Below are 288,358 nucleotides of genomic sequence, written 5' to 3' on the forward strand. Positions count from 1 at the left end.
CGTCCGTCGCTCGGACCCAGACTAGCCGCCGGGCTCTAGGTCATTGTCTAACGTCCCAAGCGGCCCGAGAGAAGGCTCCCCAAGACCTTGGCGATCCGGAGAGGGAGCCGCCGCCTGGGAGACTGAGGGAGCGCGGCCGAGCGGCACCTTGGCACACCCCCCGAGGCGCACACTCTTCCCGGGCGGGAGGCATGGCCTGGCACTCCTCCCGGTGGGACCTGTGCCTTCGAAAGAGTGTCTGCCCTCCCAGGGACCCAGCAGCTCCCTGAGGGAGCGCCGCGCTGGGGACAGTGGGTGGGTCCTGGGCACGCAGAGAGGGGTTAATCACACTCGACCAACCCCAGACGGGCGCTTTTTTAGATCGGGGCCGGGATGGGCCCGGCAGTCTGCGCGGGGCTCACACTGCGCCCCGAGGCGGGCTGGCCGCTTTGGCTGCAGAGGGCACCAGCTGCGGTCTCCAGCAGGGCGCCGCGAACAAGGCCCGGCACGGGCGGCCTGGGCTAGACAGGTTGATGGCCAGATGTCCCAAACTCAAGCCGAGAAGGTTTTCGGAGAAAAAATACAGCCAGACACATTTTTCCATTCGGAAGTAAAACTCAGCCCCTTGCCTGGGAACTTCATAAACAAGCAGGGACTTTGCTGCTGGGGCGTGGGGGCGCAGGGCTGGCGACAGTGGCTATGAACTTTGACACTTTTTTTTTCCTGCCCTTTAGCTTCCACTGCCATTCTCAAGAGAGACTTTCGCTCTGTTTTAGCTACTCGTTTTCTCGCTTTTTCGAGAATTAAATTCTGTCTCTAAGTTTCTCTCTCCATTGCTTTCAGTTATCCCCTCCTTCCTCGTGGGACACAGAGCCTTTAATGTGTAGCAAAAAAGGTGACTCAACCCTGGGCTCTTTTTTAGGCTTTGTCACTTCTAGCACCCTGAATTGACTGTTGTTTTTTTTTAATGAAAATTTAGAATATAGGAAGTGTCAGAGTGCATCTCCCTCAGTTTTTAAGGAATTGGATTAGGAAATAAATGTGCACTCACTTTAAATCATCAGTATAAAATTCAATGATTCTTCACATATAGGCTTGTATTTATATACTCAAGAAGGAAAACTAAGGCTTTCCCCAGGATCAGAACAACCGCTCTTGAGCCATACTTATGCAGAGCAGGGCTTCTCAAACTTTAAAGTGCGTATGAACCATGCCAGGCTTATTGACTGATTCAGGTCTGGAGTGGGCCTGAATTCTGTATATCATAAACTCCCAGAAGAACCAGGTGTTCCTGTTCCACACAGATCACACTGAATAGAGAGGCTGGAACTTTCAATGCCCCCCATACTAGTCTTAAACCAGAGACATTTTTGCAATAGAAGACTTTTGGTTCTAGTGCTGCTTAATATTGTTTAGTACTTGGGTAAAAATGCTCATTAAGTATGCACACACCTGAAGTGACTCATCAAACCTGTGAGTAAGTCATTGCAATGCCTAACTGGGCCTGGGCCATCAAGCTGCTGCTAAAATAGCAGTATATTCTGAGATCAGGTTGTAGTCGATGATCTTCTTCTTTGGGAATCCTAATTCTGACAGATTCCAAATCTACAAAGAAAAGGTAGGCTTTTGGGAGGAGGAGGGATTCTGATGTGGTTTTGAAGTTGGGATTGTCTCCAACATGAACCAAGGGACAGGAAGTGGTATGGGGCTGTGGGGAGTCCATGAGGATGAGGTGATCACATAAGAGGAAACAAAGGCAAGAATTGTGTTAACCTTCTCAGTCACTCTACTCACTCAGGAGGTAGTTTCAGGGGGCTCAAGTGAAAAATAAATAAATAAAAAGTATTTCCAAACAGAATGTCAAGAATAGCCCTTGCATTGAGGCCTTCTTCTGAGGGCAATTTGTACAAAAACATCTGCCAAGCTCTAATGAACAATATTTATGAAATAGGTCATAGAACCTTATTGGTATCCAAAAAATAGCCCACACGTTTAAATTAGGTAAAAGAAAAACTAATGTCCACTTCTATACAATCACTATATTTTATTTATGTTAGAAACCACAGGAAAGTAATGATCAGAATATCTCTTATTGCACCAAAAGAGACTGTGAAACATAGTGGAAGTTTAAGACATTCCCACTTTTACTTTCTGGTAACTTCTCATTAGGCAACCAATGAGAGCCTAGACTTGTTCAAATATGACAGGATTCAGACTACCACTTTATTCGTATCACCTCTAGTAAAGGCTAAATCTAAATTCTAAGACCCAAGTAAAACCTTCTGTAAATGATGCCTTACAAATTTTTTTCCATGTTTTCACAAAGGATACATACAGATAAAAATGAAATCTGTCTTCATGTTTTGTCAGTACCCCTGGTATATCCAGTACGGTGCTGTACCATGAATGACTATTAACAGAAGCTGAACTCATTTATCAGGTTAGAAGCAGGTTGTGGGATGAAGTCATCTACAAAACTATTGTTATTCAAAATGTATCTTTATCAGAAAACTGAGTATTTCCAAGCTGAGAAAGATGAGAGAAAACAGTAACAAAATTATTGCTTATGTGCTCATTATGTTAAACTCACATGATGCCTACTTTTCTCATTTTGCTTTGAATACATTATACAGTATACCTTCCATGGCTGTCTCAGCTAAAAGCCTAGTGCAGTTTGCAGAAGGCAATTCCCACACAATCTCAACACTATTGGTGGATTGTACTGCAACTTGTGACAAATACTTTTAATGAAATATGTCAACATTTTTTTCTGTGTTGCCCACTAATGAGGTAGCCACTTATTAATGGCAATCATTTCACATTTGTGAAATTTTATCACATTGATGTTTTATGTGTTATAAAAATCTTAAAATGCAAAGGGAAACATATCTTAGTGTGAGATTTTTAAAGCTCTGTCAAATGTCATTCTGTCAATTCTACCCAGTGCCAAAAAGATCTCAGGAGACATAGATTGTAAATGTATTTTATTTTGTAAGCAACAATCAAAATATATTTGTATTACTGATTTCTTCAAATATTAAATGGGATCTTAACAAAATTTGTCCACTTTGATGTATTCTTATATAACTTTGGAATCTGCAAAGACCCTGACTAAAGAAACAGAAGTAATTGCACAACTGAGACTGAAGGTGTTACAGTGCTGCAGATGATGCCAGATGTCTTACATTTAACCAAATACACCTTCAGAGGTCCCTTGATTTGTAGCATTAGGAACAACAGAGTAATATACACGGAAATTATCACTAAAAGCATTCTGCATTGCTTTATTTAAATACGACAGTATCCAACATTGCTGCTAAACACTGGACAATATTTGAAGTCATAAGTACATCCACATGTTCCTCCAAATGACGTTTGGGATCCTAAAGGAAAAGAAGCAAAGAGAAAGAAAACAGAACCATATTACTGGTACACAAATTACTTAGACTTTTTTTCAGTAGCTGATAAAAGTAGTCAAGAAAGCCAAATCTAAAGGTATGTATATTTTACAATTTAAGTGTCCTAATATATTGTTACATTTCTAGAATTTCTAAATCTGTTAAAAATCTGATAAAATAGAAAACATAATAAAAGACAAATTTACACACTCAATGCTGTAACTCTGTACCAAAAATTATGAAGAGTAACAAAATTCTATACAGTCTGCAATCATCATTTATATGTACGTATTAAGCCCGATATATGTGTATATTTTCTGCCATTCACATATACTGAATGTATGAGGGGTACATTACTAAAACCAGACATACTAATAGGTAAGAGGTCAATGTAAATTCTCATCACTTCCTCTAAAATTTTAATATAAATTTAATTCTAGTATAATTTTAATATTTCTGGAATAGTGCATTAAATGTTTCAGGAAATATTCTTGAGTCAAGTCACTGTTATTTTAAATACAATTTGGATCAATTCTAAAATGTTAAGAATAAATCTTCTATGCAACTATCTTGAAAAAAAATGTATCAAAGAAAAAGGTACAATCCTTTAAGTTAAACCTGATCAAATCTAATTTGAGTTAAGAAAGAAATTAAAAAGGCTTAAAATGCTTTGTAGTAAAAGGAAGTTAAATTAAAATCTTAATTTACATTTATGTTCAATGCTGAGCTGAATCAAGTATTTCAGCTAAATTTGAAAGCTTTAAATAAAGGATATATATTGCACACAATAAAAAACTTTCAATTAAAGCATTATTTTCTTATGAGTATGCTAAAATACCCAAGACTCCTACTAACTTTAAACAAATGTTCATCACTAGAATTATTTCTTGGCTGTTTTTTTCTAAACTATAACTTCAATACACTTGATTTCTTTAAACAACCCAGAGATACAATACGCTACAAACAGTTTCAAGTAAGTAGACCACAATATTCAATTTTCTCTATTTCAGAAATAAGACCTAGGGCGTTTTCTCGAAAGAGACTGACTGAAACAGACTGCCAGGAGAAAATGATTATTGGTTTAATTCCCTTATAGACAGTTTTGCTTTTGCTGTGCAATAGGCCAAACCAGTGAAGTACAGTACTATATTTTATTTTTGAAAATGTTCATTTATTGATCTTTTGGAAAGGGGGAGAGAGAGAGAGCAACACTGATTTTTTGTTCCAGTTACTTATGCATTCCTTGGTTGGTTCTTGTACGTGCCCTGACCGGGGACTGAACCTGCAATCTTGTTTAGTGTATCAGAATGATGCTCCAACCAACTGAGCTACTCTGGAAGAGCTAAAGTACTATATTTAAAAATGATTCTGATGATTATAACACTGTGCCAATTATACATTTTTCAGTTTCATTTTTATTTTAATTTAGTCCTTTCACTCAAATACACATTTTCCAGTTTCATTTTTTAGTTCTTTTTTCTAAAATTTATTGATTGACTTTAGAGAGAGAGGGAGAGAGAGAGGCAGCCAGAAACACTGATCTGTTCCTGTACGTGCCCTGACTGGGGATCCAACCTGCAGCCTCTGCGTATCAGGACAGTACTCCAACCAAATGAGCTATGTGGCCAGGGGTTAGTTCTTTGATTTATTGCTAATTGTTATATAAAACCTACACATCAAGAAAACTATAGCTTCAGCAACTCATGTATTCAAAAAATAGTTACTTAATTTTTATATAATTTTATCCAAATTGTTGATCTATATTATATTAGATGAGAATAAGTAGTGGGAAAAAGACAATGGGGTGACTATATCCCAAAGGATGAGAGAATAAAATGAACTATATTTCATTTTGGTTTTGGAAAGTTCTTGTTGTTTTAAATTATAATATTCAAAATGTAGTGAGATTTGATTTTACCCAATGTGATACTTTTAAGTCAGACCTGGGCCCCAAGCACTCTCCCGGAGTAACTGGTTTTGTAGGGGATTGGGAGCACCCTTCCCTCAGTCATCTACATTACTCCCTGTGGCAGCTGGGTGATTCTTAGAGATTTCCCATCCAAGAATGGTCCTGGCCCAAACCTACATAGCTTGTGAGATGTGATGGGATCAGAGCATATGGTAGGATGGCTGAAAGCAAAGACAGCTTAGTGTCTTGCATCTGAAATATCAAGATTCTGCCAACATCAGCAATATGATAACCATGTTCCATGAAATGAAAAAAATGTAATCAATGTTCTTTAAAAAACAGTCTAATTAATCTGTAGATTCCTTTAATTGGTTGGTATGCTCCCCCCCAACCCTCAGAAAATAGGAACTAAAATATATATTTCATCTTAGAAAAGTGAAAGAGCAAATACTTAAAACCCTTCTCTTCACTCAAAATAATCCATTAGGGATCGAAGCTTTCTCAGAAATATTACTTACACAGTGAAGCCTACATATTGTTAAACTACATCATTTAAAAACTGTTACATATGAAATAAATCTACCATTCTATTATCTTCACTGATATTATTTCAAGTAAAAATAATATTTATAAATTAACTCAGAATACAAGTTTCCTAATTTATTTCTAGTAAGTTATTTTCACTAAAGTCCTCACAGGTATATTTGTGATTTACTTCTCTATTGATGGCAGAGAGAATATGACATCGAATAATTCAGTGACCTTTACAATTAGCATCACATTTACATGACAGCAGAAAAACGCAGAATGAGTAGACAAGGGGGAGAAATCATGCAGGCCCTAAACCAGCTTTAACTCCACAAGAGCACATTACTGCTCACCTTACCTGTTTGCCAACATTCTTTATTGCCAGCTGTTCAGGTGTCATCTTATCTTCTTCTTCTACAGCCTGTGAATGAAACACAAAGGACACAGTTTCAAATTCTAAATTTACTTTTCCCACTGTGGAATAATTTCCAAAGATAATGATTATCATATTTTTATTCACAGAATATTTTATTAAGGTAATTTATTGAACAAAAAAATCAATTTTACTAATCTTCAGAATATACTACTTCAGGTTAATAAAAACTATTGCTACCATCATTTTGAAAACACACTTTAATAAATATGTAAAAGGCACTGAAAATATCAAACAGTTAACCATTTGGAAACTGTTTTGCAATTCTTTGGGGGATGGCTAAACTAGAATTTAAGAAGTGCCTGAGGTAGTTGCTATTGACACAGTGGTACTAACTGGTCCTATTCTGTCTCTTTTCCTTCTTCTACTTTCACTATAGTGTTAACTGACCCTGTTCATAACCAGTATCAATTTAACTATCACTAGCACTTGAGTTCAAAGCTGGTGACTTTTGATCCTTTTAACAGTTTTCTCCCTATTTTAATAACTTCATATATTTAAATTTCTAAAAGTAATATTTATATTCAGAAAAAAACTCATTTCTTCATATAAGTGATCTTAAGTAATCATGAAGAAATACAGAATAATTTGAAGTTTTAACATAAAAAATTCTTTTTCTTTTTTATTTGTTTATTTTTTAATTTTTTTTTCTTTTGTATTTTTCTGAAGCTGGAAACGGGGAGAGACAGTCAGACAGACTCCCGCATGCACCCGACCGGGATCCACCCGGCACGCCCACCAGGGGCGACGCTCTGCCACGACCAGAGCCACTCCAGCGCCTGGGGCAGAGGCCAAGGAGCCATCCCCAGCGCCCGGGCCATCTTTGCTCCAATGGAGCCTTGGCTGTGGGAGGGGAAGAGAGAGACAGAGGGGAAGATGGGGGGGGGTGGAGAAGCAAATGGGCGCTTCTCCTATGTGCCCTGGCCGGGAATCGAACCCGGGTCCCCCGCACACCAGGCCGACGCTCTACCACTGAGCCAACAGGCCAGGGCCCATAAAAAATTCTTAAATTGGCCCTGGCTGGTTGGCTCAGTGGTAGAGCGTCAGCCTGGCATGCAGGAGTCCTGGGTTCAATTCCTGGCCAGGGCACACAGAAAAAGCACCCATTTGCTTCTCCACCCCTCCCCCTCTCCTTCCTCTCTGTCTCTCTCTTCCCCTCTCGCAGCAAAGGCTCCACTGGAGCGAAGTTGGTCCGGGTGCTGAGGACGGCTCCAAGACCTCTGCCTCAGGTGCTAGAATGGCTCTGGTTGCAACAGAGCGACGCCCCAGATGGGCAGAGCATCGCCCCTTGGTGGGCGTGCCAGGTGGATCCTGGTCAGGCGCATGCAGCAGTCTGTCTGACTGCCTCCCCGTTTTCAACTTCGGAAAAATACAAAAAACAAAAACAAAAACAAAAAAACAAAAAAAAACCTTAAAAGCCAAATCAAATAAAAATTGAATCAGCCCAAACAACAAAATATACAAATCTACTTCTTACTATTTCTAGAGTTAGCTACACACTTTTATGTATATGATCGTACGTTTTCTATCAGAGTAACTGAAATAATTACAGCATTTAGATCAGCTCCTACCACTGCCCCCTCTCACAATAGTGGTACCTATTGAGAAGTCTACGTTTAAGAAACCTCCTTCAAAACAGTTTGGGCATGTTACTGCCTAAAACTCAGCTCTAAGTCAGGTGAACTGGTCTGTGATTTACTCATAAGCATCTGGTAAATGGAAAACAAAGAAAACTTAAGGATCACCAACCTTAAGACAGAACACCATAGCACTAACCATAAGTATGTTTACAAAAGGGAGTGAGATGGTGGTGGCAGAAAGCAGGAAAGCAAAAATCCCAGTGAGAATTAGATTTGGATACTCTAACTTAATAATCTTGCAGCTGCCAAATTTCTTCATGTGTGAACAATGAACATGTAGGAAATGCAATCATCAGACATTTCCCATAAACTGGGAAGTTTGGCTGCATTTCACACCTTCTTAATAGTTTTGTAAACAGAGAACTTGAAAATGAGCAAAGATGGCAAGTGTCTAATTTTATAAATGGACAAACTATCTAGAGAATTTCCCCAGTAGAACCTGTCTAAAAGAAAAGACAGTAAGTATTTTATCTACAGATTATTAGAGTATACTTATTTAAAACACATCATTAGGAAATATGACACTTATGACACAGAAAGTTGTATAAAGGAAAAAATAAAATTAATAACACTCCAAATCCAGAATTCCCTAGACAGAGTATGTTCATTTTCAAAGTCAGATGTCACTCATTATTCTCTGCTAGTTAAAAAGTATTTCCTAATTGGGAAATTGATTCCCTCACTGTCTCAATGTTTTGCATATGTTAATACCCTGCAACACATAAAAAGTTTATCCTTCTAAATTACTTTTACAAATTATGACACTATACCTTACCGACTGACTTAAAAACATATTAGATGAAAGGAACAATTCACATAAGCTTGTACTCTATATATCCATTCAGTATTAGCTGTTCTGTGCACATGCCAGCAAGAGTACAGTATTGGAAGGAGGTAAGAGTTTTGGGATTTGGCTCAAAATATGAAGCAATGTACAAAGTAGTTATTATGGAGTATTTTGGAGTATTGCAAATATCAAAGATGGCAGATAGGCAATAATGAATGTCAAAAGGCATTTAAAGCACTGACCTTACATGAAAGTTTAAATAGAATGTAAAAATTCAATTTTTAAAATCTTTTACATCATATAACAACTTTACCAATTAGTTTTTCCATCTCCAATAATTAAAATAGAGAGTTCACAAAGTCTTTGAGAAGTGCAGATGGTAAAAAGTACTCCCAGCCATAGATGCCATCTGGAAAACGAGGAGCAGCTGCAGATTTAGGCATATACTAAGGTTGCAAACCCCCATGACAAAGAGTAAGCACATCTCTTACATTCTACGATAGGCCAGATCATCACATCAACCCCCCAAAATATTTTCTCCATCTACCTAAGTTACCTATAGCTATGTACCATCTGGGCAAGACCAGTTTGTCCTCATTCATAGTTCTAATCTGGCAAGTCACCAGGAAAAATAAAAAATGGCAGCAGCAGAAACAAATGAAATTCAGGCACAAGCAGTGTCCTCACTAGGGGAACTTCTGTGTTTATGGCAACTTGTGTGATTTGGCATCAAATTTTGCTTTTGCATTCGTGCTCTTCGGTTTACTCAACCAACAAAAAATCACTGAAAATGTTTGTGGCTATTCACACTAGAAACGTTTTTAACAGTTTATCAACAAAGACCCCCAGATGGCTACCCCATCATGCACGGTCTGCACGGTTCTAAGAGATTCCTGGAATTTGGTCTGTTATGTTATCATAATCCCCTCAGACGTACCCCTATCTCAAAGAGGTTTTTACTAACCTCATTAACCTCATTCTCTTTTTTCTGGTGATGGTCACATTTCTCAAGTGGGAAACCTGTGTCTCATATTCTATGTTATTTATTCTTTAACAAACATGGGTCATATCATATTTCATTAACAGTCTTTTAAGAATCTCCACCAGGTGGATTCTAACGGACTGTTATCTTGAACATTCTGAGCACGTTACAGCTATTCTAATACCCCCGCAAGCCCGGGGCCTGGAACCAGCAACCTCAGCGTTCCAAGCCGACGCCGCATCCACTGTGCTACCACAGGTCAGGCAGTATTTTTTACTATTAAACAATCTCTGCATAATTGCCAGTGAATTTTAAGATAATTTATTTTACTTTTTTAAAATCAAATCAATATATTCGCTATTAACTGAAAATCACATTAGAGGTTTGGGGTAGAGAATAATTTTTTAAAAAAATGATCTTTATATTACCCCATCAAATTTGATTTCTAAATTAAAATAAAACATACTTGGGAAAATAAAATTAACAAACAAAACAGTTGAAAAACTGAGAAAAGTATAAGAGGTACAAGTATGAAAAACAATAAAACTGGTATTCCTATAACCACCAGGAATTAAATATTAACCTAAACATGCTTTACAAATATTAATTTACTAAACCCTTAAAAAATTCCAGTGAAGTAATTAATCTATAGTCTATATATAAAGATATCAAGCACTATCTTATTGGGAGAATCATACGTTAATTCCAGTAATACTTATAAAATTTTTTCCAACTCTTTTTGAAAAAGCTTCTAACACTCTAGTACATTCAATAATCACTACTAAGTACTCTGAATTAAGATAGTTCTTGCTCTTCAAAGAGCTCATATGATATTTAGGCTTTAATTGCCTGGTAAATCTCAAATGATAATGAATGCGATATTAAGATGCACAGAAAAGGAGTGTGCACAAAGAATGGTGGGGACACAGATAACCACACAGCTTATAAGCAATGAAACTGCAACTTAAACAGAATCCCATCCATCTCCAAAGACTGAAGCAACACTCACAGCAACTCAGTAAATGACTACTTTTTGAAGACACAGCTTCAATAATAATAAAGCCAAATCCAAATCCATGATCTATTAAGTGGTCCTGACCAACATAATTTCTTTCTAAAAATCATACAGGCAATCCAATTACAAAATGTAATCACATGAAATAAAAACATAAAATGATCATATGTGTATATGTGTGTAAGCACTCAAGGGTGTGTAACAGAAATTGTAGTTCAGCTTGTTGAAAATATTTCTGTGGCAGAGCTTACTAGTTGCCTACGCAATATACATCTTCCCCCCCCTTTTTTTTTTTAGAAATTATTATTTTATTGATTTTGGAGAAAGAGGAAGGGGGAGAGAGAAACAGGAATATTGATCTGTTCCTGTATGTGCCTGACTGGGGATCACACCGGCAACCTCTACGCTTTAGGACGATACTCTAACCAACTGAGCCATCCTGCCAGGGTCCCTTTCTTCTTTTTTAGCACAACCCTGACTTTATTAAAGGCGGAACTATTCCCAGGTGAAGACTATATTATATAACCTTTGTCAAAGCAAGATGTGTTGTTCACTTGACTAAGTTCTGCCAATGGCCTATAGTTAGAAGTGCTGGGTAGGACTTATGGAAAGTATTCTGAAAGGTAACTGATTTAGCTGGGAGGTATCCCTCTTTGCCCTCCCTTTCTTCCCTGTTGCCTAGGACTCAGACGGGATGGTTAAAGCTGCAGCAATCACCCTGAAATCATGAGGAAATCTACAGGATGGAGCCAATATAAGGAAAGTAGAGCAAAAGACTGAAGGTATTCTGGGTCTGTGATGACTTCAAAGTTTCATACTGGTCTTGAATTGCAAGAGATATACATTTCTATTTTGTTTAGGCCATTGTTACTTTGAGGTAACACATCTTAAATATAATACTTGCTAGTGTAAAAACTGAAAATAATTCAGGATTTACATAAAACATGTAACTCCTCTACCTTGCACCTGTTAACATATATTGAGATATATGTGACAGAGCTGTCTTTGAAAAAGGGAGGGAAGGTAAACATAGTAGGGACTTTAATAGTTATACAATTTAATTTTTTACACATAATAGCAGGTTGCAAATAGTTCTCTCAGCTGGTATTTATAGTTTTTTGTTCTTCATAATAAACCCTTAAAAGAGAACCAAGAGAGAATATGCTGGTTTAAAGAAGAATATGCATTTAAAATTGAAAGATAAAATTAGAAGATGGCTCCAAAAATGTTGTATCACTTCACTTTCCCACTAGTGGTGCATTTTCCCAAACAATATTTAATTTTGAAAATAAAATAAATTTTAATTTTTTCTTTGCTACTTAGTAAGATTGAACTTTTTTCCAAGTTTACATGTCATTCGTCTTCAGAGAGTGTCCTACCTCTTTTGTCCAATTTATTATTGTTTTCTAACAATTGTACAGAATTCTTTGGATATTATGCATTTTCTGGATACCAGCACTTGCATGGTTACCAGCTACATAATTCTCAATTATAATAATTCTAACAGTTTTCTAGGTTAGTATCTTGGATTTCTATGTTCAACTACAAACACAGCCTATCATACTTAAATAACAATACCCTGAACTGATTTTCCCAATACTTATATCTTGTTTTGTTTTTCTAATCTTATTGCACTAGCACAAAATATTTCCTATTTAATGTAGCTACTGTAGTAAAACAAATATAATCATATAATTACATATTTTATATGTAATCACATAAAAGATATGTCCAAAGTTTATTTCAGGTTCTAAGTTAGCAATTATTTTTACCTGAAAAATGAATTGTCAGAACTCATAATTTATAGGGCTATAAGTCTGAAAACATGGCAATTTTTTATGTTTCTACGCTATTCTTAAAATACTCTTTTATAATTCATTTTTTCACTTGCACATTCACTTAAAAATATCCAATCAAAATAATAGCAATATTTTAAAAATTAACGCACCTGGCATAAATAAATTAGAATATTTGGAATAACAATGGTGGGTGCTAAAGTTCAGTAATTAAGAGAAATCAATGACTAACAACCAAGCAGAATCCTTGTGTGGAATTCAGACTTAAAATTAAAAAGTTGGAACAAAGTAATTTAATTATTTTCTAATCTCCTTTTACTTTAGGAGCTAACTGGCACCTAACAATAATTACCTTAACTTAAAACACCAACCAATTAAAAAGAATATGAAAAAAAATTGGTAGCACGGGTCTTTCTTTTTATATTTTAAGTGTTACTAAAAACTCCACTGAATTCTCTTTCAATCAGAGGGAATTACATTTCCAAATCTGGAATCCTTCATATCACAGCTTACACATTGTTTTCATTTTATAGCCAAACCTTACAAGTTTTTGAGTACTACAGAGATTTTTTTAAAACTGTAAAATAGCAAAAACTTCTGTGGATGGGCAGCAGTTACCATAAATAGGTTATTTCCTGGCAGTGGTACCAATATGAATTTACTTAAACGTTACAGAGAAACGAAAACCATTCCTACAGTCTGCTGAATAATAACTTGTCATAATTTCTTAATTTATAAAAGGTTAACTGTTTCAAGTACAATAAACTATTCTTTCTCTTTATTCTTCACAGCACAAAAGCATATACTAGAAAGATTGAAAAAAAAAATCTTCCTTACAATGTAGAACCAAAGAGGACTGCCAGCTTGAACACGGCATGTAAATCAGGGCATGTTCTTCAAACCTAATTCTGCTGGAATTTAGTTTGTATGAGCCCAGCAACTTTTTTTCAAAGCTCAATTCTCTAGAAAAACACTGCTACACTTGGCAAATTTTATACACTGTCTCTTGGTTAATATTTATTTTGATAAGATGTGTTTAACGTGAAAAGAGAAATATTAATTTCTGGTGTGATAACCAATATCAATTTTAAGTGTCTAAAAGCCGGAACCCTAGCCTACCATTAGTTTGTAGTTCCACATTGTGACTGCTTCTGTAAAAGGAAACTATCTCCTTTCTCAGTCCTTCCACTGCTCTAAATTCGAAATGTTAATGGTACCACTATACTTCTAGTCATCTAGGCAGGAAACCTTGAATTCTTCTTCGAGTCCTCCTTCTCCTTTCACTTCATCTATCCAAATGGGTGCCATCTTTTATTTATTTGTCTATTGAGGACTTCATTCCCATTACCACTATGATAACCCAGACACCCACTACCTTTTGTCTGGGTAATAGCAAGCTCCTTCTAAATACAATTTCCATATACAGCACTCCTTCTTCTAATCCATTGTCACATTATGCTTCCAAAGTCAGGTTTTGGTATACCATGCTCCTGATCAAAAATAACTCTATCCTGACATTCTAAACCCTGTTACTTTACTTCAATAATTTAAAAAAACTTTACTTCCTATTAATACCCTCACACATTATATACTCTAGCCAAACACAATTTCTTTGCCCATGATGTTCATTTTACTTAAGGTAATACTTCTCTGTATTTCTAAATCTTATTTATGCTTTAACATCGAGTTCAGATGTTATTCTTTAAGACAGTCTCCTGGTCTTCCAAGCTGAAAGTATGAGCCTCTGAACTTCTACAGGACTTCACATGATTTCTCTGTAGCAGTGTTTTCTAACTTCTAACTTGAAGGAGTATACAAATCTCCTGGACATCTTGTTAAAATGCAGACTGTGATTCAGTAGGTCTAACAGTCTGCATTTCTAAAAGCCCAGGTGATACTGATGCAGCTGGCTTGTGGAGTATTTGAATACTGTGGACAAATTGAACACACCAGTTTTGGCTTAGTACTCTGTAGTACTCTGGTTATTAGCTTTTCTTACTTCCTATTTCCCTGTAAAGGAAAGAAGATTCCTGTTTTCCACTGCAACTTGTACAGGAGATAGTCAATAAATATTTGTAAAAACTGTATATAATGTGGGTATATATTTTATAAATTCTAGATTTTTAACCCATTAATAGGTGTAAGTATATGTATTTGTGTATAATACTTGTATATGCATATAATTGAGACAGAATGAAATTGAATCAAATGTAAAAGAAAATAGACTATATCACATAATAATGGTAAGTTTTGTTTCATAAAACTTTTGTTGCAATTACATATGTATATATGTATATCCATTTGCATTGTACTGGGTCACAATGTAAAACCTATGCGGCTTTGGTCAAACAGTTGGAAATACATGTTATAGATTGAATCACATACCCCCAAAAACATATGCTGAAATCCTAATCCTAGTTAGAGACTGAAGTCATGCTGCCACAAGCCAAAGACCTGGACTAACAGAAGCTGGAAGAGAAAGCCGGATCCTGCCCCAGAGGCTTTCGAGGCAGATGGTTCTGTGAAGGCCTTCATTTTGCACCTTTAGCCTCCAGAATTGTGAGGGAATAAATTTGTTGTTTTAAGACACCCAGTTTATGGTAGTTTGTAATGACAGCACTAGGAAATTAATACAATGCAGAAGATACATTTTAGTCATAACTCAAATATTTTCTTAATTTCAAAATTGTAAAAGAACATAAAACTATGAGCAAAAACATTATCATGGCCAAATACATTTAATACACAGTAAACATTTTCAGGAGATTCTGCAAAATATAACTTTTTTTTTTTGTGGCAGAGACAGAGAGAGTCAGAGAGAGGCACAGATAGGGACAGACAGGAAGGGAGAGAGGTGAGAAACACCAATTCATTGCAGTTCCTTAGTTGTTCATTGATTCTCCTATGTGCCTTGACTGGGGGCTACAGCAGACCAAGTGACCCCTTGCTCGAGCCAGCAACCTTGGTAGGCTCAAGCTGGTGAGTCTTGCTCAAACCAGATGAGCCCGCGCTCAAGCTGGTGACCTCGGGGTCTCGAACCTGGGTCTTCCACATCCCAGTCCAACGCTCTATCCACTGCATCACCACCCGGTCAGGCAAAAAATATAACTTTTTAATGTCCTCATATAAAATGGTCTCCCCTAGTTACTCTTCTTTAAGAGAACATTTTTAAAAATTTAATTTTGATTTATTTTTTATTCATTTTAGAGAGAAGAGACAGACAGACAGACAGAAAAGGGGGAGGAGCAGGAAGCATCAACTCCCATATGTGCCTTGACCAGACGAGTGCAGGGTTTGAACCGATGACCTCAGTGTTCCAGGTCGACACTTACCCACTGCGCCACCACAGGTCAGGCTTCTCCTACTTTTTTTACATCAACATGTTTTATTTCCTTCATAGCACTAATAACAAAGTATTATGTTGTATTTATTTGTTTACTGTTTCCCCTACTAGAAAATAAGTCCTGTGAGGACAAGTCTTGCTTCTTATCATATTGCCTAGGCATGGCATAGGTATTCAATAAAACTTATTAAATATAAAAACAGAAACGTTCATAAAATAAATTTTATGTAGCAAGTATTACAATCTAACATCACCTTGTTCCCCTGCCCTTCCAAGAAAAAAGTCCTCTGAATAATTTGAAGAGACTTCAAATGTAAAATAATTTTAACTGGTCTACAGTGAGTGTGTGTGTGTGTGGGGGGGGGGCAGGGTTGGTCAACTATATAGCCCAGGGGCCAAATCTAGCCAGATGCCCGTTTTGGTATAGTTTTACTAGAACACAGGCACTCATTCTTTTATGAACTTTACAGTAGAACAGCAGAGTTGAGCAACTGTGACAGACTGGATGGCTGCAAAGTCTAAAATATTTACTATCTAATCTACCAATTAGGTCACTTTATTTTACTAATTATATTTATACAATGCTTGACATCTAATCAAACATATTCCAAAGATTGTAAGAAATAAATGTTGAAAGTAACTTTTACCTTATTATAATTCTTGGCTAATTCCAGCATCTCTTTTACCACTGATTCATTGTGTTTACAATGTTCACTGTAGTCCTGAAGTGTCAAACCTTCCATCCAACTCTTCTTATGCAAATTTAGCAACATCTAAAAAATATAAAGAAAAAGTAACTATTTTGCCATATAGAGAATATTTCCTTCATTTGTCTTGAAAACAATTTCACAAAAACTTTTGGAATTAATTTTATTAAATAAACTCTAATAAGAATTCTAAATTTATATAACCTAAGGAATGCTCCAACCCCACGGCCTTTGTATTTGCTGTTCTTCTGTCTCAAAGGCTATTTTCCTCATCTTTGCACGGCCTACCTTCCTTATTCTTAGAGATAGATGCCTTTGCTCACCATATATATATATATATATATATAAAAGCCAACCCATACTATCTTAAACTTGTCTTCCCTTAACTTGTCTTATATTTTTTTATAACACCATCAACAGCTGAAAAAACTTTTTTATTTTTATTTAATTTACTGGAGTTGCACTGGTTAATTATATAGGACAATTCTATAATACATCACCTGTATATTGTGTTGTGTGTTCACCATAACTTTTTTTTCTTTTTAATTTATTGTGTTGACATGGTTTCAAGTGTCCCACTCAATATCACACCATCTACACCCCCCATCACGCCCCCATGGCCCTGCAAAGTCTCTTTCTACCCCATTTCCCCTCTTTCTCTTGTTCACTGCATTTTCTTCTTACTAGATCTCCAGGGTCTAGATTCTAGAATAGTATCTAATCATAGCAGACATGCAGTAAAAGTATCTGTTGAATGAATGAATGAAACTATGTTATACACAAGATGTTTAACAGTTCACATAGCTCAGCTTTCAAATGACAGGAAGGCAAATGCCCCATTTACTGAATGACTTTGTGTTAAACTTTCTAAGCTTTAGTTTATGTACTCTATTAATTGAGAGCTTATATTAGATAATCTCTAAATTTATTTCAAATACTAATACTCCATTTATAATTAAAAAAATAAAAACTTCTTTACTGTAAGAATGAAAAGTCATGAAACTGGGAAGGAAATAATAAATTGACCCAATTTGAAATCACATTAGCAGATTAGGATCAGACCCTATGAGTGATCATGGAACTAAACACCATAGTTCAATGTTTTGCAAACTGGACTCCTTGTTCTGAGTATATATTCTTAGAAGTTCATAAGTTTTCAAGTTAAAGTCTTAACCCTTTGAGTAGTGAATTTTTTTCATGCCCGGGAGTGAGTTTTTTTTTCAAAAAATGAAATTAGTTCCAGTTAGTTTTATTAACTTAAAATCATGTTTGTTTGATAACTAATTTATGGAAACAAGAAGAATATACATTTGCTTTTTTTTAATGTTGCCTTACACATTTTTAAAATAAACTGATCGTACTCTGGATGGTCAGGAGGCACGAGGACGTACATGAATGTTTGTATTACTCTAAAGACTAGGATAGTTTTTCTAAAAGTCTTACTCTAAAGATGTTCTTCAGTTCCAGGCTATCAATGAATAAAAGTTTTAAAATGACTGATTCAATTATCCAATGTGAAAAAAATTGGTGACTACAAAATGATTTCTGAACCGATATATTTTAAGTGATATCCCTGAGCCATGAAAATCTTAAGAGATAGTCAAAAATGTTTGAATTTAGTTTAGAAAAATTACTCTGCCTGTTTAGAATTTTGCGACTATACACGGTACAATGTTCTTATGCTATAGACCAGGGGTCGGGAACCTTTTTGGCTGAGAGAGCCACGAATGCCACATATTTTAAAATGTAATTCCATGAGAGCCATACAACGACCCCTGTACCTTACGCATTATCCAATAAAAATTTGGTGTTGTCCTGGAGGACAGCTGTGATTGGCTCTAGCCACCCACAACCATGATCATGAGCAGTAGGAAATGAATGGATTGTAATACATGAGAATGTTTTATATATATATATATATTTAAATTTTTATTTATTTATTTTTTTACAGAGACAGAGAGGGAGTCAGAGGGATAGACGGGGACAGACAGACAGGAATGGAGACAGATGAGAAGCATCAATCATTAGTTTTTCATTGCGCGTTGCGACTTCTTAGTTGTTCATTGATTGCTTTCTCATATGTGCCTTGACTGTGGGCCTTCAGCAGACTGAGTAACCCCTTGCTGGAGCCAGCGACCCTGGGTCCAAGCTGGTGAGCTTTTGCTCAAGCCAGATGAGCCCGCGCTCAAGCTGGCGACCTCAGGGTCTCGAACCTGGGTCCTTCCACATCCCAGTCCAATGCTCTATCCACTGCGCCACCGCCTGGTCAGGCTAGAGAATGTTTTATATTTTTAATATTATTTTTTTTAATTAAAGATTTGTCTGCGAGCCAGATGCAGCCATCAAAAGAGCTACATCTGGCTCGTGAGCCATAGGTTCCTGACCCCTGCTACAGAAGAAGCTACATGTCAAAAACATCTCTGAGACTTTTTAAAAAACAAAATCTCCAAATTCCCCTGTGCTCTTCCAAGGGCCCATGGGGACAAGAGTAGTTTTGGGGAAAAAATCCTGTAAAAGTAGCTCTAATTTCTTTGAATGCTTCCCATTTTTGCCTATGATAGTGTTCTAGAAAGTATGTCCTTGGGAAATTTCAGTGCAGCTGCAACTATAGTACATGTTAGCTATAAAGCTACCTGCAATTAAGTGTTAAGAATTGGATTTTCTTATCACTTCAAAAGCAAACAGAGTTCCCACAGAGCAGCAGGCTCTCCCTACCATGCCTAGACAAGGATTCCACTGGGACCCTCGGGTAAGGCTTAGGGTTAAGTATACAGGTCAGTGGGATAAGAGTCAAGGCAAGGCTTTTGGTAACAAGAAAGTACCTGAACTGAGCTACTGAGAACCTAACTACAACATTAATTTATGTATTTGTATGTGTTTGTTTTTCTTTTAATGCCAAAGATAGTAGTAAGTTTATGTGGTACCAAAAAAAAGAAAAACAATTTGATGTAGTTACCTGAATACTTCCAAATAGTTGGATGTAAGATATCAGACTGATAAAGTACTTATATATCTGAATGAATTTTTCAATGTGTGCCTAAGTAGTGCCCCCTTTTACAGCTGATACCTATTTTCATTAATTTATTTATGAAAAAAAATTTTAGCGAGAGAGACAGAGACAAACGGAAAAAGAGAAGGAGAGAGATGAGAAGCATTAATTCATGGTTGTGGTACCTTAGTTGTTCATTGATTTGTTTTCTCATATGTGCCTTGACTGGGGGGCTCTAGCTGAGCTATTGACTCCTTGCTCAAGCCAATGACCTTGGGGCTCAAGACCACAGCTATGGGGTCATATCTATGATTCCACATTCACACTGGCGACCCAAGGCTCAAGCTGGTGAGCCTGCACTCAAGCTTGCAAACTTGGGGTCTTGAACTTGGGTCCCAGCGTCCTAGGCTGATGCTCTCTCCACTGTGCCATTACCTCATCAGGCCTGACACCTATTCTATGTAAATTAAAAATAAGTGATGAAAATGTACTTCAAGCTATCCACTACATCTACCACAGCCGATATAAACTTTGGGACACAAGCAAACTGGAAGAGAGCTTTATGGCTCTGTGTTTCCCTCAAGTAAAAGAAGATCTGGTCCCCTGCAGTCCCTAGGACCTTAAGTCAGTTTATTGGTGGCTTTGATCTTTTAAAACAGTGGTTTATCAAACTTCAGTTTAAAAATGGAAGTCATCTGATTGAAAGAGGGGGTAGTACAGAGAGCCCAGTTTACTCCCCCCTCACTCATCATATGCACTAGAATCCCTTTCTAAGGTACCTTGGTGAGGAACAGTTCTAACTGGTAAGAAAGGTCTTGTTTACTACTGACTACTTACCATATGTGGACTTCAGAGTGTAAACACACACAGAGGAAAACTTACTAGCTGTCAATAGTATTTAGTGTTCTTAAACAATTTTTGTCTTAACTCAGAAACAGGAGAAGCTAATTTGAGGGATGAGTAATTTTTAATAGTAAAGGAAAAAAAGCAGTTCAGATTGTAATTGCAAAATGCAATACACAGATTTAAACATTTGACATTAGTGGAGAGAAAAACCGTACTTGAAATAATCCTGAAATAGTAGAAACAAAAGAATGCTAATCCACCAAGATGCTACATAGTTTTAAGAGTAATCAAATTACAAAATTGTCTCATATAAACAAAGATAAGAATCTAGCTCTATATACTGAAAACCCCATACTGTATTTCCCATTTGATCCATCTTTTAGTTTATCCTAAACCTGGTACTTTTTATTTATTTAAAAAAAATTTAATTTATTGATTTTAGAGAGGGAGGGAGGGAGGGAGGAAGGGAGAGAAGAAGAGAAGGAGATAAGGAGAGGGGGAGGGGGAGGGGAAGAGGAGAGGGGACAGGGGAGAGAAGGAAAGGGGGAGGGAGAAGAAGAGTGAGGGGAGGGGGGAAGGGAGGGGGGAGAAAGAGGGAAGGGGGAGAGAGGTATAGGGGAAGAGAGAGGAAAATATCGACTTATTGTTCCACCTATCCATGCACCACTGTTTGATTCTTGTAGGTGCCCAGACAGGAATCAAACACACAAACTTGGCATATTGGGATGCTGCTCAACTAACTGAGCTACCAGGTCAGGGCCAAATATGGTACTTTCTTAAAAATAGTGCACAATCACAATCTAATTTATTGCTTTAAACCTGGAAAACTATTTAGTAATTTTGTTACAAAAGGTCATTTTATTAGAGAATAAATTAATCAGGAAAATCATGGCCCTGGCCGACTGGCTCAGTGGTACAGCATCGGCCCAGCCTGTAGATGTCCTGGGTTTGATTCCCAGTCAGTGCACACAGGAGAAGTGCCCACCTGCTTCTCCACCCCTCCCCATCTTGCTTCTCTCTCTCTCTCTCTCTTTTCCCCTCCTGTAACCATGGCCAGATTGGGGGTTGGTCCTGGGAGCTAAGGATGGCTCCTTGGTCTCTGCCTCAGGCCCTAAGAAAAGCTCAATTGCTAAGCAACACCCCTGATAGGCAGAGCATATCCTCTGGTGGGCTTGCTAGGTGGATCCTGGTCGGAGCACATGCCCAAGTCTCTCTCTGAATTAAAAAAAAAAAATCACAAAACAAGGGGTAAGATTTTTATAATTTGTCATAAAAACAGACTGGAATGTTTATTTCCTCTTTCTTTCTTATTTTAGCACCTACCAGTAAGATAAAATGTCTTCTGATAGCCAATAAAATATTCCTTTCTTTTATGCTGCAATTCACCAGGAATAAAAAAATATTTGGAACACACCCTTGAAATAGGTCAACAATTCAAATTCAAATATACCAGGTAGTATTTTACACAGTATGAAAAAATATTTTCTTTCTCTAACACAAAAATTTAAACTTACCTTCTGTTCCAGTTCATTTTTTCTATAGTTAATAGTAATAGAATAATAATGTCTGTTTAGTCCATGAATTAATGCCTATGTAGACAAAGGATTTGAAAAAAGGACAAATTAATATTTTCATTTCTTAAAATAAATACAACTCTCTGAAACTGTTAATACAGTCTGTAGACAATACCCTTATTATCTTCTAAAAAAGGCTTTTTATCCTAGATAAAGATTAAATTAATAGTTTTCCCTTTCAGCTACAAGAATGAGGTTTATAGATATGGGTCACATATTCTTCAAAGCATGATATAGAGCAGCACAAATTCATCAATTTTACAATTAATTATTCATAATTTATAAATAATATATAATTTATTAAACCTGATTTTATGATATCTAGGGGTCACTCTGTTATTTCAAAATTAAAGCCTAATTAGTCATAATTTAGGCCTTATTTCTTCACTCACATTAATCTGGGATTTTCAACTCAGTTCTAATAGAGTCAAATAATTGTGTCTGTACATGTCTCCAAATTAACACCATGGAGTTTGTTCTTACTGGGTCTATTTAGTTCATGCTCAATCTCACTAACCAGGTGTTTTTCCCACCATACTTAAACCGAAAAATCATAATAAAAATTTAAGTTAATGGCATGGTTTTTATTAAGAAAAAAAATAATCTTGCATGTACTGCATCCTTTCACAACTCCTCAAATATCCTACTCTAGCAAAAAAAAAAGTTCAAATGAGGTTCAGAATGGTATTCTGAGAGATCCTCTATCAGCTTTCCAAGACAAAGTACAAAAATACACCTTGACATATTTTCAACAAATATAAAAACAAAGAGGGCTTTGCTCAGGGAAGTAAAGATAAAGCTAGCCAAACACTGCTACAGTCTCCAGGTATTAGATTTTTACAGAGTTGAGGTAGAAGGGGTAGAAAGGAACCATCTAATGTAAAATTTGCTTTATACATTGTTTTCTAATTTCACAACAACCCAGTAAGTAGCTGGTTCCATTTACATTGACAGATGAGAAAAATAAAGATACAAATCTTAGTTTGTCCCAGTTTATAGCTAGTAAATGTAAAGCTGGGATTTGAATCCAAGTCTTTCTGATTCCAAAGCCCGTATTTTCTTCCTACCATAGTATGCTATATAATGTATCTTAGGAAATTCTTATTAAGTCTTTGTACTTTAAGGCTCAGGATAAAAAACAAAGCATAGCTTACTTTGCTAGCAAAAATTACTCCATCAAGTACTACAATATCTTAATGTTTACATTCCTAACATCGGCTGTAATAAAATGATTGATATACAAAATTAAAGTACTAAGAGTGGCTATTAAATCCTTCTCCATTTTAATAATCATCAGGAGCAGTGAATTAAATTTCAATGTACAGAAATGCTACACTGTACAGATAAAAAAAAAGTAGAACTACTTAGGGCTTTTCTTAACCTGTACTCATCTTTATGCATATTAGGAAATGTATCCACTGGGTAGAAGAATTAGAAAAACGTGCCCAGACCTCCAAGCAGACACAGCCTGACTGGAGAATGAACCTTAGACTAGATTTCAGGTGCTAATTGCCCCCTCATCCAAGTACCTTTGTGCAGTGTCCTAACTATATAATTCTACATAGCAGCCATGTAGTTAATAACAGCTATGGTCAATGATTACAGAAGTCAGCCAATGTGCCCAGAGACAGGTCCACATTTTGAAGTACTGCTGAAATATTCAGTTTGGTTATTTGAAGGCACTAACTACTTGATTTTCAATTATATTATTTAGATAAAAGTGGTAAAACTGCCCTGGCCCATTGGCTCAGTAGTAGAGCGTCGGCCTGGCGTGCAGGAGTCCCGGGTTCGATTGCCTTCCAGAGCACACAGGAGAAGCACCCATCTGCTTCTCCACCCCTCCCCCTCTCCTTCCTCCCTGTCTCTCTCTTCCCCTCCCGCAGCCAAGGCTCCATTGGAGCAAAGTTGGCCTGGGCGCTGAGGATGGCTCTATGGCCTCTGCCTCAGGTGCTAGAATGGCCCTGGTCGCAACAGAGCAATGCCCCAGATGGGCAGAGCATCGCCCCCTGGTGGGCACACCAGGTGGATCCCGGTGGTGCGCATGCGGGAGTCTGCCTGACTGCCTCCCCGTTTACAACTTCAGAAAAATACAAAAAAAAAAAAAAGTAGTAAAACTAACACAGGCACTGTATAATAACAAACCATATATAATTTTAAATCAAATGACATCCTCAAGCAGTCCTGAATTTGATTTCATTTGCAGTGTACTGCCAGTGCATTTACTTCAAATCACAAGTAAATCAGCCACTGAAGTTCTCCTTTCAGATGAGCCCCAAAACACAGCCTCTTTTAGCTAATAGCTAATAAATTCCCTTAAATTAACCAATCTAGTTGACAGCGAATTACAAGTTGTGGCAGCATATGCCAAATATATTAGTTCTTTCAAGGAAGAGACTAACCTTTTGCAAGGGTCAAATTGTAATTAAACATAATAACCTAGTAAATGCCACAATATGCTAAGCAGATCAAGGAAAAAGTTATATAGCCAGAAAATTTCTTAAAACATCAATACTTAACTTTTTAAGTTATACTTAATAAAAGTTATGAGGAACTTAGAAAAATTTAGGCAATTCTTTATTAAAACAGGATATGCACCAGAAACTCATTCATTAAATGGCTATTAGAAATCTGCAACAATTTCTCACAGAAGTAGTGTTCTAAAGCAGAGTTCTATATTATAGTGTATACTGTGGCCTAAATAAGCTTTCAGTGGCTGAACCACTTTTCATAGCACTGTTTGGAGGATATTTTGGATTCACTTATAGCACTTACTTTACATGGTTTTTGGAATGCCTATTGTTTTCTTTGCTCAAAGCCTGCCACCCGTTCAAGAAGAAAGTTCTGCCTAGGTTAGTACTCAGTACCAGTCTAAGAGGCTAGCTATTCTAGGAAGACTGGTTAAGAGAAGAAACTAGACAAAGTGGAGTTTTGAGATCCTGCTAACTTTCAGGTTATTTCTATGCTTCTCTGGTTAACCTTTAGAGTACAGCTTTATAATTCTGTTGGTATGACAAATTTAAAACAAGTACACAAATGATCATCACAGTGAAATAAACTTCAAAATCAATCACCATTTTAATTATTTATATTTTTGTATTCACAAAATGTTAGAAAGTCTCATATATAAATATTAACAAAAAAGTCTTTACTATAGTCACTATACTTTCCCTTCTGTACCAGGATTATTAATGACTTTTCTTATTTAAAACATGAAAATTAATATAAACTTTGTCTATTAGCTTTGTCTTGCAGTAGATACTTTAACATTGTTTTTAGTGCTTTAAAATAACATTTTCTAAAAGCAATACCTGTTTCACTGTGGAAAGTGAAAAAATAGTTGGAGAAGGAAAACTAAGAAAAAAAGCCCTTCTACCCAAAAGTAAGTAATACTAACATTTTGATGTAAATATATAGGCATTGTTAAAAAATATATATTTGCAACTTGTATATCTTATTTTGTATAATATCTTTTTCTTGGTTAACATTTTAGAAACTTTCCTCAAATTATTAAATACTTGTTTCCAAATGAATCATAATTTTTCAGCACTACTATAAGAATCAAGGTTAAAAAAAAAATCCACATTAGAAAAACACAGTGACCACCAGCCTGAGTGCTATGGCTGCTGTTAGGTTCTATCCCCACTACTTGAAAGCTGGTTCAGGAGCAACACCCATCTCAATACGAACTAGTTTTCCTTCAAAATAAAAAGCATATCCTTTCTGAATAGCTTCTCATCCACAAGTTACAAATTTTGAGTCTATTAATATATTAAGATTCTATTATGAGTATTACCATTCACTTCATGTTCTTCTGGGTTGCTTTTTTTGTAGCTTGTCTTAGAACACTAAACTGCTTTAAGGTGTAGCTTTGTTCTGTCATTTTTTGGCTTGATCCCATTTGAGTGTTTTAGAATCGAAATTGTCTAATACTGTAAAGCACCCAGATACATGTCTGATAGGCGCTATATAAACTGAAATAAATATATTTACAGATTTTCATTGGAAGGCAAAACAAACTAAAATAAGGAAAAAAAATGATGCTGTAGCAGTTATATAGTATATATACAGGTCTTTTAAACTTGGGTTTGGAACCTGCTTTATAAGGTCCATCTTAAATTACAGACTATAAGGTAGGACCAAAAATACAAAATGGACAATGTGTAAAGAAACAGATTTTTAGTATTGATTATACTCAATTTTTAAGGTTAAAAAGCAGGTTTAAATTTAAAGGTGAAATCTGCAACAGGTGGCTGCTGACTTGCAATTAGTAAAAACTTCTGGCAGAAACATACCATGCAGTAATCACAATGATCTTGGATTGTGAAAAGTTACTTAACCTTTTGCAAAAAAATAATGAAGTAGTATGATGCTATGGGGGTTTATAAGAAAGGTCATTATCACAGGCTAAACAGGTCCAATAATATATTCTCTTGGAACATGCAAGCATGGGCTTGTCTGTACCCTATCAAAAACACCGGTAGTTATTTCCAATTATATTTTGCACTTTTTCCTGACTTATAAAATTTTTTTTTTTTTCAAAAGCAACACACCTCAAATCCTTTGAAACAAAACATTTCACTCTGATGACGGTTTCAGATGAGTGACTGATACAAAAGTAAACATCTAAGAGTATAAAGTTAGCAAAGTATAACAACGGCTTGACTGTGGTTAACTGTTAAAGCCACAACTCCCCAAAGACAATGGAATGACAGGGCAAGGTTTCAGAGGGGGGAGAGCAATAGCTACTCTCAAGTCTTTGTCCTGTGTATTCTACTTAACCATATATGACATTTCTGTTCTTTTAATTAATCTTTAGAGAAGCAATTAACTATATAGACACAGGTTGTGGTGTATTTAAAAACATTTAAAATAATTTTTTCAGACAATAAAAATTTGTGTAAAAATAATGAGGCATGTGAATGATACAAAAAAATTAATCACTCATGAGGATATTAAGTGCCTGCATAACTATAACAAAGGCGGTTGACATCACTTCAAACAAAATATAATTCTAATAAAAGGTAATATATAGATGTGCTTTGTAGGATTTGTTTTAAAGGTAAGGACTAATCAGAAAAAGTAAAAAGTTTAAGTACTATTCAAGAATTGTTTCTGGGAACTTCTTAAAGTTTACATCAATTTTCCCATTATTTGCCACTATGAAAAACTTCTACTAACCAATTAAAAATGATACCTAATATATTTCACCTGAAACTCCTATTGATCCTTTACTACCAATGTTAACCATGCAAAACCGTAAGGTAATCTTAAGATAAAAGCTCTACTATGCTTCCAAAAAGGGCGTCTTCAAATTATTAGTAAAGTTTAAAGACTACACTAAAAACTGATTCATATATAAGTAAATCTAACTTTTGCAACAATACTTACATAATCTTTTAGAGCACAAGAAAAAATAATTGTAAACCAATTAAACGCTAAGTATTAAATCTTAGAATGGCCATTTATAATGATAATGGCTTTTGAAATGTAAAACAGTTTTTCACACATTATCAGATACACACATTACCTGGATAGATGGTTTGTTTAAGTGACCCAGATTTGAGGTTGTTTGTCTTGGTTCATGTCCTAGGACCATCATATTAGCATTGATCAATCTGAAGGCATCAATAACAACCTGTAAAAACAAGGTGTCAGGTCAATTCCTTTTTAAAAAGCAAGTGATGGTGCCAAGCAACAGTGGACAAGGCACGATCAACTTGCATCTGTTTCTGGCCTATTTCCAGAAAATCATTTAATTATAATATTAATAAAAAAAGAACCTCCTGCTGACTGTGCCATCAGCACACTACCCTCAATCTTGTAATGTAAGGTGACACCAATTATTGCAATTTTCATGAAGCAGTAAGGAAAAAAATATTAACTTTGCATCTTTATTATTGAAATATGTCATTACAAAAACTTACACCAAACAGCTTTCATTGGAGTGCATATGTTTGTCACCTAAATTTTACCTAATCAAAATGAATGACAAAGAGAAACTAAAACTGAAAGTGAGCACAAGCTAAGGGACCACATCTAAGGCCCAGCCCTGTCACATCAATTATACCACCACAGTACTTGAAATGACAACAAAATTACAACCAGCAAGGCACTTGCTCCACGTATTCTCTTCTAGTCAGATACCTTTTACTTCTTGTGACTATAAAAGACTATACCTTGTCTGATGCTCTTAAGTGTCCAAACCACTGTCAAGAATAGAAGGCATAACACAAGAAAACCAAGGTCATCTGTGCTTTAAGCCAGGAACATGGTATAGAATGATATGGCACAAAGTTCAGAGTAAAGAAACAACAATTGGTATCCTCTTTGTGCTAAGTGTATTTAACATATCTATATAGAAAGACTTAAATTCTTAATACAATGTCATCTGTCAGCTCTTATATATTAAGAGATTTAACAAGACTCACATACTATCTTACAGCTATGTTCTGTTCATTACCATGGTTGCTCTTAAAATGTTGTAAAGTTTTAAGTAAATCACTGGGACTCTAAGACAGATGCCTCTTTCACGGAATTGAAATCAATTATCAAGAGAATAAATTCAATACATTTATCACATAAAAATTCTTGAAGTAGGATAATATAGTATTTCTAAATTTGTCTTTAACAGTGTTAAACAACTTGGATTTACCGTCTTAAGAGCTATTACTTACTAGACTAGTTCTCATTTGTATAATTATTTGAGAATACCAGAGATTAAAATAAAAGTTATATTCAAGTTAAGCCAACTGAAATGTAATCAAGTCTAAAAAATCTGTGTGCTAAGTACTACTACATGCTGTATGCTAAAGAATAAGATTTAAAGAAAGAAAACAAAAATCACCCCTTTCTAAGATGCTGCCACAAAGGGTCAACAGTACCAAAGAGTACAAACTTACACCAAAGCATTACCAGTGAATAATCTAAGGCTTCTGTCCATTCTGACAGGCTAAAAAAACAAGTCAATTTTGAATTTTGCTTTTATTTCTAACAGTTTGAATCTCCCCAAAGATTCCTCTTGCCTCAAAATAAAACCAAATATCCTTAGAACATGCACGATGTAATAAGTTTGTGAAAAAAAATTTTCATTTTATACAGTAATATAATCCAATATTATATTTTGGATATATACAGTGTGTCCGTAAAGTCATGGTGCACTTTTTTTTTCTTTTGCCTTGACCAGGCAAGCCCAGGGTTTTGAACCTGCAACCTCGGTGTTTCCAGGTTGACGCTTTATCCACTGTGCCACCACAGGTCAGGTCATGGTGCACTTTTGACCGGTCACAGGAAAGCAACAAAAGACAATAGAAATGTGAAATCTGCACCAAATAAAAGGAAAACCCTTCCAGTTTCATACCTATTCAGTGCAGTTCGATATGGGCTCATGCACAGATTTTTTAGGGCTCCTTAGGTAGCTATCCCGTAGAGCCTCTACAGATTCGTCACTGACTGATGGCCTACCAGAACGGGGTTTGTCCACCAAACTGCCGGTTTCCTTCAACTGCTTATCCCACCGAGTAATGTTATTCCTATGTGGTGGCGCTTCGTTATAAACGCGCCGATATTCATGTTGTACTTTGGTCACGGATTCGAATTTAGTGAGCCACAGAACACACTGAACTTTCCTCTGTACCGTCCACATCTCAACTGGCATGGCCGTGGGCTGCTCCGCTGTATACACGGTGTTACGTCATCATCTGCGCATGCGCACATGCTGCCACATCATCCTACAGAAACTGGGAGGGTTTTTCTTTTATTTGGTGCAAATTTCACATTGCTATCGTCTTTTGTTGCTTTCCTGTGACCAGTCAAAAGTGCACCATGACTTTACGGACACACTATATTAATATATTTTATACAATCATATAATCCAGAGGATAAATGATGAAATGACAACTTTCACATTTGTATATAAATAAATATGGCCTAAGTTTATACCTTTTCCTTATACTGAAAATTTTTTCTAATCATGTTTTTCCATAAAGCAATAATAAAAATATGTACTAATATTAGACATTATAATAAATACTTTAAGAAATGTTTAAAACCTTCTAAGATTTTCTATTAAAAAGCATTTGTTGGCCCTGGCCGGTTGACTCAGTGGTAGGGCGTCGGACTGGCGTGCGGAGGTCCCGGGTTCGATTCCCGGCCAGGGCACACAGGAGAGGCGCCGATCTGCTTCTCCACCCCTCCCCCTCTCCTTCCTCTCTGTCTCTCTTTTCCCCTCCCGCAGCTGAGGCTCCATTGGAGCAAAGGATGGCCCGGGTGCTGGGGATGGCTCCTTGGCCTCTGCCCCAGGCGCTAGAGTGGTTCTGGTTGCGACAGAGCATCGCCCCCTGGTGGGCGTGCTGGGTGGATCCCGGTCTGGCACATGTGGCAGTCTGTCTGACTGCCTCCCCGTTTCCAGCTTCAGAAAAATACCAAAAAAAAATAAAAAGCATTTGTTAAAATTAAATTGTAGATAAAAGAAAAGCGACCATTTTGATTGACAGATGTACAACTTAAATAAATACACAATTACTGTATATTTTGCTTCATAAGGCACACTTTTTTCCCCCAAAAGTAGAGGGGAAAATGCTCGTGTCTTATGGAACAAAAAATACAGTATTTTATTAAGTATTTTAACACACCATTTGGTTCAGAATATTTTTTTTCTTATTTTCCTTCTTAAAACCCTAAGGTGTGTCTCATGGTCAGGTGCATCTTATGGAACAAAAGTGCCTAATGCATCATTCTGGTCCAACTGTTTTTAGAATACTTTCGTTCCATTTCAAGATTTTAGTAAAATCATTTTGTAGGGAAAAAACCTACAAAACTGAAAATTCCATTATATATCACAACAAAATGCCTATATACTTTTTTTAATCCTGAATACTTTCTAGCTACTTTACATGCAAAAATCTCTGCAATATTTCTCTAGACAATTATAAGCAGGTGTGAAATTTTATAAAAAGGAAATGATAATACAGTACCAGCTAAGTAGATATCATGATCAGTTAAAAACTGATGAGTTAAAATTTTAAATTCTATTAAAAAATTAAGAGAAAAATTTAAATTTAATATACTGTTCAACCAATATATAAATGATGGCCTATGTGAAATGTCATGCTTAGATGGACAATTCCTGAGTAGCAATATGATAGCGAATAGAAAATGAATACTTTACACTAAGATTAATTTGCTACCATCACTATAGCAACTGTCTTTAGGAAACTAACATGTTCAACAACCTGCAGACCAAAATTATATTTAGTACACAATAAAAATATAAATCTCAATAGTCTACATTTTAATTTCTGTACAATTTTATAATTGCTTTTTGTGCTGTGAGAATAAGTGGGTTTCTCCTTTAGAGCAACCTATCAAAATAGACTCATTAATGTCCAGTGCACTAATGAGCAATGGGTAAAGAAGGTGTTAATTACGCCACAGTAAGATTCAAAAAAAAGCCCTAGTGAGCACTTGGAGGTGTGTGCAAGCTGAAGGCGTTTCTCCATGTTTATGTATTTACTGAATGATGCAATAAAATGACAGCAAAGTGGTCACACTCCATGGTTAAGAATAGAAGTCTGGGATACAATATACTGAACAAAGAACCCCTAAGGATTAATTAAGGTATAGGGAGTTGGAGAGAAAGGAAAAATAACCCATTTTTTAGGAGTTATATGACTTTTCTAAAACAGTTTGTTTTAAAGTATATATACATTAAATCAGTTCATTTTATGTCTTATAAATACAAATAGTAATTTAGCCAAAAAACTTTACACAAAACCTACCTCCTTAGTATGTAATAAAAACTTACAAGCTAAAGTATGAAGACTATTTTCAGGAATATGTTACTACACTTTTATAATTCCCTTCCATGAAGTCCTACACACCACATTGAATCTCTGTTCACCAGCCTGATCATTTAATTTTTTCTGGTACAAGTGCCTTGAGACTTTTCAGAGGTCACTGCAACAGTAGACAGCTTATAACAAAACCATTAGCAGTTTGGCTAGCTTAGGGAAACCTCTTACTTTCCTTTTTTGTTTATTATCACTGCATGAATCTGCAGCATATGATAGTTTATAATTTCTCAGGCTTGTTAAATTCATGTTAAAGGTCTGTTTTCTTGTTGAATAAATTTTGTTCATATAATGCTGCCTATTTCATACACTCAGTCTTTAATAGCACCTTTGGTCTATGCGCAACTCACAGATCAAAACAGAGGACTAAAATAGGGGTTGATGATGCTATTTACATGTGTGATTCCTGCTGTCTTCTTGTTAGTAGCTTTAATATAATAGAAGACCTTGTCTGTTTTGTAATTAACACATCTTTACTGGAGAGATATTTGGAAGTGATTGCTGTGAATATACTGGTTAGTAAAATAAACACAATCACACACCACTTTCTGTTATCAGACAAATTTGTGAATTGTACACATTATATTCCAGATCAACAAACTGTGATATAACAGCCAAGTAGAAGACACATATTTATATAACCCTTTATTTTTCTGAAAATATGTATTCACTCTGACCTTGCAAATATAATTAGCTTGTGGGATGTGCAGATTTCAGTACCATGGTTGCTTTACTAATTGCAACTCTTGGAAATAGATACTAAATATTTGGAAGCTGCCAATACAAAATAAAAACTATGTCTTTTTGTACATCTGTCTTAGCTTATAAAAGTCAAAATAATTTTAAAAACAATACTGTGTTCCACATTTATTCCAAGTACATACACCAAGGGTCAAGGACCTATCATTTCAATTTAATAACGAATATAGTTTAGGATTCAAAACTAATTATTTTTAATTCAGTTTAATCCATATTTTTTGGATTCATTCATGAGTATAGTACAGTTTATCCAATATGCTATTTATTTTTAAATTCGTGTTTTCATATCAACTGCTAGGTCACTGAAAGAATAAACTAAATTTCTGAAGCACCAATCTATAGTTTCCAATATATACATTTAAAGGAGTCTAATTATTAAGTAAAGCTCTTAAAATTAGTTTAATACAAAGATGTTTGAAAGAAAAATGCATAAGCACTTCTGGCAGTGATTATATAATTCATAATAATCCTCCCCCTCATTTTTAACAGTAGGAGCTGCTCCCTTTGACATTTTCAGTTATACTTATATTGAAGTCAATGACTCTGGGAAATGTTTATATATAAAAGGAGCGAGAATGATTTTTAAATTTTAAGACTTCAAAATCAATGTCAAACATCAAAAAAAAAAAAAAAGAAGAGTTACAATCCAGTTACCAGGTATTTATTTAAAATCATATAAACCTATCACCATATAAAATCTGAATGACTATGAAAATGCTAGTTGTGAGTTGTGGGAAGAAAACCAACACCCCATATCAAATATCCTTTATCACCTAGAAATGACCTGTTATCAACTGCTTAGGCTGTTTCCATAGTCTTTAAAAATTAAGAGTGCATGTGACCTGGGAAGTACTTCTGGCATGTGTGACCATTTCGTTACTTCTGCTGCCGTGCACTGCCAGATATCTATAAGAGAAAAACATCTTGTGTCTCTTGTAAGCCCACAGCATAAAAAATTCAAAGAAATCTTACTTTTTATGCCATTTCCAATGAAAAGCACTACGAACTAAAACTGACTCATGCCAAATGCATACCACTGAATTGCTGTGATTTCTTAGTCTCAAGTTTGCAACACGGAAATTATTTATAAAATGTCAATTTTAGTTCTGGAAAAGAAATTCCTATGTGTATGTACATTTTCTTTCTTCATCCTTGGAGAATTGCTTACTGTAGCTAGAGCTCTGTAGTACAACTTCAATATATTGGGAAAGGGGGATGGGGTATAACTAGCATATTTATTTTTTTGACAAGTGAAGACACACCTCAAAAATTCAAACAGAAAAGCCACAAGTTCTAAACATATATGCCTTAATGAAAACAAAATCATCTTTAGAAACCAGTATGGCAAAGGTAACTAGATATTTTTAGATTCATGAAACTTTGTTAAAAACATATAGTTAAGTCTTAAAAGGTTTGGCATGATTTTTTAGTTTATGCATGTAGTCAGTATGGTATAGGTGTTTAAATGCTTGAGACACTGGTGTCAGAATCCTGCCTAAGTTAGAATTCCAGCCCTATCACTTGTTAGCTAAGTGATCTAGTGTAAATTCTTTAACCTCTCAATGTCTCCACTGTGCATCAATGACAGCTCACAGTGCTGGTGATGTGTATGATTAAATGCAATAATACATGTGTATGTGCCTCACAGTTCCTAGTGTTATTAACTGTGGCAGTCATGGTGTTGCCCTCCTCAGACTTCCATTCAACAGAACTTGCTGTGGAGAACACAGTAACTCAAAACCTCCATATGCTACATCCCTGGATCCTCTGAGGGTTCACTCCAGGTCATGCTTCCCTTGCGCTGCTGCTAGCCAATGACCGAGCACCATGGTAGGAGTAGAAACTAGTCATACCTGCCAAATAAGGGATTCCACTAAAGGGAAACTGTGCCTCAAGGACTCCCCATCAGCCTGGCTGATACTTTCTTAGACATATGCTGTAGTCCGATGCTTCTGCTACCCAGCTCTACCTTCCATTTCTCTTCCACAGGATTAGACCTGTACTGAGGTCTGAGGTGTCTCCCCTTTATCCCTAAAAATCTCCTGCATATCTAATCTCATTTTGGCATCCGCTTCCTGGAGCACCCAAACTGACCCAGTAAACAAAGCAGAGTACTACTACTAGAACACAGTGTTATTAATTTGGCATCCACAAATACTCACTTTATGAAAACATCAAAAACAAATAAGGGAGAGACATTTAAAGGTATATATTTCCTTAGGAAAATTCCTAATTAAAATTAAAATACCATATAGTTATACTGAGTATTATCACTTTAAAAAAATGACAATATGCCTAGAATCTTGATATTCCTGCAAGATAGGTTTTCCTAGACTTATATGTGACAAAGTAATCTTATAATTTTTTTTTTTTAACAGAGACAGAGAGAGAACGCGTGAGGGATAGATAGGGACAGACAGACAGGAATGGAGGGAGATGAGAAGCATCAATCATTAGTTTTCGTTGCAACACCTTAGTTGTTCATTGATTGCTTTCTCATATGTGCCTTGACTGTGGGCCTTCAGCAGACCAAGTAACCCCTTGCTCAAGCCAGCGACCTTGGGTCCAAGCTGGTGAGCTTTTGCTCAAACCAGATGAGCCCGCACTCAAGCAGGTAACCTCGGGGTCTTGAACCTGGGTCCTCTGCATCCCAGTCCGATGCTCTATCCACTGCGCCACTGCCTGGTCAGGCTGACAAAGTGATCTTAAAAACTGAACTCCTCAGGCCTGACCAGGCGGTGGTACAGTGGATAGAGCATTGGCCTGGGATGCTGAAGGCTCAAGTTTAAAACCCTGAGGTCACTGGCTTGAATGTGGGCTCACCAGCTTGAGCACAGGGTTGTCAGCTTGAGTATGGGATCATAGATCTGACCCCATGGTCGCTGGCTTGAAGCCAAAGGTTGCTGACTTGAGCAAGGGGTCACTCACTCTGCTGGAGCCCCCCACACCCAGTTAAGGCACACATGAGAAAGCAATCAATAAACTAAGATGCCACAACAAAGAACTGATGCTTCTCATCTCTCTTTCCCTTCCTGTCTGTCTGCCCCCCCACCACTAAAAAAAAATACAAAAAACTGAACTCCTCAAGGACTATTAATGAAAGAGACTGTCATCTGTGGGTCACTGGTCTGATATGGACACAGTACCATTTCTATATGGTGACTACTCATCAGCCTACATAAAATCAATGGATTCTGCATTCCTTTCTCATAGACAAACTAAAGCAAGACAATTGGTAGGCTTATCAACAGTTCCAGATAAAGTAAAGGAATAAAAGTCTCTAGAGACTCAAGTCTGGAGCTTGACCATGTTAGCAAGGTGGTAGGGAGAGTAAATGAAGGGAATAAAGGACTGACTTGTATTTGCTGTGCTTTAACATTACCTTCAAAGAAAAATGGAAATATCTCCTTCAAACTGCCATTTCTCAATAGGCAAGCTCATTTTCATAGGAAAAAAATTTGTAAAAATCAATTACTTTTCTATGTATCACTTTTACATATCTTTATCAGGCTAATTAATTAAATGACTATATAGAAATTATCTTGGCTTATCCTCTCAACAACTAAGAGGTTGGTACTAATACTCTCAATTTATGGATGAGGAAACCAAAAATCAGAGGACTTGAATAATTAAGTGAGAAGACACAACCAGTTAGACCACTACAATTTGTTACCTATACAGTATGCCAAAGCCAGTTCTCTTCATCACCAAGCCAGTTGATGTAACAGTTATCCTAACACAAAAGCAAGATTGCGTTACTTAACAGCAAGGTTTGAGTCTTATTCACCATTGAAGACCCAGTTCCCAGCAGAGGACCTGACTCATATAATACAGTGCAGACTAAATATCTAATGAAATGAAATGCTCCAAGGAAGCAGTTTTGGATATTATTGTACGTACTTTACATAGTTTTACTATTCATGTATATTTTCCCTTCCAAAAAAAGAGACACACATTATATTACAAAATCTAATCACTAGCTTTATTAAATATACACTTCCTCAGTTTTGAATTCATGAAAAACTCTTCATTGGCATGCTGAACTGAAACACTAAATTACAAAGCACTGGCTTGTGTTTAATACGGAATAAAAACTGCATAGGGCCCTGGCTGGTTGGCTCAGTGGTAGAGCGTCGGCCTGGCGTGCAAGGGGTCCCGGGTTCGATTCCCGGCCAGGAGAAGCGTCCATCTGCTTCTCCACCCCTCCCCCTCTCCTTCCTCTCTGTCTCTCTCTTCCCCTCCTGCAGCCAAGGCTCCATTGGAGCAAAGATGGCCCGGGCGCTGGGGATGGCTCCTTGGCCTCTGCCCCAGGCGCTAGAGTGGCTCTGGTCGCGGCAGAGCGATGCCCCAGAGGGGCAGAGCATCGCCCCCTGGTGGGTGTGCAGGGGGGATCCTGGTCGGGCGCATGTGGGAGTCTGTCTGACTGTCTCTCCCCGTTTCCAGCTTCAGAAAAATACAAAAAACAAACAAACAAACAAAAAAACTGCATATAATAAAGGTGTTTGAAATGTAATAAGTGGCAGTGGGCATGTATTAATCAGCTTATTATCAGTATAACAATAACCAATGAGAAATCAACTATGACTTAGAAGAAAATTTACTACCATAATCAATTCTACGCTCTTCAGGAAATTACGATAACAACATATTAAAACTGCCTAAACTAAGTCCCAGGTCTAGAAACATCTTCACAATTAACAAGAGCTAATGGCAAATCATTTGAACATGATCTTAAAAAAATAATATACATGAAAAAAATATATACATGGGCTATGAAAAGGCCTCTTATACAAAGTCATGTTACCATTCCTGGTACAACACTGGAATTAAGAACAGGGACTAGATGTCACTCTTGTCTGTGTCTCCAGTGTATAACTGGCATATAATAGTGGTCAATGTCTGCTGAAGGAATGGCCAGGGACCAGATGGGAGAAGGAAAAGCATTAAAGAAGTAAAAGAGTCAATAAACAATATTCTTATTGATAATGGGACATTGTTTTAAAGGCTTTCCTTTATCTTTATTACAACAGCTGGAATCAAACTAAATTGAAGCACATTTGTGTCACTCAAAATGGATAGCAAGTATATACTAAACAACAGTAAATTAGATCAGAGATTGTATTATTAATATAGAAGCTCTAAAGTAAAAGAACCAAAGAACAATTTTATGTAAGGTTTATGATTTTTAGAATTGTAAACATAAAATTGCTTTAACATTCCCAGCTGACAATTTCTGATTATATTAGTTAAATGTTATAATGTAAACTATTAAGTTTGTCTGTCAGGGATAGTATAGGTACATTAGCACTTGTAATATCTTCTTTTTATTAATTTTACTGGGGTGACATCAATAAATCAGGGTACAAATGTTCAAAGAAAACATGTCCAGGTTATCTTGTCAATCAATTATGTTGTATACCCATCACCCAAAGTCAGATTGTCCTCTGTCACCTTCTATCTAGTTTTCTTTGTGTCCCTCCCCCTCCCCCTCATGCCCCTCCCCGTAGCCACCCACTCTTGTCCATGTCTCTTAGTCTCGTTTTTATGTCCCACCTACGTATGGAATAATGCAGTTCTTGTTTTTTTCTGAATTACTTATTTTACTCCGTATGATGTTATCAAGATCCCACCATTTTGTTGTAAATGATCCAATGTCATCATTTCTTATGGCTGAGAGCACTTGTAATATTTTCTAAGGTATTCTCACAGACTAAATCTAATAGTACTATAAAACTTCAAATTCCGGGTTCGATTTCCGGCCAGGGCACACAGGAGAAGCACCCATTTGCTTCTCCACCCCTCCGCCGCGCTTTCCTCTCTGTCTCTCTCTTCCCCTCCCGCAGCCAAGGCTCCATTGGAGCAAAGATGGCCCGGGCGCTGGGGATGGCTCTGTGGCCTCTGCCTCAGGCGCTAGAGTGGCTCTGGTAGCAACATGGCGACGCCCAGGATGGGCAGATTATCGCCCCCTGGTGGGCAGAGCATCGCCCCTGGTGGGCGTGCCGGGTGGATCCGGGTCGGGCGCATGCGGGAGTCTGTCTGACTGTCTCTCCCCGTTTCCAGCTTCAGAAAAATGAAAAAAAAAAAACAAAAAAAAAACCCCTTCAAATTGATAACAAAAGTGAAAAACAGAAAGCAAGCAAGAGATAATATAATAACTAAACTTGTTCCAAGAGTTGGGTGGATATGCTTACAGAGTTATATTAAAAATGGAAATAAAATTTTTATGTGTTCTTTTTTCTATTTTTCTCTTTCAATCTGGAAAACTAGATGAAGAAAAAATGTGTGTATAAATTGAACACACAATTTGAGATTAGAACTATCCAAACCTAATTGACCCTTATGGGATAGTGATAAAAAAAAAATCTTATGACTAAAAGCTCTTCTAAATATTTTGCACTACCTTTATAAGACAAATAATTTGGCATGTTAAACTTGAGCACTAGCTTTAATTACATACACTTCAAATTTACCAAGGCTAATGTCCATGAACAAACTGACTGCACTGACCATGTCAATTTCATGAATTTAATAAATGACTCTGATTGCTAATGTATAAAATTACTTACTAAATCTCACAAAAATAACTGCAGTCTTTTTATATGCTGAAAGCCAAACTGATAACAGCTGATCACTGACATTCCTTGATTTTTTATAAACATTTATGAAAAATACTTTTGCCAGATGATATAAACATTCCAGGATATGAAAACGTTTCACCCCAAAAGTGGCCCCAATTTTGTAGGGGAGACAACACAGACAGATGAATAAAACACAAAATGGTTTTAAGTATAATACAATTAATCACTTCAAAGGCCAGAATTTTAATGTAATAAACTCATTTTCCTCTTCATCAGCATGCGTCAGAGAAATATGCTGGAAAATAGTAATTGCTCAATAAAAATCAGCTGAATTAGAAGAACATTCCTAAATTTGTCAGGATTTAGGGAAATTTGAAGTGTATGTAATTAGAGCTAGTGCTCAAGTTTAACATGCCATTTGTCTTATAAAGAAGGGAAAGTTTTCATTTATTTAAAGTTATTACCTTCTGCCTGACCAGGCGGTGGCGCAGTGGATAAAGTTGTTACTTTCATTTTCCTAAACTGAGCAAGTTAATAGTTAATTTATAGACTTGTTTTTAACAAAGTTTTCAGAGATATTTACATTATTATGACACAAAATATGCTAGTTATTAATTCTTTAAGTACCAATTATTGCACACCTCCTACTATGGCATGAGCACACTAATCATTACATATATCATTTCATAATATTTAGATTATTATGATAGTTCCTAATATCTGCTTCATAGATGAGAAATCTGCAACTCACTTGCTCAAAGGTTATAAGGAAGATGTTCTATTCTATATCCTCCCCGCCTTTATATTTTTCTGAAACTCACAAAGATTAGTTAACTTGCTCAAGGTCATGTTATAAGGAAGATGCTCTTCATTACTCTATATCCTCCCTGCCTTTATATTTTTTTAAATAATACAAAGCTAAAACAAGCCTGACCAGGAGGTGGTACAATGGATAGAGTGTCAGACTGGGACATGGAGGACCCAGGTTCGAAACCCTGAGGTCACCAGCTTGAGTGCAGGCTCATCTGGTTTGAGCAAGGATCGACCAGCCTGAACTTGAGCTTGAGCCTAAGTCGCTGGCTTGAGCAAGGGGTTACTTGTTCTGCTGTAGCTCCCCAGTCAAGGCACATATGAGAAAGCAATCTATGAACAACTAAGGTGCTGCAACGAAGAACTGATGCTTCTCATCTCTCTCCCTTCCTGGCTGTCTGTCCCTCTCTCTGTGTTTCTTGTATCTGTCACTAAAAAAAAAATAAATAAAAAAAAAAGCTAAACCAAAACTATTACGTTAGTAGTTTAAAATCTTCACCATCTTAAAACTTTCTAGTACAAAATTTCTTGGTAAATACAATATTTGCCCCCTTGCTCTGAAAAGGACAGAACCTTTTAGATCACTGAAAATAAAAGGTAAAATCTTATAAAATTCATTCCCTAATTCTTTTTTTTTTTTGATGTTACTCTTGCCTCACCTGTGGAGGCACAGTGGATAAAGTGGCAACCTGGGATGCTAAGGTCACCATTTTGAAACCCTGGACGAGGGTCAAGGTACGTACAAGAAGCAGCTACTGGGAGTTGACACTTCCTGCTTCTCCCCCTTTCTTTTTCGCTCTCCTTTCTCTAAAATCAATAAATAAAATCTTTTCAAAGAGTTGCTTCTTTTAAAGAGTTTATTTATTGATTTTACAGAGAGGGGAAGAGCAAGAAGTATCAACTCACTGTTGCTTCACTTTAGTTGTCCATTGACTGCAAGCACAGGTTTTCAAACCTGCAACCTCAGTAGTCCAGGTCGATGCTTTAGCCATTGCACCACCATAGGTGAGGCCATTCCTTAATTTTTTTCTCATGTATTTGTATTTACTCTTCAGAGCCCCATTCTTTTTTGTAAAACATTGATTAAAAACAAAAACTACTTATTTTACATTCTAATGTATCTGTGAAAGGGAAATGTATGAAGAGGTAAGTACCACCTGGAATGTTATTGTTCTTACATTCTTCCCCACCAGTATGAGCTCGTCTTTTCTGAGTGATGCCCCATCCATCCCTCAAAGCTCAGTCCAAGCTTCATCTATTTTGTGCAGTCTATACTTATTTCTCTCTTCTTCTGATTTCATTTGCATTTACTATGTTTGCTATACAAGTTAGTATTTTATTGCATATTGGTACATACAAGGTCCCAAATAAGTATTTGTTGAATTATATCTATCTGTAGCAACCAATTTAATACTTAGTTTAAAGAAACAAAGCAATATCATGTAATTTGAATTCTATCAGTATGCAATGTACATTTTATTGGCATATAATTGGCATAATGTTACCAGGTTCATAAGTATACCAAATGTATATGACTCATTTTCGAAAGAGACAAAGACCAATTTTTCTTTATGTTGTACCCCAGAATTGTTAGTATACAGGTACACTGGGTATACTTAAATACCCACAGATGAGTTGATATGCAACTAGATAGACATCATATTCGGAAAAGTCCACGAGTATTTCTGATTAGAGTAAATAAAACATTAAGAAAACCAAGATTTACTTAGAAAAAGTTATTAGTGTTTTTGTTGTTAATGTTTTCAAAATAGAGAACAGACAGAGAGATTGTTAGTAGTTAGCAGGTAACAGGTGAACATTTTACTTATAGGAATACTGACAAGAAAATGATTTCTCAAAAGTAGTAATAGTTATATGCTAGTTTTATGATTGCACAAAGTGACTATTCATTTTGTCCTGAGAAAGAAGCCTAGTTATATCACAAGTTGAATTAACTTCTAAATTTGCTACTGGATCAAGTCCAAGTTGGAGGCTGAATATACAAGATAACAAAACATTAAGCAAGAGGGGTGTCACTGTGCCACTTAAGAACTGAGGTTTAAAATATTTGAATATGCATATTTTACAAATAAACCAAAACAAAAATCATAAAAACTACTTCATTTTTAAGTTTAGAATAGATCTTACTGATAATTTTTGAGCTAACTTTTCATTTTAATTATGAATGTTATCACTGATTTTGACTTATATCATTTTTAAACATTTACAAGATTATATAATACATGGAATGACATAGATTCTTTATCATATTGCGTATTTTTTATTGTTTATATTGGTCTCAATGTTTGTCCTTGGTATGTCACAGAAGCTTACAGGGATAAATATAACTTGTTTTTAAAAATTAATAGAGCCTGACCAGGCAGTGGCGCAGTGGTTAGGGTGTCGGCCTAGACATAGAGGACCCAGGTTTGAAACCCTGAGGTCACTGGCTGGAGCTTGGGATCACAGACATCACAGACCCCACAATCCCATGATCACTGGCTTGAGCCCAAAGGTTGCTGGCTTGAAGCCCAAGGTCGCTGTCTTGAGTACAAGGTCACTGGCTTCAGCAAGGTGACTCTGGCTGGGCTGGAGTCCCCCAGTCAAGGCACATATGAGAAAGCAAACAATTAACAACTAAGATGCCGCAACAAAGAATTGATGCTTCTCATCTCTCTCCCTTCCTGTCTGTTGCTGTTTGTCCCTTTCTCTCTCTCTCTTGTAAAAAAAAATAAAAAAATAGAAGACTACATGAGAAATAATATATAATGCCTACTATAAGTAATACAGAGAACTACTGAAAACTTATGAGAAAATGTGTAGCTTCTTCCTCTGACTTATGCTGAAGGGAGTGATATTTGTCATAAAAGAAAGGACCTGTGATGACATCTGGTTCTTATTTTCCATTCTAATATCATTCATAATTGCCTAATTTTAAAAAGCAAGTAAAACAGCTTGAGCAGACCCTGGCTGGTTGGCTCAGCAGTAGAACCTCAGCCCGGTGTGTGGAAGTCCCGGGTTCGATTCCTGGTCAGGGCACACAGGAGAAGCGCCCATCTGCTTCTCCACCCTTCCCCCTCTCCTTCCTCTCTATCTCTTCCGCTCCCACAGCCAAGGCTCCATTGAAGCAAAAGTTGGCCTGGGCGCTGAGGACGGCTCTATGGCCTCCACCTCAGGTGCTAGAATGCTTCGGCCGCAATGGAGTAATACCCCAGATGGGCAGAGCATCACTCCCTGGAGAGCATGCCAGGTGGATGGATCCTGGTTGGGTGCATGCAGGAGTCTGTCTGACTGCCTCACTACTTCTAACTTCACAAAAATACAAAAAAAAGAACAACTTGAGCTCTGAAATTTCATAAATTTAGATTTGCATCCTTGATCTGCTGCTTAATAATGGTATGATTTGGGCAAAGTAATCTAGGACTATTTTACTCTTTCATTGATAAAATGAAATAATAATAATGGTTACCTGTAGAATTATTGAAAAGAATAAATGAGGCAAGTTAAAATAACTGTTACCGTAATACGGGGCACACAGCAGTAAATCCATAAATATACAGTCAAGTCACATAAAAGGAAGTAACACATTATGAATTAATTGTGATTATAAAGAAAAAATTCATGCTTACCTTATCACTCAAAAACAAAGATAATATTGGGATTTATAAAGATGAAAATATAAAAACATACAGGAAAGAGTTATTTAGTGAATAGAGACCCAATTTAAATCATTACATATAGACTGCCACTTAACTCTTGATCTGCTCATTGCCTTAATAAATATTTTGACAGCTTGGAGAAATAAAGTGTAAGAAAGAAGGCAGAGTCCTGTTATTCACTTTTTACAAGTTTATATTCTTCAGTTTAATGATTTAACTAGGAATACTGGCTATGGATTTTCTAGCATTTAATCTGGTTCATAGCTGTGAGAGGTCTTGACACTGAGAATCATGAATTATAACCATGCTTAGAACCTTATAGACAAAGTTACATAATTGACAAAGAACTAGATTACTACTTCAGGTAATATAATTGTAAAAATCTATGTTAGGTACAAGTGAATCATCATACATATTTATACTAAAATTTTTCAAAAACATTTGACATAAAATCAGACAGTAATACCTGGAATTTCATAATTTTAGATTTATTATTATTATTATTATTACTTTTTTTTTTTTTTTTACTGAGACAGAGTCAGAGAGAGGGATAGATAGGGACAGACAGACAGGAATGGAGAGAGATGAGAAGCACCAATCATCAGTTTTTCGTTGTGACACTTTAGTTGTTCATTGATTGCTTTCTCATATGTGCCTTGACCACGACCCTTCAGCAGACCGAGTAACCCCTTGCTTGAGCCAGCGACCCTGGGTCCAAACCAGTGAGCTTTGCTCAAACCAGATGAGCCCGCGCTCAAGCTGGCGACCTCGGGGTCTCGAACCTGGGTCCTCTGCATCCCAGTCCAACGCTCTATCCACTGCACCACCGCCTGATCAGGCAGATATATTATTTTTTAAAGATACATTTTACCACATGAGAGCAGTCATGTAATGAGTGTCTTTTTAAATGCAATGCATTTTAAATATAAATAATCACTAATTATAAACAATGAAAATTTCAACTTTGTATAATGCTCAAACTAGGTTTAGAAGCTAAAAACTGCCATTATAAAAACTATAATTAGATCCCTGGTTGGATAGCTCAGTTGGTTAAAGCAGGGGTCCCCATGCGGCCCCCTGAGGCCATTTATCCAGCCCCCGCCGCACTTCCGGAAGGGGCACCTTGTTCATTGATGGTCAGTGAGAGGAGCACAGGATGCATCCTGGAGTACTGTATGTGGCAGTGCCGCAAAGCGCAGCATCGCTCATGTACAGTACTACTTCCGGTGATGGGAGACACAGCCTCACGACTCCGGAAGCGCGTCATATCACTTGTTATGGCTAGTGGTGACAAATACGGAACCGGACATTGACCATCTCATTACCCAAAAGCAGGCCCATAGTTCCCATTGAAATACTGGTCAGTTTGTTGAATTAAATTTACTTGTTCTTTATTTTAAATATTGTATTTGTTCCCGTTTTGTTTTTTTACTTTAAAATAAAATATGTGCAGTGTGCATAGGGATTTGTTTGTAGTTTTTTTTTATAGTCTGGCCCTCCAATGGTCTGAGGGACAGTGAACTGGCCCCCTGTGTAAAAAGTTTGGGGACCCCTGGGTTAGAGCATGGTCCCAAAGCAAAGAGGTTGCCAGTTCAACGGTCCTTGGTTGGGGCACATACAGGAACATATTGATATTCTTGTTTCTCTCTTAATCTCTTTCTTCCTCTCTCTCAAATCAATAATATAAATATCTTTTAAAATAAATAAATAAATAAGTATAAACAAAGTAACAAAAAAAATAAAATATTCATTTATTTACATTCTATTTTGAGAATGCTTTCTTTTATTGTAGTTAAGTTTATCTTTCTTTTCAAAGGGGCCACCAGCACTTGAGACAAGTAACAAAAAAATCTGTCACATTAATACAAAATAAAACTAATTATATTTAAAATTAAGCTTCAATTATATTCCTAAACACAGCAGTAGAGAAACTTAACCAGATAATTCTGTTACATTTCTAAAGAAAGAATCATTACCTAAATGAGTTAATTAAAAAGTATGTTAATTATCACAGAATTGAACTTAAATATTATACTATACTTTATTTCAGACTACTAAAAATAAAAATCAAGTATTTTCAACTACTTTGATCTATATCATTTAAGTAACAAAACATTTAATAAAATAGTAAACTGAAATACAGGTATACAGCAAGCATCAGACGTTTGTTACCTATTCTGAAATATCTAGTATATCAGCTATTATTATTGTTTTTGTGGCTAGTTTCTGCCTCTGCAAAGCTAAATCATATCTAATAGAAAAAGATTTAGAGAAGACCTCAATTTTTATTCATCATAATAACATGATGTCAGAAAGTGTTTAACTTCAAATTCATGCAGATAAAAACTTCATGTTTTAACAGCCAGATTTATTTTGTTTGAGCTGATGAGCAGATGTTAATGTAATCTGTAGTACTATCAAGCTCTAGGTCTGATAGATAACAAGCTAATATTTACTTTTAAGTGCTCTAAAAATAATTTATAAAAGCTGCATAGAAAGATTTCATAAATGTATTGTGATTTTAACAATTATTCTACACTACAATGGAAGTACATGCTCAAACAAGACACCTCAGCAGTATTTTAAAGCAGTAACCACCTAGCCAATTTCTGTATGTTTTGTAGTTTTTCTAATCCACTCTCCCTGTGGTTGAGCAAAATCGAATTGCCTCTCACATTTGCAGACAGCTCTGTGAAGGTGATAATAGAGCTGCTCCCTGCTGTCATGAGGCAGGAAATAGGAAAATGGCATATGGGGCTAGAAAGAAAGGGAAAAAAAAGAAAAAGAACGAATAAAAAAAAAAAAAGAACTAAACAAGAACAAAAGATTTCAACAAAGAACAACTATAACCCAATATGCTTTGCAAGTTAATCTCTTTTAAGATTCATTCAGCATATTTAATCATTCATCTGTGTCCTCACTCCATAAATGTGAATGATTCATACCAAGTCTTTGGGGCAAGTTTTCATTGTCTAAAATATTTGGAACAAACAACTCCAGAATATGTCCTGCACAATGTCTGCAAAACAGAGTTCTTTAACTAGATTTAAAATTGCCAATCCCAAATCCTCCATTTTAAAATAAGAAAAGGTAGAGAAATGTTGATTAAAATGTTAACAAAATGTATATAGCAAGCAGGCTTTTAACATGGTTTAACATTTCTAAATCTATGAAAAGAAAAATTTCAAGATAAACATTTATGATTAGATAATAGCCAATTAAAGTAGAAACAAATCTCTAAATAATACTAAGACATGGTACAGATCTTTTTTAAGTAAACAGGGTTTTTTGTGTAGTTAAGAAATCTATTGAAAGAAAATAGATATTTATTTAATGTAGCTGCAAAGAGAATGTGGCAGTATACGCTGATAAAGATAGAATCTACTCTACCTTTCCTTTTACACTCTGAATGGGATCCACAACCACTGCCACGGCTCTCTCCGACAAGGCTTCGAAGCTCTGCTGAGTGTTGATATCCACACCAGAGAGCCAACAACCAAAGCCAGGGTGACTGTGATACCAACCAACAACCATCTCAGGCCTGAAACAAAGAGGGCATTCAGCTGTTCAGAACAGAACAAGTAATACATTTATGATATGAAAAGAAACAACACACTAACAGGGTATAAATTAAGAAGAGATGATAAACACACAGGTGTGAAAAAGCACCATTAGAAAAACTGAAATCATACACCATACTATCCAGGAACCATGGAAATGAGTAAGTGTGACAAAGGATTGCTATCATTAAGAAATGCACATTAGCAGTGGTACAGGAGGCTTTCAGTTTTTCACCTTGTTACCACACTTTCTCAGAGCCAGTTTTTACCCTTTCAGTATTCAAGTAAATATCTACTCTTTAACTCCTTAGGTCTGGGAGTTGGATTTTCCAGGCAGAGTATATTTTTAACAATGGACACCAGGATCCACTGTTGTGAAAGGATTAAATATCAATTAAACCAGCAGTAGAACTAGGAACTCAGTCAAAAACCAATTTGCACTGTTCTGCTCAGCTGCTGAGCCTTTTGCTAACATTAATTTTGAAGTTTCTTCCACAGTAGAAGAATTTAAGCAAGAGAATGACAACTATAGAGAGGTTTAATCTGGGGGAAAAAAACTTGAAAAATATTTGGATTCTCTTTGCCCTGCATTTAAAACACATGTGCCTACAAATATAAATATTCAGAATCTTATTCAGCTGCAATTTTCAACTACATGGAACATACAAGCTCTTTCAGTTATGTGACTAGAGAGTAACTCCATATGCTGAACGGAGGGAAACTACAGCACAAACTTGCTACGTGATAGCTGAGAATTTTAACATGACACAGTTTTCTGACTGGCAAATTTCTCTGGTGCTAGATGGAAGAGAGACTAGACAGGTGGTACCTAGCGCTGACGGTGATACTCTTACATGAACTGCATGCCTTTCCCCTAGGAATGATATTCATAAACATCCAAAATTCTGAGACATGTTTCTGAAACTATTTCCTATTATCCTTTTTATATAATCATTTAAAATACTTACCTTCCTGTCTGCTTCAGCATATCCAACATTTTGGCTTGGAATACTGGATCAACTGCCTCCACACTGACACCCTGGTTTAAAAAGAAAGAAAAATAATTAGCTCTTATAATTACAGGGGGGGAAAACCTTTATATTACAACGCAAATCAACAAAAAGCTACACCCAGAAACCTAGGTATATTATTTTGAGATATCAAAATAATTTTAGCCTGACCTGTGGTGGCGCAGTGGATAAAGTGTCGACCTGGAACGCTGAGGTCGCCGGTTAGAAACCCTGGGCTTGCCCAGTCAAAGCACATATGGGAGTTGATGCTTCCTGCTCCTCCCTCCTTCTCTCTCCCGTCTCTCTCCCTTCTCTCTCCTCTCTCTCTCTCTCTCTCTCTCTCCCCCTTCTCTAAAATGAATAAATAAAATTTTAAAACAAAAATTAAAAAAAAATTTTAGCCCTGGTTATTAGCTCAGTTGGCTAGTGTCAACCTAATAAGCAGAGGTCGCCAGTTCGATCCCCAGCCAGGGTACATGTAGAAACAGAGTGATATTTCTGTCTCTATCTCTCCCTTCCTCTCTAAAATCAATAAATCAATTAAAAAATAATTTTATAGTTTGATACCCATTCTTGTCATTCTATTATAAACCATGCATCAAATAAGCTTCTAAAATTTCCAGCAAGACAATTTTCAAGACCCTTTATGAGTTTATGGCCATGGCTGTGTGTGTGTGTGTGTGTGTGTGTGTGTGTTTGTGTGTGTGTGTTAGAAAAACCAAATTGAATTAACTATTTTTTCGTTAGACCTATCTAGAAAGCATACTTCCTAATGCCATTGTCTGATAACTGATAAGCATATCACCAAAGTTCTACAACTATACAATTGTTATAATAATCAAGACTTTCAACTCTTCCCTCCAGAAATGTAAACACTCTAAAGAAAGAAAGTAATTTATTAGTATCCCATAATTGTGTTGGGGGTGGGTTGAGAGGGGAGGAAATTTAGTGCTTCAGTTACAATGACTTGGTAGATTAGGTAGTTGGAGGAAAATACTTTTGAATATCATCTCAAATGTATAAAAACATTCACAAAAAAATTCCCCACCACAGACAATCTGTAAGTAAGTCTTTTAAATGTTACATTATTTTGCTAGTTCAACCAAAAGAAACTTTTAGAACATGGACTGTCTTCCATCCAAGTACTAGCCAAGGCCCGACCCTGCTTAGCTTTCGAGATCAGAGGAGGGAGCATTCAGGGTGGTATGGCCGGCAGGTGTCCCCAAACTACCGCATGCAGCCCCCTGAGGCCATTTATCCGGCCCCCCACAGCACTTCCGGAAGGGGCACCTCTTTCATTGGTGGTCAGTGAGAGGGGCACTGTATGTGGCGGCCCTCCAACGGTCTGAGGGACAGTGAACTGGCCCTCTGTGTAAAAAGTCTGGGGACCCCTGTAAGGCATTCATAACATCTCTTCAGTGATAGATCACTGCCATTATAACTCTCAAAAGGCTATCTTCTAACACCAAGATTTTGAAGATTTTAAGTCTAACTACTTAAACAAACCAGTTAACATAAGCACTGCCTTCCCACCAAAACAAACAGTATTTTGAATTCTAACTGAGAATGCATACTCAAAAACAGGAATATGCAATCTGCTGCCTACAGGCTAAGAAAGGTTTTTTTACATTTCTAAAGGATCGTTTAAAAAAAAAAAAAGAAATATGAGACAGAAACATATGTCTATACAGAAAAAGTTTGCTAACTCTTGGGCCAGAAGAAAAACTTTTAAATTCTACATAGAGTAAACACGGGGATCAAAATCTTCTATTTTATATTGTCAAACAAACATTTACACAGATATACTATTAAAGCTTAAGATCCCTTTATTATAATGAATAAGCGCATAAGAATCCCATGTAACAGAACTAAGTTAATTTTCTGTTTTATATATTCTAACATGAAAAGATAGATGCAAGTAATAGTCTAAGATTCAACTCTAAATCTTTAGTTAATATGTAGTGCATTACTCTATGTCCAAAGTACAAAATAAATATAATGAGTATTTAGGACAAAATCAACAGATCCAAATTAGTTTACTTCAACCAACTGGTCTATTTAAAGAAAAAATTGCATATTTTTCTAAACTTTGCATTATTTACAAATACACTGCATTCTGTAGCAACTACTCCATTTAAAATGCTTATTATACATACACAAAGATATTGCACTATTTAAAAACAAAATTTTTCTCTACCATATACTTTATCAAAACATACTTATAGTAAAGAGCCTCAAACAGTGCAGTTTTATGGAAACAATTTCTTTAACCCAGGTAGGTATTTTACAAAGCTCAATAAGAGAAAAAAAATCCATCTTAAAAATATACCTATTATATTTTTCTAGGCAAATGGAGAAGGATATGTATGTTGTTTTTTGGCCATTTTCTCTAAATCAAAACACACACCTATCTATACAAGTCTAATGCATTAAAACAGAAAAACAAAACAAAACAAAAGTCATGGTTCCAGAAAGAACAATAGTTCTAAACAGGTAGACTAGATGACTTTAAAAATCTGTAAGAATTATGTTTCTTCTATAAACAAATTACCATACCTGCACAAAAGCACTAGAGCTTGCCATAGTTTTTCTTCTTTTAAACTTAACATTTTGAATAGGAAAAGCTTAAGTCATTTATCACCATACATGAAACATTTTTAAAAAGTGCCATATTTCCAAACAATGGGAACAAAACATGAGGACTAGATAATGTATGTAAATTAAAATCTAATTAAGAGTCTGAAATCTTTTGAACCAACTGTTCAACCTAACCAAACTAATATCCTACAATATTAGGGTAACTAACTTATAAATCCAGTATGCTATGTCAGTTTAAGCTAAAGGTATGAGTAAAGGGATTTAATGTTAGCATCATTCAGTTTGTGAATCTACCAGGGAATGATGCACTTAAAACATATATAATTTAATTCAGTACAATCTAGAATTTCTATCATTAATTTTATGATGAACTTTTCTTCTCAGAAGAGAAAATATGATGAAAGTTATTTTGCATAGGAAAGGAAAAGGGAAAGAAACACATTTACTTGCAGCAGACAACCATAAAAGTACTCACTGTTCCTGACTGTGGCATAGCAAACACATCAATCACTCTGACGGTGTAATCATCAACAAATTCTCCAAGCATCAAACCCATAACTTCCATTGGAACTCCAGCACGACCATGTTTTAACATCTGTAAGAGGACGCCATGTAAAAACAAAGCTTTGAGATCTTTGTCCTATATATTTTTTTAAATTAAGAACCTGATTTTATTTCAGTGGAAATAAAACACTCTATTTTATTGACGTAGCTAAAACAATAGTTTACGTCCAAGAGGGGTAAGGTTACAAATACTCCAAAATAAAAGATACAGTGAAAGCAACAGAGCTCTCTTAAAGCAAATTATTCCATTCAATACTTACTTTTAACAGTGCCAGGGAAGAGATATAGACTTGTTCTGCTGTGTCCACTGCAGGAGCATCTGTAGGTGGCCCCTAGAAACAAGCATATCAATTATTATAAACATAGAGATTATGAGTTTAAAATTAAAGTTACATGGTATATAAACTTGATTACATTAAAAGTATTGAGAAAATATATCAAGTATCCTTGTATTCAGGTACAACACAAATAATCAAAATATGTTTAGAATATCAAACCTGTAGAAAACAGATCAAACTTAGTCCTAAGGCAAGTGTCCAATGGACATAAAGCTTAAATCTTTCAGGAATGGTAATCTACCTCCACTACTAAACAACTATAATGCACCAATTAGCCATGTTTCATACCACAATGTGATCATAAATTGCTCCCAGACTTGCATGACTAACTGAAGGATCAATACAAACAGCAAATTCTCTGAGCTTGATTTACAGCTAAAGACAGCATGTAGATTAGGGCAACAGATCTCTTCGCAGACAGGAGATATAGTGGGGGAAGGGGACAAAAGACTTCTAATCCCAGGTGAAAGAGCTGTGAACAATATACTCTACATACACTTCACCTGAGGAAGTTGTTCCCCTCCCTTGATACAACAACACATTTAACACAATAAACCCCAGGCATGAACAAATTGATTGAGACTGGTATAGCTAACATGAAAATACTTCCAAATCCTGACCGCTAATATATATATAATTATATATATAATATATATAATGTTTATTTTCTTGATTAAGAGAGAGGAGGGGGGGGGGAGAGAGAGAGAGAGAGAAACATCATTCTGCCTGTATGTGCCCTGACAGGGAATTGAACCCACAGCCTCTGCGCCTCCGGATGATGCTGAAACCAGCTGAGCTACCAACACAGGGCATGACCATTACCTTTAAAACAATCTTATTATAGGCTAAAGAAGATACTACGTTTCTCCTTTAGGATTCTATCTTCATCTATATAACATTCTGTGGCACAAAATAATTTCCATGTAGTCCTTATCCTCAAGATGACTACAATCTTTTATAAATGTAATTCTGCCCCAACCAGTGCACATAGAAAACTTCTTCTTTTTTTTCTTTCTTAATACTGGGCATTCTAGAAAATTGAAATGAGATGCGACTTATAATTGCTAGGTCCAGTTTTGCTTCAAGTTCCCTTTCCTTGACAATAACTGTTACAAATTAGATAACAAACATGTTAGCTATCCATATTTTGTCAATACTCTATGTTGCTTTTATATGTTTACTCACTAAAATCAAACAATTGCTGTACTCGTTATATTTCACACCTATAGGTCTATGTGCAATTTGTGCTTCTTCTTGTCTATTTATATGCTGAATTCTGTGATTTTTTTTGGTTTTGTTTAAAAGCTCATTAATATTTACCAGAAGCATTAAATATAAAAGGTTCTATAGTAAGTTTTCTCTAAATACAAGAATCATACATAAAAATACCTGTTTCCTTATGTACAAAGTTGTAAGAAAAACCAAATCCTTTAAATTTTATTTTTAATAATAAATACCAGATGGTAATTTAGAAACCGACTGAACTTTTCATCTAGCTTTACCTAATGCACCTTTGTTGCTGAGTTTCAAACAGCTATAAATCTCAGAATGAAAACTCCAAGGTAAGCTAAATTACTAGGACACCAAAACATTCGCTAAGGTCCATCATCATATAAAACATGGTAATTTTGTTGATATGATTATGTTACTCATCCAACAAAGTTAAGAAGAAACACTGTTTTGTTAAACACTGTCTGTAAACAGTACCTAGCAAGGCATCTGGCACATAATAAAAGAACACAATAAAAATTGGTTGAAAAAATAAATGAATAAATTGAGGTACTGCAAACGAACGCAACAGAAATAAAAAATACCCACCAGTTACCCTGTGAGAGAGAACAACCATGTGCAAGCAGATATGAAGACCCTTGGCTTCTGTATTTTCTTCTGACTCAGAAGTGTACTACCAGTGGTATTTTCTGCTGCCCCTTTCACTCCATGACTATTTTGTTTCTAGATCTAGTTAAAACTAAATTTTCCAGAAAAAAAACCTGGCAAGAAGTAGCAACAAACTGCACTAAGTAAGGAAGGAAGGAATGGAGGGAGGGAAGGGGAGGGGAAGGGAGGGGAGGGAAGAAGAGGGAAGGGGAAGGAAGAGGAAGGAAGGGGAAGGAAGGGGAAGGAAGGGGAAGGAAGGGGAGGGAAGGGGAGGGAAGAAGAGGGAAGGGGAAGGAAGGGGAGGGGAGGGAAGAAAAGAGAAGAAAGGAAGGGAGGAGAGGGAAGGAAGGGGAGAGCAGGGAAGGAAGGGGAGGGCAGGGGAGAAAAAGAGAGGAAGGAAGGAAGGGAGGGAGGGAGGGAGGGAAAGGAAGAAAGTTGAAGAAAGAAAGGAAGAAAGAAAAAGGGTAACCTATGTAAAACACTGTCTATGGAACAGATGGTAAGGACCTTTGTTAGAAGTGAGTATCTAAATCTGAGGCTATCATTTTTCTACATGCTTCCCTGGTCAGAATAGCACACAATCAGGCAATGAAGAATAAAACTCCATTAAAGAACCTAGACATTGAGCTAAGAAAGATATATAATATAAGAACCTGTACAGCCTGACCAGGTGGCAGCGCAGTGGATAGAGTGTCGGATTGGGACATGGAAGATGCAGGTTCAAAACCCCAAGGTTGCAGGCTTGAGTACGAGCTCACCTGGCTTGAGTGGATGCTCACCAGCTTGAGGGAGGGGGTCGCTGACTTGAGCATGGGATCATAGACAAGGTTGCTGGCTTGAGAAAGGGGTCATTCGCTCTGCTGTAGGCCCCCCCACCAGTCAAGGCACATATAAGAAAGCAATCACTGCATAACTAAGGAGCTGCAATGAAGAATTTATGCTTCTCATCTCTCTCCCTTCCTGTCTGTCTATCCCTATCTGTCCCTCTCTCTGTCAAAAAATAAATAAAAATAAAAAGAATCTATACAGCTGTAGATAAAAAAATGACTCAGGAAGTTGAGAAAAATGTGGGACCACAGACAATTTACGTACATTGTCTTTTGGCCAACATTCCTAGGAAATAGAAGTCTGATGATTCAGAGAGGTTAAGTCATCTAAAAATAGAAATCATAAACAAAATTTTAGAATTTTAGAAAACTATTTGGCATTGGTAAAATAAACGAAGATATCTTACTGTTGGAATAGAAAGTTAGAGGACAGACCAAGATGAAAAGACAAAAAATAATAAAAATTAAAATCACCCTGGAGGAAACTTAAAAATAAGTGATATAGAATACAAACTTTAGAAGATATTCAGAATGTAGAGTAAAAGCTAGATATTAAATTAAAAATATAATAATACTATGAAAAGAGAAGCACACTTGCTTTTAAGCAGAAAAAAAAAACCCAAGAAATGGAAAGAATCAATAAAGACAAAGCTAAAGAAAACTTTCTTGAATAAAAAGTCAACTTTTAGATCACTAAATGTCAGGCAATAATGAAAGAAGAAAGTATTATATCTCGAAAAACCTTAGGTGAAGGTTTTTTTTTTTCTTTCTTCTTTTCCAAGTGAGAGGAGGGGAGATAGAGACAGACTTCCACATGTGCCCCAACCAGGATCTACCCTACAACCCCTGTCTGGGGACAATGCTCTGCCCATCTGGGGCTATGCTCACAAATGAGCTACTTTTAGCCCCTGAGGCAGAGGCTGAAAGGAGCCATCCTCAGTGACTGGGGCAGATGTGCTCGAACCAATGGCGCCATGGCTGCGGAAGAGGGAGGGGGAGGGGGAGGGAGAGGGGGAGGGGGAGGGGGAGGGAGAGGAAGAGGGAGAGGGAGAGAGAGGGGCAGGGAGGGAGAGCAAGGGAGAAGGAGAAAGAGAGAGAGAAAGAGAGAGAGAAGGGTAAAGGGAGGGGTGGAGAAGCAGATAGTTGTCTCTACTGTGTGCTCTGACTGGAAACCAAACCTGGGACATCCTTATGCTGGACTGATGCTCTACTATTGAGCCAACTGGCCAGGGCTAGGTAAATCTTAATTACATGGATAAAACATAATTTCTAAAACCATACAAAGAGGAAAATTAAATAAAGCTAAAGACAAAAATGCAACTTTGAATTTCTTTGCAATATTAAATGTCCATATGTTTAAGAGAGAAACCCTTAATCAAAAATCTAATACAGGTATTCAGTTTTTCAAGAAATGTCTGAAGGTCCACAAATGTATTAGTATAAGATATATATATATATAAGGGCTGAGAAAATATGATTCTATGTATGTATCCTCCCTCAGAAAACCTCCTGAATAAACGATCCAGCTGAGCCCCCACAAATCGAAATGAGAACCTTAAAAATGGAAAACCATCATCTATTTTTTTTTAAAAATCTATTAAAATCACTAAAAGCAGTTAAAAGTAGAGATAGATCTAAATAATGTATATAACCAGGGTCTAAAACCACAGACATTATCCAAGTAACTATACATAAGACAACAGAAAGAAATGAGGTATACAAAATTCTTTACTTTATACATAGAAGGGGAAAAGAGAGGTCTAAGCATTAGCTTTTGACTATTATAGAAATATGGATTAAAAAGTGTTTTGAACAACTTAAAAATAACCACAATAAATATTAAAATGAATGTACACCTTAGCAAATCCCTGGAGAAAAAGTAAGTATAACTTGGACATGAGAAACAGTAGGAAACCAAAAAGGGAGCAGGGGAAAACAGCAAACAACATAAGGTAGGCTCAGTTATACTGGTAATGAAAAAACAGAATACAGTAAATGAAAGTCCCTTGTTGAAAGTCTCTCACAATAGGTTTAAGATAGATATTCAGTTATATGCTGTTTACAAATAACAGAACATCAAAATTTGTCAGATTTGTCAGTCAGTGACAATCTAAATTTCTTTTTGTAAAAGAAGTCACAATGATCACTATTTTTACTCGTCCTGTCTTTCTTCAGTGATGCATGATATTAATAGATTTCCCATTATTAAATAACCTTTGTACTTCTGGGATAAGTTGTTCAAGTTTGGTTTATTATTTTTTAACTTAAAGTTTTTGTTTTCCTATTCATAAGTGAGATTAGTCTGGCATTTTCTTTTTTCTATTAACATTCTCAGGTTTTGATATCATTATGCTAAATTTATAAAATGAAAAGTTTTATAATTTCCCACTTTTCATGTCCTAATAGTATTTATATATACTAAGTAATTCATTTCTTTAAAAAATTTGGAAGCATTCATTTGTAAAACATTTATCTCTGAAGCTGACTTTGGAGCTAATTGGTATAACTTTTTCAATGGTATTAATAAACCGGGTTACCTATGTCTTGAGACTAGATGGACTATTACATTGTTTCAGAGGATACATTTCACTTAGATTTCAAAGTTATCACCATAGAATTGAACATATTCTATTTTGATTTTTCATTTTTGTTTAATACCAAAAACATAAAACTAAATTTGTTTCCCTACATCACTTTATAATATCATTCAGAAAGATTAATGATTTACTTTTAAAAAAAAATCAAATTATAACAAAAACTATACTAAATGAAGGAAACACTTCTCAATTCATTGTGTGAGCTAACATTATCCTTATACCAAGTCAACAAAGACAGAACGAGAGAACTATAGACCAATATTTCTTATGAACAACAAAATCACAGCAAACAGATCTCAGCAGTACATTAAAAGGATTATACACATGACCAAGTGGAATTTTTGCCTGCAATGCAAGGATGGTTCAGTATACAAAAACTGACCAATGTACTACACCACACAGGCCGAAGGAAGGAAAAAAACAATAACCCACGATCATATCAATTAATGCAGAAAAGTATTTGACAAAATTCAACACCCTTTCATGATAAAAACACTCAACAAACTAGAAATAGAAGGTAAGTACCTCAATAGAATAAAGCCATAGATGAAAACACAATACTCTGGGCCCTGGCCAGTTGGCTCAGTGGATAGAGTGTTCATGTGCTGTATGGATGTCCTGGGTTCCTGGTCAGGGCACATAAGATAAGCAATCATCCTGCTTTTCTCCCCCATCCCCCTTCTATCTGTCTTCGCCTCCTGCAGCCAGTGGCTTGATTGGTACTAGCGCCAACCTAGGTTCTGAAGATGGCTTGGTTGGCCCATGTTTCAGCCTCAGGTGCTAAAAATAGCCTGGTTGATTCCAGCATCAGCCCCAGACAGGTGTTGCCAGGTGCATCATCCCAGGTCGGGGCACATGCGGGAGTTTAGCTCACTATGTCCCCTTCTCTCACTTAAAAAAAAAAACTCCATAGTGAAAGACTGAAAGTGTTTCCTCTAAGATCAAAAACAAAGTAACGATTTCTTCTTTTACCACTTCTATTAAACACAGTACTGAAAGTTCTACCCAGAGCAATGAGGCAAGAAAAAGAAATAAAAGGCATCCAAATTGGAAAGAAATATTATCTGTTTGCAGCTTATCTCATATACAGAAAACTCTAAATATCCCACAACAACAACAACAAAACCCTGTTAGAATAAATATATTCAGCAAAATAGGCTACAAAATCAACACACAAAAATTAGTTGTCTTTCTATACACAAACAAATCTGAAAAGGAAATTATATAAACAATTCCACTTACAACAATATCAAAAAGAATAAAAACATGTAGACATTAACTTAACCAAGGTGGTAAAAGACTTGTACAATGAAAACTACAAAACATTTCTGCAAAAAAATTAGACATAAAAAAATGGAGACATAACTCATGTTCATGGATTCAGAGAATAGTTAAAATGTCTATAGTATATAAAGTGATCTACAGTTTTAAAGCAATCTTTATCAAAATCCTAATGATATTTTTTACAGAAATAGAAAAAATCATCTTAAAATTCATATGTAAAGTAATCCTGAACAGCCAAAACAATTCTTAAAAAGAACAAAACTGGAGGACTCAAACTTTGTGATTTCAAAACTCACTACAAAGCTACAGTAATCAAAACAGTGTGATTCTGGCACAAAGACCAATGGAGTAGAATAAAGAACCCCAAAATAAATCCTCACGTATACAATCAAATGATTTTTAACAAGACCGCCCATACCATTCAATGGGGAAAGTAGTCTTTTCAACAAACGGTGCTAGAAAAAACAGATACCCATATGCAAAAAAGAATGAAGCTAGAACTTTCCCTAATACTGTATAAAAATTAACTCAAAATGGATCAAGGCCATAAAAGTAAGACCTAAAACAGTAACAGAAGAAATCATAGGACATACATTTCATAACATTGAGTTGGCAATGATTTCTTGGATATGGCATCAAAGGCACAGGTAACAAAAGAAAAAATACACATTGGATCTCAGGCAAATTTAAATATTCTGTGTACTGCACTGACTGGATAGCTCAGTTGATTAGAGCATTGTCTCAATATGCCAAGACTGTGGTTTAAATCCCTGGTCAGGGCACATACAAAAATCTATCAATAAATGTATGAATGGGTAGAACAAAAAATTGATATTTTTCTACCCCTCCTTCCTCTCTCTAAGAGTAAAAAAGGCAACCCATAGAGTAGAAGAAAGTGTCTGCAAACTCTTTATCTGACAAGGGATTAATATCCAGAATATACTATGGAGAACTCCTAAAATTCAAACCAGCTCCACCCAAAAACTATATTCAAAAATAGGCAAACCACTGAGCAGTGGTAGCACAGTTAATAGAGCGCTGACCTGGGAAGCTGAAGGTCCTGGGTTCAAAACCCTGAGGTCACTGGCTAGACCATGGGCTTGCCAGCTTGAGCACAAGGCAGCCATCTTGACATTATCCCAAGGTCACTTTCTTGAGCCCAAAGGTTGCTGGCTTAAGTAAGGGGTTACAGGCTTGGCTTGAGCTCCCTGACCAAGGCACATATAAGAAGCAATCAATGAACAACTAAAGTGACACAAGTACAAGTCGATGCTTCTCAACTCTCTCAATTCCTGTTTTCCCATCTCTCTCAAGAAACAAAACAAAACAAAACCCTAAAGTAAAGCAACTATAAGTTGATGCATCTCATTTCTCTCCTCCCGCTTTCATGTCTCTTAAAAAAAAAATACAAACTTGAATAGATATTTCTCCAAAAATGATACAAAAAGGGCCAACAAAGACATAAAAAAGATATTCAACATCACTAATTATTAGGGAAATGCCAATCAAAACTACAAGATTATATTCATTAGGATAGCTACTATCAAAAACAACAACAACAACAAAAAAAACCCAGAAAACAAGGATGTGAAGAAACTGGAACCCCTGTGCACCATTGGTGGGACTATAAAATGGTACAGCCACTATGAAAAACAGTATGGCGGCTTCTCAAAAAAAAAAAAAAAAAATACCATAAGATCCAGCAATTCCACTTCTGGATATATACTCAAAAGAACTGAAAGATGACTAGAAAAGATGCCCTACTACCATTGTGACAAGGTGGATGGACCTTGAATATTATGCTAAGTGAAATGTCAGACAGAAAAAGCTAGGAACTATGTGATTTCACTCGTATGTAGTATATGGAATTGAAGTTCATGGACACAGACAATAGTGGGGTGGTTACCAGAGGGAAGAGGATATAGGGGGTGGTGGAGGATGAAGGGGGCCAGATAAAAGGTGACAGAGAATGGTTTGACTTTGGGTGGAGGGCACACAGTGCAATATACAGATCATGTTTTATGGAAATGTATATTTGAGACCTATATGATCCTGTTGGCCACTGTCACTCCAATAAATTTAATTTAAAAAAAAAGAATTGAAAGAAGGGTATTAAAGAAATATTTAGCCTGACAAGGTGGTGGCGTGGTGGATAGAGCGTCGGACTGGGATGCGGAGGACCCTGGTTCAAGACCCTGAGGTCGCCAGCTTGAGCACAGGCTCATCTGGTTTGAGCAAAGCTCACCAGCTTGGACCCAAGGTCGCTGGCTCCAGCAAGGGGTTACTCGGTCTGCTGAAGGCCCATAGTCAAGGCATATATGAGAAAACAATCAATGAACAACTAAGGTGTTGCAATGCAAAACTGATGATTGATGCTTCTCATCTCTCTCCATTTCTGTCTGTCTGTCCCTATCTACCCCTCTCTCTGTATCTGTAAAAAAAAAAAGAAAAAAGAAAAAAAAAGAAATATTTATCTGTACACCAATGTTCACAGCACATTATTCACAGTAGTTAAAATGTAGAAGCAATCAAAATATCCACTGATGGATGAATGGGTGAGCAAAATGTGGTATATACATACAAGGGGATATTATTCAGCCTTAAAGAGAAAATAAATTCTGCAATATGCTACAACATGGATGAACCTTGAGGACATGATGCTAAAGGAAAGAAGCCAGTCACAAAAAGGACAACTACTATATAAATACAAATTCTGTAGGTTTTCACTATGTGATGAGGTAGGTACTAGAGCAGTCAAAATAAAAAAGACAGAACATATAACAGAAGTTGCCATAGGTGTTGTGAGGGGGGTATGAAGAATTACTGTCTACTGATGAGCATAGTTTCAGTTTGTATATATATGAACTGCATATATATATATATCTGCATGAGAAAACACACTCTAGGTACAAACATAAGTGAACAAATAAAATAAAAAAAGCTAACAACATAATCTGAAATTTCTGAATACTAAAAAACTGAAAAGAAAATAAACTAAAAAATAGTTACACCATTTGTAACAAAAAGTCAATATATAAGTTAACAAAACATTAAAACCTTAATGGAAACATGGGCAATTTGTTACATAACAAATACATGATGAAATAAATATGAAAAATATCCAGCCCTGGCCAGGTAAGCTCAATCAGATCATCGTCCTGATACAGCAAGGTTATGGGTTCAAGCCCCGATCAGGGCACATACAATAACCGACCAATGAATACATAAATCAGTAGAACAATAAATCAATGTCTCTCTCTTCTTTTTCTCTCTCTAAAATCAATCAAATAAAAAATTTAAAAAAGAAAAAGTTCAACATCACTAGTTGACCTTCTTTAATTAAGAAATGCCAATTAACACATTAAGATATTGTTGTTGTTTTTCTATCAAACAAGCTTTATTTACAATGCCTAATTTTGGAGAAGGTGTAACAAAGGAGACATTCTCTACACTGTTGGGTAAAAATGTGAATTGGTATACTCTATCAGAAAAGCAACATATACCAAGAGCCTTACAACTGCACAAACTTTTTGACCTACTTCTGTAGTCCTAGAAAAATTTTAAGTAAATAAACAGAAATATTTGTATGAACCAGGATGTGCACAATAGTTTTTCTAAAATAATGCAAACAAACCTAGGAACAAAATAACAACCAATAATTAAAGAATACTGCTGAAAGTTCCTTTCTCTGAAGTCATATATACATAACATATATACAGACAACAGGGTAGCAACAGGCAGAGGAAAAGTAGGGGTGGAGGTAGGGGTGCAAAGAGGGGAAATGGGGGTGGAAAGAGACTTTGCATGGGGGTCACAATGCGGTGTGCAGAGGGTGTTACATTGAGTGGGACACCTGAAACCATGTCAGCACAATAAATTTAAAATAATTAAAAATATATATAATATTGTTGAAAGCTCCTTTCTCTGAGATCTCTGCTGTCTGTAGACATCTTAATCAACACTATTACCTTAACTCAAAAGTATGCCAGCCTATTGCTATACTGAATATTTTAAATCTACAATCTTGAAGAAGTCCTCTCCTAATTTAAAAAGAAAACAGAGACAGTGGAGCATGACCAAATACATTCACATGAAGCAGATTTCTCTCCCTTTTGGGGGGTTATGATAGAAAGAGAGGTAAATCAGGAATTAATCTGTGAGATAACCATACAGGCTTTGATGTTTGCCAGTGCAAAGTATTTTATAACATTTAACGATATAGCCTTTTCTGGCCAGTTCTTGACTGTATGTAAGGAATTCCACTTCAGAAATTTCTTCACTCTCAAAACTGGAGGTATCAGTGTGGAACTACTTAAGTATTTACCATGTACCTAACACTTCAGCTGTATGGTTAAATGAAAGCTTCTAGAAGCTTATGATGTAGTTAGGCAAACAAAACACACATTGACATTGATCACCAAGACCAATACGCAATTTCTGACTTACGGCAATGTACTCTTTCCACTACAGCCCATCCCATTTTCAGATGCCCAAATCAAGTTTTATTCTGGAAGGTTAGTTCCTTTCCTGTGTTTACAATTTTAGAACCCTCAGCCACTGAGCTGATTCCTATTAAAGAAAATGGAGATACAGCACTTGGGATGTTGTTCCTACCCCAAAGTAGTTCATGCCCACTGAGAACTAGGAACACCTGAAAAGCCTCTCTCTATTTTCTGAAATCTAGATGGGCACACTGGGCTTTGAAGAATCAAACACATTACTGAATTTACTTATAAAACAGTATATACCAAAACAAACAACAGTACATTGAAAACAAAATACTACCACTTTGAAAACAAAAATATCTGTTCAGTAAAATATACTGTAAGAAACTTAAGTCATCTAAAACACGTAGGGTTGTTTTTTATTTATTTATTTATTTGTATTTTTCTGAGGTTGGAAACGGGGAGGCAGTCAGACAGACTCCTGCACGCACCCGACAGGGATCCACCCGGCACGCCCACCAGGGGGTGATACTCTGCATCATTCTGTTGCAACCAGAGCCATTCTAGTGCCTGAGGCAGAGGCCACAGAGCCATTGTCAGCACCCGGGCCAACTTTGCTCCAGTGGAGCCTTGGCTGCGGGAGGGGAAGAGAGAGACAGAGAGAAAGGAGAGGGGGAGGGGTGGAGAAGCAGATGGGCACTTCTCTTGTGTGCCCTGGCCGGGAATCAAACCTGGGACTCCTGCATGCCAGGCCGACGCTCTACCACTGAGCCAACCGGCCAGGGCTGGGTTGTTTTTTAAAATCACATGTAATGACATATTCTACATATCCTATGCACAGGATGAAGAAAATTAGAATAAATATACAGAATTTGAATGATCTCAATCATCTTTCATTTCCCGAGAACTTATGCTTAAGAAACTAAGCTAAATGCTAGGGAAACTAAGGTGAAAACCTGGAACCAGAGATGACGTCAGAGTAATGGCGGAGTAGGAAGCGATACCGATAAATCTCCCCCAAAACTCAACAAGATCTTCAACCAGAAACAGAAAAACCTATACTTGGAGCTTCCAGATTCTTCGCAATACACCCAAAGGTATGATTGAGTGAAAAATTGGCTAAATATATAACCAAACCCCGAAGGAAATAGGGAGTAAGAAATGCTCCGCCTTCCTCACTAACCTAAACAGGGCGGCTTTCTCTGGTAACTGTGAATATAGAAACTGAGGCGGGCAAAGGGGGTGAATAGATCCAGGCCGCCGCAGCAAAAACGGCCGAACCAGGCTGTGGCCCAGAGATCCAAGCCGAGGAAAATCTGATCCTGTGGCAACCCGGGCAATACAAGCTAACACTCGCGCCAAACCCAAACAAAGAAAGACAAGCGGAGCGGCCATTTTACCCGGTCTCCTGGTCGGTGCGCAGTTAGTGGGCGAGAGATTTCTTCCTAAGCCGCGGAAGTGGGTGCCCGTGTTGCCCCACGGAGAGGCAGGGTCAGAGGCCTTTCTGTGGGCTGAGGGCAGAGTCTCTGGGCAGCCCCAGCGCCCTGGGAAATCCACGCACGGGAGGGAGTGAGAACTAATCCCAACGGTGGAGATTTTCCGTGCTGGAGGCTGTTTCACTCAGAGGGAACCGCAGCCGGCCTCATATCCTGGTTTGCGCGCGCAGATAAGGAGTGAGCGATTCCTCCGAGTGCCTCGGCAGTGCGCGCCCGTGTTATCGCACAGAGGGGCAGAGTCAGGGGCCTTTGTGTGGGCCAAAGCGGAATCTCAGGCCGCCCCAGCGCCTTGCAAAAGCCGCACACGGGGACGGAGCGAGACTCAATTCCAACGCTGCAACTTTTCCCTGCGGTTGGGGGTTTCACTCAGAGCGTGAGACTGCTGGCCGGATATCCTGGTCTGCGCGCGCAGATAGTGAATGAGAGTTTCCTCCAAGCGCCCCCCGGAAGTGGGCGCCCGCTTGTGTTACCGGATAGAGTGGCAGAGCCAGAGGTCTTCGAGTGGGCGGAAAGCCCGCCTGATTATGCTAGCAGCTCTGACTGACTGAGCCTTACCCAGAGCCCTGTGCTGAGTGGAAATAGAGTGGGGAGTTGCCAGCAATTTGAGCCTCTTACTATCCAGGCAGAGGCAGCAGCAACCCCATACCTGGACTATCAGGCTACTAATTGAGGAAGGAAAGACTAAGAGAAAGGCTCCAGGAACACGGACTCTCTCACTGTCGGAGCCTATAAATGCTAATGAGCCTCGACTCCCAACGAGAATAAAGCACAATACATGACATTGCCATAGAGACTTATCAACTGCAAACCTCTACCTGAGCGTGCCAAAGGGGCAGAACCCGGGGTACAGAGTCACCGACCAGGAAGAGGGAGAGAAAAGAAAAAGCAAGAAGATAACCTCTCAAAATCAAGAATAATCTGCTGACTTTATAACCTATCCCATTTTATTATATTTGTTCGTTTGTTTCTCTTATCTTCATTCTTGAGACTTTTTTTTCCTCCTCCAATTTGGCCGATTAACTCTCTACCGGTCTTACTCTCTCCTCTCCCTGAACTACACTACCCATAAGTGTTACATCTCCCATTATCATTTCTCTTCTCTTCCTTTCTCTCTATGAGGGTTGCACTCCAAAACCCTTAACTCTCTCTCTCTCTCTCTCCTTTCTTTTTTCTTCTTTTAGTGGTTACCTCTTTTTTTTTCTCTCTCTCTTTCTTTTCTCCCTCTATATTAGTTTCTTCCTTTCTCCTTTACATCTCCTCTCATTCAAACCTCAATAACAAACAAATTATCTTATCTGGGACTCAAACCTATGTTTGTGGCATTTTGGGGGGTTTTTACTTCACCTTTTTAACTCACTAGCAGTGCTCCCATCCCTGGCTCTCCATATTATCTAGTTCTTGTTCCACTAAATACAATAGTAAGTTTTTAATTTGTCCCCCCATTTTTCCATTTTCCTCTTATTCCTCTCATCATAACTCTTAGAAAACCAACACCTAAAAGCAAATCATTTTATTCTTGACCCAAATTTTTTCCTTATTTGCTTTTTGTGGGTCCATACGCTCTTTTTTTTTTCTTTTTTCTTTTTTTTTTTCCTTTTTTTTTTTTTTTTTTTTTTTTTTTTTCTTTCTCTCTTTTTTGCCCCTTTATTACTTTTCCCCAATTCAGGCCCTCCATCACAGGCATTGTTTGTTATAACTCACAGTCCACCACAAGATTTTCTCAAGAAAGAGGGGAGAGGAGAGGAGAGGAAAAAAAGAGGGGGGGAATAATTTCCTTTTTTAAAAAATTTTTATTTTATTTTATTTTTCTTTATTTCATTATTAATTTTTTTTAAAAAAAAACAACTCTTTTCGATTTGTTATTTTTTTATTTTTTTTAACTTTTTATTCTTTATTAAATCTCATTAATACTATCAACAAAACCACCCTCAGATGCCATTAAGGAAGAGAAAATCGAATATCATGGATACAAAAGAAAGAGAGGTAACACAGCTAGATGACGAAAAATCTATGGAGAAAAAATTTAATATATTGGAAACCTTGGAGCTAAATGACAGAGAATTCAAGATAGAAATCCTAAAAATCCTCCGAGATATACAAGAAAACACAGAAAGGCAATATAGGGAGCTCAGAAAACAACTCCATGAACACAAAGAATATATGTCCAAGGAAATTGAAACTATAAAAACAAATCAAACAGAGATGAAAAACTCAATTCACGAGCTGAAAAACGAAGTAACAAGCTTAGCTAATAGAACAGGTCAGATAGAAGAGAGGATTAGTGAAACAGAAGACAAGCAACTTGAGGCACAACAGAGAGAAGAAAGAGACTCAAAAATTAAAAAAAATGAGATAGCCCTACAAGAATTATCTGACTCCATCAAAAAGAATAACATAAGAATAATAGGTATATCAGAGGGAGAAGAGAGAGAAAATGGAATGGAGAACATACTTAAACAAATAATTGATGAGAACTTCCCAAGCCTGTGGAAAGAACTAAAGCCTCAAGTTCAAGAAGCAAACAGAAGTCCAAGTTTTCTTAACCCCAACAAACCTACTCCAAGGCATATCATAATGAAATTGACACAAACCAACAGCAAAGAAAAAATTCTCAAGGCAGCCAGGGAAAAGAATACAACATATAAAGGAAGGCCCATTAGATTATCATCAGATTTCTCAGCAGAAACTCTACAAGCTAGAAGAGAGTGGACCCCAATATTTAAAGTCCTGAAAGAGAGGAACTTTCAGCCACGAATACTATACCCATCAAAGCTATCCTTCAAATACGAAGGAGAAATAAAAACATTCACAGATACAGAAAAGATGAGGGAATTTATCATCAGAAAACCCCCACTCCAGGAATTACTAAAGGGGGTTCTCCAATCAGATACAAAGAACAAAAAAAAACAGAGCCACAAGTAAAAGCTCCAAGAAGAACACAATAAAACCAAATTTAAACTGTGACAACAACAAAAAGAAAGAGGGGGAGAAGACGGAGATTAACAGTAGCAAAGGACGATGGAGTGCAAAAGTACTCACAAAATAGTTCACTACAATGAACAGGGTAGGGACCCTTTTCATTACTCAAAGGTAACCACCATTGAAAAAACCACCACAGAAGCACATGAGATAAAAAAGATAGCAATAGAGGAAAGATGTATGGAATACAACCAAATAAAAACAAAAGATAGAAAACCTGGAACCAAATATTTCTGAATTATAATAATTGGCTTCGGCTGTTACTTAGTATAGAAAATATTTTCTTTCTGGTGCTAAATCAACAGCATAGCTCTCAGTTATCAGCTTATATAGTGTGTGAGCTATTCAAGTTAACTCTGTTGACCTGATAATAACTATTTTACCACCATAACAAACAGTACAAAAAGTCATATTTTTGGAGACTGAACATGATGTGACTAACTTAAACTTCAAGATCCTTTAATAAAAACTGTTAGAAAAACTGAAGGCACTGGTATAACTAAAGTGGTATTAAGCAAAAAAAAAAAAAAAAAAACTAAAGAAAAATGGTCTGTGTTTTGCACAATGCCAATATAAGAGAAACACACATCATTGACAACAGATAAATAAGAAATAAAATGTTTGCAACCTTAGAGTCTACTGCTATAGGAACTTAAATGAATATTACAACTTGAAAATTGGAATATGATTCAGTTATATACTGCTATAAAAATTTTAAACTAAATGTACATACCACTTCATATAAACAAGAAATTGAAATAATTACTTTTGCTATATATTTCTTAATACTTAATTCCTATAGGCAACTTTAAAATCACTTAAGTCTGACTCTTTAAAATAAATTTGTTGTATAAAGAGTTCGGGAAACCCCATTTCTTCAAACTGATGAAGACTATAAGTCAGCTATCATAATTGCGGGGTAAATACATAGGTGAGCCATAGACACAAGGATTACGACTGACCTATATATACATGAAATTCTACCCAACCACTGAGATATAAAACCTATTCTGCACTCCACCGAGGCACAAACTTACCTCTGTACGATGAGTTTTTATCTGCTACATTTAGTAAAACACAAATTATCCAACCCTACAAATTTTAAGTGTGGTTAAATTAAATGAGACATGGTTGTGATGGGGTTCCCCCACAGTTAAAGGTTAAAATCTGATCCAGCATAAAAAGATATGACTTTTACTTGGGTAGACCTGGTTGAGTTAAAAAAAAAAAAAAAAAAAAAAAAGCATTTGCCATTATAACAGGATAAAAACTAATGCCTCAAACTGTTACCTACTCAGGCCTTTTAACAAATTTGTTAACACTATTAGTTATATTACTCCACCTTTCTCTTAGTGTGAACTGGTATCAATTACTTAGCCAATTTTATTATGTTATTAAAATACCTGCTGATTAAACATGAACCAAAGTGTCAGGTGAATGAAATGTAAAATAAAGAGTATCAATGAACTTCAACACTTCAAAAATAACTGAAATTACAAAATTATCTTGGGAAACAACGTAAAACACTTCAAAATTTGTAAAAACGTTGTTGTAGGAAGGCTTATTACATAGGCCTTATTTTTATATTGCCTACTTAAAGGTGTGTAGTTGGTCCTGCATTATAAAATTATGTTTAAAGGTCTATTAAAATATGTACTTTTCAATAGAGAAAATAAGCTTTAAAAACAAGTAAAACGTAATCATTTTTAAAAACAAAATAAAACCTAAACATGTAATATATTGAATAGTTAATAGAAAATAATTCTTAACTTATGGTATTCAATATAACCCCAACAAATTCTGTCAAAAATTTAAAATTCTGATGAAACTAGCACCTTCAGTTTTCTCAATTAAAAAACCCTATAAGTAGCCACACACAAAATAAGCAAATTCTAACATATACAAATAACTACCACTGTATTGTTTATCTCTTACCCAGAAAGGTAAGAAACAACCTTTTAATACTTTAATTTTGTGAGTATTAAAACAACGAGTGTGAAAAGCAAGCTGCATGTAAACTATTTCCACTGCCTGAGCTTCAATGACTAGCTGAGGCAACCCGTTATCGGAGGTGTTAATTGGCAATAGGAGTACAAGTCAGAAGCATGTTCCCCAACGTCCTAACCCAGCAAGGCTGGGTCATTAAAGTGGAAATGAATTCTTTCATGTCGACTTAACCCTTTAAATGCATGATTTCAGCTGTTTCCTCTCAATTAATTTCAAAAACTTGTTACTTTTTAAGACTTAAAAAAATTGTTTCAAAAAAAAAGGTCCTTTGGCTGACAGATCCAATGACTATATTATTCAGAAAAGAACAGAACAAGTTAATTGCAATGTATTATTGCAACTCTACCCTCTGAAAAACAAATAAACTAATTGTATTTGCTTATTTTAACACTGAAAAGAAGATATAGTATATTAGAAATAGCTCATAACCATTTAGTCACAGAGTTTTATTTTATATTTTTATTTAAGAATCTATCCAATGATGATAAATTAATCACCTTAACTTGGGATAGAGCAGTACTATTTTTTTTTATTCCCACAATGTTCATACAAGAATCCCCAATATAAAAATGTTTTTAAACATATATGTTAAGCATCTTTCTAATTATGTTTCATTATTCTAGTAAGGTGTATACAGTCACAGCATATCCTGATGACTGGTAGCCAAAAAGCCAAAATTCCTTTTATGGCATGATCTCAGGGGTTTCCAGATGGCACATTAATTCTTAAAAAAAAAAAAAAAAAAAAACATTAAAAGAAAGGAAAATAAGAATTAAAATGTCAAAATAATTGCTTTCATGTATTGCTTTGAAATGCTATATTTATAAATGCTAATATTCCCATGTATTTTTTCTGTTTTAAACAGTACCTTAAAAAATTAACATATGTATGCTGCACCTTTCATCTCTGAGTAATAGTAGAATAAGTTCTTTTTATTTTGGAAGTATTTCTTTTATAAAAGTAGTATCAGACTAAGAACCAAACATACCTAACACTATGTAGCTTGTAATTAATCAATTAAAAATTACTAACATGACAATAGAGACATAATTTCACCCACAGTTGTAATACAGATAGACTCTCGAATAAATATAACCAATAATGTGCTCATCAGAAATTTGATCAGCAAGGACTTAAATAATAAGGGGTAATATAATGATTCCAGGATGTCAAAGGTGAGAATCACACTCTATTCCTACATCCTGTCCTACATTCCTTTCCCTGGACCTCATCCATCTCTTTCTTTCAAGGTTTCCAACTACTATATGTATTTGACAAACTCAGTTCTTGCTTTTCTGAAAAGTTTCTTTCCTTAGACCTCCTGAGCTCCTTCACACAGCAAACCTAAGTGGCTGCTGTGGAGGCTATATTTTAAGAATATAAAAATTTCCATGGGGAACAGGCAGTGGGATGAGGCAACGTAACAGTAATAGCAGAGGAAAGGGGAAGATGGCACCATTACCTTGTTATAAAGACAAGTGATCAAAGTAACAGGTAACAGGGGCTGATGGCCTAGTCAGTGCACAATGACCAACTATGACATTTCTTTCTCTTTAAGACCATCCTTGATATTCACTTTGAAACAATTTTCACTTACTTAAAAATGTGTGGGAAAAATATGCTGTAAGCACCAATCCCCCCCCCCTTTTTTTAGCATGCACAAGAAAGGGGGGGTAAGAGGGAGAGGGACAGATAAGGACAAACAGGAAAGGAGATGAGAACTATCAACTCATAGTTGTGGTTCCTTAGTTGCTCAATGATTGCTTTCTTATATGTGCCTTGACTGGGGTGGGGGGCTCCAGCCAAGCCAGTGACCTCTTACTCAAGTCAGTGACCTTGCTCTTAAAGCCAGCAACCATGGGGTCATGTCTATGATCCCACGCTCAAGCTGGTGACCCCGGAGTTTCGAACTTAGCATCCCAAGCCAACACTATATCCACTGTGCCACTGCGCCACTGCCTGGTCAATCTAAGCCTCCAATCACTTTAGTCATCTTTGAAATCTGTCTCACCATAACAGGGACCATGTCCCACACCACGTGATTTTCATTCTGCCCCATAGCAATGAGGAGGGAACTAGCATAATGTTTGGCTACCTTTGCTATAAAGCATCATCATTCATGAGAATTGGTTAGTCAAACTTCAGAAACCATAAGGTAACTACAAATGCTTAGGAGTTAACTGGAAACAGGGTCCCAGAGTAAAGCAGAACCTTGAGTGTCCTACAACAGAACAATAAGGTAGCAGAACTGTTACATAACAGGCCCTATGCCTGAATTTGGCTTTAAAGTTTTTATAGTCATAGGTGGCTCCTTCTTCTTACACACTGTTCAACTACAGCACTATCGATGTATGCTTTAAATTACAAAACATTTAAAATATAGCCAGCCACTAAAGAACTAGCTATTCTGGGAAGCATTTATAATTCATTAATTAGCCCATCTTCTAAATTATAATGTGCAAAGCCAAGTATGGAATGTTACACACACACACACACACACACACACACAATGGATATTTCTATTAATTCACTCAACGAGCATGGACCTGAGAGCCCACTTGCCATGTACTGGCTATATGAAGGTAGACAGCCTCCTGCTCTTCAGAGGTTCACAAACTGCTAGGCAAGAAAAAGAAAAATCGTAAATGTTACAAAATAAATTAAGTTGTAACAAAAACAGACACATATATAATAAGTCACAGAAGTGGAAGCAATCTATTTGATAAAATCCTCCCTTTTGCTAAGGCTCAAAGACTGTGTAGAACTTTTCCAAGCAAAAAAAAAGAAAAAGAAAAAAAGAAAGGGAGTGATAGGTAGGTAAAGGCTGTACAAGAAAATGACACATTTAAAGGCACAGAGACATGAAAAAGCAGTCATTCTGCACATAACCATTCAAAGCTATTTAAACTATAAAATTGGCTGACTAAAGCATGAATTCTTAAAAAAGTCAAACATGAGTTAATATTGCTTCAATTTCAATGGGTATTTTCCTGAGGATATGACTTTTTTTTAAAAAGGTCATCTTTAAAAGACATGTTTTTTCTTACCCACATTTGCCTTTATGAAAAATATTCATCCCTTTAGAATATACAGAATTACAAGACAAGAAAAGGAGATAGTGTGTTTTTCATATATAATGTTGTCTTACAAGTAATATGTAGTGTCTCCTTGGTTTACAGAATTTGTACAAATATTACATGTCACTCACAGTCTTAAGGCCAAAGGCTACTGCTTTTTAATATATTGTTCCCATAACAAAATATTCTTTCAGTAAATAATATTATAAAAACCTAGCTATCTACATTCAAGTAACAGGTACCAATGAAAGAGGAGAGAGTTCATTGCAGGATTAGCTAGATCACTGATAAAAGGCGCTGAAGATTAAGTAGATGCTACTGTGATCAGCTGTTAGAGCCACTAAAGAGCCAGAAAGCAAGGCCCTAGAGGTGTTGACAAAAAAAACTAACAACCTTGACGGTTTGGGTGTACATTGCTTTAGATTTTTCAAATACATTACCTTTGCATTTTGTTTTATATTTTTAAAATATATAACTTATCAAACCTAATGAAAAAAGACCAAGGAACAATATGTAAAAAGAGAACACCATGCAAAGAAGAGACAATCTAAAAAATGGGGGAATATGGGCATAAATAAAGAGGAAAAAAATAGAAAAGAAAAATAAAGACTTGGGAAAGCTCAGTGTGCCACACACAAGGACATGTATTAGGTATATGATGAATAAATTAGATGCAGTGCTATTCCTTAAAATGTATGTAGAAGATAAATAATATAAGTAAATATAAAAATGAATATATAATTGTAATTTGGATTTGGTACCAAAATAATAAAGAGAATAAATAAGTCTTGGGGACATAATAAAAACAAGGTCTTATCTTCAAAGAACTTTCCAGAAAGCAAATAAGCAATGAACATGTAAGCCAGTGGTTCTTAGTTTATTCCTCAGAATCACCTAGGGAGCTTTAAATTCTGATGCCTGGGCCAACCCTCAGAGATGCTGATTTAAAATGCTCTAGGGTAAGCCCTGGCCAGTTGACTCAGTGGTAGAGCGTTGGCCTGGCATGCAGGGGTCCCAGGTTCGATTCCCGGCCAGGGCACAGAGGAGAAGCGCCCATCTCCTTCTCCACCCCTCCCCCTCTCCTTCCTCTCTGTCTCTCTCTTCCCCTCCAGCAGCAGAGGCTCCATTGGAGCAAAGTTGGCCCAGGCGCTGACGATGGCTCTGTGGCCTCTGCCTCAGGCGCTAGAATGGCTCTGGTTGCAACAGAGCGACACCCCAGATGGGCAGAGCATCGCCCCCTGGTGGGCATGCCGGGTGGATCCCGGTTGGGTGCATGCGGGAGTGAGTCTGACTGCCTCCCCGTTTCCAACTTCAGAAAAATACAAATAAATAAATAAATAAATAAAATAAAATGCTCTAGGGTGAGGTCCAAAAAGCACTTCATATTTTTTAGCACTCCAAGTAATTCTTTATTATTTTGTTATTACTATTAAGACTAAAGCAACCTTGCCAAATGGTCACTCAATCCCCTCTTATAAAAATAGCACAAATGAAATTTGTATCTTGATATGTACACACATTTTTATTTTTGTTGGAAATCAGAATCTACTTTAAAATATCTTCTCTCTCCACATGCTTAACTTAATCATTCATTAACCAACAAATATCTTTTACTTTGGGCAAGCAAACATTCACAGTTCAGAGCACACTGTACATAAAACCCTGCTAGCTAGTCTCTCCCACCTCTGCCCCTAGTATAACTAACAGTGGACTCACCACGCATCCCTGAGTAGCACTCTTCAGATGCACTAGATTTTGTCTGCAACACAACTTCTACCTCATCATGTCATTAAAATCCTGATTAAGTACAGCACTCTGGCTTGACCAGGCAGTGGCGCAGTGGATAGAGCGTCGGACTGGGATGCAGAGGACCCAGGTTCAAGACCCCGAGGTCGCCAGCTTGAACACAGGCTCATCTGGTTTGAGCAAAAAGCCCACCAGCTTGAACCCAAGGTCCCTGGCTTGAGCAAGGGGTTTCTGAGTCTGCTGTAACCCTACGGTCAAGGCATATATGAGAAAGCAATCAATGAACAGCTAAGGTGTCACAATGTGCAATGAAAAACTAATGATTGATACTTCTCATCTCTCTCCGTTCCTGTCTGTCTGTCCCTGTCTATCCCTCTCTCTGACTCACTCTCTCTGTAAAAAAGTAAAAAAAAAAAAAAAAAAAAAAAAAAAGTATAGCACTCTGTAAGGGCTCAACATTCGTTTATAATATCACGTGGCATCTGGGTCAGTGCTCTGCATCCTATTACTCCCTGATAGACTATTTTAAGAGAAAAGTCAAAAAGTTAGAGAAGACTACTGACAGAATAGAACTTCCCATTAGAGAAAAATTACCTAACACCCACAAGAAAGATGCTCAATAAATAACTCTTCGATCTCTTTATAAATAAATGTAGATTTAGCTTTTATTTTTGATCACTATTGCACACTAAATCATGCCAAGCAGGTGAGCAAATGAAAATGCCAAAGGCAATCCTCTGCTTGCATGGTCTCCATTGAGAACTTTAGATCCCTTCTCCCAGAAGGATAAGCATATTTAAAAGGCAGAATAAATAAGAAGCTAGGGGAAAAAAACTCATATACTTGAAGTACACTTAGAAAAGAACTAGAGACCTAGATAGTAAATTAATCAGTTACCAGACGAGGCACAGGGGTTATTCACTTAAAAGAGTTGATCTGTCTTAGGCCTAAGTAAGAGTAGAAAGTCGCCTTCCTAAGAGGAGAGAGGCCAAAGAGGCAGGGAGGTGAGTAGGTCAGTACAGAGCCAATGACAGCTATCAGAGTGAACTAATGCATTTTCTAACTACCACTGCTTGTTTCTTTTAAAACTTATAAAATATTTAAGAGATATAAAAAGATCTAATAGATAATAAGTACACCACCCAGCTTATGAAATAAAACATCACTGAAATAGTTGGGCTGAAGCTCCTGTGTCTTCCTCCTTGATTGACTGCGTCTTCCCCTACCCCAAGTTATAGCCACTAGTCTAATTTTGGTGATTATCATGCATTTTAAAAAAAACTTTCACTAAATAAGTATAACTTGATAATATATAGTATAGTAATTGCCTGTTTGTAAATTGTACATAAAAACTTCATATGGAATGTATTATTTGTCCACTTGCTTTTTTCCTTTATTAATCCATGTTAGTATGGATTAATCGTATTAATATATGAAGATCACCTAAAATTCCACTGTTAAGTAAAATTATGTACATATTTCCCTGCTAATAAACAATAAGGCTGTTTTCATTCTTGACATATCTAGAGATTAGTAAACTATAACATGTAAGCCAGCTGATTGTGTTTGAAAATAAAATTTTATTGGAACACAGCCAGGCCCATTCATTTTTTTGTATTATGTATGGCTGCTTTAACACTGCAATGGTAGAGTGGAATTGAGTAGTTGCAACAGAGACAGACCATTTGGTCCACAGGCCTAAAATATTTACTATCTGGCTCTTTAAGAAAACAGTTAACTTTATTTTATAATGTTTTCTAAAGAAAAATGAACTTTAAATTTACTCTATTAATTGGTCCCTTTAGAATTTGTTGTGTAAGAAACACTGCCCTATATATTCAATTTTATGTGTCCAAAAGAAGCAATATATGTCTCAACCTATCTTATTTATTTAGTACCTCTGAACGCTAAGAATAACACTTTCTATTAATTTGGTTTCAATGAACCATTCAATTTCAGCATATTTTCTTAAAAACCCATATACAGGCCTTGGCCAGTTGGCTCAGTGGTAGAGCGTTGGTCCGGCATGTGAATGTCCCAGGTTTGATTCCCACTCAGGGCACAGAGGACAAGTGCCCATCTGCTTCTCCACCCCTCACCCTCTTGCTGCTGCTGCTGCTTCTTCTTCTTCTCTCTCTCTCTCTCTCTCTGTCTTCCCTCCTACAATCATTGCTTGACTGAAAAGAGTTAGCCCCGGGTGCTGAGTGTGGCTCCATGGCTTCAGTCTCAGGTGCTAAGAAGAGCTCAATTGCTGAGCAACAGAGCAGTGCCCAGATGGGCAGAGCATAGCCCCCTAGTGGGCTTGCTGGGTGGATCCCGGTTGGGGTGCATGCTGGAGTCTGTCTCTTTGCCTCCCCTCCTCTCACTGAAAAAAAAAAAATCTACATACAATTTTAATACTGATCACTCTGAAGTTCAAGCAGAAAGGAGAACATCTAGAATATCTAGTCGAACACAAAATTTTCCCACTAAAAAATAAATAGACATTGGCTAATGTCCAAGACAGAGTAATAGGAACTACATTTATATTAGAGTAACAGGAACTACATTTATATTTCCACTCTAACAAACAAACTAAAAACAGATAAAACTATAAAAACAAAAGTTTGAAATACACTGCTATTCAGGCAAAAAAGGATAGTGATCTTTGAAAACAAAGGAGGTGAGTCCTACTCCTACCTAGCTTATAGCCTTGAGAGAGTTTCCAGGATATTGTCCAGGGGGAAGGAAACAGGCTGGGCCTAGCCATTCTTATTTGAACTGATGGAGCTGAGCTTACTGAGAGATCCAAGCAACTGGAGTTACCAGGACAGAGGACCAGAGAGAAAATAGCTGCAAAGAGAGAAAAGCCTAGAGATCTTCTGAGGGTCCTTCTTGAGTATTCAGCTGAGAATCAAAGAGTGCATGTGTGTGAGAAAACTACCAGAGGCTGGAGTATAGAACCACCTAAAAGGATTTTTTTTAAAAAGGAGAAGTACCTGTCTTTCATATAACACTGAAAATAGTGCCTATTCCAATCAGCCAAACTGAAAAACTTCAAAATGCACAAGCCACTGATTAGAGTTTATTAGAGTAGACAGAGGGGGTCTTACTAGTGGAAAATAATGAGCCCTGGACTAAACAGTGCTCCAATCTCACCTAACAAATTTTAAAAGCAAAACTAGAAAGAATAAAACAAGTTCCAAGTAACTTAACTGCAACCCATAACATATACCAAGAATATTTCAAGAATAAAAAAGTCAACATAAAACAAGGTAAAAAGCACAATATTAGGCACTAATAAAAAATCACCAAGAAAGCAAAAAAGAAAAAGTATATATACCCACAGTGAGGAGATAAGTCAATCAACTAAAACCAAACCAGAACAAATGCTAAAATTAGCAGACAAGGGCATGAAAATGTTATTATAACTGTCAAAAAATTAAGTGGAGACATGGAACACATAATAAAAATGACCCAAATCTAACTTCTTGAGATGAAAACTACATCAGTAGAAACAGGATAGAGTAAGGGGTAGATTTAGAGAGGCTTGATGAAAGTTTATCTCTGCGGTGTCCACAAATGACCAAAAGGTGGAAAATGCTCTAAGGTGAAAAATATATTGGAAGAGATTAATGGAAGATAAAACCTTGCAGAAGAAAAAAATTAGTGTACTTGAAGAAATAGCAATAAAAAATGAAACAGAGACCAAAAAAGAGTGAAAAAAATTAACAGTGACATCAGTGAACTCTAAGGCAATTACAGTAAGAATACGCATGTCCTTGGGACGCCTGGAAGAGCAGCAGGGTGGCAGGAGAGGAGAAAAAATACTTAAAGAAATAATTTCAAAATTTACTGAAACCTGATGAAAATAACTAACCTACAAATGAGAAAGTTCAGCAGACCACAAGCAAAAGAAACATGAAGAAAACTACATCAATGCACATCATAACTAAAACCAATGATATAGAAAAATCTTAAAAATATTATAGAATAGCCCTGGCTGGTTGGCTCAGTGGTAGTCAGCCGGCACGCAGTCAGCCCGACATGCAGATGTTCCGAGTTTGACCTCTGGTCAGGGCACACATGAGAGGAGACCATGTGCTTCTCTCCCCCTTCTTTCTCTCTTCCCCTCTTGCAGCCAGTGCTTCCATTAGTTCGAGCATTGGCCCAGGGCACTGAGGATAACTTGGTTGTTTTGAGCATCGGCCCCAGATGGGGTTGCCTGGTAGGTCCCAGTAGAGTCGTTGTGGGAGTCTATCTCCCCTCTTACTTATAAAAAAAAAAAAATTACAGAATAATAAGGATTAGATACAGAGATCAATGAAATAATTGAAAGTTCAGAAATATATCCAAAAATTTATGATCAACAGATTTTTGACAAAGGGGCCAAGATAATTTAATGAGGAATGAAGAGAGTCCTTCCATCAAATGGTGCTAGGACAACTGGATTCTACATACAAAAGGCATGATCCCCACCTCAACCATGAACCAAGTGGATTATAGAACTAAACGTAAGCGCTAAAATCACACAAATCGTTGAAGAAAATAGAGGAGTAAAATCTTCATGAACTTAGGTACACAATGATTTCTTAGGACATCAAAAGCACAAAAAATAAAAAAGAAAGCTGAGAGCCTGGACTTACATAAAAATTAAAAGCTCTTGTGCTTCAAAGATCACCATCAAGAAAGTGAAAAGACAGCCCACAGACTGGAAGAAAATATTTGCAAATCATATAAGGGGACTTGTACCCACAATATAGTATAAAGAACTTTTATAACTCAATATTAAAAAGAAAAATAGTCCAACTGTTTAAATGGGCAGAACTGCACTACAAAAATGTTTTATCCTTTTTATGTTATGGACAGAAGGAAAATGAGACCATATATAGAGACCTACAAAATGGAATAACACAGAAAATGATAACTACATAGATCAACATATTACTTTTTTTCCTTTTTAAAGCTCTTTAAGATACAATAGACTGCTGTGGAAACCAGTATGGTAGTTCCTCAAAAACTTAAAAATATGATTTAAATATAATCCAGCAATTTCTCTTCTGGGTATACCCAAAGAACTGAACACAGAGATAAGAACAGATGTACTGCTCACAAAAATTAAGGGATATTTCAAAACGAATATGAAGGTATAAAATATCCCTTAATTTTTGTGAGCAGTATATTTACACACCAATGTTTACAGCAGCATAATTCTTAATAGCCAAAAGGTGGAAACCCAAATGTCCCCCAGTGGGTGAATAAACAAAATGTGGTACACTATACAACAGAGTATTAGCCTTAAAAAGAAAGAAAATTCTGACACATGCTACAACAGAGACGAACTTCGAAGACATTACGCTAACTGAAAGAAGACAAACATAGTATTATTCCACTTGTCTGAGGTACACAGTGGTACACAGAGTAGTCAGCTTCAGAGACAGAAAATAGAATGGTGGTTGCAAGAGGGCAGAGAGGAGAACATGAACTATTGTGTAATATGTATAGAGTTTCTGTCTGGAAAGATGAAAAAATTCTTGAGACGGTAGCACAACAATGCCAATGTACCAAATGTCAATGGGCTGTTACCTTAAAAAGGTTAAAGTGGGGCCCTGGCCAGGTGGCTCAGTGGTAGAGCGTCGGCCTGGCGTGCAGGAGTCCTGGGTTCAATTCCCGGCCAGGGCATACAGGAGAAGCGCCCATCTGCTTCTCCACCCCTCCCCCCTCCTTCCTCTCTGTCTCTCTCTTCCCCTCCCGCAGCCAAGGCTCCACTGGAGCAAAGTTGGCCCAAGCGCTGATGATGGCTCTGTGGCCTCTGCCTCAGGCGCTAGAATGGCTCTGGTTGCAACAGAGCGATGCCCCAGATGGGCAGAGCGTCGCCCCCTGGTGGGCATGCTGGGTAGATCCCGGTCGGGCGCATGCGGGAGTCTGTCTGACTGCCTCCCCGTTTCCAGCTTCAGAAAAATACAAAAAAAAAAAAAAAAAAAGGTTAAAATGGTAAGTTTAATATGTAGATTTTACCATAATAAAAAATATACCACTTAGACAAATAAAAATACAGTATGAAGTTTATAACAAATAAAATGAAAATGTATAACAACAATAACATAACACAAAGATCAAGATAAAAAATATACAATTTTAACACGTATGCAAGTGAAGCGGTATATATCTCCTAGAGGTAAACTGATAACACTAAAATAAGCAATAAACTAACAAAACAAGTCATAGCTAGAAATCGAACAAAGGTGCTATAATGGAATGATTTAAAAATTCAATCTTAAAGGCAGAAAAAGAAAAATGCAAGAAAAGAACAAATGAGACAATATGAAAGATTTAAAGTTAATTATATTGATAATTATATTAAATGTAAATGACCTAAAATGTCTCAATTAAGAATTCAAGATTGTCAAACTAGTGTGGAAGTTCCTAAAAACTTAAGAAAGGAATTGCTTTACAACACAGTGATTCCTCTTCTGGCAATATATCTGAAGAAACTTGAAACACTAATTCAAAAGAATATATGCACCCCTATGTTCATTGCATCATTATTTACAATAGCCAAGATACGGAAGCAGCCCAAGTGCTAATCAATAGATGAGTAGATATAAAAAGCTGTGGTACATATACACAATGGAATAATACTCAGCCATATAAAGAATGAAACTTTCCTTTTGTGACAGAATAGATGGACATGCAGGGGATTATGCTAAGTGAAATAAGTCATACAGAGAAAAACAGATACCATATGATTTCACTTACATGTGAAATCTAAAGAGCAAAATAAACAAAACAGAAGCAGACTCAGATATGGAGAACAGACTGATGGTTGACAGATGGGAGGGGGGTTGGGGGCTAGGTGGAAAAAGTGAAGGAACTAAGAAGTACAAATTGGTAGTTACAGAACAGTCACAGAGGTATATATTACAGAATAGGGAATATAGTCAATAATATTATAATAACTATGTATGAGGCCAGGTCGGTAGTTGAAATATTGGGGGACCACTCTGTAAAGTACATGATGTCTAATACTATGCACTAATACAGAATAATACAGAATAATATTTTTTAAACATTTTTTTAAAAGTCAAGATTATCAAAAGCAAACAAACATGCCTTTATGCTGCCAATAAGAAAGGTACTTTAAATAGGTTAAATACCTAAATAGGTTAACAGGTAGGTAGGCAAAGACGGACCACATTAACACTAATTAAAAGAAAGCTGGAATGCCCACATTAGCATCAAATAATTTTAAAGCAAAGAATATTACAAGGAGTGAAGGTAATGATAAAGGGTCAATTATGATCATCTCAACAGATGCAGAAAAATGATGTGATATAACCCAACATCCATTCCTAATGAAAACTCTGAACAGAGAGAACTTCTGTAACCTGATAAAGAACATTTACCAGTATTAAAAAAACACACACACAATATCATGCTTGATAGTGAAAATAATAAATGTTTTACCCCTAAGATCAGAAACAAGACAGGAATGTCCACCTTTAGAACTGCTATTCAACACTGTACTGAAGGTTCTGGTCAGTTCAGTAAGGCAACAAATAAAAATATGTAGGTTGGAAAGGAAGAAGTAAATTCAGTGTATAAAGAAAGATGACAATGCCTATCCACAATCTAATTACCACTGACCCCTACCTCCAAATTAATATCTTGGTAAGGGGCATAGATATTCTGGAATCAGAAAGACTAAATATGAAGTTGAGTCCTCAATTAAACTGCTTAAAGCTAAGACTAACTTTCTCTTGTACAACAGGGGTAATCATACCCATGGTACCAGTTACCATGGGAATTAAACATTATAACATATGACCTGCATTTAGTATATAGTGCCTGACACAGATACTACTACTCTACCTACTATTTTTAACGATAAAATTTTAATACTTAAATTATTGGTAACTATCAAGGCAATTCTAATTTCAATAAATCTTTGCTTTAGAAATAAATACTAAATTTATATATAAATGATTCATATTGTTTGTTTTCTTAACTGAGTTTCACTCAAACTTGCTTTTGGATACTCAAATTAAAACAAAACAAACACAAACAGCACATTTCCTTCATAGTATATACAGAGCATGCCTAACACTGGTCTTAATCTATATATCTGTAAAATTTTTGGTTACTAACTTTTAAATATTAATCTAATTTTTCTTTAACTTTGAATAAGTAAACCATTCATATGATAGTGCAAAGTGTTGAGAACAGATCTTACTAAAATATGAAGTCAAGAAAAATTCAAAATGAGCTCATTAACATCTGCCAGTATTAAGAATATGAAAATCACCGGTGTTCAAGGAATCAAGTTGCATGTTCTTATTTCTTTTATATAATTCTAAAGATTTTATTTCAAATAAGTAACATCACTGAAAATAATAAGGAAAATATATACCTAGACTCATATATAATATGCTTCTATGATTCATATAATATTGGACCTATGGCTGCTTCTAAATATTATAGTATCAGCATTTTTATTTTCCTGTTTTCCATCAATATTTCAATATACTATAAACTATTCAAATATAAGCAATATTGTATTAAGCCAGTGCCCCTGCTAAATTTAATCCTTGGCTGATAGGCAAGATACCATATAAGTGCTCAAAATATAGAATTGTGCCAGCTGATATAAAGAAGTTCTAAATTAGCAAATGAAAAATAATCTACAGATGACTATGTGTGCAATTCAGAGAAGTGAATAAAATGCAAGACAGTGCCTATACTTACCACCTGAATGAAATGGGCTAAGAAAAGCCTTCAAGAAAGATTGGAGAAACCAACCATAAGAGAAGTTTGTACCTGGGTGAAATGATCCTGGGAAAATATCAAGATTGAGATTGTTGTCAAGTCATTTAAGAAGCGTGGCATTTCAAATGCCATAGATGGAACTGAGGACGAGGCAATATATGAAGATAGTGATTCATCATCAGACACAGATGAGGACATGCTAAAATGGATGAGAGTTTGACAGTGATGAGGCACTGTATAAATTTTATGATTAAGACTATATTTCAATAACTTTGTGTAATACTTTTTTTTTTCTTTTCAAATTTCCGGCCCCCAAATTAAGGTACGTCTTATACATGGGGAAATACAGTAAGTTTCCAAAGGGAATCTGTAGTGTGCTTTTTGCATGTTAACTTGAGGTCCTTGTTTATTGAGCTTGGATTGATGACAGTGCCCTTCACAGGGAATGATGTATACCTAAACTGATTTCATTTGCAGCCATAGGTTTTTGCCTCAGTTATTTCTATTACTGATTTCTCAGGAGATGATATAGTTTTGGAGAATGCCTACACTGCAGAAATCAGAAAGAATAGGCAAGACAATATATATACTGTAATACTTGATAAAATTTTTACTTAAGAAGTAAAACTACCACTTCTTTAAATACTGGATCTTGGGTCTCAGTTTCTGGAATGCAGATGTTGTCATTTTATTCACACTGTTATGAATTTATTGACGTGTGATAACTGTGGCTTCACATGTTAATTTTAGGCTCAGATCCACCATGCCTTTGTTTTTCAGACAGAAACCATGCCAAGCTTCAAAGCTTTTCTTTCCCCTTGGCTGTGATGGTGTCAGTTTTTGACTGATTGCTTAAAAAAATACATATCGTTTGCCTTAGGTTCTATTATGCTTCCCAGGATTTATTTTGTAGGCAACAGTTTGGGTTTTTTTCTGCAAAAAAAAAAAAAAAAAAAAAGAAAAAAGAAAAGCCTTCAAATGTTCTGCCACAATGCAACATTAAACATAGGCCATTGGGCTTGCTATGGTCTTGTTATTAAAATAGTGGTAGTAAGGCTATCGTTATCTAGCCCTCTAAATCTGAGCTCCTAGCATCATTCTAGAGCAGGGGTCAGGAACCTATGGCTCGTGAGCCAGATGTGGCTCTTTTGATGGCTGCATCTGCTCGCAGACAAAAATTTAATAAAAAAAATAATGTTAAAAATATAAAACATTCTCATGTATTACAATCCATTCATTTCCTACCGCTCATGTTCATGGTTGCGGGTGGCTGGAGCCAATCATAGCTGTTCACCTGGACAACACCAAATTTTTATTGGATTAATGCATAAGGTACACAGATCATTGTGAGGTCAGGAAGTAAACTTCCCTCCTTTTAATCAAGTAGTCAGCTAGCTAATTGCAGAAACCCTTTTGACGAAGAAGATGGCTAAAAGAAAAAAAGATGAGGAATATTGTACTTTTCAGCAGGAATGGACAGAGGAATTCGCCTTTGTGGAGAGAGCAGGTTCTGCAGTGTGTCTAATATGCAATGATAAAATTGCATCGATGAAACAGTCAAATATAAAGCGGCACTTCGACACACACCATATTACATTTGCATCGAAATATCCAGCGGGGACAGCAGGAAGAAAGAATGTCAAGAGCTACTGTGCAGAGTGCAAGCTAGTCAGTAGCATCTCTGTGCTTGGACCCAACAAGGTGACTGGAATTTGGCTAGCTTTGCTGGTGCTTTAGCAATTGTGAGAAACGGAAAGCCATTCACAGATGGGGAGTATGCCAAAACATTCATGCTTGATGACTTTTCGGATAAAGACAAGATAATCAAACGAATAAAAACATGCTTCTGTCGGCAAGAACTGTTCACGATCGTACCATCATGATGGCAAATCAAATTGAGGCAATACAAGTGAAGGACATAAACGCAGCACCATTCTTTTCTCTTGCTTTGGATGAGTCAACAGATGTAAGCCATTTATCCCAGTTCAGCGTGATTGCAAGGTATGCTGTAGGTGACACACCAGGTGAGGAAAGTCTCGCTGTTTTGCCTATGAAAGAGACAACAAGAGGGGAGGATTTATTCAAGTCTTTCACTGAGTTTGCTAAAGAAAAAAAATCTACCGATAGATAAACTTATTTCGGTGTGCACTGATGGTGATCTGTGCATGGTGGGGAAAAACAGAGGATTCGTAGCGCTTCTTCATGAACATGAAAAGAGACCCATTCTGTTTTCACTGTATCCTACATCAGGAGAAGCTTTGTGCTCAGATGTGTGGCGAGCAGCTTGGTGAGGTGATGTCGCTGGTCATTCGGGTGTCAACTTTATTGTTCCCCGCACTTTAAACGGTCGCCAGTTTAAAACACTGCTGGATGAAGTTGGGAATAATTATCCTGGTCTGCTTCTGCACAGCAATGTGCATTGGTTGTCAAGAGAGAAGGTGCTCAGATGTTTCGTGGCTCCTGAAGTTCTACTATCTCGTGGACATGACTGAACATCTGAACCAGCACAATGTGAAAATGCAAGCATTGGAAATAGTCTTACCCCTTCAACAAGCAGTGTTTGCATTTGAAAACAAGCTGGAACTCTTCATCACCAACATTGAAACAGGTCGTTTACTACACTTTGAAAAACTGGGGCGAGTTTAAAGATGCATGCACAGCAAGTGACCCTGCTCAACATCTTGATCTCCAGCAGCTAGCGGGCTTCACATCTAATCTCCTGCAGTCATTCAAAGCACGCTTCGTAGAATTTCGTAAGCGAACTCGTCTTTTTAAGTTCATCACCCATCCACACGAGTGCGCAGTGGACAGCGCCAACCTGAGTTACATCCCCGGTGTCTCCATCAGAGATTTTGAGCTACGAGCTGCTGACCTGAAGGCCTCAGACATGTGGGTGAATAAGTTCAAGTCGCTGAATGAAGATTTGGAAAGACTTGCATGACAGCAAGCAGAGTTGGTGAGCAAACACAAGTGGGGAGAAATGAAAAAACTTCAACCTGTGGACCAGCTGATTGTCAAAACTTGGAATGAGCTTCCTGTCACATACTACACACTGCAGCATGTGAGTATTGCTGTACTGACAATGTTTGGCTCTACGTATGCATGTGAGCAGTCCTTCTCACATCTAAAGAACCTTAAGACCAACCTACGATCACATTTAACGGATGGAAGTTTCAACGCCTGCATGAAGCTTAACCTCACCACATATCAACCAGACTACAAAGCCATCAGCAAAACCATACAGCACCAGAAGTCACATTAATGGTAAGAAGTACTTTATTCATCATTGGATAGCAATAGCATAACAACGTTATTAAAAAGAATTCAGAGACTTATTGTACTTTAAAAGTGTTGGTCTTACATAAAATGCACACATTTACTTGTATTTAGTGTTAAACATATTGTTTGGCTCTCACGGAATTACATTTTAAAATATGTGGCGTTCATGGCTCTCTCAGCCAAAAAGGTTCCTGACCCCTGTTCTAGAGGTCCATTACACACATTACTTCTAACTATCATATAATCCTGCAAAGTAGATATTGTTGTGCCTATTATACAAATAAAGAAGCTGAGGTTCAAAGAAGTTAACCAATGTGTCTAAGGTGGTCAAGGTAAGTGGTGAAGTCTAAATTCAAACCTGCCAGTGTTAGACTAAATATCCTTTTGAAAACACCAAGATAAAAACAACCGAAGTGTCTATCAGTAGAGAACTGGTTAAATAAATCATGATTCATCCACAAAATGGAATAGCGAACAATCGCAGTGGTCGGCAAACTCATTAGTCAACAGAGCCAAATATCAACAGTACAACAATTGAAATTTCTTTTGAGAGCCATATTTTTAAAACTTAATCTATATAGGTAGGTACATTTCTCGTCAAGGTAGCGCCCGCACATGGTATTTTGTGGAAGAGCCGCACTCAAGGGGCCAAAGAGCCGCATGTGGCTCGCGAGCTACAGTTTGCCACCCAGGGAAAGAAAACCCAGCAGAGTTTTATAAATATGGATATGGGGTAGGACAACTCCAGAATATACTATAAAGTATTGTCCAAGCCTCTGACCACATGAAGATATTTAAACTTAAATAATATAAAATTCATCTTAATTCTTCAGTTATAATACCCACATGTCAAGAGGCACCCACATGTGGCTTGTGCCTGTCATATTAGGCAGCCAGGTAAAATATACTTCTACCCCTACAAGAGTTCTTGAACAACACTGACATAGAATATCTTTGTAAGGACAGAAAGAAACTGGCAACAGTCACTGTCTCCAGGCAAAGGGACCCAGGACTTACTCAACACATACATATACTTCTCACAAAAATTAAAGGATATTTCAAAATGAATATGAAACGGTAAAATACCCCCTAATTTTTGTGAGCAGTATAGTTATAATTTATGAACTCAGTAACATGTTATATACTACTAATTTAAAATATCTATTCACCTATGTTAAAATACCTGGTTTAAGTTCTTTGAAAACTCCTTGACTTATTCTAATTAGAAGCAAAAAATAAAAAAGGATTTAGAAGTTCTGAGGCACAAAATAAGAGGATAAAGGGTAGAAATTATCTCTTCACAACTTCCTAGAAATACTGATCACTATTCTAACTTTATTAAGCATTCCTGTATTCACAATACTATTTGTGATACCATGTAAAATATTACAAAGTTGCTATTTCTCTGGAATTTAGAGAACAGGGACAGAAAAAAAAGACCCCCCTCCCAATAAATAAATGCTTACAAAGCATTGAGAGATTAACTGTGGTCCACAGGCACGAGGAATGCTCTGTTCTTTTGGGAAGGAAGCACACACAGATCATACATCTATTTCTCTCCTTTTCCTCTACTTCTCTTTAATGCTGTAGGAAGAGCACTTAAAAGCAACATCATCTTACAGTTCTGCTCTGAAGTCACATTTTTTTTCCAAATGTTGGCTTTCTTCAAATGTCATAATACACCAAACAAGTTACTTATTGCTATATGCCTCAATTTACTCACCCGTAAAATGGAAACTTGTTGCTTAACCAATGGTATTAACTAACTACAGGGCATTGTTACTTAGGAGAGAGAACATCCTTGAGGGGAAAAAAAAAGGCACAGGCAGTCAGGTACTACGAAATAACAAAACATTTGAACAGACACTTTTCTCTCATTAGGACGTGGTCAGCTAGGGGAAGTTAAAAGAGCCTGGGGATGATGCTAATAGATGAAAATCTACCCTGGAAGAAAAATGAATATGAACAGAATCCTAAACCATCCTCTTCTCTGCATATTAACACCACATTTTCATTCTTACTTCCTGTTCCATGATCTCAGCCACTGTTTGAATCTAGTCTAGCTCCAGAGCATTGTCTTTCATTATTCCCAATACATAATGCCTTTCACAGTGAGTATGGGCAAGTCACAGAGCTGTGCCATGACAGACAGAAGGCTAAGCTGGTGTCCAGAAAGTGACAAGGGCATAAATTTGTCCCCACACAGACTACTGACCATGAGGCCTGCCCACATTTCAGGAATCTAGGTTTGTGGAAAACAAAAGCAGTATGTAGTCCTATCAGATAGGAATGTCATTCAGGGACTCCAATATTTAATCATACCTACAATCATTCAAAGAAGCAAACTTATTAAAGAAAACGCCCTACAAAATATAAGACCAAACAAAGAAGATGTGGCACAGTGAGGAAAAACATATGACAATTATTTCCAGAATTTGTTTTTTCAAGTTATTATTAAACAAATTTTAAAATGTAGTATTTACAAACAAGTAACTTAAATCCTTAAAAATTTATACGGCAGATGTTAAGATCATTTATTTCACACAAATGCTACATGTAGAAATCTCAACACGTATGTAGCCTTACACAACTACACATTTATTTAAAGGAGTACAATATTTGAAAGTGAGTTTATATTAATGGGAAAGTGCAAAGAAACTTGCCAGTGTGTGGCAGCTCCATTGCCCACGAGCAATGAGCATCATCTGCCTGTGCCAGTCAGCTCACCAAACAATGTTACTGTGAAGGCCATGAAAGAAGCTCTCAGCACTCTGGTGTAATCTCAGCACAGGCTAGAGCAGCAGATTAAGCAGAACTTTACATCAGTGGCAGGTCTCCCAAGTTCTCTTGATGCCACAGAATTCATAAGTGGGATCAGTATGTTCTGAAAAAACATGGTACTGCAAAAGGAAATAAAGGTTCCACAGCATCAAGCAGTGTAACACTTGAAACCTCATCATCAAAGTGACAGTTTTCAAGTGCCATTTATGATGCCCTAGTCTGGAAACATCCCAGCTAACCCATCTGATCAACAATTTCACAGATGGAAGCACTTGATGGCTAATTGGCAAATCTATTATTCAAATAAAACAGCTCTCTGTACCTCTTCTTTCATTATTACAAGTCAAGGTACAAGACTGGTCATTCAAATTAGCTTAATAACAGAAGCCTCTTTCCTAAAATAATTTTTTAAACGAAACAACATATTTTGGCAATTAGCTTAGAGCACTAATCAGTGTCTGAATAGTAAGGGAAATGTTTTATAAATTAAAAAGAAAAAGAAATGTAAACTTTCACTAAAAAGGTATAATATTTGTCTTCTCTACCTTTATCAATACGTCAAGTTATACATCATCAAAGGGAATAAAATGAAATATTCACTCATTCCTTAAATATTATTAAAATATAGACCAAATATTATACATTAGAATAAAGAAAAAGCCCCTTAAATATTTTAGGCTTCTTGAAATTTCAAAAGCAAGCATCTTACTCTTCACTCACATACAATAAAAATTTACAGACTAAGGTTTTTTACTTTATGAAGCAAGTAGCTGGTGACAACACTACTGACATTATCTACCTGAGGAAATGCTGATGTAGAATTGGTTTTGGCACCCAAACTTGTTTTCCAATTCTAGCTCCACTTCTTGTTAGTTCTGTGACTCAACCCTATACTATGGAAATAATTATCCCTACCCATATAGGGTTGTTGTGAGGACTAAATAAGAAGATTAAAAACGTGTAACACCTCACAGAAAAACAAAGAAGGCACTTAGCATTAGTTCCGTTGGCTCTCATCCCCTTTCCTATCCCACTTCTATAAAATCTAGAAGGGAATCTCGATACAACTGTCAGAATATGTGGTTTCTCTTTAAGGGTCTATACATTTGCTCCAGATCCTATTGACAATTGCATTCTCTATTCAGAGTATCTGGTTGTCTCCCTGTATTGCTACAATTCTCATAGCCCCCAAGGAAACTACCAAGAGCCTTGTAGAAAGACTGAGCTATAAAATATTTAAAGATCTTGCATGATCAGGTGGTTGCCCAGTGGACAGAGCATCGACCTGGGACACTGAGGACCCAGGTTTGAAACCTCAAGGTCACCGGCTTGAGAGTGGGATCAGAAATGACACCATGATCACTGGCTTAAGCCCAAAGGTTGAAGGCTTGAGTCCGAGGTCACTGGATTAAGCAAGAGGTCACTCGCTCTGCTGTAACCCCCCCCCCGCCCCACGTCAAGGCACATATGAGAAGCAATCAATGAACATCTAAAGTGATGCACCTACAAGTTGATGCTTCTCATCTCTCGCCCATCCTGTCTCTGTCTCTCGCTAAAAAAAAATTAAGATTTTACTAAGTCTATAAAATAGAAACTAGAATATATACATAGTAACCAGAGCTTATAAATGGGAAGATAATAGTAGCCAGAAACTGTGCAGCCAGGTGCAAACTAAAATTCAAAATTTTCTCCCTATAGTGGTACAGTTAGATAATGGTAACAAAAATGTATTCACTAGGTACTGAAATAAGAAACTTCCTATGAGGGAAAATTTTTTTTTTATAAAACAAAGTAGTGCTTTTTACAAAACTAGGTTCTGTCATTTTACTATCTACTCGGCCCATCTGGGGCATTACTTCACTACAGCAGGAGCCATTCTAGTGCCTGAAGCAGTGGCCACAGAGCCATCCTCAGCACCCGGGCCAACTTTGCTCCAATGGAGCCTTGGCTGCGGGAGGGGAAGAGAGAGACAGAGAGGAAGAAGAGGGGGAGAGGTGGAGAAGCAGATGGGCACTTCTCCTGTGTGCTCTGGCTGGGAATCAAACCTGGGACTTCCACACACCAGGCTGATGTTCTACCGCTGAGCCAACCGGCCAGGGCCACTATCTACTTTTGATAAGCAGATAAGCATTTGCTTCCAGTTACTCAGGCTCTGGTGTTTATAACACTAGGAAACAAAGAACTAATTTACAGAAAGGTACCACAGGCAGGTGAAAATATAATTAAGAGAGGGAAATGTATATACAATGACTAAGAGTAAAGTACTATAACTTTCATATTATTTATCTTTATTGTCCCTAACTTCCCAATGTGCCCAATTCATGTGCCATTAAGTCTCCTGGAGGGAAGAACCAGGGAAATCACCAGGTACAATTTGAAAAGTGGCACTGGGAGCCTGTCCAGTGGAGACCACTGCCCTGCTTTGGTGGCATACTTCCAGAACACTCAACCCAAATAATATCCCACAAAGAATCACCTTAAATGTGTGTTGTGGGAGAGAAAACAATGGCCATGTCTTCCCAGATTTTAAATGATTATAGTATCCAAAGAACTGTCCAAATGATAATATGAACTGAAAAACTGGAAGTTATGTTATACAAGTTTAATATAGGAAACGAAAGATCATTGGACCAAATGTTACATTGGAACAATGTAACCAGTAAAACAAACATGTAAAACTATGTTGAGAATAGGAAAGGAAAAAACCAAGATTGAATTTTTATGATCATAACATCTCCTTCTTTTTGGAATACTGAGATTATACTGAAATACCTTAGTTTTCTACACTAGAGGTATCTTCTCATTTCCCATCCCATATACTCTTCTATCAAAAATTGTATCAGATATCACAGGTCCATTACGTCCTTGATTTCAAATTTAAAATCTTAACATTTCATTTTTCCTCATGATTTTGATTTTCTATTTCATCTGAAATGTGATTAATTTTGGAAGACAATTTCATTGTAATTGCAAATACTGTACATCATTGCTCATCTTATGTGCTAAAGAACTCAAACAAAATCACTTAAGAGTAATTTCATATCAAAACAGAAATTGAACATTCACCATGTTAATGACCTTTCTCCCTGAAAAACCAGCCACAACCAGATTGTTCAAACAAAATGACACAGATTAACTAGAATGCACCACCCATAAATTTGCTTCCCTTTTATTCATTTGAGAACTCTCAAGAGTTAATTGGAGAACTCTCACAAGCACCATGTTTTTCATGGGGTTTATTATTTGTTAAAAAGAATAATGCTACAATGACAACTAGAAAGAGTACGCTCTAATTAGCTTGCTTTTGACCTAATCTCTTTCCTAATTTTCTGAAGCAGAAACATCAGCTCAATTACATGAATAGAATAATCAGGAACTATACCTTTTAAAATAATAAAATTATCACACGACAAGAGCAACAAATAAAAAAATATAAAGATGTCTTGTATTTTTGCTTTGTTTCTAAAGCAAAATCACTATTTGTAGTTAAGCAAAGAAATAAAACAATTAAAATTTCTTGACCCTTCTCTACTTCTTAACAGGAAGAAAAATTGCCAAATTAATCTACCAGTGTTTAGAAAGGTCTTTGCAAATGTTCAGAGGATCACATCAGGATAGCTACTTGAAGAATCAAAGGGGGAAAAAAGCTAACCAGAAACATCCATCAGTATACATAAAATTGCCAATACAGACAGGCTAAAAAGCTAAAGGACATAAAAGGAACTCATAGAAAGCCTTTTGAAAAAGGCTGCTCATTTTCATGCCACTGTGCCAGTAGTAAACACAAATTTGACAGCTGTAAAAACTAATTGTACACATCAAGCCACACTAGAATCTATCAAATATACAATAAAAATAAACATCATAATGGTTTTTTTTTCTTTAGAGAGAGAGGCAGAGAGACAAGAACATAGAGCTGTTCTTGTGTGTGCCCTCAGGGTCGAACCACCAACTTCTGCACTTCAGGATGATGCTTCAACCAACCCAGCAATCCGACCAGGGCCTAATTTTTTATTTATTGACTGATTTTGAGAGAGACAGAGAAAGAAAGGGAGGGGGGAAAGGAAGCATTCATTTGTTGTTCCACTTAGTTGTACATTCACTGGTTGTTTCCCCTGTGTGCCCTGACTGGGGATTGAATTTATGACCTGTCGTTTCTAGAAGATGCTCTAACAGTGGTCGGCAAACTCATTAGTCAACAGAGCCAAATATCAACAGTTCAACGACTGAAATTTCTTTTGAGAGTCAAATCTTTTAAACTTAAACTATATAGGTAGATACATTCCTTATCGAAGTAGCGCCCTCACGTGGTATTTTGTGGAAGAGCCACACTGAAGGGGCCAAAGAGTCGCGTGTGGCTCGCGAATCACAGTTTGCCGACCAGGGCTCTAATCAACTGAGTTAACCAGCAGGGCCATAATGTATCATTTTAAGAGTATTGTAGTAGCTTCTCTATGCTTACATACTTGCCTTTTTACATTTCATCTCCAGAGTATCCGGGTTCATTGAAAATCTAAGTCTGAGAAGCATAACTCCTTTGTTCAAAAATCTCTAATGATTCCCCAGCTCAGTCACAGAGAACCTTCTAGAAGGCCCTTTGCATGATCTAGTCTCTGAAAACTTCTCTAATGTTATCCTCTGCCACTCCAACACTGAGGGAGAATATGAAATGCCTATGTAAGGTACAATAAAAAGTAGTAAACAATAAGGAATTTCCAATTTTGCTTTATTTGGTGGCTTTTAAAAAATACTAAAGAAAAACGTTATTTGATATCACTTAATGTTATGCACAATGTAATGTTCTTTTGCTTTCGTTTATTAAAAATAGAGTATATATGAAGTAAAGTTCCTTTAGCTTCCCTTCCTTCTCATGAATTTGGAGTTATCTAGGCATGCGCTGTACAATAGGGTAGCCAGAGCTACACATGACTACATAAATTTAAAAAAAAAAAAAATTCAGTTCTTTGGTCATACTAAACACATCACATGAACTCAATAGCCACATGTGGCTACTAAACTTAAGTTAATTAAGACTAAATAAAACTTAAAATTTAACCTGACCAGGTAGTAGTGCAATGGGTAAAGCAGGGGTCCCCAAACTACGGCCCGTGGGCCACATGCGGCCCCCTGAGGCCATTTATCCGGCCCCCGCTGCACTTCCGGAAGGGGCACCTCTTTCATTGGTGGTCAATGAAAGGAGCACATTGACCATCTCATTAGCCAAAAGCAGGCCCATAGTTCCCATTGAAATACTGGTCAGTATCTTGATTTAAATTTACTTGTTTATTTTAAATATTGTATTTGTTCCCGTTTTGTTTTTTACTTTAAAATAAGATATGTGCAGTGTGCATAGGGATTTGTTCATAGTTTTTTTTATAGTCCGGCCCTCCAACGGTCTGAGGGACAGTGAACTGGCCCTCTGTGTAAAAAGTTTGGGGACCCCTGGGGTAAAGCATTGGCCTGGGACACAGAGGACCCAGTTTCAAATCCCCTAGGTTGCCAGCTTGAGTGCGGGCTCATAGGCTTGAGCGCAGGGTTGCCAGTTTGAGCGTGGGATCACAGCCATGACCCCATGGTTGCTGGCTGGCTTGAAGCCCAAGGTCACTGGCTTGAGTCCAAGGTCACTGGCTTGAACAAGGGGTCACTCGCTCTCCTGAGCACCCCGGTCAAGGCAAATATGAGAAAGCAGTCAATGACCAACTAAGATGCCACAACAAAAAACTGATGCTTCTCATCTCTCTCCCTTCCTGTCTGTCCCCACCCCAGTTCTCACAAAAATAATAAAATAAAACTTAAAATTTAGTTCTACAGTTGCTCCAATCACATTTCAAGGACTTAATAGCCACATGTGGCTAGTGACTACTATATTATTAGACAGTGCAGATATAGACCATTTCCATCACTGCAGAAAGTTCTGCTAGACAGTTCTGCTGTAAACTTTGTAATCCTTTTATTCAAGAATTATGTACACTTAAAAAAGGTGTTATTTTGTGTTTTTAAAAATAACGTTAATGCTTTTATATCTATAACTCAAAACCTGAATTTTTCTTTTAATATGTTTACAAGGTCTACTACACATATTGATATACAGAATCTAGTTAACTTTAACTGCTACATAATATTCCATTATAACACAGTTTGCCATATATCAACATTTAAATATTTAGCAATTTTTCAAATGTATAAAGTCACAAAGAATATCTTTGCCCTGGCCAGTTGGCTCAGTGGTACAGCATCGGCCTGGAATGCGGATGTCCCAGGTTTGATTCCCAGTCAGGGCACACAGGAGAACAGAACATCTCCTTCTCCAACCTTCCCCGCCTCCTTTTTTCTCTCCCACAGCTATGGCTGGACTGATTCGAGCATATTGGCCCAGGTGCTGAGGATGGCTCCGTGGAGCCCTGCCTTAGGTGCTAAAAATAGCTCAGTTGTGAGCAGGGCCTCAGATGAGCAGAGTACTGGCCCCAGACAGTGCTTTCCAGGTGGATCCCAGTCAGGGTGTATTGGGAATCTGTCTATGTCCCCTCCTCTCATTTAGAAAATAATAAAAGTCAAATCTTTATTAACACTTAATACAACAGACTTTTGTTTTAAAAAAAAATCTAATTATTTGTGTTAATTTTCATTTTCCTGATACACTGTAAGGTTGAGCATCATTCCATATGCTTTTCTTCCAAAAATTAATTTTTGCAGCTATCTACACTGTCATGTTCACACCTGAGTTTATTTTATCCTTATAATAACTATCGAAGGTAGATAATATTAATCTCATTTTAAAGATATGGTAACTGAATTCTTATTGTGTTAGACTATATATAAAATTTACCATTTTAGCCATTTTTAAGTGTACAGTGCATAGTGGCATCAAGTTTACATTCATAGTCATGCCATCACAACCACTAGCCATCTCCAGAAACTTTCCATTTCTAAACTGAAACATGGTACCCATTAAACACTAACTCCTCACTCTATTAGGAGCCCCATCCCCTGGAAACAACCATTCTACCTTCTGTCTCTTTGAATGTGACTTCTTTACTACCTCATATAAGTGGAATCATATAATATCTTGTCCTTTTCTGATTGGCTTATTCCACTTAGTATAACGTCTACAAGGGTCATCCATGTTGTACCAAATGTTAATATTTACTTCCTTTTTAAGGCTGAATAATATTGCATAGTGTGTACGTATCACATTTTGTTGTGTTCATCCATCCAGCAATAGACACAAGCTGTTTCCACCTTTTGGCTATTATGAATAATGTGACTATGAACACTGGTGTACACATACCTGAGTTCCTGCTTTCAATTCCCTGGGGCCTACACCCAGTAACTGAATTACCAGATCATACGGTGATTCTGTTTTCCACCAAGGCCACATCTTCCTACCAGGAATGCACAAGGGATCTAACCTCACCAACAGTTGTTTTGGGTTTATTTGTAGATAAACCAAATGGGTATGTGTTCCAAAATTATAAAATTTGATTTTCACAGGTTTTCATTTGGCATAGATTTTTCTTACACAGGATAAGTTAGGAATCTGAGTTTCCCCCCATATATAAAGCCCCTTGCTTCAGCATCATTTTTTAGTAAACAGGATTCACCTCCCCCACTAATTTTTAACACCCTATCTACCACATATTAAGTTCCCATATATGCATAAATCTATTTCTGGGCTTTCTACTGATCTACTACCTGGCTATCACTATACCGATAAAACACTCCTTGAGTCATACAGCATTAACATTATATTTGATGTTTGGTAAAGCAAGTTTTATTTTCATTTTCCTTTCTAAGAATTTCTATTCTTAGATTGTTTTCTCCTATATAAATTTTAAAACCAGTTTTGTAACTCCAGAATAATTCTGGTTGGTATATTTATTGGAACTACATTGAATTTATAATTAATTGGAGAGAACTGGAATATGATATTAAGACTACAGATCCATGAAACTGACATTACTTCTTCATTTATTCTAGTCACTTACTCATTGCTATGTTAAATCTTTTCCATAAAACATTAGCCCAAACCCTAAAATTAAAAAATATTTCTCATCAAAAACCCATAATAGAAAACAAAAAATTATATATATATATGTGTGTATATATATATATAATCCATAACTATATGGATTGAGTTATAACAAATAAAAGAGATCATATCTAATTCATGAAGCTTTTTAAATCTAGCCACCTGAATTAATCCTTCAAAAGGTAGCTCACAACTCATCACTTACAGAAAGCCTACACTGATCACTCATCTACACTATTTTCCCTTATTTTTGAATCTTAAAAATATTAAGGTGTGTATCAGAATAATATAAACCAATTGATTATAGTCAACATGGGCCTACATATGTGCTTAGCTACAGCAGGCTGCTTAAAACAAAAACTGGAGACCAAAAAAATTAGGGCATTTCACACAAAAATCAGATAATTTCTGTCATTCTCCCACAGGGACCTAGCTCTGAGGTCTGTCTCCACTCCTTTGATTTCCAGTGTAGGCATGTCTTAAACACAGTCTTAAAGCTTCCACTTAAAAGTAACCTGTTCATTTCTAACTCACATTCCATTGGTCAAAGTGAAATTATGGTCAGGTTAACTTCAAAAATGACGGGCAAGGCCCTGACAGGTGCGCTTAGTGGTAGAGCATCAGTCTGGTGTGTAGAATCCCGGGTTCAATTCCTGGTTAGGGCACACAGGAGAAGCACCCATCTTCCTTCTCTACCCATCCCCCTCTCGTTTCTCTCCCTCTCCCTCTCATCCTCCCCTCCTGCAGCCAGGGCTTGATTAGAGTGGGTTGGCCCCAGGCACTGAGGCAATGGCCCCAGATGGGCAGAGCATCACCCCCTCATGGGTTTGCTGGATGGATCCCAGTCGGGGCTCATGAGGGAATCTGTCTCTGCCTTCTCTCCTCTCACTAAAATAAAATAAATAAATAAATAAAATGAGGGCAAGCATAATACAGTAGTACCTTGAGATACGAGCAGACCAACATACAAAATTTTTTTTAAGATACGAACTGCGACTCGTTCTGTATTTTTGTTCGAGATCCGAGCAAAATTTTGAGATATGAGTCGTGATTTGGGAAGCCGCCGCTAGTTGGCGCATTGGTGCATGGGTCCAGTATCAGCAGCACAACGCCAGCATCTTGTTCCTTCTCACGTGTTACCTGCAGAATCAAGTAGAATCTCGTGCGCTGTATTCGTTCTTGCATCATTTTTGCACTTTTTATTAACTTTTTTGTATGCTATCATGGGGCCGAAGAAAGTGAGTGTAAAGAATAGTGGTGGCCCTGGCCGGTTGGCTCAGTGGTAGAGCATCAGCCTGGCGTGCGGAAGTCCCGGGTTCGACTCCCGGCCAGGGCACACAGGAGAAGCGCCCATCTGCTTTTCCACCCCTCCCCCTCTCCTTTCTCTCTGTCTCTCTCTTCCCCTCCCGCAGCCAAGGCTCCATTGGAGCAAAAGATGGCCCAGGCGCTGGGGATGGCTCCTTGGCCTCTGCCCCAGGCGCTAGAGTGGCTCTGGTTGCAACAAAGTGATGCCCTGGATGGGCAGAACATCGCCCCCTGGTGGGCATGCCAGGTGGATCCCGGTTGGGCGCATGCGGGAGTCTGTCTGACTGCCTCCCCGTTTCCAGCTTCAGAAAAATACAAAAAAAAAAAAAAAAGAATAGTGGTGAGAAGAAGAAGAGAATGATGTCAATACAAGTAAAGCAAGAAATAATATTGATAGAAAAACATGAGCGTGGTGTATGAGTGATTTAACTGGCAAGGCTGTACGACCACAGTACATCTATAATTAGTATCATTCTTATACAAAAGGAACTACAATTCTGTCCCAACTAAGGACAAATATCCATTAAGAAATGGAGAAGCTTCTGCTGGTGTGGGTGAAAGAGAAAGAGCTGGCAGGAGATACAGTGACGAAAACTGTAATATGCGAAAAGGCACATATAATTTATGATGACTTGAAGAAGAAAGAACCATCAACCTCAAAAGAGGCAGCAGAAGATCCTTCTAAGGTAAGTCACGGCTGGTTTGAAAATTTCAAGAGATATGGCATCCGCTCGGTGGCGAAGCATGTTGAAGCTGCGAGTGTTGACATTAAGGCAGCTGAGGAGTACATCGCATGTTTTGCTGCGCTTATCACAAAGGAAGGCTACATCCCCCAACAAGTGTTCAACTGTGATGAAACAGGTTTGTTTTGGAAAAAAATGCCCCGGAGGACTTTCATCACCGCAGAGAAGCTGCCAGGCCATAAACTCATGAAGGGACTGCCTGACTCTTGCATTGTGTGCAAATGCTAGCAGTGACTGTAAAGTAAAGCCACTAGTGTATCATTCCGAAAATCCTCGAGCCTTTAAGACTCACAAGATTCTTAAAGAAAAACTGCAGGTTATGCTAGGGCATGGGTTATGCAGCAGTGTTTTATTGAATGAGTACATCTCGTCTTCGGTCCTGCAGTGAAGAAGTATCTTCAAGAAAATAAACTCCGGATGAAAGCATTACTAATCCTTGAAAATGCTCCAGCCCACCCACCTGGTCTTGAAGATGACATTCTCGATGAGTTCAAATTCGTGAAAATCCTCTACCTCCCACCCAACATGACTTCAAACTTGCAACCTATGGATCAGCAGGTTGTTTCCAACTTTAAAAAGCTTTACACAATGCACTTGTTCTGCCGCTGGTCTGAGGTGACTGAGAATACAAATCTAACCCTTCGAGAGTTTTGGAAGATCACTACTACATCGTCATATGTTTACGCATTATTGACTTAGCATGGCAAGAAGTTACAAGAAGAACCTTGAACTCGGCATGGAAAAAGTTATGGCCTGATGTTGCAGACAGGGACTTCGAAGGATTCAAACCAGAGACCGAGACCAAGGTAGAAGCATTGGAGGAGATTGTGTCCCTTGGAAAGTCGATGGGTCTGGAGGTAGATGAGGGTGACGTAAACGAGCTCGTCGAGGAACATGAGGAGGAACTCTCAACTGAGGAGTTGAAGGAGCTACAGATGATGCAACATACGGAGCTTCTCCAAGAGATTAGTAGTGAGGAGGAGGTAGAGTTGGAGGAAGTGATTTCTACAAGTGAAATTAAAGACATGCTGGCAATGTGGGAGAAGCTTTCAAGTTTCATTGAAAGAAACACCCAGAAAAAGTTTCAACTGGTCGTGCTTCAGTACTTTTTAATGACACTTGTTTGTCACATTTCCATAACATTTTAAAAGGCAGGCAAAAGCAAACCTCTTTGGATAGATTTTTATTCAGAAGTCCTGCAAGTGAAAGTGCAAAAAATGCAGCCAGAAAGGCTAAAACAGGTAATGATTAAATGAAAAATACGTAATGTTAAGCTTAGGTTAAGTTTCAAGTTAAGAAAGTGCATTCCTTTACAATGAAGTTTTTGTGGTTTCATTTTAAGTAAAGAAAGTGGTTTTAGTTTTGTTTAAAGTAAAGAAAATACAGTTTTAGTTTACATTTTGTGTTAAGATAGTATAGTTTCAGTTTACGTGTCTACAGTGCCTGCATCCCTTTCTCTCTCCCCCCTTCTCCACCATTCACCTCCATTAGCCACGCTCGTCTGCCTCCAAGGTAAGAATACAGTACTAAATAACACTTTTTTCTTTTATTTCATATATTTTGTTATGCATTGGTAAAGTATACATGTGTGTTTCTTAATTAAAAACATGTCTTTTTTCATAATTTAGATGGCTTGGGGATGTTTCACAGGGCTGGAACGGATTAAATCTATTTCAGTTATTTTAGTTTTCAATTAGAAATAATCACACCTCGGATAAAACTCATTGGCTATGATACTGCCACTGCACAAAGCTTATTTCAGTTATTTTAAATGGGAGAAATTTGTTTGCTATACGAGATGACTGACTTACAAACTCAGTTACAGAACAGATTAAACTCATATCTCAAGGTACTACTGTACTACAATGTGCCTGGAAGGTGAAAAATCAGAAATATTTCCTGTAATTCATGACTTTGATTTCAATGTCTTCCCTTCTAGCTATTCACTAAAAAACCACTAGAACTACTCTTCAAAAACAGACTGAATTATCTCACAACATTGGTAAAAGAAAATCATAAAACTATAATGTTTAAGGGATAAAACTCAATAGAATGGCATTCAAGACTCAACTCAGGCCCATTTTTCCTTTTGGTGGAAAAAATTAAACCCTACATCCACTATACTTACTGCCGTGAACCAGCATGCTAGTAACTGTCCAGGTCCTGAGTGAGAACAGTGCAGAATAAAGAAATAAACTCAAGAGAAAAAGGATGGAGTCGGGAGGTCTCTACAACGCCTTTAACTTGCAAGAGCTGAAGCAAAGCCTCTGGTCTGCTTTATTATATAGTGCAGAACCATATGCAAATAAGGAAGACTCTGATATAAAGTCACACTTCTCCAAGGCAACCCAAGATTTCTCCCAAGTGCAGAAAATCCTCCACCCTGCATAACTGAAATTAACCAACAACAGAACAAACAAAGGGTGAGAGGAAGGGCATGTGAGTTGCCTCTAGCAACTTAAGCAAGTGAGGTAGGGGATGGGAAGAGTACAAATACTCAGCTTCACAGCCAATATGGAGGTGTTGGAAAAGAGCTTAACCTTAGGCTAAGCCTTAAACTGCAAGGGCTTTGCCAGCTTGCAGTCTCCCACATATACCCCTTTATTATTTTTTAATTTTAGTTTGTGTGCTGAGATTTGTACTCATCTGATTTCCCAGATTCTAATTCGGAGACAGACTGACAAAACACAGAATAAACACAAAAGTAATATAGCCAATGCTCACAGGTATCAAAACAAGTGTCTTAGTACATTGAAGGAATTAAAACCTTTTAGATCATTAAGTAAATTCTTAGCCAATACATCAGGATCTATAATAGAGTCTTTGCTGTTTTGAATGTCCTTAATATGTTTACCAACTCCATGCTCAACATCATCATCCCACATTCCCTGTAGATGCAACCCAACCCCACTTCAGTCCCATTGAGAACTGTCACAAGGAGTAGGAGTCACACTCAGGAAAAGTTCGCATGACAATGGAACTGCTGTAACATTCTCACTTTCTGTAGCTGGTTTCCAAGTCCAATGACCACTGTTTCCAGCACATTAGGCTTTTGCCTTAAGCTTAATGGGCATTCTGGATCTCTGGATCCAGGTTGCTTTCTAGGAGCTGATGTCAATCCATGATGAGGCTTCACGTTCTTTGTTCCTCACTGGCATTCAAAGAGGACCTGTTGATGACAAATATAGAACAAACCCTCGCCCCTAGTAATTTGATTGAATTTTGCCACTTAGGGCCAGTTAATATATCCAGTATATCATGAGAGACTTAGGCCATTGATTGGCTGTTGTAAAATGCCTCTCAGCTGCAATAATTCCTGAGCAGGAAGTGTTCGAAAAATTTTTTTAAAGTAAAATGAGTCTTATATAATTGTTCTTATGTGCTGAGTCTCTCCTCCCGACCCATGTCTTACCAAACTTTCAGGAACCCACTAAGGAGCCTTAGCAGACCTAAGAAAAACACATATCCTCAGCCCACAAAAGAACAGGGTTTGGCCCTTGCTCATTCCTGTGAGTGAGTCCTTCCATCACATTTCAGGGAAAGGCTTTCCTTGTTGGATTCCAGAGTCTCTTGGACGCTGAATGGCCTTGTATATCAGTATTCAAAAATTTCTTAAAGTAAAAAGAGCATGATAAAGAAGATTTGCAGAAGTTCGAGGGTATGATACCCCCTTTTTTATTTTTTCTAATTGACCTTTAAGCATTTGATGGGCACACTCTACAATGCCTTGACTCTGAGGATTGTAAGGAATACTTGTCCTCAGGTCAATTCCAAAAGTCTGACAAAATGTAGTAAATGCTTTTACAAGTAACTCTGCCATACCTTTCAAAACATTTTTATTCCACTGATTAACAGGCAATCTAGAAAGCACATAAGGCTGAAAAAATACAGAATTACCTTCTTTATCTTCCCATTGCAAAAAACTAGAGCTTTGTTGGGGGGACTTACTTTGCCCTATGCCTTGCAGCTCAGTGACTGCTGCATGAGTAGGCCAGAAAGGCGGCCAAAGTAGCTCAGCAATAACGGATACATCAGCTCCTGTATCTACGAGTCCTCTGAATTTACGCACTCGCATTGTTAACTCCATTTCAGGGCTTCAGAGGAGCCAAATTCCTGATTTCCTCAGGGCCCCTTTTGCAGGATTTGGCCTGACAAGCAGAATAGCATTCTTATACTATTCTTACAACTGCCTGAAGCAGCTGTGTGAGACAAACTCCTAAAATGACTTATCAGAGCTCTAATTTTGCTCAATTCTTTTGTTTCACAGACCTGAGTACAGTTTTACACACAAACAAGACAATTTACAGCACAAAAACACAAGTATAACACATAAATCTGATTGATCCTAATATGTGAGTTGCTATTTGGCTCTCAACTCTGAAGACAAACACAAAACACACTGCATAAAACACAAACTAAATTAGCAAGTCTTTAGCATCTAAATTCTATTCTATTTACATTTAAATGAGCACTCCTTACATGTTCCAATTTTAAAGCAAAAATGTAGAGATGAAACTTTTATTTTTCCAATATAAGAGCCAGCATTTCCAATTTTTGCATGCAAGAACTTAATTCAGGCCTTAAAGGAGTCATATTTTGGACAATATCAGACAAAAACTAAACAGAAACTAGAATCAAACAAACCAGAGAGAAAAATCCAGGATTTCAGAGCACAACCAGACCAGAAAGATGCCTGCCTGACCTCAGTCAAGTCATTTTCTAACAGAGAAACTGAAGGATGAGACTAAACAAAATCTCCCTGAGAAAATGGACTCTTTTGGCAGTTGCATGGGAAGTTTTGTAGTCAGATCCACCAAGGATCTGCTGCCTAAATTTCCAGGCAAAGAACAGGAAAGACACAAAATGATAGTTCAGAGGACTGTAGCTAAAACATTAAAGAAAATCAGACAATAACAGGAAAAGCTGTACCTTTCCTAATACCTGAGTCTCCTATCCATTCTCAAATTCCATAATTGCTTTAAATGGCGGTTCAGATTGACTATGCTGAGATTTCTCCCCATCTCAATTTTAACTGAGTGGCAGACCATGCAGCCAGAGAGAAGCAGAAGCCACATTGTCCCACGTTCCTTGGACCCCAAGCCACAAAGTACATACAGCACCAACTGCCAGAGAGACCGCCACTTTCATTCCTCCTACCATAGTCTCCTCACACCACTGCCTTCTCAGAACTTTACCTACTTGCTCCCCTGTAGCAGAACTAACCATTCCCTCCTCCAGGAACCAGGGGCACAAGTCTTGAACATATTGCAAAAAGCATTCTAGCTGCATAACTACTCTTACAAAAAGGTACCTTACTTTTGACCCTAACTGTCCCATAATTTATTACTCCCAACTATACTTTCCCCTAAAACTTTACTCACTGTGCACACTTGGGGAGTTCTGTCCCTACCTTTAGTTTAGTTTTCTCGTCCCCAGGTCCCTGTTCGGGTGCCACCTGCTATGAACCAGTGCGGCTAGTAATTAATTGTCCAGATCCTGAGAACAGTGTGGAATGACGAAATAAACTCAAAGAGAAAAAGGATGGGATCAGGAGGCCTCTGCGACACCTTTAGCTTGCAAAAGTTGAAGCAAAGCCTCTGGTCTGCTTTATTATAGTGCAGAACCATATGCAAATAAGGAAGTCTCCAATATAAAGTAACACTTCTCCAAGGCAACCCAAGAATTCTCCCAAGTGCAGAAAATCCTCCACCTTGCATAACTGAAATCAACCAACATCAGAACAAACAAAGGGTAAGAGGAATGGCATGTAAATTGCCTCTAGCAACTTAAGCAAGGGAGGTGGGGGCTGAGACAAGCACAAATACTCAGCTTCATAGCCAATATGGAGGTGTGGGGAAAGAGCTTAACCTAGGCTAAGCCTTAAACTGCAAGGGCTTTGCCAGCTTGCAATGTCCCACAACTTACAAATCACATTACTTATAATGAGCACTATTATTCACTCATTCAAAGTAGTTAATATGTGCCAGGCACTTAAAACATAATCGCCATGTATCTACTAAAATGTAGATGCCTAGGTTAAGTAATGATGTTCTTATTTATCCCAGTAATGCCCTATGGCTTAACATCCAACACACAGATTCTCAAAATACTGGCCTAACAAATTCAAATATAAGACAAGATAATATATGCCACTGACATTTTATTTAAGTTTCATTTACTTTTAAACTTACTTTGGCAGTTTCTAAAACTAAAATGAATCCAGACTGAAACTAAACGTTTAGAGAATGCAGACTATGCACATCTCCAGTTCTGTCCTCACTGCTTTTAGAAATAGTTTAGATGCTGAGACCTAAGTTTGGATAGGGAGGATTTTAATACAATCATCTCACATCTTTTAGCAATTTCAACTTTGTAAGCACTTTAGCAAAGTAAATTACAAACTACATTTGAAATTTAAAGGAATTAGTTTAGAAATTCTAATAGTTCTAATAAAATGTCCATTTGTTTCTGCTTCAAACTAAATTATATTGAAGTAGAAGAGTTAAAACATATTTAATTATTTTAGCCTACTACTGTACAAATAGTAACATTTAAAAATGTAATATTAAAAAAATAAAACCTCAAATTACTGTATTTTATTAAATATTTTAACACACCATTTGGGTCAGAATATTTTTTTTCTTATTTTCCTCGGTGTGTCTAATGGTCAGGTGCATCTTATGGAGTGAAAAATACGGTAAGTTGTTTTGTAGGTACAGACACTGTAATGAAGTACTAGGAAAATGTACCACGATAAAGCTAATAGAAGAAAAAGTCTTTAAAAAGACATTGTGAAGAGTGTAGAATATTAAAGTCTAGTTAAAAGAGAACTAAAAATAGGCAAATAGACTTGGTAATTTAAGCATTTCAGTACAGTAATGGAAGAGGCCAGAATATGTCAGGAGAGTCAATGGAGGTAAGGAAGTAGAATGTGTGAGTATATGCTATATTTCAGAAATTCTAGAAATAAATGGAAGAAAAGGTTTAATGGCAGGTTGCAGTGAAGTGTTGTTATTTTTAGGATACAGGATACTTAAATTAGGTAGAAAAGGGGGAGAGTCAAAGGAGCAAGGTTCCAGTGGGGATGAGATGAGAGAAAAAGCTGAAGAATCAGCCACAGAAATGAGAAAACTTACTTCTATTCAGAGAAAGATAAGAATGCTTAGAATGGATGAAGAATCCTATTGTGCTCTTACTTCCATGTTTCAAAAGGGCCATCTACAAACCTACCAGCAAGTTTTGTGGTAATTATGAGAAAATTCTGCCTTTTCCATTAACTGGTAAGATAATATTCTCTACTGATTTTTGGAGAAAAGAACAATTTAGGTCTCTTTTTTATTTATTCATTTTAGAGAGGAGAGAGAGAGGGGGGGAGAGAGAGAGAGAGAGAGAGAGAGAGAGAGAGAGAGAGGAGAGACAGGGGGGAGGAACTGGAAGCATCAACTCCCATATGTGCCTTGACCAGGCAAGCCCAGGGTTTCGAACCGGCGACCTCAGCATTTCCAGGTCAATGCTTTATCCACTGCACCACCACAGGTCAGGCCTATTTAGGTCTCTTTTGCTGTTTGTATTGGTTGCTATGCATTAGATAATGGCAAGAGTGGCTTTATCAGTCCAAAGATCTTTGACTTCTTATTAAAAATAAGCAATACACTAATATTTTATTTGTTTATTAAAAGAAAATACAGTTAACATTTCATGTTGTAGAGATGACATCATAAGTACATGACAAGTTAGAAGAGTAAAATAAAATTTTAGGAAAAAATTGTAATCCTTCTGTACCTAGTATTTGATAAAGGAGATACCACAGAAATTAGAGCCCCCACAAATTATTCCCTTGAGAGTTTGTTATCTAATTGGGCAAATAAAACATATACATGAAATAACAGTCTTAAGTAATATTTTTAAAGATTTTTTTTTTTTAAATATTTTATTTATTGATTTTTTAGAGAGAGAGGAGTGAAAGAGAGAGACAGAGAGAGAGAGAAGGGGGAGGAGCAGGAAGCATCAACTCCCATATGTGCCTTGACCAGGCAAGCCCAGGGTTTCGAACCAGCGACCTCAGTGTTCCAGGTCGACGCTTTATCCCACTGCGCCACCACAGGTCAGGCCAAGATTTTTTTTTTATTTCATTCATTTTAGAGAGAAGAGGAAGAAGCAAGAAGCATCAACTCCCATATGTGCCTTGACCAGGCAAGCCCAGGGTTTCAAACCAGTGACCTCAGCATCCCAGGTCGACGCTTTATCCACTGTGCCACCGCAGGTCAGGCATAAAGATTTACTTAAATTGATTTTTAGAGAGAGAGAGGAAGGGAGAGAGAAAGAAATGTTGATTTGTTGTTTCACCTATCATATTTCCCCACGTATAAGATGCACTTTTTTCCAAAAAATTTGGGATCTAAAAACTGGGTGCATCTTATACAGCAGTTGTATGTTTTTTACTTGCATTTCCTGCTTTTTCACACTTGTTTTTGTGCTCAGTGTTGAAGACAGTGATTCGGCATCAGACACAGATGAGGACAAGCTAATGGATGGGAGTTTTGACAGTGATGAATTGTATGAATTTTATGATGAATAAAACTTGAGTTCAATAACTTTATGCAATACATTTCTTTTCAAATTTTGGGCCCCAAAATTAAGGTGCGTCTTATACATGGGAACATCTTATACATGGGGAAATATGGTATTTATGCATCCATTGGTTGCTTCTTCTTCTTTTTTTTAAGTGAGTGGAGGGGAGATAGTGAGACAAACTCCTGTGTGCGCCTCAATGGGGACCCACCTGGCAACCCTATCTGGAGCCTATGCTGGAGTACCAAGCTAGTTTAAGCACCTGAGGCCTACAGTGGGACTGAGTTATCCTCAGCACCAGAGTCCACACTCATAGCAAGCAGGAGGGGAAGAGAAAGTGGAAGGGGGGGGGGGGGGGAGAAGTAGATGGTCACTTCTCATGTATGCCTTGACCAGGAATCAAACCCAGGACATCCATATATTGGGCCAGCGCTCTATCCACTGAATCACTGAATCACTGGCCAGGGCCCACTGGTTGCTGCTTGTATGTGTCCTTACCGGGGATCGAACCCACAACCTTGGCTTATCTGGACAATGTGGACTCGAGGTCTGATAATATTATGACAAATCAGAGAGGTTATTGAACCAAAACTTAGTTTTCATTTAATACAAAGGTTTGCAGTGGTCACTGAGATATAATATAGCTCAACTTGTGATGAGTAACACCATTATTTCATACCCAGCAATGTCCCAACCTGGAATCCAGCATGGATATATAATTTATTGCATCTAATGTATAAGAAAAGTTATTCAGGTATTTAAATTTGATGCAACTACCCTTAACAATTCCACCAAGGACACATCCTTACCTACAATTTGCAGTAAATTTGCAGCACCTGCACACAATCTCAGCTTATTTCTGACACTTTCATGCCTTAACATTGTTACTGTTAATTTTGGAATAAGTGAGGAAAATTCTAGAAGCTATCTAGAATGTTACAAAAGTACAGAAGCAGCTTAAGAAGGGTGAACTTCAGAGATGCTTAGGGCTTTTAAGAGAATAGAGTATATCTTACAAAACTGAAGAATCATAAAGAAATAGGCTGACAGTAGAGAACCATGGGAGTATTTAAAACTAACAAAAGTGAAAAATAAACTGAAGTTATGCAAGGATGCAATACAGAATCACAAGGTAATTTCAGCTTTCTAAAAACTTTATTAGCCATAAACCACGATAAATCCAATCAAAGAATTAAATTTCAAACAAAACTTCTTATAAAACATAGACTACTTTGAATGAAGGAAGATAAAGTCACTGATAGTGATATACAAATGAGGTGAAGTTGGTAACTAAAAGGGTTCTTAAGGTAGATTATAAAAATAGTCCCAAAATTTGGTAATAAAAAATCCATTATACTGAAGAAAGAAATAATACATAGTCATCTCTCTTGTTAACAGAGGAATGAAAAGATAATTAGTACTGAACTCAAAAGAGGCAGAAAATTTTTCTTTAATTAAAAGCAGATAGAAAAACCTGAGATAGAAATCTATTTAGTCATCTACCCAACAGCATGAAACAAGATAAATGACATTAAAACAACTGAAAATGCATTTAATTTTAATAAGAATATTAAAAAACATGTGCCAATTTTTTAAAAAAAGATATATTATTTATTCAATCATCCATTTATCATAATTACTAACAAATTTATCAGTTTTAAGATCATATATACATTCTATTGGTCAGTTTTCTGGATTTTACCAAGGGCATGCATGTATACTTTTTCATGTGTTACTTCTGAAATCTATGCATTGCAAACCTCCAAATAAAATATTTTGAGTTCCTTTTTTACTAAAAGGTAAATTTGATAATCTCATATATTCAAAAATTTGAAATCAAAGCAAATAGAGAAAATTCTTATTCCAAGGCAAAACTTAAATTAAGATAATAGAAAATATTCTCCACATGTTATTTAGTGTTGAAGTACAGCAACCAGCAATAAGGTAAGCTTCTTCCCATAAAGTTATGCATAAGGTGATTTTCTTGAGTGATTTTTTTCTTTGGGTAACTAGAAAAAGGCTTACAGTTTATACACAAAGAAATACTGAGAGTCTACATACGAACCTGGCCCAGTCCAGGCATACCTCCTCCAAGTCTAAGAAGTCTGTCCATATTTCTAGAAAACAAAAACAAAGAAAAACGTTTCTAAGCACAAAAGTATTTACTAAATTCTTATCTATATAATTCACCTTCAGTCATTCAGTATGTCAAAAATATTGGTGGTAATTACAACACAACATCAGACTTCCTGTTAATTAACACTACATATTAATTCAAGAAGCTGTCTTCCATGCTAATTAACAGAGCTTATTTTACTGCTTTGGTTTTGGGTTATCCCCAGTTTTAAAGACAAGAATCTTAGCATAATTTCAAAACTTTGCTATCAAGTTAATTATATTTTCTTATTATTAGCTAATAAAGTACCTGAATGAGGAAAAAGGGCCTGAAATGCTTATCATATGTATGATTGAATTTCCTTCAATTTGTCCAGAGTGTACAAATAAAAATCCTCACTTTTAAATTAAATTTTAACATCCTCATTAGTAAGTTCTGTGCTAATTAACTTACATCTTGTCAGTTATCATCAAAACTACACGTGAAAGACATTGTGAGCAGATTATGGATCTCTGAATTAGCATCAAAGGCTTTTAAAAAATGAACTCATTATATTAAAAGAAATATTAAGAGTAAACATTAAATGCATTAAGATAGTGTTTTAGAACCTACAAAGATGTTTTGTTTTATTTCGTATATTGTGGAGATATGTACTTTTGTGCTAAGGAAATCCAGCTGCTGCTCTCAATTATAATCTTAGAGTTAATCAATACAGAGGATTAACTTTGAAATATCAGTCTGACTTGTTCCTATGTCTGAATAACTACAGAATACATTTTTTTTAAATTGCCTTTTATTTATTCTTTTAAGATTTTATTTACTCATTTTTAGAGAGGAGAGAGAGAGAAAGAAGGGGGGAAGAGCAGGAAGCATCAATTCCCATATGTGTCTTGACCAGGCAGCCCAGGGTTTTGAACCTGTGACCTCCATGTGCCAGGATGACATTTTATCCACTGCGCTACCACAGGCTAGGCCTGAATATATTCTTTTTTTTTTTTTTTTTTTTTGCATTTTTCTGAAGCTGGAAACAGGGAGGCAGTCAGACAGACTCCCACATGCGCCCGACCGGGATCCACCCGGCACGCCCACCAGGGGGCGATGCTCTGCCCATCCGAGGCGTCACTCTGTCGCGACCAGAGCCACTCGAGTGCCTGGGGCAGAGGCCAAGGAGCCATCCCCAGCGCCCGGGCCATCTTTTTGCTCCAATGGAGCCTCGGCTGCGGTAGGGGAAGAGAGACAGAGAGGAAGGAGAGGGGGAGGAGTGGAGAAGCAGATGGGCGCCTCTCCTGTGTGCCCTGGCTGGGAATCGAACCCGGCACTTCCACATGCCAGGCCGACGCTCTACCACTGAGCCAACCGGCCAGGGCCAGAATATATTCTTATAAGCCTGAAAACTTCACCAAAAAAAATTAGGAGGAAAAAAATAGCAAGGGTACTACTATGGCTTCAAATACACAAAAAGGAAACTCAATGATATCATATATATACGTATGACCATTACTTTACTAACTAATCATTTTTGTTGAATCAGGCTAAAAATTTAATCCTAAGAATATTTAACACTGCAACTTTATTCAAGTCCACATATAGGAGCGTACACAAATGATACGGCCATGGAATTTTCACAAAGTGAATAAAACCCCATAACCACCACCAGGATGAAGGAACAGAACATTAACACCCAGAAACAATTCTTATGCCCCCTTCCCGGCCTCTACCTCCCCACAAAAGTAGAATTCCAACCTCTAACATCATAGATTAGTTTTGCTATTTTTAAATTTTATATAAATGAAATCATATATTTTTGTATCTGGCTTTGACTCCACAAGTTAGTGAGATTTACAATAAACTCATTATAACAAATAAAAAGACAGGCCCTGGCCGGTTGGCTCAGTTGACAGAGCATCGGCCTGGCATATGAACATCCCAAGTTCTATTCCCAGTCAGGGCACACAAAAGAAGCGACCAAATGCTTCTCTCCCTCTTCCCTTCCCGGGGTGCTGAGGATAACTGGGTTGGTCCCAGAGGGTCAGCCTCAAGCCCTAAAAATAGCATACTGGTCCTGAGGGAGTTGCTGAGTGAATCCTGGGCGTCTATCTCACTATCACCCCACCTCTCACTTAAAAAAAAAAAAAGATGAAAAGACACATACAGCCCAAATTTCTGCTTTACAATCTGTTGGGAAAACAGCTGTGTTAGGCTTGCTCACTTTGCCTGACTAGTGCATGAGCACGTGGCAGTGTCATGTGTTATAGGGCAGATGGCGGATTTTGGGTTGCCTGCCCACCACTGTGAGGGGCAGATTTTTGCTGTTTGTTCGCTTGCTGTCATGAGGAGAGGTTTTCCCTACCAGTATGCTCATCTACCATTGCATATCTCTATTAAATGGGAATGGCCAATGCTTTCCAGCTCCGCAGTTTCTCTACTATCTGCCCAAATCCACTATAAAGCTGCCTGGCCTTGGCCACCAGCCTTATACAACCTTAAATCATACTCCCAAAAGCAACATTTACAAATAAAATCTCCACCATCAAATTCTCATTAAAATTCTTCAACTCAAATATGGCATTCAGTACATAGCACTTTTTAAAGGTGTAGGCAGGTGGGAAAAAAAGAAACCTGTATATTTTAAAATATTAAAGAAATTTCTCTAGAATACATAACAAGCTCGCAAATTTAAAAACAAATGGAAACCCTAACAACGTAAGTATACTGTAGATATTATATATATTCCAGGCCAAAGTCAATTCCTAGCTGTGTTGTTTATCTAGTCCCCCCGCGTTGTTTCTGAGGACGTCACAGACTCCAGATGCTGTGAATACACATGAGTGATGTGGGAAGCAGAGGGAAAGAAGAGCTGGCAGGTCAGGTTTGTGTTTGTAGCAAAATTAGATGTCTCAGCAAAAGGAAAAATATGTAACAAATTAAAACATTTAGGGTAAGGTAACCAGACCTAGTAAAAATACTAACATTTGGAAATGAAATGTATTGATAAATGTTCTGAATTACACTACTTTTTATAAGTTTATAGAAAGCACAGAAAACCAAAAACGTTAGTTATCCAAATGACTTTCATGAGCTCTTAAATAAGGTTACTTGATTTATAATTTGATATATGTTAAAAATAATATATTTTCATAACATCCTTATACTATATCCTGTAAGAATAGGCAAAAGTAAAACACATTCTCATTCTCACCTGGTCAGTAACTACAACTCCTGTGGTGACAAGTTTCAGCTTTTGCTAATAATGGCAGGTATGATTTTTTCAAAGAATATTTTTTCTTTCTCCTAAAAAAAAAGAAAGGAAAAAAAAAGTAAATAAAATAAGATATAATTATGGTGAGAACTAAAAAGGAGACTATAACAAGAGCTTTACAAGAAGCAAAATTCCTAAAAACAAAATAGAAATCAAAATTGATTTTTTATTATCATTCTCAGAGGTTATAGAATAGAACAGCAACATGGGGCACTATAGAACTTAGTGACTAGTACTGTTTAAAATGTTTTGTCACTAAATCTTTCTTTTCTTTTCTTTGGTGACAGAGACAGAAAAAGACACAGATAGGGACAGACAGGAAGGGAGAGAGATGAGAAGCATCAATTCTTCCTTGCGGCTCCTTAGTTGTTCATTGATTGCTTTCTCATATGTGCCTTGATGGGAAAGGGGGGGCTACAGCAAAGTGAGTGACACCTTGCTCAAGCCAGCGACCTTGAGCTCAAGCCAGAGACCCTGGGCTTCAAGACAGCAACCATGGGGCAAGTCTATGATCCCACACTCAAGCTAGTGACCTCAAGCCAGCAACCTCAGGGTTTCAAACCTGGATCCTCTGTGCCCCAGTCCAATGCTCTATCCACTGCGCCACCACCTGGTCAGGCAGTTTTTTCTTTTCTTGAGCAGTTTTAATTATATGTAAAAATTGACATTTCATAATTTTTAAGTCTTTCTAGAGTTGTTTCAATGAACAGAAAGAAAATTTATTTATATTTTTAAATAGAACAAAATTCATTCAATTGTGCCAGGTCCATTGCAACATTATTACAAGTTTATGAAACCATTTTGATATTATTTGTCCTATATCTTGAAATTTGCTATTTCATTATCCTAGAAATTAGCCCATCATTTCTTAATCCACTATTCCAACTATGCCAAAAATGATTAAAATAACAAAACAAAAAAAAAGAAAGAAGAAGAATAATCATTCAAAATGAAGCAATTGCAAAATACATTATGGCTGCTGTATCATCTTTTAGTTTTTATTGTGCTTCCCAAAGCTCTGCTTTATCTTTCAAAAAGATATGAAAAACTAGAGACATTACCTTGGTAGTCTTTTTTTTAGCCTTCATTGACAACCCTTAAGAATTCAGAATTTTCCATATTCCACCCAAAATGGCAAAGAGAGAATTGACAGAGAAAAAGTTTCACAATTATTGGTGAGCAAATCACAAGATGACTGTAAAGAAAGAAGTAACAGTACTCTATTCTCTAATAATAGCAATAAAATGGATGGTACACGCCAGGATTTGGGAGGTACTAATGCCATGTAGAAAGAATTTTTTTTTTTGTTGTAGAGAATTGTCTTATATATCATGTTTAGTAGCATTCCTGGCCTCTACCCACTAGATGCCAATAGCACATACTCAGCAGTGATAATAAAAAATTCTTCCAGACGTTGTCAAATGTCCTCTGAAAGGGCAAAATCAGTCACAGTTAAGAACCACTGATATAGCCTGACCAGGTGGTGGAACAGTAGCCTGGGATGCAGAGGATCCAGGTTCAGAATTCCGAGGTCACTGGCTTGACCACAGGCTCATCTGGCTTGAACACGTTGTCCCTGGCTTGAGTAAGGAGTTACTGGCTCCCTTGGAGCCCCCTAGTCAAGGCACATATGAGAAAGCAATCAATGAACTAAGGTACCAAAACAAAGAACTGATGCTTCTCATCTCTCTCCCTTCCTGCCTGTCTCTCTCTCACTCTCTCTTGCCAAAAAAACAAAAAAACCACTGAGGCCCTGGCCGGTTGGCTCAGCAGAAGAGCGTCTGCCCCGCATGTGGAAGCCCTGAGTTCGATTCTGTTCTCGGCCAGGGCACACAGGAGAAGTGCCCATCTGCTTCTCCACCCCTCCCCTTCTCCTTCCTCTCTCTCTCTCTTTCTTCCTCTCCCGTAGCCAAGGCTCCATGGGAGCAAAGTTGGCCAGGGTGCTGAGGTTGGCTCCATGGCCTCTGCCTCAGGCGCTAGAATGGCTCTGATTGTGGCAGAGCAATGCCCCCTGGTGGGCATGCTGGGGGGGGGGAGGGAGGAAGAAAGGTGAAGGGGGAGGGGGGAGGGGTAAGGGGGAGGGAGGAGGGGGGAGGGGAGAGGGGGGTCCCCTGCCAGCACGGGGCGCATGCGGGAGTCTGTTTGCCTCCCCTCTGCTTCTCACTTTGGAAAAATACAAAAACAAACAAAAAACCACTGATATAAACAAAATCTCAGATTAAGCATCTTCAGATGACAATATCCTAGACTCATTTTTTCTTAAATTTGAGAACCAAGGAATGCTGTAAACAGTTCAACAGCTCTTCAAAAAGCTCAATATAGAAAAACCATATGACCCATCTATTCCACCCCTTAGATATATACCCAAAAGACATGAAAACAGATGTTTAAAACAAGTACGTGTACATGCACATTTATAGCATCACTAGCCACAAATGTCAGTGGAAAACAGCCCAAATGTCAACCGAAGGAAAAAAACAGTACTGTATATATACACAAACAATGGAACCAATGGAATATTATTCAGCTACAAAGAGGAACAAAGTACTGATACACATTACAATGTTGATGAACATCAAAACATGCTATGTGATAAAGTCATGCACAAAAGGTCACATGTTGTACGATTCCATTTATCCAAAATATATAAATCCAGAGAGACATATGGAGATTGGTGATTGCCAGGGGTTGGGTGGAGGGAGTAAAATGGAGAAACTGCTGAACAGGTTTAAAGTAACAAATTTTACTACAGAATGATGGAAACGCCCTGGAACTAGACAGAGGTGTTAGTTGTACAGCACTGTGAATGTAATAAATGACACTGAACTAACTATTCACTTAAAATGGTTAATTTTGTTATATAAACTTCACCTCAATAAATTATTTCTTAAAAGGACTAGTGAACAAACAATATATCTAAGACCAAAAAAGAAATATGCCAGTCTCATCCTGTTAGGTATTCAATAAGAAGGACTTCATCACACACTATTTTATAAGACCTATTTTGTTAAAAAAGCATGTAACATTTTTTTATCTTTTATGATGTTGATATAGTTCATACATAAACAAATGCTGAAGTGTAACTCAAAGGTAATTAAAAGGAAAGAGATAATGTAGAAATGGGAAAAGAAATCACTGGAGAAACTCTAACTGGTGTTTATGAATCTAAAAATAAAAATGTTTTGCAAGCAAAAATGATGGTCATCCTCTCTTCAACAAAATTATGAACTGTTAATGTTTTCAAAAGTATTATAGTTGCCTGACCTGTGGTGGCACAGTGGACAAAGTGTCGACCTGGAACACTGAGGTCACCGGTTCAAAACCCCAGGCTTGCCCAGTCAAGGCACATGGAGGAAGCAACTACTGCAAGTTGATGCTTCCCACTTCTCCCCTTCCTTCTCTCTCCTCTGTCTCTTCTCTCTCTAAAAATCAATTTAAAAAATTGAAAAACTATAAAGTATTGTAACTGGGAAGCTGAAAAAGTTCTGGAGATGGATGGTGGTGATGGGTGCACAACAAAGTGAATGTACTTAATGCCACTAAACTGTACACCTAAACACAATTAAAATGGTAAATTTTAGATTATGTATATTTTAACACACAAACCAAGTATTGCAAGTACAAGAAGAACCAGAAGAAATAATAACCTAGAGCCTATTTAGAGATGTATTTAAAATGTGAAACTGATCTTTACAAAATGGACATGGGCCAGGTTCATGCATGACAGATAGGGGATGAGCAGTTAATTACATTCAAAGATACATGTCCATTTTAGGTACATGTACCTTCAAAACCAGAAAAATACAGAATAAAATTTTATATTTTCTATGTTTAAACTTAACATTTCTAACACTGTTGTTTTTTACTATCTCTTTATTATTACTTTTGTACATTATTTGTAAAATGACTTAAGGATGTAAAAACTTTTAAAAGGCCCACTGGATCCAGATGGTAGATGGAGATGAATATTTTTCTTGATATATGAAGGTTAAGAGCTATCACTCTGTACTCAAAGTGCCAGGATTCAAATTCTTGGCTCTAATACTTATAAGGTCTGTGTCCTTGGGCCAGTCACATCACTCAGCCTTAGTTTTCCTATCTGCAAAATGAGGATGATAGCTTCCATCTCATAGGGTCGTTCTGAAGATTAAAAAAGATAATAGATGCCTGACCAGGCGGTGGCGCAGTGGATAGAGCGTCGGACTGGGATGCAGAAGACCCAGGTTCGAGACCCCGAGGTCGCCAGCTTGAGTGTGGGTTCATCTGGTTTGAGCAAAAGCCCACCAGCTTGAACCCAAGGTCGCTGGCCCCAGCAAGGTGGTCTGCTGAAGGCCCATGGTCAAGGCATGTATGAGAAAGCAATCAATAAACAACTAAGGTGTTGCAACGCTCAATGAAAAACTAATGATTGATGCTTCTCATCTCTCTCTGTTCCTGTCTGTCTGTCCCTGTCTATCCCTCTCTCTGACTCACTCTCTGTCTCTCTAAAAAATAAATAAAAAACAACAAAAACAACTAATTCCTTTAAAAAAAAAAAAAAGATAACATATGCCTGACCCGGGGTGGGGCAGTGGCGAGAGCATCAACCCACAATGCTGAGGTTCCCCGTTCGAAACCCTAAGGTCACTGGCTTGAGGATGGGCTCCATTGCTTGAGCGCGGGTCACTAGCTCAGTTTGAGTCCCCCAGTCAAGGCAAATACAAGAAGTAACCAATGAACAACTAAAGTGACTAAAGGGAAGCAACTACGAGTTGATGCTTCTCACTCTCTCCTCTCTCTTTCTCTTTCTTTTCCCCTTTCTCTCTCTCTAAACAATCAATTAATAAACAAGGTAATTTCCACATCTTAAAAAAAAGACAACAGACATAAACAATATTTAACACAGGTTTGGTGCACAGTAAGTAAACAATGAATGCTAGTTGCTGTCATCAGCACTACTATCCTATGAGCAGAGCTATAGTTCATCTAACAGATTCTTCTTCCCACAAAGCTTGCCACTTAGGGAGTTTCAAAACATGGCGTATTTCACAGTACTGTACTACATGAATCACAATGGAGAGAAGAGACTTGCATTTTGTAGAATTTTGCAAAAGGATTCATAAAATTAAAGTGTTACCCTATAAAAGAGAATATTTACAATTCTTAGAAATAGAAGCAATACAAAAGATCTATGGATCTAATCCAAGTTTTTAAGCCTATTGAAAAATGGCAGATTCAAGAGGTCATTCATGATATGATTGACTAAAAACATTATCAGATAAAATGAATAAAGTGTTTATATGTAATATGCCATACATACAGTAATGTATTCTAATTGGTAAAACCAGTACAAGTTATCATTCCTTTCAAAAGGTTAATAATTTTCCATTTTTTCATCTCCTCGGTTATCTGATTAGAACCTGGTATCATTAGATCATGTTCACGTTGTAATTAAAATGCATCAATCTCAAACATTTATAGAAAATTTATGAAATCATGAATAACCTTAAAAAACAGATCCTTCAAAATTATCTTAATCTGGATTGACAATGTGATTTTAACTTTTCAAGCTTTTCACAAGAAACACTAGTATCCCAATAATTCATAAAATTCAAACAAAATCATGAAGCCCTTAGCTGTTTGGGTTTACCATTATGTTTCTTATTTTCCCTTTTTACTCCCCAAGCCATGCTGCAGTTAAATACTATTTCTTAGACTGCTGCTGAAGCCTTTTAAAACTACCCCACATTTGTGATCTCACTGTATTTCTAATTCCTCTACTCTCTGATTTGTGGAAAGTAATTAGGAACTTATTTCACATTCTTAAAGGCTTTCTTTAGTGGAAGAAATACAAAGAGTCAACATTAAACTTAATTATATAAACAGCATTTTGAAAGCAAGCTTTTCCCCCAGCTCAGAATAGTGAGGACAGAATTATCGTAAGTATCTCTTGAGGTGCCTCCTAATTACAGCATTTAAGTAAAATAGTTATTACTCCCATGTGTATAAGGTAATATAAAAATAGAGCCAGTAAGAAACTTAGTGGCTTGCACTGAAACAATTTACAACCTACCTGGGGAGGCATGATATAAACGGAAAGGAAGGCAGAGTGGAGTTTGAAAGGCTCTGGAGCCAATTTGAATCCTGGTTTCAACATATCCTCAGTATAGGAACTGCAATAAGATACCTTCTTCTAGACGCTAAATCTCATCTATAAAACGGGGCAATACCTACCCTGCAGTCTATTTCAAGAATAAATATAAAGCAGGCCCTGGCCAGTTGGTTCAGTGGTGGAGCATCGGCCTGGCATGCAGGGGTCCCGGGTTCGATTCCCGGTAGGGCACACAGGAGAAGCGCCCATCTGCTTCTCCACACCTCCCCCTCTCCTTCCTCTCTGTCTCTCTCTTCCCCTCCTGCAGCCAAGGCTCCACTGGAACAAAGTTTGCCCGGGCACTGAGGATGGCTCTGTGGCCTCTGCCTCAAGTGTTAGAATGGCTCTGGTCGCAACAGAGCAACGCCCCAGATGGGCAGAGCATTGCCCCCTGGTGGGCATGCGGGGTGGATCCGGGTCGGGCACATGCGGGAGTCTGACTGCCTCCCCGTTTCCAACTTCAGAAAAATACAAAAAATACAAAAAAAAAAAAAAAAAAAGAAATATAAAACACTTAATATAATATCTGGAACATTCACAGGTATTCAATAACTGTTGTTATTATTACTATTATCTTAGAGCAGGAAGAGATTATTGAACCCATGAAAATATCACAAAACAGAATATGAATGTCAAATGAGTACAAGAAACAGGGTATATGACAAGTTCATGAGTAAGAAATCACATGATATTCAAGTAAGGCTTTCATAAGTGGACACTGATTTATGAAATGAACATTGATTTTTATTGAAATGGAAAAAAATAAAGTAAAAGTACAATTGCTTCTTGTTATTGATTTGCAAACATGGGCCCTGAACTGAGATACTAAACCTGGGTTTGCATGACAAGTATAAAAATAGAATAAACTCATGTCAGAGACGTTAAAATCTAGCTTTTCAATTAAAACAATATATTATTTTCTAAGCACCTATGGGGGTTCAACAGGTGAGGCTTCATTGAAAAATCATGACTTCAAAATTTTCTTCACATGGCCTGATGTAATTTTTGTTTGGGGACAAATTTAAGACAATATTCAGGCTTTCCATTAAGTACCTCTTCACCAACCACATTGTAACTAGTTAATTCTGAGTTACTACATGTCAACCTCTTTAAATGCACAAAACCCATAAAATTTGTTTGAACTATATACATTAAATTTTGAAGATTGGTAGGCTTACATGATAGGGCAAGAAAATCACCAGTATGTTAGCCATCTCCACTAAATTTGTATTCAGTTCTTTTTTATTTCAACATTAGCAGTGACTGCCTTATTACTTTATTCAGAACATTAAGTCAGAAGCACTAAAAACATACTTTGTGAGCAGTGAAAAAAATTATTTTCACCCTAGAACTAAATTTCTATACCACTTTTTAAAGCCCCATTCTTGTATCTCCCATGAAACGTTTACCAACGTTTGGTACCATTTTAATTTAATGACTTTTTCATTTGATCATCAGATTTACATTCCGACTCTAAAAGTTTACATTTTTCATCTTTCGACTGAAACTAAGTAACGTCCCCGGTAAAATTGAGAGGTAACACACTAGCAGATTTCCACTTTACTGAAAACGGGAGGTGAAACGAATTCAGTACCAACTCCTCAGTCAGGACACACTGGAAGTGCATTGCAGGAATACCACTTTGTTTTGAAGAGTTTCCAGGTGAAGAACCAGTGAATACGAGGTTCTCGTTTGTTTTTTGAAAACCTAACACTAAGAGTCAAGGCCTATGGGGAAAGGCAAGTGATACAGCAAACATGCATTCAATTACAAACTTAATTATATTCTCTGTCCCTTGTTTCCTGTCCGACTTGAAGATTTTCGAAACAGGACTATCAATAGAGCACAACTCGAGGCCATAAATAAGGGTTCTCCCTAAATAGGAAAGACGGGGTCCCAGGATGTGAATGCAGCGAAGCAGGAACGCCTGGTAGAAGGAGATTACATCCAGATCCAACACTGCCAGAGGCCCGGGGAGCCCGCGAGGAAAACGGAGGAGCGCGGGCCCTTCCGGCGGGGCCCGGGCCTCCAGTGCCCACTCGGCTGGGCAACGTGACTCAGGAAAGCACCGGGCTGGCTGCGGCCTAGTGCACCTGCCTCCGCCGACCTCTGGGACCCGACTTTCCCGTCTTACCTGAAGGCGGGTGTGGGTCCGCGGTGTAGACCCTGGTCTTCCAGCTGCGGTGTTGCGGCCGTGGAAACAGCACGGAGTCTGGCTCCGCGGGGCTCTGGCTCCGCGAACTGGCGATGAATCAGCCCGATTCCATTCAAAAGAGTCGCCTGGGCGTCGCGAAGCACTTCCGGGTTCACTGCTCTGCTTCGGCTTCCGTTCCTCCGAAGGCCAATTGGAGACGACTCCGGAGTAGGAGTCGGGCGGACGTCCCAAGAGGAGTCCCGCCGCCGGACGGCTCCCACGCTCCTGCGGGCTGGGCTGGGAGGGCGCCGAAAGGGAGGCGGTCAGCTCTCGCTCCCGCAACACCTTCTGTGTCTCTTCTCCCCGCAACCCTCAGCGTTCCACATGTGGGACGCCGGCCTACCGAACCCAGGACGTGAGACTAGGAAATACAACTGCAGGATTGCAGAAACCCGTTCGCTCTGATGTTCATCGTGGTCCTACTCGGGTAAACTAACGAGTTTACTTGGTCATCTGAGAAGCAAAAGAGAAACAGGAGCGATGTCCAAAGAAGGGAAATCGGTCGAATGGTTTCTCCGTAGTGCGATCTACCCACCTTCTTGTCTTGACCGCTTTGCAAGGATTGGATTTCAAGGGAAACCAACGTTTACCAAATGTTTTTTGAAGCTCAGCTTAATTTACAGGTTTTAAAGAATCATTTACTCATGTTTCCTCCTGTAATTTACATTAACTACGTTTTATCTATTCTCTGCCCTGTGCTGGGTTTCCAGAGAGCAAAACCACCCAAGAAGGGACCATTGAAAGTTTACACTTAGGTACAGGCTCTGTTTAAGGCAGCATGTTTACCAAGTCCCACTCACTTTGTCAAACATACTGCAAATAATAAGCACCATTGCTCCATCCATATTAAAGTATTTGGCTGGAGAAAGAGATGTCTATAAGGACTTTTTTTTTTTTTTTTTTGAATTAAAAAAATTTATTTATTTATTTATTTTTTGTTTTTTTTATTATTTATTTATTTATTTTTAATGGGGTGACATCAGTAAATCAAGATACATATATTCAAAGGTAATATGTCCAGGTTATCTTAAAGTTCAATTATGTTGCATACCCATCACCCAAAGTCAGATTGTCCTGTCACCCTCTATCTAGTTCTCTTTGTGCCCCTCCCCCTCCCTATAAGGACTTTTTAAAACTCTGACATATTCGTGGGAATCTAGAAGGAAATATATATGCTAAGGGTTGTGTGCATGCTTAAGGCCATGTGACTACTCAGGAAAGACCTGAGAAGGCCTTAAGCTTTCTCTCCTGGCTGACCTTGAATCTCTATACAAGTAAGAAGTCAAGAAGACTAAGGTAGAGTTGCAAATTTCCTGAGTGTGGAAGTATGCTAGACCACACATACTAAGACCCTCGGCAAAGAGCGGGAGACTTTTTAGTTGAATATGTTAAGGAAATCTCTGCCCAGTCATCAGATGATCATTAAGCTATCTAAGCAAAGACTTCAGTGCTCACACACACACACACAGAACACAAAATTTAAGTAATGAATTCAGGAAAGTCATTAAAGCAACAACTACTAGAACAAACAAGCAACAAAAGTCATGGGGAGAGAGTAAAATCTGATTTCCTGAGTTGCCATATTTTATTACTCGAAATGTCTAGTTTTCAAAATAAAAAACTTTTAAAGGTATGATACAAAAAAATAAGAATATAATGCCCATACTCAGAAGTAAAAGCCATAAGTAGAAACTATCTTTGAAGAAACTCATACATTAAATTTACTAGATAAAGACATTCAGATATTTTAAATATGTTCACAAAGCTAAAGGAAACCATGTCTAAAAAACTAGAGAAATACAAGAAGTGTGCTTCACCAAATAAATAATATCAATAAAATTTTAATATAAAAATATTTAATATAAAAATTCTGGAATTGAAAGGTATAATAACCGAAATAAAAACTTCATTAAAAGGGCTGTTGAACAGACATTTCATCAGATGGAAGAAAGAATTTGCAAATTTAGATATAGGTTAGTTGTATTGTCCTTCGCTTTATTGCACATTGCAGATATTTTTTTCCAAATTGAATGATTGTGGTAATCATATGTTGATTAAGTCTATCAGTATCATTTTAGCATTTGCTCATTTAATTCTCTGTGTCACACTTTGGAAATCCTCACAATATTTCAAACTTTCATTATTATTGTATTTGTTACGGCAATTTATAATCAGTGATCTTTGATGTTACTGTTGTTATTGTTTTGGGGCACCATGAACATTTACATATCTACATTAACAGGAGTTTGGAAGTTAATTCCAACCCTTACAAATGACTTTGAGGGGTTTAAGACATCAGTGGAAGAAGTAACTGCAGAGGTGGTGAAGATAGCAAGAGAACTAGAATTAGAAGTGAAGCCATAGATGTGACTGAATTGCTGAAATTTCATGATAAAACTTTAATGGATGAAGCAACTCTTCAGTTGCATCTTAGGGATGAACAAAGAAAGTGGTTTCTTTAGATGGAATCTACTCCTGGTGAAGATACTATAAAGACTGTTGAAATAGGCCCTGGCTGGTTGGCTCAGCAGAGAGAGCGTCAGCCCGGCATGCAGATGTCCTGGGTTCAATCCACAGTTCAGGCACACATGAGAAGTGACCGTTTGCCTCTCTCCCTCTCTTCTCCCTCTTACCCTCTTGCAGCCAGTGGCTCGATTGGTTCGAGCGTTGGCCCCAGATGCTGAGGATAGCTTGGTTGATCCAGGCATTGGCCCCATATGGGGGGTGTCAGGTGGGTCCCAGTTGGGGCACATGTGCAAATCTGTCCTATCTCCCCTCCTCTCACCTCAAAAAAAAAAAGACTGTCAAAATGACAACAAAAAAAAGAGAACATGTACTTGATAAAGTTGCAGTGTTTGAGAGTATTGACTCTAATTTTTAAAGAAGCTCTACTGTGTATAAGTAACTATCAAGTAGTGCTGTATAGCTGTATAGCACTTATGTGCTATCAAGTAACATCCCATGCTGTAGAGAAATTGTTCAGCAAGGAAGAGTCGATTGTGCAACAAACTTTATTTTTGTCTTTTAAGAAATTACCTCAGCCTTCAGCAACCATCATCTTGATCAGTCAGCAACCATCAACATCAAGGCAGGACCCCACTAGCAAAACCATTATGACTTACTAAAGTCTAGGATGATGGTTAGGTTTTTTAGCAACAGATTATTTTAAATATTGTTTTTTTGTTTTTTGCATTTTTCTGAAGCTGGAAACAGGGAGAGACAGTCACACAGACTCCGCATGCGCCCGACCGGGATCCACCCGGTACGCACACCATGGGGCAACGCTCTGCCCACCAGGGGGCGATGCTCTGCCCATCCTGGGCGTCGCCATGTTGCGACGAGAGCCACTCTAGCGCTTGAGGCAGAGACCACAGAGCCATCCCCAGCGCCCGGGCCATCTTTGCTCCAATGGAGCCTTGGCTGCGGGAGGGGAAGAGAGAGACAGAAAGGAAGGCATGGCGGAGGGATGGAGAAGCAAATGGGCGCTTCTCCTGTGTGCCCTGGCCGGGAATCAAACCTGGGTCCTCCGCACACTAGGCCGACGCTCTACCGCTGAGCCAACCGGCCAGGGACTTAGCAACAGATTATTTTAAAATTAAGGAATGTATATTATTTTTTTAGGCATAATGCTATTGCATGCTAAATAGACTACAAAACAGTATAAACATAACTTTTATATGTGCTAGTACATATAAAGAATAAAATGTATGTGTGTGTGTGAATTGTGTACACATGTACTCTGCCACACCAAAGAATCCATGTGACTTACTTACTATGATATTCACTTTATAATGCTGGTCTGGAACTGAATCCACAGAACTCCAAGGTATGCCTTTAGAAAAGAGAATAAAAAATTAAAAAAGAATTAAAAAGAATAAAGAAATGTAGACAGATATTCCTACTAACTGCTCAGGAAACTATATTGATATTATGATCTGCAGCCTTCTTAATATAACTACAACTATGTTTATATAATAAAACCATATTAAACATATACTCTCACCATCTGAAAGCATCTGGTTTTGGACCCTCTATCCTGTTTCATTTGCATATTTACCTATCATTGTTCTAATGCCATTTTGTCATAATTACTAAAGCTTTAAAATAAACCTTGATATCTGCTATATTAAAATTCTATTTAATTGTTCTTATTCAAGACTATCTTGCCTTTTGCACTCTTTGGTATATATAAAATATTTTAGAATAACTACATTCTAAAATGGTTGTTTCTACAAAATTTTTCTGGGTTTTTTTTTCTTTCTGGGGTTTTTAAGACTTACTTTTACAAAAACCTTTCTGAGGGTTTAATTGGGATTGTATTGAATCTAAAAATCAATTTAAAAGAAATTGGCATCTTTATCATATCAAGTCTTCCAGTCTATGAGCATGGTATGCCTTTCAAATTGGTAGTCTCAAAAAAATGTCTCTTACTAAAGTTTTATCATTTGCTCTGAGGTGGTCCTGCACATAATTTATTAAATTTATTTATAAGCTCTTTGTGTTTTATATATGATTATAAAAAGCATTAAAATTTCATTTACTGAATAAAATATATAAACAGAGCCTAGAAGCCTATTGGGCACAATGAAGCGGACCAACATAAGTATAATGGAAGTCCTAGAAAGAGAAGAGAAAGAGGAAAGGGCAGAAATAATATTTGATGCAAATCAAAACTACAATGAGATACCACCTCACCCCTGTTAGATTAGCTATTATCAACAAGACAGGTAATAGCAAATGTTGGAGAGGCTGCAGAGAAAAGGGAACTCTCATCCACTGTTGGTGGGACTGTAAAGTAGTACAACCATTATGGAGGAAAGTATGGTGGTTCCTCAAAAAACTGAAAATAGAACTACCTTATGACCCAGCAATCCCTCTACTGGGTATATACCCCAAAACCTCAGAAACATTGATACGTAAAGACACATGTAGCCCCATGTTCATTGCAGCACTGTTCACAATGGCCAAGACATGGAAACAACAAAAAGCCCTTCAATAGAAGACTGGATAAAGAAGATGTGGCACATATACACTATGGAATACTACTCAGCCATAAGAAATGATGACATCAGATCATTTACAGCAAAATGGTGGGATCTTGATAACATTATACGGAGTGAAATAAGTAAATCAGAAAAAAACAAGAACTACATGATTCCATACATTGGTGGAACATAAAAACGAGACTAAGAGACATGGACAAGAGTGTGGTGGTTACCAGGGGTGGGGGGAGGGAGGACGCAGGAGGGAGGGAGGGAGAAAGTTAAGGGGAGGGGAAGGGGCACAGAGAAAACTAGATAGAGGGTGACGGAGGACAATCTGACTCTGGGCGAGGGGTATGCAACATAATTTAATGACAAGATAACCTAGACATGTTTTCTTTGAATATATGTACCCTGATTTATTAATGTCATCCCATTAACATTAATAAAAATTTATTTTAAAAAAAAGAAATAATATTTGAAAAATAATGGTCAAAAACTTCCAAATTTAATGAAAAACAATATATTCATCCAAAAAGCTTAAAACTCCCAGCAAGACAAACTCAAAGAAGTCCACACTGGACATATTATATTTATAGTTAACCTGCTGAAAGTCAAAGGCAAGAAGAGAATCTTGAAAGTGTCAGGAGAGAAGCCACTTATCACATAATCCTCAATAAGATTTACAGCCAAAGCTGTGGAAGCAGAAAGCAGCAGGATAACATTCAAATGCTGAAGGAAAAAAGAGTTTCATCCAAGAATTCTGTATCCAAACACACTGTTCTTCAAAAATAAAGGAGAAATTAACACAGTCCCAAAAGTATGTACAAACAAAATTGGAGAAGATTTGTTACTAGAAAATTTGCCCTATACAAAATACTAAAAGGAGTCTTTCAGGCTGAAATGAAAGGACACTAGACAATACCTTGATCCACATGAAGGAATAAAGGATACTTGTATAGGTAACTACATAAGTAAATATATAAGACAGTACAAATATATTTTTGTTTGTTATTTTATTTTTTCTCCTATGGGATTTAAAAGACAACTGCATAAAGCAATATTAATAAATTCACATTGAAAGACATTTAATATATATAAGATGTAATTTGTATTACAATAGAGCATAAAGGAAGGTGAAGGGAATGAAGCTAAATAGTAGGAAAGTTTTTGTGTACTATTGAAGTTAAGTTGGTGTTAGTCTGAACTATTATAATTTGGTCATTGTAATTACCAGAGCAACCATTAGGAAAGTACTCAAAACTACATAATAAATTAAAACGATACACTATAAAATAGGTATTTAACACAAAAGACAGCAGTAATAGAAGGAAAAAACAGATATACAGCATTTAGAAAACAAATAGCAAAATGGCAGATGTAAATACTATCTGATTGGTAATTATACATACATTAAATGTAAAACTGAAACATTGCCATTGAAAAGCAACAATTGCCCTGTCCAGGAAGCTCAGTTGGTTAGAGCGTCATCCTCACATGCCACAGTTGAAGGTTCAATCCCAGTCAGGGCACATATGAGAATCAACCAATGATGGCATGAATAAGTAGAACAACAAATTGCTGTTGCTTTCCCTCTCTCCCTCTCTCCCCTTCTTCTCTCTTTAAAAATAACTTTATTACAGGCAGTAATTGGCAGAATGAATTTTTAAAAAATGATTGAACTATATGCAGTCCACAAGAGAGACAACTTAGATTCAATGACACAAATATGTTCAAAGTAACAGGATAAAAAATATATATACCATACAAACTATTATGGTATAGCAACTTTGAAAATTGTTCTGGCATTTTTTATAAAGTTAATAATACAATTACCGTTTCACCTAACAACTCCACTTTACATATTTACCAAAAATAAATAAAAATAAATGTTCACACCAAGAGTTGAACCTGATAGTTCCTAACAGTTTTATTAATAATAGTTCTAAACTGGAAATAATCTATATGTTTTCTAGCTGGTAAATGGATAAAGTGTGGTATATCCTTATAGTGTAATAATACTCAGCAATTTAAAAAAAGCTATTGATATATGCAACAACATGGATGACTTTCAAAAATGTTAAACTGAGAAAAAAGACACAAAAGAGTACATACTGTATAATACCATTTTAACGTAGCTACAAACTAAAGAGATCAAATATGTAGTGACAGACAGCATATCAGTAGTTATCTTGGGGATTCAAAGTGAAGTTAGGAGGAAAGATTGCTTGGAGTGTGAAAAACTTTTAGAGTTGTTGGAAACGTTTTATATCTTTCTTGTGATAGTGGTTTGTCATAACTCATCAAACTGTGCACATAAAATGGATACACTGTATGGCATATAACTCATACTACAATCCAGGTGATTTCAAAGAAGAAAAAGAATCCTCAAATTTGTTTATCTTTTTTCTTATACACACCAAAGTGTTTATGGTTAAATCATGTTGTTTTATGCCTCTGAATCTTCCAACCTATTGTTTCTCCTATCTGAAATGTCCTCCCATCTCCTAACCCCACACAACACCCCACCTTTTTAGAATGTGGTCAAACTCTGTCATCCTTATTTTATTTATCTGCCTTCCAATCTAAACTTGAAGCTTTAGAACAAAGAACATGGCCTGGCCATAGTAGGTACTAAAAATTGAAGTAATACTTATTCAAATACTTTGCTTGCAAAGAATACTCAAAAGGATCAGAAACATTTTAAATCCAGATACAGCCCCCCCCTTTTTTTGTATTTTTCTGAGGTTGGAAATGGGGAGGCAGTCAGACAGACTCCTGCATGTGCCCAACCGGGATCCACCCGGCATGCCCACCAGATGCTCTGCCCATCTGGGGCGTCGCTCTGTTGCAACCAGAGCCATTCTAGCACCTGAGGCAGAGGCCACAGAGCCATCCTCAGCGCCTGGGCCAACTTTGCTCCAATGGAGCCTTGGCTGCGGGAGGAGAAGAGAGAGACAGAGAGGAAGGAGAGGAGGAGGGGGGGAGAAGCAGATGGGTGCTTCTCCTGTGTGCCCTGGCCGGGAATTGAACCCGGGACTCCTGCATGCCAGGCCAACGCTCTACCACTGAGCAAACCGGCCAGGGCCACAGCCCCATTTGAAATAACCAATTCTTTAAAAAATAAACAAATAAACAAATTTATACTATTTGAATGGACACATATCTGATACAAATATTACATGCAATGCTTAAGCATTCATTGTTTGGGTAAATCACACTGTGGCTTTGTACAGAATTATGAAATGTTGGATATGTTTCCAAAAATTATAAATTGTCAAAAGTTCACATTACTGAATATGTAATATATACACTGTGTGAGAGAAACTTTCCTACTCATTTTGGTATCTTCTAAACCTGACAGCTTTGTTTAATGAATGACTGTCTCTGGCTAGTAGCATTTCAACATACCTGTTCAAATTGCATCAACCTTATTTTATATCATATTATATATTATTATAAAAATTTCCTCCCATTTGTAAAGGGCATTATATGCATATACATATAATTCCTTTCATGCACAAAGTCTGACTGTGTGTGTAATAAGATATTGTAGCAGTTTATTTTAAGATAGCCCAGCCTTACAATTATGAATATCAGAAGAGAGCTGTTGCCATTTGAATTTTTAAGAAATGTTTGGAAAGAATTTAAGAAACACATTGTTTTCTGCTCAAAATTCAAAATCAGTTTTAATTGTTATACCTAACTATAGGTTTTGAATTATACAGTTTCTGAGTATTATAAATAAACATAGATCTAGCACAAAAAAAAAGGAAAAATAGGAAAATATTTACTTTTTAAAGTACAGTGAATTAATTTAATCTATAAGACCAATAGAATAATTGTTACTTCTGCCAGATGGTATTTTACATTTTGATAAAAAAGATATATTCTTAATCATATATGTCAAGTAAAAGCAACCATATGTTGTTAAATACTTCCAATTTGTCATTTAATTTAAAAGGCACTACTGATATTGCCATAAAAATTTTGGTGATGTAGCCTGAGTATCCTTCTTGTCAATGACATTTAATCTACTAAAATAATTTCTTTATTTCTCTTTGATTGTTTGAGCAAATAATTCAACAAAGAATTTTCTTAGCATCTACAAAAAAGGAATATCATGAAGAGGATAAATCAGAATACAGAGTCTACATTCAATTTGTTACTAGGTAAAAAGCATAACCTCTTTTTTGAAGAAGCCTCTAAAATGTAATTTACTGCATTCAGAAAAAGAAATGAAATATACAGAATAATTCAAATAATGCCAAATCGATATGCCTTAAGTTCAGAAATCTAGGTAGTATATTAAGATTTAAAAAGTGGGTGATTACATTAAAAATAATTTGGCACATTACAAAAGGGTTTCTTTTTTTTTTTTTTTTTTAGTTTTTTTTTTTTTATTATTCATTTTTAGAGAGGAGAGAGAGACAGAGAGAGAGAAGGGGGGAGGAGCTGGAAGCATCAACTCCCATATGTGCCTTGACCAGGCAAGCCCAGGGTTTCGAACCGGCTACCTCAGCATTTCCAGGTCGACGCTTTATCCACTGTGCCACCACAGGTCAGGCACAAAAGGGTTTCTAACTTAAAAAAAAAAAAAGCCTATGGGAAACAGAAAATAGCATTCAATATAAAATGGAAAGAAGGAAATTCTTATCACATAAGTATTAAAATGAAGGTTTTACAGTAGTGCTTCCCTTTTCTGTGGTTTTGCTCTCTGCTCTTTCAGGTTCCCATGGTCAACCGCAGTGCAAAATATTAAATGAAAATCCCATAAGTAAACAATTTGTAAATTTTAAGTTGCATGCCATTCTGAGTAGCATGATGAAATCTCTCATCCTGCTCAGAATGTGAGTCATCCTTTGTCTTGTATACCCATGCTGTCTATACTACCAGCCTAGTGAGCTAAATCTTTGTCAATGCCTGCTCATTCATCTCACTTCATCTCATCACATATTCATTGCATCAGCTAACATCTAACAAGAAAAAGAAAGGTGGCCCTGGCCGGTTGGCTCAATGGTAGAGCATCGGCCTGGTGTGCAAGGGGTCCCTGGTTCGATTCCTGGCCAGGGCACACAGGAGAAGCGCCCATCTGCTTCTCCACCCCTCCCCCTCTCCTTCTTCTCTGTCTCTCTCTTCCCCTCCCGCAGCCAAGGCTTCATTGGAGCAAAGATGGCCCGGGCGCTGGGGATGGCTCCTTGGCCTCTACCCCAGCCGCTAGAGTGGCTCTGGTCCCGGCAGAGCGACGCCCCGGAGGGGCAGAGCATCGCCCCCTGGTGGGCGTGCCGGGTGGATCCCAGTCGGGCGTATGCGGGAGTCTGTCTGACTGTCTCTCCCCGTTTCCTGCTTCGGAAAGATACAAAAAAAAAAAAAAAGAAAGAAAGAAAAAATAAAAGAAAGGTAAATACAGAACAAGAAAACATTTTGAGGGACAGAGAAAAAGGAAGAGAGAAAGATAGAAAGATCACATTCACAAAATTACAGTATTTTCTAATTATTCTATTCTATTATGAGTTATTGTTAACCTCTTAATGTGCCCAGTTTATAAATTAAAGTTTATTATTGTTGTATATGTTTAGGAAAAAAACAAAGTATATATAAAGTTTAGGTCCTATCTGTGGTTTCAGGAATCCACTGAGGCCTTGGAATGCATTCCCCATGGTAAGCGGAGACTACTTTATATGCTGCTGCATTTTTTAAAAGGGTATTTGATGGTCCCTTATCCTCTGCCATTCTCAACCAGTTTCTCTTTTCATTCTACAGGGCTATGTATGATTTCATTTACACTTAAAGTTTGTACCATGTATATTCCGGATACTTGCAAATTTCTATTGTCTGTGCCTATCTATTATCCAGGCTTTTCATTATTGTATGACCATTTCACTATCCATCTTCTAGTTTATAGACATTTGAGTTGTTTCTAGTTTTGGGTTTTTTTGGAGGGTTAAGGCTTTGTGTTGTTTTTGCTGTTGTTTTCTTGCCATTATGAACATTTCTATAAATATTCCCTGTGTTCTCTGGTCTATCTTACCAACAGTTTTTCTAGGCTGTATTCCTAGAAGTCAAATTGCTGGGTCCTAATGCATGCATGTTGTCAATTTTACTAGACAAGACCAAATTGTATTCCAATGTTCAAACATTCTCATTGCTCTGCATCATTCCTAATATTAAATTTTGTTAGATTTCTTAATTTTTGCCAATCTATGGGAATAAAATAACATTATTTTGCTTTAATTTGAATGTTTCTTATTTATAATAAGGTTAAATATCTTTATATGTGTTTTTGGTCATTTATACTTTTTCTTTTCTGAAATGCCAATTCATGACTTTGGCACTTTCTTTACAATAAAGTTATTTGTCCTTTTCTTCATATTTTCAAACTCTTCATTTGGTATTTCAGTAATAAAACCCCAAGAGGATACATAGCATAGGAAAGGTCACGTACCAAGTTAGTAGCAAATTCAAAACTCATAATAACTAGCGAATTTTTGTTGTTATTGGAAAAACAACTTATGTGCAACTATTATCATTCCTTCCATGTTACAATTTTATTTTTGTAAAGTAGAAGGAAGTATAATATCAGATTTCTATGACACTTTGGATGGCATATGATCACCTCCTCCTTCTGAGCCAGACAGATATATGGGTTTAGCTGTCCACTGAGATTGGAATGCTTCTCCGAGGAGGCTACACTTTATAGTGAACCTTGGGAAGTCATAGGTTTGTTCATTATATTTGCAAATAACAGAGTAAATTTGTTCTCGACTATCCTGGAAACTCAAGTTGGGAGGATGAAGTGGGGAAAGTGTGTAATGTAACAGAGACCCCCTGATGAATCTGATCTTTCTACTCAGTGCAATCTATGCAATCATTGTGTATTGTGATAGGGATACAAAGCCAACATACAATGCATTTCTTATTGTTTATCATGAGAAACAGGTGATACAAAATGTCCATGGACATATTTTTTGCCTTAACAAACATATACTTATTTTTTTTTTTTGTATTTTTCTGAAGTTGGAAACGGGGAGGCAGTCAGACAGACTCTCGCATACGCCCAACCGGGATCCACCCAGCATGCCCAGCAGGGGGCGATGCTCTGCCCATCTGGGGCATTGCTCTGTTGCAACCAGAGCCATTCTAGCGCCTGAGGCAGAGGCCACAGAGCTATCCTCAGCGCCTTGGCCAACTTTGCTCCAATGGAGCCTTGGCTGCGGGAGGGGAAGAGAGAGACAGAAAGGAAGGAGAGGGGGAGAGGTGGAGAAGCAGATGGGTGCTGCTCCTGCGTGCCCTGGCTGGGAATCGAACCCGGGACTCCTGCATGCCAGGCCAACACTCTACCCCTGAGCCAATCGGCCAGGGCAAACATATACTTATTTTGATATGTATTATAAAATAATATAAAGAGCATATCAGAACCTTGGCTATTTAGTTCAGTTGGCTAAGAGCATCCTCCTGAAATGACCAAGTTGTGGGTTCCATCCCTATTCAGGGCACACACAGGAAGCAACCAAAGAATGCATAACTAAGTGGAACAACAACAGAATGCTTCCCTTCCCCCTTCCCTCTTTCTCCTTTCCTCTCTCTGTCTCTCTAAAAATCAATAAAAATTAAGCCCTGTCCAGATAGCTCGCTTGGTCAGAGGATCATCCCAGAGCACAAAGGTTGTCGGTTTGATCCCCCAGTCAGGGCACATACAGGAGCAGCTCAATGTTCCTCTCTCTCTCTATCTCTCTCTCTCTCACTCTCTCTGCCTCCCTCTCAAAAATGAATAAATAAATATATAACAAATAAGCAAATAAATGAAAATAAGAAAAAATAAAGAGCATATCAGACCTGTGATTTAATAGCTATTGTTTCTTAAAACAGCACTCAGTTTTAAAAGCATCTATTTAAAATATATATATATGAAGTAAACAATAAGACATAATAATATGAGTGGTGGAAAAATTGTGAAAACAATTCAGAAATTACCCAAATTTGGGAAACACTGGACTATGATTTTGATCATAGGTAAATCTGTGTTTAAATGGACTCTATGAAGTTGTTTCTCTCCCTTTGCTGAATTGGTTGGTATATTAGTTGCTTTGGCAAAGACCAAAATAGTCATGGCTTAAACAGGTTATAACATTTCTTTTTATCTCACATGATAGTTCAAGGTGGTGAGGAAGTTATATGGTTGTTCTGGAGCCTGGAGTCCTCCTACCTTGCTACTCAAACATCCTCCCACACAACAGCATGTCAGAAGAAGAAAAGAGAAAGTACGGACAAGTGGCTTTCTATTAAAAGCATATAGTATAACCTACACATATCACTTCTATTTACAGTCAAATGGTTAACTGCAAAATATATTGTCATTTTTAGTAGGAAGGAAGTAAACAATGCAACTCAAGACACTGGGCATCAAACAACAAAGGAAAATGGAACCTGAGATGGAAAACAAATAAGGAGTCTTCTAGTTCCCCCAGTTGTCCTCACTTACTGCCTGGAGAAAGTTTTCAAGCCTCAGCACAAGAAGGGAAAACCCAGAGGAGTTGAGGAGACAGTGGTGGGAGTCTGGGGAAGCCAGAATTCACACAGCAGAGGATTAGCAAGGACAGAGTTGCAGAAGGAGAATTCCAGAGATCTTCAGAGAGACTCCTTGAATTCAGTGGTGATCAATATAATGTATGTGGCTGGAAAAAGAACCATGTGAAAGGATTAGAAGGAATGGTGACTGGCTCATAGGGCCTGGAAATAATACTTGTTTCCAAAAGCAATAGACTTGGGGGAGGGGGAATCATCATAATTGAAGCAGTATCATTAGAACACTCAGTAGGGTATGCTCAGTACCAGGAATAATTAGCCTTAGGCTAAATACAGGTCTGGTCTTGCTTTAAAAAAAAATTAAAGCAAGACTCCAAAGGATCAAAGTGTTTCTAAGTAAGTGAACCAAATTTAATATTAAAATTCTCTCCAAGTTGATTCTAAAATTCAAATGGAAATGCAAAGGACTTAGAATAACTAAAACAACTCTGAAAAAAAAAAAAAAAGAACAAAGTTGAAGAATTTACACTAGCTGACTTCAAGATATTGTACAAACTATAATATTCCTGGCTGTAGTATTTGACAGTTCTAGAATAAAGTCCCAGTTGCATTTCTCACTTATCTTGGGTAAATTGCCTAATCTCTATAAGCTTCAGTTTTCTTATTTGTAAAATCAAAATAATTATATTAATGAACTTGTGGGTAATGTCACTAAATGGAATAGTATATAATGCATTTAGCACAGTACTGGACCTGTAAAAGAATGTTAGTTTTTATGATTCACTCAACCTCAGGCTCCATAAGACAGGGAGTGTATCTGCCTTATTACTGTATCTTTGGGGCCTTAAAAGGAAACTAAGCTTCAACTATTTTAAGCAAAGAGTTAATGAGAAACCAGTTAATTGTCTAGTTAAGGAACTTTAGATATTATTAAACTGACAATTAGCTCCTACTTTAAGTGTAAAAATATTAGTGACTCATTGGTTCAGACATTCATAAAGCCCTGAACCTTTTATAAAATAAACTGGATCTACTTACAAATATGAAAATTAAATCAAAATGTGTTAAGTATCAGAAAATATTGCTCCAGTTAAACTTCAAAAGCTTACTTGGCCTCTAATGAGGTAGCTTAAGCAAGACCATCTTTGTTGGATGCTATTAATTGGGTCTATAAAGAATCTTATTATTAAAGTATAACTATTTTTATAATGAACTTACTTGATTTGTAGATTAGTTCACTATAAACCTTTTTAATCTTTATATTACTTTTCCTAACATTTTATGATTTCTTTTTTATAATCATTGTGTATTTAATAAATTAAGCAATAACCTTAATGTTTTAAAATGTTAGTGTAACAGATGAATTTCCTAATGACTTGGGTGAAAAGAAGCTCATTCATGAAGAGGATTTAATAGTCATTGGCAAAATAACAGAGTTCTCTACAGATAGATGGTAACATTTTAAATAAATCTCAGCCGTTAAGTGAAAGGTTTGAAAGTCGTAATTCAGCCCTGGTCAGTGGTTCAGTGGATAGAGTGTCAGCCCAGCATATGGATGACCCAGGTTTGATTCCCGATCAGGGCATACAGGAAGTGACCATCTCCTTCTCCCCTTCCCCTTTCCTTCCTCTGCAGCCATGGCTCAATTGGTTCCAGTGTACCTGGGCGCTGAGGATAGCTCCGTTGGAGCGCATCAGCCTCAGGTGGGAAAAATAGTTTAGTATTTAAACATTGGCCCCAAATGGAATTGCTGGGTGGATCCCAGTCTGGAAGCATGCAGGAGTCTGCATCACTATTTCCTCTCCTCTCACCTAAAAACAAACAAACAAATAAATAAATAGAAAGCGGTAATTCTGAGACAACAAATAACTTGATTAAGATTTAAATAAAGGGCAGATTATTTTTCTTCACTAAGGGGTAATTTTTTATTTTATGTTTCAAAACATAACTGGGCCATTAATGCTTAGCTGAGCAATTGGACTATTAACTATTTTGACCCAAAACAATTAAAAGCAATATTCACATATAACACATCAAATCTTTTATAGATGTATAATATATATGTACCTTTATAGACTAGCATGCAAAAAGGCTTGCTAGAGTTGCTATACTAGCCATGGTATCTGTGGTATAGCAATACCTTGAAGGCGACAACTTCTCAAAGTAAAATACTTTGGACATTTGGCATTATGCCAAATTTCATTAGGTTGTAAAATGTTTCTAATGAATTTTTAATTGTATGGAGAAATTTAAGAATAATTCTAAAAGCAACACATACATAGTATATTTCTTTGAGTAGTTTAGTAAATTTTTTCTATGCTGCACATTTTTAAACTCTATAGTGTTATAATAAATAATTAAATAATCAATAATGGGACACATGCAAAAGATTTAAAACCATTCAAAACTAAGAACTAAACAAACAGAAAAAGTCAATAGGCTATTTATTTAATTACTGCAAAAGATGATTTGTTTCAATGGCTGGCTTAAAATTTCATTTAATGTTAAAAAAGGGGTAGTAAAAAGAAGAAAAAACAGCACAAGCTTGAACCACATTGTGCTGTAACTTTGTGACTTCAAATCATTTAACTGCTCTGGGTACACAAGTGAAAAGTGTTTGCAACTTCTCCCTCTTCCTCTTATTTTCCTTATTCTTTGTCAAATGGCATCTCACACGGAGCACCAGTATACAAGGCAGATAAATGCAGGGCTGCTTTGTTGAGGGGGTGGATGGAATCCTCTGAAGTTTTTTTTGTTTATGATGTTTTTCACTGTACAAAAGTTCCAAAAAAGTCTTATAATGTTGCTTTTGTTTCTGGTTTGTATAAACTCAGGAAAGGATTTTAGAGCATAAAAATTAAACAATCACATCTTCCTTCTTCAAAGACTTACATTTAAAACTTGATCTATCTGAATTTTACTTTCATGTAAGGAGTAATATAGATCTCCAAACTCACATTTTCCAAGATTACTACCTAATTGTTCTTCCATTTATTATTTTCTGTTCATCCTATTGATTTGAAATGTCACCCTCCTAAAATAAATTTCCATATATCAGGGGCTGGGAACCTATGGCTCGCGAGCCAGGTATGGCTCTTTTGATTGCTGCATCTGGCTCACAGACAAATCTTTAATAAAAAATAATAATAATGTTAAAAATATAAAACATTCTCACGTATTACAATCCATTCATTTCCTACAGCTCATGTTCATGGTTGTGGGTGGCTGGAGGCAATCACAGCTGTCCTCCGGGACAACAACAAATTTTTATTGGAAAATGTGTAATGTACACAAGTCATTGTGAGGTCAGGAAGTACACTTCCCTCATTTTAATCAAGTAGTCAGCTAGCTAATTGTAGAAACCTTTTTGACAAAGAAGATGGCTAAAAGAAAAAAAGATGAGGAGTATCATACTTTTCAGCAGAAATGGACAGAGGAATTCGCCTTTGTGGAGAGAGCAGGTTCTGCAGTGTGTCTAATATGCAATGATAAAATTGCATTGATGAAACAGTCAAATATAAAGCGGCACTTCGACACACACCATACTACATTTGCATCGAAATATCCAGTGGGGGACAGCAGGAAGAAAGCATGTCAAGAGCTACTGTGCAGAGTGCAAGCTAGTCAGCAGCAACTCCGTATTTGGACCCAACAAGGTGACTGGAATTTGGCTAGCTTTGCTGGTGCTTTAGCAATTGTGAGAAACGGAAAGCCATTCACAGATGGGGAGTATGCCAAAACATTCATGCTTGATGTTGTCAATGAACTTTTTGATGACTTTTCAGATGAAGACAAGATAATCAAATGAATAAAAGACATGCCTCTGTCGGCAAGAACTGTTCACAATTGTACCGTCATGATGGCAAATCAAATTGAGGCAACCCAAGTGAAGGACATAAATGCAGGATCATTCTTTTCTCTCGTTTTGAATGAGTTAACAGATGTAAGCCATTTATCCCAGTTCAGCGTGATTGCAAGGTATGCTGTTGGTGACACACTACATGAGGAAAGTCTTGCTGTTTTGCCTATGAAAGAGACAACAAGAGGGAAGAATTTATTCAAGTCTTTCACTGAGTTCGCTAAAGAAAAAAATCTACCAATGGATAAACTTATTTCGGTGTGTACTGATGATGGTGCTCCGTGCATGGTGGGGAAAAACAGAGGGTTTGTAGCACTTCTTCGTGAACATGGAAAGAAACCCATCCTAAGTTTTCACTGCATCCTACATCAGGAGGTGCTTTGTGCTCAGATGTGTGGCGAGCAGCTTGGTGAGGTGATGTTGCTGGTCATTTGGGTGTCAACTTTATTGTTGCCCAAGCTTTAAATGATCGCCAATTTAAAACACTGCTGGATGAAGTTGGGAATAATTATCCTGGTCTGCTTCTGCACAGCAATGTGCGTTGGTTGTCAAGAGGGAAGGTGCTCTGGCTCTGGCCGGTTGGCTCAGTGGTAGAGCGTTGGCCTGGCGTGCAGGAGTCCCGGGTTCGATTCCTGGCCAGGGCACACAGGAGAAGCGCCCATCTGCTTCTCCATCCCTCCCCCTCTCCTTCCTCTCTGTCTCTCTCTTTCCCTCCCACAGCCAAGGCTCCACTGGAGCAGTTTGCCTGGGCGCTGAGGATGGCTCTGTGAACTCTGCCTCAGGCGTTAGAATGGCTTTGATTGTGGCAGAGCGACGCCCCAAGATGGGCAGAGCATCGCCCCTTGGTGGGAATGCTGGGTGGATCCCAGCTGGGCGCATGCGGGAGTCTGTCTGACTGCCTCCCCGTTTCCAGCTTTGGAAAAATACAAAAAAAAAAAAGAGGAAAGGTGCTCAGCGGTTTTGCGGCTTGTCTGAGCGAAATTCAGACTTTTCTTAAAATGAAAAATGTCGAGCATCCTGAGTTAGCTAACACTGAGTGGCTCCTGAAGTTCTACTATCTCGTGGACATGACTGAACATCTGAACCAGCACAATGTGAAAATGCAAGGTATTGAAAATACAGTCTTATCCCTTCAACAAGCAGTGTTTGCATTTGAAAACAAGCTGGAACTCTTCATCACCAACATTGAAACAGGTCGTTTACTACACTTTGAAAAACTGGGAGAGTTTAAAGATGCATACACAGCAAGTGACCCTGCTCAACATCTTGATCTCCAGCAGTTAGCAGGCTTCACATCTAATCTTCTGCAGTCATTCAAAGCGCGCTTTGGAGAATTTCGTAAGCTCACTTGTCATCACCCATCCACACTAGTGTGCAGTGGACAGCGCCAACCTGAGTTACATTCCTGGTGTCTCCGTCAGAGATTTTGAGCTATAAGCTGCTGACCTGAAGGCCTCAGACATGTGGGTGAATAAGTTCAAGTCGCTGAATAAAGATTTGGAAAGACTTGCATGACAGCAAGCAGAGTTGGTGAGCAAACACAAGTGGGGAGAAATGAAAAAACTTCAACCTGTGGACCAGCTGATTGTCAAAACTTGGAATGAGCTTCCCGTCACATACCACACACTGCAACATGTGAGTATTGCTGTACTGACTATGTTTGGCTCTACATATGCATGTGAGCAGTCTTTCTCGCATCTAAAGAACCTTAAGACCAACCTATGATCACGTTTAAAGGATGGAAGTTTCGGACGTCAGAGTAATGGCGGGGTAGGAAGCGATACCGATAAATCTCCCCCAAAAGTCAACAAGATCTTCAACCAGAAACAGAAAAACCTATACTTGGAGCCTCCAGATGCTTCGCAATACACCCAAAGGTATGGTCGAGTGAAAAATTGGCTAAATATATAACCAAACCCCGAAGGAAATAGGGAGTAAGAAATGCTCCGCCTTCCTCACTAACCTAAACAGGGCGGCTTTCTCTGGTAACTGAATATAGAAACTGAGGTGGGCAAAGGAGGTGAATAGATCCAGGCCGCCGCGGCACAAACGGCCGAACCAGGCTGTGGCACGAAGATCCAAGCCGAGGAAAATCTGATCCTGTGGCAACCCGGGCAATACAAGCTAACACTCGCGCCAAACCCAAACAAAGAAAGACAAGCAGAGCGGCCATTTTACCCGGTCTCCTGGTCGGCATGCGCGCAGTTAGTGGGCGAGAGATTTCTTCCTAAGCCCCGGAAGTGGGTGCCCGTGTTGCCCCATGGAGAGGCAGGGTCAGAGGCCTTTCTGTAGGCCGAGGGCAGAGTCTCTGGGCAGCCCCAGCGCCCTGGGAAAGCCACGCACAGGAGGGAGTGAGAACTAATTCCAACGGTGGAGATTTTCCGTGCTGGAGGGTGTTTCACTCAGAGGGAAACGCGGCCGGCCTCATATCCTGGTTTGCGCACGCAGATAAGGAGTGAGCAATTCCTCCGAGTGCCTCGGCAGTGCGCGCCCATGTTATCGCACAGAGGGGCAGACTCAGGGGCCTTTGTGTGGGCCAAAGCGGAATCTCGGGCCGCCCCAGCGCCTTGCAAAAGCCGCGCACGGGGACGGAGCGAGACTCAATTCCAACGCTGCAACTTTTCCCTGCGGTTGGGGGTTTCACTCAGAGCGTGAGACTGCTGGCCGGATAGCCTGGTCGCAGACAGTGAGTAAGAGTTTCCTCCAAGCGCCCCGGAAGTGGGCGCCCACCTGTATTACCGGACAGAGTGGCAGAGCCAGAGGTCTTTGAGTGGGTAGAAAGCCTGTCTGATTATGCTAGCAGCTCTGAATGACTGAGCCTTACCCAGAGCCCTGTGCTGAATGGAAATAGAGTGGGGAGTTGCCAGCTCTTTGAGCCTCTTACTATCCAGGCAGAGGCAGCAGCAACCCCATAGCTGGATTATCAGGCTACTAATTGAGGAAGGAAAGACTAGGAGAAAGGCTCCAGGAACACGGACTCTCTCACTGTCGGAGCCTATAAATGCTAATGAACCTCGACTGCCAATGAGACTAAAGCACAATACATGACATCGCCATAGAGACTTATCAACGGCAAACCTCTACCTGAGCGTGCCAAAGGGGCAGAACCCGGGGTACAGAGTCACCGACCAGGAAGAGGGAGAGAAAAGAAAAAGCAAGAAGATAACCTCTCAAAATCAAGAATAATCTGCAGACTTTATAACCTATCCCATTTTATTATATTTGTTTGTTTGTTTCTCTTATCTTCATTCTTGATACTTTTTTTTCTCCTCCAATTTGGCTGATTAACTCTCTGCCGGTCTTACTCTCTCCTCTCCTTGAACTACACTACCCATAAGTGTTACATCTCCCATTATCTTTTCTCTTCTCTTCCTTTCTCTCTATGAGGGTTGCACTCCAAAACTCTTAACTCTCTCTCTCTCTCTCTCCTTTCTTTTTTCTTCTTTTAGTGGTTCCCTCTTTTTTTCTCTCTCTCTCTTTCTTTTCTCCCTCTATATTAGTTTCTTCCTTTTTCCTTTACATCTCCTCTCATTCAAACCTCAATAACAAACAAATTATCTTATCTGGGACTCAAACTTATGTTTGTGGCATTTTGGGGGATTTTTACTTCACCTTTTTAACTCACTAGCAGTGCTCCCATCCCTGGCTCTCCATATTATCTAGTTCTTGTTCCACTAAATGCAATAGTAATTTTTTAATTTGTCCCCCCATTTTTCCGTTTTCCTCTTATTCCTCTCATCATAACTCTTAGAAAACCAACACCTAAAAGCAAATCATCTTATTCTTGACCCAAATTTTTTCCTTATTTGTGGGTCCATACGCTTTTTTTTTCTATTTTTTTTCTTTTCTTTTTTTTTTTTTTGCCCCTTTATTACTTTTCCCCAAATCAGGCCCTCCATCACAGGCATTGTTTGTTATAATTCACAGTTCACCACAAGATTTTTTCAAGAAAGAGGGGAGAGGAGAGGAGAGGAAAAAAGGAGGGGGGAATAATTTCTTTTTTTTAAAATTTTTATTTTATTTTATTTTTCTTTACTTCATTATTAATTTTTTTAAAAAAACAACTCTTTTCGATTTTTTATTTTTTTATTATTTTTTATTTTTTTTAACTTTTTATTCTTTATTAAATCTCATTAATACTATCAACAAAACCACCCTCAGATGCCATTAAGGAAGAGAAAATCGAATATCATGGATACAAAAGAAAGAGAGGTAACACAGCTAGATGAGAAAAAATCTATGGAGAAAAAATTTAATATATTGGAAACCTTGGAGCTAAATGACAGAAAATTCAAGATAGAAATCCTAAAAATCCTATGAGATATACAAGAAAACACAGAAAGGCAATTTAGGGAGCTCAGAAAACAACTCAATGAACACAAAGAATATATGTCCAAGGAAATTGAAACTATAAAAACAAATCAAACAGAGATGAAAAACTCAATTCACAAGCTGAAAAACGAAGTAACAAGCTTAGCTAATAGAACAGGTCAGATAAAAGAGAGGATTAGTGAAATAGAAGACAAGCAACTTGAGGCACAACAGAGAGAAGAAGAAAGAGACTCAAAAATTAAAAAAAATGAGATAGCCCTACAAGAATTATCTGACTCCATCAAAAAGAATAACATAAGAATAATAGGTATATCAGAGGGAGAAGAGAGAGAAAATGGAATGGAGAACATACACAAACAAATAATAGATGAGAACTTCCCAAGCCTGTGGAAAGAACTAAAGCCTCAAGTTCAAGAAGCAAACAGAACTCCGAGTTTTCTTAACCCCAACAAACCTACTCCAAGGCATATCATAATGAAATTGAAACAAACCAACAGCAAAGAAAAAATTCTCAAGGCAGCCAGGGAAAAGAAGAATACAACATATAAAGGAAGGCCCATTAGATTATCATCAGATTTCTCAGCAGAAACTCTACAAGCTAGAAGAGAGTGGACCCCAATATTTAAATACCTAAAAGAGAGGAACTTTCAGCCAAGAATACTATACCCATCAAAGCTATCCTTCAAATATGAAGGAGAAATAAAAACATTCACAGATACAGAAAAGATGAGGGAATTTATCATCAGAAAACACCCACTCCAGGAATTACTAAAGGGGGTTCTCCAATCACATACAAAGAACAAAAAAAAACAGAGCCACAAGTAAAAGCTCCAAGAAGAACACAATAAAACCAAATTTAAACTGTGACAACAACAAAAAGAAAGAGGGGGAGAAGATGGAGATTAACAGTAGCAAAGGACGATGGAGTGCAAAAGTACTCACAAAATAGTTCGCTACAATGAACAGGGTAGGGACCCTTTCCATTACTCAAAGGTAACCACCATTGAAAAAACCACCACAGAAGCACATGAGATAAAGAAGATAGCAACAGAGGAAAGATGTATGGAATACAACCAAATAAAAACAAAAGATAGAAAAACGAAACGAAAGAGAAGGATCAAACAAGACACAAAACTAACAGAAAGCAAGATATAAAATGGCAATAGGGAACTCACAAGTATCAATAATTACACTAAATGTAAACAGATTAAACTCACCAATAAAAAGGCACAGAGTAGCAGAATGGATTAAAAAAGAAAATCCAACTGTATGCTGCCTACAGGAAACTCATCTAAGTAACAAGGATAAAAACAAATTCAAAGTGAAAGGCTGGAAAACAATACTCCAAGCAAATAACATTCAAAAAACAGCAGGTGTAGCAATACTCATATAAGATAATGCTGACTACAAGACAGGAAAAGTACTCAGAGACAAAAATGGCCATTTCATAATGGCTAAGGGGACACTGAATCAAGAAGACATAACAATTCTTAATATATATGCACCAAACCAAGGAGCACCAAAATATATAAGACAGCTACTTATTGATCTTAAAACAAAAACTGACAAAAACACAATCATACTTGGAGACTTCAATACACCGCTGACGGCTCTAGATCGGTCATCCAAACAGAGAATCAATAAAGACATAGTGGCCTTAAACAAAACACTAGAGCACCTGGATATGATAGACATCTACAGGACATTTCATCCCAAAGTGACTGAGTATACATTTTTCTCCAGTGTACATGGATCATTCTCAAGAATTGACCATATGTTGGGCCACAAAAACAACATCAGCAAATTCAGAAAAAATCGAAGTTGTACCAAGCATATTTTCTGATCATAAAGCCTTGAAACTAGAATTCAACTGCAAAAAGGAGGAAAAAAATCCCACAAAAATGTGGAAACTAAACAACATACTTTTAAAAAATGAATGGGTCAAAGAAGAAATAAGTGCAGAGATCAAAAGATATATACAGACTAATGAAAATGACAATACGACATATCAGAATCTATGGGATGCAGCAAAAGCAGTGATAAGAGGGAAGTTCATATCACTTCAGGCATATATGAACAAACAAGAGAGAGCCCAAGTGAACCACTTAACTTCCCACCTTAAGGAACTAGAAAAAGAAGAACAAAGACAACCCAAAACCAGCCAAAGAAAGAAGATAATAAAAATCAGAGCAGAAATAAATGAATTAGAGAACAGAAAAACTATAGAAAAAATTAATAGAACAAGGAGCTGGTTCTTTGAAAAGATTAACAAAATTGACAAACCCTTGGCAAGACTTACCAAGGAAAAAAGAGAAAGAACTCATATAAACAAAATCCAAAATGAAAGAGGAGAAATCACCATGGACACCGTAGATATACAAAGAATTATGTAGAATACTATGAAAAACTTTATGCCACTAAATTCAACAACCTAGAAGAAATGGATAAATTCCTAGAACAATACAACCTTCCTAGACTGAGTCAAGAAGAAGCAGAAAGCCTAAACAGACCTATCAGTAAAGAAGAAATAGAAAAAAACCATTAAAAACCTCCCCAAAAATAAAAGTCCAGGCCCTGACGGATATACCAGCGAATTTTATCAAACATTTAAAGAAGACTTGGTTCCTATTCTACACAAAGTCTTCCAAAAAATTGAAGAAGAAGCAATACTTCCAAACACATTTTATGAGGCCAACATAACCCTCATACCAAAACCAGGCAAGGATGGCACAAAAAAAGAAAACTACAGACCAATATCTCTAATGAATACAGATGCTAAAATACTAAACAAAATACTAGCAAATCAAATACAACAACATATTAAAAAATAATACATCATGATCAAGTGGGATTCATCCCAGAATCTCAAGGATGGTTCAACATACGTAAAACGGTTAACGTAATACACCATATCAACAAAACAAAGAACAAAAACCACATGATCTTATCAATAGACGCAGAAAAGGCTTTTGATAAAATACAACACAATTTTATGTTTAAGACTCTCAACAAAATGGGTATAGAAGGAAAATATTTCAACATGATAAAGGCCATATATGATAAACCATAAGCTAACATCATATTAAATGGCACTAAACTGAAGGCTTTCCCCCTTAAATCAGGAACAAGACAGGGTTGTCCACTCTCTCCACTCTTATTTAATGTGGTACTAGAGGTTCTAGCCAGAGCAATCAGACAAGACAAAGAAATAAAAGGCATCCATATCGGAAAAGAAGAAGTAAAGGTATCACTTTTTGCAGATGATATGATCCTATACATCGAAAACCCCAAAGAATCCACAAAAAGACTACTAGAAACAATAAGCCAATACAGTAAGGTTGCAGGATACAAAATTAACATACAGAAGTCAATAGCCTTTCTATATGCCAACAATGAAACAACTGAGAAGGAACTCAGAAGAATAATCCCCTTCACGATTGCAACAAAAAAAATAAAATACTTAGGAATAAACATAACAAAGAATGTAAAGGACTTATATAATGAAAACTATAAACCATTGTTAAGGGAAATCGAAAAAGATATAATGAGATGGAAGAATATACCTTGTTCTTGGCTAGGAAGAATAAATATAATCAAGATGGCCATATTACCCAAAGCAATATACAAATTTAATGCAATTCCCATCAAACTTACAATGACGTTTTTTAAAGAAATAGAGCAAAAAATCATCAGATTTATATGGAACTATAAAAGACCCCAAATAGCCAAAGCAATCCTAAAGAAAAAGAATGAAGCTGGGGGCATTACAATACCTGACTTCAAACTCTATTATAGGGCCACGACAATCAAAACAGCATGGTATTGGCAGAAAAATAGACACTCAGACCAATGGAACAGAATAGAAAGTCCAGAAATAAAACCACATATATATAGTCAAATAATTTTTGATAAAGGGGCCAACAACACACAATGGAGAAAAGAAAGCCTCTTCAATAAATGGTGCTGGGAAAACTGGAAAGCCACATGCAAAAGAATGAAACTGGACTACAGTCTCTCCCCCTGTACAAAAATTAACTCAAAATGGATCAAAGATCTAAACATAAGACCTGAAACAATTAAGTACATAGAAGAAGACATAGGTACTAAACTCATGGACCTGGGTTTTAAAGAGCATTTTATGAATTTGACTCCACAGGCAAGAGAAGTGAAGGCAAAAATTAATGAATGGGACTACATCAGACTAAGAAGTTTTTGCTCAGCAAGAGAAACTGATAACAAAATAAACAGAAAGCCAACTAAATGGGAAATGATATTTTCAAACAACAGCTCAGATAAGGGCCTAATATCCAAAATATACAAAGAACTCATAAAACTCAACAACAAACAAACAAACAATCCAATAAAAAAATGGGAAGAGGATATGAATAGACACTTCTCCCAGGAAGAAATACAAATGGCCAACAGATATATGAAAAGATGCTCATCTTCTTTAGCTATTAGAGAAATGCAAATCAAAATGGCAATGAGATACCACCTCACACCTGTTAGATTAGCTGTTATTAGCAAGACAGGTAAAGCAAATGTTGGAGAGGCTGTGGAGAAAAAGGAGCCCTCATACACTGTTGGTGGGAATGTAAAGTAGTACAGCCATTATGGAAGAAAGTATGGTGGTTCTTCAAAAAACTGAAAATAGAACTACCTTATGACCCAGCAATCCCTCTACTGGGTATATATCCCAAAAACTCAGAAACATTGATACGTAAAGACACATGCAGCCCCATGTTCATTGCAGCATTGTTCACAGTGGCCAGGACATGGAAACAACCAAAAAGCCCATCAATAGATGACTGGATAGAGAAGATGTGGCACATATACACTATGGAATACTACTCAGCCATAAGAAATGATGACATTGGAACATTTACAGCAAAATGGTGGGATCTTGATAACATGATACGAAGCGAAATAAGTAAATCAGAAAAAACCAGGAACTATATTATTCCATACGTAGGTGGGACGTAATAGTGAAACTAAGAGACATTGATAAGAGTGTGGTGGTTACGGGGGGGAGGGGGGAATGGGAGAGGGAAAAGGGGTGGGGAGGGGCACAAAGAAAACAAGATAGAAGGTGACAGAGGACAATGTGACTTTGGGTGGTGGGTATGCAACATAATTGAATGACAAGATAACCTGGACTTGTTATCTTTGAACATATGTATCCTGATTTATTGATGTCACCCCATTAAAAAAATAAAATTATAAAAATAAATAAATAAATAAATAAAGGATGGAAGTTTCAACGCCTGCATGAAGCTTAACCTCACCACATATCAACCAGAGTACAAAGCCATCAGCAAAACCATGCAGCACCAGAAGTCGCATTAAAGATAAGAAGTACTTTATTCATCATTGGTTAGCAACAGCATAACAACATTATTAAAAAGAATTCAGAGACTTATTGTACTTTAAAAGTGTTGGTCTTACATAAAATACACACATTTACTTGTATTTAGTGTTAAACATATTGTTTGGCTCTCACGGAATTACATTTTAAAATATGTGGCGTTCATGGCTCTCTCAGCCAAAAAGGTTCCTGACCCCTGTTCTAGAGGTCCATTACACACATTACTTCTAACTATCATATAATCCTGCAAAGTAGATATTGTTGTGCCTATTATACAAATAAAGAAGCTGAGGTTCAAAGAAGTTAACCAATGTGTCTAAGGTGGTCAAGGTAAATGGTGAAGTCTAAATTCAAACCTGCCAGTGTTAGACTAAATATCCTTTTGAAAACACTGAGATAAAAACAACCGAAGTGTCTATCAGTAGAGAACTGGTTAAATAAATCATGATTTATCCACAAAATGGAATAACAAACAATCGCAGTTGTCGGCAAACTCATTAGTCAACAGAGCCAAATATCAACAGTACATCGATTGAAATTTCTTTTGAGAGCCAAATTTTTTAAACTTAAACTATATAGGTAGGTACATTTCTTATCGAGGTAGTGCCCGCACATTTACTTGTATTTAGTGTTAAACATATTGTATGGCTTTCATGAAATTACATTTTAAAATATGTGGCGTTCATGGCTCTCTCAGACAAAAAGGTTCCCGACCCCTGCCATATATCATCAAATATATGTCTAGTTTCTAGTACTTTTAGTTTTAAGAATGCTTCTATCTCTCTTCATCTGTGACCTATTTCCAATAATAAATATTATATTATAGCTTTTTATTTTTTGTAAGCAATAAAGACTTTCAGTTCTGTACATGGATTATTTAGCATGTTGTATATCTTTTCATGCCATATTTACTATATTTTATTATCAACTGTGTAAAAAATGTTAACATATATTGCAATGGTAACCAAATGAGACATAAAAAAAACACTAGCATACTGGTTAAGAGCATAAATTCTTGAGCCAGAGTGGGGGCAATTATGCTACTTATGCAATGGAGTTGTCGTGAGAATTAAATGTGTTAATATTTGTGAAATAGTTATTAGTATGCCTATTGCATATTATCTAGAAATCAATTGATTTAGTTTGTACATTATACATTTAACTTTTTTTAGTCACTGCTTTTATATTTTAATATGACTATTTAACTTACCGATGTATAAATTCAGTCATCATCTTTCTCATTTCTCCCAAACGAAGGACTTTAAGATGCCTGAACTCCAATAAACTTCTCTTTCATCTTCCGTATTATTATTGATCTGTTACCGATGAGGCGACAAAATCTTGATTCTTGTCTTACTTGAGAGAAAGAATTCAATCAAGATATGAAGTATAGTAAGCAAAGAAAGCAAGGGTTTATTGGCTAAACAGAAATACACTCAGGAAGGCCTGAACGAGCAACTCACCTGCGAGAATGAGTGCCCTGATTAGTTAGAATGTAGGTAATTATGGGCTTTACTTCCTGGACTTTTCCACTACCACTTTCTTTTCTTTCTAGTTCTTCTTCTCGTTTATCTGTCTTCATTGTATTGCTGTGTGGCTGATACCATCTCAGGGAACTTGAGGCCATCAGTCTGGGTGTGGTGAGGTAGACCCTGCATACTTGAAATGCATGGGGACAAGTCATCCCGCCCCCTCTTTTGCTTGTCCCAGCTATTGTCTAACTACCTACCTACCTAACAGTTCCAGCTTGCTTTCAAAATTCTCATAATTAATCATTAAATTTATTTTTTCAATTCAATGTTAGGTTTCCACATGGTTATCCATAATCAAAATTCAATAAACTTTTTCTTAAACTCAATTTTTTAAACTTTTCATTTTATACCTCTTATATTTTTATTTATGTTGACCTACCATCATCTTTAACTTCTTTCTCACTTTGTGACATTCATTAATCTCAATTCTTTTGAAATTAAATAAATAACTTTCAGTTTAATCTGTACAATTTTAAATTGACAATTATTTTTAAACTTTAACCCTTCATGCTCGCTGACTCCGGGAGTGAGTTTTTTTCAAAAAATGAAATTAGTTCCAGTTCCAGTTTTGTTAACTTAAAATCATGTTTGTTTGATAACCAGTTTATGGAAACAAAGAGAACATAGATTTGGCCTGACTAGGTGGTGGCACAGTGGATAGAGCATCGGACTGGGATGCGGAAGACCCAGGTTTGAGACCCCGAGATCGCCAGCTTGAGCGCAGGCTCATCTGGTTTGAGCAAAAGCTCATCAGCTTGGACCCAAGGTCGCTGGCTCGAGCAAGGGGTTACTTGGTCTGCTGAAGCGGTCAAGGCACATATGAGAAAGCAATCAATGAACAACTAAGGTGTCACAAGGAAAAACTGATGATTGATGCTTCTCATCTCTCTTCGTTCCTGTCTGTCTGTTCCTATCTCTCTCTCTCTCTGACTCTATCTCCGTCTCTGAAAAAAATAAATAAATAAAAAGAACATACATTTGCCTAATGTTGCCTTACACATGTATGATCATACTCTGGATGGTCAGGAGCTACAAGGACGTACATGAATGTTCATACTACTCAAAGAGTTAAACAAAACCCCTGGATGTAGCCAGTTCCAGACCTAACCTAAACCAATGACAAAACAATTGCCCTGAAACCATTACCTGTTATCACTAGATGGCGCCTATGTTTAAGTAACACAATTATTATTGAAGTTAAACTATTTGGAAATAACCTTGTCTTCCTTTGAGGTAAATCCTGCTGGTGAATTTTAATAATAGGTAAAATTTATCTCTTCAAGATTTAAAGATTTAAAGAATTCTTAATTTTAGGTAATCTGGATTAAAATTTTCTAATATGAGCTATATACATTTTTCTCTCTTTAGAGCATAATAAACGTGTTTCCTGATGATTTATAGTGATCATTATAAATATCAATTACAGCCTGACCAGGCGGTGGCGCAGTGGATAGAGTGTTGGACTGGGATGCAGAGGACCCAGGTTCAAGACCCTGAGGTTGCCGGTTTGAGCAAAAAGCTCCCCAGCATCGACCCAAGGTCACTGGGTTGAGCAAGGGGTTACTCCATCTGCTGAGGGCCCACGGTCAAGGCACATATGAGAAAGCAATCAATGAACAACTAATGTGTCGCAATGAAAAACTGATGACTGATGCTTCTCATCTCTCTCCGTTCCTGTCTGTCTGTCCCTATCTATCCCTCTTTCTGACTCTCTCTGTCTTTGTAAAAAAAAAAAAAAATAAATAAATATCAATTACAGCACTATACAAGTTTATTCTAGAGTTTGATCTTACATTAAACAGCCTCAGATAGCTATGCTTTCTAAGCTCACTTTTTACGCTATATTAGTCTAACCTAGTATTTGGACTTTGTTTTTTAATAAGCTTTTTTTCTTTCCAGATATTACCGTTTAAAAGTAACTTCTATGAGCAAATGTCTTCTTTGCCCAACCTTTGTTTTAAAATATTGCTACTTCTAATGTGTTATAATAAAATAAACCAGACAAATGAAGTTATTAAACTTGAGTCAAATAGAAGTCCTACTGATGAACAATATAGACTTAAGTATGTTTTATAGCATCTGTTTTGAGTGCTCTATAATCTATTTGAATAGAGATGTTTTGATAGCTAAAGTTGCTTAAGTGATACATTTGAATATATTGATTATATTTATAATTAATAATTGAGATTTAGAGCATTCAAACATTTGAATGCTATTTACTATATGAAGTCTTCCTTATGACTTAATAAATCAGCATTAATCAATCACTCATTCTATTAAGGTGATTCCAGGTCTGAGAACTTATTTCATGTATGTAATTTCAGGTCTACTTTTTACACTTTGCAATTTTTTTCCATAACAGTTTATTTTATTTTATTTTTATTTTTAATTGATTTTAATTTATTGTGTTTACATAGATTCAAGTGTTCCACTGAATACACACTTTGCAAATTTATTTTCCCATGTCTATTGAAAAAGTAATTTTGTTTATAAAAAGGAAATATTTGTAAAAATTTGTGAAAACATGGGTATTAACCAATACAATCATTCTTAAACTTTAGTATGCATCAGAATAAGTAGAAATTTTGTTACAAACGTATATAGATTCCAGAGTCACCACTTCCAAAGGTTGTGCTTCAATTGGTATGAAGTAGAGACAAGGACTCTGTTTTTAAGTAACCATCTTAATTGATTCTTTTACCTCTCTGTGTTTCTCAGAATTATTAGCTGACCTAGAGAAAAAATTCTCACTTGAACAGATGTAAAGTTGAATGTTTTATTTTGAATTCAAAATTAAGGTGTTTTCTATAACTGTGACTTAAAGGAAGAAAATTAGTTATCACATCAAAGCATTTTCCAAAATAAGACAATTGTGATAATTGCATTTAATACTTATTTTCTCAATAAATAATGTTTGGAAACATCTCTTCACAATCCAAGTCATATCTGAATATGGTAAAGACTGGTAGTTTGGATCTTGTTGTTTAATAAGCAATTTTCTTTTTTTTTTTCCTTTCCAGATATTATTTCTTAAAAGTAACCTCTATGAGCAAATGTCTTCAGATTACTATTTATTAGTAGGACTTTCTAATAGGCAATTATGAAAATTTTAATTAAAAATAAGGTAACTATCTCAGGTTTTTCTACACTGATCCTTACTTATTTTTAAAATGCTCTAAAATCAACTTGTACCTTCCTTACCTGGTAGTAACACTTTTCCCTGCCTTTTAAGTGACCTTGTTTTGAAAAGTATTAACACTTCAGGAAAATCTCTAGATATGTGTCATACTTTGGTCTACTCTATTAACAAAACAGAGTCTCTTGTTATCCTCACTTACTCAACCAAGGTATATTCTTGCCCTTGTGTTTATACTGTACATTCATTAGTGGTTTTTTACTTGTCTAGTCTTTTGGGCTATAAAACTAGAGTTTATCATCTTCCAGGTGATAAATATTCTTATTTACAAATTAATTGCAGATTATGTGTGGGCAGCATGATTGCTGATCTTGCTTAACAAATTTATTTAGTGTTTAATTTTTTTCTGTTGCTATTTTCTCATTTGAAGTGGGTAGACCAAAACCAATTAATTCTATTCCAGTTTTCCAGGGCTTTGCTACATGCATGCTTCTTCTCTCACTACAGATGCTACGACTCTGAATGCATGGCTTTAAATAACATCGATATTAGAGATGCACTGATATAAAACTATATGCTCCTGATAAATGCATCTTGCAGGTAAACCAAAACTGCTAATTACTTTAAGAAGTTGTAGGTCACACACTCATATTCTGAATTGATTTATCTTTAACAAAATTACTTATATTCAGATTGGTTTAATAATAAGTATAGCCATAGTACTAGAAATCATTAAGAACATTTAAAAAACATAGCTCAAAGACTATAATACCTAGTCAAATGTGATTTTACAAGAGGGGAGTTTTGTGGGGATTTTCATAATCTGAATATGAAATTAAGAAATATATTTATGAAATATTTTAGATGAAGAAGTTAGTAGGTTTTTGTACTACTCAATATCTAGTCAATCAAGAGTAGGAATGAAGTAGAGGAACACCCTTGGCATTTGTAACCTTATGGTAGCACTTAGTGAGGCTACTGTAAGATTCCCAACTATGTGGTGATTTTTATAGCTTGTAACTGAGATGTTAGCATTAGTGAGTGAATGGGAAGGTGAATTTCATGAACAGGTGGATATTTATGTAAATACATCATGGTATAGCCATAACCATAACACCATAAAAATCTAATATATAACAGAAGAATTTTTTATTTATTTTCATGTTAAAAACTTGTGGCCTGGTTATATATCATAATATTAGACTAATGGCACTTCAGTAATCCTAACTTTAACATAGTAACAGAAAAACAGATAGGCCTGACCTGTGGTGGCGCAGTGGATAAAACGTCGACTTGGAAATGCTGAGGTCGCCGGTTTGAAACCCTGGGCTTGCCTGGTCAAGGCACATATGGGAGTTGATGCTTCCAGCTCCTCCTCCCTTCTCTCTCTCTTCTCTCTCTCTCTCTTTCTCCTTTCTAAAAATGAATAAATTAAAAATAAATAAATAAGTAAATATAAATAAAAAAGAAATAGTTAGTATGATACAAATGGATTTAAATATAACTTTTTAGAAAGCCTCTTCAATAAATGGTGCTGGGAAAACTGGAAAGCCACATGCAAAAGAATGAAACTGGACTACAGTCTGTCCCCTTGTACTAAAATTAACTCAAAATGGATCAAAGATCTAAACATAAGACCTGAAACAATTAAGTACATAGAAGAAGACATAGGTACTAAACTCATGGACCTGGGTTTTAAAGAGCATTTTATGAATTTGACTCCAAAGGCAAGAGAAGTGAAGGCAAAAATTAATGAATGGGACTACATCAGACTAAGAAGTTTTTGCTCAGCAAGAGAAACTGATAACAAAATAAACAGACAGCCAACTAAATGGGAAATGATATTTTCAAACAACAGCTCAGATAAGGGCCTAATATCCAAAATATACAAAGAACTCATAAAATTCAACAACAAACAAACAAACAATTCAATAAAAAAATGGGAAGAGGACATGAACAGATACTTCTCCCAGGAAGAAATACAAATGGCCAACAGATATATGAAAAGATGCTCATCTTCTTTAGTTATTAGAGAAATGCAAATCAAAACGGCAATGAGATACCACCTCACACCTGTTCGATTAGCTATTATTAGCAAGACAGGTAATAGCAAATGTTGGAGAGGCTGTGGAGAAAAAGGAACCCTCATCCACTGTTGGTGGGAATGTAAAGTAGTACAACCATTATGGAAGAAAGTATGGTGGTTCCTCAAAAAACTGAAAATAGAACTACCTTATGACCCAGCAATCCCTCTACTGGGTATATACCCCCAAAACTCAGAAACATTGATATGTAAAGACACATGCAGCCCCATGTTTATTGCAGCATTGTTCACAGTGGCCAGGACATGGAAACAACCAAAAAGCCCGTCAATAGATGACTGGATAAAGAAGATGTGGCACATATACACTATAGAATACTACTCAGCCATAAGAAATGATGACATTGGATCATTTACAGCAAAATGGTGGGATCTTGATAACATTATACAAAGTGAAATAAGTAAATCAGAAAAAAAGAGGAACTGCATTATTCCATACGTAGGTGGGACATAAAAGTGAGACTAAGAGACATTGATAAGAGTGTAGTGGTTATGGGGGGAGGGGGAAGAGGGAGGGGGAAAGGGGAGGGGGAGGGGCACAAAGAAAACAAGATAGAAGGTGACAGAGGACAATCTGACTTTGGGTGATGGGTATGCAACATAATTGAATGACAAGATAACCTGGACATGTTATCTTTGAATATATGTATCCTGATTTATTGATGTCGCCCCATTAAAAAAATAAAATTATTTAAAAAAAATTAAAATAAATAAATATAACTTTTTAGTATATATTATATTTCTAGCACGGTGCTAGGCATCATTATATAGGTTAGTTCATTTAATCCTCAATCTTACAAGTCTTTTGCAGATAAAGAAATAATAATTTCCTCCTGGTTTATTAACTTTCCTGTTGTCAATTACATATGCTCCGGCAGAAGTAAACTTTACCACCACTTCGTTGCAAAGGATATTATTGCTAAGGCCATGTAAGTACTTGAAGAGATTCAAGCATCAGATGGGTGCTTGAACTGCATGAATTTAAAATTCATCCAACCCTAAGATTCTATAAATTTATGTAACACTTCTATTTTAGATTGTGGAGAAGCCCTTAAAAAACCCAGCTAGGCACAAAACCATTAGGGTACCGTGAAGATGAGGCAGAGACCATGTTCTGATACTCATAGACAGAGCACATTCATGGTACTCTGTCCAGGAGAGTTTGGAGCTGATGATGTATATACAAAATTAATTGTTCATAATTGTCCACAGCCTAGTAAAATAATTACCTAGTACATAATATAGGAGAAAGAATTGGCTAGAAAGGATGCCCCAGCCCTAAGTTTTTAAGCAGTCAGCATTATGCTGTCACCTACAGAATGAGCAAAGGTTAGAACGTTCTAAATCTATTTCTCTGTAGGACACCAAAAATAGGAGCAGCTTGCATTGAAATAGTACTGTGACTAAGCCTAGCCTCACTGTTGCATGTTTCTAATTGCATGCATTTCAAGGTTTCAGTTTTTTTAGAAAGCTATTAAAAAGTAGGAAAGTAGGCCCTACAGTATGACTTAGAGCTTACTTTCAAAAATTCAACTCCTTAAAGTTCACTAGTATTTAAGGCAGTGTTATTCTTCACTTCTTTTTCTTTATTCCTTTTTATTTATCTACATACTTATACAGACAAGTTATATGCTCATGTGCACGAGTTTAAAAAAATAACAAACTGGAAAAAAAGGACCAGTTAGAAAACATATAGAGGAAGGACCAAATAATATTTAATACATTTTGTATTACTTTGTTATTATCTTTTAGCTACTTTAAATGATATTTGTGTTTAAATTCTAAAGACAAAGAATTCTTAAATGTTTGGTTCAATAAACTTGGAAGAAAGTTTATTTTTTTCTACTTAACTTTTCAGATATATTTGCATCCTTGCTGTAGTATAATGGCTTTCTTTGTGGGGCAAGTAGGTTCTCAGAGTCTATACCCAATTTCTCATTTAATTTAATCTTAACTTCTATTTTTTAAGTTGTTTAAAATAGCTTAAAAGAGTGATGACATTAGAAACCGATGGGCCAATCAAATTATCAGGAGTGATAAGGAAGTATGGAGGCTCAAAGATGTTTTAAACTTTCTGTGAAATTACAATCATATATTTGAAGTAAAGAATGTTTTAAAAAAAATCTCTAAAACTAAAAACTATTTAAAGCTATGAAATCCTGCAGCATGAAATTTTTCCTTCAGAATATGAGCTATAGCACACAAGATGTAAATTTACATGGTATTAGGGCTAAAACTTGTGAAAGTATCAATTCTTTGTACAGTAATTATTTGCATATCTGAACATATTACCACAGATATTGAATCTCCAAAATAGTTTCATATGGTTGTTCTCTAAATGTGTGTGTAAGGTAAGGCCATACTCACTTTTCTAGTAAATGTATTCATTCCATAATTTAGTTTTCAATTGAGCCTGAACATATATCAGGTGAAAATAAGATAGTACAGATCTGTCAGTATTGCTGTGAACGTAGGTGGTTCCTTTTATTGTCATTTGTGGAATGTTTGCAAGCCGTCTTGGGGAGGCGTCTCACAGGAAGAGAGATAATCAAGATGCAAGATGGGGAAGGTCAGTCAAGTTGTGCAGTTTTGTGAAGTGATCAGATACAATAGGTTTCAAATAAACAAGGCAAATTGTTGGCCTACAGTGGTTCAGTGCAAATTATTTCGTATCTTAAAAGTTATTTCTTTTCAGTCTAAAGTGACTGACAACACTTCTGAAATCACTTGCTTCCGTTTGACTGGCATGTCATTAAAAATCTCAAGCTTAAACCCCTTATTTTTTTATTAAGTACCACAGTCTACATCAAAGCTGTCTACAACCATGAGTTGTTTGTGTTTACATCTTTACAGTAACTGCTTTTCACTTGTATTGAGAAAATCACTTTTGTTTTTCAATTACTTATTGGATTCTAAAAGAAACAGTTGTCAAAAATATGCTTACAGTGGCGAATGGCTGTCTCAATAGGTGTAAAATCAATTTGTAATTCTTATTGAAGAAAAGGGATCTGCCAAACTACCCACTGTTCCTTTACTTACTGATTTTTGGTAGTGATGGCATACCTAATTCCAAACAGAAAATTTTGTGTGTTTTTTTTAAAAAGCAAGATGATGTACTTTGCAAAGTCAAGCATATCATGAGTTATGTTGACATTTTTCAAGAAATAAGTTTTTGTCAACTGTTCTCCTTTGTACGCCTTAATTTTCTCCCTGAAATATATAATTATCTTTTCTTTCTAAAAGCAAACCTATTTCAGAATCAAAGGTCATAGTGAAGAGCCAACAATTGAACTTACTTAGTGTAAAGATAGAGAAATAAAAAGGATTGCATAAAACAATGGACCAACTATGCCAGTGGATGTTATGTTAAAATAAAACTGGTAATTTTAGGGGTCTTACCCTTTATATTTCTCTTGAGGTCAACTTCTGCACTTCAAAATCAACAATTAAAATAACATAAGCAAGAACAGTAGATCAATATTTTGACCAACAGGGTTATGTTGTTGCCCATCCTCATATGGAGTAAACAACCATTGTTAATTTGTAAGGTGATCAACTTTTTTACAATGAAAAGGAGGACAAAAATAAATGGAAGAAAACAATATCATTAATAAAAAAACATTTTATTTATTGCAACAATAACACACTATAATATGATAAATGCATAATGAAAACATTTATAATATTTTATATTGTAATTATGCTCACATGCCTATTAATTTTTAATAATAATTGTAAGAAAAAAGTACTCATTTAGGTACAAATACGTCACATCACACGCAATAGATCAACTCTGCATTGATCAAATACGGACATTTACAGATTAGTCTTCCAGTATCAAAAAGGAGGAAATGTAGGAGGACACTTTCCAAGGGAGAACTGACAAAAGAAGGGCTGTGCTCCCTAAAGGAGGACGATTGGTCACCTTATTTTTTTTTTATTTTTTTTTTCTGAAGCTGGAAATGGGGAGAGACAGTCAGACAGACTCCCCCATGCGCCCGACCGGGATCCACCCGGCACGCCCACCAGGGGCGAGGCTCTGCCCACCAGGGGGCGATGCTCTGCCCCTCCGGGGGGTCGCTCTGCCGTGACCAGAGCCACTCTAGCGCCTGGGGCAGAGGCCAAGGAGCCATCCCCAGCGCCCGGGCCATCTTTGCTCCAATGGAGCCTTGGCTGCGGGAGGAGAAGAGAGAGACAGAGAGGAAGAAGGGGGTGGGAGGCGGAGAAGCAAATGGGCACTTCTGCTATGTGCCCTGGCCGGGAATCGAACCCGGGTCCCCCGCACGCCAGGCCGACGCTCTACCGCTGAGCCAACCGGCCAGGGCTGGTCACCTTATTAAATTTGCAAATATTAAAGCAAGACTACATAAAGCGTTTAGGTTCTTGCTCAAATACATCAAACATTGCAATGAATTTGTCACATGAAAATTTTGATACGAATATTAACTGGACAAGTAGAGTGCTTACAAATACTCAGAAAATAATTTTTAATAACCAACGGCAAAGTATTAATGGCCTGCATTTAAAAAGAAAACTGTTGCATTGAAGTGTAGCCAACTAGGCGAAAACAAATGGTTGTGTGGGATCTGGTCAAGTGGATGTTATTCTGGGTCTACCTGAGGAGTGACAAAGACGAGAGAAGTCATTTAAGAGCAGTTCTGCTTTCTGCCTCTTTGTTCTTGCCAGGGTGCCCATTTTTAAAGTATCCAAACAAAGAACCACAAACCGCCAGTCACACCATAATACCAGCTTGTGTTTACGTTTTTAGCTCTCCGGGTCGTGATCCTATTCAGTGCACACAGAGCGAGTGCTCGTGTACACGCGCCTGTCCGCCATCAGGAGGACTGAAACTGTAAACACAAGCTGGTATTTGGGTGTGATCACGCTAATATGGCGGGTTGTGAGGTCAAGGGGTGGAAGGTGATATATGGATCCAGAATTGCCTCGCTTTTGTCAGTTTAAGTCAGGCTGCTTACACAGTAGCTGCTTTTCTAACTTGTATCACCCAGACACTTTAAAGAAACGAACCTACCTTAACATGTGACACCGGAGAGTTAGTTGTCTTCCAGCAAAGTAGTGGAAGCTGCATTCCTCATATCCTATAAAATTAGGCAGTGAAAGGTACGGTGACAATCTAGTTCAGAGTATAAACATGTGTCAGTGATGGCAAAAGTGTTGGGTAATATAACCCAACATCTCTATAGGACTTCTTATCTCAAACGAAAACCACTTAGGTGATCTGTTTTACTATTAAAAGTCAATTTAATCAAGACAGTTGGGAAGGAAAAGTGTTTAACTGTTCAGTGTAACCCAAATGGAAGTGCACCAAATTTGAGATGTTAACTCAGAATACCTTTTTCACTTTGCTGTTGAACAAATGTTTATTTTTGCTGTGTAATTACAGTTAGGTAATATATCTTTATCCAAAGTCATGCTAGATAGCGGGATCTTCAACATGATTTGGATTTGCCTGACTTGTAGTTGTGCAGTGGATAAAGCGTTGACCTGGAATGATGAGGTCATCTTTTTGAAACCCTGGGCTTGCCTAGTAGATTCCTGAGAAGCAACTACAATGAGGTGATGCTTCCAGCTTCCCTGCCCCCTACTTTCTCTCTTTTCTCTAAAATCAATAATAATAATAATAATAATAATAAATATTATTTATATTTGAAGTATTTTAGAAGTATCTTCAGCACAAAAATATCAGAAATGGTATTCCAGCTCCCCCACCAAGGACAGAACAAATATCATTAGAAGCAGATTTGTTACAGCTTGATTCCTATAGCAACATAAGCTAGCTAATAAATAGATAAAATTAGTCTTATAGTCAAAATTAGTTTTATAGTCTCATTTATTCCTTCATGCAGATACAGGTAACTTAATCCTTTTAGTCTGTTAACTTTTAAAAAATATAATCTTACTAAAATTATCAATGTTATAAAGATAAATGGTGATTTCTGCAAATGGGATACATTTTCCTTGCTCTTGCCTTTTTTTTATTAATTCAGAAAAGTGAATATATTTTCCATGCCCTGCAAAATATACATATCACATTGATTACTTGTGGGTGTGCAATGAACATTTGAGTATATCTATCACATATTAAAATGCACACACACTTTCTATAACATACCAAGGCACAGTAGGTTGGACACAATATATGGTACACATTTAATTGACAATAGTTTATTTCACCTTTGACTTTAGAAGTAGTGCAATGCTTGGTCTTGTGCCTTTCAAGCAGGGATATTAAAATTACTCCTTGGAGGTCAGTGGGCAGCTAGTTGAGAATGAAGGATGTGATTTAGGTGTCTGTTTGCTGACAATAATGATAATCTTAGCTCTTTTGAGTGAAGGTTACAAGAGGATTGGTTATATTTCTAGTAAAGTAATTTTAAAATTTCCCTTACTCTGACAACACAGACATTTCTTCCATTGTGTATTCTTTAGATTGCGTAAAAAAAAAATAGTCCTAAAGTAAAATTCAGTTATCAAACTGTTCTTGTTTGTGTTTGTTCTGTTTTCAGAAATGGAAAATTGAAAGAATATTTTCTTCTTCATATATGAAGTTATTTCTGGTTCATCAGAACTTAATTTGAAACAAAGTTCAAAGAAATGACAGTTTTCATCTTAAGCAAACAGGTCAATAATAATTGTATGTAATACATACATATGTATTATATATTAGTTATTCCCTAGAGAGCAATTATTCCTGTGACAGCAGTGCAATTTCTAGAAGTGAAAAGTTTGGCAGTCTTTTGGTCTATTATAATCCTAGATCTTTCTACAAGCATGGAATTATCAGCCATGCTGATGTTGAGATATTTGAATCTCCTCTTAGAAGTAATCTCTGATTAATACAGAGCAATTGACAAATTTTCTCTTTCATGTGCATGTGTTCATATGTAATCATATATATAATGGATGCATATACTATCTATAGGATAAGCAAACCTACAAATAAATAACTAGAATAACTAAATAATTTTTATTAGCTTATTTTATGTGAATTCATTTTAGGCTGATTTTGTCTCTTCTATTAAACCATTAACTTTTAAAAAATTTGAAGTATATTTAAATGAAAGGTGTAGCTTCCATATTCCTTTCACTTCCATAACGGTGGCAGTACTGATTAAAAATGGAGGTGGTGCGAGGTGAGAAAATGAAAGGCAAGGAGAGGCCAATGTCCTGAATGACTGTTAAGAACTCAGTAGTATTTTCTACATTTGTACACATCATTAACTTATTTTGTATTACTTCGTCTACAGCACACCTTCATTTTCCAGTGAGTTCAGAAGTACAACTCTTTTAGAAAGAAAAGGAAAGCAGATTTAAAGAATAAAAAAATAATATGAATGGTTAAAAACAAACAAAAAGCCATACAGTTTTTTGTTGTATTTTTCTACTTTAAGGTTTTTACCTGCCTCTTTCATCCTTGAAATGCTTTAATAGAAAAATGTATAAAAGAATTTTTATTTTCTACTCATTTAGTAAAAAAATTTCACTTGGGAAAAATGGATGGCTATTTCTGAATTTGAATAGTTAGAGCAGAAAGGGTAACTAACTATTATAAATTTTTTGTTTCATTGAATTAGCATAAGTTCTTTTTATTTAGAATAGTGGTAAGTTTTATGAAATGATTATTTGGTTTGTCATCATACTGACCAGATCAGATTTTGTGCAGACTAATTAGACAACTAATGCCTAAATTTTGTCCTTAGTCTTATGTTAGAAGTCAGTTCAAAATGGCATTGAATGAGACAGACTTGGGCCTCACTCATAAATTTTTTTTTTTTTTTAAGGAAGAAATCTGCTCAGACTAAATTAGGCTTCAGAAAAAATAATGAAAGTCTTGGTTGAAATAGTCAGAGTCTTGAAAAGTGGAGATCAAAACCTGTAGCTAAAATCTAAATGAGAGTTTACATAGAGCAAGAAAGTTTAAGTATTTTTAACATTTAAAAAATTTACTTTCATTGGACAGCAATTTCTCATTATACATATTTCTCTTATGTGGTATTTAAAATATCTTTTTTTTAAAAGATTTTATTTATTGATTTTAGACAGAAGAAAAAGAGAGAAAGGGGGCAGGGGTGGAATGGGAAGCATCAATTCATAGTTGCTTTTCCTATGTGCCTTGACCTGGGCAAGCCTGGGGTTTTGAACTGGTGACCTCAGCACTCCAGGTCAGTGTGCTATCCACTGTGTCAGCACAGGTCACGCTAAAAATATCTTTCATAAGATAACATAGAAACAGAAAATAATTTTATAATTAGTTATTAGATTGTATACAAGTATATATAAAAGTAGAGAGTAAGAAATGACAAGAGATAAGTAATGCTTTTGTAGTTCTTATCTTTGAATACTAAGGCATGAACAAGACAGTTTCAGCAATAAATACTGTCATAGGAGACATAGGTAAATAAATAAATAATAAATTAAAACAGAACATATATTAATATCTAGTAAAATTAAAGCAATATAAGATGTACTTAAAAATATTAACACAGTTGGATATTATGCAATGTAACTCAATCAGATAAAATGCTAACATGGCATGTATGTACTCTATGTACTCATTCAAAAGCATTTAAGAACTCTTCTACATTTGCCTGATCAGGTGGTGGATTGAGCGTCAGCCTGAGAAGCTGAGGACCCAAGTTTGAAACCCCAAGGTCTCCAGCTGGAGCGTGGGGTTGCCAGCTTGAGCATGGGATTATAGACATGACACCATGATAGCTGGCTTGAGCCCAAAGATTGCTGGCTTGAAGCCATAGGTCGCTGGCTTGAGCAAGGGGTCACTGGCTTGGTTGGAGCCCCTTGGTCAAGGCACATATGAAAAAGCAATCAATGAAGAACTAAGGTGCCACAGTATGAGTTGCTGCTTCTCATCTCTTTCTCTTCTTGTCCATCTGACTGTCCTCTCTTTCTCAAAAAAATAAAACCTCTTATACCCTTATCTGTTGGTAAAAGTGATCAGCTGCATCTCCCTAGAAATTTACTGACAGGGGACCAACACTCCAGGATCTCTGGTGGTTTCAATACTACGTGTATGAATAACATCCTCTGGATTAAATAGAAAGTTATTATTTGCCATTAAACAAAGAGAGGGACATAATTTGAATAAGGTACTTCCTAGGCATACCTTTATTTCCCTTTATTTCCCTTTATTTTAAAAGAGATGCCTTAGTTCACTTTTTGTAGCATTGTAATGGGTGGAATGTGTGAAGAGAGGAATGGCAGAAAGACAGAGATGTAAAGAATAATTATAAATATTTCATGTTATACTTTAACAACCGTTTACTAGGGAAAATTTTCTCTGTGTAAATAATTACTGTCTTTTTAAAGCACAGGTTTGTTTAATAATGTAATACATAAATACATGTCTGTTGTTAAAAATTAAAACAATACACCATTACTTTAGAATAAAAAGGAAAAGCACTATCAACACCAAAAATACTTAATTTTTATCATGAATATATCTTTTTATCCAAGAGGTAAACAAAATTAAAAGTGTGGTGTCAATTGTTTCAAAACATATTCTTATACATTTACATCCATAAATTGTTTGGAGAATTTTGTTTGCTTTTTTAACTCTCAACAATGCACCTTGAAGATCTTTCTATGTACAATTAGATAGCATTTATATAGTTCCTCCTCCTTATTTTAAGATTTCTGCATAGTGGTCCAAGTACAGATGTACTTCAGGCTTGACCTGTGGTGGTGCAGTGAATAAATCATCAACCTGGAACGCTGAGGTAGCCAGTTTGAAACCCCAGGCTTTTCTGGTCAAGGCACATGTGGAAGTTGATGCTTCTGCTCCTCCCCCACCTTCTTTCTCATTCTCTCTCTCCTCTCTAAAATAAATAAAGAAAAAAAAAAGATGTATTTCAGTTTAATTATCTGCCAATGATGGACATTTAGCTTCTTTCAAGTATTTTCTGTTCAAAACAATGATATAATGAATAGCCTTGTATATCTATCTTTGTGATTGTGTTTGAGTACTGTATTTTATAGGATAGAGTCAAAGAACTGGAATTGCTAGGTCAAATGATTTGTATTAATTTTGATGAACACTGCCAAATTGTGCCTGACCAGGCGTGGCACTTGATCTGGGACACTGAGGACCCAGGTTCAAATCCCTGAGGTTGCTGCCTGACCAGGCCGTGGCTCAGTGGATAGAGCATCAGACTGGGATGTGGAGGACTCAGGTTCGGGATCCCGATGTCACCAGCTTGAGCGCAGGCTCATCTGGTTTGAGCAAGGCTCACCAGCTTGAGCCCAAGGTCGCTGGCTCAAGTAAGGGGTCACTCGGTCTGCTGTAGCCCCCCAGTCAAGGCACATATGAGAAATCAGTCAATGAACAATTAAGGAACTGCAATGAAGAATTGATGTTTCTCATCTCTCTCCCTTCCTGTCTGTCTGTCCTTATCTGTCCCTCTCTCTGACTCTTCCTGTCCCTGCTACAAAAATAAAAAATAAATAGAAAAGTTAAAAAAAAACCAAAAAAGCTGAGGTTGCTGGCTTGATCGTGGGCTCACCAACTTGAGTGTGGGGTCACTGGCTTGAATGTGGGGTCATAGACATGACCCCATGGGGTCACTGGCTTGAGCCCAAAGGTCGCTGGCTTGAGCAAGGGGTCACTGGCTCAGCTGGAGCCTCCCAGTCAAGGCACATATGAGAAGAAATAAATGAACACTGAAGTGCCTCAACTATAAGTTGATACTTCTTATCTCTCTCCCTTCCAGTCTTTTTCTCTCCCTGCCAAAAATTAATAATAATAAAAATAAAAAATAATATAAAAGTAAATCGATTTTTGAAATTGAAATAGACAGCTTACCTTATTTTTAACTCTTGCATCTATGTGTGTGCATTGGTAATTCTATGACCAAGAAAGCAAGGCTATCATTTTTTATCACACTCTTGTCCAAATAGATTGATCTCTCTAGCTCCAAAGCAAAACAAACAAACAAACAAGAAAACAACTTTAAGGGATATTTAAATTAACTAATTCAAAATAACACAGACATCAACACACTTTGGCAGCTTATTATCAGTCATACAAATATAAAGGTGTCAGTAGTTGGAATAACTCGATTAATAAAACAAAACTGTGGACTACATTGAAAGGCTTTCAAGCACTGAAGGCCATTTAATCAGATAAAGATAAGTAAAGCAGAAAAAGGTAAGAACAGGCCTTTATTTGGGCCCAAATAAAATCTACGCCGATAATATCAGTAGTTTAGGAAAAATATTTCTTTTAAATTTGGAAGGATTGATTGACCCAGTTATAATATAACAATGCACTCCTTTTTTTTGTACCACGGTTACACCACTGAGCCAAAAGTTGGGAATAAACTAATGTGCTTTCTACATATACACACATTTCTTAGGACCGCTGGCAGATGACTAAATAAAAATGAAACCATGTTACTTCATTCTTGCTTTCTACCAAAACGTATTTCTTATTATTGGATCTAAATTAATGGACAGGTTGGTGTTATATTTTTGAAAAGTAACATTTATACCCTGGCCGGTTGGCTCAGTGGTAGAGCGTCGGCCTGGCGTGCGGAGGACCCGGGTTCGATTCCCGGCCAGGGCACACAGGAGAAGCGCCCATTTGCTTCTCCTCCCCTCCGCCGCGCTTTCCCTCTCTGTCTCTCTCTTCCCCTCCCGCAGCCAAGGCTCCATTGGAGCAAAGATGGCCCGGGCGCTGGGGATGGCTCTGTGGCCTCTGCCCCAGGCGCTAAAGTGGCTCTGGTCGCAACATGGCGACGCCCAGGATGGGCAGAGCATCGCCCCCTGGTGGGCAGAGCGTCGCCCCTGGTGGGCGTACCGGGTGGATCCCGGTCGGGCGCATGCGGGAGCCTGTCTGATTGTCTCTCCCTGTTTCCAGCTTCAGAAAAATGAAAAAAATAAATAAAGAAAGAAAAGTAACATTTATAAACACTCAAGAAACAGCCAGTGCCTTATAACACTGAAAGCAAAAGATGCCTTTTTACTAAGAATTGCTTGGGTGTTTTTGTATTAAAGACCCTTTTTAAAATGAATTAAAGCGTGCCCTTTTAAAAATCAGGTTTTTTGAACTAACAAGTAACATTTAAAAGGGCATTTTAGTTCTGAAGCTTGGGTTTTTGGAGGACAACTTAAAATATATGACTCTATAGATAAGCCTCAAAGTAATACTTAAAAATATATTTATACCCAGAATTTCTATGTTATAATTAAGAATAAATAAGTATTGTTTTGGCAACACTCTATTGTATGCTTGTGAATAATAGGCCTAAATGATCTCCATAGAGCATAACTGACCAAATGTACTTCTAATATATCTATTGCTATTTATTAAGAAGAGATAAGTCATTAGAACACTGTACTATTTTATGTTCAAAATGTACATAAATATGTCAGTAGATAAGTATGATGAAACTATATAATGAATATTTGAGTTAGTTTATTAATGAATAATAGATTAAAGTATTGGGCAACTTATCTTGAAATAAATTAAAAGAATTCATCTTCTGTGTCATTGACCTTCAAATAGCAGTTCTGACTAGATTGGTAATTGTCTATTTTCCTGCTTAAAAAACAGAATATTCCTTTTTCCAGAAAAAGAAATTTAAAAATCCTTCTTGGTATTTACCGCTAATGTATCCATGACCTATTAATCAATGTATCCTTTTAAAAGTCGCATAAAACTATTTTAATACGTTTTTCTTATTTAAACATAGAGAACCCTTGCTCAGCATCATTTCTCTTAAAATAAATCTTACAATTAAATACTAATCAAGTCACATCTTAGACTTCAAGATTAAATAATGCCAATTCCTTTAGATTTTCTTAGAGATCTAAATTAAGTCTCTTTGGTCATTTTTCTGCTCATTGAACTCTCATTAAATATTACCAAATTTTTTAAAAGTGTGATCCAACAGGAAGTATTTTCAAAGGAAAATATAATTAACACATAATAGGAGAAATTGTCCCTTGCCTACTTCAGGTTATTTAGGAAATCATAGAAATGCTGTTTATTTTCTCCCACATTGTTGACTGTACTTTGCAGATCAACCTCAGTCATTTTCCTCACTCCTTTTTACCTAGAGATTCTTTTTTTTTTTTTTTTTTTTTTTTTTTTTACAGAGACAGAGAATCAGAGAGAGAGGCGTAGATAGGGACAGACAGACAGGAACAGAGAGAGATGAGAAGCATCAATCATTAGTTTTTCATTGCAACACCTTAGTTGTTCATTGATTGCTTTTTCATATGTGCCTTGACCGTGGGGCTACAGCAGACCGAGTAACCCCTTGCTCAAGCCAGTGACCTTGGGTCCAAGCTGGTGAGCTTTTGCTCAAACCAGATGAGCCTGCGCTCAAGATGGTGACCTCGGAATTTCGAACCTGGGTCCTCGGCATCCCAGTCCGACGCTCTATCCACTGCACCACCACCTGGTTAGGCTAGAGATTCTTGTACAAGCTTATATCCCAGTGAATGTTTATAAACATATCTTGCATTTGTTTCTTTTGAACATTATTTTTATAAGGTCATTATCCTAAATTGAATTTTAGTTTATTTTTTTAGGATACTAATCACCTCAATAAATTAAACATCATTTGAAAATTTGTGCAGTATAGTTTTGACTTTTTGAATAAACAAAATATATGTTGATTATTATGGGTCCCAAGAGTAATTCCTTAACTTCTTGGTAAGAACTTGAAATAACTTGCTCATCATTCTAAAAGTATTATGATTGAGAGGCTTTTCTCAGTTCTTAATGAGATGAACATATGTGATGGATTCAAGTCTATTTATTCACCTAGAAAAAAATGGTAGAGCCTAATCAGGCGGTGGTGCATTGGATAAAGTATCAGACTGGGATGCAGACAACTCAGGTTCGAATCCCTGAGGTTGCCAGCTTGAGTGCAGGCTCATCCGGCTTGAGCATGGGCTCACCGGCTTGAATGCGACGTTGCTGGTTTGAGTGTGGGATCATAGATATGACCCCATGGTCGCTGGCTTGAGCCCAAAGGTTGCTGGCTTGAGCCCAAGGTCACTGGCTTGAGCAAGGGGTCACTCGCTCTGCTGTAGCTCTCCCTACCCTTGACCATCAAGGCACACATGAGCAAAGCAATCAATGGACAACTAAGGAGCCACAGCTAAGGAGCTGCAACGAAGAATTAATGCTTCTCATCTCTCCCTCTCATCTCATGCCTGTCTGTCCCTATCTGTTCTTCTCTCTCTCTGTCCCTGTCTCTCTCATTAAAAAAACAAACAAAAAAAATCGGTAGAAAATAGCAAGAAAAACTCTGTAAAAGAGTGATAGTAAAGAGATAATCTGTTCTTCCACATATTAAAGCATCTTGCAAAGCTATAGTATGCTGTGAGAGAGAAGATACACATTTATTGAATTACTAGCCGCCAGGTGCCAATGTGTCTGACATTTATTATCTATGTCATTGAACTTAACAATAATAATATTTAACAATGAAGAACATAAGACATATACTAACTCAGTGTGATAGTATTGTTTCTTTACAAGTCTTCATTTTCTCCAGCCTCTGGAGGCAATATACTTTCTCATTCACATAGGGCTTGGCCATGTGATTTTCTCAAACCAATAGAAAAGAGAGCATGCTAAGTTGAGATTTAGGAAGTGTGGCCAACTTTTCACCAGCCCTGTTGAACTCCTGACCTTCATCGTGTGAAGAATATGTTCTAGGAAACTGTAGTTTCTTTACCCTGAAAAAAAAAAGGCATGTGGAACAGTCATAAGCATGACCCGGAGCCAGGAGCAAAGTGCATTGTGTATAGCAGCTCAGTGCAATCTTCTAGTTGACCCAGATAACCATGAGAGAGTAATAAATGTTTATTGTTGTAAGCCAATGAGTTGGGGAATGTTTGTTACACAGCACTACTGCAGAAAAACCTGAATAATATGCTCAGAATCACACTAATATAAATCACTTTAATGCAGATCAATGAAATAGTTAATCCAGATAAAATCTAGACCTAGATTATGTATATCTAAAAACTTAAGTGTGGAAAACATGGATTTTTCAAAAATGGTTTGGAAACACTAATCATTTGGGAAAAAATATGGTTAGATCTTTACTTATGTCTTTAAAAAAGAAAGTCTATTTTCATTAAAGATGTAACTGTAAAATACAAAAACATAAATATAGTTAGAATAAACCATAGGAAAAAAATTTTGTTTTAATTTCATCATAAAGAATATGTTTCTAAGTATGCTACCAAAGACACTGAAATCAGTGATAATTTCTAATTATGATTATGTAAAAACTTTGTGTGGCAAAAATGATACAATGTAAAAAAGATTAAAGATATACTGAAAGAAATACATATCAAAAACAAAAAATTAATATTTTTAACCTTTTTAAAAGGAGCCATTTAAAAATCAAGAACAATAAGATGTGCAGCCCGAAAAAAAAAGCAGGACTAGAATAAAATATTTAATTTGCAAATATTGAAATAATAATAGATCATAAACAATGAAAACTCAATAAACCATATTAGTAATAAAATTTTGAAATAAAGAAAATTAAATACCATTTCCCACCTATCAGACTATAAAGGATTTAAAAAATAATATCAATGCTCAATATTAGAAAGGCTTAAGAGCAAAAGTATTGACTTTATTGGAGGACAGTTTAGTAGTATTATCAAAAGTCTTAAAATTATGCAGACTTGTAGATCTAGCATTTTTGTTTCTTAAGGAAATAATGAGTCAAATGCAAAAAAGATGTTTTAGGATATTAATTGTAAAATATTGTAAACTACCTAAATGTTCATCTATGGAGAATTAATCAAATAAATTATGAAATATCATGAAATAAAATATACATTTTAATGGTAGCCATTAGAAATTAGGAAGATATGCATTTATAGACCTTAAGAAACAGCAATGATTTTATTTTAGAAGAAAAAGGGAGACTAAAAAACAGTATGTATACTGTGGTCTCCCTTTATAAACAAAGAAAATTAATTCTTGAAGAATAAGCAAAATACTATTAGTTTACTAATACTTTTAGACAAAATACTATTGGTTGTTTTCTAGATTAACAGGGTACAGTTCACTGTATAAGAAAGTACTTTTTTCTATAGTGTTTGAATGTTTTTAACAGTAAGAATATTATATATTTATAGTCAAGAATAATAGCAAATAAACTTTTCTTTTTGAAAAGAAAAAATAGGAAAAATAATAGTATCTTCTACTACAAATATGAATAAAGCAATAGGACTCTAAATAGGTTGTATCTATTTTTTTTATTTTCGGAAGTGAGAAGCAAGCGGGGGTAGGGGAGAGGCAGACAGACAGACTCCCGCATGTGCCGAACCAGGGCGATGCTTGGCACATCTGGGGCATTGCTCTGCTGCAATCAGAGCCATTCTAGCACTTGAGGCAGAGGCCACAGAGACATCCTCAGCACCCGGGCCAACTTTGCTCCAATGGAGCCTTGGCTGCCAGAGAGAAAAAGAGAGACAGAGAGAAAGGAGAGGGGGAAGGGTGGAGAAGCAGATGGGCAATTCTCCTGTGTGCCCTGACTGGGAATCAAACCTTAGACTTCCACACACCGGGCCAATGCTCTACCACTGAACGAACTGTCCAGAGCTGGTTGTATCTATTTTTTATTTCTTGCCTAGTTTCTTATAAATTATTCATGAAGCCTGACCCAGCGGTAGCACAGTGGATAGAGCATTGGACTGGGATGCCGAGGACCCAGGTTCGAGACCCCGAGGTCGCCAGCTTGAGCGAGGGCTCATCTGGTTTGAGCAAAAGCTCACCAGCTTGAGCCCAAGATCTCTGGCTTGAGCAAGGGGTTACTTGGTCTTCTGAAGGCCCGCGGTCAAGGCACGTATTAGAAAGCAATCAATGAACGATTAAGGTGTTGCAATGCGCAATGAAAAACTAATGATTGATGCTTCTCATCTCTCCATTCCTGTCTGTCTGTCCCTGTCTATCCCTCTCTCTGACTCTCTGTCTCTGTAAAAAAAAAAAAAAATTATTCATGAAAATTCTATCTATACTAATAATTATTTTTGTTCATAATGCCTTTGCATTTCTTTTCAGAAACTGACTATTATATATATTTTAGACTAATCCTCATAATTGCTAATTTCTTAAGCCTTGTTTACTTGATTCAAAAAAATTATATAAATTTAAAAAGTTCTTTTGAGTAAAATTAGAAGACTTCTACATAAATCAATAATTTTAGCCTAAACTTGAACTCACCAACTTGAACAGACCAATTACATCAGAATTATTTTTAAAGTTAAAGTCAATAAAATAAAAAAAAATCAAGTTTTTCTCAATTATTTTTTAAAAAGACAATTAGAAAAGTCTTCAATAAGACAAATTAACTTTACAAACAATAACAATTATGCAATATATATTTAGAACATAACATATCTATACAGTATTTATGTATATATCTATTGATATAGATACATAGCTTACATATATTTATAGATATATAAATCCAAATAAACTATAGAGCTTCTGTAGAACCCATCTGAAGAAAATTAAAATACTTTACTAAGAAGCATAAAATTTTTTAAGTGTTTCTATATGGGAAAATGATATTACAAGGATGTCAAAATTTATTTATATAGTGCAATTCTGTTTCAAGTTTCAAGTGAATTTTAAACTCTAAGCTATCTATAAAGTCTCCCTCATAGTAAAAAGCAAAATTTTCTTTTCCCTAAAATGTTCATCCCTACTCCCCAAAGATAACCATTGTTAACAGTTTTTTTTGTCTATTCTCACAGAAATTTTGTGTGTATCTATAAGGCAAGTACTCACATGCACATGGATGTGCACATATACTTCTATACCTTTTCTGACATTTTATAATTATAGGGGGGATAATATCAGACACACTGTTCTATGACTGGCTTTTTTTTCACCTCATATATCTTTGGCATTTTTCCACAGCAAAACATATGTTCTCAAGTGAATTTTTTAACTTAAAAAAGTAATTCTGAAGTATATGAAGAATAAATAGAAAAAATATGACAAAGAAAACTTTGGGACTAAAACTACTAAAACTACTTTTGATACCAAATGTAAGAATGCATAAATAAGATATTGTAATAAAGGTTAGAGAACAGAGAAATCAGTGGACCCTGGAATATAAAAGCTTTCAGCTTGTTTCAAAGTCTCTTTAAATCCATGGTAAAAAATATATTATTCAACAAATATTCAGGGAAAATTACTGTTAAGACAGTGGGAAAAAAGTATCAAATTCTGACCTCACATGATAAATAAAAATAAATTGCAGATTAATTAAAGCATTAAAAATGAATGAGATGAAAATAAAACCAAAACAAAGTCATCAAACATGTCAGAGAGAAAATATAAGTGGATATTTTGTCCTTTTGAGAAATATTTTCTAAATGTACAAGCAAGGGTAGACATTTCATTGAACACATTCTAGAAGTTGATAATTTAAAAGTAAAAGAGTCAATTAACAAAATATTGTATTGGCCTGGAAAAATACTTGTAAAATATATGGTACAGTGTACCATATAGTATTCTTACTATATGAAGAACTCTTATAAATTAATTTTGAAACATCTCAAAACAAAAAAAAAATTGAATGTATAGAAAAAAAAGCAAGCCATAATGAAACAATATATAAATAGAAAATAAACATGAAATTTACTAAATTTTTCAAGTAACCAAAGTAACAAAAACTAGAACAAATTTTTTTTCAAACACTAAATTAGAGAAGATTCAAGATATGTAGTGTTGGGGAAGATATAGATAAATAGAGACTCTCGTACACTTCCATTTTGGAAGACACGTTGGGCTTATGTTTAAAAAAACAAAACAAAACAAAACTTTTTGACCCTGAGATTCCCCTTTTAGAAAAGTATGAGGAAGAAATTATTACAGATGTATGAAAATATTGTCTATAGAGATGTTCATAATAGCATTGTTTACAATGTAGAAAAATTAGAAGCCATTAAATATACAGTGTTAAAGAACTTGGTAAATAAACTACGCTGTATGATATAGTCATTCAAAATAATTGTACTAACAAATATTTAGTGAAATAAAACATCTTGATATGTTTTAGGTGAAAAGTATAGTTTACAGTAAAAAAATGTCATGCATTTTAATTATTTTTATATTGTTGCACCGAAATATATCCTGATATTTACCAACAGTGGTTATCTCTAACTGGCTGGGTTATGGGTGATTTTTATTTTATTATTTCCATTATTTCCACAACAAATACATTAGTTTTATAATCAGAAATAATTTTAGAAAAATAAAATAGTTTAAACGAATATTAATAGTGATGTAGGCATTGAAATCTATGTTTTTCCTCAAGTGACTGGTTGCTTTGGGCTCCTTTATGTTGTTTAGGTATAATTCCAGGTGAGTGTCTAGGCATTTTATTAAAAAATAAATCATTAGAATAAAATTATATCTTGATTTGTTAAGAAAATAACAATCTTCTGCTAGATAAATGAACAGAGCTGAAATACTGTCTATCTATAGACCCTGGTAGATAGCTCAGTTCGTTAGAGTATCGTCCTGAAACACAAAGGTGGTGGGTTCTACCCCCGGTCAGGGCCCATACAGGAACAGATAAATGTTTCTGTCTCTCTTTCCCTTCCTCTGTCTCTAAAAATCAATCAATAAATTTAAATATATATTTTTTATTTATAAAAATGAAACAAACGATTATTATAATTTAAAAATGCAATTGTTAGGCCCTGGCCGGTTGGCTCAGCGGTAGAGCGTCGGCCTAGCGTGCGGAGGACCCGGGTTCGATTCCCGGCCAGGGCACACAGGAGAAGCACCCATTTGCTTCTCCACCCCTCCGCCGTGCTTTCCTCTCTGTCTCTCTCTTCCCCTCCCGCAGCCAAGGCTCCATTGGAGCAAAGATGGCCCGGGCGCTGGGGATGGCTCTGTGGCCTCTGCCTCAGGCACTAGAGTGGCTCTGGTCGCAATATGGCGACGCCCAGGATGGGCAGAGCATCGCCCCCTGGTGGGCAGAGCGTTGCCCCTGGTGGGCGTGCCGGGTGGATCCCGGTCAGGCGCATGCGGGAGTCTGTCTGACTGTCTCTCCCTGTTTCCAGCTTCAGAAAAATGGGAAAAAAAAAAAAAAATTAAAAAAAAAAATGCAATTGTTATATGTATTTAAGCTGGGATTAAATGCCCTCCCTGCGATTTTATTATGTAATCAAGCTTCACTTTTTAATTACCACCACCAAGAAATATAATTTTATAATTTAATACTTAGTAATAGATCATTTTTCAGAAAAACTTTCTAAATATTTTTCCATACACTATTTTTGTTTATTGATTTTATAGAGAGAAGAGAGCAAAAGGGGGCAAGGAGCAGGAAGTATCAACTTGTGATAGTTGCTTCCCGTATGTGCCTTGACCAGGAAAGCCCAGGATTTCCAACCGGCAACCTCAGCATTTCAGGTCAACACTCTATCCACTGTGCCACCACAGGTCAGGAAATATTGAAAATTTGAAGTACAAAGAAGCTAGTTAAAGCTACCCTTCTAGTGCATTTATGCTTCTTTCATTTGCTATTTATATTAGCAAAATAAACTTTACACAATCCTCAAACGGTTAATTAACATAAAACCTTAAAAAACTCCCAAATAACAAATATTGTACATGATCTTTTAAGATAAGATTTTAGGTATAACTAATTTGGTTAGCAGTATGATAAGCAACAACCTGTAAACAGGAGGGGGTAAATTTCAAGCATAGTCTGAATGAGAAGTGTAACTGATTTTCCATAACTCAGATGCCTTTTTAACACATCTATGCATTCACCATCTAAAACCAGGTGCTGTTCCCAAAGGAGAAAACACTGCCCTCCAGTGGTCTTCATTGGAGAAATGGAAACAGTTTCAGGCACCATGATTGCAGTATTTATATAAAACATTGTGTATCTCTCTAGTCTTATTTCTGGCTTATTTCTTAAGCTAAAACTACATCTATAAACCAAGCACAAGAACAAAATCTCCAAAGTTAATTCTAATATATTGCTCCAGTTCAGTAAAACTACTAGCTAAGAGGAATGCTGATGGCTTTCTGACTCCAAAAGCTAACCATTTACTTGACTATCACAATTGGATTATGATAGCTACCTATAGCTACTCACTTCCCAGATAAGAGAGAAGAGATTTAATCTCTGTTTCCCTTGTTGGCCAATTTTTTAGCTAAAAGACATTTAAAATTGTACAGCAGGCAGAACCCCAGGGGACTGAACAGTGTTCCAACATCTTTAAAGGCTTCCCATCACTTGAAACACCAAATTCTTCCTCCTGTTTCTTAAACTAACCAAAGTAGGCAAAAGCAATTTTAAAAAGTCTTTGTGTCTAGCATTGGAACTTTCTCATATTTCACACCATTATATAAATGTCACTCTAACCTATATGTATCACAAATGCTACGCTAAATTAGGGCCAAATTTGCAACCTAGTTTAACTAGGTTTCCTCTCTTTGCAAATGCAGTTTTTGTGTCTGCATTTAGCAATGCATACAAAACTGCCCGGGTGGCTAACTGCTTCGAATTGCTAAAATTGAGGATGGATGTGCCTGAGTCTTTCTGCATGTGCCAAAGCAATCCGTGTTTCCAGTCATATACAGACTTCCTAATCAAAGGGACCTCAAGTATACTGCTAAAGTCTTGGACTAATTCATTGATGGTTTTTGATTTAGTAAGGGAAAAATGGAGTTCTAGGAGGGGAGGGGCAGTTTTCTAACCTTCTCCATTCCTCTGTCCTCCATACACCAGAGTGGAAGTGCCTTACATGGTAAGAGAACAGACTTTAGATTTCCACAGCAAGAGGGTTTCATCCGTTACTAGCTACATGACTTAAACTAACCTCAAATAAAGATAACTAAAATAAAGATAGCAATGCTGGCCTCATAAGATGGTTATTGCGATTGGAGGAGGGGATATGTGTGAAGTGTCTAGCACAGATAAAGAAAACTTAACTAAGAAATTATTATTATTCTATTACCATCACTTCTTAGACTATTAGTCTAATGGCCAAATAAATTTCCTAGAAGCATGATTTTCTAAAAATATTACCCTTTGTCATCTCAAGTAAAGGTTCCCCATTCAGTTTATTGTATAAAAAAGTGTTCTGTGTCCTCTAGATAAAGTCTTTAAAACAAATGCCCTGTGCAAAGATAAAATATTTTAACATCATATTGCTTAAATATAGCACCTTTAAATATAAATCAATTATTTCCTTTTTTCACTATCACAGAAGGTGGTATCTATTATATATTCATCTGGATTCATAGAGCGCTTTAGAATTAAAAATGACAAATATAAAAATTATAATTATTATGAAAGTGGTATAGGAATTAGACACATTTTCATATATTGTAGTGAATTATAAAGTTTCTGGGCTTGAGAATATAGAGTTCTACAACCACACCTATTCTTAGAAAATGTACACCTTAGAAAGAAATATCACTTTCTTTAGAAGATTATGTACCCTCTTTTCAGATGAAGAAAAATCTACAAATATATTTTAATGAGACATAGTTTCCCCTTTTCACTAACTGTGGTAATAAATTTTTACTGAGCCATGGTCCCACATCTTCATCTCCTCCCACTGTGTGCATGTGGCATTATAAAATATAGTTTCTATCTGGATAAGTTAGTTGAGTGTTGTCTTCACTATCTATGACATCTCACCAATCATCTCATCAAGATACTCTGTGTCGTTACAATATAGACTCTTTGATTAATCAAGATATTCTTATAAAGCAAACTGTTTATGATTTAAAACAGTAGGATATATTGAATTGAGACTACAGCGTTGATTTGATAAATATTCTATATTTACCAAGCTCTTAGAATATTTTGAGATGAAGTTCCACTTGATGATGGAGCAAAATTAAGTCCAGCTAGATAGAGACTGCAATGATGTGTGTGTTGCACTGAAGTTTGTGCATAACGTTACCTATGCATCAATAAATGCAAAGAAAATAAACATTGGTTATAACAGTTATAGCTAATCTAAATTAATTTCAAAATTGGGCAATGAAACATGAATCTGTGACAAACTAAAAATTTTTAAATGCATCATATTTGTAACAGTACCAAATAATCTAAAGTCAGAACACTTTTGGGGGGTATAATTATATTATTATAATTCTCTACCTTGACAGATGACAATTTTAGAAAACTCTAAGTGAAATTTCTAGTATATGCAGTAAAATAAAATGTAACAAAAAATGTAACAGATAGACAACTCACCATAGTATAAGTAACACATTCAAATTTAGTAATTTAATTTCCAGGTGGAAACCAGACTTCTTGGAAGATTTCAAACTCTGCCAAATGGTCTGATTTTACCATAGAGGTAGGCAATAAAGGACTAAATTTACTTCTGTGTAATCTTTGTTAACTACATTTTACATGCAAATGTCTACACAACCATGTTAATGAAGTTATAGAGAAGGAAAGAAAGTTGGCATTCCATTGTTCTGTTTTATTCAAAAGCAACTTTTCAATTGACTTGCTACATCATTTAAAACCACTTTTTATTTAGTCACAAGAAAAAAGAAGTCTAACAATGTATTCAAATTCAATCACAAGTCAAAAATAATATCTTACTTATGAATAAAATCTAGGCTTGACAATTTTTCTTCCATACTTTATGATCTTCAGAACATAGTGTACTTCTATTGGAAACACACAAGAAAGGTTCTGTTAATAATACATGTTTGGAGAACTACAATAATCTGACCCAGAGTTGGTTATTTAGAGGAAGAGGTTTTTGTCCTCCTAAGTAGGAACTCAAAATTTTCTGCACTCCAAATGAGGCTGGATGCTTAATTGACAGTTATCCAAAATCTTTTTTTCTCAAGAAATATAAACAAATTTACATAAATTTCCTATTAAAATTTTGGTATTCAAGCTTCAAAACTTGTATTGGTAATGAAAGTGTACAGTATCCTTTCAACCAGAATGTCAACAATCCAAAACTTGTCTTGTTATGTTTCCTAGGGTAGAAAAATAATGTTTTTAAACTGAAGGCGCACTTGATTTGCAATAAAAGTGAAAGTAATAATGCCAGAAATATAGGTGATGGTGATACAAGGCGGGGAAAACAGAAAAAATGGTCGCAACTCTGCATTTATGGTATATGTTACAGCCAGAATTGATATGATTTCATACCCAAACATCCAGGAAAATAAAGCAAAATAAACCTCCTGCACTGTTACAAATCGAAGAAAAGCAGGATTCTAACCCAAATTTCAAACTCTGAAAAACCCCCAACACCAATGTTTCTGAAACTTGCCACATCCCAGAGATAGGCAGATCCTCAACCCTGGAAATATGACTATTAGGAATTCACAGATTATCTGCAACATTTGCTAATCACCCCACCCCCGTGCTAGAAGGAGAGGAAGACTCAAAGCATTAGGGAAAGCCTGCTGTGAAAATGCCAGGCCCTTTTTGGGGTTTAGCCTGTCAACATGATTCCAGCCACAACTATTGTATGACTGTATCAGGGAAACAGTGAACTTGTGTGTGAGATTGGGGTGGAGTGGGAAGACCAAGATGTTAAAAAATTGAACAAATTCAAATGATTTTTTTTCTTGAAACATTTGAGAGTGTTGTGTTTATACATGCTGGGCAACAGAAACCATAAATCGTGGTGGATTTCTGCAAACTGCTGTGTGAGGCATACAAGCAACATTCCTGTCAATGAAAGGAAGAGACAGACAGAAATGAAGACAGAGACAGGCAGCACCCCCAGGACGTGAGGCGTGTTCCTACTGCTAGCTGCCGTGGAGGGAGATGATGCTATCCAGAACAAAATGTCTTTTTTGCAAGAATGCTAAAGCTCTTGCTTTATGATCTCTGTGTATAGAAAGGATGATCAATGGAAAGGACTTAATTTTCCTTTTCTTCTGGGATCAAAATATAAGGACTTTCTAGTTATTTTTAAACTTCTGCCTGTAGTGTCCATTGCTGTGTTCCATGCAACAAACAAAACTCAGCAAGACAACAAAGACTTGATCTGCAGGAGAGAAGGCAATAAAGAGCAAGTTCTCTCCAGAGAGTAATTAATCCTTAGTCATTCATCCTAGAAGTCCCAGTTATAGTTAAGGTTAATGTTCAGGTAGCTTCTATTTCCTTAAAAAAAAATTTTTTTAACATTTTTTTCCAGAATGCTATACTATTAATTGCCAATTTGCATATGTGTGCAGCTGCTGTTTTGGCTCTGAACTCCATCCGATAAGCTTGCTGGAGGTATCGCAGAGCACTTGGCAGCTTTCCTATTTGAAAAGAAAGCCTCTCTCCACTACAGAACAGCTGATCGTCTATCAGCGATAGACCCTGATGGCGTGAATTACAATTACACTACTTTTCACACTAAATCTGGGTGATAGCTACTTGGAAAGAAGTTTCATCATTTTTTACCACAAACTGGAAAAAGAATTACATGGTCATGCTGTGCTTTTAAAGGCAGTTTGGTTCACTTTTGTCTATTTAACACCTAATTCCAAGAAGTCCATAGGCATCCAGAGATCTGAATGGTGCGTAATGAATTCACTGTTTAGATTGAAGATTTTAAAAATCTACCTCAAATTACATTTATTTACAAGGCGACCAGGAAGTGTTAAAGTTGTTAGACGCTTCATTTATTAAATAATTTGTGGGTATTTTCAGTTGTCATATCTAGAGTCATGGGGTTTGCTTATTTTTTTTAATTAGCAATCCAAAACAATGCTACTGCAGTTTAACAATTCATCACATAGTCTTGGGCTCTTCAGTTCAACTGTGAATGTTAGATATTCAGATTGCTATTTTGATGTGTTTATAAGTGACTTGGGTTGCACTGTGCTGGGAGAACCACAGCAGCTGAGGCAGAAGATCTTTCTCATCTTCTTTGCATTGTTCAGGAGAGCTCAAGGGCCTTCCAAAACTGCATTTTGGGAGTTTAGCATATACCAGCAGGAGACAAGTGATGGGGCAGGGGACTCTAATATATAACTGGGTTCGTTATCATTACTTAGTTATATTCTTTATCAATATACATTTCCTGCCTGCTTGGAACACTAAGGACCTCTTCACCAAAGTGCATCTTATTAGAATCCTCCATCCCCCTCTCTCATTTTCTGGGACGTTAGAAAGTACCTTCTTTCCTCTTCCTGCAAGAACCTACCAATCATCAGAAAACGTCAGAGGCCCCTAAACAGCTCTCTTCTTCCTTTGCACTCTACCCTCCCATCTTGACATTTAAGTCCATTTGTTAAAAACAACAACAAAACAAGAACAAGAGTTAAACCCACCTCGTGCAGCAGAAGTGGAACACACCCAACACTCATCCTGACGTAGTTAACCTAAGAGAAAAATAGATTTTGTTTTCCTCTCTTAGTCACTAGCTTTATTAGATTTCTCACTCTCACAGATTATCCGAAGACTACCCATTGATTGATCGCCTGTAGAGCTGCATTTGGTGTAAAGAAAAAACTCACAGCTTTATTGGCTCCCAGGAGACAAAACAAACAGAACAAGATATTCATATTAATGCAAACAATGCAACAAATGAGGGGAAGGCTCGCCTGGCTGAAGCCAGGCGCAGCGCACCCGGCCGGCCGGGCAGGGAAGGGCCTGGTGCCTCCCGCCCCGCAGCGGACGTTGCCTGACCCCGCGACCCCGGGCGCCTGGAGCGGCCGGTGCCCCGCGCCGCTCGCAGGGCAGAGGGGCCCCGGCGGGACAGCAGGACAGGAGCGCACAGGCCGGCCCCAACGCCAGCGCAGGCCTCAGACCCTCAACCCTCCGCAGTGCAGGGCTGGAAAGGCCCAAAAGGCCACCTTGTTTTTTCTTTCCCTTTCCGTGCCCCTCCAGGGGCTCAGTCCCCGAGTCTCAGTTTCCCTTTACGTCAGGGTCAGAGACGGCAGGGAAAAATTCCCGGTGTGTCTCCTGACTCACCTGAGGAGCAGGGCAGGACAGCAAGGAAGCCGCCGGGCACCCTGTGGGAGGAAGGGAGGAAGAGATGTGATAGGCCTTCTCGGTTTGAAAAGCTCACATTATCTTGGAGACTATATAACCACACATTTAAACGCAACACGAAACAATGTACTGTACAATCAAAAGCGAGGGGAGTAGTTTGTACAGCAAATGCTGAGAGATATTTAAGAGGCCCCGAGAGCTGAGGAATAAGAAAGGAAGAAAGAAAACCAGGCACAAAAATAAAGGATATTTGCTCCACACCTAATCACACTCCTTGCCCACCCCCATCTCCACAAAAAGCAAAAGGAGAAAATCTGTTGTGTATCACACCTTTATAGTCAACGATATATTAAAAATAGGGTCACCAAATATTGCATAGAGCACACTTATAGATAATGAAAAGTTATTTTGTTGTTTATTTGAAATTCAAATTTATCTGGGCATCCTGTATTTTTATTTGTTAAATCTGGCTATCATAACTAGAAAAAATACATTATTGAAGAAACTGTATAAGAAGGCTGATTCTCTGATATAAATCCATCAGGATAGTCTGGACATTTTTATTGGGATTTTGCCTTGGAAGAGAAATAAGTCACCCCCACAGCATATTTCCCAAGCACATTGTAGGGGGAGGAGGAATAAATGAAATGCTTGAAAATTCCGTATATTTTGGAGGAAGCACAGTGTCACTGTGGACTGGAAAATGGACCCCTGTTCCTTTCCTGAGGCTGGCTCCTTTCCAGGCCAGCAGAGGGTACCCTAGGGTGTCTGGAAGTGGACTGGCAGTTACTATGGTACTCCCAGGTCAGGGTTATACATTTTTTCTTAAGTCTTGCTATCGAGTCATATTACTCATTGGTATTTATTTTGGAAAAGAAAATAAACTTGAGACTTGAAAACTTTAAAGGCAAAAGGATAGAGCAAGATCGGCTTTAAAATTCATCAGGTTCTCTACAAAATAGATCTCACCCAGACCTTGTAGATGCTAAAGGAAAAGACTTTCACAATGGCAATGGTAAAACCTCAGAAAAAAACGAACAAAACAGTGGGCCTTTGCGTATGGGAGTGCCGTGTGTGTGTGTGTGTGTGTGTGTGTGTGTGTGTAAGCTGCTTAATAGAGGAGGCCCGCTGCTTGCTTTTCTTCCTCAGGCCTGGTTAGAGAAGCTTTTACAGGGAAGCTTTATCACCCTTCCTGATGCTTTGGATTCCCAGTGAGCTTGCCTTCCTTTCAAGCCAATTGCTGGTAGTTGCATAATGCCCTTTTCTCACTGGCGATTAGGGCTATTTAACAACTTTCAAATGGAGAAATTATTTATCTAATGAGAACTTTTTTTTCAGAGTTGATTCACCAACAGTTGAAAAGATAACATAGCACTGAGACCTCCTCATGAGCCTCAGGGCTATCTGCAGATAAGTGAAGGCCAACTCTTGATCCAAATGAAATATTTGTTTGGTTGAGAAAATGCTTTAGTTCTAGTTTAATAGTTTGGAAAACAGATAGACTCACTTCCAGTTCATACTGGTTTCCTTTTTTTCTTTCCCATATAACCTTTGGTTTAAAATTTGAACTATGTGGTTTGGGTGTTACGGTGAGGCTTAACTCTGTGCCTCGGAGATTCAAATCTTTTCTTTTTTTAATTATTATTTTTTTTTTTACCTTTTCTTCTACCTTAGTTTGTATCTCAAGCTTCAAAAATGCATTCCAACACTTGCTATTCCCTCACTGGGACAGGCATGAGAAATGCTTTATACTCAGTGTGCTAAAGTGATTCTCACGCCCAGCTAAAATATTCTGGGCCCAGGTTAGAATGGTGATAAAGTGACAATCCCTAAAAATACACCCCACCCACTGGTCAGGTGGTGTTAGGCTCCCTATTGTCTCTGTGCTTTGGTATAATAGTTAGTCTCTTTGTGTACAAAAGACTTGTGACACAGTGATTTAAGCCCCCTAGGAAGCCAGGTACAAAGCCAGTGAAAAAGTGTATCTTTTTCTGAGGTGAAGGATCTTTATGGATAAAATAATGGATTAAAACTCTGAAGAGCCTGAGTCGGGTTCTAGCTACTTGAGTGGTTTGAAGGACTTATTTATTCTCTAGAGACAGTTTTGTTCCGTTTGTTTCGTCCACTCACAAAATAGTTGGATTATGCCGTCCTTAAGAGTTTGTTACTTCTAAGGTAATTATTCCTTGAAATAACTAATCAGCAATAATTCATATATTTTACACTGCTTCCAAAGAGTATAACCAAGATATTTTAAAAATTTATTTATAATGTAGCCCTAAACAATAGAGGAAACACATTTTAGTATATATATCCAGGCATTCCAGATTCCAAGGGGCTATTCAAATGAGGGAGACCAGTACAACATCAAGAGGTTCAGCAATCATGTGCAAATACTCTGGGAAAGTGTGAGTGACCTAAGGACAAACGACCCAGAACAGGCAGGACAAGGTAATGACATGTTTGAGAACTTCTACTTCAGTCCTATTTAGGAACTGCGGCTCAGAAGGAAGAGAACTGCAATAAAGTGAAAGTCGAAGGTATTTAGTAATATACGTGCATCATCATCCTGAATAGTCTAGTGTTTTTTGCATGTTAAGTGGATGAATTCATCCACGAGGAGCTCTGAGGCTGGAGGAAGTTAGCAATCTAGTTGGAACTGGTTCTAGAACTGACCTAAGAAAATTACTTCCTTGCATCCTATCCGTGTTATAAGGTGATGTGTCTTTTAATTTGAGGCCTTCCTGAAACTGTAAGCTCCAACAAGCTTTTGCTAAACAGACTTCATTCACATTCTGAATCTGGTTTTTGTCTCACACATATTAAATTTTACAAAACAGAAAGAAACAATAGAGCTTATTAGGAAAAACTTGTTTTGAATAGCAAATTAAGCTTAGTGGAAATAGGCACTTTTTTTTTTTTTTAAACCAATGGAACATTTACATCTTTTTCCAGTGTGCTGTGATTTTCCCCTTAAGTCTTAAGCTGGCACCACACACTTTCAATAAATGAGTCTTACATCACTTGTATCCACTGAGAGAAATCATTGTAATAATGTGGATTCCAAAGGCATAGCTTTCTGAAAAAGGATTTAAGCAATCACCCCTAAACTGTATTCAAATCATTGTGGCAGTCTAAGAATCCAGAGAACCACCTCAGATCAAAGATAGTGTAAATCAACTGTCAGTTCTGACTGGTTTCAAATTATGCCCTGTTCTTGGAGACTGGGAACCTATACATTCAGAGGTACACCTGGCTATATGGTTTGTTATTGAGAGATATGCCCCAGGTGGAGGCATCTTCAAAGCCAATATATTTTCTTTATAACTGGTGTCAAATTGATGTATATATTAAAAAATCTTGGAAAATGATCTCAAAAAGGAAGTAACAGCCCAATGAGCCATATGTTCAGGGAACCTAACAGGTTTCCACTGGGACCAAATTTCACTTCACCTTTTTGTCCTTATGTGCAAATAAAAACTTATCTGTAAATACATCATTAAAACAATCTTGCAAATTTGTGAAGTCTAAAGATGGAGGAAAAAACAACCAAATTGTTGGAAGGTAACGAATTTGATTAGCTATTAGAAATAAGTAACATAACATGGAATTGAACTAAATTTATTTGAATGCTATAGGTTCACTGCTTCAGAGATATACTTTGCTCCTATAGAATTGGTTAATGAAAGGTTGAATTGAATGGTTAATAAATTGCTTATGTTTGATGCTGATAGATCATCTCAGTCTCCAAGTTTACATTAATAAATATGTAAAGTTAACTTTTTTCCCCTGTCAGATAGGTTGCTATTTTAACACATTCAGATGCCAGGGAGTTTTCCAAATGCCAGATAATATGCCAGCACTGAAAAGTCTGGGATGCACTAAGGGCAAGGAGGCCTGCTTAGTGGTTTTTCAAAGAGGAAACCAAAGAGAATTAGCATTTACTTACTCTCAATTTGTTTTTATGTAAGTCTTTTAAGAATTCCCTATTTTAAAGCTGTTAAACTTTCTGTATTATTTTAGTTGATCGCAATAATTTCACATTCAGCTATTGTATTGGTACACTTGTGCTTGTGTAGTTTTTCATATGAATAGATCAATAATGATGATATAAAATACCCAGATCTACTCAAGTGATTTTTATTTCATATTTTTGTGTTGAACTTTTATTGTGAAACATTACAAACTGAAGTGTAGAGAGAATAGTATCAATGAAACCCCTGTGTACATGACAGCTTTATCATATCTTCACATTTTAAATTGATTCAGAGGAACAATTGTGTGTGTAAAGTTATGCGATGGTAAAGGTCACCAGGAAAATAAAATTTATACAGCATGGATTCTCAGCTGCTTTCCTTTTCTATCTATGGCTTGGGGGAGGTAAGTTTTATGTTAATTTTGATACCTGGTTAGCTCAAGCAGGGAACCTATTTGAAGGAATTGTATTTTCATTCAGCCCCAATCCTACCAGTTCTCTGTGTTTCCTTTAACTTACTTAAACCATAAGAATGTTAATGTTTCAATGTTTTTTTAATCTCGAAGGGTAGTTTATGTGAATCTGTAATACTAAAACTGTAGGAATGAAGGTGTATATTAAGCAAAAGCCTTAAGCTCAACAATCAGCTTTTAACCTCAAAAAGGAAGAGGAAACTGTATCCAAACCTCAGGTCCTGGGCCTGCTTCAACAGGTATAGGCCTTTTCCAGCAGAGACTCCGGTTCTGGTGCATTCCCTGTCCAGGGCCAGCCACGGCCCTGATGTTTTGACCAATTTTTCTCAGGCCAGATCTTTGGCCCCCTGATTTCCTGGGGCCTCCAAGTTTCCAAGGTAGAGGGAGGGTGGCCGATTTCTTAAAGGCTTTAGCTCACCTGGGACAGTTTAACGATGCTTCTCGGACGTTTCCAGTTTAGTCTTGGGCCAAGAAGGTAAGTAAGCCTTGGAAACACAGCTAACGTAAAGTCTTTTATTTGCCTTCCTCCTGGGCTTACTAAATCGGGTAGTATAGTTATGGCCTGAGGGGTGGGGGCAGGCAGCGAGAAGGATGTTGGGTTCTGCGGGGATCCACGAGCGAGGGAGACTTTGCTGGCGGCTTCTCCCGGGATGTCTGGGGGCGACGAGAGGCCTGTGGAGTGGCAACCGCTCTAGGGCCCAGTCGGGGGATCTGCTGTCGGTCCAGGACTCTTCTTTGTCGTTCTGGCCCCGACTCTCTTCCTCTGCTCCCCAGCCCCCGCCCTTCCTGAATTCGCTTAGGTTCCCGCTCACTGCTCAACGCGTGCCCCCCGCCAGCAGAAAGCGAGCGCACGCCAGAATGCAGGTACCCCGGCCTCCCCTCTAAGACTCGGGACTGAGCCCGCGGGCCCCGGGTCAGGCCGGGCCACAGGAGCACCAGTGCAGGCGGCGCTCGGGGGCGGGCCGGGACAGCAAAAGGTGCCCGTGGGGTGCACGGGGACCCCGGCCCGCGAGGGACACGGTGGCAGTGGCTGGGTTCCACCTGCCAGCGGCGGGAAGGACGCGCGGGAAAGCGAGGGAGAAGGAAGCGGGTGGCGGCGGCGGCGGGCCCGTTGAAAAGGAGGGAGCGCCGCAGGCGGGAGGGGGAGCGCGGAGGAGGGAGGCAGGGAGGAAGGAGGGAGCGCGGCAGGCAGGCGGAGGGAGGGCTGATTAGCATGCAGCAGCGCTCGCGCGCCCGGCTCCATTGTTTTAACACCTCCCCTCTCCTCCGCGCCAATCTGTCACCGTTCAGCAGGCGAACGCTGCTGCCTCAAATGCTGCTCTTCTCAAATGAGACGGATAATTAGTTGCCCCGCACGAATGCCGCACTCTTCTCACCCCTGATTGCTATCACCTTCTTGCTCCTGGCAGTTTTGACACCTCGTAATCAGCCTGCTGCTTTTCTCTTTTCTTCCCGACTTCTGCTTCCCTCCCCCCTTTCCTTCTTAGTGTATTTATTTATTAATTATTATTATTACTATTTTAAATGCAAGCCCGGTTCTTATTTGGACGAGGCCTCCGCCGCGTTAACCCTACGCGTATACACGCGTGCATCTATATGTAGATATAAAATAGGGTGTACGTGCGTGAGTCGGGGGCGGGCTTGCAGTTTTGCGGGAAACACTGCTTCCACGCGGAGAGAATGCTTTTCTCCTGAAGATGTTTTTTTTGGGGAAGGGAGGAGTTGGGGAGACCTCAATTAATGCTTTAAAGATCTCTTAGAAATTAACAAACTAGGGAGTCTCGGAATCTGCTGTCAGAAGCGCGTTTTCCCGTTCTTCTCTAACAAGCACTGACAGTCTAATTACTGTAGCTACAAGCAGCTGTCGAGGCAGCAGCCCGGGAGAGAAGGCGCCACAGGCTGGGCGCACACTCGAGTCCAGCGGAACCACCAGAACCCGGCCCGGACCGGCCCCGCCCCGGGGAGGATGGAGAGGAAGGCGAGGCCCCGCACCCGAGAGTCCCGTCAGCAGAAGGCGGGCCTATGAGCCGGCGGACAAGCTTATCGTTCATATTTATAAAGTCTTTACCTTGAAGGTTAAAAGATGTGAAAGAAAGAGGAGGGGACGTGGGGGAGTGGGAAGAACATCTCCTGAGCTTCCTTCAACCCCCTTTCTATCTCCTCGAGCTCTCCCTCCCCCCGTGTTGGTAAAATAACCACGCAACCCGGGCTGAGGGGGCGGGGTGAGCCAGGCGGGAGTGTAAGAAAGCAGATGTCCCTGCTGGCAGCAGCCTCAGCCTCCGGGGAAAGCTGCACTGGGGGGCCCTCCCGAGGACATTCACCTCCCACTTCTCAGGCATCCCGCTCACAACTGCCTCGCCTCGGCGGGGGTGGTTTTTTCAGACTCAGCGTTTCGCGTGTGCAGCTTTTCTACCTGGGAATTCGTACCCGGCCACGCTTAGCAGATGCCAAGATGCAGCCCCTGCACAACTCCCAAATGAGACAGGGAGAGAGACCTGGCGGATGGCCACTCCACCTTGCAAGCTGCAGCCAGCGCCACCTCTGTAGTGCGGGACGGGAGCCTGTTTTCCAGGCTGCCTCCCCTGCGGTCTAAGAGGGCCTTTGTCCCTCGGAAGTTGATAGCACTAGAACCCAACAGAAAACACGAGTTCCCCGCTCTTACTACAAGTAGTGGAGGTGGGAAAAGAGTTGACTGGAGAAGAAGGGTCAGCGATACACATTAACTGGAGTCACTTCCTGGGCTGTAATTACTTTTGGTTGTCAGTAGTCGATTAGATGTCAACTGTGTTGAGAAGGACTTTTCCTCCAACAGAAAAGGAGAAAGAAAAAGAATCCCCCTTCACGATAGGTGCAGTGGTATATCCTGGCTGGTACACGTTGGGAAGTTTTTATTTTTAATTTGTGTGTTTGTGTGTGTGAGTGAAGTGAAGAGGGGAGGCTGGATGGGTGGAAGGTGGGGCTGGGTGGAGGGAGATAGCCTGGGTAATTTTCTAGGTATTTCCATTCAGCCTCAGTGGCAGTGAAAGAAAGATAGATGTACATGCCTCAGAGCCTTTTATAGTGAATACCTAATAACCACCATGTCACCTTGGTGACGAGGATGTCAGTATGATGTGCTTGGCACCCAGAGAAGCTGAGGCACCACTCTCATTCTTCCCCAAGTTAAGGCTCTTCACTGTGGTACAGGGGCCTGCTCCCGTTCCCTCACCCTAACTCCTCCAGCTTTTCAAAACACATGTTCCAAAGAAAGCTGAATTTTGTTTTGAGAGTTGCCACTCAATGTTTACTTCATAAAATGGAAGTCATGCCTCAAATATTTTTAAAAATGGGGGGAAGGGGAGAGAAACCTAAAAGATGAGAATCACAGGGAAAGAAATGAAAGGGAAGGGTCAAAATTGAAACAAAATTCTACAGCCTTTTGAATTTGGTATCCTCTCTCCTGTCTTCCAGTGGCCATCAATCAAAATGCTATCAATAACATTTCCCAACAAGAATGCATTACTAATATAAATTTAAAAAATAGGGTTTTAGATTTATTCCCATTAAATACAAATGTTTCTCTAGTAAGTTTACTTTGAAAAATAATTTAAAAATTCAAAGTGATTTACTAGTTGTAATAAAACATCACCAGCTCTGGTATCACCCTTTTATCAAGTTACTGGAAAGAAAACATACATTTTATAAACTTCTTAAAAATGAAATTTATTTCCTTTGTATTTTTTTACTCAAAACAAAGAACACATTAGTGATCCTAATATAAGTAATTCTCTTAATACTTAATTGATTTCATTATGTAGCTACACATTAAAAGTTAAAACCATGTATATTATTTAAAAAGAAAACTAAAATGTTAAATTATTATACCAGTGATTTTTATCACTGGGCAACAAATATCTTTGGTTTTATATTTACTTAGATGTTTATGTTGTCTGCTATTCTCTATTATAGGTTTATTCAAAAAGAATATCACTTAGAGCATAAATAATTTAAATTTTTTAATGAAAACATGAAAAATCCCTATAAACATTTGACATCACCAAATTCAATAGATTTAACTAGAAATCCAAGCAATAAGCTCAGACAGTTGAAAGAAACATGAATTATGGTCATATAATTCTGTAAGTCACATACATAATTTTGAATTATGGTAATTAAAAACTGTAAACATAAATTCAATGAATGACAGTTTGATCTTTTGAAGATAATAAAAGAAAGTTACCATTAAGTCTAGAAAAAATTCAAATAGCTGTGATTTTTTTCAATAAATGATCTTGAACTAAGTTTGCAATCAAGTATTTATATTATTACAAACCCAAAATCATCACACAGAACTTGATGGGTCTGTTCTCAAATTAGTCTTAAGTCTCCCCATTAAAGTGTGAATTCAGATGCCGGAGGAAATCCCCCCTGGATGTAATGGATGGTGGGAAAACTGCTTGACAGAATTCACATACTCGAGGTATATGCAGTTCCGAGTCTGTGCCACTTAGTGCCGATGATAAGTCACTGTCTTGATTAGGAAAGGGCTTCCAAACTGGCTGCAGGAAACAAAGAAAAACATCTCCTGTTATTTGTATTTAAAATCAACTAGCACTGAATTTCAAATTCACTTTTTTTGAATGGGTTATGTGCATATACGTGAAATTCCCTAACAGGAAAGCAAATTACCTTTCCATAGAGTTAGCATGAGACATACTCAATTCTCTTGCATAAGGGGTACAACTAAACTTTGATCAAGCATCGCTTAAAATACACATCCATGCACTTTATCTTCACATATTTAAAAATCCTCCAACTTTAACACCAGTATATTTTAATACCGTATCACAAAGGCAGTAGTTTTGAAACAACAGTTAATGAGACTTTAAAATTCTATCTTTTCTATTTTACAATAAAAACCTTGACTAAAGGGCCTTTATTAATAAATAGTACACTAGACATGGTATGTATGTACATGCATTGTGAGAAAGAGCAATTCAAATTTCACTATTTATAAGCAAATATAAAATGAATAAATTATGTACGAATGTTTTAATTTTTGAAAATACTAAGCAAATTTCATTGATCAGTTGTTTTTTTGAAACCTCAAATATTTAAATTAATCATTCAACAAAATCTAGCATAGGATTCATTCTTTTGATTTATTTTGCTCCTGTTACATAGAGTATAGTATGGCCTTCTTTATTCTTTTTTTGTGGCTGGATGAAGTGAAACCTGTTAATAATTAGGTAATTAAAGAATTCTAGAAGCTTATAATTCAATAAAACTATATCCATTTGTAAGCAGCACATAAATACTCTTAAATAACTGAATTTCTTTCTTTTTTTTTAAATGTAGAAGGGCAAGGGAAAAGCATTTAGTCCCATGATAGGTGCTCAATAAATACTCATTGATTGGACTGTATTACCTTCTTAAAGTGTTGTAAGCCAAACTGTTTTTTAAATTTGCTTTCTCATTCTGTATAAATTACCCTGACTACTAAATTCTGAGGAAAACCACCTCAAAAAGTCCATTTTAGGAGACTCCTTTGTGCTATTACTAGTATGTGTTTAAAGTAACAGCTTAGTCCAACAGTATTAGTATTCATTCCCTTACCCAATGTCTTTCATTCTAGCTAACCAATCGTTCACAAATATGTATTACTAATTGAAGCATTGGGATTTCATGACATCACTGGTTTCTTACAAACATTTAACTGGACAGCTGTGTACAGTGGTGTAAATATACAGATTCCGTCTAAGCACCAAGATATATTCAAATATCAATATAGAAGGCTTACAATAACACTGACTCAAATCCTTTTGTGAGAAGTAGTCATTTTATTACATAAAATAGTATTTAAAATATATATTTTGATATTTGGGGTAAAACAATTTTTGCAAAATCTATGATAAAAGGAGTAATAATTTTGAGTATATAAACAAGTATCTAGTTAACTAGACTTAAATTTGACCGTTTGCAATTTAAACAAAAAGTACAATTGATTAGTATGTACCACTCTAATGGGAAATTGATATATATATAAATACAAAATTATGTTAAAATAATTCTTAAGATCTATTAAATAAGAAACAGATTTAGGAACAATTTAGTTTATAAATTTGGTGAGCCAATCTTCTACTGCCAATTTATCTTCAAAGTTCATATTTATCCTTCTCTGTTAGGAGCTATTATTCAGACTTGATCTCTTCATAGAATTCAGTTGGGGTCCCAATGATTAACTCAGCAAAAGTAAGAAGAAAGTAAGTCACATACAGCAAAAATAATAAGCAGGTACATTCTAGACTTTGTAATGTTAGCTGAACATATAATAAAAAAGTGTTTAGTAATGATTAATAAAAAGTAAAAATCTGAAATATGTGACCACAGTTTCACTTCTCTTTGTTACTTCAACTCAAGAATTTTGTATTTATCATACTAGCTTTATTAATACAAATAAAATAGCAAAATAGTTTTAAAAACCCATTTTAAGAAATAGTCTTTCAATCCTAAACTGTAACATAGCCTTCAAAACAAACTAATTTTGCCTTTTCTGCCAAAATATCAATTATCTAACCTTATGCCCTGTGTCTTGTGACAGCTCAACACCACTTCTGCATTATTTAAGCTGAATACTTTTCCATCAAGTTGTAATCACATACCAGCTGTTTCCCTTGCTCTAGCATAGAAAGCAAATGCACAATGCAGGGTGCCATCTACTGAAACATGAATGCACAGACGAACTAGTAAAAGAACAAGCAAGAGATATATAATGGAGAAAAATGTAACAAGAATTAAAACTGATGCACTTCACAGCTCCACAGGAATTCTACTTTCAATAAATGGAATTGTTTAATTTACTTCATTTAGTGGTACCTATAACTGAGATTATGATGTGAAATAAGGTACAGTGTAGAACATAAGTGAGTTTATAATTAAAGCTTGTTGTCAGAGATGCTTAATTTTCCTCACTACTAAAATATACCACAGCTTGGCTATTTCATCCTTTGTATGCTGATTTAAAAGTCTATAGCCTATCAGATTACTTATAAAGCCAAAGGGTATTTATCAAGTTGTTGAAGACAAAGAGAAATCAAACGAATGTTTGCAAGTTATAAAGACATTTACAGCAATATGTATTTTCATGAGTTTCTGTTTAACAATTATATATTTTCATTTGTCTTCAGGCATTAAAATATTTTCTTTAAACTAAAAGAATCATTCTGTGATGGTACCTGAGTAAAAAAGACGATAGGAGTGGATTAGGGGCTTATTTAAGTAGTCTGCGAGCTTTAGGAACATTAAAGTATATGATTAAAATCATATATATACAAGGACTATTAAAAAATATATTAGGTTGCATGTTCAGTGCAAGATTAGAAACCAAAACCAAAGCTAAATGTGCAGATCTATGTACTGTAAAACAGTATATAATAGGAGTATTAACTGAAAGAAAATTGCTCATTTTGATGAATAGGAATATAGAATGTAATTATTATGAAAAATCATGAATTTTTGTAAAGGTGAGTATGATCTACACAAACATTTTAATAAAAACAAATATCATTTGTTTCACAGTATGAAATTTAATAAAGAACCCTATTATAACACTGATGCTGAGTAAAAGAGCTCTGAAAAAGGGACTAAGAGAGTGACACACGCTAGATATGGGTAAGACTTACATGTACTTAAAAATGTGCCATACATTTCAAGGTGTTTTATAATGAAGCTTCACCATGTTCATGTTTTATAATTTCATGTAATTTAGTATAGAGCCTGCATCTTTTATTGAGAGCTTGAATTTGGCTAGTCATCAGTTTAAAAGGATGTCCAATAACCTGAAAGAGATGCATATCTGTGCCTGTAGGGCAGAATGAGTGTTCACACATAATATATTTGTTAATGCGAAACAGTTACCTGCTGTGGTCCTCGGATAGCTTTTCCTGAGGAATCAAGTGAAGGAAAAGGTGAATCAGATCGGTCCTGAAGTGGGGCTGTATTTGCATATAATGCATTGTGGTCTCCAGGTGGCAAATACAGAGCTCTGTCCAGAGTCGTCCTGATAGAAGTGTTGACAAGATTTGAGGATTTTATACCATCGGTTGTTTTAAGGTTTTGTATAGCTGAAAATATGGGGTCAATTCCCTGAATTTCAAATAAAGTTTCTTCTGTTTTAACAAAGTTTCCCGGATTGTCTCCGATTTCCATATTGAATTTATCCTGACACACAGGCTCAGATGCGGCAGGACTGAGGACGTTGGGTCTTTCTGGAGTGCTGTGTAAGAACGGAGAGTCGCTGTCCATAGGTGGAAACTTGACATTGAACTTAGAAAGTGATTCAAACGAGGTGTCTTCCTCATCTTGGCCCAGTCCTCTAGGTGTGACAGATGTGATGCAGGGTGCACTTCTATTTATATCATCTTTAGCCTGAGGCTTAAAAAGTGCTTCTTGTTTATCTGTTTTATCTGTACACTGTACAGGCACCGAGCACTGTGTTTCTGCAGGGAAGAGAACATGAAAGGAAAACAGTCATATTCTAATCATTCTTAACAATCTGAATGTTTAGTCAGCTTGGGACAGATGAGTATTGGTTTTTACAGCAATTGAAGATAACTGGGATTTTTTACATTTGCTACCGACTTACCCAGAAATATTAGCATTCTCCAGTGGGTGAACTGGAGCTAGCTTATTAGCCGCAGTTTAACTGCTTTGTCTTTTCCCAGGTCTTTAGCTGCAAGCTTTGCATCTTGTTCACAGTTCTACTGCTCTACACTTAAAAAAAAATTGCTTGTAGTGTATACATTTAAACATATTGTCAGGAAAAGAAGCCACAACTGTAAGCTTGCTTATTAGACAAGTAAGTTGTTAAAAGGGAAAAAAATCCTTATGATTTTTATATATATCTCTATATAAAACAGGTTAAGGGTCTATATGAATTAGGTCATTTATTTCCCCTAATATCACTGTGTGGAAAAGTAAATCACCAATCAATTTAGACACTGTCTATTCTCAATCATCTATGTGAGGGTGTGGTGATGGTGGTGGGACTTCGGGGGAAAGAAGACAGTGGAGGCAAAAGAAAGATGAAATTTTGGGATACATGTGAAGCAAATTTATGTGAATATATAATTTTCTCATCTTATAGATGAAAAGAAAGCCCCTGTAGCTCATTTACCTAGAAGTCACTTATCCAACAAATTCAGGTCCCTGGGCCACAGGCAAAGCTAACAAGTAAGTAAACAGAATTTCTCAGGGGTCAGAATTAGAGCCACAAGCTCTACAATGATATGAATTGCTCTTATTCTCATTTTAGATTTATTCTAATGGGTTTGGTGATGGTTCCCTAGCTCATAGATGGCTAGAAGCAGTGAATTAAAGGTATGGATATGAGATGTTGAAGGATACATTATCAACAAGAGCTGAAGGCAGAAGAGAAGACAAGAAAAATGAAAAAGCAGATATAAGAACTCAGAAAACACTACAATCTGGTTTGGGACCAGCAAGAGTTATAGTTCTCAATGAAAAGAAAAGAAAAGAAAAAAATAACCAAAACCAAAACAATGATCAACGCTCCATGCTGATGATCCTGAGACATTAGAAAAAGCTCAATTATGCCCTACAATGTTATTTCAAGAAGACAGTAAGATTGGAGTTTGATAATGTATGTATTTTCATTAAATGGACAAATGGAAAAAATTAAAAATGATTATCACTTTAACCAGGCAATCACTGATGAAGTTGTGAATTCATAAAGGAAAAACTGACCAATGATGCTGATTTAAGCAGACAGGGTGTGCAGAGTGGCGTCTGTCCAGGCTAGTAGGCACTTAACAGATGTTAGTTCCTCTCCCTTCCTCCAGGGTCTTTGTGGTCACCTCACATTCCGAAACGGTATTTTCTGTTGGGCCATGACTACAGTCCAATGCAACCACCATTTTTGTTCCCCCTGTTGTATACCTTCTGCATTTCTTTAGGACATACCAGCTTCTCTTATTGGATTATTACAGCCTTTGAACTGCTTCCTTGCCTCTAAATTTATCTCACATTCAATCCATTCTCTACACTGTCTACCCCTCACCCTTAGTTCTTCTAAAGTACAAATCTGGTCTTGTTACCCCCTTAATAAAAACCTTTTCATGGCTTTCCGAAGCCCTTAGCCCTCAGTCACCTGTCCATTTTCATATCTTTCACCATACAGGTCTCATTCCTTACTCCAGCTACAATGAACTCTGTAGAGTTCTTCAAAATAGACATGCTTACGTGTTTTGGGGTCTTTTACATATTATGCAGGCTGCCTGGTGTCCCCTCTCACTACTCTTTGCCTAATCCTTACTTGTTTTTCATTCTTTGGCTTAAACATTAATTTACCTGGATAGTTATTCTGGCTTCCCAAGACTGGTTTAGGCATGTCTCTTGGGTGCTCTGCAGATTAAACACTCTGCATTGTATTTGCAAGCATAACTCTTTCTTCCATTAAAGTAGGTTTCTAATCTACATTATGTTTTCCATTTATTCCCAGTATCCTTTCCAGTGCCTGGCATATAGTATGCCCTTAATAAATGCATTCTAAATGAATCTGTACTTTCTTCCCCACAGAGTTTAATACAAAAATCTTAGTACAGATAATCTGGGAATAGGAGTGGTACAGTAATTGAGATCATGCTCAACTGTTTAGCAAAAATTTTTTTGTCCTCTAAGGTTCTTAAAGTTCATTAACTCTCAAGTAGTTATTATCCTAGTAGTAGATTTAAGAGTGGCAGGAAATTCTAGGAGTAGATTACATTTACTAATTGCAAATAGCTAATCAGAAAAACAAGTTGTTGAGGTACTCACATTTTGTAACACCTGAGATGGAAGAAACACTTATCAAAACGATTATCACAAAGGCAAGAGTGCTATTGCTAATAATGACAACATCAGTAGAACTTCTATGTGCCATGCACAATTATAATCATTGTACATACACTAATTTATTTAATATTCAACATAGTCACGTGGTATGTACTATATTGTCCCCCCTTTACACACGAGGAACTGAGACATGAAGCCTTAACTAATGAATGAGTGGCAGATCTGGCACTGGCACCCAGGTAGCCTAGCTCTAGAGCCTGTGCTCTGAACCATTCTGCTAAGCTGAACATGCCACTTCCATAAATAACAGAGTCCACAAAATGACAGAAATGTGCTTTTCTTTTCCAGTAGTTGACCTATCCTCTCTGTGAACAAAACACAGAAAACCCTAACAGCTACATTAAAGCATATATTTTCTTTCAATACAGCGAGCTGGCATACGTCAGCCACATTAAAAAAAATCTTCTGATTTAATCTACTCAAGCAATATTTACTGAAAAACAATTTTTAACTTAAGATTAAAAACAAAAACAAAAACAAGTGAGAGGCAGGGAGGCAGAGAGACTCCTACATTCGCCCAAACTGGGATCCACATGGCAACTCCTGTCTGGGGCTGATGCTCTGCCCATCTGGGGCCTCCGTTGCTTGGCAACAGAGCCACTCTAGTGCCTAAGGTGAGGCCATGGAGCCATCCTCAGTGTCCGGGGGCCAACTTGCTCATTCGAGCCATGGCTGCAGGAGATTGGGTGGGGGGAGAGGGAAGGAGGGGTGGAGAAGCAGGTGGTCGCTTCTCCTGTGTGCCCTGACTGGAAATCGAACCTGGGACTTCCACATGCTGGGCTCATGCTCTACTGCTGAGCCAACTGGCCAGGGCTAAACTTAAAATTTTTAATGCTACTAGAAACCCAACCTTAGGAAACTTAAAAAAGCAATTGTTATCCTGGCCCTGGCCAGTTGGCTCAGTGGTAGAGCGTCAGCTTGGCGTGCAGGAATCCCAGGTTCGATTCCCGGCCAGGGAACACAGGAGAAGCGCCCATCTGCTTCTCCACCCCTCCCCCTCTCCTTCCTCTCTGTCTCTCTCTTCCCCTTCTGAAGCGGAGGCTCCATTGGAGCAAAGTTGGCCCGGGTGCTGAGGATGGCTCCATGGCCTAACCTCAGGCGCTAGAATGGCTCTGGTTGCAACAGAGCAATGCCCCAGATGGGCAGAGCATTGCCCCCTGGTGGGTGTGCTGGGTGGATCCCGGTCAGGCACATGTGGGAGTCTGTCTGACTGCCTCCCCGTTTCCAACTTTAGAAAAATCCAAAAAAAAAAAAAAAAAAAAAAAAAAAAAGCAATTGTTATCTTAACACTATACTGAGAAATATGACCAGGTGAGCAAATTGCTTTTCTATTTTATTTCAAGGAAACTTAGTTTTGCAAGGAAACAAAGTAAAATGAGAAACATTTTTAGATTTTGAAAATTTAAGTACAGTTGTCCATTTAGACTACTTTACAGTTTAAATGCCTCATTGCCTTGTACACTGACCAACCCCCCCCCCCCAAAAAAAAACTAACAAAAACCGAAAACAACTGATGGTTCTTCGTGACCTCTTGTCCTATATTCTTTCTTCTGGTCCCCACTGAGATACAACCCTCTCATACCAGGTACTGCTTTCTTTCAGAGCCACATCTGCTTAAACATACATGTTATCTCATCCTTTCTCAAGGCTACTGCCATATGTGGATGAAAAGAAACCAAAAGTAATAAAAAGAAAATATGCAAGTCTATTAACAGCAATTCTTACAAATTATATGTTTATTTTAAAGTAAAAATTAACAAAAGAAACATAGGGACAATAATATTAAATATATTTTTTCCATATATATTATGCAAATCGTATTTGAAATAGTTCTTTATACTTTTTTTCCATATAGTGTTCTATCCTTAAAAAATCTGAATAAGCATGTTTTTCCAAAATCTCCCTTTTTGATCTACTACTGTCAGTGGTATATTTGATATTTTTGTTTCAGTTTGTACTCAGCAAAACTTCACTGGAACCTGTAACACAATGGATCTAAGACCTTTCAAGAATAATGTTATATTTATTATTTGTGACAGTTAATATAAAGCATAACAATAATGTTAGGAAGCAGTTTTAGTGGGGAAGAAATTAATGTTAAACACTCGGTGTTCTAGTTGACAGACATTGACTAGGTTTAGACCTGTGCGATTTAAAAATGGTCAAAGTATTAAGCCACTGATAATGGGGTAAGGCCAATGACTACATCACCATTCCAATGTTTTGATAAGATGTTAATGTTCAAAAAAGCATGTTTGTGAATTCTAGGTACTATATTGCTATAATTAGTATATTTTAAGTAAAATTAATTCTTTCACTTCAGAAGTACTTAATGTCTTTAGTTGGCACAGAAGCTCAATCTCTAATGAAAATGACAGAAACTAAGATGAAAAATTAGAGTTCTTGTTGGGGAAGTAGGAGGAAAGGAGGAAGCAATGAATTGTTTATTTACAAAAGGTACATGGTGTACCTTTCCAGAAAATAAAATAGCAGAAGTCAGCAAACAGTAAATTTATACTACAGAATGACTTTTAAACAGCCTAGATATAAGAGCTATAAGAAATGGAACGTGATCTTTAATTAAAGGGGTGTTAGCACTGCTGCAACATCTTTCAGAGTGAAAACTGTAAATCACATCTCTTGGGAATTGCATGCAAAGTATCTCAACTCACCAGGGTAAAGGAGAATTTATCATAAGTGATCAGTTTACCTTCCTTTTGTTTACATAAGTGTTTGGTAGCCAGATTGAATTCCCAGAATTTTGCTATTCATATGAACTACTGATGCAAATAGCAGAAAACCAGTCTGAGGTTTTAGGAAAGGGTGGAGCTTAAAAAAAAAACAACAACACTGTAAAACAGATGTTCCTTTTAAGTTATTTTTCATACTAAATTTGTACTTTGTGCTTCCAACAGAACTGGCCTCACAAAATGTGTAATGTTTGTTTCTCAAACCAAATTACAAGAATCTATCTATAGTGTTCAATTAATTTTCAGATAGAGGTTAAAAACAAACCTAATGTTATATAATTTACCTCGGCTCATGTATGGTAGTATAGTTTCAGGGTTGTTACTAACACATAAATTAATGTTTTGTAAGACCCCCAAAGAGCAACTGAAAACTTTGAGATATCCTATATTTATACTATACTTTTCCCAAGGTGACACTTCTCATTAAGATATTAGTAATTGTGTCATTCAATTTAATCTATATGTACCACACACAATAAAAAGAGAAAAAGCCAATAAATTATATAATGTAATACATTACAAAACTTATACAGCACTTACCCATTTTAGTGGTGTGAGGCCTAAATTGCAAATTTTTAGCACTTAAACACTTAGAAATGTTTCCATAATAAAAAAGACATTTCAACCAATAAAATTAATATTATCAATAATATTAATATTATATTAAATCAAACCTTACCAGTTGCAGTGGCTGGGACATTAAGCTTGCTTAAGTGGTCTTTTTGAGCTTTTGTTAGCATACATAGTCTATGAAATACTTCTTTCAGATCCCAGAAAGTCTTCTCTATATAACTCCTAAAAATAAATCAATATTTAAAAGCGAAAAGCTATTTGTTCAAATATTTTTATCATAATTAAACTTACATAGTACCTTTTTATGTACTACAAAAGTAATTATGGAGCTGTTAAAGTTCAAAAAATGTTTTCAATTCCTAGATCATGCCACCCTGCAGAACAATTTTAATGTTTAGAGGGCCAGGCACAAAATGAATGAAAAATGGAAAGTTCTAATACATAAATGTAGGGCAGACTAGCATATCTGCTTATTCATAGATTACACTAATGCTGGCTGTCTCATTCTCACATTAGAAATTTCAGTATACTGACTTTTGTTTTCTGTAAGCATCTTAAGTAGAAGAAAATTAAATATTCCTCACTTTGGTGAAGTTCACATTGAGTCATTTATATAAAACAATGTGGCCATAATACTTAGTCTAAAAATTCTCAATATGAAATATTAGTGCTATAGAGAATTCCGTTTTTAGATTCATATCTGATATTAACTATATAACTTATTTAGGTCATTTTCACAGTGAGGAGCCTTGGATTGGTTCCTTCTAGTTCTAAGAGGCTGCTAAAATTTAAAAATATGTAAGAATATATTTCAATATTTATAACTTTTAGAGTTGGCAAAAAAGGATATAGAACTACCTTTCATGGAATAAAGGAATGCCAAGACTCCTTGGTGAAGTTTCTTTTCTAGGAGAAGAAACCTCTTGTCTTCTTTCCTTAAAGATACAAAATGATTACCACTTTATATTGCTTCTAAACTCAAATGAGAATGAGTTAACAGAAAACACAATGAAAAATTTATATTTCTCATTGAAAAATAAGTTTAGGTAGCTTACAGATTTTTATATATATATGTGTGTGTGTGGGTGTATGTGTAGGTACACCCACACCCACACCCACACATATACCATATATAGGATACACCATATTTTTTGCTCCATAAGATGTACTCCCCCCGCCAAAAGTGGAGGGAAAAATGTCCGTGTCTTATGGAGTGAAAAATATAATATTTTATTAAATATTTTAACACACCATTTGGTTCAGAATATTTTTTTTCTTATTTTCCTTCTTAAAACCCTAGGTGTGTCTTATGGTCAGGTGTGTCTTATGGAGTGAAAAATATGGTGTGTGTGTGTGTATATATATATATATGTGTGTGTGTGTATATATATGTACACATACATATATATATATATTCCTTAAGTAAGAATAAGAGTAAAAAAAAATGAAGGTAGAAAAATAGGATGAAGACATAATGTATTTCTGTCTGGTAAGTTCAATTACTATTTTCAATACTAATAATTCAAGGAATTTTCTCAGATCCACCTATTTATCAATAGCACCTGAAATGACCAGAAAGTTAAAAAAAAAATCTGTATGTGTGTGCGTGCATATGTGCGCATGCACTTCTCCACTGCTGGCCTATACATTTAAATCAGTGTGTTTGCATTTTGTTATAGAGTCTTTGCTGAGGAATGCAGTTGTATTAGAGGAAGAAAACCAAGCAACAGCTCCTTAGCATTTCACTAGCATTTAAAGACAGAGCAATTACGTATTTAAGCTACTTGAACACAAGTCCTTGCCTTTCACTCCCACCCTGTGGCTTACACTGGTATTACATTTATTCTGACATTTAAAAGCCAACACTGAAAAACATGATACAATCTATTGTATGGTTAGATTTTTAAAATAATTTTTAATTATACCTAGAAAACTTTGTGTACCTTATAAAGCTATAGACAGACAAATTCAAATATTTGAAGAAGTCTTAATATACAATCATAAATTATAATTCAGTCAAAATAGTTTAGGTTTTATATAAGTTCAAATTCAAACTAGTGGACTTTTACTTTTAGTGACTTTGAAGATTTTATTCAATTAAGATCATTGTAGCTTTTATTAAAGCGAGTGATTTTTACTATACTGTTTTTTTTTTTTTTTTTTTTTTTTACAGGGACAGAGAGAGAGTCAGAGAGAGGGATAGACAGGGACAGACAGGAACGAAGAGAGATGAGAAGCATCAATCATCAGCTTTTTCGTTGTGACACCTTAGTTGTTCATTGATTGCTTTCTCACATGTGCCTTGACCGCGGGCCTTCAGCAAACAGAGTAACCCCTTGCTCGAGCCAGCGACCTTGAGTCCAAGCTGGTGAACTTTTTGCTCAAACCAGATGAGCCTGCCCTCAAGCTGGCGACCTCGGGGTCTTGAACCTGGGTCCTCCGCATCCCAGTCCGACGCTCTATCTACTGTGCCACCACCTGGTCAGGCACTACACTGTTTCTTATCATTGAAAGAAATTTCCCTTTAATTGTGCTTTTCAAAAAGTTCTTTCAATTTCTTAGTTTTATTTATTCTTTAAAAAAAATACATGAGCCTGGCCAGGTGGTGGCCAGTAGATAGAGCATCAGACTGGGACATGCAGGACCCAGGTATGAAACCCCAAGGTTGCTAGCTTGAGCGTGGGCTCATCCTGCTTGAGCACGGCTCACCGGCTTGAGCGTGGGGTTGCGGCTTGAGTGTAGGATCATGGACACGACCCCCATGGTCGCTGGCTTGAGCTCAAGGTCGCTGGCCTGAGCAAGGAGTCACTTGTTCTGCTGTAGTTTCCTGGTCAAGGCACATATGAGAAAGCAATCAATGAACAATTAAGGCGTTGTAACAAAAAATTGATGCTTCTCATCTTTCTCCCTTTCTGCCTGTCCCTATCTGTCCCTCTCTCTCTCTGTCAAAACACACACACACACACACACACACACACACACACACACACACCAACAAAAAAATACATGATCCTGTTTTTCTTAAAATTAATCTTTTCCAATTTTATTACTCTATTTTTCCAGCTTTTTATACCTTTCCAGCTTTTCTAATATATGTTCCTAAATATCAGTGTTTTCTTAAGAGTTCTAAAAGAGTATTACTTTAGTAATTAGTAAAATAAAATCTTGGCTACCCAAACAATTTCTATATTTTACATATTATGACTATATATGTAGTCCAATTGAGGTAAAATAAAGATCATTTACTGCTGCATACTTTTTGTCTGACAAACAGGCTATGTTTTCTCCTAGATTAAAAAAGATTTACTGAGCTATTAAACAGTCACATCAGAAGACATTTTCACATTCACAGTTTGTTTTTTAAAACGGTACACAAAGTTTTTTTTTTAACACTATGTACAATTAGAACACTCAATGGATTTGGTGTGGACTAAGAAGAAAGGTGGTATTTTAAAGCTGGCCCACCATTCAGGATGCTACACATATGGAAATAAACTTTTATAAGATTATCTTATATTAAGTCTATATCAACAAAATCAGGAGTAATATTAAGAGAACAGAAACATATGACAATACATTAAACAAATCATAAGTAATTAAATGGAACAATAAATCTTTTAAAACTTACTACTAGAAATTCTCAATATGAAAAACAGTTATCTTATTAAGAGCTAGAAAGAACCAAAAGAAAGTACTCTATAATTATAGCCTAAAAATTAAGATAGTTACAGAAAGTGATAAAGAATATTCGAATTGTCAAAATACTGATGATTTTGACATAAACTACGAACGACTGTTTCTGATGTCAAAGAAGCTTTGAAAGCTAACGTGGTGAAGAGGAGGAAAAGGCAGGAAAAGAATGATAAATTTTTGGCTTCTCAAATAACTACCTAATGTCAACTTATTACCATGATTTTTAGATTTGATTACTGGTGTGGACGAATTTATCTGGAAAAGGTTCCTTGGGTATACTGGCAGGGTGTGAAGAAAGGACTCAATCTGAGGAATTTCTACAAAATATTTAAGATCTTCAGCTTCTTTGGGAATGGAAATACAGCTCTACTTGCTATTATTTTTGTTGTTATTGAAGAAAAGTATTACTAATCGTTCTAAGCAATGCACTTGTCCCTTTTTTGATTCACATCAAATAAATTTTTTCATATATTTCAAATAAAAATCTTAGGTTCCCAACATCATAAAAAATATAGAAAGAAATCTAACATGTTCCTTCCAAAAAGAAAATAGGGTTTATTTAGAATGAATGTAGCATGTTAATGCTATTTTCCATTGTAGCAATTTGACACAACTCTGAAAATGATCATTCATTTTTTCAAAGGATTTAGGATTAATATTAGTATAGTCAATGGCAACTCCAACACTCTTCCAGAAACTCAGACTTCCTTTTCAATGCTAAATAATCTTAATGAAGATTTTTAAGTTTGTTCAACACCCCACAGAGTAAGTAAACAGAAGAGATAACTTGTATTTTTCTTTACTCTTAAATATTATCCCAAAAGACCCTGCACTGCAGGACATTGAAGTTATTGTAACTTCAAATAAGAAAGCAAGGGAAATTGGAGTATTATGTTTTAGGAGATTTTAAACATTAAATCATTCAACAATGAATTTATCTTCAGGTACTAAAACTTAAAATTCTTTTTTAAAATTTTATATTATTTATTTATTCATTTTAGAGAGACGAGAGAGAGAGAAGGAGGAAGGAGCAGGAAGCATCAACTCCCTTATGTGCCTTGACTAGGCAGCCCAGGGTTTCAAACCAGCAACCTCAGCATTCCAGGTTGATGCTTTAATCCACTGCGCCACCACAGGTCAGGCAAAATTCTTAACATTATAAACTGTTCCAAGTACTAGTTTGGAAATGCTGAACTTATGGAATGAATACTGAAATAAGAGTGTTACACATCATAGATTTCATTTACACTTCTAGGATGGCGCTGGATAAATCATTCAACTCAATCATTAAGATAAACCCATTTGAAACAGTTGGAAGATGCTGTGACATGATTTCTTAAATTTCCTTTTATGTGAACTGGGAGAATTTTGTTTTCGTATATGTAGATCAATTTAAATTTAGTACATGTAAATCAATTTACCCATGTCATAGATGGATATTATATTAAAAATACACGTTCAAGGGCTACTTGAATAAGCAATAATATTTAAGAAGGAAAATAAACCCCTCAAAGTGGCCAATATTTCATTAAGCCAAAGCCAGATTTATTATTATTTTTTTTGAAATACAGACAGACAGGGATAGACAGGGAGAGCAATAAGAAGCATCAACTCATAGTTGAGGCACCTTAGTTGTTCATTGATTGCTTTCTCTTATGTACCTTGATGGGGTGGGACTCCAGCCGAGCCTGTGAACCCTTGCTCAAGCCAGCGACCATGAATGACCTCAGTGCCCCAGGCTAATGCTCTATCCACTGTTCCACCACCTGGTCAGGCAGACAGATTTATTCTTAATGCAAAGGTAATGAGTTTGGCCTCTGGTGGCGCAGAGGACAGAGTGCCCATCTGGAGCACTGAGGTCAGGGGTTCAAAACCCTGGGCTTGCCCGGTCAGGGCACATACAAGCAAACACTGAACAGCTAGAGTGAAGCAACCACTTCTCATTCCTCCCCTGTAAAATCGAAAGTAACATCTTTAAAAAGAATAGGTAATAAAAAATACTTTTGTGTTGGAATACAGGTTCTATTAGATATCAACATCTTAAAAAAAGAAATGTATATTTTCCCTAATGCTTACGTTTTAAAATATTTGGCAGTAAAAGTGAAAGTATTTTATTACTTTTATAAACCAATTTGAAAAACACAGAAATGATTCACAATAGGCAAGAAATATGGATTCAACCTAAGTGTCTATCGGTGGGTAAATGGATAAAAAATGTGATATGTGTATGACAGGATATCATATACAAATATATATAAAAATATTATAAGGCTGAAATTCTATCATTTGAGACAACACAGATGAACCTGAAGGCTAGCATGCTATGAGAACTAAACCGGGCAAGAAAGACAATACTGCATGATCTCACTTGTATGTGGAATTTTAAAAAGATGAATTCGTAGAAGTAGACAACAGAATCCTAAATTCACTAATATAATGTATATTCTCTCATAGGAAAGGAATCTAAACTTTAAAGGCTATTACTGAATATAGGTGGTACGTTTTCAGTGACACATACTGGAACTAGTGATGACTATCACTTTTCCCAGTGTTCATATCACAGATTGTCTCTAAACTTTAGCTGAGATCCTTGCATGCAAAAAGAACATTTATTTTTAGGTGGTCGCACCTGAGTGTAGCCAGTACTTGATTTTGTTTCTGGATGAAGCTTAACAGAATTCTGCTCTTACTTGCAACATGTGACTAAGAAATAAGCTGAGCTGAGACGGGATGGACTAGTAAAGGGAACATAAACAGTGGAACAGCAATAAATATGAGCTTGATAAAATCTACTACAGAGAAAGGATAAATGATCAATGGAAAAAGAAATAAAATAAGGATTAATTTATTGCCTACATTTTAGAAACTAAGAATGAAATGTTAGAGGAGAAGCAGGTAGACTACAGGGTAGAGCAAAAATAGGTTTACAGTTTTAAGTACATGAAAGTTTATTCTTGTATTACTATTTATTAATTCTTGTATTATTTTCCACATGAACAACTGTACACCTACTGCCCCACCCTGTGTAAATATACTTACCACTTTTAGATATCCTGAGACAATGATGTAATGGTTAAAGTCAAGCACTGAATAGGCTGAGTTAGTGGGAAAGTGAGAAAAGGGATGAGACAGGGAAGGGATTAAAGTAGAAAACAGGAACAGAAAAACATACAAAATAAAAAAGTTTAAATAAAAATAAATATAGGACCCTGGCTGGTTGGCTCAGTGGTAGAGCGTTGGCCTGGCGTGCAGGAGTCCCAGGTTCGATTTCCGGCCAGGGCACACAGGAGAAGTGCCCATCTGCTTCTCCACCCCTCCTCCTCTCCTTCCTCTCTGTCTCTCTCTTCCTCTCCCGCAGCCAAGGCTCCATTGGAGCAAAGTTGGCCCGGGCGCTGAGGATGGCTCTATGGCCTCTGCCTCAGGCGCTAGAATGACTCTAGTTGCAAGGGAGCAATGCCCCAGATGGGCATAGCATCGTCCCCTGGTGGGCATGCCGGGTGGATCCCGGTTGGGCGCATGTGGGAGTCTGACTGCCTCTTCATTTCCAACTTCAGAAAAATACCAAAAAAATATATATGCATAGTTAACAGAAAGTGAAAGGAGAAAAGGTAACTTTGACAAATTTGTTAACGTATTTATACAAATTTATGGCTACGTGAAATCTACGGTTCTCTCCCCCTCATGGGTGTTACTGAAAATCTAGCAGAGCAAGCACAGATCCTGGGAGCCTTGTCTGTTCCGCATGGTCCAGTGTGCTAGGCAAACCCACCGCCAGTTCGGGAACAATTCCAGGGCAAAATGGGATTCATCCCATAGTTCTGAAGGAAGTGGCAAGAAAATAAACAATATAAAAATAAAATTAAACACCCCAATTACTTCCAAGTTCTTTACAGGGTTCTGGTTTAATGTAAATCCCCAAAAAGCTCTATCAACTCAATGTTATAATAAAACATTCTTTAAAAAAAAAACAACAGTTCAAATCCTTTACCAGTACTGCCACAATTACTCTAATTTCAGCCTATGAAGTTGTTTGAGGCAGAGTGAAATAAATACTTTTGCACTCTGTTTTTGGAATCTTTCCCTTTGTATTATGTTCCTTTTGCATATATCTTATTTTCTCAATGGGAAGAAATAATTAATTGTGGGAATGCCTTTTAATGTAAAATAGAAAATGAGAAACTTACATGACAAATTTAAAAAATAAGGTTTCCCCTAATCCCCTCACCCCTTCTCCAAACCCTGGGTTTAAAATGAACTTATTTAGAAAAATCATTTCCATTAGTGACAAACTGTGTTATACCATTACCATGATGAACAGAAATTATCTTCATGAAAATGGTTATTATTTAAGCAAGCTGAATGTATTATTTGACTTAATCGACATAATCTTGTGAATTAAGTATTTTGACTTTAAAGTTTGTTGTGATAAATAGGGTTTGGAAAGGTCAAATCATTTGACTACAGGTGCAGTAGGAGAAGTAGCTGCAACTGGACAGCTGGAACCCAGGCACAGGGCTTGCTACTGGAGAAGTGAAGTGGTGCAGTTATCTAAGTTATCTAACATGGTGTCGTAGATTAGAATGGTGACATTTACATTGCACCAATGCAAAATAATTTTAAGATTCTAATACCTGTCTGTCATACAACAAATGTTTCTCACTCAAGAGCAGTTCTAAGCCAAGTTTTACTGTTTAAATATTGCCGGGGTTGGGGGGGGGGCACCCTTTGGTATGGCCTTTTTTTGTGTGTGCTCAAGAATATCCAAGTAGAAATTTACATCCCAAAATAACCTAGACAGATTTATCAAGTACTGCCAAACCAGTTCACTTGTTGACAGGGGTAATTTGACAATAATTTCTTAGCTAAAATTTCATAGTATTTCTAAAACTTGTAGAAGTTCACTATTTGACAGCATATTACTGTTAAATCTGTCCTCTCAGAACCTAACTTCCTTCCTTGCCTCCCTATCTCCTAATAGAAGAGTGGGTATATTTATAGTAGCTGATTTAAAATTCTTGTCCAATAATTTCAATATCTGGATCATCTTATGGTTGGTATCTGTTTCCTTGAAAATGAGTCACATTATCTTGACTCTCCATATGTTGAATAATTTTGGACTGTACCCTGAACACTGTGAATATTATGTTGTGAAGACATTATGTTACAGGATACCAGAGGGGTACTGATATTTTTGTTTCTGCAGGCAATTAAGTTGGTTAGGTTCAGACTCCAAACTGCTACTGCTTTGAAGAGCAGCAGCTCAGTGCAGCCCGTTAAGTCTTAGCTATGGACTGGTTTCAGTGTGCCCTGCACATCCAACGGGGGCTGAGTTTAAACACAGAACTTAGGGTTTTCCTTTGGCTCTCTCTTCTCTGGGCATCCTGCCCTCACTCTGTGTTGACCATGGTTATCCTGGGCTCATTCTGCCACCTGGTTTGTCAGCCAGAATAATGGTGGGCTTTCTGCTGGAATTTCAGCCACTGCAACTGTGGCCACCCTTAGGACAAAACCACGGAAAACTGGGAACTTACTCTGAGCCACTACTGGCTCCACATTTTTGACTCCCCACCAAAATGTGGTAAGTTCAGTTTCCAAAGTCCTCAGGTAATTGATTTTTTTGGTATGAGTTATTATTGTTATTTGTAGAGGGCTGATTTGTCTGGTATTCATTCCTTTGTAAGAGAAGTTGAACTGCCAAACTCGGTTGTTTTTTTAAATTGGTCTATTCTTCTGAAATTTCACCATGATCTTCCAGAGATGACTTAGTCACCAATCCAATAGCTTTTCCTAAAGCTCTTATTTTGTTTAGTGTTCATTCAACAGTATTTCATACTACTGAGCAGATCCTCCTTCTTGAAACCTTCTTTTTTTTTGTTACCAGAATAATATTTATGTTTTCTTCTTAAGTTTTAGTATTTTCATTTGGCCTTTTTCTTTCTAGGCCATAAATGTGGACATTCTCCAAGATGCCGACATAGGTACTCTGTCCTTCCCTCATTCTACACCTTTCTGATCAACCCTCCTCATGTCGAGTCTCCTGGGTATTGATTTTGAAAGTCTGTATCTTCAGGTTCACTCTCTCTCTTGACAACCACTCTCTTGATCCAATATATTTTCATTTGTTCTGTTCTCTTGTAGACAACCAAGTTTTTTTTTTGTTTTGTTTTGTTTTTTTCACTTTTCTGAAGCTGGAAACAGGGAGAGACAGTCAGACAGACTCCCGCATGCGCCCAACCGGGATCCACCCGGCACGCCCACCAGGGGGCGACGCTCTGCCCATCCTGGGCGTCGCCATGTTGCGACCAGAGCCACTCTAGCGCCTGGGGCAGAGGCCACAGAGCCATCCCCAGCGCCCGGGCCATCTTTGCTCTAATGGAGCCTTGGCTGCGGGAGGGGAAGAGAGAGACAGAGAGGAAAGCGCGGCGGAGGGGTGGAGAAGCAAATGGGCGCTTCTCCTGTGTGCCCTGGCCGGGAATCGAAGCCGAGTCCTCCGCACGCTAGGCCGACGCTCTACCGCTGAGCCAACCGGCCAGGGTGACAACCAAGTTTTAAAACATAAAATAATCACCTTTCCCTCAAATCCAGTTCAGACTTCCCTATCTTCATTTTCCTTTTTAAAAGTAAGGCCATCAACCTGAGCATCAAAAAATTTTAAGGCAAGATAAACTTTAAAGATGCTGAAATTAAGCTTTCTTGGTAATATCCAAAACAAGACTAGGGGTGTGGCAAAGGGCTACCAACATTTTATTTTGCCAAGAAAAAAGTTAGTAAAAACAACTAACTACCAAGATCTACTAGCTTCTTTTTAAATTTTAGTTTTTAAGACTTTATTAATTTTAGAGAGGAGAGAAAGAGGGAGAGAGAGGGAGAGAGAAGGGGAAGGAGCGAGAAGCATCAACTCCCATATGTGCCTTGACCGGGCAAGCCCAGGGTTTCAAACCCATGACCTCAGCGTTCCAGGTGGATGCTTTATCCACTGCGCCACCACAAGTCAAGGTACTATCTTCTTGGCAAAAAGAAATAGACCATTTATCAAAAATGAGTTTTAGATTCAGCTTTACAAAGATGTTATCACTTAGGACAAGATGAGAAGAGCTAGGGACAGGAGTGGGGATCCTAAGGTTGCAGCATGGGAAAAGAGAAGGAGGTCATTTTCAGTCAGCAGTGGCAAGAAGGAAAGCATGATTTACTGTCGGCAAATGGCTGTCCAGCAGGAATACGTTCCAGATGATACGTTCAGGGAATATGAACAAGTCATGACCCCCCGCACCAGGAAAACATGCTGTTCTTAATGTCAATAGTGGGCAGAGATTAGGAATAAAAATAAGAGTATGTAAACCCATCCAATATAGAATTACGTAGATGAAAACTTAGTTGAAATACAAAAATCATACCATTATTGATAAATACAATGGGAGAAAGAAAATAAAAGATATCCATCTTAGAATTATTTGGTTTTGCAAAAGGGAGTTATCAGGGAAGAAGAAAAATCAGGTCAATGACATGCAGAATACCTGGAATATACTTTACAATAGTTTTATTAGAATATTAGGATATATCTATATTTTAGAGCAAAATGTCAAGTGTATGGAAAGATGTATATTTGAAAAAAAATCATTCAGGGGAAAGGTCAGCTTTTACAACATAGCAAGACTATTGAAGCTAGCAACTGAGAAGTCTGAGAGTATAACATATCAGGTACAAATGAAGTTTTAGGTGACTCTTCCCTTCCGCTCCCCTGCCAAATTCTAGCAATATCTTAGATGGGCTCACAAAACAGGTAAGGTTTTAAATACAATATTGGGAAAAATGCTAGCTAGAGATTCTGTGGTTAAAGGAAGCTAAGTGGTTTTCTTACTATTGATTTTGGATCATAAAGTACATTCTTGTGCCTTTAAAAATGACCACAGAGTACTTAACATGCAACATTTCACAAGTCCAGAGTTTTGTGGAGGTACGTTCCTGTCTGTCTGTCCCTGTCTACCCCTCTCTGACTCTCTGTAAAAAAAAAAAAAAAAAAAAAAAAAAAAAAAAATATATATATATATATATATATATATATATATTCTTTTTTGTGTGTGTATTCTTTTTTTTTTTTTAGTGAGAGAAAGACAAGAAGAGAGATGAGAAGAAGCATCAATTCATAGTTTTGGCACCTTAGTTGTTCATTGATAACTTCTTATATATGCCTTGACTGGAGATCCAGCCAAGCCAGTGACCCCTTGCTCAAGCCAGCGACTTGGCCTCAAGCCAGCGACCTTGGGCTTCAAGCCAACAACCTTTGGGCTCAAGCTGGTGACCCACGCTCAAGCTAATAAGCCTGCACTCAAACCAGAGACCTTGGGGTTTTGAAACTGGGAACTTGGCGCCCCAGATTGACACTCTTTCCACTGTGCAACCACCAGTTGGGTCAGAGTTTGCTCTAGATTTAATGTAGTAGGTATAGCTAAGTAACCAGGAGTAATTTACAGTATCATAATTTAAAGTATAAAGATGTAAAGCAATTATTTATCCAGTAACTGTGCAAAGGACTGATGAGCAAGCACTATGACCCCTATGCATTAAGAGTTCCTGAGGAGATTGCTAGAGTATTTTTAGAGCATGACATTTTTTTCTGGATAAAAAGCAAATAATTGAGAAAAAGACAACACAATTTTTCTATCAGGAAATTATAATCTGGTAAAACCAGTGGTTTTTAAAGTATGGTCTAGGATCCCCGGGGGTCCTGAGATCCTTTCAAGAGATCTACTGTTGGGAGAGAAAATCTGCTTGGGCCCCGAGTATCCCTCACATTTTTGGTGTACTCGCCAAGAATACAAGGTTTGAGACATTTCTCAGGGTTGCCTTTGTAGAGGAAAAACTTGAAGGATGAGTTACGTGTCCCTCTTGGACCATGAACAGGCTGCTTTACTGCTTGCTATAAAATGGTGAGCCTCCCAACCTCAGTGTTCCTCTCCTTTAATGTCCCAGCATTCCATTAAAAAAAGTGACTAGTTCATCTCGAAACTCAGTGATGCTAGGTGCTTTCCCCCAAGACAACCACGCCACCCTCAGGCAGGGCCAATGCAAATAGAATGCTCTTGCAGGGTGCTGTGCTACAAATGAATAAAGCCTTTTTCCCTCTGATCCAGGGGTGTTGTGTCTTCTTTCAGCATCTATGGAGCAGTAACTAGCTACCTTATTAGCTTGTAAGCAGGGTAAAATCAAAACCTGAAATCCATGGGGTCAACTACTGTTACAATACTATTAGATGTTATTTGCCTTTTTGTACTGTGGCATTTATACTGATAATGCAAAAGAGATGGTGAGTAAAACTGCTGGTGCCTGAATATGACCAGGGCCATGGTAACAAACTGTAGTCCCTGTGTTCTTCATTGTCATACTCTCAGTAAACAAACAAACAAAAAAAAATGGGGGCAGGGTGGGGCAGCTGCATCCAAGAATGTCCTTGGTGAGTCTGTAAAGATTTATTGAATTTTATTCCCAAGTTAACATCTTTTTAATACTGTGTGTGACAAAATGGGAAATATACACATGGGCTTCTGTTTCATACTGAAGAATAGGACTGTCTTGGGGAAAAGCACCTAGCATCACGGTCCGAGTTACATGATGAACTAGTCACCTTTTTTTAATGGAATGCCATTTTTACTTGAAAGAATGACTGATAGGCAAGCTATGGTTATGTACATAGACATTTGCTGAAAAGCCAATGGAGTTAGCATTTGACTTTAAGAAGAACAACTGACATGATTTGATGTCCATGAAAAAATTTAAATTTTCCCATGAAAATTAAAATTTTGGAAACCTTATACCCATAACAGTAAGCTTGACAGCTGTCGAATACTTAAAAGACTTTTCTGATAAGATCAATGGTATTAAAAGTGATTTTAAAATATATCATAAAATAAGTCAATATTAGGAAGGTTTACATAGTTCAGTGAACCAATATTTCCAAATGACTAATTCATGATGCTACAAAATCATTAACAGGTAAAAGACACACTCAAAATACAAGATAGGCCAATGGCTTTTGATGTAATAAGAAAGTTCATTAGTGTCAGCTTTTATATATACCTCAGCTAACACTTAACTACTATTTATTGAGTTTTGGAGCAGTACAAAGAAAAATGCTCAAAATTTCTTTCTTTTTTTCCTCTTATTTTCCAAGTGAGATGAGGGGAGATAGAGAATCAGGCTCCTGCATGCACCCCAACCAGGATCCACCCAGCAACCCCCATCTGGGGCTGATGCTCGACCTATCTGTGGCCATGCTCGTAACTATGCTGTTTAGTGCCTGAGGTGGAGGCTCCATGGAGCCATTTTCAGTGCCCAGGCCAATGTGCTCAAACCAGTAGAGCCATGGTTGCAGAAGAGGAAGAGAGAGAGAGAATAGAGGGGGAGGGATGGAGAAGCAGATGGTACCTTCTCCTGTGTGCCCTGACTGGGAATCGAACCAGGACATCCACATTACTGGCTGACGCTCTACCACTGAGTCAACTGGGCAGGGTCCACAATTTCTAAAAAGGTTATTAAACTACTCTTCCCTTTTCCAACTACATGTCTGAGGGAAGCAAGATTTTCTTTATATAATTCAACCAATAAAACAAAACAAAAAACCCACAAAATTTTACAACAAATCAATGCAGAAGCATTTCATAACAATGAAAACAAATAGGTTCAAAACAAAGTTTGAGAACTTTTAGGATGACAGATCATGACATATGAGTAAGAGAAGCCATGCTGTTCTAGGGGGCTAGTCCTAACCTACTGAGTTGAGAGAACAGCCTTTTCATGCATTCATTGGTCAAGAGAAACCAGAGCTGAATAAAATATACAAGCTGTTTTGTGGGCTCTGAAACACAATAGAAAAAAACAGAAAGTGTGAGAAAAAGGGGATAATTGGGGGAAATATGGAGAGAAAACCCATACTAGAGATACTCAAATTTGCTTAGAAACCAAGGAAGAGGTCTTAAAAAGTGATATACCACTTCTCATTTTCTTCTTCCCTCAAAAACCCTAAAATGACGAATTGAATTAAAAAACAGAAACCCAGAACAGGAAAGGGTTAGGCTAAATCAGTAATTAATATTTGGAAACAATTTCTGCAAAAGAAATGTCAATGTATTAAAATGCTTTTGATATCAGTATTTTTCCTTATTGTAGTATATTTATTATGACAATTTGGAAAAAGGAAGCTTTGAACTTTGAATGAATTGATTAAAGATAATTATTTTTCCTTCTAATTATTATTGTACCAGAGAGTCTATCAACAAAGACTAATCTCCAAAGAAGAGTAATATAGAAGTGTTATATATATAAAAAAAGGAGGAGTCTCTAGAAACAAAACAGGGGGCATAAGACATTTGCTTTGACTGAGAAAGCAAAGTGCTACACACACACACACACACACACACACACATTTTTTCCAATGGTCTGTGAGTCTCAGCCTACATTAATATGTGCTACTATATACAGGGCACAACCACCATTTCTACTGAATAAAAGATGAAAAGAAAGAATCAAACATCAAACATTAAAAAAATAAAGGGACTCTATCTTTTTTACAAAGTTGAGTAACGAAATGAACATAAGCAGTCAAATTTATGTCAAGTTCCACTCTTAGAAAATGTTCTGTATTTAAATAACACAAACCAGATCTGACTTTCCCACAATTAGTTGGTAATTACATATGTTGACTAATGGTCTAATTTCTAACTTTTGTTTTTTGTTCAAATAACAAAAACCATATTTTATTATATACCTGTCTATGGTACTCTATTTTAAAACTTTTACAATGTATATAAAACCAGGTACCAGGATAATACATAGTAACTTCAATAAATATAAAGTGACTTGCAATAGAGAAAGTGTCTAGAATGTTAAGAAAAGCTATGGGGCCTAAAATTCAGATGGAAATCACTAAATGAGAGCTGCACTTAAAGTCTAGAGGATATGAGATATGAACAGTTTAAGGTGAGGGATGAGGCTACTAGTTTATAAGCTAGAGACCAGAAAGCAGAACAGGGTTAAAGTTCATACACTGCCTGCTGAAACTGTCATACATAACTGGTGTAATCCATCACAGATAAATGACTCTCATTGAAGGACTGTCTATAGAATAAAAAGGGAGTACTCCCTCTTTTGAAGCCATAGTTATGTCACATTAGTAAATGAAACTGCTCTTTCAAAACCCCGTTTTAGCTTTCAATTTATATATGTTCTCCAAAGTGGCCTGGAATAATTTTGACTCTTGACTAGAATAATTTTTCCATTAAACTCATGTAGACAATTTAAGTTGCACATCTATGCATGCATTACCAAGATATAGGCAAGTAATAATTTCTTGGCCCTGGCCAATTGGCTCAGTGGTCGAGTGTCAGCCTGGCATGTGGATGTCATGGGTGGTTTGATTCCAGGTCAGGACACACAGGAGAAGCACCCATCTACTTCTCTACCCCACTCCTTCTGGTTTCTCTCTCTCTCTTCCATACAGCCATGGCTCAACTGGAGTGAGTTGGCCCTGGGCACTGAGGATGGTTCTATGGCCTCTTCTGCCTCAGGTGCTAAGGAGAGCTCAGTTGCTGAGTAACAGAGCAATGCCCCACATGGGCAGAGCATCGCCCCCTAGTAGACTTGCTGGGTGCCAGTCAGGGCACATGCGGGAGTCTGTCTCTGCCTCCCCTCCTTGCACTGAATAAAAAATAAATAAATAAAAAAGGAATAAGCCCTGGCTGGTTGGCTCAGTGGTAGATCATCGGCCTGGCGTGCGGAAGTCCCGGGTTCGATTCCCGGCCAGGGCACACAGGAGAAGCGCTCATCTGCTTCTCCACCCCTCCCCATCTCCTTCCTCTTTATCTCTCTCTTCCCCTCCAGCAGCCGAGGTTCCACTGGAGCAAAAGATGGCCCGGGCGCTGGGGATGGCTCCATGGCCTCTGCTCCAGGCGCTAGAGTGGCTCTGGTCGCAACAGAGCAATGCCCCGGATGGGCAGAGCATTGCCCCCTGGTGGGTGTGCCAGGTGGATCCCGGTCGGGCGCATGCGGGAGTCTGTCTGACTGCTTCCCCATTTCCAGCTTCAGAAAAATACAAAATAAATAAATAAATAAATAAATAATAAAAAAGCAATAATTTCTTTTCCCTACTTGAACTAAATGTTGAGCCCCTATTCAACTCTACCTTTAAATCACTGGGAATTTTTATTTTTAAAATAAGATCCTATATGTGTTATCTATACCATAAAATTGCCATTAAGATTTCACTTTGTCATGTAATTAGGACTTCACATTGTCTTATAATTGTTAACTGTTTTGGGTCTCCAAATCTTTGTTTCTCCAACCAGATTGCAGCAGCTCCTCAAAGAGATGGATCTTCTCTTATTTATTTTTTTATTTTATTTTTTTTACAGAGACAGAGAGAGAGTCAGAGAGAGGGATAGATCAGGACAGACAGACAGACAGGAACGGCGAGAGATGAGAAACATCAATCATTAGTTTTTTATTGCAACACCTTAGTTGTTCATTGACTGCTTTCTCATATGTGCCTTGACCGTGGGCCTTCATCAGACCGAGTAACCCCTTGCTCAAGCCAGCAACCTTGGGTCCAAGCTGGTGAGCTTTTGCTCAAACCAGATGAGCCTGTGCTCAGGATGGCGACCACGGGGTCTCAAACCTGGGCATTCCATCTATCACTGCGCTACCACCTGGTCAGGCTCTTATTCTTTATTTTAATTACTGTCATTGACTAGCAAGAGTGGGTAAATCAAAGGACTTCAATAAATATACTTCTGGTTTAAGTGGCCGACAGTTGAATTTTTAGACATTAGCTGTCTTCAAACACAACTGCCAAGTACAGCACATTCTCTTAATGTGAGTTAACGTTGATGGCAGCTCCCCAGCCAGCTCACCACTTACTATTCTAAACCTACCTGGTCTTTTCTGCCCCTCAAAGCTACCATGCACCTGCTGCTGCTCTAATCACAATGAGAGCCACATTAGAAACCTGCCAGCTCTCTAACTGGCAACTTAAAGAAACAACCGCCTTCTTTGTATTTTTAAAGTTTTGTTTAAAGCATGTAACACAGATGAAAAAGACATGTATAAAGAATAAATTAGAAATATATATATAGAAAATCAGAATTAAACATAAGATCAGGTCATTGGATACATGAACACATTATCTCTATTTAATAGTTAAAAGTTCAAATAAACTCATACTATATATATTTACTTCTTGTCTAGGATCCTAGATTCTGAAATAACTTTACAACGTTCAATAAGCTCAAGTTTAGTTATTACTTAAGATTTTAAGCCAGAGAGCAGGGACAATCTCTCTCTTTTCTTCTAGTGGCTGGCAGTGTCAGATACACAACAGTTAAGAGTTATTGAATAAATGAGTAAAGAAAATTTACCAGTATCACTCAAGTCTTTTATGTATTCTATATTATTGCTCTCTACAGATCTTCTTGCATTAAAATACTCTAGCCTGACCAGGCAGTGGCGCCATGGATAGAGCATTGGCCTGAGAAGCTGAGGACCCAAGTTCGAAACCCTGAGGTCTCCGGCTTGATTGTAGGCTCATCTGGTTTGAGCAAGGCTCACCGCTTGAGTGTGGGTTGCCAGCTTAAGCATGAGATCATAGACATAACCCCATGGTTGCTGGCTTAAGATCAGAGGTCACTGGCCTGAAGTCCAAGTTTGCTGGCTTGAGCCTCCCCCCACAGTCAAGCCACATATAAGAAGGCAATCAATGAACTAAGGAGCCGCAACTATAAATTGATGCTTCTCATCTCTCTCCCTTCCTGTTTGTCCATTTCTCTCTTTCTCTCTCTCTCTCTCTCATACACACACACAGACACACACACCAAACAAACAAACAAATAAATAATTAGATAAATACTCTAGACTGTTATATAATTGCCACAAAAACAAAAAGTGGGATAGAAAGGTGAGGGTGAAGTTTTGTCAAGCCTTAAAAACCCAGTAAGGCATTTAGTTTGGCAAATAAAGCGATTCCCAGAAGCAGTATTATAAAAATATGTTCCAGTATGTTGCAATCCTAGTTTTAAAAAAGTAAAATAAATAATGCCAATTTATATTTATATTAAAATAAAAAATTTATTATTCAAATAATAACTGTTACCATGACCTATGTCACTACATTTGACAATGGTAGACAAATAATCATCTTTGTCAAGAATAAGTATAGGCATTATAGTATTATTTGATTTACTATATACAAATATTTTTCATTTTTAAAACTCGTTATAAGAATTAGTAATAACATGCACCAGTTTCTTGTTCTCTAAAGCACTGCTCAGCTATTCTCCTCTAGAAAGTCTATATTCATATTAGAATTTCTGAAATTGTTAAGATGATAAGCTATAATATTTCTTTCCTGAGATTAATAATGTTAATAATGATAGGATTCAGGAAGCTGAATTTATTATTATATTCTGCCGAATTCCTTTACGCTTTATTAACATGTATTACACAGTGAACTAAACACTAGTCCTCCCCAACACACCCTTGATCTTTGGTACCCTCTTCCGTACCACAGTTTATAATCCCTGTGATGCTGTTAGAATATGTCCACTCTTCCATTCAAGGGGAGGAACTTGTTTTCTTGCCTCTGAAACACTTAGTGACATTTCTAAAGATCAGAATAAAGTGGAAGGGAACATATGTGATTTTAGAGGTCATAGAAAACACTGTTTTATTCCTTGTTCTCTCTTGTATTTCTTACTTTGAGGAATTTAGTTGGCAGGTAGTGAAGAGAGAGCTACATGGCAAGGTCTCCTCCCAACAGTCATGTGAGTAAGTTATCTTGGAAGCAGATCCTCCAGCCACACAATCAAGCCTTCAGATAACTAAAGCCTTTACTCACATCCTGACTTGAGATGTGAGATACTGAATCACATGAGATACTGAATCAGAACCATCCAGCTAAGTTGCTCCTAAATTTCTGACCCATAGAAACTGATAATACATTTGATGTTTTAAACTGTTAAGTTTTTGGATAAATTTGGGGCACTCCTGTAACATATGATATGGTATGATATATATGATACACAATGCAATGCCCCCTTTGCCAAAATCATATCTCATCAAAAAGGACTGTGCAAACTGCCATGGTGTACAAGAGGTGAAAGGTTTTCCATTGACCTGAGTACTTCTCTAATGTGTCTGAAGTACAAGCAGAGTACTAAGAGTCATACAATGTATGACTCAGGCTCTGTTGTCTTGACTTTATACCCCTTTAGGAGTCAAATGATTCTTGCATATTGTTTGTATAGGATTAGCATGAAAAGAAAGGAAACTATACATTTTGTACTTTCAAATAAAACTTTCTGAAAGAACCTCTTTCCCCTCAACACATCTGTCTCACTTTTCTAAGGTGACACTAAGTTGCCATTTGCCGTAATATCCACAAGTCTTCTCTCAAATAGTCTAACCAAATCCTAAACAAAATAGTCTAAAGAAATTGAATCCTCAAACCACCCACCAAACAGGTGGAAAGGACTGTGGGTAATTAGTAGTAGCTTCCTACTGTTACTGGTGCAAAACATTTCAATTAATTCATTAGAGAGGTTAGGCCAACTGATTGGGAATGTGATTTCTAGAAATCAATTCATTTTTGAGGAGATTAATAATATAAAAGTATATTGAAAATAGAAAAAAATAAATTGTACCATTATCTTAGCCATTTCTGAATACTGCCTTCTAGATCTTACCTCATATAAAGAGGCATACTTTTACAAAACTGAAACCAATCAATATAATATTTTTTTCATTTTTGGAAAAATCCTAATATATTCAAATCATTCAAAGGTCTTTAAAGAAGTATTTCACTTTCATTAGCTAAAAGTGAATTTAATTATAATTCAGTAAGTATAGATCAGCATAAGCCAGTGCAAAAGATTTTAATTTCAAATGCTTGATTGGCCAGAATTTATCTAAATTAGGCCTTTTTTTTTTTTTTTTTTTTTTTTACAGGGACAGAGAAAGAGTAAGAGAGAGGGATAGACACGGACAGACAGACAGGAACAGAGAGAGATGAGAAGCATCAATCATCACTTTTTCGTTGCAACACCTTAGTTGTTCATTGATTGCTTTCTCATATGTGCCTTGACCGTGGGCCTTCAGCAGACCGAGTAACCCTTTGCTCGAGCCAGCGACCTTGGATCCAAGCTGGTGAGCTTTTTGCTCAAGCCAGATGAGCCTGCACTCAAGCTGGTGATCTCGGGGTCTCGAACCTGGGTCCTCTGCATCCTAGTCCAATGCTCTATCTACTGCACCACTGCCTGGTCAGGCTAAATTAGACCTAATTTTTACAATGAATATATATAGCCACCTCTCAAATACTTAATAAATCCAATTTATCCTTTTTTTTTTTAATTTATTAGTTTTATTTTTTTTACTCTTTTTAAAAAATTTATTCATTTTAGAGAGGAGAGAGAGAGAGAGAGAGAGAGAGAGAGAGAGAAAGGAGGGAGGAGCAGGAAGCATCAATTCCCATATGTGCCTTGACCGGGCAAGCCCAGGGTTTTGAACCAGCAACCTCAGAGTTCCAGGTTGATGCTTTATCTACTGCGCCACCACAGGTCAGGCCAATTTATCCATTCTTTTAGAATATATTTTATCTTCTCTTTTACTCCCTTATATATCTACTGATGATTAGCTCTTTGGCTCTAGATATATAAAAGAAGATGAAAAAACTAAAATACAAGACAGTCGATTTTTATTTTTATTAAATGGTTACAGTACAAGATTGAGTTGATCAGATATACAAAGTATTAGACATGTGGCTGTCATATAAATCTTTCCCCTATTAGTAAAGAGGATTAAAAGAACTCACTTTTAGGTTTATTTCTTACTTGAAGCTTTGTATTTTTTTCCCTCTTATTGTCTGCCTACAAGTTATAGTTGATGCAATATCAGTAATTACTTGGAAATAAACGATTTCTGACATGATTTCTATTACTTACACTTAATTTCAGCCTTGGTATCCAAATATAGATCTTATAAGGACATATTACAAAGTTAAATCAAATGTGATTTACAAAATTCTAAAGGTTTCCTTTGACCACTTATTTTTCCTTTGACCACTTATTGACTAAAAACTAAACTCAAAAACTTTAATAAGTAATTACTAATTATTCAAATTTTAAAATAAGCTAAATTATTACCATACGTTATAGTCTTCCACATCCTCCCTTTTGTTCTAGCCATCTATATATATTTTGAACTGGAAATATTTTATTAACTTCAAGGAAATATTATAACTGAAATAAATATAAGAATTTTGATTAAAAATTAATGGTAAATAATGATATTTAGAAGTCTCTGAAACAGGAAAAGGGACTGTAAATGTTTACTGAAGCATTAAATTTATTTCAGCATCTATAGTTCAGGGATTTATAATGTACTATAATAAAACCAATCGTAAAATTATATTCTAAAAGTCAGAATCATTGTTTTTGAATTTTCTCTTTCAAAATAAACCTAATAAACATATGCATGTGCCATGGTTTCTTGTATTTTTCAGAATTTTTAGATAAATGGAAATTGAAGTGGAGGTGAAGAAAGTTGAATGAGTCAAATAAATAATGATTTTAAATTAAAAAAATACAAGCTGATAGATACTATAGAGAACTTATTCTAAAATATTAATTTATGGAAAATAAATTTTAACATCAAATTTCTCAGATTTGATATTAAATAAGAACAATTAAGATAGTCTTAGTTATGGGCTCAGTAAGAGAATAACCCTGACAGAGCTAAATCTCTTACATTACTTAGAAGGAAAGAAAGAAATATAGTGCTCTTGACTTAACTGATATTGTGAATATAAAAAGTCTTCATTTGTTAGCCGATCTTATTTCATTCAAAAGCTAAAACCCAATTCATCTCATTAAAATAATACCTTTTTAAACATAAAATTTCAATGATTCAGAAAAACATGGAGAATAATATTCATGTATATATCCACTACTCTGATTTAACAAGTGTTAACATTTTGTCATATTTGCTCCAGATCTTTTCTTTAAAATTTTTTATTTATTGATTTTACAGAGGGTGGGGGAACGAGAAGTACTTGCTTCGCCCTAGCTGTTCATTGGATGCTTGTCATAGGTGCCTTGTTTGGGGAAGCCCAGGGTTTCTTTTTTTTTTTTTAATGTTTATTTTATTTATTTCAGAGAGAGAGGAAGGAGAAGGGGGGAGGGAGGAAAAGGGGGAGAAGAAAGAGAGAGAGAGAGAGAGGGAGGGGGGAGGGAGAGAGAGAGAGAGAGAGAGAGAGAGAGAGAGAAAGATGAGAGCATTGATCTGTTCCTATATGTGCCCTGACCAGGGACTGAACTGGCAATCTGAGCATTTCTAGACTATGCTCTAATCAACCAAGTTATCCAGCCAGGGCCAGATCTTTTCTTTAAAAAAAGAAAAAGTGGGCCCTGGATGGTGGCTCAGTGGTTGGCTGGGTATATAGATGTCTCGGGTTTGATTCCCAGTCAGGGCACACAGAAGTGACCATCTCCTTCTCCCCCTCCTGCAGCCAGTGGCTCAACTGGTTCCAGCATGGCCCCTGGGCGCTGAGGATAGCTCAAATGGTCTGAGCGCATCAGCCTCAGGTTCTAAAAATAGCTTGGTAATGAAGCATTGGTCCAAACAGGAGTTGCTGGGTGGATCCTGTTTGGGATGCACATGGGACATGGGAGGCTGTCTCACTATCTCTCTCCCTCTTACTAAAAAAAAAAAAAAAAGTTATAGATAATACTGAAGCCCTCTTTATCAACTTCCCAGAGTCATACACTCTCTTCTCTCACCAACTGTAGAAGTGATCATTTTTCTAAAGAAGTGCATCCTTACTATCCACATTTTTATACTTTTACTTCCTATTTGTGTTTTTATAAACATTAAAACATTTTGTTTAAAAATTTATGTTATTCCAATTTTTTTATTTTGTAATTTTCATTTTACTCTACATTTTTTTGAAATCTAGGCATATTAACATATAAATTCATTTATTTAAAAAAATTTAAAAGCATTTTATTGTAAAGATGTACCATTCTGCTATTGATAGATGTGTAGGTTGTTTCTAACCAACGCAGAATTAACCTACTTGTACCTACTCCTTGCAGATATGAAATATTCCTTTCTGACTGCTTCAATGAGGACTTTTAAGTAAGCCGGTTAGGTGGATTTTTAAAAAAACTTAAACACAGGCAATTTGTGAAAAAATTAGAATGCTATTTTCTTTTCTTTTTTTTTATTTAATTTATTCATTTTAGCAAGGAGAAGGAGAGAGGGAAAGAGAGAGAGAGAGAGAGAGAGAAGGGGGGAGGAGCTGGAAGCATCAACTCCCATATGTGCCTTGATCAGGCAAGGCCAGGGTTTCGAACCGGTGACCTCAGCATTTCCAGGTCGACGCTTTATCCACTGCGCCACCACAGGTCAGGCTAGAATGCTATTTTCTACTCCAGAGTCATTGGTATCTTTTTTATTGTCTACTTTACCAAAATTTTATTTCTTTGTTAAATGCCTGAAAAGAGAATACCAGAAAATATGAAGCCTAAGTCTTTATTTTACTTGGAAATAGTACTTCTATTTAGGAACATGTAAGTTATTTATTTGCATACAGAACTTCAGTTTAGAATTCCAGAGGTGAATCTACCTCAGGAAAATGAAATGAGAAGAAATGTTATGCATAAGCATTTGAATGTTGCTTTTTGCAGAAGTAATGTTAGGGTTGAAAAGAATCTTTTCCATCTCCCCCCCATTTCTGCCCACCCCAAGTTATAATAGAAAACTGACTAAATAATTCAAGAAGGCTGTGGAACCTGATTTCTCATTTGATTTTTTTTTTAGAAATAAGCTAGCAGCACAATCTACCTTTGCTTCTTTTTCTTTTGGTATTCCTGATTTTACTTTGTCATGTGGCTGATCAAGAGTCAAATTATTCTTCTTTGCTTCACTGTCTTCAAGCAGGGGAACACGGCCGTAACTGTTATCTGTAAAACAAAACCCTACTGAACATAAGTAGGAAACCATTGTTTTGGGTACAATCTGGATGTGTAAAAAGAATATAAAACCAAACCCCTAACTTTAAAGAGTAGAGATTTTAAACAATGAGTTTTTAAAAACTCTTTAAAAAATAGTTACTTGGACAATTTGTATTTGCTCATTTAAATTATGGCATATTTGCTTCACATTTGTTTCTTTCATTCCCACTAACACACAAAACCTTTACTCTACCAAAATCAGTGGTATATAAAATGTATAAAATTTTGAAAACCAGAATTCTGTTCTTTGCAGTTTAACTATGAGAAATTGTAATTAGACTTTTTAGATGTCATATTTTCAGGTATGCATTTCTTGTTTAAAATACTCATTTGCTTGATATTAAATATCAGTTAGCTTGATATTTACTGACAGATATGTATATACATTTACTGCTTATTAAACTACTCCAAGCTTACTACAGAAAAATCAGAAAATGCCCACATGCCAAAAAGAATGAAAAAATAAAAGCCACCCATAATATTTATCATCTGTGTTATTTCTGTTAGCATTTTGGTTTATATTTTACCAGTTTTTCATATATCCACATAAGAATCCTTTTTTTTTGCTTAGTAAAAAATAGTATTTATTTTTGTATCCTGTTTTGCTCATTTTGTAATATATCATGAGTAAATGTCATGTTAATAAGTTAATATATTGCCTGACCAGGTGGTGGCGCAGTGGATAGAGAGACAGACTGGGACACTGTCACTCGCTCTGCTGTACCCCCCCCCCCTCCACCAAAGCACATATGAGAAAGCAATCAATGAACAATTAAGGAGCCGCAATGAAGAGTTGATGCTTCTCATCTCTCTCCCGTCCTGTCTGTCCCTGTCTCTCTCTCCTTCTGTCACACACACACACACAAATTAATCTATTATCATCATTCTTCTTGGCTACACAGCTGTTCATTATATGGGTGACTGTAATTTGGACATTTCTTTACTTCTAGTTTTTCATTAGAAATTACGCTGTGATGAGCATCCTTGATACATATCTTTGAGTACTTGAACAAGTATTTTCTTATGTTATAGTCTTAGAATTTAAACTTTTTGTTTAAAAAGTACAAACATTTTAAAAAGCTTTTGCTATTTATTGGCAAATTGTCTTTTAGGAAGTTTTATCACCTTAGAGGTCTTCCATAGAGAGTATATGAATATCCATTTTGCCATATCCTGAAAGTGTTCATTTCTTAAATAAACATAAGTAAATCAGAGAAACAATAGAGAAATAAAATAGAAAAATGACTTCCACCTTTGTCTAGAAGTGGTTCAAGAAATACATAAAAAATTAGCATGAACATACCTCGACTGGAATTTACAAGAAGTAACTGTGATTTTAGCTTGTCAATAATAATTTGTTGAAGTAATAGCTGTTCCTGTTGCTCACGTATTCTCTGCTCATAGTTTTCAGTCTGCTAACATAAAAATCAGTTAGCTTGATATTTACTGACAGATATGTATATACATTTACTGCTTATTAATAATATGTAGATATGAGGTGCTCATATTGCTATTTCCCAAGTATTGAACATTTACTGATGAGCTAAAAGCTGGCTCCAGTAATGTATTTATAATCATTACTAACATCTGTGATTTAAAACACTTGAAACACTGCAAAATTTTAAAAATCATCTTAAAGAATTTCAGTTAAGAGTTCAACATATGGGCCCTGGCCGGTTGGTTCAGTGGATAGAAAGTTGGCCTGGCATGCAGAAGTCTGGGTTCAATCCCCAGTCAGGGAACACCTGGGAAGTGACCATCTGCTTCTCTTCCCCTCCCTCTCCTGTTCTTTCTTCCCCTCTCACAACCAGTGCCTCAGCTGGTTTGAGCATTGGCCTCAGGTGCTGAGGATAGCTTGGTACTACTCGAGTATTGGCCCCGAATGGGGTTGCAGCATGGATCCCAGTCAGGGGTCATGAGGGAGTCTATCTCCCTTCCTCTTACTTTAGAAAAAAAAAAAGAGTTCAACATATGGTTTTTTGGTCATTCAATTAGGTTTAAAATTGTAATTTAGCATTTAACCCTATTGATAACAAAAAAGACACAAATAATAAAATAATGTTATATAAAAGCTTTCTTTTTTAATTTTTATTTATTTATTCATTTTAGAGGAGAGGGGGGGGAGGAGCAGGAAGCATCAACTCCCATATGTGCCTTGACCAGGCAAGCCCAGGGTTTTGAACCGGTGACCTCAGCATTTCCAGGTCGACACTTTATCCACTGTGCCACCACAGGTCAGGCTGAAAGCTTTCTTATAAAAGACTCACTAACTTAAAAAAAGGTAAGATTTCATGTCTTCTAAATAATCACACTTTTAAAATTAATTTTAGAGAACAAAATGAAAAAAAGAAAATAGGTATAACTAAGACTTTATGAATACTGAAGGGACATACATGTACAAATTATAAAATTCTACTGATCATAAACTTCCTTTCTAAAAGTTTTAAGAAGTCAAGGAAATAGTGGATAGCTTAGATACCACAATTTCCCTTGTGTGTTGAATCCATTAATTTTGCTATTTTATTGCAATGGCTGTGTGAATTAAGCAATGAAAGAAGACAGTTTGCATTAGAGAATACAGATATTGTACACCAGGGGTCCCCAAACTATGGCCTGCGGACCACATGTGGCCCCCTGAGGCCATTTATCTGGCCCCCACCGCACTTCCGGAAGGGGCACCTCTTTCACTGGTGGTCAGTGAGAGGAGCACAGTTTGTGGTGGCGCTGCAAAGCGCAGCGTCGCTCACATACAGTACTACTTCTGGTGACGCGGGATGCACGCGTCAGGGCTTCGGAAGCGCGTCATATCACTTGTTACGGCTAGCAGTGACACATATGGAACCAGACACTGACCATCTCATTAGCCAAAAGCAGGCCCATAGTTCCCATTGAAATACTGGTCAGTTTGTTGATTTAAATTTACTTGTTCTTTATTTTAAATATTGTATTTGTTCCCGTTTTGTTTTTTTACTTTAAAATAAGATAGGTGCAGTGTGCATAGGGATTTGTTCATAGGTTTTTTTTATAGTCTGGCCCTCCAACGGTCTGAGGGACAGTGAACTGGCCCCCTGTGTAAAAAGTTTGGGGACCCCTGCTGTACACCTTCAAGCAAATTTAAATATATTGCATTAACATTACCAAACTAGTACAGTTTTAAAAATATATTACCAAATATAATAGAGAATTCTTTACCAATTTCTATCACCAGAGAAATAAATAAATGACTAAATTTTAAATTTCTTGATATGTGAGATGGGGCCTTAATAATCTTATAATGTCCTTTAATAGATACTAAATATTTGATTTTGAATTGATTCTTAATCAAAGTTCAAAATCAGAAAAGCTCTATTGTTTTCAGAGTTCAATAAGCCTACCGTTCTCTACAAATCACACAGTTGTTCCTAGAGTCCCAAAACAAATTAGCTTAAGAAACTAAAGCAGCCTGACCAAGCAGTGGCGCAGTGGATAGAGCGCCGGACTGGGAAGCAGAGGACTCAGGTTCGAAACCCTGAGATTGCCGGCATGAGTGTGGGTTCATCTGGTTTGAGCAAGGCTCACCAGCGTAAGCCCAAAGTCGCTGGCTTGAGCAAGGGGTCACTTGGTCTGCTGTAGCCCCCTGGACAAGGCACATATGAGAAAGCAATCAATGAATAACTAAGGTGCTACAATGAAGAATTGATGCTTCTCATCTCTGTCCCTTCCTGTCTATCTGTTCCTATCTGTCCTTCTATCTGTCTTTCTCTGTCCTTCTCTCCCCCCCCCCTCTCTCTCACACACACACACACAAAGAAATTAAAGCAAAAAATCCCCAAACATTTTCCCATATAAAAGACAAAATTTTATAATACATTTTAAACAGAACTGGCAGAGCTATAAATAATGCAAGTGATGTGCATGCCTGATTGTAGTCTTATGTAACATGACAATCCCATAGAGCTCTGCGAGGTAACTTATATATAGGAGGTACTTCAACCATGCTGACTGAAAAAGAAAAAACCAAGGAAATAAAGAATTTAAGTTAAAAAATATCCAAGTAAATTTCATTATGAATAGAACAGATCTGTGAGTTCACCTGGACCATATGTCTTATGACAATAAGTAAAAAGAAAAAAGTAAAGTAAATAAAGAATTCAAGTTAAAAGATATCCAAGTAAATTTCATTATGAATAGAACAGATTTTGTGAGTTCACCTGGACCATATGTTTTATAATGATAAGTATCTGAAATAAACCCTAGATACTAAAATCCAGTCTAGGGTCAGGCTTTCTCTGATATGACATCTTATTCCTCCATAAATTTATGTAAAAGGCCCTCGAATGAGTGGGTGACTGAAAGAAGGATTCAAATGTCTATAGCAAATTCTACAATACCTTAAATTTAGCTGGGCTACACACACAGCCACCGGGGCTGAGGAAATCAGCAAACTCATTGATGTTAGTCCTTTCCATCTATTTCTGTGTATTCAGAAATTTCTCAACAGAACTCAAGGCTCATCCCAAACACTGACCAATAATTAATTACCCATCCTTTCACTATACTTTGATAGGTATGTACATTCTACTATCCAGGCATTAGGTAACTAGTACAAAAAACTTAGCAAGTTAGAGATAGACACAGAATAAATGTATTATTATTTAAGCCTTAGTCCATTCTCCATCTATTATATACACATTTTCCTCATCTTATGAAAACCAATTGACCAGTATTTTCCTTTGGAACCAACTCAGAACGCTGTACCAGGTAATTATCATCTTCTAGTCCCTGGCTTATAAACATACTTTTGCACATCTGCACATATTGTAATAAATAGATAATGCTGAAAATGTGTTAACTTGAAAAAAAATCAATAAATCAACAATTATTTCAAAATGAAGTTTTGAACTATTTCTTGGATCACTTGATATAAACTCAAGCAAATTCTGCAATAATTTAAAAATTAGTAATTTGGAAGTATAGCAGGGGAAACAGAATAGCAAAGGTCCATGTTCTCTCACTGCTCTTTCCACATACGTACATTACAAAAGTAACAATATTCTAGTCTAATTGTTTATATATCTAATTTCCTTTTAAACTATGATCTCAAGGGCAAAGACTAGTCCTGACACCCAGAGTGTAGCAGAGTGCCTGGCACATATTGAGATGCTCTGTAAACACTACTTGAAGAAATAAACTACTACTGACTGAAGAAGTATCAGAGAAATAGATTATGCCTTCAGAAGTGACCTGAAGGAACAGAGAAAAGGCTTTGCTTATACTTCTGTAAGGAAAAAAGAAAAAATGCACAGACATGGTGACTCAGTGAAAAAGACAAAAGGTAGTTTAAGAATACAGATGCAAATTATAGGCAATATCTGAAATTATTTTTTAATAAAAGGGAAACTTATACCATCAAAAAATAAGGTTCAAGAAGAGAAAATACTTATTCAGAAAATATTTAAAACCAATTGGCCAGTAGGCTGTGAGAGGGGAAGTCCAGAGAATTATTATATCAAATTAGAAAGTAATCAATAGAATTCAGTTTATTTGCTATGTTTGGAAACTAAAAGAAACAAAGTTTTTGAATTTTTCTTTCAAAAAGTGTTTTTTAAATTAAATTCTTTTGCTCACTAAACAGATCTGAATAAACTTATAACCTGAGAAGCCCTTTTAAAAGGTCAGGTATTTATTGCACTGTCACAATATTAAAAAAAATTACAATGTTAGTATATTCCGGCACTATCAAAGACCCCATAAAACAGAAAAATCACTAACAACCACATTGAAAATGTACAACAGCAATGTCTTGTCAACACTTCTGTACAGAGCACAGACATGACAGCTAAAACAGACAGAAGAGAAGATGCTTTTGACAGCCAGTGTGTGTGAATGATTCTTTGAGTCAGATGGCAGCAACAAGTTACCAACTAAGAAATCTGCATGACAACTAACCATCCATCTGTATCAAACACCATCTGGCCAAGATGACTCTGGCTTCTGTGTATTTGACACGCCTTCCAATTCTAAAGACTAGCAAAACAAGTGGTCTACCAGCATCGAAAGAGGCAAAACAGGTACTTAGGTACTTGTGCTACAATGCACTTTGTATTCTTTCTTAGTGTTCAAAAGTAAAACTTAAAACAATGGTGATCAAATATAGTACACATCTTAAATTTATTAAAAATGGTTGTCTCTACACACTCTCGACTATCACAAATAAATGAAAAGCTTAAGAAATGTCCCTTTATTCAGTAAAAATCTGAATCTATCTTCAAAACTATGGCAGCATATTTTCCATAATTTTGGACATACAGCTGCTCAAGTGTTCATGAGTTTCATAAATTAGAGTTCTATAAAATGAATTTTTTCCTATTCCTGACATTGAAAATTTTCATTTTTCATATTTTCCAAAGCACTTATTTCCTAGATGAAGAAAAAAAATCTAGTGTCCTTACCTATAATACTCTAAATCAGTGGTTCTCAAAGTGTGCACCAGGGTGCACTGGTGTGCCCTAGAAGATTTCCAGGTGCGCCCTATGGTATTCCAGAGAAATATGTGCCTGTTGGGGACCAAATAACCAAGAGGGTTTTTGGAGTTTAGATTTTTGGGAGATAGAGGTGTAAGCTGACAGTCTGCCCAAACCCCCTACCTCACTTGCCTGATTAGGTTGCAAAAGGCTGTTAAGCTGTGGTGCTGGATTGTTTACACTAGCCCCCATGTTCCCTGGAAAGACTGGAGGCAAGTTTCTTCTATCCTTTGTTTGGTGTAAAGTTAAGATGATATGTATGGTGGGGGTTTTCTGCACTTGGTAAAATTCTTGAGTTGCCTTGGAAACATGATCAAAGATCTTATTGATTTGCTAATGGCCCACTTTTCCCTATAAATAAAGCAAGATGTGGTTTTTGGGCATGCTTTGTTCTTGCCAGCAGCAATTCCAGGGCCCTCCTAACCCTGTATTTTCTTAATTCCACGTATTTTCTTAAGTCTGCACCATTCGTACTCAGGACCTGGAAGTACTAGCTGTGATGGTTCGCAGCATGTGCCCAGATATAAAATAAATATAGTTACTCTATTATACCATTTCATTATGGAAATACAGCTCTTTTTGTTAACACATCATTATTATATTTATTATTAACACATCAGTATATTAAAATACACCCAAATAAAATGGATAGATTTCTCAAAACAGCATGATATTGAAGAATCCAATTCTGGAAGTGAGCAAAAGTTAAGTGTAAATAAAATAGGACTTGAAGGCTGATGGGCAGAATTTAATTTATAGTATTTTCCATCACTTAACACTGAACAATACGTTGGATTAGAAACCCATTCATGGAAGCTTCAAGTAATTTTGGTTTAATATTAACAGAAGAAGAACTGACAGCTATATCCATTGATTGTGGATTGATGATGAAACAAAAGGAATTGTCTCTTGAAGCCTTTTGCATTTCTATAAAAGAAGAATATGTGGCAATATCTAAAAAAGCTTTGAACATTTTACTACAATTTTCAACATGCTATTTATGTGAATTAAGATTTTCTACCTTCAACACAATTAAAAGTAAAAAGAGAGGAATTCTTCAATGTATTGATGAGGAAATGAGAGTTTGCCTTTCAAATATATGCTCAAACATTGAAGAAATCACGAGGACACACCAGGCTCATGTTTCTCATAAACACAAGAATGAAAAAACTTAACACATTCGTGCCAGGACCTGCCGAATTTACTAAATCTTACTAAGAATGTATCTATATATATAAAGAGATAACTTTTTTGTCATTTTTTTTATTTTTTAACCCCTCTTTTTATGAATTCTAAAAAGCATAACTCAAAATATGTAACATAAAAATATTTTTTAATGTCAGAATAAATTTAATTTTGTTGTATTTATTTTGTTTAATTACCATAAAAGCACGCTTGGACTTTATATTTTTTTCTTTAATATTTGACTTAATTATTATAACATATTTCTCAGAAATTTGTATATAGTACGCCTACAATTATTTGTAGAATTTTAAATGCACCCCAACTTCAAAAAGTTTGAGAACCACTGCTCTAAATAGATCATTTATCTCTTCTTGAACATTGTCTCTTCTCATTCCCAAGAACTAATCTCAATATTCTGAAAAATACCAGTTTGCCAAATATTAAAAAAAGGAATGAAATTATTAATGAATTAAATGAATGAATAAAAAAAATAGTCTCAATTTAAAAATCTTTTCATATTGTTCCAAGATTAACAAAGAGAACAGAAGCCTTACTGAAGAATTTGTTTGGCTACCAGAAATGTTCTAAATAGGCAACTCCACAGTTCATGAAGGAAGATAAATAAATATTAATTATCCCAATACAGAGCACTTTAGAAACAGATTAATTGTCTTATCTTGACACTTTGGTACACTAAACATCAACTTCAATTTTAAGTTAATAAAAATGAGATTGCATAGGATTAGCAACTCAGAGATCCTGGTTTACACAGCTCATTCCTCAGCCATTATCTGCTATGTACTCATACAACCAGGTAGAAGTCCTGTCCTCCCTTGCAGTACCAAGATTTATTTAGGCTAGAGCTACAATATGACAGATCAAATTATCCCATTTGCTTATCTATTATTAGGTGACAGTGCTGCCACCAATTTCATAGCATGTCAAATGGTAAACTAAGACAAACTATTTTTTATTTTACAATCTTGTGTTTTGGCTCTGATTAATTTACTTAGTCTCCTTTGGCCTTGGTTTCTTTCTCTTTGAAATGAAAATAATGTTTACCTGAAGGATTGAAGGAGATGGCACGTACAATATCTGGTACGTAGTCTAAACTGTATTGGCAAAGCATTGACCTGGAATGCCAAGGTTGCTGGTTTGAAACCCTAGGCTTGCCTGGTCAAGGTACATACAGGAAGCGACTATGAATTGAGGCTTTCCGCTCTTCTCTCAACATCTTTCTCTCTCTCTTTCCTCTCTCTAAAATGAATAAATAAAATCTTGAAAAAAAATCTGGCACAGAATAAGCTCCTTGCAACTATTATTATTAATTCCTTTCCTTTAATAGTTAACAAGGTATCTACATAATATCTATTACCATAGCATGTAGTGCATACATCCATTAACTACAGCTCTGATTACCACTGAACAAAGGTGATTTGTCACCAGACTTACCACACAACCACCCCATGCTCTAAGCCAGTTTTCTCAGTCTTTCTTCTAGTTCATCATAACCTAGGACTCAGAAGTTTCTTTTTGAGAAATCAAAGTGGTATCTCCATTGAATTAAAAATATTCCATCAAGCAAAAACAACAAAAAACTGGTTGTTCAAAGTTTACAAAGAAAGTTCTTAAAGCCTATAAAAAACAGGCTCAAAAATGATTAAGGAATTAATGGCTGTTAAAAAATAAAAAAGTAGCATGCTTGTTGAAAAAAATGCCAACAACAAAATGTCCACCATCCCCACCACAACAAAAACCAAGATATGCATAATGTAAAAAGTGAGATAGGGAGAGAGACAGAGGGTGGAAGCTGGAATCATCAACTCATAGTAGTTGCTTCTCGTATGTGCATTGACTGGGCAGGCCCAGGGATTTGAACTGGCGACCTCAGTATTCCAGGTCAACAATTTATCCACTGTGCCACCATAGGTCAGGCTATATGTATCTTACTTTGTTGTTGTTGTTGTTGTTGTTGTTGTTGTGACAGAGAGAGAGAGGGACAGATAGGGACAGACAGGAAGGGAGAGGGATGAGAAGCATCAATTTTTTGTTGTGGCACCTTAGTTATTCATTGACTGCTTTCTCACATGTGCCTTGACTGGGGGTGGAGGAGAAGAGGCTACAGCAGAGCGAGTGACCCCTTGCTTAAGTAGCAACCTTGAGCTCAAGCCAGTGACCTTGGGCTTCAAGCCAGTGACCTTTGTTTGGGCTCAAGCCAGTGACCATGGGGTTATGACTATGATCCCATGCTCAAGCCAGCAAGTTGCTCCAACTGGTGAGCCCGTGCTCAAGTTGGATGAGTCTACACTCAAGCTGGTGACCTTGGGGTTTTGAAACCTGGGTCCTCCGCATCCCAGTCTAATGCTCCATCCACTGTGCCACCGCCTTGTCAGGCTGTATCTTACTATTTTAAAAATGAGAATTTTTTTTTGTAACCAAGTTTTTCAACAACACATTATCATCATATGATCATTTCACTGAATATTTACTATGCATCAGAATCAGAGAGCTTTATATTCTTTATCTCGTTTATTCCTTACACTAGCCTTTTGAGGAGATTACAGATGAGAAAACTGAGGCACAAAGAGGTACAAAATAACATTCCCAAAGTTTCTAAGTAGGTATTAGAGCTGGGATTTGAATTCAAGTTTGCCTTACCACAAAGCCCAAGGCCCTAAATAACCACTAGTTCTACAAATGTCCTCTCTTTGATATATATACACACACACACACACACACACACACACACACACACACACACACACACTCCCCTTAGGCAATATGATCCCAAATGACAGGTCATATGCAGTCTCTCAAATTTCTTTTTTTAGTTCAGACTTCTTCTCTGAGCTCTAGATCTATGTGGCCAAGTACTACTGGACAAGCACTTCAAATTTTACTTATGCAAAACTAATAATTCTCCTCTCCAACTATCTCAACCCCTCAAATCTCACCACCTGCCCTGCTCCCTTAAAAATCAGTTGTTATTTTTTGCTAGAATTCCTTCTCTATCTGGCACCATTATCTATACAGAAAGTTATAGCCATACTTGACATCTACTTGTTCTATAGCCAATCCATTATATGTCAATTTTAATCTTAAATATCTCTCAAATCTATCTACTTTTCCATCTCCAGTGTAGCCATCACAGCCATAATAAACGACTGCAATAGTCTAACTGTTCTCCTTAAATCTATTAGCCAATTCATTCTCTATACACTAGCTATTGCATTCTTTGAAAAAGGCAAATATAACACTCATTCTTCCCCCCACAAAATCGCACATGACTTCCTACTGCTCATATGATAAAGAACCAAAGATTCTCAGTATGGTCTCTAAGATTCTACACAGTCTTGCCCTTGACTCTTCTCACTGCACTATTTCCCTTGTACTCTCATGTCTTTTAGGCCCACAGGTCTTTAAAACATAGGTCCTTATACCTGAAAAGCATCCTAACCCCCAACCCAGCCCTTTCAAAAATCGCTTCATAAAGATTATGTTCGCTGACCTTCTAGGTTAGGCCAAGTCCCTAACAGACATTCGAATAGCAGTTTCCCTTTCTTCCTGATACTTATCAGATTTTGAAACTTGACATTTCTGAGACTTTTTGACTAGTCCCTGCTTTACCAGACTGTGCCACCATTCCACAAGGCAGAGCATGTCTGCTTATCATTGTAGATCCAATACCTAAAGCAGTCCCTGTGTTATAATATACTGAATAAAGTGCTCAAAATAATTTTGAGCATAAATAATTTAAATTTTCCTAATTATTAATGGATCTTCTTGAACCTAGCATACCTGTCTGAAAGTTTTGACAGGACATATTTCTGGAAATAAAAAACTGGAACAAAGGATACACACATTTAAATTATGATAGGTAGAAAATGAATCTGTGGCAATGTACTAACAACTACAACAGAAGGAATAAGGCTTTGATTAGAAACAGCCAGAAGCACCTTTATTTTAATACTTGTAGCTTTGGTAGGAAAAAAACCAGAGTGAACCGCTCTGTTTCCAGCAATACTTTACAAAGATAAATATGTTTTGGGGGAACAAAAAAAGCAAAAAAATAAAAAGGGTGGTAAACAATGAGGTCATTTACACTTTAAGTGAAAGTAAAGGCATTAAAAAAGTAAAATAGTACCTATAAGAAAGGCATTTTATGCTGTCACACAATCCTTTTAAAACATGTTTTACAAGATTTAGAGGAAACATAAGCCTTTAGATTGATAGTTAATATTTCAGATGGTCAAGACTAGCTCTAGAAGAAAGCAATCTGACAAGACAGACCTTAAGACTTTATGTTTATTGTCAGAAAAACGTTTGGATCTGTAATTTATGATAAAGAGACGGAGCACAATCAAATTTAGTTATCCTAGACTCACTGGTTAGTGTCCTTCCCCTTCATTATCAGTACAAAGAAAAAGCAATTTATAGCACAGCACCTGAACTATCTTAGAATTAAGATTTCTTTCTACACATAGGACATTGTTGATTTTTCTCTTTTAATGAAGAACTGGGCAGGAAGAGCCAAATTCATTTTATTCTGTATTTCTCTTCTTAACAAAGAGATTTATATTTTACTTACATAATACAAAGGATCCTGGGACAAGCAGATTAGCTATATCCATATTTCTGTAACTTAATCATATATGAATATAATAAGCTGACTTTTAAATGACAGTTTTAAAATTTTCAGATGTTTTTATTATTTTATCACTGATTCTTCTCTAAGAAAGATGGTCAAAGAAGCAATAAAGGGTACTTAACTCTTTATTAACATATTTGTTTTCCCCCATAGAATAGTGGAAGAAACGGATGACAGGCAAGTTGGTAATGTAATAAAACTGATTGCATATTTAATTCCACATTATGGAATCTTGTAATATTTGAACTCTCCAGGCAACTTTAACTTAGCCATAAGATGTGGCAAAGACTGCTAATTATTCTCCCATATCTTGAATACAGTCTTATTCTCATTCTTTTTTTTTTAGTAATACTACATATTTACTGGGCATAGGGAATATATTTATCAGCCTTTCCAACTACCAGGTATGACCATGTAACTAAGTCCTGGCAAAGGATGTGAACAGAAGTGAGCTGTACAAATTCTGGACCACATCACTAAAAGGAAGCTGCCTGTTCTTCTCTTCTCTGCTTTTCTCTGTTTCTCTTTTTCTCTCTCTTCCTCTCCCTCTCCAATAGCAGGGAAATGGTAAAAAGTAGAGCAGCTACTGTGATTCCAGTGATATAAACCATATTTTGAGGATTCTCAAGCTGCCTTAACCAGACCGGTCTGCTCACTTCTGGACTGTTATGAGTGAAAAATAAACTTCCATCTTATTAAACCGCAATATTTCTTGGTCCCTTTGTAAGAACAGCTTATCCGATACAATAACTAATTCAGAGGCCAAGCCAACTCTATCACAGCCCTATGTAACAGTCCCTTATTCTGTAAGCTTATTAAAAGTTGTCTATATCAAGGGCTACAGAGATTTAAAAACTCCTCTGTTTTGTAAATCACAAGACCTCTCAGTGTGAATACATAAGAGTTCTTATAAAGAGAAGGAAGTAGGCCTGACGGGGCGGTACACAGTGGATAGAGCATCGGACTGGGATGCAGAAGACCCAGGTTCAAGACCCCAAGGTCGCTAGCTTGAGCGAGCGCTCATCTGGTTTGAGCAAAAACTCACCAGCCTGAGCCCAAGGTCGCTGACTCGAGCAAGGGGTTACTCGGTCTGCTGAAGGCCCGCGGTCAAGGCACGTATGAGAAGGCAATCAATGAACAATTAAGGTGTTGCAATGCGCAACAAAAAACTAATGATTGATGCTTCTCATCTCTCCGTTCCTGTCTGTCTGTCCCTGTCTGTCCCTCTCTCTGACTCTCTCTCTGTCTCTGTAAAAAAAAAAAAAAAAAAAAAAAAGGAAGCAGAATAAGCAATATTAGACTGTGAACCCTTTAAGTGCATTCTCTATGTTTTATTTACCTTTGAATCATAGGTGTTTTTTTTTAATATTTTTCTGAAGCTAGAAGCTGGGAGGCAGTCAGCCAGACTCCCACATTCGCCTGACTGGGATCCACCTGGCATGCCCACCGGGGGTAATGCTCTGCCCCTCTGGGGCGTTGCTCCGTTTTGCTTGGAGCCATTCTAGCGCCTGCGGAGGAGGCCATGGAGCCATCCTCAGTGCCCAGGCCAACTTTGCTCCAATGGAGCCTTGGCTGCAGGAGGGGAAGACAGAGACAGAGAGCAAGGAGAGGGGAAAGGGTGGAGAAGCAGATGGGTGCTTCTCCTGAGTGCTCTGACCCCTGACCAGGAATCGAACCCAAGACTTTCACACACCGGGCCGACGCTCTACCGCTGAGCCAACTGGCCAGGACCCTATTTTTTTTTTTAGTGTGTGTGTGTGAGAGAGACAGACAGAAAAAGGGACAGATAAGGACAGACAGGAAGGGAGAGAGATGAGAAGCACCAATTCTTCATTGTGGCTCCTTAATCTCCTTAGTTGTTCATTGATTACCTTCTCATATGTGCCTTGACTGAGAGCCTGCAGCAGAGCGAGTGACCCCTTGCTCAAGCCAGTGACCTTGTACTCAAGCCAGCAACCTTGGACTTCAGGCCAGCGACCCAGCGCTCAAGCTGGTGAGCCCGCGCTCAAACCAGATGAGCCCATGCTCAAGCCAGTAACCTTGGGGTTTCGAACCTGGGTCCTCCGTATCCCAGTCTGATGCTCCACCCACTGTGCCACTGCCTGGTCAGGTACAGGTATTTCTTATGTGCCTGGAACATCCTAAATTGTCATAGGATGAGTAGAAGAAATAGCAAAAGCAAGTTTTACATTCTACCTTTTTGGAAAGAGATGTATGGATCATAAAGTCAGAATACATCCAAGAAAAGAAGAGACTATATTAGATTTGTAGCAATGGAAAGAAAACAGGTTGAAAACCTGAAATGGGATATAATTTAGCTAGGTTATTTTAATGAAAATGGAGTTTAGAATCAATAAACCTAGTTTCAGTATTGATTCTGCCACTTACGTTGAAAAACTAACTTTACTGAATATCACTTTCTTGATTTGAAAATGGGGGTAACAATGCTGACTTGGTAGGGCTAAGAGGATTTACATATAAATTTAAAGTGTGTAACACTTTACTAGACACTTAGACTGGAGGGTGTAAGACAAACGATGTGAAGGTATGGTGGCAGGACTGCCTAGGCATAACAATGGAAAATTTGGTACAGAAAAGAGAAAAACACTACTTAGGGGCCAGGGAACATAAATACACTTGATGGTCAAGAGTATGACACCAGTAGTAGTATGAGAGATCATTCTATGAAACTTATGTGATGTAATTTAGGATAAATAAAAGGCAGCTTCTAAAACTTATCACTTCCTTGAAATGGTACAGGTGAGAAAAAATAATGAATATATGAGTTCAGGTTTGACATTCAATTTAATATGCCATCCAAGTGGAAATGAGATACATGGATCTAGAGCTCAGAAAGTAGGTCTGGAGTAAGAAGACAAATTTAGAAGTCACTCTCATAGGTATCTGAAGCCACAGGAAAAGATGAGAGAGCTCCTATAAGAATATAAAGAAGCAAAGAATGTCTTAAAAAGTTATTATTTAGTGGCCTGGTACTAACAAAAGGGATTGAGGAAGTGGGGCTCAAGAGGGTATGAGAAAAATGCAGCATGGTATCTGGAATGTTAAAGAAAATAATGTTTAAAGAAAGAAGTAGTACAAGGGATATGGACAGCTATAAAACAAAATGAGGCAGCTCAATATGTATAAACTTGAAAGACTATCAATTTTAGACACAGTTATAGACATGAAACCTCTAGCCAAGCAGATTTTTTCAAATCCCCGCTCTCCTAGCTTTACTACTTATTAGTTATATGGTTGTGGGCAAGTTATTTCAGTTCTCTGCACTTGATTTTCCTCATCTGAAAAATGAAAATAATATTTCTTTATAAGATTTGTATAATGATTAAATTAGATGACTGTAAAGCACTTTGACAAAGATAGGTCTCAATAAATCTTAGAGATGACAATGAAGATAAAAACATTAAAAAAATTTTAAAACCTTTTTCAGATGAGCACAATTCCATTTCTGATAAAATGATTCACATATTCTCAAAGGATATATATCAAATTAGTAACAATGTTCACCCTGGGGGAGTGAGGAAAACAACCATCACTTTATATTATTTATCTTGAATTATTTGCATTTTTTAAAAAGCATGTGCTGCTTTTGCAATCTTGACCAATAATATTTTAAAAATCACTTACCTATCTTGTCTTTATTTCTCTCATTAATCTAAAATACTCAAACACATCTGCTTGACAAAGTGTTGTTAAATGGACGTAGCACACTGACTTCTTAAAGAGGAGCTTACAAGTCTTAAATTATAGTGAACTAGAGGGGACACTGTGACAAGAATGGCTTGGAGTATGAACAGCTAAGTGGAAAAGACTGATGAGTTTCTCAAACTGACGAATGGCAGATAGACAGCAATAAAACAGCTAGTAAATTCTAGGCTACACCAATTCTAATTTTTTGTAACAGATTTCTTAAAAGCTGTGGTAAAATACACATAACATAAAATTTTCCATTTTAACCATTTTAAGTGTACAGTTCTGTGGCATTAAGTACACTTAAATTGTTGTTCACCACCATCCATCTCTAGAACTTCTGCATCTTCCTCAAATGAAACTCTGTATCTGTTAAAACACTAACTCTCCATTCCCCAGGCCCAGCCTCTAGAAACTACCCTACATTCTGTGTCTGTGAATCTGACTAATTGAGCTGTCTCCTAAAAGCAGAATCATTTTTATGGCTGTCTTATTTCACTTAACATAAACTTCAAGGTTTTCAAGGTTCATCTATGTTGTGCAGGTGTCAGATTTCCTTCCTCTTAAAGGCTGGCTAATATTCTATTGTATATAACATAGAGCATTTTGTTTATCCAATCTTTCTGTTAAGGTAGTATTACATTAACTGATTTAGTATATGAACCATCCTTGCATGGCAGGAACAAATCTGATTTGGTCAAGATGTGTAATGCTTGTAATATGCTGCTGAATTAGGTTTGCTAGTATTTTGCAGAGGATTTTTACATTGATATCTGTAAGGAATATTAATATGTAGTCTTCTTTTCTTACAGTGTTTCTGTCTGGCTTTGCTGTCAGGGTAACGCTGCCTTCAGAATGAGTTAGGATGTGTTCTATCCTTTTTTTTTTTTTTTTTTGGAAGAATGTGAGAAACGTTGTTTGTGATTCTTATTTGAATGTTTGATAGAATTCATGAGTGAAGCCTCTAGGTCCTGGGCTTTCTTTGTTGGGAACTTTTTGATTACTGTTTCAATCTCTTCACCAGGTGTATATCTATTAGAGTTTCTATTTTTCATGATTTAGTCTTGGTAGGTTGAGTGTTTCTAGGAAATTGTCCATTTTATCAAGGTATTCCAATTTGTTGGTGTGCAGCTTCTCCAAAGTTGTCCTTTTACCTTTCTTCTTGTTCTATTTTTTTCTCCTTACTATTTCCTTCTCCTGTCACTTCAAAATATCATCTCTACAAGGACAATTTCCAAATTTGTATTTCCAATTAGTACCTTATTGCAAAGATCCACATTTCAGTTACCTGCTGATCATCTTCCGCTACCTAATCTTCTACCACTTGAGCTCAAAATATCTAAATCAAATAAAATAATAATTTCCTTTATGAAAACCAGCCTTCTCTATATTTGTGGCTGCATCATCAATCTTCCAGTTATCCAGGGTGAAAATCTTGGAAGCGCTAGAAATGGCATTTAAAAACTGATTATCTGACTTCAGAGCCTTTGCTCTTATCTTCATACTAGAAGTTTGAGAACTTGTATATTTAACATCTCATTACTAAAGATTATAAGTGAGGAATAACTAGTTTGTTTTACTTCAAAGTTCAATGTCATTTCTGGGAGTAGATACCAGTAAATGAGAAGAACTTACTGATTTACATTTGGTGCTTTTGATTTTGTAAGTTCAGAAACAATAAATGTTTCATAAAATAAAATCCCAAGAAATGTCAAAAGGAAGTATGAATGTTTTCTTACAAATATGTTTTTGAAAAAGTTAAAAATAAATGAGATTGAAGTATAAAGCCCAGCCTGACCTGTGGTGGCGCAGTGGATGAAGCACTGACCTGGAATGCTGAGGTTGGTGGTTCAAATTCCTGGGCTTGCCTCCCAGGCAGGGAACATACAGGAAGCAACTACTGTAAGTAGGTGCTACCTGCTTCTCCCCCCTTTTGCTCACTTTCACTCTCCCTCTCTCTCTCTCTCTCCTCCCTCCAAAAATAAATAAATAAAATAAAAAAAGAAAGTATAAAACCCAATGTCAGAACTCTTATTTCATTACACTACAGGTGTACCTCATTTTGTTGCACTTCGCTTTACTGCATTTCATTGATACTGCCTTGTCATCAACACTGAGCCAACACTGACCCTCTGCCATCAAAAAGACTACAACTTGCTCAGATGAATTTACTGAATAAATCTGATGTGTAACACTGTGTAGGTTTAAGGTGTATAGCGCAGGGGTGGGGAACCTTTTTGGCTGAGAGTGCCATGAATGCCACATATTTTAAAATGTAATTCCATGAGAGCCATACAGCGACCCGTGTATGTTACGCATTATCCAATAAAAATTTGGTGTTGTCCCGGAGGACAGTGTGATTGGCTCCAGCCACCTGCAACCACGAACATGAGCAGTAGGAAATGAATGGATTGTAATACATAAGGATGTTTTATATTTTTAACGTTATTCGGGTTCGATCCCGGCCAGGGCACATAGGAGAAGCGCCCATTTGCTTCTCCACCCCTCCGCCGCGCTTTCCTCTCTGTCTCTCTCTTCCCCTCCCGCAGCCAAGGCTCCATTGGAGCAAAGATGGCCCGGGCGCTGGGCATGGCTCTGTGGCCTCTGCCTCAGGCGCTAGAGTGGCTCTGGTCGCAATATGGCGACGCCCAGGATGGGCAGAGCATCGCCCCCTGGGGGGCAGAGCACCGCCCCTGGTGGGCGTGCCGGGTGGATCCTGGTCGGGCGCATGCGGGAGTCTGTCTGACTGTCTCTCCCTGTTTCCAGCTTCAGAAAAATGAAAAAAAATATATATATATATTTTTAACGTTATTTTTTTTAATTAAAGATTTGTCTGTGAGCCAGATGCAGCCATCAAAAGAGCCACATCTGGCTCGCGAGCCATAGGTTCCTGACCCCTGGTATAGCATGTTACTTTGATACATTTATATATTGTAATATCATTACCACTGTAGTGTTATTGATCACATTACATAATTATAGTAAAATATTATTGTCTATATTCATTATATAGTGCATTAGATCTCTATGTCTTATTTACTACGTGCTTGTACCCTTATTTACTTACATGTTTGTAACCTTAAACACCATCGATCTTATTCTCCTCCACCCTATTCCCTGGTTACCACTATTTAGCTGTTTTATATAGCTTGACTTTTTTTTAGATTTTACATATAAATGATGTGTGATGACCCTTCAGGCCACTACCATGTCCTATCTGCAAACTTATCTTCATTTGCAGCTATTTTTTCCCTTTTGTTTCCTTCTGTTCTCAAAAAAATAGATGTTTCTCCTCTTGTTCATAGTTAATTCCTTAACCTATTCCTGACCAACAGGTTGGCCTTATTTCCTTTCTCTTACCCTTCTGTCCTTCAACTATGTCTTTACTCTAGACACTAAATGAGAAATGTTATCCATATTGAAGGCTATAATAAAACCTGCTGTTCTATAATTTGTATCTATACTCTCCAATTCAGAACTCCACACAGGCTCTAGATCCATATTTGTAACCATCCACTGGACATTTTCACCTGCATGCCCCATAGGTAACTAGACCTAACAATTAAAACCTAATTACACATCTTCTTTCTCTATCCTCAAATCTGCACCCTCTTCTCCATTCTTGATTTTAGTTAGCAGCACCACTATTAATCCAGTCTGCTATTTATTTATTTATTTATTTTTTTGTATTTTTCTGAAGTTGGAAACGGGGAGGCAGTCAGACAGACACCTGCATGCGCCCGACTGGAATCCACCTGGCACGCCCACCAGGGGGGCAATGCTCTGCCCATCTGGGACGTCGCTCTGTTGCAACCAGAGCCATTCTAGCGTCTGAGGCAGAGGCCACAGAGCCATCCTCAGCGCCCGGGCCAACTTTGCTCCAATGGAGCCTTGGCTGCGGGAGGGGAAGAGACAGACAGAGAGGAAGGAGAGGGGGAGGGGAGGAGAAGCAGATGGGGACTTTTCCTGTGTGCCCTGCACACCAGGCCGATGCTCTACCACTGAGCCAACCAGCCAGGGCCCAGTCTGCTATTTCTGATACCTTGGTATCATTCTAGAATACACGCTATCACCTTCAGAAATGGCCTGAATTCAGTCGTCACACTGAGTACACGGGTAATTTTACAAAGATAAAACTTCTAGTCAGTCATTAAAGATTTCACTAAAATGGTCTATTTTCTTTCTGTTATGATGGAAGATAATTATAAATTAATAACAAATTTATTTCTACAATATTTTAAAATTTGTACTGTCTTCCTGCTATCTAATAAAAATGTAAAAAAACAAAACACAAAATTATCTAAGACAGTGATATTTCTGACTTTGTCATTTTATGTAAAAATTATTTATACCTGAAATTTATCTAAAATAGAATGTCAACTGTAAGTGAAAAAGTAAAATAAAAACTAAATTTATGAAAGAACATTTGTCATCTTTTTTATGAACTCTTCCCACATGTCACACTGTTTTTTCAAAAGACAAGATATAAAAAATCTCAGATTTTATCCATTAATATATTCCCATGTTTCAATAATTATAGTTCTTCAAGGCAGTTTCTAACAATATGATATTTTTTCAGTAGAAAAAGACTCTCAAATCCCATTTACCAGAATAAATAACTTTCAAAACCAAAACCACACACCTTTTGCTGTAGCTCTTTTACTGCTGAATCTCTATCCATGCATGCCTGTCGGAAGGCTTCATAAGCTTTATTGAGTTGCTCACCCATGTTTTTATCCATTCCTCTCTGTCCTGTAGCATCACTATAAAGGATGGAGTAAATGACAGGTCTAGAAAATAACAATTAAAAATGCTATTAAAATGCATTGTAAAGATAGTTCTATATAGTTTACCATGAACATTATAAGGTTTATAAAGGCATAAAAGTCTCACCTAAAATCCTAATAAGACATACTGTTAAACCTTAAATTCTACCTTTTAAAAAATATTCTTTACTAATGTTTAAGGAGCAAGTGGGGTTCCAGTTCATAAAGATGCTACTTTGAAAACAGTAATCTGTAAGTGCAACCTAAAAATGGAGAATATAAAAGGCCCATTTTTAAATTAATACTTTATAGAAATACACAACAGGATTAGCAACGTGGGAAGAGATTTCTTTTTACTAAACAGAGATTTACTCCCTCTTACAAGGTGAATTCTCGCTACATAGAAATTAGAGCAAAATTAAATATATAATAAATGTTTGTGGATGGAGTTCACACTGTTGTTATCACAGAGCAATTAAGATATGTGAAAATGCTCTTATTTTAGAACAAAATCTAGGGAGAGCTGCTGTTGGAGTGTATATTTAAAAAGAAAAGTCAAAGTCTAACTCCCATTCCCTATTAGTTTTACAACCTCCCTGCTGTTTCTGAACTACAGGTGACTTACTCACTGGAGGTTGTTTGATTTTTATCATCTCAATTTGCATAACATCTCTAGCCACATTACTTGGCTATTACTAGAGGGCCACTGATGACTGGTTCCTCCTGTCCAGCTATAAAAACTACACCACAGGAACTTTCTCTGAACCCTCTGAAAGCCACAGAGTAGACAAAGTTCTCTATCAGTTATAGGAGGTTTTGGGAGTACCTATTTAGCTTCCTAATGATTGGAAATCCTTCATATTTTTAGTTTCTAACCGTTCACAATGTCTTTCATTTTATCCTTGGGCACACAATACTTTAAAAATTTCTTTAGTATTTTACATTAAGATATAATTTATATAACATAAAATTCACCATTTTAAAGTGTACACTATTTTTGGTTTTAGTGTATTTACCATGTTGTGCAACCATTACCATTATATGACTCTAGAACATTTTTATCACCACATAAAGAAACCCTGTGCCTATTAGCAGTTATTCCCAATTCCTTTCCCCCCATCCTCTGACAACCACTAATCGAATCTCTAATGCTACAGACTTGACTATTTTAACATTTCATATAAATGAAATCATACAATATATGCCTTTGTGTCTGGCTTTTTTTACATAGCATACAATTTCCAAGGTTTATCCAAGTTGTAGCATGTAATAGTTCACTGCCTCAATTAATGGATAGTTGGGCTGTTTGCACTTTTTAGTTATTTTGAAGACACTATTTGCTTATACAAATTTGCGTGAACACATTTTCGATTCCCTTGGATATATACCAAGGTGCAGAATTACTGGATCAGATGGTAATTCTGTTTAACTTTTTAAGGAATTACTAAAACTATTACCAAAGAAGCTGTATGACTTTATATTTTTACTAGTAATGTACAAGAGTTCCAATTTCTTCACATCTTACCAACATTTATTTATTGTCCATTTAAAAATTATATGCATCCTAGTGGGTGTGAAATAGTATCTTACCATAGCTTTGATTTGCATTTCCCTATAGCTGTTAAACATCTTTTCATGGTTTACTGGTCATTTTTATATTTTCTTTGGAGAAAAGTCTAAGAAGTCCTTTGCCCTCTTTAAAAAATATTATTTTTAATTTATTGTGTTGATATGGTTTCAAGTGGCCCACTCAATATAACATCCTCCACATACTGCATCCTGCCCCCCAAGCCCCATACAAAGTCTCTTTTCATCCCATTTCCCTCCCTTTGCCCCCTTTTTACCACAATACCCCCTTTCTCTCCAGCTATTGCTAACCTGTTGTCTATATATATGTGTTATACCACAATACCCCCTTTCTCTCCAGCTATTGCTAACCTGTTGTCTATATATATGTGTTATGTGTATATGATTTTGTTTAATGCCTTCACCCTCTTTGTTCCCATCCCCTCTTTCCCCTTCCCTCTGACAACTATCTGTTTCCTGTGACCATGATTCTGTTTCTATTTTGTTCCTTAGTTTACAGTATTGATTAGCTTCCTCATATAAGTGAGATCATATGGTATTTGCCTTTCCCTTGCCCATTTTTTTATTATTTATTTGAGAGGAGGGGAGATAGAGAGACAGACTCACATGTGCCCTGACTGGGATCCACCGGGCAACCCCTGACTGGGGCTGATGCTCTGCCCATCTGGGGCCACTCAAAACCAAGTTATTTTTAGCACCTGAGGCAAATGCACTCAAATCAATCAAGCCATGGCAGTAGGAGGAGGGGAGACTGAGAGAGAAGGGGGATGGGGAGGGGAGGAGAAGCAGATGGTCACTTCTCCAGTGTGCCCTGACTGGGAATTGAACCCAGCATTTCCACATACTGGGTCAATGCTCTACCACTGAGCCAACTGGCTAGGGCCTCCTTTGCCCACTTTTTAAATGGGTTGTCTTTCTAATGTTGAGTTGTAAGTTCTTTATATAGTCTGGAAACTAGAGACATACATACATATCCATCCATACATACGTACACATACACACATATATACAAATATTGTAATTTTTTTTAAGCTAGAGAGAGAGACAGATGGACTGAGAGAAAGATGAGGAACATCAACTTATAGTTGCGATACTTTAGCTGTTCATTGATTGCTTCTCATATATGCCTTGACCAGGGGGCTCCTGCAGAGCCAGTGACCCCTTGCTCAAGCCAGCGACCTTGGGGTCATGTCTATGATCCCATGCTCAAGCCAGCGACCTCCAGGTTTCAAACCTGGGATCTCAGAATCCCGGATCCATGCTCTATCCACTGTACCACCACCAACCAGTCAACGCTTTTCTCCCATTCTTTAGATGTCTTTTCATTTCCTTGATATAGTGTCCTTTGACACACAAAGCTTTAAATTTGCACAAAATTCAATTTATCTATGTTTTCTTTTGTTGCTTGTGCTTTTCATTGGCTAAGAAACCACTGCCTAATCCAAGGTCGCACAGATTATCACCTATGTTCCCTTTTAGGAATTTAAAAATTTTAACTTTTACATTTAGATCTTTGATCCATGTTAGGTTGATTTGTATATGGTGTGAGGCAGGAGTCCAAATTCCTTCTTTCGCATGTGGCTTTTCAATGGTCCTAGTACCTAAAGTTATTCTTTTTTCACTGAATGGCCTTGGCACCTTCATAAAAATGGATGAACATAAATCACAATACGCTTTTAAATACCTAGGTAACATTTCAATCCTATCAGCCAGTCTTTCAATTTAATATAATTAATACACTCCTAAGTCAATATTCAGGCTTAGTAAAAACAATTTCAAGGTTTTTTATTTTAAGGATTATAGTGTCATTACTTTCTCAATAAAAGAATGGTAATAATTTTCAACACTCCACTCAGGAAGTTTGTTTCTATCACTACCTCTGATAGCTAGAAAAGATGAAATGCTATTAAAATAATCAACATAGTGTCTAGGAAACAGAACTAATTAGCATTAATACAAAGTATCATTTTTTTAAAGATTTTATTTATTCATTATAGGGGGGGGAGGAGCAGGAAGCATCAACTCCCATATGTGCCTTGACCAGGCAAGCCCAGGGTTTTGAACCGGCAACCTCAGTGTTTCCAGGTTGACACTTTATCCACTGCGCCACCACAGTTCAGGCCCAAAGTATCATTTTGAGTATTTTATTTATATACTATATTAATCAAAGAAGGATTTAAGGCATCTGACACAGGCGATTAAAAATAAGTATACAAGCTGGAAAAGAAAAATAAGAGTAGGTAGTTAAAGAGACTACAATATACTGGAATATGCTAATGTAGAAATTAAAGATTTTAAGTAGCTAAGTGGCTAAGTTATTTATCACTGTCTTAAAAAGCTGTACATATCATTACAAATTGTCAGTGTAAATCTCATCCATATTTTTAGATCTGGGACAAACAAGAGGCTTGAATTGAGAACCCATCTAGTTTCTTGTTTTGCTCTGTAACTATCTGATTATCAGACCTCTGACCTTAGTATAGGGTCACTAAGTCTATTTTTTCCTCTTCAATATAATTAATACACACACACACACACACATACACACACACGGAATCAATTCCTAAATAATGTCTTTGTTATATAGTTCTTGAGTCTGTGAGTCTAAAAATAAATGTCTGTTCCATCAAAAAGGTATATTCTTATTTTTAAAAATATAAATGCAGAATTAAAAATAACTGCTTCACATGTAAGTAAATCATGTGGAGCCTTCACTTCAGGTCCTTGAATTAGATCATACAACTGTCACAGAGTTACTGAACAAATTGCAAATGGATGCATTCTATTCCCTGAAATAAGAATGTATGTTGGGGAGATATGATTCAGGTCAATACAACTAAATAAATGATACATTTAATTCCTACCACACAACCAAGAAGAGAATTGGGTGTTAGATCAGTGACACTGACCAGAGAAAAAGGAAACAGTCTCTGGGACCCAGCTAAATAAATTTAGACAGATTTCAAATGTCAACATTCTGAACTTTAAAGCACTTGGTTCCTCTATTTTGTAAAGCACTTAAGTGTGAAATTAATTTCACAATTAAAGATGCAGTCACATTTCAATTACATTTTGGCATGTCTTCTGTGAAACTTCCCAGGCTCCAGGGAAATGGCTTTATTTATAGAAAACATGCTCAAACCCACATTTCATGGCTATTCTCAGTTGCCAAGCCCAGAAAGTCTAAGCTAGAGCAACCTCTGTCTTGGAAACACTCTTCTAGTCATGGCTTCATGCTTTCAAATATATTTTTAAGAGAGCCTTCTACAGTAACTTCTTCATTGATGAGACTGGTTTGCTGTTTCCTTCCATCACACTAAGGAAAGATGAAGTCACTGGTGCCCCAGAAGACTGCCGGATAGACAGAATGCAAACCCCTTCATCCCAGTCCTCCAGAAGCCAGGGCAGTTCCCACCTGGTCAGATCCATCAGAAGGCCCTTTCTTCCCTAGGTGGTTCCTGCTAGAAGCAAAAGGGGGGCAGTAAGTTCCTGTTCTGCTTCCCAAGTCCCGTGTGTGCCACGCAGGAAGAAGCACCAAGAGAATCCCTGGACAGCAGGTTGCTTCCTCTTGGGCTGACGCCTTACCTTGGCTCAATACTAAAACTGCCCCGGGGTAGGAGAGGCAGCCTGCACAAGGGAGACAGTTTTATCTTCCCTTGGGAAAGTTTCCCAACTCCAACAAAGGCTTTTTGTTTTTAAATAAAAAACATTTTTGTTTTTAAATAAAATATATACCATTACTGTTGAACTCAGTTACAAAAAACTAAAGTTTCTGTTTGCTTACAACATGTGTGAGGGCAGCAAGAGGCTTTAGAGATGGTACTACCTTAGAGTTGTGTCCTTTTCGCAAAGGTTTTTCACCAAGTCATTTCCTATTATTCATTTCCCATTTCACTGATGAGGCTCAGAGGAATTAAAATATTTGCCTACAGCTACAAATTCTTTGTTAAAATTGTTCATTAAAGCCTCTGCAAAGTATTCTCCCATGGTAGAGATGTTCATTCATTACATTTACATCACTGCATGCCATCTACAAGCAAAGCCTGTGCTGGGTACCACTGATGCAGTGAGAACAAAGACACGAAACCTATCTGCATGAAGGAGCCATGAACTGCTACTTAAAACACATGTGACTAACTTGAGATATCCAAAGGCTATAGAATTTGGAGAGGAAAGTGGCCACATCTATTTATGAATCTTTTTTTTAAATTTTATTTATTTATTTTTTTATTTAGTCATTATAGGGGGGGGGGGGGGAGAGATAGAAGGGGGGAGGAGCAGGAAGCATCAACTCCCATATGTGCCTTGACCAGGCAAGCCCAGGGTCCTGAACCAGCAACTTCAGCGTTTCCAGGTTGACGCTTTATCCACTGCGCCACCACAGGTCAGGCCTATTTATGAATCTTAGGAACAGCTTTTGAAGTAGGTGACATTTGAATTGGGTTTTTAATTATGGATAGGAATGACCCCACCTACTCCTGATTTTCAAATAGCATTCATCCTTTCTAAAACAGGTCCTGGATAGCTATCAAGATGTTTTTAGTGTTACATAATACCTATTCTTTACTAAAACAGGCCAGGTTGATATGCATTGTTTAGCTTAATTTCCCTGATCTGGACAACTCTGAAAACCTGAGAAAATTCTTAGGTATAACAATAATGGTTACTCATGGAAATGATTGATTAGGCTAGACCTTTGCCTATGATCCCATGAAACAGGAATGGAAGTAAAATAAAGAACAAAATGCTTTATCTTCAATGGATCTCAATTTTCCTTGCTTTTATTTATTTATTTTTCCAATTTTCCTTGCTTTTAAAATTAAGGGGTTAAATGATATATTCGCCTTCAACTTTATTATTATATAGCATTTCCAAAGGAATTCAGAATAGAAGCTTTTGCTTGGCAAATATGGTGATTTATTTTTCCTCATAAATGACACTATAGATTTAAAAGTAGACATTTTGTTTCAAATTGTATTATAAACTAGGTCTTGATTACAAACTGGTTGATATGACTTTTCATTTCAAGACAGTGAGAAGCATGGAATAAAGTTTATAGGGTGTTTTGGAAGTAAGAGATAATACGGTACTGTGAAAATATGTGATATTATAACACTGTGCAAATTAATTTTATTTAATAACATTTATATTAATATATTCCCTCCTAATATTTTATGTACAATGAAAAAAAGTATAGGCTTTGTATTCAGCTCCCAGATTTGCAATTTTCTAGCCCATGGAGGAGACTGTTCCATGACATTATTGTTATCTGTTCAGAAGGTTGGACTTGTGCCAGGATCCCCCAATAGAGACTAATCACAACTGATGTTCACCTTGACATAATCGGCACCCTCTCTTGCCTCCTGGTATGTGCTGGTTCCTGGAACAGGTTGTCCTGACCAGGTAGCGTTCATTTACTAGTAGTCCCGACTATTCCTCTTCCATCTCTTTTCCCTCTCTTCCTGCCAAGCTTTGGTGCCTGCCAAAGTGGCACTGGGATCCCTGTCATCTTGCAGCCTCCCGAGACACGCTTCATAGGTACATTTCCCTTAGTAAACTCTATGAAATACCAGACTGCAGTGGCCAGCCTCTTTCTTCAGTCTTTCCTTGCTCTTCGCTTATGGAGGAAGATTTTCAGTCTTAGGAATTTTCTCTGGGTTTTCATGTACTAACACAGCCACTGACTTAATTTCTCTGATGATTAGTTTTCTTAACACACATGGCTTGTAGGGTTACTAAGAAGATTAAAAGAGACCATATATGAACCAAATGTGTTATTTGTTCTTTTTTTTTATTTTTATTTTTTTATTTTATTTTTTTATATATATTTTTTAAGTTTTATTTATTTTTTTATTTATTTTAGAGAGGAGAGGGAGAGACAGAGAGAGAGAGGAGAGACAGGAAGGGGGGGGGAGGAGCTGGAAGCATCAACTCCCATATGTGCCTTGACCAGGCAAGCCCAGGGTTTCGAACCGGCGACCTCAGCATTTCTAGGTCGATGCTTTATCCACTGCGCCACCACAGGTCAGGCTTGTTATTTGTTCTTCATATTCATTCTCTTCAAGTATTCCTGAATTTTAGCTGATGTAGTCATGTGACTATGTTCTGATCACCAGAAAGTACATGTTAATTTCCAAAATGAACTTTCCTTTTCACCTTTTTCACTTCTCCAGCTGGATGCAATGTTGTGGTGAGTCACCTAGAACCGCATGGTGAGGGCAACGCTTCAGGGATGGTTGAACAAAAGGGATGGTGGGATAGGAATGAAGAAGCTTAAGTTCTGGACACTGTGGAGCTGCCAGATCACTCTGGACATCTTATACTTTGAATATGTGAAGGGAATAAAATTCCTGTGTTAAGCCACTGTCCTTGGGGGTCTCTTAAGAAAGGAACTGAACTGTATCCTGACTAGTTCAATATTCAAGACTAGGTCAGTGCTGAACACACAGTAGGTATTCCTTGCCTTTCTTTTTCCTTCTAATTAAAGCTTACAACTTCATAAGGCAGATACACATGAAAATGATTAACCATACTAGCAAGTATATATAAATGTGCAAAAAGGTATAAACATATCTTTTAAAAAAATTTTATTTACTCATTTTAGAAAAGAGTGAGAGAGAAATAGAGAAGGGTGGAGGAGCAGGAAGCATCAACTTCCATATGTGCCTTGACCAGGCAAGCCCAGGGTTTCGAACCAGCGACCTCAATGTTCCAGGTCGACGCTTTATCCACTGCACCACCACAGACCAGGAAGCATAAGCATATTTTGATAGGAGTCTGAGAAGCACAAGAAGAAGTTATTGTAGAAATTCATCCTGTAGTTCACTCAAGATCTGTGCATTTAATTGTATGTTTTACCTCAAAAGAGAAAAAAAAAAAGAAGTGTAAAAGAGAACTACTGGTCTTCAAAGAGGATCTAACAATTAAACTGGGCCCTGAAAAATGAGGATTTCAACAAGTAAAGAATGAGAGGGGAAAGATACTGAGTAGACACTACTTAGTGCATATAGAGACTGGAGGTATTCCATTTATGGAAGTTTAGCGTATGTGCAGGATGAGGGGATGCTCAGACAGGATAATCAGGGACACCATCTTGATTGTGCTGCACTGCAAAAATCCTAAGGGCGCCATTCATATAGACTAACTGGAGTAGTACCCCTGAGTTACAGGGCGCACTAACTGCATAACGATATGCAGCAGACTCAGTCTGACCAGATTGTAGCAGATCTTGAAATTTGGACTTTAACCTGCTGAAATTAGGAGTAGTAAAGGATTTTCAAGCAGAAGATGGGCACATTTTAGAAAAGTAAACTGTACATCGTGGAATACAAACTGAGGGAGACAAAATGAGGATACCCATAGGAAACTGTTGCTATATTCTGGGTGAAAGATGAGGCCTTGAAATAGAGTAATGAAAAATGGATCCAAGAGATAGTTCAAAGGCAAAATCAACAGGATTAGTTGGCCAACTGGATCTACACAATAGACAAGAAGGCAGCATTCAGGTCCCTGCAATGCCAAATCAGTTGACCTGGGACAGGCCTCTGGATTCTGTATTTTGATAAGCAAAATAACCCAGGTGATGCTGTTGAAGATGGCTCACCAGCCTTAATTTTTAAAATACTAGGCAGTGATGATAGCCAGACATAGAGAAACAAGAAGAAAAATCTTGGGGGGGGGGGAGGTAAAAGTGTTTGAAGAGATATAATTAACAATAGGAAAATGTAGCTACTGAGTGATAAAATGTAAAAATGATGACTAGGTATACCTTTCTTCCTGCTTTATTCCTAAAGTCCTGCTTTGAATGTCCAATGTATTGATACTCATAAGTCCTTGAACAGTCAACAAGACCAATATGTGTGTGTGTGTGTGTGTGTGTGTGTGTGTGTGTGTATTTATTTATTTATTTATTTATTTAAATGAGAGGTGGGGAGGCAGAAAGACAGACTCCCACATGTACCCTGACCAGGATCCACCAGGCAAGCCCCCTACCAGGCTATGCTCTGAGCAGCTGGAGCCACAGCTCCATTGCTCAGCAACTGAGCTATTTCAGTACCTGAGGAGAGAGGCCATGGGAGCCATCCTCAGTGCCTGAGGCCAACTTGCTTGACATTTGGAGCCATGCTGCAGGAGGGGAAAAGAGAGAGAGAGAGAGAAAGGGGAGGGGAAGGGTGGAGAAGCAGATGGGCACTTCTCCCATGTGCCCTGACTAGGAATTGAACCCGGGACTTCCACATGCTGGGCTGATGCTCTACTGCTGAACCAACTGGCCAGGGCCAAAATACTTTTTTTCACCGCAGGAAACCACAACATTTTTCAAAAGAAAATAGCACAGAGAAAGAAACAGTACCCATTATTATCCCACTTTCTGTCACAAGATGAACACTTCTTTCCTTCTAAATATAAACCAAAAAAGAGAATAGGCTCACTTATTATTTGTATGACATCAGAAGGAAAACTAGGTAATGCATAAACTAGAAAGGTGTTTTAGTAAAGTCTGCTGTCTCATATAGACCATTAGCCAAATTGGTAGATGCTATTTCGGTTAATCTGTACATCCTATTAAGTAAGAGGAAAAAACTCTCGTAGCATGTTTGAATGTGTAATTTTTCTAAAGTCTTTCTTTTCCATTCTACCAAATTTATGACAATAAAATAATATTACTAATTATCTTTCACAAGAGTAGAACACTGTACCTATAATCTAGTCTTAACCAGAAAAATTTGGGGAAAAAGACACCTTCAAGTAATAATTTGAAGAAGCAATCCTAAATAGAAGACAGTAATGTAAGAGATGTCACATGCTGCATTCAATTCATAAAGGACAAAGTTATTTTTAAAAAAGTGGTTAAAATATCTAGAGTCAGCAGATTTTAGGGGCCTCTCCAGCATCTCTTAAGTTATTGCTGTAATAACAAAACCATTATAAAAGGAGAGAACTCTTCTACAAAAAGAGTTAACTTCAGGAGACAGTGAGAGGACCTTTTCACTAAAAGGCTTGTTTTCTCTTAAATCACAGTTTAAATTGCTGAGCAGTCATTTAGCCTTGAGGCTATTACTGATGATAAATGGGAACAGGCAAAAGCCTACATAATTATAAAGCTGTACTGTGTCCTCTTAGCCACTGGCAGAGGACTCTACAGCCCCTCATGCCCCTGCTTTTAATTTCCCTGAGGACACCTACAGGCTGTTGGGCAAATGTTTGCAAGTTACAACCTGTTTTGCAAGAAATAATTGTCAGAATGCCATTAAGAAAATAAATAAGGTTTCAAAGACTTCCAGATCTCCATTTCCAGTCCTTCCCAAGATGTTTAGGGTATGATTTTAAATGTATTACTATTATAAAAATTGAAAGCCAGATATACTATTTTTATACCATGCAACACACTATATATATCATTCTAACTATTGAGAACTCCTAAGATAGGACCCTAAAATTTCTTTTTTTTAAAATTTTATTTTTATTTATTTATTTTTTTTGTATTTTTCTGAAGCTGGAAATCGGGAGAGACAGACAGACTCCCGCAGGCGCCCGACCGGGATCCACCCGGCACGCCCACCAGGGGGTGACGCTCTGCCCACCAGGGGGGATGCTCTGCCCCTCCGGGGCATCGCTCTGCCGCGACCAGAGCCACTCTAGCGCCTGGGGCAGAGGCCAAGGAGTCCTCCCCAGCGCCCGGGCCATCTTTGCTCCAATGGAGCCTTGGCTGCGGGAGGGGAAGAGAGAGACAGAGAGGAAGGAGGTGGGGGGGTGGAGAAGCAAATGGGCGCTTCTCCTATGTGCCCTGGCCAGGAATCGAACCCGGGTCCCCCGCACGCCAGGCTGACGCTCTACCGCTGAGCCAACCGACCAGGGCAGCAGTGGCCTTTTTAACATGATGCTTCCCCTAACAATAGTCTAATCTCAATTCTATTTAAATTCTCAAACTACCTACAGATAGTTAAAGAACACATGTCTGATCAGGCGGTGGCACAGTGGATAGAGTGTTGGACTAAGATGCAGAGGACCAAGGTTCGAAACCCCGAGGTCTCCGGCTTGAGTGCCAGCACATCCAGTGTGAGCGTGAGCTTACTAGCTTGAGCAAAGGGGTGCTGGCTTGAGTGTGGGATCCTAGACATGACCCCATGGTCGCTGACTTGAGCAAGGGGTCACTCACTCTGCTGTAGTCCCCCATCCCCCCTATCAAGGCACATATGAGAAAGCAATCAATAAACAACTGAGGTGCTGCAACAAAGAATTGCTGCTTCTCATCTCTCTCCCTTCCTGTGTCTGTCCCTGTCTTTCTCTCTGTCTCTCTCTGTCTTTGTCACGAAAAAAAGAAAGAAAGAAAGACAAGAAAGAAACAAACAAACATAGATCCCAATGACATGCCCTCAATTCCAAAGAGGCACACAGCCATGGAAAAGAAGGACAATCTAAGTCTTGTGTTTGAATGGCAAGCATCCCAACAATGAAGAAGGCAGTTCCCTATTTTCTTATGAGAAACACTAGGGACAGAGGTAGGAATGGACAGCTATTGAAGTAATATTACTTGCTCGATGTTTTACATAAACTACTTTATTTTAATCTTCCCTCTGCAGGAGCATACATTATCTTCCCATTCTAGATAAAGAAACAGTACTTCAAAACTTTAAATACATTGACTAAGGTTACAGAATTAGAAAATAGAAGTCCCAGATAAATTGAGGTCTCTCTGTTGTAAAATCCAATCTCTCCAGTTCTTTCCACCCTAATTTAGTTTTTAATTTAAAAATGTTTATTTATTGATTTCAGCAAAAGAGGAAGGGGGAGGGGGAGAGGGAGGGAGGGAGGGGGAGAGAGAGAGAGAGAGACATTGAGCTGCTCCTGCATGTGCCCTGGCCAGGGATAGAACCAGCAACTGCTGTGCTTCAATAGCTATAATCAATCGAGCTATCTGGCCAGGGCTTTATTTATTTATTTGTTTAAATAAAAGATATGTGTCTATATTTTTAATATATTTAAAATTAATTTTAAAAATCCTCTCCCCATTTTCTGCTTCACCTTGGCAACAATTTTCAGCTCTTTTGCTTCAATCTTTCTATACTCTTAAATAGCATGCTATATTGCACTATTAATTTTCAGTTTTACTTATCTTCCCACTATGCAAAAGAAGGATTAAGCTCTCTTTAACAACCCCCTTCCCCACTTTATATCCTTCCTGTTCTTTTTGGTTAGAGTAGCATTCAGCTTTTACTTTCTTGCAACTAGAGTATGTAATGGTACTCACTGCTAAGTCATTTAATATAGAGGTGAGCAAAAAAAAGTATATCTAGAGTTGTGAATATGTGGAACGGACATTCTTATACTATTTATTATTGTATTATGTATCTCTATTACAACTGTAAATTTACTTTTGCCCACCCTTACACTATGCCCCTTTTTCCTTTTCTGAAAAACTTTTCCCCCTAAAAGCCTTCTCTTTTGCAATATTTCTTGCTATCACTAATACAACTCCTCAATTCATTCAGACTCTTGTTATTGTATTAATTTCATCTTCTCAGAAGAATTTCTCCTTCAGCTGACTTGCTCCAGTCTAGACTTGTTCATCTCCACGTCTAAAGGAAAGCCTTCATCTTGAGACCTTCTTTCACTTTGAATTTGAGGATTCCCTTTGTTCATCTCTCTAGCTGAACCCCTCATTTTCAGTATCCCAAATCTTCATCTTTGTAGTTCACTTGTCCATTTGGAGGAGTTAACCCTCCAGTAGCTTCCTGAGAAAGTGTTTGTGAAGTAAATGTTTTTGAAACAGTGCATAACTGAAAATATCTTTACCCCACCCTCAGATTTAACCAATAGTTTTCCAGGTTAAAAGTTCTATATCGGAAGTAATTATTCCTCAGAATTTGGAAAACTCCCTTCTAGCTTCCATTTGTTTCTGTTGAAATACAGAGCCATTCTGATTCCTGATTTTGTACTTAACCCTTCTGGAAGTCTGTCCTTCAGTTCTTGGAAATATTCCTGAATTATATTTTGGGGGTAATTTCAGTCCTGTATTCCTTTCTGGGACTCCTACTACATGGATGTTGAATCTTCTGAAGTGGTACTCTTAATTCCTCCCTAGCCTCCTTTCTCCTTTTTAAATGAACTTTTCTTATTTTATAGGTAAAATATCTCAAGTTCATCGTGTTTGGCACTCAGTATTGTGCTGTCAGATGATAAGTAACAAATCCTGAATAAGTAAAGTAATAAGGTAAGTAGCAGTGCTATGGAGCTCCATGGAGGCTGGGGCTGTGTGAGCCAAAAATGTTCCACCACTAGCACCCCAGTTCAACCAGAGCAGCTCAACTTTATTTACACACACACACACACACACACACACACACACACTTCAAGGTTGAAAAGAAACACAGGCTTAAAGGTACATTCGCACCACCCCTCACCCTTGAATGATTTATAATTCTTTAGTAAGGTGTACTTTTTGAGGGGTGGTAGATGAGCATGCGTGAGTTAGGAAATAGTAAAGGTCCCTCTGCTGGGTTCCCCCACTGCTAAGACTATTCAAAGTGTTTTTGCAAGTGTTCACTTGTGGTGAGAAGCCTGTTTAAATCTACAGCAGTTTCAGGATGGAGGAAATAAATTACCTTAAGAAACTGCTATCTCTTTCACTCTGCCCTAGAAAAAAAGTCACCTGTTTTCCCAACCCCTTGGGATATGAATAGTAAGAGTTCCCTTCTCTTACAGAAAAGTTGCTACCCAAGCAAACAATGAGGTGAATAATCTTTTCTATATCTTAGTTCTATTGGTCTCCTTACCCACAAAAAGCATCAGAAGCAAAAAGCAGAAAATAAGTCAAGAATGTAGTACATACACATAAATGAAAAAATATCCTCTGTCTTAGGATCGTTAAGGTAACCCTTTAAAGACACTCAAAAGTAGGTGTGTTTTCCTTATTTGAAGACAGGAAATGGATGACAATTGTCACTCAAAACATTTATTTATAATCATTTCGCATTTAAGAGAGCTCCATGGCACAAGCAGCCAATTCTCAAAATGACAGCTTGCATTTCTAGCCTTGCTTTCCATGTTGTAAACTTTGGTCATGTAAACTTGTGCTTCAGTTATGGACATACCCATAGCACACTGCACTATACTGTTACTGCGTCCCAATTGGACAGCTGAACTAGTAGAAGATTCAGCCTTGTTAGAATCTGGATTTTGTATTTTTTCCATAGATGGTTGGCTAACTGCATCGGAATAAACAAGGAAGGTAAGACAATCTCACTGACCTAACTGAAAGCTCCCTAGACCATGTTCTCCACTTTGCTGGATAATAGCAGTTGGCGAAATTTTCTGTGCGATCTTCTGAGAATTAAGACTTAACAGCTAGACAGAGACCACACCCATGAGTCTCAGCTCTGCCTCACTTCCTTTTTCCTCCAGTTGTACTTTCTTTCAGACTATTTATCACAGTCTGTGGGTTGAACTACACAACTAAACAATGTAACACTGAAAGACAAACTGGGCATGTGGTGCTCTATCCCTCTGAGGTAAATGTAACCATGGCATTGCCCCATTAGCCTGCTTAGTTAGGGAAGGGTTATCCTCTCCTCTGAGCAGGTGCCATGTTAGAATCTGGAGATGGGGTGGGATATACAACTTATAGATGTCTATTAAATATTAAAAATCTGTTTTCATAAATCATATAAAGTAGGCTCTGCAGAATATTTTTGAACAGTGGAACTACAAGAGAAAGTTTATATTCTGTATGAGGTGTAAGACAGGACTCTGTGGGAAGCAGGAGCATATATAATTTAATATTTGTGAGATTTCAATGTTTATCAGAAAAGAAATATGGATTCAAAAAGGTTGAGAAACCACAATAACAAAGGAAAGGCATTTCTAATTTAGGGACAGCAAATAAATGAAGTCATGAAATGCTACACAGAAGTGGCTATGAATAGTAAAACCATTTTAATAGCCCACAATAACAGTTGATTTTCTTCAAGTACTTTTAACTAATATATTATTTTGAAAAGAACTGACTCCCTGATTTCTGTCCTTTTAGCAAGTCACTCTCCATAGTAAAATTACCTTATTGATTGTTCTGCCACTCAAGGGAACAATTCTCCATACCTCACTCCACACAAGTATTTCAAGGATTCTTTAACTTTAACTTACTAAGTAACCATCAAAATGGAACACACGAGACATTTTTTTTTTTTTTTTTTAGTTCACTCAAATTCCAGTATTTCCTTATGGCACTGACTTGAAAGACAGGCTTTGCTTTCATTGTTAACCTATTTTCAATAGACCCCTCCTTTCTGCAAAGGAAAAGTATTGGTGGTAAGTGAAAGTTATCGCAGCTCATAGGTGCTCAAACTATTTACTCCCATAGTTTAGGGCTGATAATTACCATTGCAGAAATATATTTCTTTTTTTTCTTTTTTATGACAGAGACACAGAGAGGGACAGACAGTCAGGAAGGGAGAGAGATGAGAAGCATTGATTCTTCAGTGTGGCATCTTAGTTGTCGATTCCTTTCCCATATATGCCTTGACCCAGGGTCTCCAGCAGAGCAAGTGACTCCTTGCTCAAGCCAGCACCCTTGGGCTTCAAGCCAGCAACTTTTGGGCTCAAGCCAGTGACCATGGGGTCATGTCTATGACCCCACGCTCAAACCAGCGACCCTGTGCTCAAGCTGGTGAGCCCATGTTGAAGCCGGATGAGCCTGCACTCAAGCCAGAGACCTCAGGGGTTCGAACCTGAGTCCTCAGCTTCCCAGTCCAAAGCTCTATCCACTGCACCACTGCCTGGTCAAGCGCAGAAAGTATATTTCTGAAGGTAAAAGAAAACTCAGTATTATACAGGACATTTTCCACATGAAACAATTATCATTACTTAGTTCCCAAACTCTTTTTCTTAAAAAAATAAGTCCCTTAAGAAATGTTTTTCTTGGCTGCATAACAGTGAATACATTCAACACTACTAAACTATACACTTAAAAATAGTAAAGATGGTGAACTTCATGTACATGTACTTTACCACAATTAATAAAAAAGTGTTTTTATAGACTATGTATCGGAAAACTATGACACATGTATTATATAGGTCTCAAAGACTTATTTTCAGTTGCAAAGCACGTGGTACCACTGCCTGTTCCAACCCTCAACTCTTTTGAACAATTGTCAAGTATTGCACCTAGTTAAAAAAAACTTTGTACACTAATTAGCCACCCACCCACAAGGCAGTTTATTTCATATTTTCTATTATGGTATCTTTTTTTTGAAGATCACTCAGAATCTTGATCCTGAACTAGAAAGAGATTTCTGTTGCTTATTCTATATAATTGTCTCCTCTTTCCCCGACTGAAAACCAAATCAGCAAGAATAGGAGACCGCAGGGGAGAAATGGCAGCCCCAGCAAAAATCCCACAGGAAATAGAAACTAAAACCTGGCTTAATTTAATTAAATACAAAGGAGTTAAAATAAAACAGTAATATTCATGCTTATAAAGTGTTAGAAAATAAAATGGATAAATAGCAGTTGAACAGCTAATTAGCTAATGCATCACATTAAAATAGTGAAGTTTTATATCAATAAGCTATCTATTTTCATTTACTACTTTCTTTTGGACAATAGCATGGTTTTAAAAACATGCAGTCTTTGTTATAAAGAACACCTTCAAATCATGTCAATAATTATTTTTTCTAGATTATAGATGATCAATTAAAATACTCAAATATCCAACCATTCACACAACACCTGCATCACTCTGTACAAAACACTTATGAGTGTCTTGAAGTATTTTCCATAGTTCATAAATGCACATTGCTAATTCACATTACCTGTATAAGGTCATATCCTTGAAAGTAATGAAAAAGTATTTAAAATAATCATTTATAAAAGTTAATGACTAGCCTGACCACGTGGTGGCACAGTGAATAGAGCGTCGGACTGGGATGCAGAGGACCCAGGTTCAAAACCCCGAGGTCGTCAGCTTGAGCAAGGGGTCAGTCTGCTGTAGCCCCCCCCCCACATCAAGGCAGATATGAGAAAGCAATCAATGAACAACTAAGGTGCTGTAATGAAGAACTGATGCTTCTCATCTCTCTCCGTTCTTTCTGTCTGTCCCTATCTGTCCCTCTCTGTCTCTTGTCACAAAACAAGAAACAAAACAAAAAAAGTTAATGACTCTACCAAAGATTACATAATACATTACTATCCACATATTAATAGTAAACAGTTGAATAAAAAGGTGGGCTTTGATTAGATGGTTTATATTGCTTAGAAGCCAGCCCTGTTCTATGTGTGTACACACCACACACATACCTGTACTGTGAGAATGATTTCCATTTCATATTTAAATAAGAACAACCATGCTAAGCTTGTGCATCTTCTCACCCACTCATTTGAAACCACACTATGGGTTCTGCCTACAGTAGAATGTCAGCTTGGTTATTACCTCTAAAGGAAGAAATTTCCCAGCAAAAATGGGAAGCTAATGACAACAAACTGAAACTGCCACTCTTCTAATTGAGTTTCACTCTTTGTTTCTTCCCAGGCATAGAAGAACTTACCCATGTAGAAGCAATACCTTTTCTTTTCTACTATAACTGGAATAGAGACAAGAAAGAGAAGTACTACATTTTACTATCAGCCTCAGTATTCCTAGAGCATTCTTCTTGACTATAAAAAAGGGGGTGGGGACCAGTACAGCAATTCTTTGTTCTCAACATTGGTGTTTTAGACCCTTTCATTTATTTTAAGGAGTTTTTGTTTGTTTTTTAAAGTTCTGGACCTTTATGATAAATACTGTCACTGTTTCAAGAACAATGTACTTTCAGGCCAAGATGATTTCATGAGTGAATTCTTTCAGATGTTCAAAGGACAGAGAGCCCTTATGCTATCTACACTACTTCAAAGCAGAGAAAGAAAGAATTTGCAGTTTTTTAAAGGAAACGAGCATACCCTTGATATCAAACTTTAGCAAAGATAACATAGAAAAAGAAGACTACAGCTGAAACTCAATTACTGATTTAAAATAAAACTGTTACAAAAAAAACCTATATGCTTAAGTGTTACACCATGACCAAGTAAAGCTTGGTTCATAAACTGGAAATCTACTAAAAATAATTTACCGTCCTAATAAGTCAAATAAGAAAAGCACATGATAGGTCACAACAGATAACAAAAATTTGATAAAATTCAACTTCCAGTCCTGAAAAAAATGTTAAGTAGTAATGAAAAGCCATCATCTTAAGAACAAGAAATATATAAATCAAATGAACAGTCAACATCTATTATTTAAAATTGCTAAGTGCTAGCCAATACGAACCGACAAAAAAATAAAATAAAATAAAAAGACTTTGGACACAACCCAAAATCCATTCTCTGCAAAAATCCTAGTAAGTCAGAAACAGTAAAGACACTTCCATGATAAATAGAATGTATTGGTAATTAAAAACAGCTAATCCCTCAATAAGATTATTTTAATGAAACATATCTTTAAATTTTATTAAAAGTTCAAAAATAGTCTAGAAAACTTTAAAAAGACAAATGAAGAGGGGCTTGCTTTATGAATTACTAAAATAATGCCATTACCAAAGACATTGTATAGAAACAGACAAATAATAATAATAAAAAGCAACAGAATAATAAGGCGGAAAAAAAGACCCATGTATACATTTTTACTATTTTAAGGCAGTATTATTTCTAATCAATTGGAAAAAGGAATTGATTTCAACAAATGATTTCAGAAAAAATGGCTAAATATCTATCTTAAACAATATACAAAAATAACTTTCAGATGTTTTAATGAGTGAGCATAAAAACTATAAAAATTAACAATGTAAAAAATATTTTAATTTTAAAATGGGGACCATATTAAGCAATACAAAACCTGGGCATTTTAAAACCAAAAGACTGATTGTTCTTGAAAATATTTGCCAGATGTTTCACAAAGGATTACTAGATCTGTATCCTAATAAAATGTAATTTTGAAGAATAAGGGCCAAATACAGGGATGGGCCATTTTACAAGATGGTTAACTAGGTTATGGTACACCCAAAGGAAAGTCATGCTGATGTTAAGTAGCATTACATAGGGCATGACTTCTACCACGTACTGTATTTCCCCATGTATAAGATGCGCCTTTTACCGAAAAACTTGGGATCTAAAAATTGGGTGCACCTGATACAGTAGTTGTGGAAGTGTGGCATTTCAAATGATATAGATGGAACTGAGGACGAGGCAACATATGAAGACAGTGATTCGTCATCTGACACTGATGAGGACAAGCTAATGGATGGGAGTTTTGACAGTGGTGAGGAGTTGTATGAATTTTATGATGAATAAAACTTGAGTTCAATAACTTTTTTTAAAAAGACTTTATTAACTTTAGAGAGGAGAGAGAGGAGAAAAAGGGGGGAGAGAGAGAGAGAGAGAGAGAGAGAGAGAAGGGAGGAGCAGGAAACTTCAACTTCTATATGTGTCTTGACCAGACAAGCCCAGGGTTTCAAACTGGAAACGTCAGCATTCCAGGTCGATGCTTTATCCACTGCACCACCACAGGTAGGTCGAGTTCAATAACTTTATGTAATACATTTTTTTTTCAAATTTTGGGCCCCCAAATTAAGGTGTGTCTTATACATGGGAGCATCTCATACGTAAGAAAATATACTTTTTGTCTGATAAAACAGATAATAAAAGTATGCATATATAACCTCATTTTCATAAGAAAGTGAAATAACATGTTTACGTACCCATAAGAGATATATGCAACGCCTTGGAACACCTATGGTTGGGGGTAGGAAGAGGAGTTTCATTTTCTGCTTTATACACGGTTGCATCATTTTAGGGTTTTCCTCCCGTCTCAAAAGAGAAAGCACATTTCTCCCTTATGCTAACTTTGTTAAAAGCATCGGAAATAAATGACACTTTACACAGCAATAGTTGCTCTATTTTTTGCTTGTTACAGCATAACAATGAGAGACACAACTTCTCTTTGGCTTGGGTATCTTCCCCTTTCTTCACTTTTGGACAAGCACAGGTTTTTACAGGTAACTAACTCCTTGCTGTCAGTTTACACCGGGGGTGGGGACTTGACCAAACGCCTGGGTTCCCAGTACCCGCAGGGTTTGCTCTTAATCTTTCCACCTCGACCACCCATTCCTCCGCCCGCCCCCCGTGGCCCCTCGGGAAAGTTACCCAACCTCTCACTGACAAGCCTATGATGACACCGCACAGGCAAGCAGAGAACCGAATTGTGCAACAACCTTGGGAAAACGACACAAAGATTCTATTAAAAAGTTTTCGAAGGCGTAACCACGCTAACACTGGCTTCTGGAAGGCAGCTCCTGTCCGGAAGAAGCCCGCTTGCCCGACGGCTGCACCGCTCACCCTGACTGACACCCCAAGCCCCGCCTCCCCGGGTTCCCAGCCAAGTCAGCGTGGAAACTACAGGACCCTCCCCCGCAACGTCGCGGCGGGGACCCCGCGGCTGCGCGGACGTCGCGGGCCCGGAAAGCCCCTCCCGCTCACTCCGGAACGTAGACTCCGGTGGTGTGTGTCGCACAAAGTCCCTCCCCATTCTGAGACTTGGTTGTCTCCGCAGCCACTCGGCTTCTCTCCCTGCGCCGCCCACACTGCAGCGTATCCCTGTCACTCGCACAAGTTCTCAGTCGCCGTGCTCCACAGATTCGGGCACACTCGCTAAAGAAGTTTCCTACTCACAGTTAAGAGATTCCGAGCCGATCTTTCACGCCTCGATCGGCGGCGCCCCGCGGAGTGACTGCAACCGGAAGTTGTTTTCCGTTCCAGTTCAGAGGCCAGCGCCTGCGCGGAGCCATTAACTCATCACCTTCCACCCGGCGGGGCCACCCGGCCCCTCCCGGCACGCCCACAAAGCCCCGCCCGGAGAAGCCCCGCCCCTCCTACCACAAAGATCAGCTGCTGTGAAAGGCGTCCAGTGTCAAGCAGAAGGTTACTTGAGGGTCTTGGCTCAAGTTTTAATGAACAGTAAATAATGAGTTGTAAAATTACGCTTGTATGTGAGTTAGCATACCCAGAATCACCTGATAGGCTTATTAACAGTGTAGATTCTAACACTCCCATAGAGATTCCTAGAATTCAGACCAAATGGTCAAAGCTCAGGAACCTGTATTTACCACAGACACTCATGTGAATATGATTAACGTCCACACACTGAAAAACACTACACACACATACATATTTGCTTTTCCCGCAACTAGTAATATTGTAAAGCCAGTAGTAGCCATGGCCACCATCACAGCCGCCTGGCCCATGCAAGTTCTCATTAGATTTGGACAGTTGGTAATGAAACAATGGAGCCAAGAACTGGTGGGCCATTAGCTTTAATCCTAGCTTGTACCCCGTGAGCAAGAAATACATACAGTGGGAAAACTTTCCTTTCCATTCAGGGCTCCCAAAACCACTGACTTATCTGAGTTTCCTAGAATCAAAAGTTTCTAGCTCACCAGTCTTATTCACCTCTGTTCCCCAACTCCTTCTTTCTGCACAAACTGGCTTCTCCTTCAGCATTCTGCCATCTTGGCTGCTTCTCCTGGCCTCCTCCACGTGGCCTTTCTCTGTTCTCCTTTCTCTACCCTCCTCTCTAATGCTGATATCGGGAACTGAGAGAGCAAGCTCCCGGTCTGCCCCACTTTATAGTGTAGAAATCAAAACCTTTAATCCAATATACAAACAAGGAAGTCTCTGATATAAAGTCACTTATCTGAGGTATAATGGGATTTCTCCATGGGAGTGTACCACCCCACATCATGCAATCAGTCAAGGGTGTGGGGAAAGCTTAGTCTTAAAACTAAGCCTTAGGCCAGGGGTCCCCAAACTAGGCCCGCGGGCCACATGCAGCCCCCTGAGGCCATTTATCTGGCCCCCACCGCACTTCCGGAAGGGGCACCTCTTTCATTGGTGGTCAGTGAGAGGAGCATAGTTCTCATTGAAATACTGGTCAGTTTGTTGATTTAAATTTACTTGTTCTTTATTTTAAATGTTATATTTGTTCCCGTTTTGTTTTTTTACTTTAAAATAAGATATGTGCAGTGTGCATAGGGATTTGTTCATAGTTTTTTTTTATAGTCCGGCCCTCCAATGGTCTGAGGGACAGTGAACTGGCCCCCTGTGTAAAAAGTTTGGGGACCCCTGCCGTAGGTTATAACCACCCTGCCTGCTTACAGCCTGCCCACCAAACTATAAACAAACATATATCATATTTAAAAATTTATTTGACCAACACTAATGAAACTTAATTTGTTGGGTTTTTTTTCTAGCACAGAGAGACAGACAGATAGAAAGGGAGAGGCCCTGGCCGGTTGGCTTAGCGGTAGAGCGTCGGCCTGGCGTGCGGGGTACTTGGGTTCGATTCCCGGCCAGGGCACATGGGAGAAGCGCTCATTTGCTTCTCCACACCCCCCCCCCTCCTTCCTCTCTGTCTCTCTCTTCCCCTCCCGCAGCCAAGGCTCCATTGGAGCAAGGATGGCCCGGGCGCTGGGGATGGCTCCTTGGCCTCTGCCCCAGGCGCTAGAGTGGCTCTGGTCGCGGCAGAGCGACGCCCCGGAGGGGCAGAGCATCGCCCCTGGTGGGCAGAGCATCGCCCCTGGTGGGCGTGCCGGGTGGACCCCGGTCAGGCGCATGCAGGAGTCTGTCTGACTGTCTCTCCCAGTTTCCAGCTTCAGAAAAATACAAAAAAACAACAAAAACAGAAAAAAACTCTCACTGCTTTTGCATATATTTGACGTGGATTAATGGTATTTGGGAAACACCTAACCACCAAACACAAGCATACTAAGAACGCTGAAGTGGCAATCTGATAGCCAAGGAAAAATGATCAGGAATACCAGCCTACTCTAGAACATAATTTTATATCCATAGACTTGACAAATTTTTCTAAGGCATGAACTCTCCTGTCCTAATGATCTTGACCAGCCATGCCTGAACAGGTTTTCAGCTCATGATTTTTTCTTTATCTTGAAGATTTAAAGCTGATCTCTGAAGTGCTTGAGCTCCCCCTTTTTCCTGGTCATATGGTCCATATAACTTAGAAGCTACTATCTACCCAAGGTAATCCAGCATCTTATTCCTCCTGTGATAGAATCTTTTCTGTTAGAGCAGGAGGATCAGGTGCTAGCTGCCTCAACTTCTCCCTACACTCCTGAATCATGGATGTTTGCCTTTCTTTACTTAAACCAATAAGTCCAAGAATTTAAAAACTTGCCAGTTGCAGTACATTTTAAAATGTTGCGCTCACCTTTAAAAGTCAAAAACAAGACATAGTTTGAAAAACCTTTAAAAAAAATAAACAGGTCCTGGCCGGTTGGCTCAGTGGTAGAGCGTTGGCCTGGTGTGCGGAGGACCCGGGTTCAATTCCCAGTCAGGGCACACAGGAGAAGCACCCACCTGCTTCTCCACCCTTCCCCCTCTCCTTCCTCTCTGTCTCTCTCTTCCCCTTCCTCAGCCAAGGCTCCACTGGAGCAAAGTTGGCCTGGGCCCTGAGGATGGCTCCATGGCCTTGACTCAGACGTTAGAATGGCTCCGGTTGCAGGGGAGCAATGCCCCAGATGGGCAGAGCATCGCCCCCTGGTGGGCTAACCGGATGGATCCCGGTCAGGCACATGTGGGAGACTGTCTCTCTGTCTCCTTGCTTCTCACTTCAGAAAAATACAAAATCAAAACAAAACAACAAAAACAAAAATAAACATAAAAACAAACAGAAACTTCTTGTATATAACATTCTGACCAGCTGTACAGTTTTCTTGTAATAAGTAATAGTGTTAAATGTAACAATAGAAAACTTTTATAAAATAACTTATTCTTTTAGAAGTTGTAGGTTCACATCAAAATTGAAAGGAAGGTACAAGATTTTCCATATACTCCCTACATCGACACATGCACAGCCACTTCCATTATTAACATCTTCTACCAGAGTAGTATATTTGTCACAATCGATGAACTTACATTGACATATCATTATCATTCAAAGTCCATAGTTCACATTGAGTTTCACTCTTGGTGTTTTACATGCATGTATTCCTATGAGTTTGGACAGATGTATAGTGATATATACTCATTATTATATCATACTATATTAGAATAATTTCACTGTCCTAAAAATCCTCTGTGCTCTACCTGTTTTCTCTCTCCTCTCAATCCTTGGCAAACACTGATCTTTTTAATGTTTTATAATTTTGTCTTTCCTAGAATGTCACATAGTTGAAATTACACAATATGTAGACTTTTCAGATTGTCTTCTTTCACTGAATAATATGCATTTGAGTTCCTCCATATTTTTTCATGGCTACATAGCTCTTTAGCACTGAGTAATATTTCATTGTCTGGATATACCACTCACCTACTAAAGGAAACCTTGGTTGCTTCCCAGTTTTGACAATTATGAATAAAACTGGTATAAAGATTAGGGTGCAGGTTACTGTGTGAACTTAAGTTTTCTAGTTCTTTGGGTAAATCCCAAGGAGCATGATTGTTGGATTGTATGGTAAGAATATGTTTAGTTTTGTAAAAAGCTGTCAAACTGTTTTCCAAAGTGGTTGTAAAATTTAACATTCACACCAATAATGCATGAGAATTTCTGTTGCTCCACATCCTTGTCAGTATTTGTTGTTAGCAGTGTTCCAGATTTTGGTCATTCTAATAGGTATGTAGTATTTTTATTTTCATTTCTCTGACATATAATGTAGAACATCTTTCCATATGGTTATTTGCCATTGGAATGTCTTCTTTAGTGAGATATCTGTTAAGGTTCTTGGCACATTTTAAACTTGGGTTGGTGTGTTTTCTTATTGTTGAATTTTAAGAGATTTTTGTGTATTTTGGAATTCAGATGTATCTTTTGCAAATATTTTCTCTCAGTCTGTGGCTTGTCTTTTCATTCTCTTAACAGTGTCTTATACTGAGCAGAAAAATTTAATTTTAATGAAATCCTACTTATTCAGCACTGGTTGAAGAAAATTGAAGGAGATGCTTGATAATTTCTAATTGAAGTAGTAGAACTTAATAATACACTTAAAACCTAAAACTGAATGCATAAACATTTTGAAATATGGAAGTGCTAAAAACTTTGAATAAAGAGGAAAATTAAACATACAGATTTCTGAAACATATTTTTCTCTCTTCCTACTTCTATGATGTTGTAGTTATGAAGATTAGTGGCTGCATACATTTCTGATGTGTAAAACATGAATGCTGGGTTAGATGGATGTGTTCTGTCCTAAAACAGTCTAAAACAGTTCTCTTCTTCTATAATGATAATGAGTTTTTTTATAATTGACATACAATATATTTTATTAAGGATAAGAATTGCATTGAGATACTTATTTGAGAAATAACCTTTTAAATAAATGACTAAATTTTACTCCAATTTTTCTTTACTCATATTATTATATACCTTATATTAGCAAACAGTGCTGTGGGGTATGGTGGGATAAAACTGATAAGTGTAGAATTATTAAAAATATTTTAGGAGCTATTTTCAAAAATGCTTAATATTTTATTGAGCATTCTGAATATAAATCTAGGGACAAGGGAAGCTGCCAGTATAAATATTACAACTTGGAATGTCAGGTAAACAATGATTTAACTCAAATCTTTGATATGAAACATCACTATTAATAGAATCTGGTTGACTTCTGATTTAAGATAATAGCTGGATTAGCTCTTTGTGTCTCAGACTCTCTAAACGAAATGAAAAAAATCAGAAAAGTAAGCAAACTCATAACAGCATTGTAAAGCAGTTTTGATAACCAGGGCTAGTGTGTATGACTGAGCCTCTGTGCCCGTTCAGGGTACTCACTTGACAGAGGTGCTCACTTGCCCCATTGGGCTTGAATTATCCCAAGAGGGGTGCCTTTTATAAGTCACAGAAGGCATCAAAAGTGTAGTAACCCTGCTGACAAGCATCCTCATGACAAACTTTGACAGGATTTCCCACCATTTATAAAAACAGTAGGGCTGAAATGGACATGCACTTTGTTGTTCAGTGACAATTTCCGCTGGCCTGAAGGACATAAGAAACCTATCTGCCTCATGGCACCTGTGAATGAATTGACAGTAACTCCAGTACTATGTGTTACCACAAGAAATATTTTATACTTCCTTGCCCCAGTATTCCCCCTTAGTACTTCTCTCTGTCATCTATGGTTTTGATTATTTCAACATGATCCCAAGGGGAGTGGAGATATCTGATACTCCATATTTAAGGATATGTGAAGCCAACAATGAAAGGGGCTGGGCAGACAGAGCTGTTTGTTTGACTCTCACTGGGAGTTTAATTTTTTATATATGGTTCCTTTCAAGGAAAAGACTAGTAATTGTTTCTGATTAATTAGGAATTTGTTTCTTCATAGTGAAATAACTAAGCAATAAGGATATGGGATCTCACCACAACCCAATATAAGTGGTGATAAAATGGATAACTGTTAGTTTCAGGCCAAAAATTTAGCTGTAACTGTGCATATATACTTGTCTCTGAGCTGAGGACTTAATAGAAATCAGGCAGATAATAAGGAGAATCAAGAAAATCAGTACATCTGATTAGTAAAGGCTATAAGAGGCTTAGAATGAATAAATTCAAGACAAAGCATCCCTTTTAAAAAGACTATGCTGCATAAATGAAGAAGGACAGAATCCTCAAAATGCAGAGGAAGTGATCACTTTGGAAAATGGTTTATCAGATGCTTAAGCTAATGGAAAGAATCTGCTTTGCATTTTCTATGAAACAGGAGCTGAAATATAAGATATTGAACTGAGACAAGATGTTAGACTAAGGAAAGACCTAATTAAGAAGTAAGGAGAAATAAAAACAAAGTTGAATCAATTAAGGTTCTAAGGCCATAGAATATGCATTGGCAAAATTCGAATATTATTTTAACATACCGTAATCAAGGATGTAATCAATATTGCAGAATATTAAATTAATGATTAGAGTAAAAGCTTAAAAAAAATTCTATTAAAATGTGAATGAAAGGGACAAATACATGAGAACCATGACATGAAATAGTGAAAAGATAGTGCTCCAACTCTTCAGAAGAGATCAGAGTCAATGGAACAGAAATAGCGAACAAAGATATATTAAAAGTTTTCCAAAGTAATACTTTGATCAAAAGCAGAGATAGAGAGGACTCAATGAGTTTTGAAGAATATTAAAGAAAAGAGGCCAAACACTTTGACCTATCCTGATAAAAAATGTGATATTAATGATTTATCAATTTATTCAGCAAGTTTTTGTGAGCACTTGATATGTGTTAATAAGGACACAAAGAAGCCAAGACATATTCCCACCTTAAATAACTTGATGTCTATTGTGGTTGACCTACATATAAGAAGCAGGCAATTACTACATAATGTAGTATTACAATATTATAATAAGGTTAAATGTAGGATGCTCTGAAAACACATTGGAAAGGCCTTACTCTAGGCTTGGTGGGGTGAGGGAAAACTGTCTGTATCTAAAGTATAGAAAAAACGTGTAACTAGAATTTAAGCAGAAAGAAACAAATTACTTGCAAAGGAAGAAAAATACAGAAAAGTTGTCTTATCTTCATTATGAAACGTCAGCAGCTGAATAGAATAACATACACAGTTGCTTGGGAAAGTTTTCACTTACAAAGTCTATAGCCACCCAAGTTATCATTCTTTTTTTTTTTTAATTTTTAAATTTTTTTTAAAATTTATTTTAGTGAGGAGAGGGAGAGAGGGAGAGACAGAGACAGATAGAGAGTGAGAGAGAGAAGAGGAGAGGAGCTGGAAGCATCAACTCCCATATGTGCCTTGACCAGGCAAGCCCAGGGTTTCGAACCGGCGACCTCAGCATTTCCAGGTCGACGCTTTATCCACTGCGCCACCACAGGTCAGGCGAGTTATCATTCTTATAGGAAGGGAAAGCAAAGACATTCTTAGATACTTCAGGTTCAGAAATATACCACTCATTTTCTGAAAAAATTGATGATACAAATCAGTTGGTCAAGAAAAGAATCAAATTTAAAAGCCAAAGGTGAAATTCTGACATAAAAGAAATATTTAATATTTGAAGTAATGCAAATATTGGATTAAGTAAAAACTTGTTGCAAATATAATGAGAATATTAAAAGAAAATATTAAGATATAAGATAAATATAAATAAATAATTTAATAATAATGTTTTCTAAATTTTCTGATTAAAGCAACAAAAACTCAAATAGTAAAAGAGAGGTGGCAGGAAAAAAAATTTCTAATTTATTCTTTTTTTTTTTTAATTTTTACTTACTGATTTTAGAAAGAGAGAAGGGAGAGAAAGAAAAACATCAATTTGTTGTTCCATTTATTTATGCATGCATTGGTTGATTCTTGTATGTGCCCTTGCGGGGGATTGAATCCGGAACCTTGGTGTATCGGGATGATGTGCTAATCAAGTTACCTGGCCAGGGCCTAATTTATTCATTTCTAAAACTTTAAATGTGGAAATAAGGAAATGATAGATAGGACCTCATTATAACTATGATAAATGAACATATATTATTTTAGCTTTTTTAAATGTAAAGATAAATAAATACAGGTAGAATAAAAATTATATGTTTATTTTTTCATGTAAACAGAAGAAAGTAAACATTGATCATATAAAAATGATACAAGGCCTGACCTGTGGTGGTGCAGTGGATAAAGCGTCGACCTGGAAATGCTGAGGTCACTGGTTCAAAACCCTGGACTTGCCTGGTCAAGGCACATAAGGGAGTTGATGCTTCCAGCTCCCCCCACCTTCTCTCTCTCTGTCTCTCTCTCTCTCCTCTCTAAAATGAATAAAAAAATAAAATAAATAAAAGTTTTAAAAAATGATACAAAACTCTTACTTCCCAGCATTTACTCAATCACCCAGTAAGATAATTCATGTAAATACTCCTCTACACTATTTCTTGCATGCATATACTGGTACTCTGTGTCCCTATTGTCACACTCTGGCCTCATAGCCACTTTGTCTTTATTGCCACCCCTGCTGAAGCCACCATCAATTCTTATATAACATAACAGCCTTTTCACTGTTTTCCTCATTTTTGTCAAATTTTAAAAGGTCCTGAACATTTGGCTCAGTGGATAGAGCATCTGCCCGGTGTCTGGACATCTGGGTTCAATCCCCAGTTGGGGCACACAGGAGAAGCGACCAGTGGCTCAATTGGTTTGAGCATTGGCCCAGATACTGAGGATGGCTTGGCCTCTGAAGCTGAGGATAGGTTGCTTGATTCGAGCATTGGCCCCAGACAGGAGTTGCTGGGTGGGTCCCAGTTGGAACACATATGGGAATCTATCTCCCCTCTACTCACTTAAATTTTTTTTTAAATGTTACTATGTTTCTGTATCACCTAAAGTTGCTCTTTGGTTTCATATTACCCTTAGGATAAAATCCAAACTCTATGGTATGAGTCTTCTTATTTCTCTAGACTCATATTCTCCCTCTTCCTCTTGGTGATTTTGGGCTTCTTTCAATACTTCAAATGCTCCTTGTCTTGTTTTTTGTTTGTTTGTTTGTTTGTTTTTAAGTGCTTGCTAATATGGTTTTATCATCCTAGAGTGTGTTACCCTCATGTTTTACTTGGTCTGTTGAGGCTTAAGCTAAATGGACTAATTCTAGCAGGACTTCATTGGAGTTCAAGGTTAGAACTGTGGGCTTAACTATGGATTCTTATTTCACTCTGTCCTTTCCACTTTATGACATGCACCGCATTTAAAATCCTAAGATGTACATTTGAGTGTTTTTAAAGTTAGGATGGTTATTAAAACTGATATTAAGGAAATGTGCAACCATCAGTCTGAGGTCTCGGTGGTCATTGTCTCCCCTCTCCCAAAAGCAAACTCAAGCTGAGATAGGCTAATTCATGCCAATAAGTGAGAATTCTGAGTTAAAATCCCTCATTTATATGTTGGTACTGTCATTTACTAACAATATGACTTTATTAACCCTGTGCCTGAATTTCTTCATCTGTCAAATGCAGACTATAATTGTACTTGCCTCAGAGAGAGAGAGAGAGAGAGAGAGAGTGTGTGTGTGTGTGTGTGTGTGTGTGTGTGTGTGTTTAGTGAGAGTGAGGTAATATATAAACAGGGCCTAGTCTATAGAAATAACTCAATATTAATTAATATAGTTAATTTCTATAATTTAAGTTGGTGCTTCTATTGATACATGCAGTTACTTTTTAATTGAAATAAATGGTCATCATTATTATTTAAAATGTCTTTAAAGGCTCTCCCTGAGGAAATCTAGAAAAAAACTTTAAATCAATTGTGTTTAAGGTACCCAAAGTGCTAGAAGAAACCATGGACAAAGAACAAAAGGAAATCAGGAAAATGATAAATGAAAAATAAGGGAGAAGGAGAGAATATTAATAAAGAGAAAGAAATTATAAATAGAAACAAAATAAAATTTTGGAACTGAACAATATTACAAATGAAACACAACATTTACTGAGTGGTTTGGCTGCAGATTTGAGTAGGCATAAGAATCAGTGAATATGATGATGAGACAATGGAAATTATCTAGTTGGAGGAATATAAAGAAAAAAGAATAAAGAAAAGTGAAAAGAGCCTAAAAGATCTGTGAGACAACATCCAGTAAACAAAATATACTTTACGAAAATTCTGAAGGAGAAAAGGATCAGAAAAAATATTTGAGTTATAATAGCCCCAAACTTCCCAATTTGATAAAAGACTGAATGTGCACTTTCAGGAAGTTCAATAAACTACATAGGATAAGCACAAAGAGATTCATACTGAGGTACATTATAATCAAACTGTTAAGAACTAAAGATGAAAGAATCTAGAAAGTAGCAAAAGAGAAATAACTCATAAAATACAAGGGATCCTCAGTAAGAATACAAACAGTTTCACTTTGAAATCATGGTGGAAAGAAGTCAATGGGATGACGTATTTAAAGTACTGGAAAAAAAATAGGTCTCAAGCAAGAATTCTATGTCTGGCAAAACCATTCTCCAAATATTAAGGAGAAATTGAAATATTCTGAGATAAACAAAAGGTAAAGGAGTTTGCTATTAGTAGACTTATCCTATAAGAAATGATAAAGAGAGTACTTCAGGCTCCAATAAAAGGCCACTAAATGATAACTGAAAGCTGACAAAAAAATTAATTCTGGTAAAGACAACTACATAGGTAAATATAAAATCCATCATGACTGTATTTTTGGTTTGAACTTTTATTTTTATTTGCTATATGATTTAAATGACAAATGCTTAAAAATAATTGTAAATTTATGTTAATAAGCACAGATGTATAAAAATGAAATTAGTGATTACAGTGACATAAGGGAGGGGACCAAGCTGTATAGGAGTAAAGAGTTTGTATATTATTGAAGTTCAGTTAGTATTAATTCAAATTAGATTGTTATAAATTCAATTTGCTCATTTTAATTCCTGTGGTAACCACTAAGACAATATCTTTAATATATATTAAATATGTATATAAATATATAATATACACATAAAAATATATAACATATCTCAATATATGTTATATATATAAACAAATGAAAGTAAAATGAAATGGTATACAGCAATGAGTTAATTAAACATCAAAGAATATAATATAGTAATGGGGGAAGTGAGGAACAGGAAAATGGTATAAGACATACAAAAATCAAATAGCAAAATGGCAGAAGTAAGATTTTCTTACCTACAATTACTTTTAATATAAATAGATTAACCTCTCCAACCAAAAAGCAGAGCTTCACAGTATGGATAATACAATATGATCAAATGATATGCTGTTTAAGTTAAAAGTAAAAGGATGAAAAAATCCTCCATGTAAATAGTTACAAAAAGAGAGATGGGGTAGCTATACTACTATCAGACAAAATAGCTCTTAAGTGCAAAACTGGTGTAAGAACAAAGAAGGGCATTATATAATGACAAAAGTATTTATCAATAAGCTATTACAATTATACATGCACCAAACAAAAAGCCCCTAAATATAGGAAGCAAATATTGATAGAATTGAAAGGAGAAATAGACAGTACAGTTGGAGACATTACTATACCACTTTTAATAACAAATGAAAAAACAGAAGATAAAAAAAAGGAATAGAAGACTTGAAGAATAGTTTAAAACAGATATATGTAGAATCTTCTACCCAACACAGCAGAATACACATTATTCTCAAGTGGAAACTTCTCTAGAATAGATTAAATGTTAGGTCACAAAAAGTCTCAATATATTTAAAAACATTGAAGTCATAGTATCTTCTCCAACTGAAATGAAATAAAGCTAGAAATCTAAAAGATGGAAAATTGAAAAGTTCACAGATGTGTGCAATTTAAATAACACATTTTAAAACAACCAATGGGTAAAAAGAAAATCACAAGAAAAATTAGATTTATGTAGAGATAAATCATACCATACCAAAACTTAAGGGATGGAGTGAAAGCAGTGCTCAGAAGGAAATTAATAGTAGTAAACATATACATTTTTTTGAAAAAAGAAAAATCTGAAATTAATAACCTAAATTGACATATCAAAGAACTAGAAAAAGAAGAACAAGCGAAACACAAAGGTAGCAGAAGAAAGGAAATAGTGAAGATAAATGAAATAGAGAATGGGAAAAAAATAAAATCAATGAAATCAAAATCAGTTTTTTGAAATGATTGACAAAACTTTAGCTAGAATTATTTTTTAAAAATGGGAGAGAAAAACAAATAACTAAAATCAGAAGTGAAATTGTGGACATTACCACCAACCAAACAGAAATAACAAGGATTATAAGAGAATATTATGAATAATTATATATGCCAACAAATTAGATAGCCTAAATGTAATGTACATATTTCTAGAAACACACAAACTACCCAAACTGAATCTAAAAGAAATAGAAAATATAAACAGATCTATAACAAAAAGATTGAATCAGTAATCAAAAACCTCCCAACAAAGAAAAGTCTAGGACTATTTAGCTTTATTGGTGAATTCTACCAAATAATTAAAGAACAATAAATATCAATCCTTCTCAAACTCTTTAAAAATATAGAATAGAAGGAAATATTTTTTAACTCATTCAATAAAGCCAAGATTAGTGTGATACCAAAGCCAGGCAAGACACTGCAAGAAAATAAAACTAAAAACCAATATTCCTCTCCCTCCTCACTTCTTGGATGTCAAAGGCTGTAAAGCTTAAGGGCCTCAACTAATTTGGAAGGTAAAGTGATATCCAGTTTTTAGCCACTAACAGATGCTGACGCCAGAGTGGACTGTTTTTCTGGAGTCCCTGGTCCATCACTTCTCTGGTATCACTGAGAGCCCAGCAAGGCTGAACTGTAAAGAATGAATGCTAATGCATTTGTCAACATGTTTTCAAAAGTTCTGAAAAATCAGTTGCTTCAGACATCCCAACTAGTGGAAAAACATTTGGATATTGAAATTCAAAAACTGGATCAGAGGATGAATTGGAACACCTCAAAGAAAAGTGACTTGAGACACTAAGGAAAGCTCAGCAAGCAGAAATGAAAATGGCTTTCAAAAGTACATGGGGAATACAGAAAAATTCCTAGTGAGAGAGACCTTTTTCAAGATGTCATGGAGAGTAAATAAGTGGTTTGCCATTTCTGCAGAGATTCCACATGCAGGTGTAAAATACTAGACAAACATTTGGTGATATTGTTCAAGAAACATTTGGAGACCAAATTTTTGAAGGTGAGTGCAGAAAAAGCACCTTTCCTTTTTGGGAGACTGAGGATCAAAATCATTCCAACACTAGCACTGGTAAAAAAATGGAAAAACACAAGATTTTTTTTTGGTGGAATTTACTGACCTAAGAAATACAGATGACTTCATCACATAAACTTGAAAATGGAGGCTTGGTTGTTCTGATATTCTTAATTACAGTGGGAATTTAATGAAGCCACCATTTCAGAGCCAAAAGAAATTTGGAACAAACGTAACAAAGCTGGAAAGAGAAACTATCTGAGGAAAGAAATATGATTCAGACTCTGATGACAGAGAGCAGTTATACTTTTTTGTAAATTATTTTTTTATTTGTGCTTACTTTAGATAGATATGTTTTCTAAATTTGGTTGATTATGATACATGGGTCAACTAATAGCCACATCCTAATTTTATATAGTTGCATCACACTGAAAGATATCTTTAATATTTTCTGTGTGGAGCTCACATTTAAGTTGAATAAAACTGTTGAGTTTTTAAATTATTTGGGTAGGATCTGGATTCTCTACTTTTTTTAAGTGAGAGGACGGGAGATAGATAGACTCCTGCATGTGCCCTGACTGGGATTCATCTGGTAACCCCATCTGGGGCTGATGCATGGCCAATCTAGAGACATGCTCACAACTGAGCTATTTTTAGCACCTAAGGCAGAGGCTCCACAGAGCCATCATCAGCCCCCAGGGGTAGAAGTGCTCAAATCAATTGAGCCATGGCTGCAGAAGAAGAGAGAAAGAGAGAAGGGGAAGGGGAGGGGGAAGCAGATGGTTGCTTCTCCTGTGTGCCCTAACCAGGTATTAAACCCAAACTTCCACATGCCATGATGACACTGTACCACTGAGCCAGCCAACCAGGGCCTGGATCTCTACTTTTGAGATTCATTTTTATCACAATATGATTTTTACATCTTTATACCATTCACAGTTGTGTTTTTAATCCACTGGATTAGAACTAGAAATTTAGCAAATAATTTCGGGGATAATCCTCATGCATTACTTTATACAACAGGTCAAGTAACATTTACTGGCATAACAGATAGTACCTGTAAATGAATTATAAATATTCTTCACTTCTAGGATACATTTACATAACTATTAAAGAACAGCTTGAAAAAACTTACTCTTCCTTATAAATAAAGATGCAAAAATTCTCCACATAACTAGTAAACTAAATTCAACACATATTAAATGGCCTTTTACATCATGACCACATGTGATTTATTCCTGAAATGCAAGGGTAGTTAAACATAAGAAAATCATTCAATGCAATCTACTACATTTTGACTCAGAAGCAAAACCTACATGGTCATCTTCATTGATGCAGAAAAAATATTTGATAAAATCCAACACCTTTTTGTAATAATAATTATAATAATAATTATAAGAATAATAATAAAAGATACAACTAGAATAGAACTTCCTCAGTGTAATAAAGAAAATTTGTGAGAAATCCGCAGCTAACATCTTACTTAGTGGTGAAAGACTGAAAGACCAGAAATAAGACAAAGATAATTGTTTCATCACTGTAGTTCAACATTGTCCTGAAAGTCTATCTAGCCAGCGCAATTAACAAACAAAAAAAGTAAAAAGAATCCAAATTAGAAAGGAATAGTGAAAATATTTCTGTTTGCAGATACTATCTTATGCATAGAAAATCCTCAAGAATCCAAAATGCTACTAGAGCTAATAAATTAATTTACCAAAGTTGCAGGATACAAGATTAATACTCAAAAATCAATTGTGTTTCTATGCATAATCAATGAACAATTCAAAAATAAACTAGGGAAACGATTCCACTTACAATAGCATTCAAAAGAATTTTATGTTATATAAATTTTACCTTAATTAAAAATTTTAAAAAAGTTTATTGATTAATTTTTAAAGAGAGAGAAAGGAAGAGAGAGAAAGATAGAAACATGCAACCTTTGTTCATCGAGAGGATGCTCTAACCAACCGAACTACCCAGCCAGCTCTATCTCAATTAAAAATTTTTTTACTGATTTTACTGAGAGAGTTGGGGGAGAGAGAGAGAGAAATAGAGAGAGACAGGAACATCAATCTGTTCCTGTATGTGCCCTAATGGGGGATCAAACCAGCAACCTCTGTGCTTTAGGACAACACTCTTAGCCAACCAAGCTATCCAGCCAGATCTACCTTAATTAGTTCTTTTTTTTTTTAAAAAAAGAAAAAAATAGCTCTGTCCAGACAGCTCAGTTAGTTGGAGCATCCTTCTGATGCACTGTGGTTATGGGGTCAGTACCCAGCCCAGGTGTAAGCGGGGGTTACTCAATAGGTGTATGAATAGGTGGGGTGGTGGGGTGGTGTTTTTCTCTCTCTTTCTCCCTTCCTCTCTCTAAAAATCAATCAAAATTCTTTTTTAAAAAAGTAAAAAATAACAAATTTGAATAAACTGTGGACTGTGTTAATAAAAATGTAGCTGTATTGGTTCCATAACTGTAACAAATGTAGAAGAAACTGTATTTGATGGGATATGTGAGAACTCTGTAGTGTTTGCTCAATTTTTCCCTAAATCTAAAATTATTCTAAAAAAAGAAAGTCTATTAACTAAAAAACAAAGAAATAAACAAACAAACCTTTTATTGTCCTAAATAATTCTTGGATCAAAGAAGAAATAAAACTGCAATTAAAAACTATAAAATATTGCCCATGTGATAGTGACATATCCAGGGTATGAGATGTAGTTAAAACAGTACTCAGAAAATTCCTAGCCTTAAAGGCTTTCATTACAAAACAAAAAATAAAAATAAATGAACTAATCATTTAACTCAAAAACAGGGAAAAGTAAAATAGTCTAAAATAGGGTATTAAGAAAATATTAATAAAGATAAAAGCAAAAACTAATTATTTGGAAAACAGCTAGTCATCAAAGTGATACATTCAAAAGATTAACTCTTTGACAAGTCTAATTAGGGAAAAAGATAGAGAGAGAACACAAATGGGCAAAATAGTAATGAAAAAGGGTTATCCATATAGTATGGAGATAATTTTTTAAAAGTACCAGAGAATACGATGCATGCTAATACACTTAAAAAATTTGATAAAATGGATCAATTTTGAACAAAACAAGTAAAAATAAGTGCCAAGGACAGTGTTAAGGCTTGCTCTTTAAATATATATTTCAAGAAACAAATAATGCCCATTAAACATTTTAGAACATAGAAAATTTCAGAATTTTTATCAGAAAATAAAAAATACAGATTAATTTCACTTATGAATATGAGAGTAAAAATTTTTAGTAAATTATAGACATTTATTTTTCAGCATATATTTTCTTAATATAAATTGGTATAAGATTAATCAATTTAGACACACATTTTGTACAGCACTGTTGCTTATATCTGAATTGTGGTCTGAAACTAGCATTGTCATAACAGGGAGAAAATTTTTTGTACAAAGTGTAGGACTGGCTGCTTTGTTTTAGTATCTGGTTGCTCTGCTGGTATAGGGCTCCTTAGGTATGTCACATTGTTTTTATTCTTTTCTGTTAATTTAAATTGTGTACTAAATTGTGAAGCCAAAATAATAGAGGAGAAGTGTCTAAGCATGTGGATTGAAGAGAAGTGAGAAAATGTGTAGGTTTGATTTGGTTGGTTTTGAGCAACCAATTTATTTTAACTAGAGCAAAAACAACATATACTTTGTAACTATAAACCTAACTTTATTACTGGGTCATGATTTTTGATAACAAGAATTTTTAAAAAAGTGAAATTACTGTGCAGACTGGTGTAGCCACTGTGGAAAACAGTGTGGAGATTCCTCAAAAAATTAAAAATGGAACTGTCTTTTGACCCAGCCATCCCACTTTTAGGAATATATCCTAAGAATACAAAATCACTGATTCAAAAGAAGAAATGCATCCCCATGTTCATGGCAGCATTGTTTACAATAGCCAAGATCTGGAAACAGCCCAAGGGTCCATCAGTAGATAAGTAGATTAAAAAGGTGTGGTACATATACACAATGGAATACTATGGGGCCATGAAAAAGAAGGAAATCTTACTTTTTGCGACAACATGAATGGACCTGGAAACTATTATGTTAAGTGAAATAAGCCAGGCAGAGAAAGAAAAATATCATATGACCTCACTGATTTGAGGAATCCAATGAACAATGTGAACTGAGGAACAGAATAGAGTCAGAGGAGGGATTAAAGGGACCAGAGGGAAAGAGGACAGAGGGAAAGGGGATGAGAGGATGGAATCAGAGAAGGGAGAGAGATTGCTGAAATTATATATACATAGCATAGCGTTATAGAGAGCAGAAAAGTAAATCCTGGAGGGAAAGGGGGAGGGAATTGGGGGAGGGGGGCAAGGGGGATGTTGAGGGAAACATGGGGGTGGGGGGATTCGGTGGGACACTTGAATCTATGTAAACACAATAAATTTAAATCAATAAAAAAAGAAATTACTATACTGTGTAATAGTAGAGCACTATATAGTTCAAAGTAGAAAAACCATACAGTTGTCTCTAATGATACCAAAAATACATTGAATACAGTTCTGCATGAAGTCTTGATACACCTTTAGTAAACTAGGGTTAGAAGTATATTTGGTAGTTATTTGGTTTTTATAATACGGTTATTTACTTCAAACCAATAGCCAACGTCATTCTTAACGTTAACCACTAGGGAAATTCCCACTGAGATCAGAACAAAACAAAGTTGCCTGCTATCTTCTCTGTTATTAAACACTGTTCTAAAAGTCCTGGACAATGTGGTAAGAAGAAAAAAAAGAGATTACAAAATTATATATTTTCTATCTCAACATATCATGTAAATTTCCTAAAATAATTTAAATAAAGGATCAATAAAATGACTATGCAAGATAAAATGATGAAATTAAGAGCTTTTCTAAATTCCTACCCCACACAATAAAAATACAACAAAACATATTGGAATGCATTTTACAATAAACAAAAACCTATATATTTTGTGAGGTCTTAATTATGTAGAGAGAAAGAAAGTTTATTGACAGGCAGGTTCTCTACTGTAAGGATAATCATTTTCTTCAAATGAGTACATAAGTTTTGTGAAATTCCAACCAGAACTTTTTGGAGAAATTTAACAGATTTGTTTTAAATCTTCCAGTTAGCCATCTTTTCTATTGTCACAAGTGTTTAAAAGAAATAACTCGACATTCCTTTAGTGTCCTGGTCTGCTACTAGCAGGAACCTCAATCAGATTGGACTTGATATACAGCTCGTGTGCCCCCTGCATGGAGGCAGACTAATGCGTGCATCAGTGCCCAGGTAAAAGTACATCTGGAGGGAATGAGAAAATGGGGTGGGCCAGCGAGGGAAAGGGAGACCTAAAAATTACTTGTAAGTCTCTATGAATGACTTGGCTGCTCTGTAACCTTGTCCAAGTCATCTTCCCCGCCCCCTACCCAACCCCATCATTTTGCAGTTTGGATAAAACATCTCAAACTACTGTTTCAATGTTGTAAGAAGGTAGGGTAGTGGTAACAGCCATGAGAACAAAGTGATATGAATTCATGGTTAAGCCCTGGCTCTTCTAGGAGCCGGAAGATTTTGGGACTGTTTTCCTCTAGCAGACACTCAATAAATGGCTGCTATTAATATAACAACAGTGATAATAATGCTTAATGTTTAATATTTTTGAACTATCAACATTTACTAGGATTATTATTAAAAATATTTAAGAAAATATTATATAATCTTTAGTAGTTATTTTTGATTATGAACATAAAAGTCAAGTGTTGATGAAATAAGACTAGATAGATTGCTCTAATTACACAAGTTTAAATATTTCAAGATAGGAAATGACAAGTTTTCTATGAGGCTAGTACTTTATTGTAAAAATATATGCATTTACATGTATTTCTTAGAAAATGGAAAGAAATATAAAATTTAGTTGTTTGAATGAACACGCTGGATCAGAACTGATCTTTAAAATTTTAACCAAGACGAAGTATCAATACATACAGTATCAGTGTACTTTTCAACCTAGTAAGCTATATACAACTTAAGTCATGCCAAATACATATCTTTTAACTTTTACATTATGTTATCAAAACCACTTATTAGAGAGGGCTTATATTCCAAATATAAACTTTAAAAAAATCATTTCAAATAGAGACATATATTCTATTTTAAATGTTGAGAAAAATGTAAAAAAAAAAATCTCACTATTTAAAATTTTTCTTTAGCTAGGGACCCCATTTTTAAAAAATCAAATTTCTAACTATGACAATGAATACAAAGACATGATTGAATCATGTCATAAATTACTCACTTAGCAGAAGCAAGAGAACAAATCAGCAGCACTTCAGTTTAAGACATCCAAACCACCTTACTAGGTAGTGAATCAGTAGAAACTACTGAAGTTTTGGTTACATCTTCAGATTGCAAGTCTTCCTTCACAGACTATTATTCTTTAAAGATGTAGGCAGTTATAGAATCTGGAAACTTTAGGTACAAGTTCTAAAATGCTGCCCATACCTCCCTGTGCTCTCCCTTGTGTTGAACTGGGAACTTCCACTGAGAAATCCCCTGACTTAAAAACTTCCTTATTTGTAGCTATCAACAGCCAATCATGGCAACATATTGAAATGAAGCAAAGACTACCAGAAATTGTTCTGTAAACCACCCGTGACTGTAGTAGCTCTCTCTAACTTCCTTTTGAAGTAAAGACACTTTACTTGAATAGTTAGGGCATTTTAATAAAAATCCAGAAATTAGAGATACAAACATATTTTTGGATCAAGCACATTTTCATGTAAGAAAATGTAAAAGTAAGTTTATTTGATAAATGGCTTTAAAAAAAAAAGCTTTTAGGAAGTCACTCTTCTCCCTAAGTAGTATATTTATGAACAGAAGGCAAAGACTAGATTTGAGTATAGTTGTTTTTGCTTCATGGTCTGCAGGGGTCACTTGGATGAAGCCTAGTAATAATAATGTTTATGCTGGATTTCAGAGCCTGATCTAGGTAATTAAAAGAGAGCTAAAACAAAGAGGCCCTTTAAGACAGCTTTTTTCCTTGGGAATTAAGGTTCACCGTTCATGTGGATGAGTGTATGTTCCAGTATACTGGGCGATGCTTCACAAGTGTATGTATTCTTCTCAGGCTACCTGGAGCAAAACATCAAGTTTTATATGCAAATAGAAGGCAGCATATGCACCACAGACATTTTTCTTTTTTATTTATTTTTATTTTTTTTAATTTTTTTGTATTTTTCTGAAGCTGGAAACGGGGAGAGACAGTCAGACAGACTCCCGCATGTGCCCGACCGGTATCCACCTGGCATGCCCACGAGGGGGCGACGCTCTGCCCACCAGGGGGGATGCTCTGCCCCTCCAGGGCGTCGCTCTGTCGCGACCAGAGCCACTCTAGCGCCTGGGGCAGAGGCCAAGGAGCCATCCCCAGCGCCCGGGCCATCTTTGCTCCAATGGAGCCTCGCTGCGGGAGGGTAAGAGAGAGACAGAGAGGAAGGAGAGGGGGAGGGGTGGAGAAGCAGATGGGCGCGTCTCCTGTGTGCCCTGGCCAGGAATCGAACCCGGGACTTCTGCACGCCAGGTCGATGCTCTACCACTGAGCCTACCGGCCAGGGCCGACATTTTTCTTTGTTATAAAATTTTTGATGTGGAAATGTCCTTAAACACCATCTGTTCTATTTTCTTTTTATTCAGATGAGGAAACAGGAGAGGGTAAATGTCTCAATCTTTTTTGTGTGTGTGTAATGTGAGAGGACGAGAGATAGGCATGCACCCTGACTGATTCAGGATCCACCCAGCAGCCCCAGTCTGGGGACCAATGCTCAAATCAACCAAGCTATCCTCAATGCACAGGGCTACACTCAGATCAACTGAGCCAGTGGCTGTGAGAAGGGAAGAAGGAGAGAAGGGGGAAGGGAAGAGAAGCAGG

At 37.0% G+C, this 288,358-nt stretch overlaps 2 protein-coding genes and 2 pseudogenes across 13 annotated transcripts; 1 reads left to right on the plus strand and 3 right to left on the minus strand.

Annotated features, from left to right (window-relative positions):
• Positions 1-2,946: 2,946 nt before the first annotated feature.
• PSMD14 (proteasome 26S subunit, non-ATPase 14) lies at positions 2,947-121,258 on the minus strand. The gene is made up of 12 exons (XM_066281273.1): positions 121,079-121,258; positions 112,755-112,846; positions 109,505-109,556; positions 51,573-51,644; positions 51,224-51,343; positions 48,109-48,179; positions 46,971-47,121; positions 27,454-27,561; positions 21,867-21,941; positions 16,458-16,583; positions 6,173-6,235; positions 2,947-3,362 (listed from the first exon to the last, which is right to left on the minus strand). The coding sequence occupies exons 3-12, from the start codon at positions 109,550-109,552 to the stop codon at positions 3,264-3,266; spliced, it is 933 nt and encodes a 310-aa protein (XP_066137370.1). The 5' UTR covers positions 109,553-109,556; positions 112,755-112,846; positions 121,079-121,258; the 3' UTR covers positions 2,947-3,263.
• On the minus strand, positions 100,471-100,622 carry LOC136307058 (U4 spliceosomal RNA; annotated as a pseudogene).
• A 68,832-nt stretch (positions 121,259-190,090) lies between the features above and the next one.
• TANK (TRAF family member associated NFKB activator) lies at positions 190,091-286,944 on the minus strand. Of its 12 annotated transcripts, none has more exons than XM_066232648.1 (9): positions 286,730-286,944; positions 275,386-275,533; positions 246,047-246,194; positions 226,664-226,775; positions 225,191-225,327; positions 201,473-201,549; positions 200,721-200,836; positions 194,298-194,878; positions 190,091-190,939 (listed from the first exon to the last, which is right to left on the minus strand). In XM_066232648.1, the coding sequence occupies exons 3-9, from the start codon at positions 246,143-246,145 to the stop codon at positions 190,760-190,762; spliced, it is 1,302 nt and encodes a 433-aa protein (XP_066088745.1). In that variant the 5' UTR covers positions 246,146-246,194; positions 275,386-275,533; positions 286,730-286,944; the 3' UTR covers positions 190,091-190,759. The 12 variants fall into 12 exon arrangements, with proteins under 12 accessions (XP_066088745.1, XP_066088744.1, XP_066088743.1 ...); XM_066232647.1 differs by lacking the exons at positions 275,386-275,533; positions 286,730-286,944 and adding exons at positions 266,480-266,511; positions 267,450-267,514; XM_066232646.1 differs by lacking the exon at positions 275,386-275,533.
• Positions 280,061-288,358, plus strand: part of LOC136306501 (thioredoxin domain-containing protein 9 pseudogene) — a 9,459-nt pseudogene continuing 1,161 nt past the window's right edge.

This window comes from Saccopteryx bilineata, chromosome 5 (assembly GCF_036850765.1).
Source record: "Saccopteryx bilineata isolate mSacBil1 chromosome 5, mSacBil1_pri_phased_curated, whole genome shotgun sequence".
NCBI lineage: Eukaryota > Metazoa > Chordata > Mammalia > Chiroptera > Emballonuridae > Saccopteryx > Saccopteryx bilineata.

Bases quoted from the DNA above. Each gene is read 5' to 3' on its own strand.
- TANK (XM_066232646.1), bottom strand. From the start codon at position 246,145: ATGGATAAAAACATGGGTGAGCAACTCAATAAAGCTTATGAAGCCTTC. The intron at 201,550-225,190 runs GTAGATTGTGCT...TGTATCTTTAAG, and splicing joins CAAAAGAAAAAGAAGCAAAG to GAAAGAAGACAAGAGGTTTC. The intron at 194,879-200,720 runs GTAAGGTTTGAT...TCTTCCCTGCAG, and splicing joins TGTCCCAGCCACTGCAACTG to AAACACAGTGCTCGGTGCCT.
- PSMD14 (XM_066281273.1), bottom strand. From the start codon at position 109,552: ATGGACAGACTTCTTAGACTTGGAGGAGGTATGCCTGGACTGGGCCAG. The intron at 51,344-51,572 runs GTAAGTATTGAA...GTCCTCTTACAG, and splicing joins CTTCCCTGGCACTGTTAAAA to ATGTTAAAACATGGTCGTGC. The intron at 3,363-6,172 runs GTAAGGTGAGCA...CTTTTCCTTTAG, and splicing joins TAAAGAATGTTGGCAAACAG to GATCCCAAACGTCATTTGGA.